Genomic DNA, 288,358 nt, shown 5'->3' with positions numbered 1-288,358 from the left:
CCAACAGGAAAATTGCTAAAATTGAATATTTTTAATTTTTAAGGAGTCTAAAGGGAGATGAAGAAATCACCATGTTATTTAAATAGGCGTTTTCCTGGAATACAAAATCTTATCTTTTAGATAATTGAAATAGGAAAAGAAACTTGAAATTCGGGAATTGTACGCTTAAGAGGTGTGAGGAGGTAGGGCGATCAAAGGCGAGGGTGTGAGGGCGAACATTCGGAGGGCAAATTCAGGAAATATGAAGAGCAAAGGCACGAAATTCACTGTTGATGAAAAGGCTGATACGTAAGAGATTCTCACACTGTTCACAGATAGAGACACGAAGTATCAAGAACATTTTTACATAACGACCGTGGTAATTATAATATAACTCTGATACCAATATATTTACGAAATCGGTTTCATTTTGTTGCTAGTCACACATAAATTCGAACAATTGGATTTCTCATTTCTTCGAAAACTTCATTAATTTTAAACATTCTCACCTCTACATTATCTTACTTATCAAATTAATTTCAATATCTATTTAATACCAATGACTGCAATAAAGGAAAAATATTCACCGAAAAAGACAGAGTATTGGCTTTCCTTGTCTGGGTTTCCAACCACGAAATTTACGGCAGTATGTACGTGTCTTAGCCCACGTTTTTAAAAGTTAACTGATTCACAGAATGTGCCTCATTAACTTGCTTAACTACTTATTACTAGCTTTCACTTATTTTACTCTCACACTCAGAAAAACTGTATGTGGCGTACGTAAAAACGTTTGTTACATGTGTAAATCGTATAGTTGTTGGACTTAACGTACACTAAACGTATAACTGAAAAAGTATATTTGAACATACTTTCCGTATAAGTGTTCCGAATAAACGTACTTTCCACACGAACGAAAAGACTGTATGTAGGCGGTCAGGATATCACATACAGATGGCCGTATGTAACTTATAGCTGACGTACGTAATGTACGGAAGACTGTTAGATGTCAGACATCCTGCAACGACATTGTGTAACATCTAAGCGGTAAAGAGGCAGTACGTATGTAGCATATGGATAACGTATGTTAAATATTGATTTCTGTAGTAGACATAAGGATTCCATGTATTTGTACACTTTACCGCTGTCCGGATAACGGATTTTTCTCAGTGACCTTAGCTCATTTTTCTATTAACCTAGAACGACAGGGACACGAACACAGAAACATCGAGGAGAGTTAAGATTCCAAAGGCTCTTCCACCGGGAATCGAACCCAGGACCCCATACACCAAAGGCGCACGTGGTAGCCAATAGACCAGCGAGGAGGGCACCAACTCGACCACTCAGACGATTGACAACATTATCACTATGCACATGATGTGTTCAATAACGGAATCGTTCCCGATTTCTGATTCTAAGGACAGTTTTTTTGTTAATGAAAAAATTTCCATAGCAAATTCCTCAAATTTCATTTTCAAGCCGTTATAGTTTACCTTTATGGAGAGTTTCGCATCTTTATCTCATTAAGAAGTATCTAATGGCTATGAACAATTTTTCGCCCATAAAAATTCCCATAGTACATTCCTTAAATTTGGAACCTTTACTTACACAGGTCATTACATAAGGTAGATACCATTATGCTGAGTTTCAATTCTCTATCTCATTTGGAAGCACCTAGTCAATGATGAGTGAGTAAATGAACCGATCTCTGTTTAAGTAAGGACAATTTTTCGCCCATAGAAAATTACATAGCACATTCCTTAAATTTCGGATATTTTTCATATTTAAGCCATTATAAGCTACCTTCGTGTAGACATTCACATCTTCATCTCATTGGGAAGTACCTAATGGTTACGGACAATTTTTCGTCTATAAAAATTTCCACTAGCACATTCGTCACATTTCGGACTTTTTCCATACTCAGGTCATTATAAGATACCTTTATGCAGAGTGTTATGACTTATCTCATTGGAAATAAAAATTCAATGTGGTGAGTGAGTGATTGAACCGATTTCTGCTTGACTAAGGACAGTTTTCACCCATAAAATTTTTACCTTTATACAGAGATTCATCCTTCTATCTCATTGAGAAGTACCTAATTAATGCTATGAATGAGTCAATCAGTGAGTGAACCGATTTCTGCTTGGCAAAGGACAGTTTTCACCCATAAAAAATTTCCTTTAGTACATTACTTAAATTTCAGACCTTTTCCATACTCAAGTCATTATAAGGTACCAATATATACACTTTTACGTCAATATTTCATAAACAAGTACTTAATCAATGTAACGAGTGAATGAATGAACGGATATCTGCTTAGCTAAAAATAGTTTTTCACCCATAAAAAAAACCATTGCACATTTCTCACATTTAAGACTTTTTTCACACTCAAGTCATTATAAGGTACCTTTATGCAGAGTTTCACGTCTCTATCTCATTGTAAACTAACAAATCAGTGTGATGAGTGACTGAAAGAACCGTGCTTTGCTAAGTTCAGTTTCTCGCCCATGAAAAATTTCCAATAGCACATTGCTCACATTTCGGATTTTTTTCACACTGAAGCCATTATAAGGTACCTTTATGTTTTTCACGTTTATATCTAATTGGGAAGTACCTAATCAGTTTGATGGGTGAGAGAACGAACATGTTCATGTTTGGCTAAGGACAGTTTCTCGCCCACAAAAAATTCCCATGGTACATTAATCACATTTCGGACTTTTTCTGTACTCTAGTCATTATAGGGTGCTTCTATGTAAAGTTTCACGTCTATACCTCATTGGGAAATACCTAATCAATTTGATGATTGAGAGAATGAAACGATTTCTACTTGACTAAGGACAGTTTTTTGCCTATAAAAACCTTTTCATTGTACAATCCGCGACAAAAAACCTGCAACATGAGGATGTAAGTTTATTGTGAAACTACGCCTAACAGCACAGGGTATGAACATAACGTCTAAGTGGAACAAATCACGCTAGGATAAACCTCGGCCTCCTCCGGTGCACACTTATTTTGGAACAAAAGACTTCGTCATTTCACAATAAACTTATATGCTCATGTTGCAGGTTTTTTGCCGCGGATTGTACATTCCTTAAATTTCGGACTTTTTCCATATTCAAGTCATAATAAGGTACCTTTATGCAAAGTATCACGTCTCTATCCCATTGGGAAGTACCTAATTAACTTGATGAGTGAGTGAGTGAAACGATTCCTTGCTTGGCTAAGGACAGTTTTTTTGCCTATAAAAACCTTCCCATTGTACATTCCTTAAATTTCGGACTTTTTCCATATTCAAGTCATAATAAGGTACCTTTATGCAAAGTATCAAGTCTCTATCCCATTGGGAAGTACCTAATTAACTTGATGAGTGAGTGAGTGAAACGATTCCTTGCTTGGCTAAGGACAGTTTTTTGCCTATAAAAATTTCCCATAGTACATTCCTCAGATTTCGGACATTTCCCATACTCAAATCGTTATAGGGTACCTTTATGCAAAGTATCAAGTCTCTATCCCATTGGGAAGTACCTAATTAACTTGATGAGTGAGTGAGTGAAACGATTCCTTGCTTGGCTAAGGACAGTTTTTTGCCTATAAAAATTTCCCATAGTACATTCCTCAGATTTCGGACATTTCCCATACTCAAATCGTTATAGGGTACCTTTATGCAAAGTATCAAGTCTCTATCCCATTGGGAAGTACCTAATTAACTTGATGAGTGAGTGAGTGAAACGATTCCTTGCTTGGCTAAGGACAGTTTTTTGCCTATAAAAATTTCCCATAGTACATTCCTCAGATTTCGGATATTTCCCATACTCAAACCGTTATAGGGTACCTTTATGCAGAGTTTCACGTCTCTGTCTCATTGGGAAGTTCCTAATCAATTTGATGAGTGAGTGACTGAAACTGTTTTTTTTTTTTTTGGCTAAGGACAGTTTTTTGCCCATAAAAAAATTCCCATAGCACATTCCTCAGATTTCGGACATTTTCCATACTCAGGTCGTTATAGGGTACCTTTATGCAAAGTTTCACGTTTCTATCTCATTGGGAAGTACCTAATCAATTTGATGATTGAGTGAGTGGATCGATTTCTTGCTTGGCTAAGGACAGTTTTTTTGCCCATAAAAAATTTCCCATAGTACATTCCTCAGATTTCGGACTTTTTTCATACTCAAGTTTTTATGGTGTACTTTTATGCAAAGTTTCACGTTTCTATCTCATTGAGAAGTACCTAATCAATTTGATGAGTGAGTCAGTGAGTCAGTGAGCCTGGGGGTCCAGTACTCGAATATGGTTGAAGGTAAGAATGTGAGATTTGGCATATGAGTACATCTGTGGGATATCTTCTTACATTCTAGTAGTATTCATAAAACCAATCTGGGGCCACTTCCTCAAACCAGGCTTTTTTATATATGAAATCCTCCAGCATAGAATCTAATTATACACATCGAAAATTACATCTTCCCCACATTGACTCCATACAGGATACATCTTCAATCTACTTTTATGACATTTAAATCATAAAAGAATTTTACACCTAAACTTACATCTAAAACTTATATCTAAACATTTCTTAAACTTTCTATTCTTCGCTTTTCTTTTTCTTGTCTCCCTTTGATATAGCTATCCATTAGTTCTTTTAGCTTTGTTAGTAAATCTTCTTTCCTTAAATCTATCGAATAATGATCCCAAGCTAGAGTATGTATCCCATCTTCTAATATGTATCTTTTATCATCGTAAGAGCTTAAAGCTAGCTTGTTTTCTTCTACTGAATATACATTATGTCTTTTACTCCTAATAGTATTTTGCATTTTATATAATTCATAATCTTTTAAGACACAATCTTCGTAATCTTTGAAAGTTATTTCTGATTTAACAATATTCGATTTTATTCCTTTTGCCTTTTTACAACATTTGTCTTTATCAAATTTACTTTTAAAGTCTTTATCTTCGAGGTCTATTTGAGGTGCTTGTATTGAATACATCTTTGATTTGAGACCTACGACTTTTCCTATGATTTCACCTTTCAGTTCATCTTTGAATTTTCCTAATACTTTCTTGTTAACTTGTTTTATCCCATATTTGTTATTATCTTTGTAATCAGATGTATCTAGATGCTCATACATAGCTTTCATATCCTCATATACATCTTCTGTTTCTATATGTGCTATAACCGAGTCTGTGTCACTCATTAATAGTTTGACTTTATCTCCATATTTATTCTTCAACACATTGTAATAGAAATCATATAGACAAATTTTAGATATATCCAGAACAGACATCCCAACATAGATAGGCTTGTTAAAAGTAATTTTTGTCTTATACATATGAATAGCAGCTAGATCTTCGGAAAATATAGTTCTATCTTTAAAAGTAGGTTTAGCTATTAGTTTCTCTGCTAATTCTACATTATGTGCTAGTCTTATATCTACTCTCTTTCTTAAGTTTTCCATAGTCTTTCCAAATACTGCATTATTCGCTAGTTTATAGAAGTCTTTTTCAAAATCATTCCTTGCATGCGACCTAAGTTCTGTATTTAATTCTATATATTTCTTTAACCAGCCTGATTGTTTAAATTCTAATATTTTATGTATCTTTTTAATTTTTAGACCTTGTGACACATAGAATTTTAAATTTTGATAATGCAATATATAGTTTTCTTTATCGTAAAGTGTTGTTAATAATTTTGGAAGTTTCTTGTTGTTTATATAATTTTCAGGAGCTAATGGCAAATCTGAATGTTTATTATGAAGTTCTTTTGGATACTCTAAATCGACTTCTAGTATATATCCAGTATTAGACTCATCGTCTGTCTCTAATATTTTATTTATCCAGTATTTATCATTTACACCATTAATAATCTTTTTCCATTTGAATTCTCCATAAGGCATATGATGATTCATAGCCCATCCATATTCGTTATTTGCATCCATGTACATTATGTAAGAACTTTTCTCTTTAGGATTATAATTTTCTAGATACTTATTATTAGCTACTGCATATCTATTTGAACATTGAGAAATTCCACCTCTTATACCTTTTTCTATAAAGAGCAGTTTATTATAATCAGTTAACAATTCTAATTTTTGTTGTGTCATCTTTAACATTGCATCCCAGAAGAAGCCTGGACTTGTGAAATACCATGCAGGATCTAATTTATATGTATTAAGAGCTGTATCTCTGAAGTTTTCAATAATGTCTGTTAATTGAAGTACATCTGTTTTGTTGTAGAATTGAGTATATTCTCTTAAAGTTTTTAAATTGAATATCTTACAGATTAATAGATGATGGTTATAATCCTCGTCACTTATATCTTCTCCTGTTAATCTATTCTTAAACTTGTCTGTAGATAGTGGAACAGGTTCATCTAGTTTTTCAGGTGAATCAGCATAATCATATGGATAGATACCTTTTCTTTTTACTAAATCAATTACATTTTTAGGAAAGAATTTTAATGTTTCTCTAAATTGTTCTGGTTTTAAATTTTTTGCTAATTCAGCTAGACTTCTTGATAAAAATCTAAACGAATCTACAAACCTTAATTGGATTGATCGTTCTTTATTTTCTTTATTCTTGTATTTTATCGTTTTGGAGAATGTAATATACTTTTCTTCTGTGTTAGGTATTATAGTTATCTTTTCTTCTAATTCTCCGCCTCCTAAACTTTTTATAAATAGATGTGTATCGTATCCAGATAAGTTATGAATGAACACAGGAATAAATCTTGGGTTTGTATATTTTATGTTACAATAAGAATGAGCAGCTCCTCTAAATTTTCCAGTTAAATGATCATGATCAGCAACTTTGGTTATACATGTTTTTATATTGTTTATAGTCTTTTTCAATTCTTTAGTACATTCATCAAGTATAACTTTTATATCCTCCTTTTGCTCTTTTATATCTATTAATATGTCATCTATATCATCAATATCATCATCATCTTTTTTCATATACAATTCCTCTTCTAGATGTTTATAACCTTCTTCGATTTTCTTTTTTAAATAACTAGTTAAAATATTTAACCTCTCTATTTTCTTTTCTAATAAGCGTGGAAGTTCTTCAAAAGTTCTTTCACAAATATGACATTTTTCAGATGATTCAAATATATTTCTTTCTTCTTCTGTAAGGTGATTCATAGGTTTATAAGTATCATAAATCTTTGCAATTTTAATAGCTTCTTCTTTTAATTTTTCTACAAATACATCTGATACATTATCTCCTATATATTCTACTGGTTTGCTTTTATAAGAATCTAAAGTGCTTTTGACATAGTATGTAAAACTATTTGGTTTATGTTCTTGATATGCGTTTGAATAAGATCTTTCTGGATCAGGTTGGCATGTAATAATTTCCTTTAATAGTGATTCAAAGTCAGCAATAATTGTAAATGGAATTCTCAAAGATCGTTTATAATTAATAAATTCAAGTACCTTATTCCATTCTTTTGGTAAAACGATTTTTGCAGCTGAATATAATCCACAGTATTTTTCATGCTCTTTTAATAACTCTTCTGATTTAAAATGCTTAGCTAAACATCTTTCACATAGGAATCTTTTATGACCATCTTTAGTTATTTGATTGCCTACAAGCTTCCACAAGTCTTTAATCCAACAATAATGAGTTTTCTTTTTACTTTTAAGATATAACAGATGAATATGTTTTTCTTTCTTTTCTTGTGCGATTCGAAGTGGAAAAATTGAATAGTTATTATCAAAACTAAATACACTAATGGAAATATCAGTTCTTTTTTCAAACTTGGCTATATCAGTGATTTGTACAGGAAATGGGATATCTTTAAAAACATCTTTAAACTTATCTTCATGTTTTTTATATGTAGAGACCCTGTCACCATGTTGGCCATGTTTAACTGGATATAATGCAGATATGACTGAGTATAGGAAACACTTTTGATCATTATTCTTTATATTAACACATGCTCTTCTCTTCTTAATCATGTATGGAAGTTCTATGTAAGAGGAATCTCTCATTGATACATACTTATTAATTCTTAATTCTAAAAAGTCTATAGAATGTAACATCCATCCAGATCCTTTACTTTGAAACTCTTCCATTTCTCTTATGAGTTTGTATGAAGCTTTTTTACAAAAGTCATCTAAATCTGTAAATTCGAGTATTATTTCATTTGAAGTTTTAAAATTATGTTCTTGTATCGTATTTTCTTTTTTAAATTTACAAATAAATGACATATTAACTTTAAGCGCATTGAAAAGTTTAAAACTGTCCTTGATTTTATTTTTAACAATCCTACTACTTACATTTAAGAATTTCAAAGGATCTTTATATCCATCAATGTTTTCTATTCTAAATGTCTTTAATCTATATTTCAATGATGTTTCTTTCAATTCAACTTTTAGCTTAGGACTTTTCGGTTTCGGTTCTTCAATTACTTCTTGTTTAAATGGGAATATATCTCTAATTTGTCTTCTGCTTTGTTCATCGTCATGTTGTTTAAGAAGGTCTATCAGTTCTGCTTTTCTTAATCGGGAATATTTTTTGATTCCCTTTTCTTTACATTGTCGCCTTAACTCTACTACAGTAAATCTATTATAATTACTCATCTTATTTAATATATAGAAAATCTTTATACTCTTCAATTTTTACCTACACCAAAATTTTTTACTTCATTTTCGTCCATTTTTTTAACACATCGTTCAAACATCTGCATGTGCCTACATATGTTTAAACTGCGTGTTAGTCTAGAACTTTCATGGGAAGACCCATCAAAGTTACATATACACATATTAAAAATTAAATCATTTTTGTAAACTTACTCATCATCATCATAATCATCACTACCATATTTATATTCATCATCACTACTCAAATCAGATGTTTTCTGTTGCATTATTATTAATTCTTTTTCCTTTAACAGTATTTGCTTCTCTAGTAGTGCTGCTAAGAGTTTAAGATCATGATGAATTAGTTTAAGTCTATCATGTAATAAATCAAAATGTGCTTCCATATTTGTTATATAGAAAACCAACAAAAAAATGAAATAAATTTAAAAATCTAAGAAAAAAACGAATATGACTACTGCTAAGGAAATATTATCTTACAAGCCCATATTTGATTGTGTATGTAAATATTTAGATATTGGTGGTTATAATGATGAAGACAAAATAAATTTTAGCATCTCCATAGGTATGTTAGATCATTTGTTCAAGAAGGCCACTAAAGAAAACAACTCATTTCGTATACAAAACATTCTCTATGCAAACGTTATGAATTTGTCTGATGAAATATTAGATTCACTGACTGATGAGCAATGGTTATCTATAGGTTATGATGATTATGAGGAGGAATATAACTATAATCACATTACAGAAGATTTCATACGTAAATATCTGCAGAAAGTTAATTTGAGTGAAATATGTTTATGGAAAAAGTTATCGGAAGAGTTTATAAGAGAATTTGTAGATAAAGTTGATTGGAAGATTATTTCAGGAAGCCAAGATTTATCAGAAGACTTTATAAGAGAATTTGCAGATAGAGTTGATTGGGGGAAGTATCGTATAACCAAAAGCTATCTGAAGAATTTATTAGTGAGTTTATAGATAAAGTTGATTTTGATGCTTATCTTATAGAAACAAACTCTCTGAAGCCTTTATACGAGAACATGCAGATAAAGTTTCTTGGGGGCGCTTATCTGGAACTCAACAATTATCAGAAAACCTTATAAGAGATTACGCTGACAAAGTAGATTGGGAAATAATTTCATTGTTTCAAAATTTAACAGAAGGATTTATTGCAGAGTTCAAAGACAAAGTTCATTGGCATAACATTTCAATTTTTCAACACCTCTCTGTAGAGTTTATATATTTATTTAGACATTACGTAGATTGGAGAGTTATAATAAGAAAATATCATAATAATCCTGATTTAGGTGGTATATTGAATTTAGCATTCGATGTTACAACAGATGATTTGTTTAATGTTTAACTAATTACTTTTATGACAATTATATCATAAAAGTCGTAACCTTAATTATCTAATATTAATCTTAATTATCTTTTATGATTATTATATCATAAAAGTTGTAACTTTAATTATTTAATATTAATCTTATTATCAGATAATAACCGATCATATAAACAATCAATTTCTTTAATCAATTCTTCTTCTGATAGTGGTGTCCAAAACTCATTACCCTTACCTTTACGAATATCTAGTTCTTGCTGCATTAGGTTGAATAGTTTAATACTGTTAGGATCTCTAAAGTTTTCATATATTATTACATGATTTGGATATTTTTCTTCTGCTTCATTAAGAGGTTTATATAGGCTTCTCTTCTGACAACGAATAGCATAATAAGGGAAAGGATCATTAGGTTTGTTTTTCTTATATATGATTAGACAATTATCTTTTGAAACATCATCTGTATATGGTGCTGCGATTGTTTTAAGATGATTTATTTCCTTTTCTTGTTTCTCATTGTTTATACGTAATTCATTCATTTGTTGTTCTATTTCTTGTAGTCTTGTTTGAAGTTGATCGTTGTTAGTAAGGTATAGCTGTTGAAAGTTTTTAACGAAGTAATTGATAATGATTTGATTGCATTTAAGATAAAACTCTGGAGATAACCATCTAGATATATCTAGAATCAGTTCTTTACATACATATGTTCCTCTTAATTCAATCCATATTTCTCCTTTACCACCTGCTACTTTTTTAATAATTTCCATAGCCGGTATACGACCCTGGAAATATATGTTATGAGTTCTTTCGATTCTTTATTTTCTAACCAATGTTTAAATTCTTTTCCACCATCTTGACACAGTTTAGTAGCATTAAAATATCCCGTACTCTTATCTATAATCAACTTAAAATCACCAAACAGACCGTACCAGTAATCATCTTTAATCTGTTCATAGCAAATATCATTTAAATTATACGAGTTATCCATAGTACTTATATTTATTATATAGAAAATGTTAATTTAATCATTTTCAGAGTTTTTATCCATACAAATAGATTCTTATCACCATGATTTTAGCTATCGATAAAGTTTTAACTTAATTATCTTTTATGGAATAATAACCATAAAAGACAAACATTTATATTTACACTACAACATTACTTTTATCTATCCAACTATTATGTGAATCATCATATCCTAGCCATTTGACATATACTTTATCACCTTTCTTTCTTAACACCTTTTCCACCAAGTATTCATCTTTATGTTTCGTCTTTAATAGTTCTGGTTCGTAAAATCTACCATGCACATCCTCTTCTTCTAAATCTTTAATTCTATAGGTAGGCGGATTAGATGGAATAACTTCACTAATAACAAATACTTCTGTTGACCAATTAGGTGTATATCCTTTCTCAAATAACCCTTTCGATTTACTTATACGAACATGATCACCTAATTTGTATTTGGGTTTAACACGCCTATATTCTTTTTTATACACTTTTTCCAATATTGTTCGCTCATTCTTCTTATTAACTTCTATAGGCTTTAAACCAATTGTTCTATGTACTCTATTATTATACTCACTAACCAGTGTTGGTAATATCTCTATCCATTTATAATTTCCTTCTGTTGTGAACCTTTTCCACATGTTTTGTTTAAGTGTTCTATTAAATCTCTCAACAACAGAAGCTTTCTTACCACTATAGGTTGAGTAATGATTAATCTTATTTTCCTCCATTAACTTCTTAAACTCTTTATTATAAAACTCTTTACCTTGATCAGTTTGTAAGTTATTAGGTTTTCTCGTTTTTAATATGGATTCGAATGCTTCTGTAACATTCTTACCACTCTTATCTTTAACAGGAACAGTAAACGCATATTTCGAGAACACATCTATAATCGTTAGCAGATACTTATAACCTTTATTTAATTTGGAAACACCTTTTAATACTCCACTATCCATTTCAACAAGATCAGCTTGCCAAAGATCATCAATACCTTTTATAACTACACTTAATCTGTCAAAGTTTTTTCTAGATGGTTTGTGAATTTCTTCTATAATGTCTTCTCTAACACCTTTACCTTCTTCTAGTCAATCGGGCTTTTTAACGAATTGAGTTTTAGTAACACCACATACAGAACAAATACCTTTCTTTAGATATCTTCCATTCTTTGTTTGTTCAATTCTAATGGTATCTTTCTCCGTATCTGTTAACTTCTTACACTTAACACAATACATCATCATTATTTATTGTATAGAAAATCAACAAAAAAATTAAAATTTATCATTGCCTAATACTATACTTTTAACATTATCATCACTTGATTCGTTTTCATCTTCTATTTCTACATACATAATAATCAATAATAACTTACCTTCTTTCAATTCAGAATCTTTAGATGGTCTAATTGCTAACTGATCATTTATATTAAAGTGTAATGGACAACTTTCAACTAAAACGTCATTTAAAAATAAGTCTATAAGATGTTTATTAAAACTCGATTCTATATGCATTAACCTACCTCTATAAAGAAATTTGTAGGCAGCAGCTAAATTATGTACAAAAAAGACTGGTTTCCCAAGATCATCTTCTGCCAATCGACATGGAACTTCAACAATTTCTTTTCTTGTAAGTAAATTAAACTCTTTTTTCACTGATTCAAGCTGTTCTAATGTTACAATATCTTGTTTATCAATAGCATTAGATACATTACCAAAAATATCCATATTTATTATATAGCAAACGTCTTTAGGAAAGCTCTCTTTCTATGTACATCACAACAAACAATAATTGACCTTCTTCCATAGCTGAATTTTTATTTGGTTTAATCGTTATTATATCATTCTTCTTAAAACCAAAAGGTATATTTTCAATCAAAGTATCACCTAAATATATGTCTAAAAAGTATTTATCCAAACTTAATTCCATGTGCATTATTTTCCCATTATAGAGAAATTTGTAACCGTTAGAGAGATTAAATATTCTAAAGATTGGCTCCTTGACGTTTTTAGCTCTTAATCGATATAATAGAGGTACAGTTTCTTTCTGCATAATCAATTTAGTAGTATCCATCCTAATCTTTTGAAAATCTTCTTTCTTTATGTATGTGTCTTGTAATGTATCTAATGCATCTTCAAATCGTTTTCTATCGTTCTCTAATTGGGTTTCTATTGATCTAAGTTGACTTACGCTAACAACATCATTTAAATTCTCCAACAATTTTAATTTTTCTTCACTAATATCAACATTATCTTTTCTATCTTTAACATTACCAAATATATCCATACTCATTTATTATACAGAAAATGTCCATCCTAATTTTTCAAAACATTTCTTTAACATCTCTATTTGTTTAGATGAATGTTTAAAATCAATATCAACATGAACATCGTGCTTTTTCAACACATAGTACAATACACATTTTAAGTTAATAAACAATACTCTTTTCGGATACAATTCTTTAAAGGTTTTGTATAAGTTTTCGAAGTCCGTTATAAGTGTTTCTTCCATATGTCGTAAGTTTAATGGTTTTTGATCGGTAAGGTGATAGTGTATTAAATAAACATCATCATAATATTTTGTGTATTTGTTTTTCTTTAATACTTCTAGAACATCTTTTGTTGATATTAAATGTTTTGATATATCTCTAAATTCATCATTTAACACCTTGAACACCTCTTCAGGAATAATTCTATACTGTAAAGCTTGTAAACGAGATAACTGTAACTTAAATCTTTTTATAGTATCATACCATGGTTTTCTTACGCAAGCTCTCATTCCTTCACAAGTACTGTAAACAAAACCATTCGCTACAGAACAATAATCACAAATGTATGTACTCCTACCTTTTGTTAATGACTTACAACCACAATTACTGCATTTTAATGGTCTAGAGCTATAATTTGATAACATATCCTTTAAGGTAATTATTGGATATAACTTTACCAACTCTTCCTCTGTGTACAAAAATTTAGGTATTAACATTCTCCAAAAATCAATAACATCATATACATTGTTTTTATCTTTTAAGTCTATCTTACTAACATACTTAAAATACTGATAAAAATTAAATCTATCTAGTGCATCTAGTTCATCCTCATGTTTCTCAAAATAATCTAAAAATCTATTGTGTATAGTTTCCATATTTATCTTAAAACAAAACTTTTATGAATATAAGCCATAAAAGTACTTAAACTTAATAATATTTAATCATTTTTAATCATATACATAACATCACTAAAAGAATACCCTTGATTTAGAAGATTTAAAACCTTAACACAAAGATGACCACATATAACTGAACTAAAGTCTTGTATTCGTTCGTCATTGTAAAATAAGTTTTCGGTAACAAGATATTTTACTAGTTGTTTAGGAGGAACACCGCCATAAGAATCGAACACGTACTTTATGTTGTTATCTTTCCAATAGCATATCCAATGAGTACCAATGTTTTCTGATTTATCAAAGTTAACTACACCACATTCATTTATATAGGGTTTTTGTGGAAGTTCATCACTCATAAATACGCCTCTAAATTGTTTTATCTTTAATTCTTTAACCAACCTCTCTATATCGACGTTGGTCAATGGTTTTAGTTTTTTGACTTCCTTGGTTTACCTGCTCCCTGCTTTTCTTCCATAGCCATATTGTGTCTTTTTTGTTCTTCAAGTTCTTGTTTATTCTTCTTAGCATCCAGTACAGTTTTAGTAATCGCTGCTGCACCACCTGCTAATGAGCCAACTGCTCCTAAAGCTGCTAAAATGGCTGGAATTGTAAAGATAAAACCACCCATATGCTCTTTCTTAATCTTTTTCATTTGTGCAGTAGTTAAAGTTAAATCCAGTCCTCTACCTTCTTTAATTTTCTTGGCTTTATCGTTAAGTTGTTTCTTTGTTAATACATGATCAATATTTAAATCCTTTAGTTCGTTATAAGGAACACTAAACATACAACCTTTAATAGAACACATCTTCCTATTTATTTAAGAGAAAATCTTAGTTTGTAAAAATACAGTTGTTGTTGCTCCACCAAAATCAATTAAGGAATCATTCTCATCTTTTATCCTTATCTCAAAATTGTCAACCTTGTCTTTGGATATAGGGAAAAATAATGGATAAGTAGGCTCGTAAATAATACTGTGTTTGAACTCAGCATCTGTTTTGAATGATGCTAAAATTCCTGTTTCCCTATGTGTATATTCTGTATCTTTAACAAACATGCCATCTGCTATATTACAGTGAACATTTATAGTATCAAACGGATGAAACTTTGGCAACTTACTTCCAATATGTGTTTTGTTCTTTTCTAAAACTTCAAAAACATTAAACCCGAGGACAGTACCTATACTCCCAATTGTAACATCATTACTATCAGTTTCAATTTTAACTCTATTTCTTAAATGATCTTCTGATAATGTTATGTTGATGGATTGAGATTTTAAATATTCAGACTGTTTAAGCTGTATTGCCCTTCTGGTATAAAAACTTGTCTATCACCATATGAGAAACTGTTTTTTTCTGTTGTTATGTTTGGAGTTAGATATGTACTGTAAAACCCAACTAGTCCTATACTTAAATAGTTGCTACTGTTGTCTAATTCGTAATGGAGTTTCTTCTTTAAAACAGAAGTATCACTCGTTAACTTAAATACCTTAGCCATTTATTATATAATAAATGAATGAGTTTGATTTACCTAGAGATATTCCAAGAGAAAAAGTAATCAAGTTAATAGAAGATGTTATTCAAAAGTTAGAAAACAGTTTAAAGAAGAAAAAGAGAAAACTACGAATTGTTAAATATGCATACTACACTTTGATCACGTTATCAGTCGTACTTTCTGCAACAACTGGATTTATTAATATTTTTATACCTGTAACAATTTACTCAATATTAACAACGTCTCTTGCAACTGGAAGTGCTATAATAACAGGTTTGTCTTCTAAGTTAAACATAAGCAAAAGAAAAGACGAATATAAAACCATTGTCACTTGTATTAACTCATTTAAAGAACAGTTAGAGATGATAATAACATTAAATGGTGAAATGGATAACGAATATATAAAAGATACGTTGCTTAAGATCAGAGAACAATTTAAAGATACAAGATCATAAAAAAGTCGATTTTCTCTATAATAAATGAGTAAGAAAACTATTAATTGGGATGTAAAAGAGATGATAAAAGAAACAACAGTTAAGAAAAGAAATGGAGAGCTTATACCTGATGATATTCGTTGTCTTATCGTAGGTTCATCGGGGTGTGGTAAGACGTTTTTGTTATTTAATTTTTTATTACAGCCAGGTTGGTTAAACAATAATTACTTCTATATATATTCTAAAAGCATGAATCAGCCAAAATATGAGCAGTTAAAAGATCGATTTGAAAAGGCAGAACTAAAGTTTAAGAAACAAATAGCAACGTTCTTAAGCGGTAATGATTCTATTGTACCTATTGATGAATGTGAAAAATACTCTGTAGTAGTGTTTGACGATTACATTTTGGAAAATCAAGATACTGTTAGAAATTACTTTACAAGAGGTAGGCATAGACATTTAGACTGTTTCTATCTTGCACAAACATATTCAAAAGTACCTAAACAGCTTATAAGAGATAACGTTAACTTCCTATGCATATTCAGACAAGATGATACTAATCTTAAACATGTGTATAATGAGTTTGTTGGAGGAGATATGTCTTATGATAAATTTAAAGAGATATGTTCAAAATGTTGGCAAGATGATTATGGTTTTAGAGTAATTGATATGACAAGGAAGGTAAACAATGGTAAGTATAGGAACAAGATAAAACACTTCTTAAACGTTTGATGTTTATTGACGTTTATTTATGTTCTTTGATGTTTATTAACGTTTATTTATGTTCTTTGACGTTTATTGACGTTTGTTCGTTTTCTATATAATAAATGGATGAGAAAGATATTAATAAGAATATCAAGTTAAAGGAGTTCTTGATAAAGGGCTTCAAATCTTGGAAGAAAGAAAGAGCAGGTATATATGATAAATTTAAAACACAAGAGCAATCTGTAATTGATGCTATTCAAAACTGGGGAAGTGAGATCAAAGAAGTAGCAGAACAAAATAAAAATCTAATAACTGAACTTGTTCCAGTTGTACATAAGACGGCTTCAATAGATCCTAGTCTACTAGAAACACCTAAAAAGATAACTTATGATAGTTCCCCAAGTAGTAGTGATACGCCTATAACGGGAGAAATAAAACAAATGAGAAAACAAATTAAAGACAAAGTTGAAGGAGTAGAGCCTTTAACAACAGCACAATCATTTGGTAAGATTGCAGCGAAATATTATAGTAAAAGAAATGATAGTGTGTTTGGAATAAGAACTGTAGAAGAAGATGGAAAAATAATAAATAAGATAGGAAATTCTGAAGTTAAAGTGAATGGCGATGATTTGATAATTAATGGTAAAACTTATAAGGGAACAAAAGGTCTATGGGAATTGTTAACGATGAATACTAATAAAACCATTGAAGATTATGATGATGATGATTTTGAACAGTACAAGGAAATAATAATAGAATCAGATGCTGCCTTCCAAAAATATAATCGAGATAAAAAAAAGTAGCATCTAATAGAAGTTCTAAGTACATTAATATTATCAAGCCTATTTGGGATAATTATATTAAACCATCTTTACCTCCAACTCCTAAAAAAACTGGTGAAGGAATTAAACAATATACAGAGATACCTAAAGAATATATATGGATGGATGATGTGAGAAAGTTAATTGATCGGTTAATAGTTATAGATGGAGAAGAAAAGGCTGGTAATAATAACTTTTATAATGAGAAAGTAGGTATAGTGAGTATGATTAATAATAAGCTTTCACAATTTATTCCTAATGATCCAAAAGGTATAGGTTATTTGATTAAGATCTTAAATACATTACCACCACGATTCTGGAATGATAAGAAGCTTGGAAAAGGATTAGTAAATGATTTGATTAATAAACTCCCATTTGAATTACATATTCCAGGTTTCAGATTTTGCGGGCCTGGGACTAAGCTTCAAGAAAGGTTAGAGAGAGGTGATCAAGGCATTAACCCATTAGATGAGGCTTGTAAAGAACACGATATATACTACAGAGACAATAAAGATACAGAGTCAAGACATATTGCAGATAAGGAACTAGAAAGTAAAGCATGGAAAAGAGCATTTAGTAGTGATGCGTCAATTGGTGAACGATTAGCTGCTTTTGGGGTTGGTACTGCTATGAATGCTAAGGTTAAGTTAGGATGGGGATTATAAGTTTTTAATTGTTATTATGTATGATTCTTGTATGGGTATATCCCATAAAAGCGTTGTTTCAAGATTTTCTTTATAATAAATGGATAGTGTTGAGAGTTACGAGTTACAAAGCTTTAAAGCTAACACAAGAACATTTAATAATTTGAATGAAGCTAACAAAGATATTGAGTTTGATTTCGATGTGGGGGATGGCTTTATACATCCACACAAAGCAGATTGTCATATAACTTTTGAAGTTGTTGGTGCATCAGTCGGAGGAACATTTGGTGCAAATGATACTATAAAACTACAACGACTCACCAAAGGTAGTCGTTAACCCTGGTTCAGTTATATCTTCAGTGGCAATAATCGTTTTCACCTTAAAATATCTTCTGAAGTTATATTCACTAGTATGCTCACCTTTTCTACTGAAATTACAAGTCCATGATGAATATTAAATAATTTATTCTTTGATTCCTTTTTAATGTATATTCACACCAACTGACTTGCAATCAAACATGTCCACTGAGTATCTATAAACAACGACATAGCAACCAACTAGACAATAATGTATATTTCTTATATATTAAAACATTCTTCTTTTATTATTTTTAATTAACATTATAACAGGTATAGTGCTTGTGTAAAAGCACTTTCTGCCCGAGATATATGTAATTATGGACCGATACAAAGTATCTCGTTATATAAAATGTCGCCCGATAAAGGGACTAAATATAAAAGTTACAAGGGAGCTTGACTTTTATATTTAAGAACCACTGGTCCGTTTATAATAATGACATGATAATAATTGTGTTCTCTACATTTTGATCGCCCTTCATATATAACTTCATTAAGTTTCCTTCATATAAATACATTTATAATAAAACTTTTATTCCATTATTATTTATCTTTTATCATTAAAAATGTCGTCGCTTACTAATACAATCAACGAAGGATGCGAAATCAAAAGCGTAAGAGATAATTACATTTTAAAACACAAATTACAATGATCAACGATTTCATTCATCATTAAAAACGGTCATGGAAAAAAATGTTTGCTCTTTCCAGGGCGCATTATATAACAATTACGTAAGATGGTATTTTAAAGTATACATCATATCAACAAGGCGTCATGATACAAAAGAATCTTATCCAAGTATCATATAAGGTGACACATGAGTACAGTCGTCGGATAATTAGCTTAATAGAATGAACCTTCTACTGAATATAATCTTTGACAATAAAGTTTCAACATAAATCAATATAATATAAATAATCTTTGTTTTTAATCAGTAACAACATTAACATCTTCCCGTATGGTAGATATAATAATCTATGTTCAAGTGAACGAAAAGAAGAAATTAAATTTATTTTCACACATAAATATTCATAAGAATCAATAGCTGATATGGGTTTAACTCCTACCACATCAACTGTAATCAGTTTAGATTCGTACTTGTATATGATTCCAATAAAGTACATTGTACCGCACAATCATGATTATGTTCTGCATTATTATTCTGTACAGGAATTGTGTCATTATTTTGATTTTGATACGAAGTGCCATCTCTTGAACTACGGTTACGTCTATCAATGTAGTTTACAGTATTTCTAGAATTTCGCCATGTATTTCGTCTCTTTTTGAATCTACTTTGGTTAAATGGTCTGACATAATTATTGTCACGATTAGTTAGGTTAGGTGTGTTCCCATCATATCTTTGCCTATTCTGATTGTTCTGATTGTTTAAATTTACTCGATTTAGGTTATGTTCCGTATCGTCTACATTACGGATATTTAGATTCCGGACTGGTACTGATCTAAAGTTATCTGAATTGTTTTTAATTTTGCCTATTCCCGCTTGATGATTCTGTGCCTGGTATTGAGTTTCATAACATTGAACAAGCATCAATAGATGATTAAAACTCATGCATTGTGTAGAAAACAGGATTTGTTGTAATTTAAACGGTAGTAGATTTCGAATAGATGCAATCACTCTAGATTCAGATTGCAATGGATTTACGATTTTTAATTCATTATACGTATTCACAACAAAATCAACAACAGATTTGTGCAAGCGAGGATTAAAAGGTTGATTTCTAATCGTAGCGTCTCTGTTTGCAAGTAGAAAGTCATTCTCATAATTTGCAATCAGCGCTGCCTTGAATTCCTCATATGTGTTGACGTGTTCCCGTACCGCTTTAAACCATAAAGAACACGGTGGAAGTAATAAATGAGGGATTAGTTTCATATATTGAGATTTATCTATACACATTATACTGCATTCGTCCTGAAATTTTTCTAGGAAAGAAGTAGCATTTTCATTACATCTACCACTAAACTTACTCATAGCACGTATTTCGCTCATTTTTACACTTAACTTTACATTTCTTTCACCGTTTCGTGTTCGTGTTGAGTGAAAATTTCTACCTACTGCGTTATGTGTGGTTCCACCATCTCTTTTCCGCCCATCTGTATTCCTTGGTTGAATTCTTTCCAAAATAATATCCTCATCGGATGAGTTACTTGAAGAAGAGATAACGCAAGGTCCTTGTCGATCTGCTTCGGGTGAATGCGAGGTCATCTCTTGTGAATGAGGGAACTCCAAACGATCATTAACAATGTTGTTGTTGTATGCGTTGTCTTTAATCTGTAACGTCCTAATTTCCTCCTGTAAGGTAGATATCAATTGTGTATTTGCACGTATTTGGTTAGAATTATCTGTCACCTGAATCTTTTGCTGACGAACAGAAGATTCGATTACTTCAAAATCTTTTTTTACAATATTAACTCCTTGGATTACATGATTGTAATTATCCTTGCAATCTTCAGATAATCTTTTTAACTTCTCGTCGAATTGTAACGTGATGTCTGTCACAGCTTGTATTACAGATTGTTTCGCTTCTTCGGACTTTTGATCTATTTGTTCTAACTGCCTACCCAATTCTTCATGCTGTCTCTCTAATCGTCCATTCAATTCTTCATACTGTGTTTCTAATCGTCCATTCAATTCTTCGGATTTTTGCTGTACCGTTTGTTTTAACTCTTTGGACATCTGAGTTAAATTTTGTTCTAGTCGTTGTTCCTGTCGCTGTAATGCTAGTAGAATTCTGTCTTCTAATGTCAACATTCCGGGTGCAATAGGAGCTATATTCTGCCCGTTGTAAGCATCATCAACAGTTTCATTCTCTACTGTCTCACCAATCATGATTTTTCTTGTAATTACTCTACCACTTCTAAGAATAGTTGAGTTCGTATTCATGAACCTTCTTACTAAGGTAAATTCACCCTTACTTAGACTTCGGGATATGAATTTACAAGAATCCCGGGTGAGGTAAACCAAAAATTTTACAACGACTCACCAAAGGTAGTCGTTAACCCTGGTTCAGTTATATCTTCAGTGGCAATAATCGTTTTCACCTTAAAATATCTTCTGAAGTTATATTCACTAGTATGCTCACCTTTTCTACTGAAATTACAAGTCCATGATGAATATTAAATAATTTATTCTTTGATTCCTTTTTAATGTATATTCACACCAACTGACTTGCAATCAAACATGTCCACTGAGTATCTATAAACAACGACATAGCAACCAACTAGACAATAATGTATATTTCTTATATATTAAAACATTCTTCTTTTATTATTTTTAATTAACATTATAACAGGTATAGTGCTTGTGTAAAAGCACTTTCTGCCCGAGATATATGTAATTATGGACCGATACAAAGTATCTCGTTATAAAACTTGTAGATAACTTTTTACCATTCTTCTTTTCTCAAATTGAGGTTAGAAAGCATGGTGTTGTTATAGATAAGATTGAGCTACCAGGAATAACATCAACAGCTATCGGAACATTAAAGATTTCCAAACCAGAAGTTGAATATTTAAAACAAGCAGGATTTGAAACAGATGATAAACTTGGTCTAAGAAAGGACTTTAGTGTTTTATATCCATTAAGATTAATTCCTGGCTTTTTAAGTGATTATAAAGAGGTTATGTGGAAAGGTGGATAGAGAATAACATTTACAAAAGCTAACAACAATAACGATGTCTTGTATAAATGGACTGGATCAGGAGCAGGTGCAGCAGCTCCTCATGATGGAAAAATAACAATAAAAAGTATGGAGATAAGAATGCCTATTGTTGAATACGAATCTAATTATGAAAACAAGTTAAAGTTGAATATTCTTAAAGAACCTAAAACCATGTTTTCATTCCATACTTATCAATGTGTTCAAAAGACTGTTGTAGGTTCTTTCTTGGAGTTTGATGTTACTACTCAATTTAATTCTAGACAATTCGATATGCCTGATTTCGTAGTTGTAATGTTCCAAACTGATAGAAGTGGCAAACAAACAGCAGATGCAAGTAAGTTTGATCATTGTAAGGTAAAGAATATCTATCTTAAGAATGGAAGGAATGAGGTATTTCCAAAAGAATCAAGAAACTTAGATATTGCTAACAAGGATTATTTTAAGATGTACGAAGATTATACTGCATTTAAGAGAATAACATGTGGCAATATCTAAATGTACTATGATCCTAAAGAGTTTATAGATAACAGACCAATGTATGTGATTAATTGTAGTAAGAGGAAAAATGTATCGGTAAATGAGAGAACAAACATAAAGATTGTAGTAGATTTTGCAGAAGCTGTGGCTGCTAATACTATATGTTATGCGATTTTAATTGGACAAAAGAACTTTACATATGACCCTAAGAATGAGAAAGTAGTAGAAGAGTTTTAGATAGTTAAATGTATGTTTTGTATTAAAGTTTTTCCATAAACAAAATTGATAAAAAAAATGATTAAATATTTTTTGGTGAAGATAAAAATTGAAGAGTGTTCATTGATTTTCTATATAATAAATACGATGTCGAGTCATATTGAGCTTTTAAATAAACTTGGAAGTCTTGAACAAAAACAAGTTATTGGATTAAGAGAATTAGAATTAAATACAGAATATAAGATTGTGAAAATGGAAAAGATTAAAACTAAGTTTGGAAAGAGCATATTAATTGAGTGTGAGGAGTTCAAGGTTTTTCTTCCACCTAGATTTACAAAACACTTAACAGATAAAATGATCGATGAGATCGTTAAAGATGGAATAAAAATCAAATACACTGGTTTAAAAGATAATTATCCAACTGTTGAGTTCTCTATGTAAATGTTATGTAAATTTTATGTATGTAAATGAGGATTGGTTTTATGAATTTCTCACAAACGAACATTTTACTTATAATAAATAAACTATGGCTAATTATTTGAATAAAAAAATGATGTTAAAGCTTTGAGATTCCTTCGCATAGATGAGTTAGAAAAAGGTAAAGCGTACGAGATAACATTATGGAAATTGATTCAAACACAGCGTTATGGTCAAAGAGTTTTAGTACATTTAGATGAGAAATATAAGACGTTATTTTCACAAAGATATAATGATGAAACTGAGCAAGTATTGAAAGATTTAAAAAAGTATAAGCTGTTTGTTAAGTATGAGGGTTTGAAAGATTTAGATAATGGTTATAAAATACATCAGTTTTACTTTAGAAATGAATCCAAAAAATAAAACTTGTAATTTTAAGTGTATAAGTGTTTTTATGATTTCATTATCAATATCCGAACTTGTAATTTTAAGTGTTTTTATAGTATGATACTATAAAAACTAAAACCTTTGGATATACAGAACATAATGGGTGATATCAATAAAACGGAGAAGTTACTCATTACGCCCAATTTTGAAGTAGTTACTCGCATTGGTATCAATAAAAAGAGAACTGAGCACTAGTCGTCTCGGCTGACCTCGGAGAAGCCCCGCCCTTTTGAAGTAACCACACCTCTATTCTCGAGCCGAATAACTACTCCGCGTTTGATATCAATAAAAATCAAGACTCTTCTGTGATGCTAGTAACTTCTCCAAATTTGTGGAGCAAGCTAAATAGGTGACTCCGTGCGAAATATGGCAGAGTATATGATTGTTTTGCTATGTAGTAAAACTTATAAATTGCATAGAAATGTTGCAAATGGAGATTACAAAAAACATAGGTTCATGAAAGAAAATGTAAAGTAGTTAGCACAACATTTTTTAGGAGAATCAACGGAAATTTGGGGTGGTGCACTACGTAATGACGAAAAGATGCGGGTTTTCTTGCTTTACGTGAGTGATCCGGGATTCCAGGTCTGAATTGAATGTCAGGGGATTCTGTTGTGGCTCAAAGTACTGTGTCTATGACTACTACAAGTGTAATGGATGCGATTATTGCGAAATCTGAAAATTGATTGTTTCCGGAGGTGTGTGTAATATTCAAACAGCAAAGGCAAAGTGGCAAGAACAATATACATTTCCGGGTGCTATCGGAGCACTTGACTAGAAAAACGTGGCAATAAAGAAACCTAGTATTTTGGAGACGAATACGCTAATAGGAAGAGCTCCTTCGTGGCTAAGCGGATAGCGTACATGCCTTTGGTATGAGAGACCCGCGTTCGATTCCCGGCTGGAGTTCATATGGTTCGGATTCCAAGTTACTCAGTGGGTCTCGTCTTATATAGCCTCGCTACTGAAAAGGACATTAAACTCAAAACCAACTCAACTCAACGCTGATAGGAAGGGTGTATACATGAGAATATATATTTTTTTATGCCAAGGTGAAAGGGGACATGTATGGTGTGGAAAACGCAATCAGATGGATGTGCTTTATGACGTGACTGGCTGGACTATTTAAAAAAGGAAACAAAGGGACCAAGTGTCTGATTTCGTTCTTAAAGCCAAACAATCTACAAAGACCTTGGACAACACGTGATATGCACTTGTCGTGCTAATCTTGATATTGCTGGATTCCAATCAACATCCATCAGTTCCAAGAAGTTCATTCCCGTGGTTTCAGTATTACTTTCTTATTTCCCGTTTTCTTTTACAAATTAGTTTTTTTTTTCTTAATGCTCGCTCGGATATTAAAGATTCTCTTTTGGATTTGTGTCTCATTTGATATTTCGTTGCATTTCACTGTAATTGCCTTCAAAGCTTCGGCTTTCCTTCGTTTACTTTCTGGTAACTGTGACTTTGAAAGTACCACTGGAACTTTTATAATATCCACAAATGCATTTTAATTGAAACTGTCGTTGCTACTTGTCCCTTCCATGGCGTTTAGGATATTACGCCATAAGTTAAAAACAACGAAATGACCACGCGACGGAAGGGAGAAATGAATAACTACTTCTTTTATTGATACGACTCAGTGCTACGTGCAGAGGAAGCGCGAGAAAACGTTCATAAATCTGGAGCAGACTAGACCTGAGTAGTGGCTTGTTTTATTGATACAAAATTGAGGGAGGAGATTACTCCAGGTGTAGTTACTCCGATTCTCGAGCAGGACTTCTCAGGAGTAGTTACTTATTTTTATTGATATCACCCAATGTCATTTGAATTTTAAAGATACATATATAAATAAGGGATTTATTTGAGTTTTTTGTAATTATATCCTTAGAGTTATGCAATTTATAAGACATTCAATAGATAGGAAATTTATTTCTCTATTGAATGTCGTTTGAATTTTGAAAATCGGTTAATATTTGACGAAGTTACAGCAAGTTCAAAATAGTATCCTTAGAGTTATGCAACGCGCAATACAATCGAGAAATAGCCACTTTTTTCTTTATCGATTGTCGTTTGAATTTTGAAAATCGGTTAATAAACAACGAAGGTATAACGATCTGAAGATATTTTCCCTCATGAGCCGCTATTGATGTTAGGGTTGATTATCGTTTCCAAAAAATTATCATGTTTACCTTATTTAGTACTAGTTCATTTGTAAGTTTCAGAGCTTAATTCATAATTTTAACAATTCTGGAAAAACATGATAAAAAGAATTAGTTTCCAACCCTGTTTGTCACGTGAAGGTAAAAATCATCACGTTATCTAGCTACAATTTCTTCTCTTCACAATCGAAAAAGTTTTAAACTTCTTAGTTTTAGTTATAACGTGACAGTTTGGTGTTGTTATTACTACACTTCCATATACTGCTTGATTACTAAAAAGAAAGAAAGACTGCCTGAGGAAATGCAACTTGTGACTTAAAAAGAAACAAGTTCTCCTTTACATTGTTACTACAGCTATGTTCATATGGATGTCACGTACACAATTTGCATACAAAATCTTCCTCATATACAATGGAAGTAGATAGCCTTGGCTTTAGTTCAACTTATTTTTTTATTCTCACCAAGCAAACTGGATTGTGTGTGCATGTATCAGTGAGTTAGATGAATGAAAATATATATATACTGTTTGGCTGTGCGTTTATTCAATACTCATATGCAATCTAAAGTTCATCTTCTTATTACTCGGGCATTTGTGAATCGATTTTAATCAAACAAAAAGTATCTGTTAAATTAAAGACAGCACTATAAGATATAAGTTTTAGATGTAAGTTTTTATGATTTTAAATGTCATAAAAACAGTAGTTTATTTATCTTTACTCCCAATTTGAATAAGGCATCATCCTTACCCTCCATTTCAAAAATGTATTCATATAATCAATCCACTTGTTATTATTAATATGATTGATAAAGATATGATGGTTCTTAAAACTGAAATAGTAGTCTAAATTCTTATAGGGTAATGCATTATTCCACAGCTCATGTATTTTATTAAGATGATATTTTGCTCTTTCATCAAGTTGAACTTTTCCATTCTTATAGTCAATGTAAAATTCTAAAAACATTAGTTTGATATAATTCAGCTCGTTTTGTAAGTCTATAAATTCTTTTTCAGATAATTATTCAGGATTTACAACATGATAAGCAAACGCACCTATTTTTTCTGTTTCATCATTTTGTTTGCTCATTTTATTCCAGCATGCTTTACACTCATCTCGTCTTGTATTACCATTTCTAGAGAACTCTTGGTATTGTTTTAATTCTCCACAAATTACACACTTTTTCATGATTTATTAAATATAAAATATTCAAAATACTTAGTTCATTTTTGTTTGATTTTTAAATGTCATAAATACATATATGCAGTGCAATTACTCAATTTACTTTGTTAAAGTACTATGGTTAGTAGTGGATTTGTAATTTTCGATGTGTATAATTAGATTCTATGCTGGAGGATTTCATATATAAAAAAGCCTGGTTTGAGGAAGTGGCCCCAGATTGGTTTTATGAATACTACTCATTCTAAATTTCATGTTTCTACTCTTAACAGAATCGTTTTTACAAAGCCTCAAAATCGGCGATTTTACCCAAAATTCTTGTTCGTGTATAATATGCTTACGGCAGTGCAGGCCAGTTTTCATTTTCTTCGCGGAACTTGGCTGCCATGCACTGCCGTGCATGTTGAAAAAATCTCTTAAAATTGATTTATTTGATCCGAATTTTACTCTACTCAAAAAACAATATTTGGAATGCTTTATTTAATAAATATATAAAATTTATCATGGTTTGGTATATTGTCTATTGAATTTTTATTGTCTCGGTTTTATCTACATTATTTATATCTATTTATGTGTATTATTATTATATAATTTCTTTGAAATATGTTCATCTTTTATTATGTTAAATATATTTAATTCCTAGTAATACATTATGCTTGATTTACTAGCTATTGAATCGAGGTTATGTCGTAACTTTATTTTATAATTTAGTTCGTATCAAATTTATGTGCTAAATTTTTATTTCTTTGAATTTGGTCGAGATGATTTGATGTATTTTTTATTTGTTTTGTTTTGTTTGTATTTCTCTTGTAATCTTTTATTGTATATTACTGTACATATGACCATTTTGGCTTCGGCTTTGGTCTTTATCAATAAATTCAAATTCAAATTCAAATTATTATTATTATTATTATTATTATTATTATTATTATTATTATTTGAAAATAATTTATCCTTACTCGTTTTTCTAGGATATTTGTTCCTACCTTGTTTTCCTAACACCCCCTTTGTAAACCATCTATGTTTTACATCCCTCTTCTACAATCCATCTCATTAGTCGTACTTGCTTTTTTTATCTGACCTTTTCTACGATTTCAGATTCGGTATTGAATTGTCACACTAATAATAATAATAATAATAATAATAATAATAATAATAATAATAATAATAATAATAATAATCACATTCCCACAGTTTATATATATTTCCAGGAAGACTTCTGCTTAACATTATTGCATGGCTATTTGTTATTCACTAGTTTTGTTCTGAATGAAACTTCAATTTTAATCCTAGGAGCGACACATATATTTCTAACAGTGACATATGTAATTCTAACAGTGACACATATACCATAACAGTGACAGATACTCGTAAGAGTAACACACTAGTTCGTAATAGTGACACACACATAATCCTAGGAGTGACACATATATTTCTAACAGTGATATATATATATATATATATATATATATATATATATATATATATATATATATATATATATATATATATATACCCATAACAGTGACAGACATACTCATAAGAGTGACACACTAGTTCCTAATAGTGACACACATATAATCCTAGGAGTGACTTATAAACGTGACACATATAACTGTAACAGTGACATTCATACTCCTAAGAGTGAATCACATATTCCTAACTGTGACAGACATACTCCTAAAAGTAACACATATACTTCTAACAGTGACACACATACTTCTAACAGCAACACAGGTACTCTCTAACAGTGAAACACATGCTTCTAACAGTGACATATAATCCTAACACTCGTAACATTTACATACGTACTCCTAGTAGTGACACACATAGTTCTAAGGGTGACACATATATTTCTAACAGTAACACACATACTCCTAACAGTGACAGATATACTTGAACAGTGACACACAGGTTCCTAATAGTGACACAGATAATTCAAGGAGTGACACATATACTTCTAACAGTGTCAGACATACTCGTAAGGGTGACACACTAGTTCCTAGCAGTGCCACACATAAGTGACACATACACTCCTAACAGTGATGCACACACTACTAACAGTGGCACATATGCTCATAACTGAGACACAATAATCCTAAAAGGTCATCACATACTGCTTGCTATTAATATGAATACAGCTTGTTTTAAACGTGTTATACCTCACTGCGGTTCTTTTCATATAGTTATGAATTACGTAGCTGTGAATATTATATATATATATATATATATATATATATATATATATATATATATATATATATATATATGTGTGTGTGTGTGTGTGTGTGTGTGTGTGTGTGTCAATGTATTAATTAATTTAATTGCACTGGAAACTGTTGCTATTATAAAATGAAATAATTTCGTGTGCAACAAAACTTGTTGTTAAAATATATACACTTATATTATCACACAGACAGTTGTTCTTCGTAGCGTAGAGAATTAGATTGTAATTACATCTTTTCCAAGAAATTCATATGACATTTGATAGTTCTATATTATGTATGTAAATGTTGCTTTTATGTATAGCTAATTTACTGTTTATTCGGTATTATGATAAATAGATGTATTTCTGTTGGCAGATTTTACAATCTTTGTTATATGTAATGTGACTACGATCTTTCGCTCTTAGTAACTAACTAGCAGAATACCCGTTCTTCGCACGGGGGAGAATACGTTTCATTTTGGACGTAAAGTTCTGGATTTCGATTTAAACGTCATGTGAGTGTCATTGTTCGCCTTAGCGACCCCGAAAACTATGGATTTGACACTAATATCGGGCATTTTGGATCATTTTTATATATCTCTTCCTGCCCCAAGTTACTTCGCTGAATTTGGATTTAACGGGCATCGGAAGTGTTACTGTTCATCTCATCGACCTTGAAAACTATCGATTCGACACTAATCTAGGACATTTTGGGTCATTTTAATATGTATTCCTCTCCCCGTGATAGAAAAATCATATATTCTGACAATACTCGTGTTCGCACTGCAAATAAATTTCGGCTTGGTCTATACTTAATTCTCCAATGCAAAAAAATTCTGTTACTTTTATATTAGCTTCAGCATGGTTCCGGTTTTATAGATAATTGATTGTTTTTACTGATGGTGTCATGCTAATATTATTATATAACTGAAAGGGTTTAATTATTTAAATTAATACTGATATCAAACATATAACAAGAAATAGGAAGATAAGTCATAAGTCTTACAATATTACTCACAACTCAAACAGCAGGCGCGTGTATACGTCATGATAGACAGTAAGTACAAGGTAAACTGTCCCAAGAGGTAGTGTGGCAAGCAGACAGTAAAACACAGAGGCCACCACTATGTCAATATATTCAGTCATTTTTTGTGGCAGTGATGATGAGTGTTTAACAAAGTCTGATACGTGAACTGCTACTATATTGTTTGAATTCGGGCATAACTTTGCGACAGTGACCCCAGGCATACGTCATGCAAAAGAGGAAGGTGCAGTGAATCACTGCACAGAACTAGTTGATTCCAGAAATTTCGTGCAGGTTTTAAAAGTATCGAGGATTAGCCCTTGGATAACAGATTCTTTCATCCAACAGCACACGACAATTGTCACACCAACCCAATATTTCCAACTTCACTGTACTGAGCCATCTTCATAAGCTCGAGAAAACCACCAGGGTTACTGCACTATACCATTTGAGTTGACCCAAGTTTCAGGCCCAGAGGAAACTGAATGTGTGCCGACAACTTCTACAAATTCCACGTGATGTGAATTTCCTGAAACAGATTATCACGTTAATGAATATTTGGTGTTTTTTCCTACTCCGGGTGTGCTAAAACAGGGAATAAGCAAGGGACAACTTTCAGAACTGGTAATCAAACAGGACCCTTTCTAATATAAAGTCATGCTCTACGTATGGTGAAATTACCAAGGGTAATTGGGTTCGAGTTCATTCCTAACGGTCATTCCATCAATGCCGATCTTTATCCCGAACAGTTGATACGAACATACATTGAATTACGATAAAAAATATTCTCCATCGATGAACTGAAAGCGCACCTTGCTGCAATGAGATAACACAATACCCTATACGCCTTGAAAAATGCAACAAAAATGCAGGAACTTGATGGCATCAAACTGATGCCATGCTCAGCATATAGTTCTGACTTTGCCACTTCGGATTGTCCCTGATTGGGTCCATGACGCAGTTACTGAAATCACGATGCTTTATCAACAAGCAGAAGGGATAAAATAACAGTGACTGACTTCTTTGTCCCTCAGGACAATACCCGTGGCATCGATGTGGAATCGAGGAACTGGCAAGAAGGTGGCAGAAAAGTAGTCTAACACGAGAAGCTATACTTTGAATATTAGCCTGATTTCATTGGAATGTAATAAATACATGTATATTGTGTAACGAAATATTACAAGATTTATGATATCTTTGTAGTTAATATTTGCCTTTAAAAAAGTCCTTATTGACAGATGAGAACAGGAAATTAACTTTATGGTAGATTGTATGCAACCAGTCACACAACATTGTTATGTGTGTTGCCTACAGATTCAGTAAAAATTACAAACATTTCAAAGAAATTCTCTATTTTTTTCTGCGTATGATAGCGCCGTTGTAAAGTACCGATATCTGATTCAAGAAGTAATTGGTTCTCTTTCAAGACTGTTGAATTTGTAATGGAAAATAAGAAATGCGTGGATCTTTACTTTTGCTCGATACAATTTACTAACAATTTTGGATTATTAATGGAGATTTACTTTCGTTGCCAAGTATCAAAATAAATAAATAAATAAATAAATAAATAAATAAATAAATAAATAAATGAAACCACTTTCAATGACAATTCGGCAACATACTATCGATTACACTGCTCAACAAGAAATTGTTTATCTTAATGTTTTTACATTTACCGAATGATTTTGACGTGCTAATTACGAATTTGGTATTAGTTTTCCTCAAATGTCGATTGTTTGGAAGGAATTTTACAAAATCGTATTTGTTCAAGATATAGGAAGAATTTCAGCCTTTACTTTGGCTATCCATAGATGGCAACACAGAACAAACTCTTGTGGATTAATTAGTTTCGTTTCGTAACATATGCGTTCTATGATTACAAATTTTGAATACAGCATTTATTTTAAATGATAATAACTATCTAGAAAAATATAATTTCTTATTTTTTCCCTTACTTTTACAAAAATATTAACTTTTACTCAAGTAAAGTCAGTAAATTTCTGTATGACTCCACTTGGATAGCCAGCAGCATACAGTATTGAGTAACTGAAGTGGTAACTGTATCAGTGGCATTTGATTTAATTTCACTAGGTGCTGTGTGGAAGATAAAATGTTTACAAGTGGGCGTTGTAAAATATCAGTAGACTCATTTTGTTATGTTTATGGATATTACATAAGCCCCAAACAACTTAAACATAACATTGTGCTTGGAACAAAGTTCTGTGTTGCATATGAAGCTTACTTTCGAGTGCCCGTAGGTGATCAAGACAAACATTGGGCTCCGCATGTGTGTTGCGGTATTTGCCGCTCTACATTAGAAGGTTTGTTACGGGGAACCAGAAAGTTTATGCCATTTGCTATTCCTCGAATTTGGAGAGAGCCTACTAATCTCCATAATGACTGCTACTTCTGTTCACTTGACGTGACACACTTTAAAAACAGAAATAATAGGAGAAAAATAGAATACCCCAGTTTACCTTCATCCATTGCGCCAGTTCCACACAGTGACGAACTTCCTGTACCCAAACCACCAGAGATATTGTCATCGGAAGGAGAGCCAGAGGAATCTTCCGATCTTGATATTAGTTTTTCGCATGAAACCAGGGAAAAGGAACAACATTTGCTTAATCAGCAAGAACTTGATGATTTGATAAGAGATTTAGATCTTCCCAAATCAAAGGCAGAACTTCTTGCTTCATGTTTAAATGAGTGGAAATTTCTCCTTCTAACATGTAAAATATCAAAATATAGGAAAAGGCAAAATACTTTTTCACAATTCTTCAAAATTGAAGGAAGTTTGTGTTGTCATGACGTTAGTGGTCAATTTGAAGCTATCGGTTTCCCACATCAACCAGAGGAGTGGCGTCTTTCCGTAGACAGTTCTCTAAAAGTTTGAAGGTACTTCTTCTGCACAATGGAAATGTGAATCCCTCTGTACCAGTTGCACACTCAGTCCACATGAAGGAAGACTACGAAAACGTGAAATTATTGTTGGAAAAGATTGAGTACCAAAAATATAAATGGGATATTTGTGGAAATTTTAAGGTGATCGATTTTCTTCTAGGTTTGCAGAGTGGCAATGCCCAATATTGTGTTTTCTTTGCCTTTGGGATATCAGAGCTACTGACCGTCATTATACAATCAAGTTGTGGCCAGAAAGGAAACATTTACTTCCTGGCACTCACAATGTCATACATGAACCTTTAGTTGAAAGAGAAAAGTTCTTACTGCCACCACTCTACATAAAATTAGGACTTGTAAAACAGTTTGTTAGAGCATTAGATCCATATTGTGCAGCTCTTTCTTACATAATACAAATGTTTCCACAGTTAACTGACGCTAAAATCATAGCTGGCTATTTACTGGCCTACAGATACGTGTAATGCTTCAGCCTGAAGAACTTCAGAATAGAATGACTCGAGAGGAAAGAAGCTTTTAGGGCGGTAGTGCAAGGTTTTCTTGATAAAAATAGGAGTGAAAATTATAGGGAGTTAATAGATTCTTTGATTGACCTATATACCAATTTGGGTTGTAGAATCTCGTTGAAATTGCATTTTTTGTTTTCCCATATTGATTTTTTCCGTCCAAATTTAGCAGATGTGAGTGAAGAACATGGTGAACGCTTTCATCAAGACATTGAACAAATGGAAATAAGATACCAAGGGCGCTGGGACACCGTGATGATAAGAGATTACATTTGGACATTGATTTCTGATGACAAAACAGCTTCGCACAAGCAAAAAATCAAGCGTACTCATTTTTAAAATGTTCTGCATTATGTGATTGTAGTGAAAGTGGATACAGTTTTGCTAAGTGTTTGTTTATTTTGTACCCTGTATTCGAACTCCATAGTGACTAAGTTAATTCTGCATAATTTCTTCAGTGAATTATATTGTAAGATAGCAATTAGCTCTAAATTTCTCGACAAAAATCAAAACCGGGCCAAAACTGCGGCTTATTTAGACTATCCATTTAATATTCATTTTTTTTTTTTTGCGTACAAAACTTGTTAGAAATGTAATATATTTTAGTTGAAATTAGAGGTTAGGAACTATTACACGGAAATAAAAACTGACGTTTTTCATTTTTCTTGTCAAGTTCCAGTTGATTTCATATCCAAATTTCTACTTTTGTCCCCAACATTTTGTATCGTCTCGTGAATACCAATTTAAAACTTACAGAATCGTTTTCTGATTAAAAAAAAAAAAAAAAAGTAATTTGACTAACTGTACAGTGTTGCCAACTCCAGAAATAAAAAATACTTAATTTTGAGGATAAATTAAGAATTTTCTCAAAATTTGTTGAATAAATTTTATTTCGCATGTAATATTGCAAATAAACTTACATAATTTAAAAGCCTGTTCCTTTGCTTAAAAAGCAAGGCATAATCGGTTGTATTAGGGCAAATGGTTTCTTAGTTATTACGCTTTAACGAAAAAAGGAGGAAAAATTCAACAAATTACCCGATTTCTAAGGGTTAAAGACGAATTTTAAGGCGATTTTTGACATTTCGGGAAAACTAATGTTATTTACGTTATTAGTATCACCCAACGATATTAAAAAAAGAAAAGAAATCAGATAAACATAAAGTTGGTCAAAATTTGTTACCCAGTGTTATCAATTTATAGCTTCCGGATCTGATTATATGGTCCCTTAATTCAGTTATCTGGGAGGAAATATAGTGCGGTGGGGAACAGCCTACATTTTGAATAAATATCTTGCGTAATGATCTGTACAACTGACAACAGCACTGTATTCAAGTTCCAGTCATAGGTTAAGTTTTCTCAGTGTTTAAGCAAGTTTGGTGTTTAAATAAGGATACAAAACTCAATACTCAAAGCATCTGTTTTTTTTTTTTTAAACAATATTTAGACATCTTAATTCAAATAGTTTTATGAATCTTAAATATGTAATCGCATCATCAACAATTTTATTTATTTATGTATCAACACAACAGGCATATGCCCAATTACTGAGTATTGAAATATTATACAGGGTATTCATTTATTATGTAGCCAAAATCCACTGGTAAAATTCTCACACCCAAACAATAAAAAAAAAAGTTCATATGAACATAGGACGAAAAACACTTTGTTTTAAAGTTATGAGATGCCAAAATCGAGAAAATTGTAACTTTGAGGCTACCTAGCTAGAAAACTATGGGCGATATCAAAGGCGGTTAAAGAAATATTAGAGGAACTAGTACACAGTCTATCTAAATAGACATGTTTCAGAGTTGGGACGTATCGGCGCAACGAATTTTATAGAGGGAGCTGCGGTATAGGTTCCGCTCTTCCACGTCTCTCTTTAAAATCATGTGCGATCGGTAGAATCCAACTCTGAAGCATATGTATTTAGATAGAGAGTGTACTAGTTTCTCTAATATTTCTTTAACCGCCTTTGATATCTCTGATACTTTTCGAGCTAGGCAGCCTCGAAGTTACAATTTGCTCGATTTCGGCATCTCATAACTTTGAAACAACGCGTTTTTCGCACTATGTTTATATGGACTTTTTTTTATTGTTTAGGTGTAAGGATTTCACCAGTGGATTTTGACTATATAATAAATGAACACCCTGTATATTCATTTTTACAACAGTTCAGGACATTGTACATAGTTTATCAATTTCATAATGTTTATGACATAATTTGTTATAGAAAGAACATGTTCTCCAGACTTCAGCATTATGGTGGTCCTGGTCTCTTTGCAGTAGAAGAGACCTGTATTATTAATCTTAGTTCTAACTGAAGGAGCATGGAAGTATAATGAACATATAAAGTTTGAAAAATCAAATTCATTTTGAACATTTTTTTTTTTTTTTTTTTTTTTTTGAGGAATACCAGATCGGCATTATTACGTCTTTGTTCTAATGAGTAAATATTAAAATTGTCAATCAGTGTATTCTGACTTTCAAAAAAATGAAATCCTTGAGTTTTACGTCCCACGGTTATGCCGGCTAGGCTAAAGGAGACGGTGATGATGAGTGATGAATGAAATGGTGGAATGAAGAAAGTGGGAGGAAACGGGATAACCCCGAGAAAACCCACGCACACGGTGTTTGTCCACCACAAAGTTCACTTGGCGGGGTGTGACTTTCAAGAAAGGGATAAAGTCCAGTTATTTTGGATATTAAATACCTTAGAAATTTTCATAAAACTCTTTCAGTTTGTTGGCGATATTTCTGTTGTGAGAGATTCCAAATCACGATGACATATTTTAACTTGGTGCATGCTGATGAATAATACATTTTCAAGAGTGTTTCAATATTTCTGAAGTCCTAACCACTTCTAATTATGAATCCTAGTAATCAATGGTAGAGCCCTATCTTCTGGTATATGAGATCCCTGATTCGATTTCCGCGCAAGGAAGTTTGTAGTGGTTAATATTGTGTGTGAGTGATTTCTCGTGGGTACTTCTATTTCCTCCCAATTCTCATTCCACCAATTATTCCATCATCATTCAGTTGCCTTAACCATCGTCTCCCTTAGCCTAATAGGCATAACCGAGGGACATTCCGAAACTGCAATTTTGAGTAAAACTTAAAAAACACAATTTCCGTCAAATTGCGAATAAATTATACAGTATTCTTTTCCTTTTTTTTAAAAAAAAGGAGCAAACTTTGCAAAAATAAACTAGATTCCAAAAACAGTGCTTGGCAACTGATACTGTCAAATTTAGACGAAAGAAAAACTCTAAAAACCTTAAAAAAGAGAGATAATCTCATAATGAGAAGGAAATTAAAACATCAATCAATCCGACAAGTTTTTCATTTCTCCCACACAGCAGCAGCCATAAATATAGAGAACATTAAATTTTGATCCTACAAAAAGAAATGCATAACTATTACGTAACATAAGTTCAATCGAAACGCATAAATATATACTTATACAGATATATATATTAGGAAATCACTACAGTTTATATATATATATATATATATATATATATATATATATATATATATATATATATATATATATATATATATATAGAGAGAGAGAGAGAGAGAGAGAGAGAGAGAGAGAGAGAGCATGCAATGGAAGATTGATTCATTAGGATAAAGAAAAAAGATTCATTGATTTGTTGAGCAATGTTAGCACGGCTTTGGTAATCATCAAAGCTTATAGCACTGAACTGAAATGACAAGAGGTACTGCTGCAGACTCTATGCATATTTTTTTCCTCTTCGTCTCTCTTTAATTTTCTCTCTCTTTTTCTGGTCTACAGATGATTATATAGGCAAGTTTTCGTACTCTATATCTATATATGTCTACGTCTATATATATATATATATATATATGTATATATATATATATATATATATATATATATATATATATATATATATATATATATATATATATATATATATATATATATGTATGTGTGTGTGTGTGTGTGTGTGTGTGTATGTGTGTAAAGCTTCTTTCCTTCTTTCTTTGAATATCGTACTGTTATCTTTCAGCTCTTCCCGACTAACGCATGTGTTCAAGTACGGAACAGTGATCACACTTCCGTGGGCGGGCACTCTAACCACTACTGTTTGGCAAAACCTCGGAGTTAGTTTTTTTTCTTTTTTTTTTTTTACCACTTTCGCAGAGACTTTTCCCATTTTCTAGAAAACTAATACAAAGATTCATTCAAACACAAGGATACTAGAAATGTACTGGCATGTTCTTCTTCTTCCTTCTCCACGTTTGAGTTTATAATGTTGGTACTACCTATGGTTTCTTTTTCCCCTTTTTGAAAAAGTTAAAGCTGATATGTTATTCGTAGTACAAGATTCCTAAATCACAATCAAAATGCAGGAAAGAATAGAAACAAAAATTAGTATTTACTTTTGATTGAAATGATGATATTTGTAATGAAATAATGAAATGATGATGATTTGTTTTGCATATGCCCACACTCATTTCCAATCCTATCTAAAGAAACTAAAAGCAATTTTGTGTCCGAGTGTTATAACAGTGTATAATTGAATTCCGGATATATATGAAGGCCCATAAATATGGAAATTACCAGTATGTGCCGCTAAAATTAGTATAATATACATTGGGCCGCGGAAAACTTGGCATTTGAACAAATTTTACACGAATTCCGAGGGGACATTTGGCGAATGTATCTTGATAGACACGCATAAGAGTTAGGCATACGAGATACACGAAAATACTAGTAACAGTGTGATAGTAGAAGAAATCTCATGATACCGTTCGAAGAGTCAGTGGAACATATGTGTTCCAGTGAAAGTAAAATGGTTAAGTAGTATTTTTTTTTTCTTTTTTACGTGGGTACATAAACATTAACTGAGAACTGTAAACGGAAGTTTTCAATGGTTACCAAGCGACCTAACGGAGATAGCAGAATGGTTAACAAAATAATAATAGTTACCGGTCGACAATTCAGGTCACATAGCATAGCCTTGGGAATAAACAAAATAATTCATTTCGTTTTCAGCGTAGTTCTAGCAGTGTTTCAATGTGGGTGTAACAGTAAATGCTTGATTTCCAACTAGAAAAGATGGTTTGGTAGCATTGATTTAATTAATACACATAAAAGATGCTATTTCCATGACAACGTAACAGATGTATTATTACTGTTTTTAATACGTATAATAACACATCTTTGCTCGATGTTTCCGGTAAAAGATGAATGTCATGCAATAATATATGTATATTGTGTTGTCACAGAAATCGAGAGGTTTGGTGTTTATTCGGCTCAGATATGCGAACATTTAAAAAAAAAGTAATAAAAACGAAACTATATATTACCTTTGAGCTTTCATTGCTCTATTATGCATATGCGGAGTATATACTACTTGTATGCACAGTCAGCTTTGAGGCGGAGGACCCGAGTTCGAATCCTCGGTAGAGCTGGAACTTCACGTCTCATATACTATATAGATTGGACGGACATTAATCTTCAAATGAGTTACATACTGTTTGTCATAAATGGTTTCAAAAGTGAATTCTGAGCTCCTTCGTGGCTAAGCGATTAGCGTACGCGCCTTTGGCGTGGAAGACCCGGGTTCGATTCCCGGCGGGAGCTGATGTGGTTCGGATTCCACGTTAATCACTAGGCCCCGTCTCATATAGCCACGCTGCTGAAAGGGACGTTAAATTCAAACTCAACTCAACTGAAAAGTAAATCCGTAGAAAACAATTTTCCTAATTGCTGCTAGAGCCCTCTTCTGGAAACCACCACAGTTATCGCTGGAGGAACTATATTCATAGGCTTGTTCTCGAACAGAAGTTAGGGCTTCCTGCGATATCCACTGGATTTCTTCCACACTGTCAGAGTGGGTACAATAAGTTGTTGCTTCATCTTAAGAAAGAGACCGAGCTCCCTCGGCCTAAGGCTGCTCGTGGCTAGGCGGTTAGCATGAGTGCTTTTGGCGTGGGAGATCCGGGTTCGAATCCCGGTGGGAGGTCATGTGATTTGGATCCCAAGTTAAGCTATAGGTGCACGTCTCATATAGCCTCGGTGCTGAAAGGGACTCCAAACTCAAAAGAAAAGAAAATTCAAAAACAGAATCAAATCTTTATACAGTAGAGCGTCGATTATCCGAAGTAATTGGGGGACATGGGTGTTCGGAAAACTGGTTTGTTCGGATAATCGAATTGAACATGTTTATTTGCCAAAAAGAAGTACTGTACAGTAAATTTATTCATAAAAACAGGCATCTCTTTAAGTATTACAAAGTAACGTACAAAGGCAACTTTAGTAGGAATATATAGTACGTGGTACAGTTTATTAAACAAAAATATGTACATATTACATACGCATTTTGCATGAACCGTCAGAAGTGTGCTGATTGTTGAAACACAGCGCCTGGCGGCTTGGCCGGTCAGCAGCGCCTTATGAAGGCCCCATTAGAAGCAATGTTCCGCCAGCGGTGGCTCAGTGCGGCGACTACTGTGGGAAACTTGGTTTGGGAGTGAGGGGGATGATGGACGGTAGGGTGGGAGAGTAACAGGTGCGAGCGAGTACACAGTTCGGTTAAGCGGTCGTTCGGTTGACCGACTTCGGATAATCGACGCTCTACTGTACGTATGAACGATGCGTAAATGTGACAACGTTATAATGGAAAAAACTTGTGCAATACGTGAACTTGGTGGACGTATGGTAATTACAGAGCATTCAAGTAGTCGTACATCAGAGTTTAGGTCATTTTCACCAAATAGCCTTCATTATAGGATGAAAACAATTGCAATAGAACTCAAATTTAACGATTTAGTGTCCAGAAATGAGTTCAAGAGGCATATTTTTTTTTCAAATTTAGGAAATGAAAACGAAAAGTGTCATTTTGTATATAGTGTGGTCCGTCTTGCTTTTTTTCGGATTTTTGATTTCGCGGTTTTTCACTGCAGAGTCTCGTTTTTCCTAGATCTCTTTGTTGATTCTTCGTACTCACTTCACTGATTCTCTATACAATCCACTGCAGGCCAGAAATGAATAAGAATCATACTTGGGACATTTTACATTTTCTTGCCCATTGCTTCCTGAGGCAACAGTTCACTGAATTTGTATAAGTCATTCTAACCATTTGATCTATTCAGTGTATTCTGCTCTCTTTGTTTTACGTGTCTAGAGCGATTAAAACCTAAACTAGGAATATTAAAATTTTCTCTACGAATCTGTATTTCTCTAAAAGAAATCGCCCGATATCAAAGGCTTTAACTTCTAGAATGAGCTTAAAGCATTTCTATAATTAAGGTCAAAACTCGATTTTGGCTTATTATGAAGGCCAGGTATACAGTATGGCGCTAAATTCGTCGTACAAAAGCAGAGGAAGTGATTCCTGGGAGTAAAACAAACAAAAAAGTTTCAATAAACATAGGGCAAAAACCCCATCGTTTACGTGTTATAGACTGCCGAAATCATGAAAAAATGAATTTTAAAGGTTCATAGCTCCAAAACTATGGGACCTACCTTAGTCGGGTCAAGACTTCACTTAGGAACTAGTATGTGCCCTATCCAAAAATGCGCGTTTCAAAATCCTGAGGTGCTTCCACAACAATTTTTATAGAGGGAGTTTGACTACGGGCTTATGATATAAAGAACTCTCCAACTACCTCCATAAAAATTGTTGTGTGAGTACCTTAGGATTCTAAAATATATATTTTTGGATAAAGCACATACTATTTCTTAAGTGAAGTCTTGACCCGACTACAGTAGGTCCCATAGTTTTGGAGCTATGGACCTTTAGAATTCATTTTTTCATGTTTTCGGCAGCCTATAACACGTAAGCGATGGGGTTTTCGCCTTATGTTTATTGGAACTTTTTTGTTTGTTTTACTCTCAAAAATCACTCCTCTGCTTTTGTACAACAAATTTAGCGCCATACTGTATATTTCGATCATGATCTATTTCTTCATTGATCTAAATCCCTCTTCGGACATTGTCGACCTTTCTGTCCTTCTTTCGGACTTCATCAACCTCCTCACCGGTCTTTCAGCAATTCTTTTCGCATTGTCGACCATTGTACTCCTCTCTTAAACCCGATAACCCCATTGTCAACCCTTCTATCATGTTCTTTGGCAGCGTGGTCCGGAAGTGGGAGTACCACTAATTGTTGTTTTCTGACGGTTTTAGGTTAACCCACATTTGTTTGGTAACATTGCTTGGCATTGTCTGGCCACATTGCTAAGCATGTTCACTTGTTTTCTGCTTAGTAACAGTGATTTGCAATGAAGTTGGAGTAATCAACAATGTGTGGTCAAAATTCATATAGCATTGAACAAAGATTAGTAGTTGCGGTTTGGCTTCACGAAAGACGTTACACAGGTGGCACCATGGAAAGTGTTAAAGCCAAATTTACAGACCGATTTGGTATTAATCCACCAAGAAAAGCAACAATGTTGGGGTGGGAAAAACGTGCATTTGCTACGGGCAGTGTAAAAGACCTTCCCTGAGGCGGTCGACCGATAAAAGGGAAGGAAGCCGTGTTACGACATGGATGTGATCATACCGATGTTTATGACTCTTAAGACTCCAAGGTAATGTAACCAATTGGAGTTCAAGTCGGCCATTTATTTGTAATCATCTCAAGTTCGTGGTCTCTGTTCGGGCGGAATTTATTTGTAACCGTCCTCAGTTCGTGGTCCATGTTCGGGCTCCATTTATTTATAACCATCTAGAGGTCGTGGTCCATGTTCGGGCAGCTATTTATTTGTAACCGCCTGTAGTTCGTGTCGCTGTTCGGGCGTCATTTATTTGTAACCAATCTCAAGTTCGTGGTCCATGTTCGGGCAGCTATTTATTTGTAACCGACCGGGTTTCAAGTCGCTGTTCGGGCGGACATTTATTTGTAACCGATCTCAAGTTCTGGGTCCATGTTCGGGCTGTCATTTATTTGTAACCGGCAGTAGTTCTGTTCGCTGTCCTTGGCTCGTGGTATTACCAATAAGTATGCTCCTGATACTTTAACTTACCTGGACAGGACGACGAAGACCCCTCCAAGAAAGGTTACAAACTGTTTCCCAAAAAGCTCGTCTGTCTCAATAATGAGATGAGCATTAGGCGCCGAGAGGTTCGAGTGTCTCGTCTCGAAAACCTCACGGACGATCAGACGGTCATCCAGACCATAACGCACACAAACACCATTCATACATACAACGAAAACACACTGGGTTAAATGACACTATACTTATTTATTAGAACACTATTTTGAAAAAAGAATAACGAAGAGAAATGAACACAACACTGGACACTAATAAATTTTGCCGCTGAAATTACGCTTTGCCCGTTTCGGGAAATATAGCCCTTTATATATATATGATTATAATTCAGATATCACTATAAATACTTTGCTCACACCATTAACACACTTGGGGATTCGCACTGGGGAAAAGTTGTCTGGATCGTCCCACGATGAATCCAGTTGTTACGCTGAACAGTCCTGCAGCGTAAAGGTGAATCTTCAGCAAACACACAAAAGAAGATCTCCACAATGGAATACAGATATTGGAGGGCGCGTATGTAACATTTTAAACGCACAAGGTCTGAGGACCTGGGATTTCACTGATTGGGGCTAGCCGTAAGAAATCGTCCTTCACCGGCTAAATAACTTGTGCCCCTTAACACAACTTATGTTTGAAGTTCAACGCGAGATGCGTGGTTGCATCTTCCAGACCTGGAGTCAAACTCTTCGAGCGTCCAAGCTCAAGCTACGGGTTGCAATGGTCAACGGAATAGTGTTGGCAGTTTATTTCAAAAATCACTCAGTTACTCACCTGTATGCACATACAAACAGAATATAGAAAACAATTTCTGTTAATTTTAGTCAACTGCCCATAATGCACTAGACACGGCGATAACACTGGCGTGAGAAAGTACAGATAACGAACTACGAAAATTGTGAGGCTGGTGCCACTTTGGCTACTGGGACATCTGGTCAGCCCGTATTTCTCTAATCTATTGTAATGTTTCCATAAGCGATTAACGAAAACACTTAATTCAGTTCCCAATAACTATAGAATATATACTGTGTATATAATGAGTCAGGGAGAAACACTGAAATGGTTAGTCACTAACTGAAATGTTCTCAGCAAAAGCAATGTTTTAAATATATATATGAAAAAAACGATGAAAGACTTCTTTGTCCAATTGTGTGGGAAAGAAGCAATTCCCACCAAAGAAAGAACTTATGTGCGTTGCAGAATAAAGTATAAATTGAAAATAATGATCACTGTCTTGACGAAATATACAGAGTGTCCACAAAAAATCCTTCTATAACCTGGTAGCGGTTATATATGGTGTACGAAAGTGGAACGACCTGTCAAGTGCACACGTGGACAGGTTGAGAACCCTTGGCCGTCTGACGAGGTATGAATAAAATTAGGTTTTTCACCTGAAAATTTAAAATAAGTTAGTTGGCAACACTGTCATATGGTGTGAGACTTACGTGTATGAACGTTGAATGGTTTTTCACCTGAAAAAGGGCTATTTAAAATAGTTAAATAACTAGTCCACTCACTACAACATGATGAGGTTCCTGCATGAGCAATGTCCAATCCAAGTGTTCCATGAAGTAATAAGATCCTCTTGAACAATTGGTGCAGTTGAGTTTCCTTATCTTCCGTTTCTTCACATGTTGAAACCATACTGTCTTCCTGTCTGAGTATCCTCCATTCCTCCATGGTTCTCCAACGAGGAGTTGATAAGGGGAGAAGGGGAGATTTTTTTTTAACACTGGTGTGAGAAACGAAGTACGGTTACAACACCTGTATGATAACTTTTTTTTTAAAAGTTCGCAGAAAGCGTTTATAGGGTTATTAAAATTCTTACCTTTTTTTAAATACAAATACTTTTCGTAAAATGTTTAAGTGTTCCGTTTCGATCACTTTATTTGATATAATATGAAGTAAATACGTTATAGGGCTATTTAAATGCTTTTTTTTTATTTTTAACATTAATAAATTCTTTTCGTAAAATGTGTAAGTGTTCCGTTTCGATCACTTTATTTGATATAATATGAGGTAAATACGTTATAGGGCTATTTAAATGCTTTTTTTTTAAAAAAAAACACTAATAAATTCTTTTCATAAAATGTTTAAGTGTTCCGTTTCGATCACTATTTTGTGCAATATGAAATAAATATACACACACGATAACTATTCATGAAAACATCGACTTGAAGAATTATCAAATATCTTAATAAAAATTAGTAAATATACTGATATCTGTATTTAAAATATCAAAATGTGAATGAATAAGCAAATAGCAAAACATGTTAAAGGTACTAAAATATTAAAATTATTGTTAAAGTTTCGATATCACTCTGATATATTTGAAAAATATAAAAATCATTGAAAAAGTAAAATGAATGGAAATGTAAACACATGATAAACTGACAATATATAAACAAAATAAGATTTTCACCTGTATGTCCTTTTTTTTTAACTGTGCCTCGTGTTGTTTGGCAGAAAAGAACGAAAAATCGTTTTTCAAAAATAAAAAAAATAAACTTAAGTGTCAAAATTGACGTTCATAGTAATTCCAAGAAATAAGCATGATTCTGCATATCAAAGAAAAGATTGTGATTTCGTTGACATGTATGAAGAAAATTCGGCACGCCTTAAGATCAAAGGCCATCTGCTCGTCGTGAAAATCGAGACTTTAATTCAATAATGCTCAATACAACAAATGGTTTCGTTCTGGAACAAAGTTATTATTAGCTTAAGCCTAAAATAATGGTCGTTGTTCACTTCCAAAAACGTAAACATTGTAGGGTTACCAGAACATATGGGTATTATCTGCAAAAGAACTTATTAATTAAAATGTTGAAAACTATTCAATATTGATCCAAGTTTTTCAAAGGTTTGAATCAAGGAAGTTGACTCACTAGTCCAAACATTCCTGAAAATAAATGGTCATTATGCCATGAATTGACCAAAAGCATAGGTGGGAAAAATGTGTAATACTACACGTACTTACACACACAATATGCCATCGACACCTGCGAGGCAAAAAAACTAGAAACGTGGAAAGGCCTGCGACCATAGGCACTTACAAAATGTTTCTGTACAGAACTGAAATATAAACATTTATATTCAGTAAAATACACGTATGTTCCCTGGAACATAACGTTGTCTTCCACCTAGGAAAGATGTGTAAACACACAAAATACAAATGCTCTCGTAGCATCGTAAAGATATGTCTCTATAAGACAAAATACATGAGACCTATTAAAAGAAAAACATGAGATACAAACAAGAATATAGTCAACGACATTACAACTCTCTGGTCGGTCTGAAACATCCAATTAAATTCCCTACAAAACAGCTGTAACAAGCTTCCTTAGGCATCTTCGCTACAAATATTCAAAATGGTCTTATTAACATATTAAAATTCAGTCATCGAGCATACGAAATAATTAACAAAGTAATTTTCAAAAATCGTTATGGCTTCATGCTGTTCGAAAGAAAATAGGTTTATTATTCGGGATTTAGATCGAATTCGAATAGTTTCTAGGACATACTAGAACTAAAATATACTTTTCTCAAAATGAATAGAAAACATTACAACACATTAGCATACAAATCCACTTAATAGAATTACGGTTCATAAACATTAAAATATCCACTGAAATGTTATTAGACATCAAAATATACTCTAAAAATCTAACCTAAGAATACGGTACCATAAAGGAAGAAGAGAAATGAAAAACTATATTTTGCGATTGATGGCGAAAATACAGTTAGCTATGGAATATCCAATGGATTAGCCACATCCATTTTTGCAAGAGATCTGCAATTCCAGGAAATATTGCCTCCCTGAAAAAAAAATATTTATCCCCATAAAATATCCTACCCGAAGAAGTTCCCCTACGGTCGTTCAGTGGTCTAGAGAAGACAAAAAAAATGTTAATTAGAAATTACAAGAAAATATAGAAGTTAAACATATTTCCGCATATATATTAATATGAGGGAAAAAACGACCGTTCACCATCAGAATATCTGTTCATATAGTTCCTTCTACAATAAAAAGATTACTGCTTTCGTTCGGAGAATTATACTATTCACACGACATTCCTGCACACTCTATTACCAACAAGGAAATGTCTGTTATCACTTGTTTAAGGCTTAGCCTACTTTCCGTTCTGAACTTTTCTCTTCGAACAAAATATATCATGTCACATCCTGGAAATTCAAATAAGTCAAAATCGGGTAAATGACGTAAATGAGGTTCAACAAAATTACAGTAAACACTTCAAAATGAAAACGAAAATCTAAGATTAACACTGAAAAGAAATTTAACATTGATTATAAGTGTAAAATTCCATATTCTACGCATGAGATTACGTACTAAGTTTCAATGACAAATATACACGTGTACAGTATATATAATTAACAACTAAAAATTTTCTTATCTATACATTCTACTTTTCTTAAAGGGAAATCAAACTAATTGTGAGTCATACGTATGATAACATGTTTAAGGATTTGGAAAGTTGGAAGGGATTCTAAAAAGATTTTTTTTAATCTTAAAAAACAATAGAAATATATTATAACGCTAAAATATCTTCCCACTAGCTGGGGATACGGAAATCGCGCCAAGATTTCAAATTGCTTTTAAAATGCAATTCCCCTACGTATGTGATTACATACTAAATTTTAATTATAAACATACAACTATATATATGAGTAACAACTAAAATTTTCTGATCCTGCGCATCTGGATATTTTTTTGGAAAAAATTCTTAAAAGAGAATCGAACATTAATCATAAATAACATGTAATAACATATTTAAGAATTTCGAAAGTGGGAAGGGATCCTAAAAGAATTTTTTTTAATTTTAAAACACAATAAAAAATATATATTATAACGCCAAAACATCTTCCCACTAGCTAGGAATACGGAACTGCGCCACTAGTTCAAGATTGCTTTTGGATAAATGCAATCTCCCTACGTATGTGATACGTTAATTATTTACTAAAAGATCTAAATTCAAACATCTGAAATGAAAACAAGAAAAAATTAATGACATTAAACTAATAGTAAGTCATTAGTAAGGTTTGCAACACTCATACACAGCTGACTGAGGTGTGAAGTGCTACACGGAGCAAAGACAGAAAAAGAAAAGAATGAATCAGCTGTATACCGTCCGTCATTCATAACCATAAGCACAGGTGGTCGAGAATGCAGCGACTATCTTATCAAAATAAAGAAAGAAAAACGTGTTATCTGCTCATTACCGAACAGTTAAAAGCTGGAAGCAAAAAGGAGTATTAAAAGAAATGCGTAATTCTTCTTTTCGTATCCAGGTGTTCTATCAAAAACTAAAAGCAAAAAGAAAGAAAATGAATACATGTTTATCGCTTAGAAATGCGTCGCTCTCCTGAAAGAAAATTCGTATCAGCATACAAAGTTTTGGTTGCCCCCCCTTTTTTTTCTTTTCCTATGATTACTGTTTCTGCTTCGATAATTACGGTTTGTTCGTTTATTTCTACGATGGTTACTTCTACGTACAAATCTATGCTTAATGTCACACAAATTGCGGTTCCTGTCTAGTATGTGATAACTCAGGTTACGTAGCCGTGATTTACGACTCCTTTTGTATCTGTTATTCTTTCGTGTGCGCTCTTGGTTCTGATTCCCTTTAAATTTCGTATTGTTTACGATCTGATCTTGGTATCTTTGCTTATTGCAATAACTGTAACTTCGTTTACGGTTTTTCTCTCTGTGGTTTGTGACAGCTGTTTTTATGCGCTTACGACCTCTGTCGTCTACAATTGTATGTTCGTGGATTTCACTACTTCTACTACAAGCGGCGTCACTAGATTCTGAATAGATAAAATCGTTATCAGATTTGTTACGAGGTTGGTTTAGACTACCTGTCTCTGGTTGGAGTTCAGATTTCTGCGTTACCTTTTCATTAAGAGTGTTAGTGTCTGGCTCAGGTTCCAATTCCAATGTTTTGTTTACACTAGGAATATCAGTCACTAACTGAGGTTCAATTTCCGGTGTTTCGTATTCAGTAGGAACATCTGACTGTACCTGGGGTTCACATTCCGGTATTTTGTTTTCAGCAGTTTCCGTTTGCTGACTATTTTCACGAAACACGTCCCGTAAACCGTCTATCTTTTGCCCTAATTCGCTCTTTACCTCTTTCTCTAATCTATCAATATTTTCTTTATTTCGATTTATATATCTATCAACATTCTCTTTAAAATCAGCTTTTTGTTCTAATCTAGCAAAGCTCTCTGTAAGATGAGCAAAGTTCTCTTCATCTTTAGCGTGATTCTCTTTACTTTGCCTTAATAATTCTTCGAGAAGCAAAATCGCCCTAGCAATCGGCAAGTCCCTGGTGTGTCATCCTGAACAAAAATAAAACTTAAAAAGTATGATTAGAATGAAATGAACTATCACAAGAATATATGAGTAAAATCACCTGAAAGAGATTTTTTTTCAGATTACTGGTTCTAATCTGGAAAAGAAGTGATATATTAAAATATTTATCTTATGAGTATATTCGAGCACCAACGGTCTCGATTCGGGTCCCTGTTCGGGCGCCATTTATTTGTAACCAATTGGAGTTCAAGTCGCTGTTCGGGAGGCCATTTATTTGTAATCATCTCAAGTTCGTGGTCTCTGTTCGGGCGGAATTTATTTGTAACCGTCCTCAGTTCGTGGTCCATGTTCGGGCTCCATTTATTTATAACCATCTAGAGGTCGTGGTCCATGTTCGGGCAGCTATTTATTTGTAACCGCCTGTAGTTCGTGTCGCTGTTCGGGCGTCATTTATTTGTAACCAATCTCAAGTTCGTGGTCCATGTTCGGGCAGCTATTTATTTGTAACCGACCGGGTTTCAAGTCGCTGTTCGGGCGGACATTTATTTGTAACCGATCTCAAGTTCTGGGTCCATGTTCGGGCTGTCATTTATTTGTAACCGGCAGTAGTTCTGTTCGCTGTCCTTGGCTCGTGGTATTACCAATAAGTATGCTCCTGATACTTTAACTTACCTGGACAGGACGACGAAGACCTCTCCAAGAAAGGTTACAAACTGTTTCCCAAAAAGCTCGTCTGTCTCAATAATGAGATGAGCATTAGGCGCCGAGAGGTTCGGGTGTCTCGTCTCGAAAACCTCACGGACGATCAGACGGTCATCCAGACCATAACGCACACAAACACCATTCATACATACAACGAAAACACACTGGGTTAAATGACACTATACTTATTTATTAGAACACTATTTTGAAAAAAGAATAACGAAGAGAAATGAACACAACACTGGACACTAATAAATTTTGCCGCTGAAATTACGCTTTGCCCGTTTCAGGAAATATAGCCCTTTATATATATATGATTATAATTCAGATATCACTATAAATACTTTGCTCACACCATTAACACACTTGGGGGATTCGCACTGGGGAAAAGTTGTCTGGATCGTCCCACGATGAATCCAGTTGTTACGCTGAACAGTCCTGCAGCGTAAAGGTGAATCTTCAGCAAACACACAAAAGAAGATCTCCACAATGGAATACAGATATTGGAGGGCGCGTATGTAACATTTTAAACTCACAAGGTCTGAGGACCTGGGATTTCACTGATTGGGGCTAGCCGTAAGAAATCGTCCTTCACCGGCTAAATAACTTGTGCCCCTTAACACAACTTATGTTTGAAGTTCAACGCGAGATGCGTGGTTGCATCTTCCAGACCTGGAGTCAAACTCTTCGAGCGTCCAAGCTCAAGCTACGGGTTGCAATGGTCAACGGAATAGTGTTGGCAGTTTATTTCAAAAATCACTCAGTTACTCACCTGTATGCACATACAAACAGAATATAGAAAACAATTTCTGTCAATTTTAGTCAACTGCCCATAATGCACTAGACACGGCGATAACACTGGCGTGAGAAAGTACAGATAACGAACTACGAAAATTGTGAGGCTGGTGCCACTTTGGCTACTGGGACACCTGGTCAGCCCGTATTTCTCTAATCTATTGTAATGTTTCCATAAGCGATTAACGAAAACACTTAATTCAGTTCCCAATAACTATAGAATATATGCTGTGTATATAATGAGTCAGGGAGAAACACTGAAATGGTTAGTCACTAACTGAAATGTTCTCAGCAAAAGCAATGTTTTAAATATATATATGAAAAAAACGATGAAAGACTTCTTTGTCCAATTGTGTGGGAAAGAAGCAATTCCCACCAAAGAAAGAACTTATGTGCGTTGCAGAATAAAGTATAAATTGAAAATAATGATCACTGTCTTGACGAAATATACAGAGTGTCCACAAAAAATCCTTCTATAACCTGGTAGCGGTTATAGTAACTGTGTACAGCCATTCTACCATAACTAACACTATACTGTTGAAACTAAAGGGGGGTACGCCCACTTCCGGATCACCCTGTAGGTTCCTCTCAGTGAATGATTCTTCTAAATACGGTTGTGCTATTGTTCGTTGATAAACAAGCACTTCCCTTATTCCCATCCAATGGGGAGAGTGGGAGAGTTGTTCCAATTATTCCCATCTACGATGTTATATATAAACGAATTATCGTGACTATTAGGTTTAACTACTTTGGTTGCAAGATTATAACCCATTTTTAACATGCGGCACTGTCGCCACACTTGGTACAATTGTACCAAATTCAGCCCTTTTTGTCATTCATCGGCCCGTTGGTACCACGCTGGCATTTTCAGCCCCCTTTTGTGAAAAAGTTGGTACAATTCTACCCAATTCAGCACCATAGATACGACTGTGACTTAAAATTATTAATAATGTGTTGTGATGTCTTTCAAGGGAGCTTCTAGGACGCTGGAAAGGTTTTACATTTCTTTTTACAGATGTCAGTTTACTTACCTTATATTCTCCATACAGTCTATTATCCTCCTTCGATCGTGAAATAAGAGAGAATAAGTGCAATAATTTATATTTTAATATTTTATTATAATGTACTGTTTACACACGAACTCTGAGATGATTGATTTGTTCCTACTTTTATGTAGTTTTTCATATATGGCCATAACATGATTTTGGTGTATTGGTCACTTTGAAATAGAAGCGCGTTTGGTTTCCTTACAATACATACCGAAGATGATAATTGTTTTCCCTTTTAATTTGCGGCCTTTGTTATACTTTCTACATGCGGAAAAAGTTTCATCTACTTCCACGGTTGTTCAGGATCCTCTTGGATCTTTTAAAAAGTAATTTTTAAAAAGAGTATTTTCTTGGTTTGTACTCTTGGAAGAGAGGGGGAGTGTTCTAGAACTTTACCTCTTTTAGTTTCATGATATAGAGACATGTATTACATTGGTATAAAATAATGAATTCAGCCCTTTTTGTTTCAATTTGGTATTATTTCTCAGCCCACTCCAGAGCTTGGACTGTGGCAACACTGACATGCGGTCTTGGTAACAACGGGCGTGTAGATTGTAATATTGTCGTGCAGCATGCGAGCTTAACCCACAGCAACTGATGCAAATGACCGCCTACGACGAACTGACACTGCTAGACGGTTAAAACATAGACTACATTACTTCTTCCATAGATGGCATTATATGTCACAAACGGCTAATTATTTCTTGCGCGAACCGGATACTTTTGGAGATATCCTCGTATGTATAAAAATGAAATGAAATTAGATTGTCACAGAATATGTTGGAAACCTTCTCTCTGGATGTCCAGATACAACTGAGCACTACAAGGGGCTGCCGGGGGCGCACCAATGGGGTATCCACTTATAACGACAACCCAGTTTACTTTACCTTTATGTCATAGTATAAATGAACTCATAACAAATAATTTTGCTTCTTACTACGATAAATATATGTAATGATTACACACTATTTGCAATCAGTTAAATGCACTGTGTGTATTTTAGAATACTTATTATTTGTTTTGATAGCAGTACAACAACTACTGTATAATATGGCGTCGGATCACTAGGCGTCCTCGGTGCTATGCTAAATGCCGCTCGAATTATGCGGCGTTGCCAGATAGTGTTTACTGATGCTAGATAATAAAGAGAGTAATGATGGAATTCTGCTTGGATACTTATTGGAGAAATTAGTTTTCGATCCTTACCGCAATACACAGCTAAGCTCCATTTCTCGAACTGCAACGCTATAGTCCATGAATTTTCTTATTGTGACTACTACAGTAAACGTACACACTGGACAACAACGCAATATGGCGTTCTGCACAAGTTTCATCTCAAAACCTATTTCCTTAAATGTAAATTAATAGTTAAATAAAATGTGAAACATAACACGAAAAACGACCAAAAATATATCTATTTCGTAATAAGATCATTACTTTAAAATATTTGACACATACAAATAAACATTTTACAAAACGGAGCACTTCTACTAAGATCTAACGGCATATACCATCTTGTGTGCTTATTGTAAAACGAATTTAATATTTTCTTTTATTTGTTATCTTTTTCGACATCAGAAGACACAACCAAATGAATAAGTATCTTGTGTTGTAGCTGAAACATTACTCTATCTTATAGTACAATATTTATAATATGTAAAGGTTTCATTGCGCAGTAATTAAGGAAATGAGCTAAAAGATGTATTAAGTTCCGAAGGGTGATCCACCTCTGGCAACGGAACTGTTACCAGAGTAATCGAACTATTGTCCTCAACGACGACCATTGATATCTATCGACTGAGAAATAAACAAAATTATTCATGACATTATGTCATACTCTTCCAGACTATGATACCCAGACTAGAACCCAGACTATGATAGGTATGTCATGAGTTTACAATTTTCCATGGTTCCTGCAGAAGTTTTCAATCTAACTCTCCCACGATAGATATTATGGCTAGCTTAGATATCGACATTGTGGACCTCAAGTATTATTTTACACATTGCATAACAGAAAGACTGCAACTGAAACTATATCTAATGTTTCGGAAGTTTTCCAATAAAGAATAAAAGGCAACGCTTACTATAAACTCTCTCCCAATGGATATTATGGCTAGATTGGATATTATGGCTAGATTGGACAAGGACATTATGGCTAGATTAGACATTGACATTATGGCTAGATTGGACATAGACATTATGACTAGATTGGATATTATGGCTAGATTGGACATTGACACTATGGCTAATTTGGACATTATGGCTAGATTGGACATTGACATTATGGCTAGATTGGACAGTATGGCTAGATTGGATATTATGGCTAGATTGGACATTTACATTACGGCTAGATTGGACAGTATGGCTAGATTGGACATTGACATTATGGCTAGATTGGACATAGACATTATGGTTAGATTGGATATTATGGCTAGATTGGACATTGACATTGTGGACCTCAAGTATTGTTTTACTCATTGCATAACAGAAAGACTACAACTGAAACTATATCTAATGTTTCGGAAGTTTTCCAATAAAGAATAAAAGGTAATGCTTAGCATAAACTTTTAGAAATGTATAAATAATAACTTCAATTATTTCTGACGCTTGGGCTCGCAGTGACTCAGTGGCAGAACGTTCACCTCTGAGGCATTGGATCATTGGTTCGATCCAGCTCGCTCTAAGTAAGCTCTATGGTGGACAAACACCGTGCGCGTGGATTTTCTCGGGATTCTTCCGTTTCCTCTCTCTTTCTTCTTTACACCATTTCATTCAATCGCCTTCATCATCGTCTCCTTTACGCGGTGGCTCAGTGGTAGAGCGTTCACCTCCGGTGCTTGGGGTCCCTGGTTCGATCCCAGCTCACGCCGTGTGGACTTTGTGGTGGACAAAAATCTACACCGTGCTCGTGGATTTTCTCGGGGTTCTCCCGTTTCCTCCCATTTTCTTTATTCCACCATTTCACTCATCTTTCATCATCACCATCTCCTTTACCCTAACCGGCATAACGTGGGACGTAAAACTTAAAGATTTCATTTCATTTTTTCGTCTCCTTTAACATAGACACTATAAGCGTGGGATGTAAAACTTAAAGATTTTATTTTATTTTTGTTAGGGGTCCTGGCTTGGATCCGCCACTAACAGTACCGGTTCTGTTGAATTATGATTAATTGTATTAATATTGAGAAATACAAGATATAAGATGCTATTGTACTCCTAATTTAATGCATGCATTTTCTTCTCTGCAAGCACACTTCATCTACATGAAAAAATCTTGTCTTTCATAGCCTATGCAATTCAACAAGAAAATGGAAATACCACGGAAAAACCTATTCAGCAGAAAGGAAATGAAATAGGGGCCAAAAGGATTTGCTGTTTTTTTTTTTTCAAAGGACAAGGACAAAAAAAGAGGGAGAAAGTAGAAAAAGAGAGAAAAACAAGAAATAAGAAGCCGAACCTTACGGAAGTCCAACCAGATTACCTCTCTTTAAGATCAAGGACCAATGGTTCTCCAATTTGATACTCTTTTATTTTCCTTTTCGCTTTTCAATAGCGACTTTTGAGAGGAAAAGACGCGGAAATTAAATGCGGAGTCCCATAGGGGCTTGTGCTTTCACCTTCATTGTTCTGAGTACATTGTTATTAAACAAACGATTTTTTTAAAAACAAAGGATTCTTTTTGTCATACCGAACAATTGATGAGGAAATAATATCCTTTCATTATCGAGAACAATTTCGCTTACGATCCGTTATTTATGTAAACAAACAGAAAATAATTGAATATCTTATTCAACAATACAATCATCCCATTGTGTATATTCTCTAAAAGAATATTCTTACATTATATTTTCTATTACGAATATTTTTTTTTATATTTCTGCCAAAATTACACTTTCCAAAGGTCTAGTTGGTTACAGCATGTGGTTTTGTTGCGCGTGGTCCAGGGTTCGATCTCCACTGGAAAAGAATTGAAATTTGAAGGAAAGATGATGGTTCGGATTCCATCTTAAAATTTAGGTCTATGTCTCACGTGTTCTCGGGTCTGGAAAATAGACGATAAACTGCAATAAATAATAAAAAAAAATCTATCAGAATGCATGAATAATATATGGTACTATTGATCACGTTTACACTACGTGCGGTTTTATGTTACACTCAACAAGGTAACTAATTCATCCAGGCGCAACCACGGAGGATACACCAGGTCTGCTCCCCCCCAAAAAAAGAATCCCTAACTCAACTACACTTTCTCAATAATATATTATAACTGTCCTTGTTTAAAAGGGAAATTTATTGTTGCAGCATGGAAATTTGCCCTTACACTTCATCTATAGTCTTTGTCTTATAAAAACAATCTAGTTCTAACATTTTTTTGTGAAAATATAGGTGAAAGTATGTTACAATTACTTATTGTCTTTTCAGATACAGAACAACACTCGTTCAATACTACATAGACAAGCGAGTATCCACAAATTTTCAATGGGTGGGCTAAAACTTTTGGGGCCAAACTGAATACAACATAGGCCTATTTTGTGAAATGAAATGAAATCTTTGAGTTTTACGTCCCACGGTTATGCCGGTTAGGCTAAAGGAGACGGTGATTATGAGAAATGAGTGAAATGGTGGAATGAAGAAAGTGGGAGGAAACGGGAGAACCCCGAGAAAACCCACGAGCACAGTGTTTGTCCACCACAAAGTTCACTTGGCGGAGGCTGGGATCGAACCCTGGACCCCAAGCACCAGAGGTGAACGCTCTACCACTGAGCCACCGCGCCCCCAAGGCCTATTTTGTGTTGAACATGAATCTAGATACGCAATTATGTCTATTATATATATATATATATATATATATATATATATATATATATATATTGTTAAAGGAGATAAGTATATAATGAACGTTCAATGATCATGAAAAAAATGGTTCAATAAGAATGTGCGAGGTAATGGGAAAAACTCGAGAAAACCCACAACGACGATGTTCTCCACCGCATATGGCCAGAGATCGGAGTACTCTTATTTTCTCTCACATTGTCATTTCACCGATTCTTCCGCCATTATTCACTTCCCTTAATCGACCGTTTCCTTTAGCCTAAAAGACATAATCGGTGAATGTAAAACTAAAAGATTTTCGAACCAAGGACTCCTCGAACCCGAAATGAGAATGAGCGCTTAACTTCTGAGTCACCTCTGTTTGTTCGTGTCCTCTCTGCTTCTTATGATTCTTCGAAAACGCAAGATCATAAATGGCAGTATTTATTATTATGCCAAGTATTACTGTAACCTCTATTCATTCGTTGTTTTCCGATTGAATTCCCAGTTAAGACTTTGAAAGCGTTCCTACCTTCTTCCATCCTGGCTACATGACCTGTCCACCTGAGCCTCCTAGACTTGATGACTCTATAGATATACCAAATTGACTTGACATTTTGTCTTCTCTTCTAAGCTCTGCTATCGGCTGATGGAATTCCACTCTCTTTGACGTACACGGCTCCAAGACTCCCTCGCTTAGCAACAGCTGAACCCTTATTGGCTCAACGCATGGATGTGTCGAGGGTGTGAGCTTTCGTTCGCACTTTTGCCACGGCTCAAGACATTTTGGCAGCACTATAGCAATGTTTGGTAAACGGTATAAAATATGTAGTACCTCGTTATGAAGTTTTCCCATTCACCATTCTCATTTCTCTTGGGTTCGAATATTCGTCTTAGGTTCTTGTTCTCAAATACTTTCACGCTATGTTCTTCCCTCAGAAAAAGCGACCATGTTTCTTAACCATACGGAACAACAGGTATGATTATCGTTTTATATATTTTAAGCTTTAAATTCCTCGACAGAATTCGCGACGACAAGAGATTTTGAACTGAATAATAACACGAATTCCCTGCTTTTAGTCGATGTTCAATTTTTTCGTGTTAATTGTTTTCGTCTGTTATGCATATGGTTATGAGATTCGTCTAATCCTAGAATAGAAGAGTACTTATTCGTTTAAATAGTTCTAAAGAAGAAAACAGGATTTGGAGGCTGTGTCTAGTTTATACTAATTAGAAGTATTATGATGTCCAATACACTCAAAATTCTCTGCCGTGCCGTGTATAATTAAAGAAACTACATAAAGATAAATTTTCAAAATGATTTTAAAATTGTAACAGTTTCCAGAAACATAACGGAAAATAAGGAAGATATTGCATAAGTCCGCGATTTACATTAATGGAACCTCCATTAAAAATTTAATGAGATGCAACACCTACATCGATAGCTGATCGGATAATCACAAACTAATAAAGAATGCTTCCTGGGACTTTAATGCGTTTATAGAAACTCGTCCGAAAGCTGAGATGAATTCAATTTTGAGGATTACATATAGTCTTAACGGCAAGCAAAATAATAAACATTAGGTACAGATCTATTTTAACACAATAAATATTTGGAAATTTGACGAATAGAAGGCATTTCTTGGGAAATGAAGACACGTAAGCGTAGAACGTATTAATATGAACCATCTAAGAAGACGAAACTAAACATAGAAAATGTTTCATTAATTAGGAGTCTTCATAAGATAAATATTAGCTTGGTGAGAATGAAATGTTCATTTGAAATCTGATTTAAAAAAAAAAAAAAAACGAACCTCAGCAACACAAAATACTGGTGGAATATGGTCACGTGTTTGGCGTTGTAAGTCCGGTAAACAGGCAGGGGACCCAGCTAGTTAGGAGAACGTCAGCTGAGGAATAAGGTCGCATGAAAATGGATCATGCTGGTTGGATATGTATATATGTATATATGGATATGTATATATTTGGAAGCAAGAATAAGTAAAGGGGTAAGGCAAGGATCTGGACTTTCAACCCTCTTGTTCAACATCTATATAGAAGAAGGTATGAAAGAATTCTTTGCTAGAAACGAGAAGGCATATAAGTAAATGGTCGTGATTTCAGTACAGTAAGGTTTGCTGATGACTTAGCATTGATATCTGAGAACGGAAAGAACTCGCAGGAAGCACTTTCAAACTAACTAAAAAAATGAAGATAAACAAGAAGAAAACTCAAATGATAAAGTGCACAAGAGCATGACAGGAATAGGCAAACGTATGGCTAGACAGAGAGAAAATGGAAGACGTTAAGACGTTCCCCTAATTAGGAAGTCTAATATCCTCGGAAGGAAGAAGTGAAAAAGACGTAAGTTCCAGAATAGCACAGGCTAAACAAGCATTCAATAGAAAAAGAGGACTGCTAACATCAAGAAATGTGTTGTTGAACGTTCGAAAACGATTTAGTAAGACCCTGGTATGGAGCGTGGCGTTTTACGGATCGGAGGCATGGACATGGGCATGGAAAAAGCTGAAATGTCCAAGCAACAAGTATTTGAAATGTGGTGTTGGCGCAGAATGCTGCTGGAAAAGGAATGAAGTAATAAAGAAAGTTGATGAAGATTTTTATTGATTTTGAGTTTTACGTCCCGTTCAGCAGCGAGGCTATATGAGACGTGGACCTACTGATTAACGTGGGATCCGAACCACATGAGCTCCCGCCGGGAATCGAACCCGGGACTCCTACGCCAAAGGCGCGTACGCTAACCGCTTAGCCATGGAGGAGCTCAAAGTTGATGAAGAACGACAGATTATGAAGATAATAGGGAAAAGAAGAAACATCATGCTTGGCCATCTTATTCGGCATTCCGATTGATTCACCGTGCTGATAGAGGGGAAGGTAGAAGGAAAACCAGGAAGAGGAAGACCAAGGAGAGAATATCTAGATGCAGTTACGAAGAAGAGACCTTATCAAAGTATAAAACAGCTCTCCCAAGGAAGATAAAAGTTCTACCTCAATGCGTATTTTCTACGTTACGTACGCTTTTAGTTACGATTCATACGTAATCTATTGATAGCCGTAACGTCGTGAGAACTGAAACATACAACTTCCATGTAAAGGCAACAGTTGAGGAAATACAAACAAGGAAGTTATTTGCATATTATTGATCTGATCTACGATCTAACATCTAGTATTTATTTTAGCAGTTGCAAACACACACAAAAGTTAATTTATTACTGTGAAAGTTATGCTTACTTTTTTCAATAGAGATATTTTACAGTGCAAATATTGACAATGAAAGATAGAAAGACAAGTGTATATGTCACGTACAGAACGTAGGTTGTGTTGTCTTTATACAGGATGTCCAAAAGTAATGGTAAAAAATTAAACTACAGATTCGTGGCACCAAAACAAGAAAAAAAAAGGTTTATATGATACATAGTCCGGAAGTGGGCAGGGGTGGAGCTAGACAGCTTCGAATGTGGAGAGAAAGGAACTTTATACTCAGTGAATGGAACTTGCCGATTTACAAAACAGCATTGCAGACAGTTACGCAACACACCGGGAGTGATTGAACGTATTCGAAACTCACGATTAGCACGTTTGTACAGATGTGGGAGGGCAGCACTTTGAACATTATCTGTAAGTAGGCTATGTTTATTGTTAGCACGTATGACCTAGTAGTTTGCAGTATTACTCTGTATGGGATACTACGTTAAAAATAAAGTACGTCGTTGGGGATTCTGCCTGTTATTTCATTACATTACACGAATAGCTACACTTGTTCTTATTTCTATCCTCTACCTGCAAGTTTCTTTCTGGTATAGCACTTTCCATTGTCCTTGAGATAATGCAACCATGCCACGTGATGCTTGCTTTGACTCCCATTGTAGACGTGTGTGCAATCGTACCATGGATAAAATCTTTTTTTCTGTATGGTTGCCATCTTTACTGCACAGTTTCTTTACTCCTGCCGTACAGACATTCGGTGAATTCCTAAATGACGTATGGAGAATCTCTGGCGCATTTATGTAACATGCGTTTAACATGTCAAGAAGATATGATTTTCATCTTTATAAATTCTCTTTCTAGCTCTTATCACTACTCTGCTGGCAGGTGTGAAGTTCCTTTCCCCGACATTCGAAGCTGTCTAGCTCCGTCCCTGTTCACTTCCGGGCTATATGTCAAATAAACTTTTTTTTCTTGTTTTGGTGCTAGGAATCTCTGGTTTCATTTTTTAACTTACTTTTGGGACACCCTGTTAACAATATATCCGTTTTATGTCTGTCAATTAGTAGTTTTGATCTCCACCCTCGTTTTACTTCCATCATATTAAGATTACCAGAATATAAGTTCATCCCAAAAATCTTATATCCAGTTTCAAACTATCTTTAATATTGTTACTTCCCCAAGTATAGCTCTAGTAACTTAAACTAGTAATACAAAAGTCGAGGTTGACTTCAAGCCATATCAGAGGAACATTTTGTAAGTTCCTTTTCATATTAACCTTTACTGACAGTCTTAGATTCCTTGCTTCGTATCTCAAGCACAGTCTTTATACTCCTTATGAGAATAACTCATCATATCATAGGTATTCTGCCCTTACTGGCAGGTCACTTGCTGCAGCTGAGAAGCTTCCATGCTCCAAAAAATAACCTAGCCCAGTGGAATAAAAATTACCAATTGTTTCAGAATTGGCAACGAACTACATATTAGGTGTGTTAGAAAAGTAATGAGATTGACAACACTGTGCACGAACCGACAACGCTGCTGCCTCGCTAAATCTAGGGGATTGGACTTCCACAATAGAGATCAAAAAAATAATATTTCGGATTAGCGACTTTTTTGGTGATTTTTACATAACGATTTGGCGACTTATTTACAATCTAGCGACTTCTGTATTGTGAGCAAATCAAGCAATATTAGTTGGAAGCAGGTTTTAAATGTTCGTTTTCCTTTTACTTATTTGAATCAGCCCAAGCGTCAATGAGTTCGCAAATAGGCACCATGTATAAAGTGAAATCTCTAGAATCCCATTTTGTTTTCTGATAGCCTACGTCTTGCCCTCTAACTGAGAACAATTTTAACCTTCAATGTCATTTAATTTGCAGAACTTGCATGGACAGGCACAAATAATTCAGCGTTGCCGATTATCTCTAAAAGCTCCGGTAAACGATTAAGTGATAGTAAGTTTTTCTTTGTGAATTTTTAACTTGTATGTGTTTCTTGTAAACATTTTTTTTGTTTCATTGAAGTGAAATAGATCAAAAATAAAATACATATGTTGTACCAGTGGCGTATTTAGGATTTTGTTTCGGGGAGGGCTATGCACAATACGGGGAAGAATGGGGACAATTGCCCACCTGAGTTTGATAATTAATATTTTAATCAATTGTCTACTAATTCTGTACTAGAAAAAAATGTGAAATTCGTATGTCGCAAATAATTGCCTCCCAGGCAAATCTGAAATGACGCTCCTACAAACACACGTTGAATATTTGTAATCTCATTTCAACTTAACTGATTTCAATTTAGAAAAAATGGAAATATTCAGTTTTAGCTGTGTAACTTTTTACCTGAAACAAATGTTGAGACAAGTTGAAGCTGAAATATACTGATTGCAGTTTTAATGGCAAAAATTGCAGACTGGTGAATCTTATGTAATATAATACGCACGAAAATTTAACAGTGAATCTAACCTTTTATTCTATTCATAGAAGAAAAAGGACGCACCTTCTTAGCCTACCTAATTTTCCGGGTTACTTATTCCTCCCTCTTGATTTTCTTAAATTCAAACATTTATTTTTCTTTATAGTTAAACGATGTAAACATTCATTTGTTATAATAACTAAAGTCACCTTATGATGATATCTGTGCAAGTTGGTGTGGAACATTAGTTTCACTTATCAGCTCCTCTCAGTTTTAGTGTTACTGACGACGGCCGACTCGAATCACAACCAACAACGGTCGAAACTATGTTAGGATAAACGAAAGAAAGTAACAACCAAGAAAAAGAAACAGAAGAGTAGAATGGACGAAAGATAGAGAAAACAACACAGTTCTTACATGGAATGAAATTTGACAAATACGATGTTATTTGTGACACAAGAAAATTGAAAGCACAAGAAAATTGAAAGTCAGTGAAATTCTTAGAAATGATGAGAAGTATTATTGTTGTAGCTCTACGTGGAATGCGGAAAACCATCAAATTCATTTCCGGAGGGGCTTGAGCCCGATAGCCCTCCCCTAAATATGCCACTGTGTTGTACTAAAAGCAGATTATTGTGAAAGTATTGTAATAATATATCACGGTACTAATATATCACGGAAAAGTCTTAGCAACTTTTCACCCCAAGTTGGAGTCATTTCGCCTTGCATTTAGTGACTTTTCTTGTCCACGTTTTGGCAACATTGACCCGGCAGTTATGTTAAACCTCACCGTTGACTCACATCAGTACAAGTTTGAACTTGCTCCAGTTTCTAAACGATTCTTGAGGACATCTGAAATTAAGTTGTGTTTGTGAGTTATATTACGAAAATGGACCGGGAAAAGTTCGAGCAAAATTGTATAATCAAATTTTGTCTGAAGTTACTTTTAAAAACTTTTGAAAAGTTTCACAAGGCTTTTGAAAAAAAAATCTCTATCCAGGTATTGGTGTCATTTGCAGAAAGAGGGGGTGGTCAATTATCCTCCCTCCCCGAGTTTCAGAAATATAATGGTTTTCGATAAAGTATGTAGTAATTCACTGATCTGAAAAAAAACGCGTAACACTTATGTCGGTGAACAATCTTTCCCTCCCTCGTGGCAAAACCGGAAATGTCTACTGTACCCTGGACACAAGTGTTGTCCTGATGGCACAAGTCCTCCTCAGAAAGACCAAGAACAAGGAGAAGACGAACCTCGTGCGGGAAGACCTGCAATTTAAGACCTTCAAACTGATGACAATGAGGAAAGAGTGAAGTCGCTTGTAAGATAAGATCGTCGATTGACGGTGAGAATGGTCACTAATGAGTTACACTTTACCATGTTTAAAGCCCATCTAATTTTAACACAGAATATGGACATGAGGAAAGTGTGCTCCAACAATGTCCCAAAGAACCATGTCACACTGCACTCTCCATCAATGTATTATTGGCAGAAAAAAATATTCCTATAGTTCCTCAGTTCACCTATTCGTTCGATCACAGTCTTTGTGGCTTCTTTTTATTTACCTTGCTAAAAAACATTTAAAAAGGTGCCATTTAGTTACATTTGATAATACCCAGAAGCGAGGACGCCATCAGGGGAGTGGCAAGGTGGGGCTCTCGCCCCCAATAGGGGAAATTGTACTTTAGAATATCGAAAATCCAATAGAATTTTCACATTAGTTACAACAAAATTTGGAACTATTTTTGAAACTTCGCTTATACTTGCCCCCCTCTTGGAAACCACAACATGGGCGTTCTTGCTCAGAAGAGCATAACCGGCGAGCTGAAATCTTTTTTCAGCAGAAGGTTTCAAACACTATCAAAAATGGAAGCAACGACTCCATCGCTGAGTAGCTGCCAAAGGGGACTATTTTGAAGAAGATAATTTTTTTTCTAACGGACCTCGTACTTTTGTCGATTTTTAAAAATTACGCATTAGAATTCATCACAAAGCACGCCATTTTGTTTATCTCGATGCGATATATCGATTGATCTGCCTTAACTTTGAACTATATTATAGGTAAACAAAATATAAAGTTTGAGAGTTAATCATAATTCTGTACTATATTTCATTAACCGTATTACACGAGGTGTGATCAAAAAATAGGTGAACAACTTAAATAGAAAAAAATGTAATAAACTTACATGGAATTTGATTTAATCTCCTTCAAAGTACTGTCCTTGACTAGTAATGCACTTATCTCAACGTTGAATCCATGACTGGAAGCATTTCTGGAAGATTTCTTTTGGAAGGGCTTTCAGCTGCTCTGTCGTGTCTCCCTCAATGTCAGGAATGGTGTCAAAAATTTTCCTTTAAGCACAAGAAGGGGCAGAAGTCGCATGGTGCTATATCTGGAGAGCACAGCGAATATGGACAGACAGGAATATACTTTCCACCAAGAACTTTCAAATCAAAAGCAAAGTGTAGATCGGCTCATTTTCGTGGTGAAGAAGGAAGCCATTTATTTGCTCATTTAATCGGCGGTTAGAATGCTTTTTACGGACCCAGACAAGATGTTTAGTTCTTCGGAAACCTCTCGAATAGTCATTCGCGTGTTTGAACGAATCATTTGTGCAACTTTTTACACGTTTTAATCTGTTTTTGACGTCGAAGGACGTCTTGATCGTTGCTCATTTTCAATCAACTCCTTGCAGCTTTTGAATCGCTCAAACCACTTCTAAACAGTTTTCAATGCAACCACTTATCGCCATACACTGATATGGATATTTTGTGAGGCTTCTTTGGTACTTCTTTGCAGCTTAGAACAAAACTTAATGTTGGTGCACGACAGACACTTTTAACACATCCTCACTCTTTTGCCTCTGGAAGCCAACTAACATGTCGCAACTCGTTCAAACTCGACATTGACTGTACCAAAGGTTTAGGCTACTGGGCTTATTAGTTGAAATGGATCTTACCATCGATAGATGGCACTGTGCAACTACATTCACTGTACTTTTTTCCACACCTAGTATACTTGGTAGTGTCAAAATGTAAACCTTAATATTAGTGTATTTCTTCAGTATCTGTTTCATCTTCATGAAACTTGTCAAAATGGTACAGCATAGATTTTTAGATTCTTCGAATTTGTCAAAAACTACGCATGAAAATTTACATTCAGCTCAGTCATGTCATTTCTTTAGATCGATGATATTATGGGGCGTTGAAAGCACAAGGGAATCAAATCCAATTAACCAAAGTAGTGAGAAAATAAGACATAAACGAGCTGTTCCAAAAGTGTCCAATCTTCCCGTTTGCGTTGCGCACATACAATTTGTTGTAAAAAGAGGTCGTGGCCCAAGACCTTCACATGTAAACAATGGTGGCCATAGTTCAGCAAGAACATGACCAAAAATGGATCAACAATACAATGGAAATGCCCATAAAGCGTGCATGTTTTTGACATATTTTTATATATCGCCCAAAAAAGGGGGCGCGCTCCGTTGAGGCTTGATGGAAGTGAGACTACACATTGAGATCTACAAGCGCTATGAGTTTCATCGCATTCGAGCCTGCGGAACAGGAAAACAAATAGGGTCAAAGTCAGGCGACGTATCATCTCCGATGCACAGACTGGCTTGATATGAGGCATACACTTTACCTTGTTCATGCACATATCCATTCAATGCGCATTAATCGGTTAAAGCACTGTACTTTCGTTTTATACAATCTTGTTCGTGAAGAGAGCGATTGCATTATGGGATATTTTTGTCAATGTGCAAATGAAGCACAGACAGTTGGATGTTGTGCCCATGTCATGTTCATTATTTGGTTCTTAGGAATGGGCAAAGAAATTACACCACGTCCGAAGATATCTACATTCTTGGATGATTTATTTTATTGAAAAGAAGACTAATCAAGGCTCTTGGGCGACAACGATGAACTAATTCTGTCAGAGGATGAGGAAATCGAAAATTGAACCCTTTGGCATACTTATGTATGACACGTTGTATCGTGCATAATAATCACCTCAACTGCCTGAGCGGTACTGGGAGTAAGGGAAACTTTCTAGTTCAGCTCAGGTAACACATCAATCATTTTGTATATTCAATACCATGCTATGCCTGTGCAATAATCAGTTTCTTCTGCGAACATCCCTGTTTCTTTATATATGGTGCACCATATGGCATTGAAATCCTAACTACCATTCAATTTCCTTTATTTAATCTATAGCAATACTACTCAGCGGAAATACGACACACAGTTACGACATCTCTTCCAAGAGGTTTGATTCATATCAAGCCACTCTGAGCATCGGAGATAGTACGTCAATTAACTTTGACCCGATTTGTTTCCCTGTTCCGCAATCTCGAGTGCGATGAAACTCATAGCGCTTGTAGAACTCAATGTGTAGTCTCACCTCCAGCAAACCTCAACGGAGCGCGTCCACTCTTTTGGGCGATATACAAAAGTATGTCAAACAAATGCGCTCCTTATGGGTATTTCCATTGTATTGTTCACCCATGTTTGGTCATGTATCGCTGGGCTACGGCCACAATTGCTTATATGTGAAGGTCTTAGGCCACGACCTCTTCCCACAACAAATAGTATGTGCCCAAAGCAAACGGGAAAATTGGGCACGTTTGGAACAGATCCTTTGTACGCTTCGTTTAAATACATGAAAAATTTAATACAGCGCCTTATGCAAAGTCACTTTGATGTATGATTAGTACCATACTAAGGGTTTGACTACTGCATGAATCAATGGTTAGTCAAGTCGTTAATATGACGTTACTCACATGTAATAACGATTCTGCATAAGGCCTTGTTTTCTTTTGTTTTTAAGTATAAGATTTCTATCTAATATTTGCACATTAAGGGAAAGAAGCTTCAGGTCTTAAATATAAAATATGTCTAAAATGGGTTTGAATCCTTTGTGCACTGAAAGGAGCTTTAAGTAGAGATCTTAAATACAAATATGTCCAAAATAACCAAAAATGGACTTGAATCCTTTGTGCACTAAAAAGAGCTTCAATCAGAGATCTTAAATACGAAAAATATCCAAAATGACCCAAAGTAGACTTGAATCCTTTTTGCACTGAAAGGAGCTTCAGATAGATATTTTAAATACAATTTTGTCCAAAATGACCAAAAATGGTAGCTTTATATAGTGATCTGAAGTGTGTCAAAATTGGCCACAATTAAACTTGAATCTTTTGTGCAACGAATGCTTCATATACAGGGTGTTTCAAAACAATACCCACAACGTTTGGTAGGTGATTCCTGACACCAAGATAAGACAAAAAGTATAGAGGGTGCACAAATGCTTCATTTCGGAGTTATAGGCTGCCGAAAAAATGAAAAAAAAAATGAACTTTAAAAGTTCATAACTCCAAAACCATGGGACCTACCGCAGCCGGGTCAAGACTTCACTTAGGAACTAGCATGTGCCCTATCCAAATATCTGAGTTTCAGAATCCTGTGGTACTTCCGCAATAATTTTTGTTGTAGAGGTAGCTGTTGAGTACTTCAAATTATATGCCCGTAGCCAAACTCATTCTATAAAAATTGTTGCTTGAATACCTTAGGATTCTGAAACATTATTTTTGGATAGCGCACGTATTAGTTCCTAAGTGAAGTCTTGACCCGACTACGGTAGCACCCATAGTTTTGGAGCTATGGACATTTAAAGTTCACTTTTTCATGTTTTCGGCAGCCTATAACTCCGAAAGGAAGCATTTGTGCACCCAGGTTGGTCTATACTTTTCGTCTTATCTTGGTATCAGGAATCACCTCCCACACGTTATCGGTGTTGTTTTGAAACACCCTGTGCGTATATTATTTGGACACTGTTTATCGCTAAATGCTAATAAAATATATTGTGGAATTTTACAATCAATAACATGTGGTAGGGTTATTTTGTACCTTCTTCGACTGTAGCCTTGATTTTGTGTGTGTGTGTGGGGTGTGTGTGTGTGTGTGTGTGTGTGTGTGTGTGTGTGTGTGTGTGTGTGTGTGTGTGTGTGTGTGTGTGTGTGTGTGTGTGTGCGGAAGGAAACAGATAAAGAGAACATGTTGACATGTGTGTGTCCAGGAGAAGTGAGAAAACGAAACACAACATACACATAGAGTAGAAGGAGGTAACCCAGGACTAACTCGTATTTTTTTTTCTTGTAGAACGCTCAGTTAACTCTAGTCTTCCTTTTATTGTCCCAGGTTTCTTCCGCATGAGGAGTTCTTGTTGAAAACGACTTTGTTGTAAAGAAAGAGAAAAATGTGCTAAAAGAAGATAGAGGGTGGAGAAAAATCCTGTCCTTGATTGAGGATTTCTCTCGAGGAAAAAGAAGGAACGTGTTGAGACTGCTTAAGAAGAGAACGTTTCAATATTGTATATTATTTTGGCTGGCATTTTCTTTGTATGTGTCTCAATGCTCTGTGTCAAAAGATGGGTGGAAAAACTTTCTTGTAACGAAAATTCTCCAGCTTGAAGTTGAAAAAGGAAATTCTCTTCTACATCATTCGACAATAAATAAACCATTTTGAAGAATATTTCAGCCGATCAAACTTTGTTATGTAAAGCGGCAGCAAAAACTCCCCCATTTGATAAGCTAATATATTAAATACCAATGAGAACATGGTATACTTCTAGAAATCTAGATAGTACGCGGAATGCCGTTTTAAACCAAGTGCTTTGAACAAAATGCCAATCGCGTGATGACTTCCATTGTTGATACAAAGTGCAATATGCCATTAGAGAACGTTTGTTTTTTCTTGGCACGCTTCCCGCCTACAGGATGGATCTGTCTGCAACGCGTTCTTACCACCGAGTCACAATACGCTAGGAAACACAACAAAACGCTACCCCACTCACACTGTTCCCGTGTGGCAAGTAAGCACTTCAAATACCCGCCAAATAGCAATGACATCATTCGATGGGCTGGCTGACAACTAACGTCACCTACACGACAAAGCCAATAAGACGTCTATAGGATTAAAACGTTCAAGTGAGTGCTATTGTGCTGCCAAAATCTCTTGAGCCGTGGCAAAAATGCGAACTAAAGCTCACATCCTCACACACCCACGCGCTGAGCCAATAAGGGTTGAGCTGTTGCTAAGCGAGAGAAAGGGAGTGGAATTCCTTCAGCCGATAGCAGCGCTTGCAACGGAAGACTAGGGATCAAGTCAATGTAGCATATCTTTAGCAGAAAATACTTTAAAAGCCAACCAAGTACATTGGTGGGAAGTGTGCTAATATAAAACAAACGTACTCTACCGGAGACCTGCTTTTTTAATTCCCTCAACAAAAAAACACGACGTTCTCCCAATCATGCTATGGTATTCACAGGAAAGGACACTTACTACATCAATCTTTGTCAACATGATTCCCACCACAATCTACTCCTCGATTCGAAACTATGCCCATCCAAAATTGGGAAGTTCTTTGGTGCAGTACAAAGACAAATTCCAGAAAGAAACAGCAAAGTAAGCTGAATCAGTTCTATTGGTAACAAAAAAGGAAAACATATATTATTTTAATAATTGCAAACTTTGCTATGCTTAAGTTTTAAGTCTTATACACAGTATTGGTGACGATTGCTGACACCTATCCATGGAAACGGCCAAATATTTGAATCAGCTATCGACGTAGTTTTTCCCGGGTTGAGAGAACCTTCCAGATTCGAGCTGAAAGCTCGTGGTAGGAGATGAGTCTTCAATTCTTACAGAATACGCCAGGGTAGACATACACCATCACCAAGGTGGAGCTCGGTGTTTGACAGTTTCTTAACTCCAAGTTTGAAGAGTATACTCCAGAAAGGTTGTATGTCGGCGAAAACCGTTGGAAAGCACTTAGTCAATGTAAGTGGTTAACCCAATATATGAGAAATAGTCACGACCCTAAAAAAATGAAATGACGTGGAGGAGCAAAGCAATCGAAGACACTGGCTTTGCCCATAAATAAACTTTAAATAAGGTTGAATAATCGACGCAGCACGCAGGATGGTGGAAGCTTACTTGCAAGTTGATAATATGTCAGAAAGTTTGTACAAGAGCATTGGCGTCGACTTTTAAGTTTCTCAATTGGTGCTAAGACTTCGGCGTTAACGTCCCATATTATCTCCTTTTTTCTCTTTTAGTAGATCCAATAGACTAATGGATCTCAAATTCTTCCTGAGAGGCGAGAAAGACTATCAAAGCCTGTTGAAATAAAATGAACAGTGAAATTAAGCAATTATTTTAAAAACAAACTAAATACAACTTTCTTACAAGGCTGTCTATAATCTTTATTATAAATTAATTAGAAATGTTACAGTTTCGGAAGTTTATCACTTCCTTCTTCAGACTACTACCCCCAACTTAAATCATAGATAACATTACATCATTTGTTATCTCTACCAATCAGGAATCACTTTTCATGAAAATTCAATATATATGTTAATATATGTTAAAAGAAATATAAAGATTTGTTGACAATGTATTATGTCTGTTAAGAATTTAAAATTGTCACAACAATGGACTTATATATGGAGTTTGTGTTTAAGATGGACACAAGGCCTTTTTTATCATAATGTCAATTATTTTAATATATTTTAGCAAAACTTCCTAAACTTCATATTGAACAAAATTTCTAAACAGGGGCCGCGGTGGCTCAGTGGTAGAGCGTTCACCTCTGGTGCTAGGGGTCTCGGGTTCAAACCCTGCTCCCGCCAAGTGAACTTTGTGGTGGACAAACACCGTGTGCGTGGGTTTTCTCGGGGTTCTCCCGTTTCCTCCCACTTTCTTCATTCCACCATTTCATTCATTACTCATTATCACCGTCTCCTTTAGCCTAACCGGCATAACCGTGGGACGTAAAACTCAAAATTTCATTTCATTTCATTTCAAAATTTCTAAACATTAAAATTTTGTTTGCGAATTTGAGACGTGTTTAGTAATATTAGCCAAAATAAGGAGACAGAAGATTATTAAAATAATAATAATTACAATCAAATTTTTATAACATTTAAGGATAATTTGAGTGAAAATAGAACATAATTCTACTGTCTTGTAATTTCCGTAAAGCATTTTATATATATATATATATATATATTTTTTTTAAAAAAATATGAGTTTTACAACAGAAAAAAACTCATACGAGTTCTTGAAAGAAATAATTATACAAAATTACACTCTCGGATTATTATTATTATCTTTGTAATGTTAAATCTTTCGATTCTCGATAGTCTAAAATAGGTATTTATAAATGATTGTTCAATACATATGTATCGCTACCTAAAATTTAACCTGGGATAACATGCACTATAGTTTCTTTTTTATCTGTTTTATTTCAAACCAGAATACATGGGAAGCTTATGGATCTATATGACATAAAGAAATACAAATGAAATTATAACAAACTGTATATGAAAACAAAATTATCAGGAAATGTAGCCTACATATTGCGCAAACGACAAACAATAAAAATGGCACATTTATTAAATAAATTTATGAAACAATTAAGAAAAAATAACTTAGTCAACAGGAAACATATTTCGATAGTCGAACCAAAGAAAACCACCTATCAACGGCATCACATCCAGTGCCACTGCCTGCCTTTCCACGCCATCCAATGACACCACACCCTACTTGCATAGTACGTCGTCCAGCTGTATAAATGTTCAGTATTGTCCTCTGTGTTAGAGAAGAAATACCTCATCTAGTTCTTTTCCATGTGGTAAGGTGCCAAGAACCGACGACACGTTGCCACGTTGGATAGCAATAGATATGCGTTGTATTAAGAAAGATGTTGAACGAATATCTCCAGTAACGATAGAAATGCGTCTGCCTACTTCTCTAATAAAATCAAGGCTTGCAGATCCCCAAGCACCACTAGTCTCGATGGCAATTGGAGCAAAAATAAATTTATCAAGGAGGCTGTTATATTTCCTCTGCTTTTCTACTTCTCTACGACTAGCAACAGCCCTAGCATTCAAAACAGCTAAAGGAAGACTTGAATGGGCAAATGTATCTAAACACGTAAAGTCCCATACTAGTGATTTGCCTTTCAATCAAGAAACTAATGTCATGCCATCAGGTCGTTTACCATCTGAACAACATCCTGAAGGTTCACGTATTGAAGGAATTCCAGCTGTTGTAAGGGCTCGTAAAATGATATCATTCACAGAGGAGTGTCAAGCGTGTCTACCCATGCTCTTCATGCATGAAGACCATGCGGGCCACGTTCTTTTTATTATTCACTGCATGAAAGTGTAATTTCGAAGTTAATTCGAAATCAAAAATTCTATGGGTTCTCAGCACCCATTAAATACCTTCAATGGTACTTTGAACCCCGGAGCACCATGTAGCCGGTGCCTATGGGCAAGAGGCATGTAATAGATGTTTAGCTGATTTTTTGGTTTAATTTATATTGTAAAGTACAATACGACGTCGAAACGTCCGAACGTCAAAAATCCGAACGCGGTCCCTACAAGCTAGTAACAGTACACTAATTCAATTTTCTTTGTGTGAAGTCAGTGTTTTTACAAAAGCTCATTCATATGTAATTGTTTGTCATACATATCTTTATTGTTATTTTCCCTTAACCCTAAGGGCTAAGTTAAGTTTTAAGTGTGAGTTACAAGAACAGTGTAATTTAGTGTTCGAGCAGGTTCCTCAGAAACATTAAATGTAAGTAGCCATACGTACGGTATTATAATTACTGTATGTACTGTATAACCACTGTATCCATAAAAGAGCGTACAGTACAGTATATTTAAGCTTAAATGGCATTTTCTTGGTCATTTTCGAAAATCCAAACAATTTGAAAATCCGAACTACCTGTGGTCCCAATTAGTTCGGATTTTCGACTTCCTACTGTATTTCCAAATTATATGATGAAGTCTTAATTGGTAGAGAGTTGATTTCCTTTAGATTACAGTTAGAGCGCCAAATATAACGTTTCTTGCGTGACATACTGTAAAAACAATAAAAGTGTAACATGCTCTGGAAGGCTGCATGAACGCAAGGCGAATGACTACGGATGCTCGCTTTCTGGCTTTCAGCTGGTACTCATGGCGCCTGCTCTGGTCCCATGTGCACTAAAAGCTCCTCTCTGCTTGATTTCAGATTCATGTTTGGGGTGGTCCAGTTTTTTTAAAATTTGATCACATGATTTGGATGCAGTCGGTAAGGTCGGCATATTGGATTCCAAATATCGACTACATCCATTTATATTTATGAGGTAATATCTCATCACAAAACTGAGATACAAACTTCATTTTGGTTCCAAATTAAAGATAATGCACATTTCAAGTGATTTGAGTTAATACCGTTCCTTTATGTTGCGGCTATTTTAAATATAGCGACTATAATCGTAAAGAAATAACTTTCTCAGTTTCATTATATTCGTTTCATAGCATATTACTAGCAAATTCCCAGGGTTACGGAAAAGTACCTTGAAGTAAATGTTATTGAGTAAAAACTCACCTTTCAAACTGTATCTATATTATTTGTGTATCTTAAAAACTAAAGGAGCTAGACCATTTTATTTAGCCCAAGGTGTTGGATTTTGAGAACTTAGTTTGTTCTTAACAAAGTGTCAAGCGCAAGTATTCTTACAAATAAAAATGAAAAAAACGTTTGGAAAGGTAACTAGTATTGCAAAACCTTATTTTGGGAACCCTGTACCTCCTGACAGAAATAAAATATGAACATTGACTCACAATGACGGCATCAATATGGCAGCCAAGTGGTATCGTGCTCTGGTTCCGTGTGCACATAAGGTACCCTCTGTTTGACTTCAGATTCATGTTTGGGCTAGTCCAATTCTGAAACGTCTGCTGCAAGAAATCACACTGTGAGATCGAAGTATTAAAATTCCATCTACTGAAATCTATTGTGTGACAATATTCCAGCAAATAACGCAGTCATTGTTCAAGAGCTTTTGGCCCAATAAAGTGATTACTTGTTACCATATCCTGCGTACTCGCCAGACTTGTCTCCCTGTAAGAAGTTTTTAACCAATAATAAGCGTTACAGAAAGGATTGCTTTTTGTTGTTGTTGTTGTTGTTTCTACCCCATAGAAACCAGTGACGAAGACCTTGAACACTATTATATTCCATTTCTTCCAGAATAATTCCATGCCTTACTGGATCCTACAAAAATTGTGTGTAGACGTAGGAGGTTCTACTTTGACTAAACCGAGGTAATTTGATTCCTCTTGTCATTCATTTATGCTTTATAAACCAATCTCATTTCCTAGTTTTGGCATTGCTTTCTTTCTTGGTGTTGAAAACAATTATTCCATTTCACAATATTTTCCCTTCTAGTAAATTCATCTTTCGCCTTTCTTCTTATTAGCCTAAACTTCGAAAATTGTTGTCTTGACTTTTTTTTTACTGATGACTCCACTATATTTTCCTTGATCTTTCTCAGGTACCTTAAACTAGGGAGCAAAATTTCTCATTGCTATATTGTCATTGATGATACTATCATTTGGCGATAGGCATTTGTCCTTTACTTTCAGTAATTATTTGTTTTCTTTAGATTACTTGTATTATTTGTAGTAATTTCGTGTCTTCCTTTAAAGTATCCTCCTTTGTTCGTAAAGTAAACATCTATGATTAAAATATCTTTCACTTATTTGTTCTACAGACATCTTTACCATCATCGCTTCGACCATTGCTTAAGATGCCTAATCACTGCGAAATTAAAATACCGCTAATTTTACAGTAATTATGTGATATCTTCAAATAGATAAAAGATAATCGAAATGTAGAAGAAGAGCGCGCTAGACAATATTATTTTGGATGAAGTATCGTTATTACGAGTCACCTAGTAGCTTTTCATTTGCAGCCATTTAGAAACGCGAAAATAAATTACGATTTTCCAAATGGCTGAAAATTGAAAGCAGACAAGTGACTTGTGATAACGGTATCTCATGTAAAATAATATTGTCTAGTGAGCTCTTGTTCCACATTTCGACTATCTTTTATCTATTTCAAGATATCACATAATTAGTGTAAAATTGGCGGTATTTTAATTTCGTCGTGATGGGGATATGAATGCAGCTCCAATAACGGTGCATAAGCTTGCTCATTATCCATTATAGTCCAACTGTACTATCACATATATTTTCAATTGTTTGAAGAATACGTTCACATCTTCGACTTTATACAGATGTTGACGCCATTAATCCCTGGAAACATTTAATATATGCATAATTTGCAATGCTTTGATTCAATCTATGGGACCTTTGTATAATTTTAGCCCTGATAAAAATATTTGTAATTTAAAATCAAAGTTCAATTAATAATGGTATGAGTAAACATATCCTAGTACAGAAAAAAATTTTCACAAGTCTAATACGCGCTCTCTGTGGATGATATGATAAATCTATAACCTTATTAGCGGAAAAAAAGTTTTAAAATGTCCAAACATACTAAACAAAATGATTTAGGAGTTAGGAAGATAACACGTAGTTCTCGTAAAAGTATAAGAAATATATAAACATATAAATTGATGCTATTTTTTCCTCTTGAAAAATATTTTCGAAATTGGTAAATACAGTGCAGCGTATATATATTTTTTGATGCTTCCCAATCATCTTCTCCATACGGAATGAAAATCAGTTAAAAATAATAATAAAAAAGTAGATCAACCCTCTCCCGATTATTTTTTTTTAAGTTTTAGAATAGTCTTCATAAAAGTTAATTAATTTTAATGCAATATTATGTATATTTTCTTTGAAGTTTTGTCGCAATTTCTGGGGCCTGAGTTTGAAATCAGTCTAAAATGGTAGGTGAAGTAAGCGTTTCCCCCTAATATGGGGTGAATAATCCTTTCTTTAATTTCTTTCTCCCTGGGGTGATAATCCTTTCTTTAATTTCTTTCCTTTCGTTAATTTATTTTCCCCTGGGGTGAATAATCCTTTCTTTAATTTCTTTCCACCTACGGTGAATAATCCTTTCTTTAATTTCTTTTCCCCTGGGGTGAATAATCCTTTCTTTAATATAAAAATATGTTCCACGATAAGTTTCGTAAAGCAAATCATTTGATTCTGATAGAGTATGACATATTTTTGTTCTGGGGGTTCCATCATATCTACTTCTTTGAAATGAAATGAAAACAAATCTTCCACGTCCTTTGAAATTTTACGTCCTACGATTGTGCCGGTTGGGTTAAAGCAGAGGGTCACGATGGAAAACAAATGCAATAGTGGAATGAAAAAATTGGAAGGAAACGGGAAAAATAGTGGAAGAAAACTCACAAACATGGTGTTTGTCCACCACAGAGCCCACTTGCCCAAGATACGATCGAATCAGGGCCTTCACGCACCGCTTTTTAAAGTTAATTGATTTAACTGAACATTCCTCAGTAACTGAATTACCTAATTACTTCGTTTAACTACATTTTACTTGTTTTTACACATTTTACTCGTTTTTCCATTGACCTCTAACGACAGGGACAGAAACACACAAACATCGAGGACAGTTAAAATTCCAAAGGCTCTCCCACCGGGAAACGAATCTGGAATGGGAGATCCGTGTTCGATTCCCGGCGTGAGCTCATGTGGTTCGGATTCCACGTTAATCAGTAGGTCGACATCTCATATAGCCTCGTTGTTGGACAGGACGTTAAACTCAAAATCAACTCAACTCAACGAATCTGGGACCCCGTACACGAAAGGCGCACGTGCTAACCACTAGACCAGAGGAGAGGGCACCACTGAGCCACCGTCCTTCTTCGACTGCTTTGATTTAAAATTGGTCAATAATAAGGAATGATTCCTCCCACCCCACCCACCTACACATACACGATTTTAAATCAAATGTGTTACCAGAAAAAATGTTAAAATACTCCAATTTTTGTAAGGTAGATTTTTTTTCCCTTAAAGATTAGACTTGCTCGTTCTGTTTGTGGTTCAAATGAATCAAACGAAAGAAGGAGGTGGAGGATCTCTCCAATAGCAGATGTAAAACCAAATAGCTGTAAGGAGCCAGGAAGAACCCAGATTATGATAGGTATATCACGAATTTACTATAAACTGTCAGAAATATATAAACAGCGCTTTAAATTTGTTGTTACTCAAAAAACTCGGGGGCCTAGGCCCCCCGGCCCCAGGCTACATCCGCCTCTGGATCTCTCCCATCCGAAATGTACAACATTACTAATTTTTATATTTATTTTCATCCCTATGTTCATACTTTTCCTTCAAACATTCTATTAATTTTATTCTAATACCACAATAAAAGCCATACTAGAAAAGAAATACAGTAAATGTGTACATTTTCTGTTTTAAGAGTGCACTCCAAGTTACATTCATTGAATACGGTCGAGTGTTCTTCGTAACCTAAGCGCGAGGTATGAACCGTGACATTTCAGAAGGAGAGTGAGGGTGGTGAGTGTGTGTTTTGTCTTTTTTGTACACAGTGCAAAGCTCGGAGCACATTCTACATAGATGCGTGGGTAGTAAACACCTACGCAACAAACCTCGGCCAGAGACAAGTATTTTCTATATTGCAGAGAAACAATTGAAAATCATAAATTACTATAGTCTACCTTTCCGAATGAGTTCGTGGCCTTAATATTAACAGCTTTAATTATCTGCTAATTAATTGAAGTAATATTTCAGCAATATGTTAGACTTTCTAAACCTACCACACTCATTTCAATGTTAAGAGGCCCCATCATGGCGAAATTAAAATACCGCTAATTTTACAGTTATTACTGTATGTGATATCTTCAAATAGATTAAAGATAATCAAAAAGTGGAACAAGAGCTCACTAGACAATATTATTTTACAAGTGATACCGTTATCAAGACTCGCTTATCTGCTTTCGATTTCCAGCCATTAAGAAAACCGGTATTTATTTTCTCGTTCCTAAAGGGCTGCAAACGGATAGCTACTAGGTGACTCATGATAACGGTACCTCATGCTAAATAATATTGTCTAGCTCGCTTTTGTTTTGAATATATTTTACCCAGTGGTGCTATTCAGACTGTTCCCACCGATTCGCTAGAACCGGTTGTTAAAATATTTTGAGTTCGCATAACCGTTTGTTATACCCAGATATCATCGTAAATTTTACCCTGTCATACCCAAGATCAGTAAATTTTAATTTAAGATCTTTGTTTTTAGAAATCCTTACAGCTACACTGTTAAACATAAATCTCTGAGAACAAGATATAAGCGTTTATTTCTTAATCCCAAATGCCCAGACATCAGGAATGAGAATATATATTAGGGTGGTCCTTAATTTTTGATTTTCTAATTTCTTTGGACTCTCCCTCTAAAATGGTTCCGTATGGGACTAAATTAAGGAAGGAGAAAAATTAACTTCATTGAATAATATTAAATAGTGCCCCAAGCGACCTAAAATTTTGAATCCGATTACAGTACATAATATATGGGAAAAATCTGGAATAAAATCCTGTAATTTAGAAACGGTTTAAGGGAACGCAAAAATACCCTGGATAATGGAACTAAAAAAAGAAACACACCTAATGTTGGATAGTATTCTCACAGCGACCATCTTGAAGTCTGCCATCTTGGATTCAGATCAAAATTTTCAAATAGGAAGAGGGTCATGTGACATATCGTTTTGAGGTGGCGTTTCACCAGAAACACAAATTTGGCACTATTTTAAAGATAGGTTTAGTCGTCTAAGAATGATTACCTGTGAAAATATTTCTCTTTTTCACAAGTAACAACTCTTACACAACTAAATGTAAAGACATGAGTTTGGCTCGAAAAGAACAAGAGGGATATGCGCGGCTTCATTAAAAAGAGGAATGCAAAAGAAAAATGCACTTCTGAAAATGATTTGTATGAGTTTTACACCAAAATACACGGAGGTAAGCATTTCAAGAAATGAAGAGGAAAACCCAGTTGAGTATGTAAGATAAAATGTAAATATGTGCCTGTGTGCGCCCGGCCCCTGCAAGAGATGTAAAAGGGGAAAAACTAATTTTAAAACTCCAAGACAGGTTGCTGCTCTTGATCGATACAAGTCCACTGATGGAACGAGAATACATATTCTGACAGCGACGGCAGAAACATTAAGCCATAATGTAGAGGAACTACTAATAAATATGCATCGATGCTGAGAAAATCCGTAGCGAAGTTGCATAAGACCACAAAAACAATTTCGGAGTGCATCAAGTGCGTTAGTTGTGCAATGAGACGGAAAACTACTGCCGAATTTGATGGTAGAGAGACTATCGACGGGTTATCAATATTAATTACAGGAGATGCTCATAAGAGGCTAATTGGTGTTCTCAGTTTGTCATCATGAAGAGGAGAACGAACATATTATTTCTACTACAGTTCATTAGCTTGAAGAATGGAACTTGGTAAAGTTCGTGCAGGCAGTTTGTTGTCACACTAATCCCTGCAATATGTGTCATGTGAACGGTGCTTTCATTCTGCTAGAGCAGATGCTCCAAAATGATCTTCTATACCTTCCATGTAGACACTACATTTATGAATTGGTTTTAAAATGTGTATTTGACAAGTGTTGTGTTTCGTTTGCATCTGGACCGGACGTTCCCCTATTTAAGCATTTTCAGAACGATTGGTCTAAAATAGATTGTACTAACTTTATTCCAGAATTGATGATGATAATGACGTAAGGAACAACATTTCAGATGTAAGAAATGAAGTATTGAATTTTGCTATCAAACTTGTAGAAGCAGGACACCGCAGAGAAGATTACAGTAAATTTTTAGAACTGACATTCTTGGATGGCATACCTCCTCGAAGAGTTTTCTTTCGTTTGCCTGGAGCAATTCACCATGCAAGGTAGATGGGAAAAGCAATATACTGTTTAAAAATATTTCTCTTTTGCCAACATTTTCGTTTAACGAAGCACATAGAAACGGGTCTTCGGAATGCATGAATTTTTCTGATACGACTATATATCCAAGCTTGATTTAAATGTGATCAAGTATCCCATTCACCATTACAAGACCTGCAATTTTTGAAAGCTTTGTACAGTTATAGGCAAATAGATAATGAATTATCTGAAGTGGCTCTTTCTAAATTTTCTCGGCATCTCTGGTACTTGAAGGAGGAATACGTAGCATTGGAGTTTTTTGATGATGAAGTTAACATAATGGAAAAACAAAAATTGGTTGAAAGAATTAAAACTGTAAGGAGAGACCGTGAAGCAGCAAAGAGGCTTGACGCAAGGATAATATCATAAAAATTCTTGCGAAAAGAGAAATCAGTGATTTTGATACAACAAACAATTTTTTTCTCGTGAGATTTAAAATACCTAAAGGGTTTCTTGAGTGTGATCCGATTTCATAATCAGATAACAATGACTATCTTCAAGGAAAGACAATAGTTAAATTCATCTCCGTAATAAACGATGCAGCAGAAAGGGGAGTGAAACTAACAGAAGATTACAACATCGTTTTTACGAAAAATAGTATCAGAAAAAGTTTATTTTGCACATAGTGAATATTCTCATAGATAATCTTTTCCTAGATGTGACAAAAGTGAACTGTGTAGTATATAAGATTGAAAACCTATTGAAAACTTACCCCAAAGCTACAGTACTACATAAATAAGGGATATTTCAATTTCTTCCATGTTATATTTTTTCTTTTTCCTCATAATGGTCTATGAATCATCTTGATGGAAAAACTTAGTGGTAGTTCATGGGGAAACAAAGATTTAACTTTCTCTAGCAGTTTGTTTCCAGTTTATGTAAAATACTTCCAAAATTCTTACAAATCTGTGGTCCATAACTACAATAAAATAACATTACTTCGAAGCATTTCGTTTTTCACACGTAATAACTCTTACAAGATTATTGGTAGCTTGAAAATGATACGAGATTTGTGCTTCTGGGAAAACTCCACCTCAAAATGATATGTAACATGACCCTCTTCTATTTGAAAATTTTGACCTGAATTCAAGATGGCGGACTTCAAGATGGCCACCATAATAATGCTATACAAAATTACGTTGGTCATTTCCTCTAGTTCCATTATCCAAGATATCTTTCCATTCCCTTAAGCCGTTTGTAAATTACAAGAGTTTATTCCAGCTTTTCCCCATATACTATGTATTGTAAACGCATTCAAAATTTTAGGTCGTTTGGGGCACCTTTTAAAATTATTCAATGGATCTAATTTTTCTCCTGGCTTAATTTTGTCCCATATGGAACCATTTTAGGGAGTCAGTCCAAGGAAATTCCTAAATTTATTTTTGCCCATATAAATAAGGACCACCCTAATATTGTTGATCCATTCCTGAATTAAGATCTTTTCAATACTTTTTGACAAGCATCTATCTTGGATAAGTTCTTTCCAAGATATTCGCAGTGCTACCTAATTTCGTCAACTCACCTTGTACCGGAACTCGTATTCAGATGCTGTGTGGGTCTCTGCTTGTCACTTGAGGTATTTAGTAAAAAATTTGCTTTTCTCTACCTTCTGTTTTTTTTTTTTTTTTTTTTTTTTTTTTTTTTTTTTTTGTACTAAGAGTTATATCCATCTACTCTCTTTCTTTCCTTTTCTCTCTCAACCTGACTTTATAATGTTATATACAATGTTCGAAGTGCAGGCGGTATTTTTTAGTATGATTTTGACTCAACATACCGGCTATATAAATATTGTCTTGATCACTGAAAAACCAGAGGCGGTATGGCATACCACTGCATACCGTCTCACTTCGACCACTGTCAGGGACGTACGCAGGGGGTGGGTCCTGGGGGTACGCCCCCTCCCGAAATCCGGACTTTTTTGTAAATGTAGTTTAAATTTAGGGGCAATTTTAGTTTACAATTTTTAATATAATTTAGCCTGAAATTGTTTTTGGAACCCCCCGAAAAGCTTTGGACCCTTTCCGAAATAAATTCCCCCGTACGTATATATATATATATATATATATATATATATATATATATATATATATATATATATATATAGAGAGAGAGAGAGAGAGAGAGAGAGAGAGAGAGAGACGGTTGTTAAAATACTAGAATAGCACCACTGCTTGTATCTATTTGAAGATATCACATAATTACTGTAAAATTAGCGGTATTTTAATTTCGCAGGGATTAGGCCTCTCAAGGCGTTTGTTTACCAACCCTGTTTGACTATTTGTCCGTCCGTCCAGGGAACAAAACTCAAGATCTAACATCAGTTCTGGTCAGAATGTAGAAGATCGAAAGTTCGGAATCGAGTTCATTGTGGAGGCGACATTCAAGTCGAAAGAGTTATAAATTAACTATAACTTTCGGTTTCAATATCGATCTATGTACAGAGTTAAACTAATAGAAATAGCGAGAATCGATTTTTTTTAATCGATTTAGCATTCTGAGAATATATATAAAGTTCTCTCTTAACTCTCTATTTCCTGTAATCGATTAATTCTCCTCAGAATGTATTCTAATTTCTCTACTAAAAGCAGAAGTGGCGGCAACGCTTGTGTGGGCATTGTTTTTGTGTGGACAAGAGTTTTTGTGCAATGCAAGAGTCATTGCAATGCAAGAGTTTTTGTGTGGGCATTCCGCAGAAAACAGGTGGCGTTTGTATTTTAAACCCTACCGTCCACGACTGTTTACGACACTTGACTCCAGGTAATTATGCCCGCCGATTAGTTTAGTACCCGAATGCTGTGGAACGTGATGACTTGAGCTCCTTCGTGGCCAAACGGGTATCGTACGCACCTTTGGCGTGGGAGACCCTGATTCGATTCCCGGCGGAACTCATGTGGTTCGGAAACCACTTTAATCAGTAGTTCCACGTCTGATATAGCCTCGCCGCTGAAAGGGACATTAAACTCAAAATCAACTAAAGATGATGACTTTACGGGTATATTGATATCCTGCAAGAACGGGACTTTCCATCGGTCGGGAAATGTGAATTGTCACAATGTGAGTGTCTTGGATTCTGAATTGCCGCATGTCCGTGTGGGATTGGAAAGTCAATGCCCAGTTCATGGAGTACAAATGCACGCTGAACGGTCGTAACTGACGAACACTTCGCATATTCTAACACACAACAACTTTTCTCCCATATTGCCGCCATTTTGAAGAGTGCCGTGACAGGTCTGCCATCTAGCGTGGGCTCGAGGCACGAGGCGAGGTTTTTAAACTTGTCTTTTCTTGTATCACTCGTCTTTGGAGGGCATTTACTTGTAAATAAACAGTGCTTTGAAACACGATCAATCATTTAGGCTAACCCTGTATATGAACTATAATACATTTTTTTGTAGGATGAACTTGGAACTTTGACATACTCCTTCTTCCTTAAAGTCAACAGAAATTTCACTCATACTTGCGAGTTTACACCCCACATCCTCAGTAATAATATTCTATTCATAATTTAGGGAAAGAAAATCAGTCTGTGAGAGTGACGTTAATGTGTAAACTTCAAAGTTAACGGTTTGTTATAGATTTAAGTGTTACGTTAATCCGTATCATAAAAATAAGGCTATTTAATCTGTGTTTCGCTAATTTCCAATACTTCGTATGAGTGTCGCTAGTTATGCTGTCTTCCACCTGATTCCAAGAGATGTCGCCAGCATAGGCGCCGACTTTGGGGGGCAAGACACTTTTGGACCCCCAATATTTAAACGTGGGATCCCTGCCCACCCCCCCAATATAATCCAGTCGAGGAAGAATTAGCAAAGAGTAGTAATAATTTCTATAGTGAACTTCGTCATGCCTTTAATTCAATATTAGGAAGAGTCTTCTTATTCGATAGAAAATACCGGTCTCAAAACGGTGTTTTTAATAGAGCACTGAAGTTTCAACCAACACTCTGGCAGCACTGATATGAAAAGTAAAGATCAATGTGATGCTCAAAGTTGCAGTGAAGTTCTCAAATTTTGAACTGGGGCCGCGGTGGCTCAGTGGTAGAGCGTTCATCTCTGGTGCTTGGGGTCCCGGGTTCGATCCCAGCCCCCGCCAAGTGAACTTTGTGGTGGACAAACACCGTGTGCGTGGGTTTTCTCGGGGTTCTCCCGTTTCCTCCCACTTTCTTCATTCCACCATTTCATTCATTACTCATCATCACCGTCTCCTTTAGCCTAACCGGCATAACCGTGGGACGTAAAACTCAAAGATTTCATTTCATTTTTTTTTTCAAATTTTGAACTTTAATTTGTTTTAATGCCTTTAAGTGAATTTGACTTAAGTCGTGAATTTCGCAACAGAGTAGTGGACCGAGATATGGGGGAGGGAAGGAAGCCTTCATCAAGCAGTTGATAGAAAACAGGTGAATATGATAATATATTTATTCATGCACTGCGAGCCATTTCCTTTATTATTCTCTCTTCATATTGTACCACGAGCTGTCAAAAAGAATCCATAGTTCTAAACAAATTCAGTTTAAATCCACTTCATTGTATGTATTACATTTTTTACTCATAGCTAATATTATAGCCTTATTTAGCAACACAATAAAGCATATATAAAACTTTTTAAAATTAATTTCATTTCATTCAAAAATTAAATAGGCAAAAAAATAATAATTAATTCCGTTTGAACCGTAAACTTCCAAACTACAGTGGTCTAATCCGAGGAGATAGATTTGTGAAACTACCGAAGACTTCCACACTATAGGGGTCCAAACTGAGGAGATAGATTTGTAGAACTACCGTAGAATTTCAAACTATAGGGGTCCAATCCGAAGTGATAGACTTGTGAAACTACCGTAGACTTACAAACTATAGGGGTCCAAACTGAGGAGATAGATTTGTAGAACTACCGTAGAATTTCAAACTATAGGGGTTCAATCCGAAGTGATAGACTTGTGAAACTACCGTAGACTTACAAACTATAGGGGTCCAAAGTGAGGAGATAGATTTGTAGAACTACCGTAGAATTTCAAACTATAGGGGTTCAATCCGAAGTGATAGACTTGTGAAACTACCGTAGACTTACAAACTATAGGGGTCCAAACTGAGGAGATAGATTTGTAGAACTACCGTAGAATTTCAAACTATAGGGGTTCAATCCGAAGTGATAGACTTGTGAAACTACCGTAGACTTACAAACTATAGGGGTCCAAAGTGAGGAGATAGATTTGTAGAACTACCGTAGAATTTCAAACTATAGGGGTTCAATCCGAAGTGATAGACTTGTGAAACTACCGTAGACTTACAAACTATAGGGGTCCAAACTGAGGAGATAGATTTGTAGAACTACTGTAGAATTCCAAGCTATAGGAGTCCATTCCGAGGAGATAGATTTGTGAAACTACCGAAGACTTCCACACTATAGGGGTCCAAACTGAGGAGATAGATTTGTAGAACTACCGTAGAATTTCAAACTATAGGGGTTCAATCCGAAGTGATAGACTTGTGAAACTACCGTAGACTTACAAACTATAGGGGTCCAAACTGAGGAGATAGATTTGTAGAACTACTGTAGAATTCCAAGCTATAGGAGTCCAATCCGAGGTGATAGATTTGTGAACTACCGTAGATTTTAAAACTATTCCTACTTGCAGGGGCAACTTGCAAACTGCTTGCTGTAAGCTTGCACTGAAAGTCGGCAAGCTTGCATAAAGTTTGATTGGAAAGCGAGCAAGCATGTCGCAAGCTGGATTCCAGTAACGAAGTTAAATGGGGGTAACTTTGCATTCAGTGTTCCATTCAAGCTTGACGTAAACGTTTTACACTGGAGGCAATTCAATAGACAATAAAATGCCAGTGATGCTATAACACTTTGAGAAGGAGCTAGTGCATCGTTTGCAAGTACAACAAAAGACAGATCGTATGAAAGCACGTGTTGAAAGTACAATCGTAGAAAGCCAAAAGCCAAGCACGCTCAAAATGGCCGAAAGTTTTCTTGCTCCTTGCGATATGGTCCAATCCGAGATAATAGATTTGTGAAAGTACCATAGACTTCCAAAGTACAGAGGTCCAATCCGAGATAATAGATTTGTGAAAGTACCATAGACTTCCAAAGTACAGAGGTCCAATCCGAGATAATAGATTTGTGAAAGTACCATAGACTTCCAAAGTACAGAGGTCCAATCCGAGATAATAGATTTGTGAAAGTACCATAGACTTCCAAAGTACAGAGGTCCAATCCGAGGTCATAGATTTGTGAAACTACCGTAGACTTCCAAACTATAGGTATCCAATCTGAGGTGATAGCTTTATCGGTTTCGGTTTCAACCAGCGTAAATGGGATGCAGATCGAAACAATTTTTGGGATGCTGAATCAATGTCAAAGAAGAACACTTCGCTATACTTGTCATTTTTGCTCTATGAAACCGCAATATTAAAACTGAAAGTCGTGAGTTTTTAAATTTTCTGATTTGGGTAGAGGAATTAAAAACGTGATTCAGCCTTATATCCATCTCAGAAAAGCTTTTTCTCGTTATCTATTTTCGTTTTTGCTTTATAGGCATCAATACTGAAATCGGAAATGTTAATAGATTTTCTACTATTTGCAAATTGGATAAAAGCTATTCATTGCAGAGTAATACGTATCAGAATCCGTACCCATATCAAAGCAATGAAATGTATGTGGCATATATTGGGTTACATGTGTAAATATTTGTAGCTTTAGACTTAACGTGTTTTATAATACTTTTCGTATAAGTTTTCCATCTATACGTACTTACCGTATGAAACAAAGAACCGTATATAGGCGGTCAGGATCTCACATACAGAGGAACGTATATAACGTATAGCTGACGTAAGTAACACATGTATATAGTATCTTGGGTAAAGATGCCCCACTGAGTGAAGACGCCCCTGTTCAAATTGCTCAAGGCCTGTGACTCATAGTCACAGGACTTGCCATGTGTGTGAAAGGGTACACAGTCTTGAGTAAATATATGTAGAAGCTGCCTTTGTTCAGGCCTGTTCACAAAGCTAAGTTACTCTTATTTCAGTGTCTATAATTTTAGAGAGTATAATGTAGTAATGCTCTTGACGGTAGTTAAATAGAAGTATATGAATAAAACATTATTGCTTAAAAACTTCAGCCTTTTACAAATGATAATATGCTTTGTTGTGTCTCTTCGTCCATGAGTATGTCATGTGATCGACTGGGGCATCTTTGCTTCAAAATCGGTGAAGTTACCCTAGTGAAATCGAGGCAAAGATGCCCCACGTTATAACACTAAATATTTAAGATTTTTGTTAGAGACAAGTTTATGACGTGTTGCAAGGATTTGTAAGTTCGTTATGTTTTAAACAATGTTTGGATTGAATACGAAACACTAATTGTTCTGTAATAACCTGTAATTAACTGTTCACTCAGAAGCAAACGGGAAATTCTCGTTTGGAGCGAGGGCTTGGTCTCCTAAATATGTAATTATGGCTTGGTTTCCTGGCTGGGTTGCTGCTTTCAATGATGTAATATTCTATTTATAAACTTTTTTTTTTATTTTCGCTCCTTACGTGATCAACATTGGACCGGTGTTGTCAGATTGGACTACAAGTAGCAGATTGGCACTACCAAAATTTCAAATTGGGCGACACGTTACTTTTTTGGACTTTTTTTTAAACAATCTGCAGGCTATAATTCTTTAGAACATGCTACTTTATTTTCACATATGAAATCACGCAATATTGGTTTTATATTATACAAATTTTGTTTGTTGAGTATTCTATTCACAATAAGTAATAGTTTTAATAAAACTATCATAAAAATAACCAAGTTACTAGTTCATTTCTTGTTCATCCTGGGAGGGCAGAGGGGGCCAGAGCCCCCCTTGCATAGCTCATGTGGGCCCCCTATTGTATTTACGAGTAGACAATATTTGGCATAATTTGAGTGCAATTTGTCTTAAAATCTTCCTTCTACATCTGAATGGGCCCCCCAAATTTACAGAGAAATCGGCGCCCTTGCTGACAACACTAGACTTTTGATAAGTTTGCGCTGACTGCTGACCGTGTTGTCTCAGTTACTGCATTGGCCTAATAGTTGCGTTAAAGTGAATATCGCAAATTTAATTGTGTTACCGTACTACTCATATTAACATAATGAGTAGGTTTATAATAAAAACTTCCAAAATTCATGGTTCCCGGAAAGAGAATTTAAAAATGGATTAAAGAAGTGCATAATAACAGTGAACAACATACTGCAAACGCTTGTAAAGTGTATATTTCAGAGTCCACAATACTGACTTGAGAAAAGATGTCTCCTTGGAAATCAGAAAGATTGCCCAGTTTACACTATCACCTTTTGCCAAGTTCATTGCGCTCTGCAGTTCAACGCTTCTGACGTAGTAAACATAAACGATTAGTAAAAGTGCAAAATAAATCATTTTTATATTGGGCTACAAATAATTCAAATCCGCTACTTTTGGACAACAATATCGCTACTTCTTAACCTTCCGATCTGGCAACACTGCGCTGGACTGAATGGACTTCACATATATGTATATGACACTAGTTGCCTAGCAAGCTGAATCAAAAGAATGTGCATGGATTGAGTTTTAAGCCATTTGTGTGAGCTGAATATGTATGAAGGTTGTTCAAAATACTAAAAATATCCTTGGGGAACGGTCCTGCGACACAGTTGATTTGTCACAACTTTGTTTATCTGTTTGAAAAGGTTAATCTCTATTTCGAAAAGGTAAATCCCTGGGTGAATCTAATACCCCTCCATTGCAAAATGAAGAACATTTAAAGTAAATCATGAGATATCATCATAGATGTACCGGTGTTGAGCCAGCAAGTTGTTACAAGAGGAGGCATTATTTTCTCAGGGAACAGGTTTTTACAAATTAATAACCTCTCTGGTATAGTGGCTAGTAGGTATCCCATTGGTGCACGAAGTCCCAGCTTCGATTCACCGTGTGAACACCTTGGAAAATTTGAACGATTACGATGGTTTGAATTAGATGGCCACAAAGTTCCGGCTCCGGCGGAACCGGTTCCGCGAGGAACCAGTTCCCGGAGATCCGGTTTTCAGAACCGGTTCCAGACCTGGATTCGAAAACCCGGTTCCAGAACCGGATCTTAGGAACCGGTTCCAGACCTGGATCCGAAAACTCGGTTCCAGAACCGGATCTTAGGAACTGGTTCCAGAACCGGATCTTAGGAACCGGTTTCAAACCTGGATCTGAAAACCCGGTTCCAGAACCAGATCTTAGAAACCGGTTCCAGATCTGGATCTGAAAACCCGGTTCCAGACCTGGATCCGAAAGCCCCCAAAGGCCTGTAAAGGAGGCACAAAGTACACCTTCAAAACAATGCAAAGAGCACCATGCGCTTGTGCCTTCCCCGCCCAGACCCGCTTGTGCCCCCAGAAAAAATTTTGGTCCACCAGTGGGTGTTTAGCCAAATGAGTTGGCCAGTTTGCCTATTTAGCCAATGAGTTTGCCAGTTACTCAGTTCATTTAGCCAAATGAGACAAGCTGCCGCCGACTGGGCGCCTGCCTGTCGCTTCCACCATTTCATCTAGCATACTGTTCACAGCCTGCCAGCAGCTCGAGTTTAGCGTAGGGATGGTCATAAAGTTTCGGTTCCAGCGGAACCGGTTCTTGGAGATCCGATTTTCAGAACCGGTTCTGGATCCGGTTCTAGACCCGGATCCGAAGAACCGGTTCTAGACCTCGATTCGAAGAACCGGTTCCAGACCTGGATCCGAAAAACCGGTTCCGGAACCGGATCTTCTAGAATCGGATCCGTTCAGACCCGAAAACCGGTTCCCCCAGGAACCGGTTCTGGCATCCCTAGTTTATATTTAAACTGAAGATTCACGTCTCATATAGCCTCGCTGCTGAAATAAGACACTAAACTTCCATAACCAATTGAAAGTAAATTACCACTGAGGTATAGATCTCTAGGGTTATTCACGAAAAAAACATAATACTAAGAATACACACATTGTAATGTAATAATAGTAGCAATTTATTTTACTTGTTTCAGATGGGAAGGTACACCAGAAAAACAAACTCTAAGCGTGCTAGATGGAGTGAAGAGTCAATGAAGTTAGCTGTAGCAGCAGTTCGAGACAACGGATCCAACTTTCCAAAATTTATGTGGGTGCATTTCAATAGCAGTGTGTTAGTCTATATGTTTTCAGGGAAATCTCGGTATTTAATTTATTTTTAGTTAAAATCTTTTATGAACATTGTCATAAAGGGCTGTGCTGTGATAAAGTAAAATATACCGGTACTATAAGGATAAGTTGGAGGTGTCCTAGCTCAGTCGGTGACACGGCTGAATTAAACGCAAGAGAAACGGGTTGAAACCCGATTTGAAACTAAAAATCTTGTGGGTGCGATTTGTGTGGATGCCGAAGGCCCGGAGCACCCACGTAGTCGGCACGCATGGTTCGTGATAAGAAATTTTGAGTCAACGAGGCGAATCGATGATACAATATACTGTCCTGCACTTTACGGAGAAGAATCCTACAGAATAAAACCTAGTTGTAACTCGGTTTTTACAGTGTATTGGGATATAAAAATGAAATTCGTTTAGTGACCATATCAAACGCCTTGCAAAGTGTAGATTGGCTCTTACCAGCCGTAATGTTCGACTCTTAGCGTACAAATTTAGGGGAAAATTAGGTTTAAGTACTAAATTTAGGGAAAGAAGAGGTGAGGCAGGATATAATTGGTTCAGGTCGTTTATGGGGCGTCATCCCGAGCTAGCTTTCAGAAAAGCACAGAGTCTTTCCATTGATCGTGCGCTAGCATTATAGAGAGAGGTTGTGCATCCTTACGATTTATCCAATAAACCAGGCTATATTTATAATATAGACGAATCTGGACTACCAGTTATAAACGTTGTCAATAAAGTGGTTGCAACAAATTGAGCAAAACACATCTCCAGACTTACAAGTGGGGAAAAAAAAGAAACAATAACAGTGGTTGCTTGTAACGCAGAGGGAAACTTCCTTCTTCCGTTGAGCATCTTCAAAGGAGTTAATAAAAAAACAGAATTTGAAGACAGCATGTCAGCAGAATCGAAAGTGATAAGGAACAAGGACTCAGCTTACATGAACTCAGATATCTTCATGTTGTGGTTACGAGAACTTTTTTTTTTCGTGCAAACCATCAGGAAAAGTTCTTTCAATCCTAGATGGACATGTTTTGCATATTCGTGAAATTGATATGCTTGAGTTTGCAAGTGACAACGACATCTCTTGTGCGTGTCTCCACACTCAACCAAATATCTCAAACCACTCGACAGAGCCTTTTCCAAGCCATTAAAGGACTACTACAACAAAGAGTGTAATTCTTGGCTTAAGATGAATAAAGGAATAAAAATAACGTATTTGAAGTTCGGGACTCTCTTTGGCAAAGCATAGGCAAGGCCGCTACCGTATCAAATGCAATGTCAGGATTTCGAGCCACAGAGATTTATGCTTGGAACAAGGATGTAATTCCAAATCACGCCTTTGCAATATCTGACTCTAGCGTCAATTCCTCCTCAAGTTCATCATAGAGAGACACTAGCCAAGTTTCAGGTTCATCTTCAACATTTCAGAGAGAGGAAGCTTTTAACGAACGTCCGCAAAGTTTCGAGGAAAGTCAACAGCCATCTACATCGATCAGTTCCGTTGTTCACTCAACAAGAAAATGATACCGCGCCCTCTACAAAAGAAACACCAACTAAGTTACTTATGGAATTGGCTTCACCTCCAGCAATTGAAAAATCAAACTTGAAAATAGATAATGCTAAAAGAAACATTTATGGCAAAATAATCAATATCGCAGTACATAGATCAAATATAATAAACACACAACAGATGATGAAATCAGTTACATTCACTAAAAGTCACGGTACAGAGGAAAGTAGCGTTGCTGTAACAGGTAATAGAAACAAGAAACAAAATAATGTGCATAAGGACAGAAACAAACACTGTGCTAATGATCGCTGTATCGAGTGTAACGATTATTATTACACAACAAAAGTAGAATAAGATTGGATTAAGCGTATGGTTTGTGAGAAGTGGTTACATGAAACATGTGAAATCTTTGCATGTCACTGCATTACTTGTAGTCACAAGAATCGAAGTACGAAAAAAAATAAACAACTGATAATAATGTGTAAGGTCCATAATATTTTTCTTCTTTTATTTTTATCCATTATTTACAAACGGATTTAGAAAATATACATGGATTATATTTGTCATTTTGTTGAAAATTTTCTTTATAATTACAAAGATAGTAGAAATTAAAGTTAGTAATATTAGTGGTACAAAGCATAATGCCATGTTTCTATGATGTTTATGAATACATTTTGAAAAAATGTGAAACTGGGGCATCTTTCCCCAACATGTATGCCGAAGGGGCGATCCCACTTGAAGGTTTTTGTAAATGGTTTAAGTTCTTAAATTCACTGAAATAAAATCCTCTTTCGAGATATTACAAACAAGACACCAGTCTTCTAATTGATCATAAAGTCAACAATCTCACCTCAATTGCAGAAGTGGGAATGGGTAATAATGAAAAAGTGGGGCATCTTTACCCAAGTTACTCTAAATGTGTAATATATGGAAGACTATTAGATGCCACACATGCAACGACATGATGTAACAGCGAAGTGGAAAAAGGCAGTATGTATGTAGCATATGCATAACGCATGCTCCGTACAGATTTCCGTAATAAACTTATGAATGTCGTATATTTATAAATATACCGCTGCCCTGATAACGGATTTTTCTCAGGTCATTCCATACTATCTACTATCCACTATCATAACAAAGCAGACAGGTGCGCAGAAGAAAGTACCCAAAAACGCACGAAATGGATGCTGGGAGTCCGGATTTCAAAGCAGCGTTTGTATTCGTAGGTAATCACACGAGATGCGTTCACTCCAAGTTGTGACAACGAACTGAACAACAAAGAACATAAATGCGCACGGGAAACTACCTAAAAGCGCACGAAATGCGTGTTGGGAGTCCGAATTCCAAAGCAGCGTTCGTATGCGGATGCCACTAAACGAGATGTTTTCACTCCAGCTTGTGACAACGAACCAGTAACGCAATGCAAAAATGTAGCCCCGACAGGATTATTTTTGCTCCCCTCCCCCTTCCCATGCCCATTAACTTCCTACTATGTTATGTACCTGTGGAAGACAATGGTTGATAAATCCATGGAATATAACAAAATTAATATTCACCGAAAAAGGCAAAAAATATTTTCCCTTAACCTTCGAGTGCTGAGATAATTTTTTAAACTGATGAAGTAAATAATGTTGTTCAGGGAAATGGATATTCCGTATTCAGCTCACCTTTTGTAGCCTATAGTTCTTGGCATTTGGTTCGCAGTGGGGCCACAAACCCTGCGGGTCTGCCCGCACTGCAGGCCATGCGGGCCCCTCAGTTACGCCACTGCAACGAACTGAACAACAAAGCACATACGTGCGGATGGGAAATTACCCAAAAGCACACGAAATTGGTCCGGAATTGCTGGGCGTTTGGATTCCAAAGCTGAATTCGTATTCGACGACAAAATTTGTTCGAATTTTCAATTCGTATTCCAAGTTGTTAAAGTACTAGCACGTTAAAATCCCGTGGGCATTACTGTAACATAAAATAGATGAAATATAGAGTTAGTTATATTTATAGAAAAAAGAGTTGTATTTATAGAAAAGGTTTGCTTCTTTTTACAAATTTCTATATTAACAAAAGTTACATAAGATTCTACAACTTTATTTTTAATCATTTTCTTCAAGTATAAATGTCCCATCAAGCTTAAATGCAAAATTGTCAGCGATTTCTAACAAGGACATAATCCAAATAGGGAACGAAAATTTAACCAAACACTCGTTTCTATCGCTATTAATTTCATTATTTTCTGGATGACTATTGTTTGGATTTACATCTGCTTGGCCTTGAACACCAACTCCACCATACAAAACCGATTCTATAGTAGCACCAGACAATGTTTCAGCAGTTAATCGGTTGCAATTTTTAGCTAACTTTAACATATCAACTATAAAAAATTTAGAGTTGGCAATAGTTTGGACATTGGAAGAAGTACCAGTGGCATCGTTTTTAGTTTGTATTTCCCGTACACACTTTAGAGTAACGCTACAGTGATCCCCACTACATGCAAGTTCCACATCGCTAGAATCCTTCAGAAGACGGTTCAATTGGACTAATGTTGCATTCGTAATATGCGTATTATTTTCATAAACATATTTGCAAACTTGATCCGTGTGATTCTTCAAGGCGTCCATAATTATGTCCTGTTCACTGCGTTCAATGTTTCCCATGTGAAAAATTTCGTCAAAACATTCCAGGATTTCGGCTACAAAAAATGATACCTGCTTCTCATCCACAAGACATAGGCAAACCGCCTCAATTGTCAAATATTCTAACGACGCCCGATAAATGGTATACTGGCGTCGTAACTGGTCTCTAGATAATTCTGTATCCTTATTATTTTCATCTCGTACACGGCTTATCTGGTTGTGAATACGTGATTCCAATTTCCGAAAGCTAAGACTTAAGAAATCGTTCCCAACCTCACAGAAATATCGACACACTAATCGGTTGTTTCTAACTTCTGTGTAGCTTAAAAAGACGAAAATGTTGTGTAGAATTTCTGGTGGTAAAAGCATAATATTAGCTGCTGGTGTTGACACCTCTTCTTCATCCGGTTCACGAAAATACACAAAAACTTCTGATGACGTAACAGACAAAGATCTCGTGAAAGATGACTTAACAACATTATCCTTTATGTCGATAGTTTCTATGTCAGTTTTATCATTACTTTTAGCTGCCGAGGACTTTACTACATTTGGTTTCTCTTCCTTTCGCTGTTCTGTGTCGACAACAGGAGATTCTGTCAAATGATTATCAGCTGATTTTCTAACACAAGAACAGAGTTGCGAAAAGGTGAAACTTCGGAAAAATCGGACAAACTTTCTTCTACCTAAGTCATCTGGTCCTTTCCGCCTTTTACGATTACTTGATAATATTCCACGAAACATTAATCTTTTAAATTTTAGTTTGTAGTGTCGATATAAAGTACATTAAACATTAAGAAAACCTTTCTTTGCACAGTTAAATTTGTTTTAGAATTAATATTACATATGTCAAATTGCTTACACATTTCAAATAACAGAAGCTCTTCTACCGCTTACGTTAAACAGCTTAATTATTGCTTAAATTTCATGTAACCATGCTTTTCAAATATTGTCCCAACAATCTAATAATTATAAATGTATATACTAGTGGCGTTATCTAGCGCTAACAGCACCTAAACCCTGTTCGGGCTAAGCTCTAATCTGCGATAAACAAAGCCACGTGAAGCTAAATCTCGCTGATTTGCTGTTGGCCTACCGACGCTTGTACTCCTCCGCAAAATATTTCATATGATTTGTTTATTACTTTTACCATGAAGCTCCATATAAAACTGCTACGTTATTATAAATGACAAAAATAGATTATGGATTTTCTAATTATATTGCAATCGAGTGTGGTTAATGAAACAATGCAAACAAATACCAAGCATGCGCAGTAATTATGGCGCCAATTCAACTGTGGACGCGTGCCCTGCTTTTAAAATCTGAAAGATGGCTGGCATGACACCCGATTCCGCGAGTGTTGTGGTGAAACACCAACAAGGTAAACCTTTACTCTCTAAGCAGCGAAATTCAAATATATATATATATATATATGTATATATATATATATATATATATATATATATATATATATATATATATATATATATATATATATATATATATATATATTAATCTTTCGACTTTTTTCTTTCTTTTCTGCTGCTACTGTAAATATCTGGACAACACGAGACAGTATTGTCAAAATGCACATGTATATTTTTTCTAATCTGCTCCTTCCCGTGGGGAGTGGGAGTGATACTTCACTAGCCAATCGTATTTGTGTCAAGAGGAAGGATACAAATATTTTGTTTATCGGAGTTTAGAGCTTACGCTGAACAGGGAATAGGGTAAACAGTTGAATCTGTGCCCGTTCCTTTCTACCCCATTTCCATCCCTACATTTATATTAAAGGGTTAGCATGAATGATTAATTCGTTTTGAAAAGGCTTTATTTTCAAAAGTATTACGGGTACACACATGAAAGATATACAACCACAAACTCACCAAATTTGTATTGTGTGGCAGTACGAGGTTAGTACCTGTCGAAAATGGAGGAAAAGCAAGAAAAAAAGACGTCGAGTATCATCTAGACGTGTGTCGCGTCACCAAAGGGGCACATATTGGTGAACACCATCTACAAATGCAACGTTGTCATTTACCTGGACCCACAACATAAGAGAATGAAGTTACTGTCTTTTTACGCTGTGTCGGTGGCCAGCCCCATTTCAAACGTGCCTCCATTCACTGTATGTTATGGGTCCAGGTAAATGGCAACGTTGTATTTTCATTTAACATTAGCGCATAAAGAGTTTACAGCCCGAACGGCTCGTCCGATTTTTTTTTTTTAATCTTCTCTTGAGATTGAAAAGATCAGATTTGGTCACGGTTTCCTCTTACATTTTGTTGAAACTCTGATAATAACAGTTACCCTATGTCAGAGGACTTTTAGGACACCCTGTATAAAAGAAGCATCATGTGGATTGCTCTACTGATTATATTATTTCATTTTAATATGAAACTCCATCGTGCCTTTTATGGTAAATATGCACACAATAGGGGCGGAAACTTGTGTTCGATTAGCGTTGGGAGATCATGTAGCTCGGATCCTACGTTAAACTGTAGGATCCACGTGTCAAGGAGCCTCGATTCTGAAAGGGATGCTAAGCTCCTACCAATCATTTTTAATATTCTACCACTTCGTTTTACTCTATTAGAAAATTCAGTGACGTAACTAAAGGCTTGGGGCCCTCCCGCAGATAATGTGGAGTGGGGCCCCCTTCTCTACGTTCCACATCACGATTTGGGGCCCCCTGATGGCTTGAGGGCCCCCGCAATGCGGGGTTTGCGGAGCCCTTATTTACGCCCATGCCTAGTAGAATAGTTGTGAAAAGTTTCCAAACAATTATCATTTTATCAGCCAAATTATTACATATTTTGGTTGCGTTTCTGAGGCAAAAGAAACATTTCTAAATATTAAAATGCTAGGTTTATATGTTTGTGGCCAACTCTTTCGACAGTGAGTTTTCGGGAACCATAAGCTCTAGAAAGATGCTGTTTTCACTGATCGATTTCAAATTTTGTGTTGATTGCTGAGTTATAATTGAATATTTTTTTAAATGGACGTTATTTCTTTATTACATTTTTAGGGATACACTGGAAGTGTTGAAATTTTCAAGAAGTAAAGCATCATACCCTATGAGTTATACATTCCAACGCCACACATTTGTATACGAGATTAGTATATCTCTCGGGCGTTTGTTTCATGGCCAAATGATAGTGAAAAACGAAGGATAAAAACTTCTCCAGTCCAAGATGAATCTTTATTGTTTGGAATGTTTTGCCCAATGAACACCATATATCACTGACATTATAATTAATTGTGTGTGTAATGTATTTGCTTATTACATTCTGCATACAAGAAGAAAGGGAACACTGATCATACATGAATTAGAGACTCCAGCCGGAAGTAGGTTCAAATCTTGCAAACGGTGCTAGATATTGAAAAAATAATCGCAAAAATCTCCCCTTTATGATACTCTTTACCGATTTTTATCAAGACATCTTTCACTTGTGTCTGTAAAGGGACATGTACAGATGTTGTGAGGAGTGACAAGGAGATTCGTGTTCATATTTGAATAACGAGCTGTATACAGAGTGCAAGTTCAGCTACTTTCTTTTTAAAATGCTATTTTCTCCTATCTCCTGCTCTAATGTATACCAATATCACATTCATGGCAACCAAAGTATTATTTATCGTTGTAAGAAACAGTAATCGAAAGATCCCAATAATAATATATTTTTCATTATAAATTTGTCACTGATGTTCCTTTTAAGTTTCTCCTCTCATCGCCCTGAGTCGTTTTCAAAATCTCTTTCCAAAAGGTGTCAAATCTATTCACCAATATCAACCTCTCTGATCGATTCTCAAGTGCTTTTTGCCAATGAATTTTTCATGAGACTTAAAAGAAGGGACTGCCTCGAACCGTATCACTCGGAGCATAAATAACCAAATAAACAGCTCAGTTCGTAAGAGCTGTAGCTCTTGTCTCCTTAACTACAGGGTTACGCATATTTGGATATACAGGGTGATACAAAAAAATTGCTTTCCCCAAAATCAGAAACTAAAGCGAACACTTTCTCATTATTTTATTCCATATTCCCTTTCATTTTGTTCAAAGTGGAAACTATTCTCCTCGAGATAAATTTCCAACGTTGATTTATTGTGTTATGAATGGCAGAATATAACTTTAGATTTGATCAATATCTCTGACGGTAGCTTGACCATTTGTTGAAATTAATGCAGATCCTGCAGTTTTTGAGCAAAACTTTCATCTTACGAGACAACCCTAAGCATATAAAGTCACACTATGTTAGGTATCATGCTTTGTTTTGGGTGACCATTTTTCTTCATATCATGAACTACAGCCAATGTATTCATGGAAATGTTGGTCCAAGAAGTTCCTCACTTGTACACCGAAATGAGGAGGTGCTCCATCCTACTAATACGAACTGTATATCGGCAGAACGACAACTGTTTTCGAATAACCATCTTTGCCAACATCTCAAGACATATGAGCTAATAACCGTTTCTTTAAAACTGAATGATCCTATGATACCTCTTAAGGGGGCAGACTACTAAATATTTTTCAAAAGCTAACAGTTTTTCTTTTGCCCGTTTCTCGTAAATTAAAAGAGATAATGAAATGTAACTTACTACAATACTAGATAATGTTATGTTACACTCGAAAATACGAATTGGAAAAATTTTCAATGTTGCCATCCACAGAAATTAATGTATGACCAGAATTTGAATTACCCAAAAATCTAAGTTAAGGCAGCGATTAGAAAAATGAACTCAACGGTAATTGATGACTTATCATATTGTCTTTGTTCCTTGTTACCTACTTTTGTAAATAATATCTGTATTTATTTTGTAAAAACTTATTTATTCTGTAATAGCTTATGTAAGTTATTACAGAAGTAAGTTACGTAACTTACATAACTTACAGTAAGTTATGTAAGTTTAATGTCCCTGCTGAAACGGACGTTAAAATCAACTCAACTCCAGTGGGAAGTTATAGATTTGTTTCAGTATTGAATGTACATAGTTTGCAAGGTGGTAGGTAAGATAGCAGATGGTTAGGTTCTGTTAAGTAGTGCGTGAAAGTAGGTTATACAAGCATCGCGAACTATGCCCAGACTGCGGGCATGATCTTAGTACAAGTTCTAAAACATGTCAGGATCATTCTATATCGAATAAATTGGGCTGGAACAGAAGGAGAGAATCCAGTACTTGTACTGAGGCCCTGGGAAGATAACGTTTGATTCCTGGTAGTTACACTTATTAGCTAGTCGACGAAATTTCAATGAGACTTAGGGACGTTGAGAAGTCAGCGTATATAAGCCGATATGGCCAACGTAACTTCGTGCAGAACCTGAATTTCTATCTGTACTTAAACCTCATCTTTCTCTTTTCTCTCAAATAATGTTGTCTACCACTTTTATTTCATGTCGACAAGAAATGCTGCTGCTCGTAGCTCAAAAAACCCAAGAGAAAACTCCGTTCGATCTCAGTACACGCTCTTCTAAGCCTAATCCCTTAACTTCAAACTGATGGCGTTTGGCTTGAGCTACAGATTCTACATTCTCCTGCTCGAGATAGCTCTGTATTCTCCCCACTCTTACTGTACTCTTTTCTTAGTAACAGCGTCATTTCAGATTTTGCTAAGGGAAGAGAAACTTCACCGACTTCATAAGAGTTTCACGCTTTGGGTTTTCAATAGTAGATTCGTATACAATTGACAAAACACTATTTCTTTCTCTGACTTGGAGGGAGCAATTGCCCCCTCTAATCGACTCCCTACCAATATCTCTTTAGGAATTTCATAGTTGACGACATTTCTCTTCATATTTATGGAGAACATGTTTATTTGAGTAAAAAAATATGAGGTAGACATTCTTTGTCCCGGGCATAAGTTCAGAATCCGGCATTTTGGAAAATGACCGATTGACGCTCGTCAAAGTTCGCAGACATGCACTTCAGCGCTCCTTATGCCCTTTCTAATTATCCAATTGTCATAAGTAATACATCATTTGAAAGCATATAGAACACAAATTTAAATAATATATAATTTGTGCTCATACTGTCTAAATTTTAGAAGAAGAAGAAGAAATTTTAAAATTTAGGAAAAATAGTTTTTTTTTAATTCTTGGGCAGCTGGCAACACTTACGCTTACCGTACGCCGATAGAAATAATCCAGAGTTTAACTTAGATATTTGTGGAAAACATACGCAAAGATCATGCAGATTGGTGTAATACAAAGTAAGAGAAAAAGCAGAAAACAAAGATTGCCAATGAAACACATTTAATATTAAGCTTATGGAGCCCCCTGCTTTTTCCATACTGTTCTCCACTACCACTACGCAACTGAAACTAATTTCTTCATATATAATTCAACTTCGACTATAGATATTATATCATCATATATGGGGGGAAATTTAACATATAACGTATGATATACAGTTCAGAGATACATTAATTGTAATCAAAATTTTCCAGTATTGCGGATTTTGAGGTTACGACCGGTATGCAGAATGTCTGCTTCAGATAGCTTTATTTGAAAAATCATGTTCTCTATGATTGTGAAGAGAAATGTCAGGTTTTGATCATTCTTGATCATGTGGATGCTACTTTATCGGGATTACATGGAACACATGACATTATCATTTTGCTCTTTCGAGATGATTCAACAACTCTTCCAACAAAGTCAAGTGTTTCATCCATGAATTTAGACAATAAAAGCAAGAGAATGCCAACGCATCTACCATGCCAAATCATTAGAAATTATCACCATCGTTAAAGGGTATTACACCTCCCAGAAACAATGAAATTTACAGAATACTTGCGAACATCATATAAAGAGAGCAACTTAGTTCCAAACAAAGAGAAAGTTATCAATTTGTGCCGATCCCTGTCTCATGTCGAGGACAATCATGATTCTACTGTATCTACACGGAATAGTTTCAATGCTGTTATATCTTCGACCAACGTTCCAGAGAAAAGAGTAGGATGTCTTCCAATTATTCCATATCCTACAACAAATGAAGCAGCTGTATATACAGCTATGAATAATTTCCAAGATATAAGGAAACAGCTTCGCCAAGACACACTACCAACTGTTTGTGTTGAAGGATTCTATAATATTGCTGCAACTATAAAACTCCTGAACCCTGAAGAATTTAAATATCTTGATATTAGAATAGTTCCACATGTACAAAAAATTGTTACGAAATGCATTGGAAAGTATTTGTGAGGTCCTGGAACTGAGCATGCTTTTACAGAAGGGTATTCGGTGTCGATCTATGTCATCAATCCTAAAATGTAACAAATACAATTGTTCGTTAAAAGCGTTTTTAATGGTAGCAGATGCTATTGAATGTATGCAATCGAAATATTTTTTTTTCAGAAATTTGGGGGACAGTTTCAAAAATTAAAAAATGAAGCAGAAATCCTCTTAGATGAAGTGCACACTAGCAACAAGGCTTATGCTCAAGAACATAAAAAGCTGAGTGATTTAATTTCTGACCTTCGTCATGAATTAAGAACTTTTGTCTCGGATTGCATGGAAAGAAATGAAATGACTCGTTGTTGGAATGGATTTTGCACATGGCAACACTTCTAAAAAAATTCATTGGAGATGATAGGGAAGGACTGTGGCTACTACATTCAGAGACAGTACAACAGTTATTACCAATATTTAGAACTTTCAATTGTATTAATTACGTCAGGTGGTGTTAATTGTACTTGAGAAGTATGAATTTGCTGAGCAGTGATCATCCAAATAACACCACCAAATTTATTGAAGGTCATTTTTTTGTTCGGCGTGAAAATACTGAATTCAGTGCAGTGGAGCTGATATGGCTTTAGAACAAACTATAAACCGGAGTCAAAAATTCAGTGGTGGGATAATTGGAGAAACTCGGCGAAAAGAATATGTTGCAGAATGGGAATTACTCTACTACGAAGTTGTCTACTCGTATATGCAATACTTTTAGGGAATTGAATAATATCACATTGATCACTTACGAGCTTGACTTACAACATGAAGTGACAGGAAGTCTTGCAGTTCAGCTTAAATCTCACGTTCAATCCATTCTACGATTTATGGAGACTCATTGTGGCAATCCGTACAAACCACATTCTGGAACTGTAAACTTGCATAACTTTCTGACTAAAGAAGTTCGGAAGATTCAGAATTAATTTTGAGTTTTCTAGAGAGAGAAGGCAAGGTTTATGAAGATTTTCTTTATCTTGATAGATTTGTAAATAAATTTAAACTGCTGTCTAATCCTATTTTAAGACTGAACGAACCGAGAAATAAACGAGGTCAACGAGTTAAAGATAAAACAATCTTATGGTAAACAAGAAAAAGCTTTGGAGAGACAACAAAATGCTATAGGATTCTTCAAGTTGAAAAGGAGAGAGACTATGAAACTGATGTAATTTTGAAGTACGACATCACACTTTTCATAATTTGATTGATTCAGATGGCTTTACTTTAGCAACTCTTACACATACACTCTTACCTGAGCTAATCAATAATTTAATACCTGATGATTGTGTTTTCTACTGCACCAGAAAACATTTTTGTATTGTTGTTGATGTGATGAACCAACTATGAAAAATTCTAGCCAAAAACATTAAAATTGTCCAAGAAATGTGCACAACGGTCTTGGATATGACTGTAAAGTTCCGGGAACCATGTCGGGTAGACTCTGTATTGCGCAGCTACCAAGAAGTGTCAAAAAAGCAAGGAACAAGAGGGAGAAGAAAGAAGCTGATACCATTGAACTGCAAACAATAGATGGCTTCACATGCTGTCCTGTGCAGGTGGAAACATTTTGGGCGTCTTCTAGGAACAAAGAGTTACTGCAATAGTGTTTTAAAGATACAACAATTACAAAGGCACAAGAATTAGAATTTCAAACATACCTAGGTGCATTAATGGCACAACAACAAATTCTTCAAAAACTCCAGCGATATAAATTTGTAATTCTGAAATAAAATCACATTTTGAATTGGAATTTGACACTGAGGAAGCACATCTTAGAATTATACCACACTGCATCGATAATCGTTGTAATGTCATCTGATGCGGATGTTACCATACTGCTTCTGCACTTTTATCAGATGATGATTTCTTATGGAATACTTTGGTTAATGAAGCCAGGAAACAGCATCATTTCTAATCATACAATAGACGAACGCTTGAGTCAATCTTTGTGTAAATCTTTCCTTGCTCTTTATATATTAACTGGTTCAGATGTCACTAGTAAGATTGGAACTATCGGTTAAAAGCATATCTAGAACCAAGGGTGCCGATTTCTTTGTAAATTTGGGGGGCATTCAGATGCAGAAGGTATATATATATATATAAGAGGATTTTAAGACAAATTGCATTCAAATTATGCCAAATATTGTATATTCTTAAATACAATATGGGGCTCACATGAGCTTTGGGGGACCGCCTCCCCCCCCCAGATCGACGTCCTTGTCTAGAACTCTATTTACAAGATTTCGGGCTATCATTTCTCCCGAAGCAGTAAGAGTTTTTTTTTCAAGCTGAAGAATTCCTTGCCAAAATTATTAAACCAAAGTGTGAAGGAAAAACATAAGATGAGTTAAGGTGATGCATGCACAACAAAAGTTTTTTGGAATCAGTGAATGAATATCCTCCTAAATCACATTCTCTGTCTACTTATCTAAAACGTTGTTACTATGTTGTTCATACTTGCGCATCGGTCATCACACCTCATCACAGGCTAAATCCAGTGGAATATGGATGGTACTTTGACTATAGGATTTTAATGCCTATACAGAACATAAATTTAATTCCTGACAGAATCTTCCAATATTGTGGGTGTAAAAGTGGTTGTTCGAATGTGAGACGTGCTTCTAAACCTGAAAATGTTATATGCTGTTCAGTTTGTGCATGCTGCATGATTTGTGATAATTATCACACTAAATGAAGATCAAGTGTCACAAGCCTCTGATTACTTTGAATGTATCTGTAAACTGTATATCATACGTTATATGTTAAATTTTCCCCTATATATGATGTACAACATCTATAGTCGAAGTTGAATTATATATGGAGAAATTAGTTTCAGTTGCGTAGTGGTAGTGGAAAACAGTATGGAAAGAGGAGGGGGCTCCATAAGCTTAATATTAAATGTGTTTCATTGGCAATCTTTCTTTTCTGCTTTTTCTCTTATTTTTTATTACACCGATCTGCATGATTGTTGCGTATGTTTTACACAAATATCTAAGTTAAATTCTGGATTATTTTTATCGGCGTACGGTAAGAGCAAGTGTTGTCAGCTACTTAAGAAAAAAAACATATTTTTCCTAAATTTTAGGATTTATTCTTCTTCTTCTTCTAAAATTTAGACAGTATGAGCACAAATTATATTATATAATTTAAATCTGTGTTCTATATGCTTTCAAACAATGTAGTACTTACGACAATTGGATAATTAGAATGGGCATAAGGGGCGCTAAAGTGCATGTCTGCGAACTTTGACGGGCACCAATCGGTCATTTTCCAAAATGGCTGATTCTGAAGTTATGCCCGGGACACAGAATGTCTACCTCATATTTTTTTTATTCAAATAAACATGCTCTCCATAAATATGAAGAGAAATGTTGTCAACTATGAAATTCTTACCGAGGTATTGCTAGGCACTTTACTACTCTGCCCTTCCCAAATGACGCCCCTGTCTAGTAATGATAAACAGGTTAAAAAAGTAATTAACTTCAATTTTTATTTGCTTCAATATCCAGTAATTAATTGCTACTTATTTGTACTAGTACCTGTAAGTTTTTATTTTTTATTTATTTTTAGCGGGTTCGAAATTGAGCAGGATCTTGTTCTCAAATACTTTCAGTCTATGTTCTTCCCTCAGAGTAAGTGACCATGTTTCGCAGCCATACAAAACAACAGGCAAAACGATAATCATGCCTGTTGTTTTGTATGGCTGCGAAACATGGTCACTTACTCTGAGGGAAGAACATTGACTGAAAGTATTTGAGAACAATATCCTGAGAAGAATATTCGGACCCAAGAGGAACGGGAATGGAGAATTCAGGAAACTTCATAACGAGGAACTACATAATTTATATGGTTTGCCCAACATTGTTAGGGTCGTCAAGTCTAGGAGGCTTAGGTGGGCGGGTCATGTAGCCAGGATGGAAGAAAGTAGAAACGCTTTCAAAGTCTTGACTGGAAGACCAATCGGAAAACGATCATTAGGAAGACCTAGACGCAGATGGGAGGACAATATTAAGATGGATCTCGCAGAGATTGGAATACAAAGTAGAAACTGGATGCAGTTAGCTAAGGTTAGAAGTCAGTGGAGAGCTTTTGTGAACGCGGCATTGAACCTCGGGTTCCATAGGCCATAGAGTTAGTTAGTTGGTTATCCGCATTGTTATCGTTACGCCATTGCACAGTGGGCCAGAATCAGAATCTGACTGGAAAAAAAGTCGTTTTGGCAACTACGTCTAATCTACATTCGAACAGCACAGTTGTGTTAAGTAATAAATAAGGTTTCTTGCTGCGTATCAGTAAACACGGATAACAGCATATAGTGGCGGCAGCAGCACTTCAAAATTGATAGTTCATTATCTGTTTTATAGCGCGCTGAATTGGGGTAGTATGAACGTAAGGTTTGCGGTTTAATTGCGCATGTGAAAAGGCAACGAACGATCGCAAAATAAGCTATGAGTAAACGTATGTATATGTACTTGCTGTTTGACTAAAGTTTTGATTGATTGGTTTACGTTAGTGTTCTGTAGAAGCATTTCTAGAGAGTCCAAGTATTCACGTATTGAAGAACTGCTATTGGAAATTGAAATTGAGATTTAAAAATGTACGTTCATGTCTGTATTGAGATCTTTCGTCATGGTGTAGTTTGATATATGTATTTCGAAATACAGTTGTGATCTACTGCCCGTTCTTGCCCGATTTTTATATTTATCGTCTTTTCAAAGTTAGGTGTAGCGAGCCGGATACGCTCTTCGTGACGTGAAGAACCTGTACGAGGTATTGCATTCTAAACCATCAAACGAAGCACTTTATAATTATGATACGAACAGTTATGGAATGTAAATTCTTTCTGTGGATGTTCTTTGCAGTGTGAGAGTGACCTTAAGTGCCTTCAAAGTGATTTCGAGAAGCGTTGGAAGCTGTGTAATAGAATGACTGATAAATTTTTATCCGAATTTTTATATAATGATTGGTTGGAAGGACACATTAAGTTCTCTGATAAAGTATTTACTGGTTTCAAAACGATCTCTTGAAGCCAAGAGCATAGGCCTTTGACAAGCAAATCAGGCAGACCTAGTAAACTCTTCGAAGATCCGGAAACAAAGTCGAAGAAAAAACTTGTACAACTACTCGTTACAAAGCATTCTGAGTAAGAGCTGGTGTTGGCTACTCAATGTTCATTGAGAGCTGCTGGAAAAAGAGATGCCGCGGTTGTATTAGGAGAAATCACTCAAACGACACCTAAGGGAGCAACGAAAATCAAAATGGCTTATCATTCGCGAAAATTCTCTCAAACACTTATTCTCCGGATGAAGTAGTGGCACTTATTATAGATAACAACTTAACAAAAAGACAGTATTCACATTTGAGACTGGGGGCAAAGGCAAAACATTGTGACATATATCCGTCGTATAAAGTGGTGTGGGAAGCAAAATTAAAGCGTTATCCCAGAGAAAAGAATATTATAGTAACTGACACGTCACCCGAAGATAATTTACAAGCAATAGTAAATCAGACAATTGAGCGCATCGTGATTTTACATGAAGATTATATTAAACAGTGCATCAAAGATAGAGACATAATGAAATTAGTGTGTGAGTGGGGTTGCGATGGAAGCAGTTGTCATAATGTATATAAGCAGAAAGTTCAAACAGAAGATAAATTGAACTAGTGGCTCAGATATTTTTGCTATCTCCTTCGTTCCCTTACAGTTGTATTCAACATCAGATGGGGAGGTTGACAAAGCAATTTTGTAGCAAAATCCCAAACCATCGTCGCCTAGATTTTGTCGACCCATTAAATTATTGTACCAGAAAATAGAACTGAACTGTCGAGAAAAGAGGTATGTTGAATGGAAACGCAAATACATAATCCACAGAAAGAATTTACATTCCATAACTATTCGTATCATAATTATAAAGTGCCTCGTTTGATGGTTTAGAATGCAATACCTCGTACAGGTTCTTCACGTCAGGAAGGGCGTATCCGGCTCGCTACACCTAACTTTGAAAAGACGATAAATATGAAAATCGGGCAAGAACGGGCAGTAGATCACAACTGTATTTCGAAATACATATATCAAACTACACCATGACGAAAGATCTCAATACAGACATGAACGTACATTTTTAAATCTCAATTTCAATTTCCAATAGCAGTTCTTCAATACGTGAATACTTGGACTCTCTAGAAATGCTTCTACAGAACAGCAACGTAAACCAATCAATCAAAACTTTAGTCAAACAGCAAGTACATATACATACGTTTATTCATAGCTTATTTTGCGATCGTTCGTTGCCTTTTCACATGCGCAATTAAACCGCAAACCTTACGTTCATACTACCCCAATTCAGCGCGCTATAAAACAGATAATGAACTATCAATTTTGAAGTGCTGCTGCCGCCACTATATGCTGTTATCAGTGTTTACTGATACGCAGCAAGAAACCTTATTTATTACTTAACACAACTGTGCTGTTCGAATGTAGATTAGACATAGTTGCCAAAACGACTTTTTTTCAGTCAGATTCTGATTCTGGCCCACTGTGCATTGTTAGGAATAGCTTGTGCCAAGGCTGCCTCTACCATACGTGCAAAACGTGCATTTGCACGGGACTTCAAGTTTCGAGGGGCGGCAAAATCTGTCATATATTATTTAAAACAAGTATTTCTTGTTGGAACAGACTTCATGATGACGGTAGTTAATTATACTAAGCTGACCTTCTCTTTGAATACTACATCCATAAATCATGTTTAGGTCGCATTAATAGTTCAGGATCTGAGGGGGGTTGAGCATGCATGGAAAGCCTAACGCAGTTTTATTTCTGATTATTGTTATAGGTACTATAGTGATCGTGAAAAGCGATATCGTCGCCACCCAGCGTGGTCGACAACTTGGGGGAGGAGGAAAAGGGGTGGGGCGCAGAAAATCGTAGACCTTCACGTTGGCGGTCCTCGTAGCCCACGTAATTGTCACAGGGACATGAACCCTACCTCGTTGGAAAGCTCATAGAACACAAATTCTGACGAGGTAACTTTTGTGCATCCTGTACCCAATACATAAAAGAAGAAAAAGAAGAAAATTAAAAAATTGGAAGAAAAACGATTTTTTGTGGGACGCTGGCAACACTGTTGTCTGTCGTACGGAGGAAAAAATAATCTCACATGTACGGCATATATTGGCAACAACTATATTTTAAAAATAAAGGGTGTAGACACAATAATAAGAGAAATAAAACTTCGGAAATTTGTACCTCCGATGGTCACTCTGTACATATTTTTCGATGGACTATCGTCACGTTGGGAGAACTAACGACGCCCCTAATTGTCACAGGGACATGAATGAAACCTCGCTGGAAATCTTATGGGACACAGATTTCAGAGAGATAACTTTTGTGCTCCGCTTCGTACGATAAACAGCAGTGTTGCCAGAGTCCCACAAAGTTAATTTTTTTTTTTATTTTTAATTTTCTTCTTCTTCTTTTACAGGTTGAGCATTGGGGTCACAAAAGTTATTCAGTTCTAATCCGTGTTCTATAAGATTTCCAACGAGGTATATTTCACGTCCCTGTGACAGATAGGAGCGTCGCTAGGATTGCCAGACAACGTGAAGGTAGACGACAAATATATACAAAGGAATTACGAGCTTCCGATTTTTTATTTTTTTTAAATCTCCCTTGGTATTGCCATTTCATTTGGTTCATTTAGTTATCACAGTTTTGATATGAAAACTAGTCTTGTCTTTGTTACATACAAGTTCCTTATCATTGAAGGAGAAACAAGATTTTTTTTACAGGTCGGCCATTCCATGCAAAAGTAAACCTTGTAGTGAAATTTTCATGTTGTTGGTATTTAACTGAAAATATGCCTTAAGTTAGCGAAGGATGTGTATCATTGAGTGAAAAAAAAATAAACGCAATTAAAATTTGTTTTCTCCAATTTTGGCAGTTTGAATTTACTGAACTGCCTGTGCATTGCCGGGAAATATTTCAGGCGTTTGTTGACAACACTTATTTATCCATGTTACTGATTTTGAGAAAGCAACGCTTGGAGGGAAAAAGTCATTGTCTGTTGTGTGTATGATGCAGTGTTCGGCAGTGGATTATCACTTCTGATTCTCCTAGAAATAGCTCAGCACTTAAAAGTGTTTCGGATGTCCCGTCCGTAAGAAAAAAGGTAAAGAAATTCTTTTTATGATCTTTAGAAAAGTAATAACGTTCTGAAAACACAAATGTAAAGGAAGAAATGTAATTTCAATTTAATTTCAAAGTGTGATCAACCAGTGATTCATATTTAACAAATAAACGATTTAAGAAAATGTGTCCCGTCCGTGAGAAGTACTCAATACAGTTACTATTTGTTGTCATCACTGAAAGGGGGGGGGGTACAATCCTCAGCAATGAAACTGTACAAAAAAATTCAAGATTTCTACAGCGGTGACGACATAAATAGGCAAGCTCCTGGAAAGCGCGATTTCAAGAGCGTTAAAACTGATAATGGGAAAATTAAAAAACAAAAGAGACACCTTTTAATGACAGTAAAAGAAACATTTGCTTTGTTTCGTACAGAGTATCCTGAAATAAAAGTAAAGAAAAGTAAGTTCTACGAATTGAGACCAACACACATTATGCTTAGTTCTAAAATGCCACATAATGTTTGTCTGTAAGCTTCACACGAACTTCAATTTCATTGTGAGTGAACTGGTCAAGGCAATACATGGTTTTCCTAAAACCGCCAGAGATCTTAAAGGCCTTTGCTGTGATGTGACCAACGAAAATTGCATGACTGGAAACTGCCACCTTTGTACAACAGATCTTTCAGCTTTCGTTGGTAGTGATTGTGATTTAAGTGAAAAAATTTTTTGGAAGCAGTGGGTTGATGTGAACGGACACCCAACTCGTTGTACTATCCATAGGACTGTTCCAGATGCAGTAAATGTGATACGAGAAAGCTTGTTAAAATTTAAGGCTCACTGCTTTGTTAAGATGACCCAAGAATCTTACTTTCAAATGAAAAAAGAGAACTTGAAGTGTGGTGAAGTAAATTTTGCAGAAAATTATTTCTGTGTGGCAGAAGACGAAATACAGAGTGCACACTGGAACGAAACTCAAGTCACTATCTTTCCTGGTGTGGCCTGGATGAAGAATTCAAAGCAGTGCTATGCGATTATTAGTAACAATACGAGCCACGGCAAGTCCTGTGTGTGGGTCTTCTTGAAAACTTTAATTACTGACTTAAAGGCAAAACACAAAATTGAGCATATGAATGTTTTCTCAGATGGAACTTTTTTGCAACTTCTCACGGAAAAGGAGCCGTGGACGGTGTAGGATGCACACTCAAGAGAATGGTGTGGGAAAGGGTTAAGTCTCGACAGATGGAGGTTTCTACAGCAAGGGAACTTTTCAAATGCTGCACTGAGCTTTGTAAGCCCGACGGAATTCAGTTATTCTTCGTTGGTGAAGAAATTGTGAGTGTCACAGGGATATTCTCGAGAAAAGGCGGACCCGCGTTTGTTCTATGCCGCAAGTTCAGTCTCGACATTATTTTCGCCCAGTTGATGAGCGTCAGATTGAAACCGGAAGAACTGTTCAATCTGAGACAAGTTGCTACGAAGTATGTAAGCACGCTGAGCTAGAATCTTCAGATTTTGATCCAAGTGAAGAGATTGAAGACCGTCCGAAAGGAGCGCGAGTGAAATTCAGTGATATTTACTCGGATTCCGGATAATAATGTGATAACCCCCAATAAGTTAAGCAGAGTGACATTAAAAGTAGTCAAATTGGTTAAAGTGTTCGGAGAAATTAAACACACACACACAAACAATTGTTGTCACTTAAGGTGGTGTTGAGAAGAATGATGTTATTGAATTTTTGTACGTGGTTCCGAGTTTGCTAAATATTTTAAAATGTGAATTCAACTGTGTACATCCAAATGAAAAATCTGTGAAGTTACAAGTCTCATCCAATCTCCTTGTCTTAATATCGTAGGTCAGACGGAATATTTGTAGTTTTCTAGTAACATCGCAAATTTAAAAGAGTAATATGCTATGTACTTGTTACATGTAGTTGTGTTAATTTTTAAAAGAGTTCAAGTGCATAATTCCTTTCTGTTTCTCGAATCTGTAAACATTATGTCTAGTTTTAGTTCTTTTGTGGGTAATATCTAAGTTCAGACAGTAAAGAGTGTTCCAAGAAGTCCTTTTTAGCAATTACTTTTTTGTCTCGTCCGTAAGATAATTCTTGGTCCCGTCCGTAAGATTACTAACTCTTTTTTTTTATTGAGTGAAATATAAATTTTCTCAGATGAAACGTGAGGCAACGTGTAGGTAAATAGTTTAAACCCAACAGAAAAAAAAATAAGCTTGCTAAAATTTTGCAATTCGCAGAAAATGACGCTCAAGTTGACGTCTACAACAATATGTGTCCAAAAAATGTCCCGTCCGTAAGTTTAGTTACTGATCATCATAAAGACGGTAAAATCGATTTCTGTTATTAAAAAATAAGGTTAGATAAAAAGAGCCAGCTACCAATCTTAAGATATATAAACAATCCTGTATTTTTTTTTTAGAATTTTGTTTTTTTGTTACAATCGTGAGCTAAAATGTCCCGTCCGTAAGAATGGAATGGCCGAGGTGTAAAAGTAAAATCAAGAAATAAAGATAAAATAGCTACTTGCACTGGAATTGCAAACTGATATATTGAGATTGAAATTCGATATTAAATTCTATATATATAAAAAGGGGGTTACCATCTCTCCTCTGAAGGTGTATTTGCTTCATTTTTCACTGACATAATAGATTATTATTAAAAGAATAAAAACAGGACACAAGATATTGTATTTGTAGTATTTAGGCTTTTCTGAGTGCGAATCTTCCTCTTCCGTTCGTTGTTCATGATGGGGTAGAGACTTAAAATTCTGGTTTCTAACAGTTGTTTTTTCTGGGTAAATGGGGCAGCAAATAATGTCAATGCACGGGGCGGCAAATTGCCTAGGGCGGCCCTGGCTTCTCCAAGCGAAATGCAACGTTACCATATGTCACGCGGACCTCGTTTACTGGGTCCGATTTGCAACTGTGCGCTTTCGATAATGGGTAAGATAAAATAAAAACAAATTTGAGTGAGTAAGAAACCAGCCGTGCGTGAAGTGTTTTTTATTTGAATACTTAATAAACTTGCCAATTATGTAATATAGATATTTTCCTCTAGTTGTCGGTCATCTCTCTCTCTTCTTCTTCTTCTAGCGGTCCCGGGTTCGATTCCCGATGGGGGCACACGGTCGAAAAAGTGTAAAAAGCTTTTATCAGGTCAGTCATTCTGTATGGGGTTTCCTAGTCCACATCAGGCAAATGCCGGGATGGTATCTAACATGTAAGTCCCAGGCTGCTTTCTTCCTTCTCTTTCCCCTGATAGTGTGCTCGCCGAGAGACGTGATCCCTCAAACGTGATGGGCTAAATGGCCTTCGATGCCTAAAAACCAAAAATCTAAATCCTAAATATTTTCTTCTTTGGGGGGGGGGGAGAGCGTGGCAGGAAAATCCCGAAATCACCTTTGCCCTTAAAATATAAATATTTGGAATGAAACTATTATTTTAATAATTAAGATTGTATATATATCTTTATTTATTTGAATTTGTTTACATATTTTAATTTTGTCACAGCAAACTCGTTTTTGTTTCCACCCGTCTATAAATATCTAACTCCAAACAAGTCACAGTCATCAAGAAAAATATTTAACCTCTGGGAAGAGCTTTTTCCTCATAATTTCATGCTTATCTTCTCGAAAAATGATGAATCTCTTGTACTCAAAACTTCCGTCAGATATTAACTTATTTCGTCCTTGTAAATCAATCGACAGATGCTTAAACAAGTGAACTTCTGTTCTGCCATTTTGTTCTCTTCTTTCCTTATGGCACACGACCTTCATCCAGTTCATTTTCTTATTGGATTGCAGCCACGAACTGAAAGGATGTTCCCGAAATAACAATACCCAACAGGGAAACAAAAATTGAAGGAATTTTTGATTGTTATTCTGAGGATTGTTTGGTTCTACGTCATTATTTGTAACTTGAGATACCCCTGTCGTATTGTATTCAATGCTAAGACGTCCTGTTGTTTCTGCGACGAGCAACAAGTCAATAAGGACACTTTTAGCATTTTTAAATTTTCGAATTTCTTCATTGTCGTTAGATGTCAATTCATTTTCTGTCTGAGCTCTGCATTTGAGGGTCATCTTGCAGATGCTGCCTTCGCAGATGAGTTTTCCTTGAGCTGACTTCTGCAAATGATCTTCCAATCTATTGAGACCATCCACTATCATATTAATAAAATTTAAAGAACGATGCTCGCAAATTCGATTAACACACTGGATTAGTCGGTCCAAATCTGCTTCCTTGTCGGTGACCTGATGTTGTTGTGTCTTTACGTTTCGAAGAATTGTCTCAAATTCGTCCATCACTTCTGCTGTGTAGTAAAATTGTTCAGTTTCTTGGTCTGCCAAGAGGATTGCTTGAACGATCAAATATTCGCTCATAGTTCTGTCCAAAATAGATGAATTTATGACATTTTCCGAGCCAGCAGAGACCAAAGTATGGTGATTCAAGAGCTGCTGTTTGATTCGAAGGTAAATTTGGTGTAAATTTCTCTTCAAATAATCGTTACCAACTTCCATAAAATAGTGGCAAACTGCTCTTACATTCCTAACTTCAGTGTAGCTCAGAAACTGGAAGATGTGCACTAAGATTTCAGGTTGTAGATGGAAAATCATTGGTTGAGTAGAGATATCCAGAACATTTGTTCCTTCGTCTTTCTCAAAATCTGAACAAGACGGAACATTTTCGTAGTTTATTGATATTGCTGCTGTGTTTGTATCTTCCGTCGGTAAAATTTGCTCATCATTGATGTTGCCTTGAGCGTGAACATCAGTTTTAGTAAGCGATTTCATTATTTTTATGCATCTACCAGGCATTTTCAATAAATAGTCGAAGTATCCTTGAGACTTAGATGTTTCTTCGACTCTTGCATCTTCATGATGTTGTTTGCCTTCCATGTTTCGTTCTAAAATATTAAAAGTTACAGTTTCGTATGTCTTGAAACCCTTGATAAATCACTACCATGCGCAAATATAATAAAATGTGCTGTTTCTATGAGTATATAAATGTTTTATTAAAATTTCTAATATTACAACAATTAACAATTGTTGCAAACAATTAACATAAAATTCGTACTATCAACAAATCATCATCCACAATTAAACACACACACCACTGTAGGCATTGTGGTCAGGCTCTCGATTCAGCCTTTCTGCTCTCATTTTCCCCACAATACTTTGCGATCGGTGACGTCACGTGGAGGTATCGCCAAGGATGTTATAAAATAGAGGATCTGCCAATACCACAAAATAGTGAAGCTGTACGTTACAGTCATACGTATCCTATGATTGGTGATTTTCTTACCTGTGAAAGTTTTTTTTTTAGGCGATTTCTTCTCACTCCTATATGTACACCCAAACGTACAGTATGTAACCATTGTGTAATATAAATCTGAAGAAACGACTTAAATAAAAATAAACGACAGACACATTACATGTCTACATATGAAGATCACAATGTTTTGAGCCAACATATATATCGAAAACAAAAGTAGCCAATCAGATGTGCCATTGCTAGGTTGTGTTTTTTAGCTTCTTTCACTTAATAGGATGAATATTCATATGGGAGATCCTCTATTTTAAAACATCCTTAAGTATCGCGAGGTATCGTTCGAGAGAACACGTGAATACTGCATACGCAATTACACTAGTTGTACTGTTTCGAGATGGGCAAAAGTCCCTCCAGATGACGTCACGGACAGAGAGCCAATCATTACGCTAAACGCGAACTGGGGCTACATATAATTTTTATATACCTTGCGTTGTAATGTAAACCATTGATGTTAAAATGCTTCTAGCAGTAATTAGGTATCATATTCACATTTACAAAGCAGCGAAGAACGCTTAAGTTGAGCATTTATCAGTTAATTTAGCAATGAGCATTGATAATGAACTTGGACAACCACGTTACATATATGTGATCATCATCATCATCATAGGTATACTGTCATTATTGGTACGTCACTTGTTGCAACTGACAAGCTTCCATGCTCCATCAATTGTAGTTTCCTTCGCCCCCTTCCTATCTTTCCTGCTACCATACTTCTAGCATGTCTCTTATGATGCAGTTCCTTCTTAACAACGTCCCAACCAGGCGCACATCCAGATTTTTTTTATTGGGAAAAGTCGAAGCTTTGGGGCGGTCGAATACTACGAACCACTATGACTTTAATATACTATTGAATATGTATTGTTCTGCACCCGAAAAGACTATAAGTAATGGAAAAATACTTCCACTTATATTTTCAGAAGAAATTATAGAACTAGATTGTTTTTAGTCACATGAAGTGTTAGGTCAAATTTTCATTCTACATCAATCACTTCCCTGTTAAACAAGTATAATTTTATTGGAAAAGTCTACAAATTAATGTATATTTCCTTTTGGGCTTTACTAATTAAATTTGAGATAAATTATACACCTCACTTTTGCTAAAATTAGCAAAATTGCAAAATATATGCAGAAACAGTGGCGGATCGTGTTTTGAATTTTAGGTGGTGCAGAATATATGACCTCGTTTTTCATTATTATTAATATTATTATAAATAATAATAATTTAATAATAATAATAATAATAAATATTATTAATAATATAATTAATAATAATATTGGTATAAGCAACAATAGCGATTTCTTCATGGTACACTTCTAGTATGCAATGGAGAAGCTCATTTTGTATGATTTTTGACATGCCCTTAAAAATTGTTGCGTTTTCTAAATGACGATTGAGAGCGCTGTGAAGTTCAGCACTGAAATTGATTAATCCACTAAATACGCCTGGATTTGAAGCACAGTCTGTTTCACCATGTCCTCTTAAAGCCAGTTCGAAGGCGCCACAAAACCGAATGCAATTGATGATTATATTGAACACGTACCTGTTTTGCGTCACTTTTTGATTGTGATTCTCAATGGACCGTCTATAACCAGCATATAGTTGAGAAGCAATATTCACATTTCCCAACACAGTGAGATTGAGCTGACGAATTTTCATGTTTTTATTTATTTATTTATGTATTTTATCGTGGAGGTGCTGGATATCCCCAACTCCTTTTTTACTCCATGCATCTTTCTCCGACCCGAACAACAAATCCAGAAAACAAAACAAAGCATTTTTAATTTCACATCCACCTAACCACTTACGCTGTTCGTACAAGTTGAGATTAAACTTCCTTGTAAATGTTCGTTTCAGTTTTCTAATTATTTGCGTTATATTGAAAGTCGGAATCCGCCCTCCGATGTTTTTCACAAGTAGCTTTGCTTCTAAAGTTCTTTTTGGAAAAGGGCTCATTCAAAAGAGACATTACAGAATTCGTTGTGATTTCACGTATATCAGGAACAGAAACACGTAATTATGCAACTACAGCATCAGGCACGTAGCCAGGATTTCGTGAAGGGGGGGGGTCCGTGACCTGAAATACTGTGGTCATCACAAAAGGGGCTCGATCACTCTAAACTATTTTACTGGAACATATTTTGGTTCGTTTAGCCAGGATTTCGTAACGGAGGTGGGGATGGGGGAGTGACATGAAATTCTGAAGGCCCAGGAGCTCCATCAATCTAAACTACTTTACTATCAACATATATTGGTTTGTTAGGACAATAAAATGAGGATATGTTGGCAAGTATTTTAATAAAAAACTAAGAAGAAATTTCGAACAAAATAATAAAAATGTATTGAAAAAGATTTTGCAATATTTACGTCCTTCTCCTGTTTATTCAAATATAACAATTTTCCTTTCGTTATGACCAATTATTACAAAACGTACATACTGAATACTGTCTTGTAAACTATCTTCTAATATAAATAAAATAAAGAGTTTGTGTTTTTGTCTGTCTGTCTGTCTGTGTGCGGCCTGAAGACCAGACGAGTGGACCGAGAGTTACCAAAGTTTGGTCAGGAATACCTTCGCCCAGGCCCCAGATCAAGACGAAGCGTTTTTTTTTTTAATTTGGAAACAGTGGGGTGTCAGGGGGGCGTTTACCGGAACCGGCTTGGGGACCAGACAAATTGACCGAGAATTACCAAATTTTAGTCACGAATATCTTGGTCCAGGCTCCAGACCAAAGTTAAACGTTTTTGTCGAAATTCGAACCAGGGGGGTCTCATGGGGGCGTTTACCGGGACTACATGAAAAAGTAGTAGAAAATGACCGATATTTATTTATTTATTTAACAATCACCAGATACAGCACAGAGGCCATTTTACATTGGATATCCAACAACATTAACAATGGAAAGGATTTGGGAAGGTATCGGCCAGGGCCTGTTTAGTAGGTGCCATCCCGGCGTTGACCTGGTAGGACTGAGGGAAACCCTGGAAAACCCTGGACAGCGGGATTCGAAGCCACGACCTCCCGAATGCGAAGCCAACGCTTTACCATTTGAGCTATTAGTGTCGAATTCATATTTTCGCGGTCGCTGAAATTAATGGTGAAACTCCAGTTGCATTAACTTCCAAATTCACGCTATTCGGCGCCGGACCGGGGGTCACCGGAGAAGGGGGGGTGAGATACCAAGACATATAAAAGTAATCCAAAATGACCGATATTAGTGTAAAATCCATAGTATTCGCAGTCGCTGAAATCATTGGTGACACTTCCATTAGCGATGACTTGCAAGTACGCGGGCCGGGAGTCAGCGGGGGATGGATACCGAGACATGTAAAAAATAGCCCAAAATGACCTATATTAGTATCAAATCCATAGCTTTCGCAGTCGCTGAGATCAATACAGGCGTTGACAGGCGTCCCAGCAGGAATTCTGAGAATTCCATAACTTTTCTTGAAATTTCGAATTCCCTGAGTCTTCCAGAATACCTCGCTTACCTCGGCACCATATTGCAAGTAATACAAATCTCCTCATAAGAAAGAGTAAGCAAAAGCTTCCTGTAGTTTTCTTTTTAATTTTTAACGCTGGTCTTTTTGTCATTTCATTTTGTTTTATCCTTCCTTAATTTTTTCAATTCTGGTCTCGAAGGGGGGGGCCGGACCCCCCCCCCCTTGGCTACGTGCCTGACAGCATCCATATTCCAATGAACAACAAAGACCGGTACACGTACACAAACACACAACACTACAAAGTATTTACAGATTCGACAATTTGGTCGTGAACATTCTCCCGTCCGACTCCAAATACATTTCCGGTGTGATTTATTTTGCTCCAAAAGAAACCATCGAAATACTCCCCCTCAAAGATCTTTTAGTAAGTGGGGTGCTAACACCTATTTAAGCAGCCAAAGGCGTGGGTGATAGTAGGCGGAAGAGGAAAGTGAAGAAAGACAAGGTTTTCGACCAGTATGTTCTCCTACATTCCCTTTGCGAAGACAATGGTCAGTCGAGTTGAGGACAGGGCTTGCAGTTCCCTTTAAAATCTCACCCCTTCCCCAATTAACGCTCTTTTTCTAAAAACTGCTCTCCAACTTTCTCATTCACCTATACACACATGAAAAGGAAAACTTATGTCTATGCTGCCAAATTTCTACTCATTCAGACACGAGTGCATTAAATATTGACACCCTCAATTTGTCTTCACTCTTCACGGGATCGCCTTTACTGTCTCCATAGCTGCCTTGACCTTACTTGGTTGACAGAACCAGTAGTTATGACCACTTGGAAACCTTGCATTTAGGCAAGACGCGAGATTTTTTCCTCGGTACGACTTTGAGGAGCGGACCATTCCCCTTCAGGCGAGAACCGTGTCAACTAATATTGCAGGGAGTAAGACGGTAGAAAATTTCCAGTTCCAAAGTGTTTTGTTTTGGAAAAGTGGTTTCTGCTGATAGACTTGCTTGCAAAAGATCTGCAAATATGTAGATCTTTATTAGGCATTATAATGATCATCGCATCCCCGCATCTCGCAACTACCGCAGTGGCCTAACTGGGGAGTTTGTCAAACTCCCAAGCAGAAAGCTATTAGAAAGCTCCCTTTCAAACACATTTGTTTAAGGAAAGATGATCTTGACAATAAAACGAAAAGTGATTTACCACAAATAAAAATTGAAAATATTGGGAGCAGGTTTGTACAAACATGCAAACATTAAGAGAAAAAAGCACTGTATATAATATAAGTTCCGTGCGACTGTTCTACGTTGAAGGGTATTACACATAAGTATATGAGCGTCAAACTCTCACTTTTTCATATTTAGTTTTTAATCATTTCTTTCTTTAGACAAATAAAACACTTTGATACAATCATTAAGATATTTAGCACAACATAACTATGTCCGGTGAAACTACCACCCATTCTTTTTTACAATTATCAGTTTTAACAATTTTCCATGGATCTGGCTAATCGTCCACGTGGACAGGCCATCTTATACTGTAATATTTAAATCAATTTAACTTGAAACATTATTAGTGAGAAAGTCGACCGAGCTCTATAGCCGCGACCATAATAATATAAACACCTATATTTGATAACAAGAACACTGTCTTCTCTTTAAAACACTTTCAAGTAAGTTCCTAGTCTCAAGCCCAGACATTCAGTAAATCAGGGTTTCACACGCCTGTTTCCACAAAGTAAGGATATAATATAAAAGGTTTCAGCTGCTCTTCCTGCTGACACTAAATCACGTGACCGGAGAGGGTGGTGCCGCTACTCAGAGCAGTTCGGGTAACACGAACTACTGAAATCAAGAATTAATCAAATCATTCAGAGCACATGGGTTTGATACAGCTAGCCAATGATAAAATTAGCTACTGCCAGTAGCAGACGATGCGATTAGTTACGACTGTAGCCGCAAGGGTCGCTGATATCACTTTCATTGCATTATGAGAACAATTTGAATTTCAATTGGGTACATACAGCAGAGGCGAACCCAGGACTGAATTCTGGGGGGGGGGCGGTGGGTTGTAATACTGCTACTTTTAAGAGCTTCAAACTCTGGGATGGGTTTTATTTATATCTAAAATAAGAAAGTTTCCTCTTCTCGGGGAGGGGGAGAGCCGATCGTCCCCTGGATCCACCCCTGATATAGAGAGTGGTACATCAGGATGATCAGTGCCTGTTTCCGTGCCAACGTTACATTAAAACATACGTAAAAGTAAAGATATACAGAACTACGAATAATGTCGGTTTTGTTACAGATAAATACTTGATGGGAGCTACTACATTTAATCATACACGACGTTCCGTCTTTTAGATGATGTGAATGTAAAAAAGGAGAAAAATAGTTATTGTTCATTTTCTTTCATATTGTATGCATTACTACTATATCAAATTCTATGTCATTTCCTCAGCCCTTGTCAAAAATAAACTGAAAGCTCATTTTTTGAAGAGCAATGTATACATGAAAAGTGATCAAAACTTTTTCAATATCTCATATAAGGAAAAGTAGAATAAAACCGGGTAGATAAATAAAAACGGGGCCTGGGTTTTCTGGCTATATTAGTGCCACTACCTGTCAGCCAACGTATGGAATTAGTTGCAAATAGCCGCCATATCATTTTTAGTTTAAGAGAAAGCTGAGTAAGTCGCTTCTTTGTCGTTGGCTATGTGTTGAAGCATTTGTATAGAAACGTTTTGATTTGTCTCCCATCGATAATATACGGCTGTTCCTAACCACTGGAAGATTGACTTATGTAAGTACACAACATATAATAATAACTCTTTCTGTTGTTATATCATGTCTTGAATCAGGATTTTTGTGCTCTTTGAGAGGTGCTAGGCCTGTAGTTTTGAATAATGGCGTAGTAGGATAAAACCGAGACATCTGCAGTCGGACAGAACCGGATAGTACAGTGTAAATCTGAAAAAGTTAGATGCAGTGTCTTAAGTGTAAAGGATGGGCACACGAAACTTGCAGCAATGTGGACAAATATGATGAAACTTTTATTTGTGATTTTTGTTCTTAGACGTAACAAAATCGTGACCTAATGTTATTTTTTCTATGTTATTGGTCTAATAAAGTCTAGCCCTCTACGAGGGAGGACCCAAAAGAAACCGGACTTTCGTTCTAAAAAATAATTTATTACATTTTTTCCAAAATTCTTTCAGTCTCCTTCAAAGTACTCTCCATTAAATGCGATTCATTTCTCCCATCTTCTTTCCCATTGTTTGAAGCACCTCTGGAACTCTGGATACTTTTATATCATCCAATGCGGTCTGCAAAGTTCTTTTTATACATTTTATACAAAATTCTTTCAGTCTCCTTCAAAGTACTCTCCATTAAATGCGATTCATTTCTCCCATCTTCTTTCCCACTGTTTGAAGCACCTCTGGAACTCCAGAACCTTTATATCATCCAATGCGGTCTGCAAAGTTCTTTTTATACATTTTATACAAAATTCTTTCAGTTTCCTTCAAAGTACTCTCCATTAAATGCGATTCATTTCTCCCATCTTCTTTCCCACTGTTTGAAGCACCTCTGGAACTCTAGAACTTTTATATCATCCAATGCGGTCTGCAAAGTTCTTTTTATACATTTTATACAAAATTCTTTCAGTCTCCTTCAAAGTACTCTCCATTAAATGCGATTCATTTCTCCCATCTTCTTTCCCACTGTTTGAAGCACCTCTTTAACTCTGGAACTTTTATATCATCCAATGCGGTCTGCAAAGTTCTTTTTATACATTTTATACAAAATTCTTTCAGTCTCCTTCAAAGTACTCTCCATTAAATGCGATTCATTTCTCCTATCTTCTTTCCCATTGTTTGAAGCACCTCTGAAACTCTAGAACTTTTATATCATCCAATGCGGTCTGCAAAGTTCTTTTTATACATTTTATACAAAATTCTTTCAGTCTCCTTCAAAGTACTCTCCATTAAATGCGATTCATTTCTCCCATCTTCTTTCCCACTGTTTGAAGCACCTCTTTAACTCTGGAACTTTTATATCATCCAATGCGGTCTGCAAAGTTCTTTTCATACATTTCATACAAAATTCTTTCAGTCTCCTTCAAAGTACTCTCCATTAAATGCGATTCATTTCTCCCATCTTCTTTCCCATTGTTTGAAGCACCTCTGGAACTCTAGAACTTTTATATCATCCAATGCGGTCTGCAAAGTTCTTTTTATACATTTTATACAAAATTCTTTCAGTCTCCTTCAAAGTACTCTCCATTAAATGCGATTCATTTCTCCCATCTTCTTTCCCATTGTTTGAAGCACCTCTGAAACTCTAGAACTTTTATATCATCCAATGCGGTCTGCAAAGTTCTTTTTATACATTTTATACAAAATTCTTTCAGTCTCCTTCAAAGTACTCTCCATTAAATGCGATTCATTTCTCCTATCTTCTTTCCCACTGTTTGAAGCACCTCTGGAACTCTAGAGCTTTTATATCATCCAATGCGGTCTGCAAAGTTCTTTTTATACATTTTATACAAAATTCTTTCAGTCTCCTTCAAAGTACTCTCCATTAAATGCGATTCATTTCTCCCATCTTCTTTCCCATTGTTTGAAGCACCTCTGAAACTCTGGAACTTTTATATCATCCAATGCGGTCTGCAAAGTTCTTTTTATACATTTTATACAAAATTCTTTCAGTCTCCTTCAAAGTACTCTCCATTAAATGCGATTCATTTCTCCCATCTTCTTTCCCACTGTTTGAAGCACCTCTTTAACTCTAGAACTTTTATATCATCCAATGCGGTCTGCAAAGTTTTTTTTATACATTTTATACAAAATTCTTTAAGTCTCCTTCAAAGTACTCTCCATTAAATGCGATTCATTTCTCCCATCTTCTTTCCCACTGTTTGAAGCACCTCTGGAACTCTAGAACTTTTATATCATCCAATGCGGTCTGCAAAGTTCTTTTTATACATTTTATACAAAATTCTTTAAGTCTCCTTCAAAGTACTCTCCATTAAATGCGATTCATTTCTCCCATCTTCTTTCCCACTGTTTGAAGCACCTCTGGAACTCTAGAACTTTTATATCATCCAATGCGGTCTGCAAAGTTCTTTTTATACATTTTATATAAAATTCTTTCAGTCTCCTTCAAAGTACTCTCCATTAAATGCGATTCATTTCTCCCATCTTCTTTCCCATTGTTTGAAGCACCTCTGGAACTCTAGAGCTTTTATATCATCCAATGCGGTCTGCAAAGTTCTTTTTATACATTTTATACAAAATTCTTTCAGTCTCCTTCAAAGTACTCTCCATTAAATGCGATTCATTTCTCCCATCTTCTTTCCCACTGTTTGAAGCACCTCTTTAACTCTGGAACTTTTATATCATCCAATGCGGTCAGCAAAGTTCTTTTTATACATTTTATACAAAATTCTTTAAGTCTCCTTCAAAGTACTCTCCATTAAATGCGATTCATTTCTCCCATCTTCTTTCCCACTGTTTGAAGCACCTCTGGAACTCTAGAACTTTTATATCATCCAATGCGGTCTGCAAAGTTCTTTTTATACATTTTATACAAAATTCTTTCAGTCTCCTTCAAAGTACTCTCCATTAAATGCGATTCATTTCTCCCATCTTCTTTCCCACTGTTTGAAGCAGCTCTGAAACTCTAGAACTTTTATATCATCCAATGCGGTCTGCAAAGTTCTTTTTATACATTTTATACAAAATTCTTTCAGTCTCCTTCAAAGTACTCTCCATTAAATGCGATTCATTTCTCCCATCTTCTTTCCCATTGTTTGAAGCACCTCTGGAACTCTAGAACTTTTATATCATCCAATGCGGTCTGCAAAGTTCTTTTTATACATTTTATACAAAATTCTTTCAGTCTCCTTCAAAGTACTCTCCATTAAATGCGATTCATTTCTCCATCTTCTTTCCCACTGTTTGAAGCACCTCTTTAACTCTGGAACTTTTATATCATCCAATGCGGTCTGCAAAGTTCTTTTTATACATTTTATACAAAATTCTTTAAGTCTCCTTCAAAGTACTCTCCATTAAATGCGATTCATTTCTCCCATCTTCTTTCCCACTGTTTGAAGCACCTCTGGAACTCTAGAACTTTTATATCATCTAATGCGGTCTGCAAAGTTCCTTTTATACATTTTATACAAAATTCTTTCAGTCTCCTTCAAAGTACTCTCCATTAAATGCGATTCATTTCTCCCATCTTCTTTCCCACTGTTTGAAGCACCTCTGGAACTCTAGAACTTTTATATCATCCAATGCGGTCTGCAAAGTTCTTTTTATACATTTTATACAAAATTCTTTCAGTCTCCTTCAAAGTACTCTCCATTAAATGCGATTCATTTCTCCCATCTTCTTTCCCATTGTTTGAAGCACCTCTGTAAGTCTGGATACTTTTATATCGTCCAATGTGCTCTGCGAAGTTCTATTTACAGCCTCAAAACCATCAAAACATTTTCCTTTTAGATTTTGTTTAATTCTCGGAAAATGTCATCATGTTGGTCAAAAAGCTTGGATCACTTTCAATCTGATTTTTCAAGTCCTGGCTCAAATTAAGACAAATGATTTGATCCTGTGTGAGCAGACGAGAAATAAACTTAGCGGCAACATGTCTCATTTGTAAAACCTCACGCTGGCACGAGCTCCAGCTCACTCCTGTCTGTTTTGAAATATCATCGATCATGAAACAACGATCCTCGCTGATTTTGGGGCAGATTTGTTCGAAGTTTTCGTCGTTTCGAAATAATGAAGAGCACCAGGAACGAGTATGATCTTCAACACTCATCTCACCACAATTAAAGCGCCCAAACCACTCAAAAAATTGTGTGCCGCTCATAGTATCCTTCTTGAAAGCCTGTTGAAGCATTTGGTAAGTTTTCGTTTCCGATTTTCCAAGTAGGAAGCAAATACATTCCTTGTCCCTTTTAATCTGACATAACGATCTCGCAGGCTGCATACGAGAACAGTTGAGAAAAACAATAATACGATCAAACGATAACCTCCTACGCAAACGTCGCTTGGCCAACTGATCTGGGAAGGTCTCTACTAGACCCACATAGCAGGAAAACTCTCTACTACGCCTAGGAACGGCAGCGCTCTTTCAATCCGGTTTCTTTTGGGTCCCCCCTCGTATATTTTTCGTACTTTTTAAGCTCACATATTTTTTAAGTTGAATTGATTCTTACTGTACTATTTCTTGGAGTAATTACATATTTTTCTTGTAAAAAAACTTTTTTATAGTTATTTTATATGTAACCGGTTTTTGCATACCCTTTAAAAATATTTTGCTCTCGAAATTTACCAGCTTTTTCCACTGAAATAAACATTTTTGTATCAACAACAAATCTATTTAGCGTTTGAAAATTAATTCAAGCTATACTATCCATATAGATGCTGAGGAAGAAACAAAAACACTTTGGGTTCCGGTTTTGTCCGACTTTCCCCTACAGTTATATAAAATGCCTGAAAAAGCATGCATAGAAAATACAAGTATATGGATACAAATATTAAATACAATAAAGAAACAAACAATGGTTATACTGCTGTACATAAAAGTAAGCAAAATAAATCAAAAGAAACCAAAACAAACACAATAAAACAAACAAAATTAACCAGTTGAGAACGCTATGACAGTATTGCCAGAACGAACTTAAAAAGAATTAATTCTTTCGAAATTTATATGAAATTGTACATAATTTGATTAAATTCAATAGATAAAACACTTACATATTTGAAACCTGTATATTACGGGATCTATTGAATTAGCTATATTGAGTTGACACTTTTTATCACCGTATATATAATGAAAACGCAGATATAACCAGTGACTACTGGTTACTATTTGCTACTAAAATGTTCAACATCCTCTTAGGTGTTGATCAACACCAATATAATCTCTCTGTAACTTACGGTTCCAGAGATAGGGCTCCTTAAATCTCCGAAAATCGGAACTTTTTGGCCCATATCTCGGGAACGGTAAGAGTGACGCGAAAAATTCCATCACTTTGTCAGATAGTTTTTGATGCTGTATTGAATATTGGGCTCAAAATTGAAAACTTTGCAAATAACAGGGAAAAAAAACACACACACAGACATTGAGAATTTAGTAACGAAATTTTTAAGTTCGATAAAATGATAACTCGATAAATATGAATTATAATATATGTGTACATTGGATAATCAGTTATTAGGTATTATAAAAAGTTTTTATTAATAAATGTTCATAGTTAAGCAAAAGTTTGTCAAATAGTTAGATCAGTACTCTTTCATGGTAACCTCTTTACAAACCTGAAATCTCTTAGTGTAGCAAAAATACATTGTATTTCTTTTTTCATCACACTGTTTACTGATAAGCGGACTTCGCTGAACTATTGACATCCCGTTGTAGTTTCCACTCAGATGGACAATCTATACTGAATAGGGATCGATGTACTGCAGAATGTGATTTGAGAGCAGGTAGAAACATTTGAGAACACACCAGGTTTAGACTGTTACTATGCATGGCCAATATGGGAAGTCCAACTATATAACATCGATATACAGGGTGACTCAAAAATAGGTTACACCCCTGTATTGATCAAGTATAACATTCTAGTTTATGGGTTTATTTGCTTCGGCTCCTCCGAGCTTAAGTTATAAGTAAAAACACATTAAGAACAAATAATAAAGAAACTAAGTCTACCTGATGGATAACAATAAGAAATGATATAAAATACAATGAGCTGATCAGTACGGTACTGTATACCTACTTTTGGGTCACCCAAATTGGCCCTAAGTTCATTATTTCAGAATTTCTGGAACTAATTAAAACTTAGTTTAGTCACTAAATATTCAATAATAACACTCAAAATAAAATATATTTAAACCGATATATTTTCTGAAGATTTTCTGCATTTATCTTTTTATTTTTATTTTATTTTTTTTATTATTATTTTTCACAAAATTACTTCTTAATAATTGCAAATACATCCACTCTTTACGGCTTCTTTTCGTATTATATCAGAACTGTCTATTAAAATATGTATGTACATGTCTGGCGACAAAACTTAACAAGGTAAATGTTCAGGTCGACCATAAGAAAAATGATATACGATATGGAGTGATGTCCATATCAACATATACATGTTTATAAATATTATCGTTATGACTCAGAGCGGCTTCATATGAAAATTCTCAGAGGTTCTCATCATAAATAAGTACCTAACGCATTAGGAAAAACGCTGCGAAAGAATCTCATTTTATTTTTTCTATAGTGTTATTTTTTTTTAATAATATTATATAATTTTAAATTTGTATATTAATTAGATTTTTCCAAGTTTTCGTTTACGTCAAATAGTGAGTCAGGTAGGTTTATATGTGAGCGCAGTGAGAATAGTGATCAAGTTTACTAACAATCGAAATGCATATATGCAGGACAAGTCTTCTAAATTATGTGAATTTATATTATTTTAATATTGTTGTAGTCCAAATATTTGAATTCGTTTTATTATGATAAATATTTTAAAAATTATTCTCACTGTCAGAAACTTCGATGATTATTAAAAATGGGCGGATTATATTCGTAGTTCTGTATATCTTTACTTTTACGTATGTTTTAATGTAACGTTGGCACGGAAACAGGCACTGATCATCCTGATGTACCACTCTCTATATCAGGGGTGGATCCAGGGGACGATCGGCTCTCCCCCTCCCCGAGAAGAGGAAACTTTCTTATTTTAGATATAAATAAAACCCATCCCAGAGTTTGAAGCTCTTAAAAGTAGCAGTATTACAACCCACCGCCCCCCCCCCAGAATTCCGTCCTGGGTTCGCCTCTGCTGTATGTACCCAATTGAAATTCAAATTGTTCTCACAATGCAATGAAAGTGATATCAGCGACCCTTGCGGCTACAGTCGTAACTAATCGCATCGTCTGCTACTGGCAGTAGCTAATTTTATCATTGGCTAGCTGTATCAAACCCATGTGCTCTGAATGATTTGATTAATTCTTGATTTCAGTAGTTCGTGTTACCCGAACTGCTCTGAGTAGCGGCACCACCCTCTCCGGTCACGTGATTTAGTGTCAGCAGGAAGAGCAGCTGAAACCTTTTATATTATATCCTTACTTTGTGGAAACAGGCGTGTGAAACCCTGATTTACTGAATGTCTGGGCTTGAGACTAGGAACTTACTTGAAAGTGTTTTAAAGAGAAGACAGTGTTCTTGTTATCAAATATAGGTGTTTATATTATTATGGTCGCGGCTATAGAGCTCGGTCGACTTTCTCACTAATAATGTTTCAAGTTAAATTGATTTAAATATTACAGTATTAAGATGGCCTGTCCACGTGGACGATTAGCCAGATCCATGGAAAATTGTTAAAACTGATAATTGTAAAAAAGAATGGGTGGTAGTTTCACCGGACATAGTTATGTTGTGCTAAATATCTTAATGATTGTATCAAAGTGTTTTATTTGTCTAAAGAAAGAAATGATTAAAAACTAAATATGAAAAAGTGAGAGTTTGACGCTCATATACTTATGTGTAATACCCTTCAACGTAGAACAGTCGCACGGAACTTATATTATATACAGTGCTTTTTTCTCTTAATGTTTGCATGTTTGTACAAACCTGCTCCCAATATTTTCAATTTTTATTTGTGGTAAATCACTTTTCGGTTTATTGTCAACATCATCTTTCCTTAAACAAATGTGTTTGAAAGGGAGCTTTCTAATAGCTTTCTGCTTGGAAGTTTGACAAACTCCCCAGTTAGGCCACTGCGGTAGTTGCGAGATGCGGGGATGCGATGATCATTATAATGCCTAATAAAGATCTACATATTTGCAGATCTTTTGCAAGCAAGTCTATCAGCAGAAACCACTTTTCCAAAACAAAACACTTTGGAACTGGAAATTTTCTACCGTCTTACTCCCTGCAATATTAGTTGACACGGTTCTCGCCTGAAGGGGAATGGTCCGCTCCTCAAAGTCGTACCGAGGAAAAAATCTCGCGTCTTGCCTAAATGCAAGGTTTCCAAGTGGTCATAACTACTGGTTCTGTCAACCAAGTAAGGTCAAGGCAGCTATGGAGACAGTAAAGGCGATCCCGTGAAGAGTGAAGACAAATTGAGGGTGTCAATATTTAATGCACTCGTGTCTGAATGAGTAGAAATTTGGCAGCATAGACATAAGTTTTCCTTTTCATGAGTGTATAGGGGAATGAGAAAGTTGGAGAGCAGCTTTTAGAAAAAGAGCGTTAATTGGGGAAGGGGTGAGATTTTAAAGGGAACTGCAAGCCCTGTCCTCAACTCGACTGACCATTGTCTTCGCAAAGGGAATGTAGGAGAATATACGGGTCGAAACACTTGTCTTTCTTTACTTTTCTCTTCCGCCTACTATCACCCACGCCTTTGGCTACTTAAATACTTAAAACAAAGATTTCGTATCACTTTTACGAAGTTGTACAATTTACCCCCTTCTAATAGAAAAAAAAAATCATGGTCTAAAGTGATTCAATTACAATTTATTATTATTATTATTATTATTATTAGTAGTAGTAGTAGTAGTAGTAGTAGTAGTAGTAGTAGTAGCAATTAACTCGCTATGTATTTTAGAAGAAACAAATAAGAAAAACAGAAATTGTAAAGAAGATTTAAAAAAAAAAATATTGTGGATGTGAAAGATAACGTTACCAGTACAGGCTTTTATGCTCTTATAACACTCCTTCTTTATACGAGCAGGAAAAAAGCATTGATTTCACACACTGCAAAACAGGTCAACTGCGAAACGAAAAGCAAATCAGTAGTGTGTGGAGTATCACAAAGGGGTTAGTTGGAAAAAGACGAAAGAAAATCTACCTGCAATTCATTTGGTGGATGAACTTTAAAAGCAGTAGAGCAGCCAATATATGTGTACAACGAAAGCTATCACATTTCTGATGCAGGTGAAGTTAAAAGACATCATATTTAGCAACATTTTACAAGTAAAATTGAGTACTTCCTATGAAAAGACGCATTTTTAACAAGCAAATTTCAGCTGGCGGCAGAAATAATTGTTAAGTTGTACAGAAACACAGTAAATATATATACAGGGTAAATGACTTGAAGTGATCCCTCCTTGTAACTTCTAAACTAATTGACAAAAATACCTGAAATTTTCTACCAAGCAAATATCAGAAGGGTAGAAAATGTATTATACTCGACAATATCACCAGGTTAACAGTGCTGCCAAGTCGATATGAAGTTTCATTTTTCAAATGGCAATACGTCAGGTTATTAGATATTTCAAATCATACAAAACATTAAAATACCACACTTTTTATTCAGCGTTGCCAACTAAGGATGCTACGGTATCACAAATATTCAAATTTCGGAATGCTCTACAACAGTAATAAAGCAACTGAGATAAACGAAGCGGTGCATATCTAAAGTAACTTAGTGTCGGATTCTATGATAACGCTATGATGCATTTCGGATCAAAGGAACCAAATCACAAAAAATCGAACTTTTACTTTTTTATACAGGCTTTATTTCGAAGACTTACTAATATAAGTATTATATCTCAGATGTTAAGTCGTTTTGAAAATAATCACAATGCCGTTTACAGTAATTTGATTTCACAAACCATTCCTCAGATTTTATAAACATAGGTAAGGTTTGCAACACTGCTTAAAATTGTTGTAATTAGAACTACCAAATACTATCGCTGTAATGCTATACGTAGAAAGTAATGATCATTTTAAACACTGCCTACAAATTCATCATTCAAAATATGCAAGCAATTAAAACATACCGGGATATTACCAATAACGTCTTTATTAACGTACAAACTCATAATTCAACATGTAAGGCAAGTAATTATATGCCATATACAGTGTTTTGCACTATTCCCGTTTATTTTTATAGCATCTTCGCTGACGTCTGCTCTCTACGGATCCATCTCTCGCTACCGCTTGGGCATCCCTGATGCGCTTCTGTCCTGAATCGGTTACATAGCATTCATGTTTTTATTGGTCACCTAGCATAAGTTCGTTAATGGCTTTTGCACAATAGTTCTTGTCGTGTGAGTACACGGAAGTCCCCTAAAGTGAATCTATACAGAGAGATGCAAGTCCACATCCTGAAAATGATTGCTTAAGATACAAAAATTATATTTACTGGGCATTGCTCGAGCAGACGGTTCTACCAGATTTTCACACATTTCTTACATTTTCAGGTGAGGTTAGAGCTTTGTATTTATTTTAGTAGAGCATATACTAAATTAGAAGTTCCATTACTATTTGCAGATTGACTTCAGGAGGACTCAGTATAAATACAGAGTGGACGTATGGCATAAACATTACAGCGTATAAAATAAGAACCGACTTGTGCTAGGTGGCTACTAAAACGAACGAATGCTATTTAACCAAGTCAGGTAGGAGAGCAGCAGAGGGGTCCGAGTGGTAGCGAGGGGGTGCGTCCGTAGGGAGCGTCAGCGACGGGGAAAAACTCATAAAAGAGGATAGTAAAAGAGCACACTTACACATACAATTCTTTCACAATCACTCAAAATGCATTTCGGAATAAAAAATGAAATGAAATCTTTGAGTTTTACGTCCCATGGTTATGTCGGCTAGGTTAAAGGAAACGATGATGATAAGAAATGAATGAAATGGTGAAATGAAGAAAGTGGGAGGAAACGGGAGAATTCCGAGAAAACCCACGAGCACGGTGCTTGAAAATTCATTTCAATCTGCTGTGCACTGACATTACTTACTTATATTCACGCTCTGATTCCTTCACAAAAAAGTATTTTACATCGTATTGTACCCATAAATTTTCTATTTGGTAGAGCCGTTTGTTCGAGTGAATCAATTTACTGAAAAAGAACTATATATGCAATGAATTTATGTATGGATCCGTATAATAAATCTGTACCAAATTAGATTTAGATTAGAAAGATTAGATTTAAAACAATCACAAGAGTAAAATTTTCTGACAATAAACAAGGAATCTGAACTTACCTGCTACCGCACTACGGAAATTGAAGTAGCTAAGATTCTGTTATTTTTGCATCTCCTAAATACATGACTCCCTGACCTATTTCATATATTACTGGTTATTCATTTGTTTTCAGAGAGCTGCTGTTTTGTTAGCTATAAGTGAATTGTTGCTATTTACAAAAGGGAGTTTATATCTATTGCATAACGTATAAATAAACGTGAATGTAGTCAACATTAAAGAAAATATATATATCTACTTTTGAAGGTGATTTTAAAAATAAAAACATAAAATTTGAAATGAGTGACGCAGAAATTGATCCGGTTCCATCAAATGATTTAGAAAACCCACTCCCAGCTGGTTGCGAAAATCTAAATGCATCTTCTGAAATCATAGACCTTCCGGAAGAAATTCTGGAGCATATCTTCTTGTTTTTAAGTCATACGGAAGTGAGAAATGTCCGTTTAGTCTGCCGATATTTCTGTGAATTTGGAAACTCTCTGTTGAAGAGAAGTTTTCGCAATATGGAGAACAGAATCGAACAAGAACTTCAGGTTAAAAAAGCTAATGCAGATGTATCCACTGCCTCTGCAGATTCTGCTGCAACCTCTTATCAAGGTCAATGTATATTAGATAATGTTTTTGGAGAGTATCTAGCCATTGAAGCCATATTGAATAGATACACCAGTCATCAGTATTCATTCTTCATTGCCGAAGTTTTGGACGAGTTTGAAAACATCTTGAAGAAAGTTCGCAGTCAGAATGTAACACTGCCTGATTCTGAGTGTGAAGACGTAAATTTAGATACATTACGGTGCTTAACTAATCAAGTGTGTTACTATATGTATGAGAAAAATGAAGAACTGATCTCACCAACTGTGGCAGAAGTTAATAATTATCTTAGAAATTCCGGAAAGGGTAAAATTACTTGCGAAGGGGATAAGTGTAGCATATTTGTCAAATGGGATCCAAAAGAAGAGATCAAAAAATGGAAAAGAGTTTTGGATGGAAGTACAGAATCATATGAAAGCGCTTTTAATAGTTTCTTTCATGTTTTGATCATAGCTAAAATTAGCAATCGTTTTGAGCTTGAAGTTAGTACAAATAAAGTGGATTTAGGATTGACCGAAGATTCTGAATGTGATGGTGCTACAAATGAAGAAGAAAATGTGGAAAATTTATGGGTAATTTATACTTTTCCTATTTGGATACTAACTCTATTAGATAATACTGCTGAATCAGCACAGAACTTTGCAGATCAAAGCAATTCAAATATCCTACTTCCGACCCCATTATTCTGAAAGATAGAATGCATAGAAAACTTAAATATTTATCAAAGGAATAGTCACATTCAAAATTAACATTTTTTTATATTAGAACTGTAAATGTGTTTATCAATGAACGAAATTAGCTTTCCACAGGGTGTTCATAAACTGTCTAAAGAACTTAAAATCGTTATTCTAATATGAAGAGGTTTAGTAATATTATTATTCAGTAAAAGGTTAAATATGTTTCACACAATATCATGAAAGATCTAATTTACAACAATGCTTTGTGTTTTTCAAAACAAAGAAACTATTTTAATAAATTGTCTTAAAGTATATGTTAGTAGATCATGTATCATAATATGATACTTGAGCAATGTAACTACGATATTATTTAAAATTTAAAAAAAAACAATCACATACTTTAAATATGTATCGTATGAGAAATTTCAGCTTATTACAACGTTCTAAGCTTCTTTAGGTTGACATTTTCTTGCTGAATTACATTTCAAAAGTACTGTTTCGATACAGTAGTAAATTATTTTACATATGAAACAAGTAGCTCTATTTTTCTTGTATTGCTTTATTACTTAGATATACAGACGTGTTCAAATTATTAGATTCAGCATTCAGTTTCTGAATATTTTACTGTTCTTACAATTTTATGTGAGAAAATAATTCGAATTTAGTCCACATTACTACTTTGTAACTCTGTCCTAATTTCTAGTGGGTTTGGCATATGCTTTTCAGTATCAATAAAACAAATGCGTACGTAACATTCAAATATAATTACTATAAAGTGTGTATATACAAACTGGAAAGAAAAAATAGAAATGGAATACTTACAAGAAAAGTATCCCTCACACAAAGATTAATATTTCTTATGAAATCCCTTATTCTTTATTAAGTCTTTTATTCTTTGTGGCATCCTATGTACGAGTTTAGCACATTTTGCATTTAATTCAGCATCATGATACCACAGATTGTTGATCTCCTTAACCAATTGAAGTTTGGTTCTAATGTGCTTCTTCTGTAGCTTTTCTTTCATGAACCTCCAAAAGTTTTCATTCGGGTTAATATCAGGACTAGTGCCTGGCCACGGAAGAGCACTAATTTCGTTGTCCTCGAAGAATTTTGTCACAGCTTGGGCCCGGTGGCTCCATCATGCATAAAGATGAATTGTACGTCATCAAACCAAAGTGCAGTCTGGGAAAGCAGTTCTTTTTGAAGAACTTGTAGGTATTGGTCGTGCTTCATTGTCCTTTCTACTATATACAGCCTTCCAGGCCCGAAGACAGAGATTACACCCCAGACCATGACTGAAGTAGGATGCTTCACTTTTTATTAAAGACATACCAACTTGAATTCCTCCCAGGTAAAACGTCGTACATATTGTGAACATTCATCAGACACAAAGATACATAATTCATCACTGAAACACACTATTCTCCAATCGTCAGCAGTCCAATATTCTAGGCCTCGTGCCCATTCGAGGCGTTTCTTTGCCATGATTGGAGTAGACTCTAATTTTTGTTTTCTTTCTTGACCGTGTGCTTTTATTCCCTCGGCACAAAGAATCCTTCGAACACTCTCAGACCAAATGTCTGCGCCATACTCAGCCATTTTTATGCTTAACTCTATTAGAAGATGCACTTCTGTTCCCCAGAGCCAATCTTTTTAGTTTTCTGATATCTCTTAGCGATAGCTTTGGTTTTCGCCCACACTTCCCAACCCTATTTTGGCTCTTGTTCGTTTCAACAGAGATTCTACTCACAGTTTTTTGTTCTATCCCAACTCTATTAGCAATGTATTGCCGTGTATATCTTATTTCCACCAGAAGTATTTTGTTAATTTCCATTTTACGCGAAGAAAGATCTTTTGTTTTTCCCATTATGCTGCGATTACAGGACTACACAGAATAAAAGATGGATACACAAAACACGTCACGGTCATTTGAAACTGGCCCATTTGAACTGTTGAACGGTTTGAATGTCGTTAACTTCTTACAACAGCAACCACAACACTTCAGATTGTAACTTGTTGATAGGAACCACAATAGCTATCTACAACTAAAACACCACTTTCAGAATTTCCCTTCCCCCTCACTAATACCATCTGCTGCTCAACGGTGATATCACCACTTCAACTGTACAGTAAACAAATGAAGGATCCTATATTGATGGTTTAACCATTAAATTAAATGTTCTAGAACTCTGAAATTAGGACTCCTACATCAATTTTGCATTTTTCGAGCTTGAGTCTAATAATTTGAACACGTCTGTATTAGTTCTTACCGTTTGTTGTTACTATTGTAGTCATGCTATGTGTTATCTATGATTAACATAGAACGGGACATACGCAAAAGAATAAAGGTTTGGGTTAATGATTTTAATACGTGTAATTCTAAGTTTATTCATGTCTGTTGAAACTTTCCAGCTAGGCTCATGACTAGGCATTGACAAATATAAAACAAGTACATACCTTAGATTTATAGTAGATGATGATCTGATAGAAGCCCTGTAGATGATACACTACTGTGTTTCTCTAATGTTGAGATTGGCCCCAAAGCGTTGATACGCTCTAAAAACGGTAAAGTTGTAAGAACCAGAAGTATGATTGAATGCAATAATATGACTCCAGGAATACTTATAGCTGGGAGGACAATATTGCAGGGATCCCCACATCACAATAGACGCACGTGTCAGCTCAACACGTGCTAATGATTACAAACAACATAGCAGACAACAGGCCGACACGGAAGACACCGAGGAACGCCGAAAGAAGACGGACCTCACGGAAGGACCCGAAGAGGACAGATAAAAGGCGGACCACCGAGGGACCAACATCAGTCGACCAACTAATCGCTTAACCTTTACATTCCTATGTCGCAGTGGACTAGGAGTACATCTCTTCCTTTACCCTATGTCGCACTGGACTAGGGATCCCATCTGAAACTTATAATCCAAATCTAACCTACAACCTGCCAAAGTGTTCTGGAAACTGCCATGAGTGGAAGGGGCACCCGGCAAAATATTTAGTATTCCTTCACTTGGTCACTGAGGAAAAGACATTGAATTAGAGACACTTGTATTTATTATATTTTGTAATAAAACTTGGTGAAGGGGACTCTAACAAAATATTACAATATTATATGGTTAAAAATATAGCTGGATCAACAAAATGTATTGCTGTTGCAGTCATTTTTATTATGGTAACAATTATATCAATTATGGTACTTATAATTATAAAACTACCAATTAATTGCAAATACCAAGACCAACAAAAGATTTGTTACTACAAGTCCTATAATTGACATAGTTATTACCTTCATTAAACTGACTGCGACAGCCAGTGGCGTATTTACGATTTTGTTTCGGGGGCTTTGCTAACTTTCGGGGGGCTTTGCCTGAAAAAGTGAAAATTCTGCAAGATATTTCTTATACTTTACTATAGTAAGTAAGATTTCGGGGGGGTAAGCACGGAATCCCCCTCCTAAATACGCCATTGTTGGCAGCAATATATTTTGTTGATCCAGCTATATTGTTAACCGTATAATGTTGTCCTCCCAGCTGGATAATAGGCTATTGTCCTCCCATAAGTATTGCTGGATCCATATTGTTGCATTCAATTATGCTTCTGGTTGTTTCAACTATACCGTTTTTAGAGTGTACTCTGTTCTCTTTGTCCTGGGGATTTTCGTCATAACTATTCCCTCCAGGGGCGGATCCAGGATGAACTTCTGAGGGGCGGTGGGTTGGAATACTGCTTACTTTTAAGAGTTCCAAACTCGAGGATGGGTTTTATTTATATATAAAATAAGAAAATTCCCGCTTCTGGGGTGGAAGATCTCCCCAATCGTCCACCTGGATCCGACCCTGCTCCCGACTTACGAAAGCGAAGTAGTTTTGATTCTGACTAGTGCTGAGGTCATGCACTTCCTGTACTCGTGGTGAAATATTAAGTACATGTACCTATAGAAATAAACTTCTCTCATCATATTTGACAATGCACGAACTTAACACGATGATTTGGGAAAGGTAGATGACGTCAGTACTTGAAAACAAATTCAAAAACAGAATTACATAGCACTTTTTACAGATAAAGAATTCATTAATTAATCACAATTGAGTTTGGAAATATCCATTTCCTTTCACTGTTCTTTGTAAATCATTTGAAGAGTAATGTGCTAAAAATAATACTCACAGACAAATGTCTAATAAATGACTTGAACAGAGTCCATGATACTAAAACAACACTGTTAATACCAGAAGCTTGTTTATCATTTAATTTCGTAATATGGAGTACTATTGTTGGTTTTGGTAAATATCTCTTGGATTAACACGGGATGTACTTGAAGTTGAACCCACAAAGTGGGGGTGATGTATTTCAAAAGTACAACGTATCGAAGTAAAATAAATTGTCCCAAGGTCCCCTGCAGGGTCCCAGACGGGGTCCAACTCAAACTTTTAAGTAGAAAGGGGGCTCAACTTGCATATCATATGAAAGTTGGTGTTTAATAAAAGATAAATCAAGTCTCGACTCTCTACGATAAGCCTGTGCAAAATAACGGTGGGTCAAAATATCAACACAATCTTCATTGGAAAGTCCCTTTAACGTTAATAGAGATAAAGGGGACTTTTGTTAAAATTGGCAACATATATTGAATTTTTGATATGTTCATTTCATCAACACTAACAAAATTCTCTATGAGCAGGAAGTAGGCTAATGACGCATCAATCCATGGTGGATCCAGGACGGACCTCTGAGGCGGCGGTGATTGTAATACTGCTACTTAGAGCTACTTTTAGGAGCTCCAAACTCCGGGATGGATTTTATTTATATATGAAATAAGAAACTTTCTTCTTCTGGGTGGGGGGGCTATTGCAATATTTATAGTACTAGGGTCGTTTGTAAAGTAACCTCCGATTGGTTAAAAAAAAAAGCAACATCAAAGTAAGTAAGAAAAATTTATTATATACATATGAAAACTATTTCTTTGCTCTATTTTCAACATTGTTTCCATAAACATTCAAGTTCTTATCATGTCTCTGCACTAACTTGGAAATTCCATCAGCTTAAAAATCTCCCGTCTGTGCCTTGAGCCAGCCTGTGACACAGTCACAGAGTTGTGGAAATTTGTGGAAATTCACCGGAAAGCTCCGAGATTGTGAAACGTCGATTTTCACGAACTTTCCCATCAATTTTCTGATCGAGTTCATCAGTGACTACTGATGGCCTGCCACTCCTTTCTTCGTCATGAATGTTTGTTCGTCCACTTTTAAATGAACGAATCCATTCAGGAACAACTCCTTCACTCATCACATTTGGTCCATACACGGTACAAAGTTTTCAATGAATACCTGCTGCCGAATGTTGTTTTGTCATAAGAAAACATATACCAACTTGCACCTCGCAGTTGGCGGAGTTTTCTATTGCAGCACACAGTTTGAGACGCTACAGAAGTGGAACTAATGGTTAGACAACCTTCTGTCTATCACGTTTGGACCCAGACTGATTACCGCGCACGCTTGTGCAAAGATGGTAGCCCAGGCCCGTATCCACGACGACCCGCTCGGGAGAGTAATGCTCCCGGAAGTACGTTTTTTCGCGCGCTACTCTAGCCAGCTGTTTTATGCGCTGTCCTAGCCAGTTGTTTTAAGTTGGTCAAAATTTATATCATGGAGGGGAACAAAATGATACCTGAGGGGCTTCTAACCCGTTCCTACTACTAATACTACTACTTATCTGCACAAAAGTAAGGAAATCACTTTTTGAGTTTTATTTTCATATTATTTTAATTTAAAAAGTGTTTTAAATTTTAAAAAAACTTTCCTCGGGCCGGGTTTGAACTCGCGCCAAAAGAAATTTTTGTTACTAACATATAACAGACCCTACTAGTCCACTCGGCCACGAAGACTGACAACAAGTTTCGTTTGATTTCTACTATTTGAAAGCAACGTGGCAAGAAATAGACAACGCCAACCAATCAGAACTGTATTTTTCGTTCCTACTTCCGGGAGCATTACTCTCCTGAGCTAGTCCTTATCCACGGGGGTCTAGGGACCCCCCCCCTAAATTTTTGCTTGCTCTCCTAAAATTTTCACGGTAGCCTTGTAAATGAACTATAATATAGTGATGAACTAATATGATTGGATCGGGCCCCCCTAACTTCAGCCCCCCCACACACACACATTTTGGGGCTGGCTACCGGCCTGGCACTGCCCCCATTACTTCACACACAGTGATTAATTGTAGGTTACTTTCCGAACGCGGTTCGTATAAATTATTTAAATTGTGTTCTAGGAGTTAATAATACGTCAGTATATACAACAATGAAATCTTTATTTATCAAAAAATGCAGCTTAGGACAAAGTGTATTTAAGTGAGAGATTTATCTTTAGCGTGTGATAAAAAATGTAATGTTTTAGTAAGCATGACCAGAAAACTATTATAAAGTCAAACAAAATAGAAAATACTAATTTCATTGTGTATTTTTAACGCGTTCTCCTGCCTCCCATTGTGAAAAAAAAATAATTCTGCATAATTATAACAAGAATCATTCATTCAAGTCATCAAGTTCATTTCATCATGTTGTTCGATAGTTGAAATTGACTCGTCCAATATTGCCTGAGTTATCTTTCCATAATGGTATTTGATCAACACGATCCAAGATGTATACCATCCAAAGTGGTAGAGTGAATTTGAACACATGCTCCCAGTTTGGAACACTGACTTCCCTTTGTTCTTCAATAACCAAACGACCATAAGAGTTTGCCAATGTCAGTAATTTCCCAAGCATATTGTTTCCATTTTCAGTTTTATACTCACAGACCGTAACATTACCCCATGTTTCAAATTCGACCTTTTTCAAACAGTTAATTGTGATAGTGAAGGAGTTCCCTTGACATATGATGGCGTGCTGTTGTTTCAGATTTTCAAGACTTAGTTGTATTACCTTACTCTCATAAGCGTGACTCCAAGTTTCTTCGCATAGATGTTGGAAGATTCTATTGTTGATTATTTTCAAATTGTTAAGATCAACTTTATGGATTTTACCACCAGCAGAATTCATTTGGTACAGAACATTGTGAAATTCATCCAATGCCTTTGCAATCATAATAATCGATTTGTTGTTTGTGGTAGACATCTTGTACATAGCTCGCAACAAAGCAAATTCTTTTCCAATAGCGGTCATATTTCGTACCTTTGTGACAATATCTTCATCCACAGGTAGAACAGTTGGAAACAAGTGGTAAGCTGTAACACATGAGAACTCATTGTTTGCGTCAATAAATTTCCTGGCAATCAGATTACCCAATTTATTCTGCAATGTATCGATAAATTCATCAACAACACCGCGAAACAATGTGTTTGTACTTCGAAGACTTTTCAAGTCTTGGTGCTTCAAATAACTACAAATATTTTGGAGGGCTTCTTTCGGAAGATCAGTGAGTGATGGTTTACTTTTCAATACATTATTGTCTTGCTGGGTGTTGTTGCTAGGGCTTCTATGTCGGTCTTTCTTTTTGTTGGTTTCTGGTCCTGAATTCTCATCATTTCCCCTCTTGGTCCCTTTCTTATTATTCGTCACCATGTTTGTACGAAACCATAGACAGTAAGCTAATAATATTTTTTTATGTTTTAAACATGTAATTTTCTTAATTAATAAATAATTTAATAATGTCTAATTTTTCACTTGTTGGCGGAAGGAGAAACACGATAAGTTAAGTTTATTTCTGGATTACGTATCCATGGTTCATAATATTCGCAATTTTTACAATATTTAAAAATATAACTGAACATTGGTATTAACAACAATGCAATAAATATTCGCCTGTTTGTTTCAAGAACAACATAACAAAAATCGCCCTTATTCACTTATGGACAAGGGCTCCCATCTTTTGATTTCCAAGGGGGGCAAGTATAAGCGACGTTTCAAATATAGTTTAAAATTTTGCTGTAACTAATGTAAAAATTCTATTGGGTTTTCGATATTCCCAAGTACAATTTCCTCTAGGAGGGGGCGAGCGCCCCACCTTGCCCCTCCCCCCTGATGGGCGCCTTTGGTTATGGATAGAAAATGAAAGCTAATCTTGATCTCTATCTCTGGTAAAAAATTTCACAGATGTGCTTCCAAAACTGGGCGCTAGAGATCACTTTGTGTCGTTTTTGCGCCCATTTGTTTTCAGTGCATTCCGAAACTTTGAACGCTTCTCGTGAAAAGTTAGGAATTTTGAATGATGTCGTTCTTGAAATAAACAGACGACATGGTTTATTAAATTAGATAACAGCTTTCATATATTACATGTTTAAATAATCTCACCCAAAATAATCATTCAATACGTAGTTAGTTTCCTAAGCAAATAAGTATCTGGTTTATTAACAGTCCAGAAATATATTTTTTATCTATTATATAAAATTCTGGAAAAGGCTGAGAAGTATATGGAATGAAAATAACTGTTAGAAAGACAAAAGCCATGGTGATCAGAACGAAGCGGTCAGTGTCAAATATAGGAAGCAGTAAAGGAGAAAATAAAATAGGCGACCAGTTTTCGATACCTTGGTGGTATTATTAGTGATGAAGATGATATGAAGTAAAAAAAAACAAAGATAGGAATGACGAAAGAAGACTTTAAGTGGAAGAAAATATTATTTTGTGGAACTTTGAATAGCAAGTCGAGCAAAAGACTAATAAAATGCTTTGTTTGGAGTATTGTACTGTATGGGTCAAAAACATGGACATTACGCAAAAAATTATGATAAATGATGGAGAGCTTTCGAAACGTATGTGTGGAGAAGAATGGAGGGAATTAACTGGGTCGAGCGGAAAACGAACGATAGGATGTTAGAAATGGTATGGAAAAAAAGAAGAATTTTAGATATTATTAAGAAGAGGAAGAGAAGCTGGTTGGGACATTGGCTAAGAAGGAACTGTATCATGAGGGATGTTTCTACAAGGTATGGTGGCAGGAAAGAGAGGGAGAGGACGAAGGAGACTACAACTAATAGACGATATCAAAACAGAAAACTCGTACGGGAAGACCAAAAGGTTAGCGGAAAACCATAAAGCATGGAAGCTTCTCAGTTGTGGCTAATCACCTACCAATAATGGCAGAACACCTATAGTGATTATGATGATCTCCAAAGATAAGACGTATGTCCTTCAATAAACCACATGAAGATTAACAAAATGACACGCTTGAAGTTGGTGATGAATTGTTATGCGTAGTTTTAGAAAAAAAATCTAAAGAGACAGCGATGTCATTCTTTGCCGATCTCGTATACTTGTTACGTTTTTATTCTGGTATGATAGATTTTCTTTATTATTAATTTATATTCTGTATAAGAAAACTATGAACCTCTTAGAAACAGATTCCATGTAGCCCTATTATTGTACGATTTATCTTATCAGTGACATACACACACATATATATATATATATACTACTTGCAAGTTTTAAGCTTTCGTTAAACAGTACTTATTTTTTATGTTTAAAAGTAGGGTTGCCAAAACACAAGTATTTTACCGAGAGAGTAGGAAATACTGTTGAATTCCTGAATAAGGACGGTGGCCGGTACAGACTGGTATTTTAATTTTTATTTCATACTATATTTGATATTTTTTGTTTGGAAACTAGTTTAATAAATTTCATTCCTGATATGTAACTTTTTGTCCGGCTCAAATTATATTATATATCCTAAGGTTTCAAATGCACTTATTCTTCATCTGTTTTGAGAATTTTTAATGGGTAGATAGGGTGCATTAAATTTAATGGAAGTATAATAAAGTTTAAAATAATGAGTATAGTTTCCAATTTGTTTACACTGTGTAACTACTTATTATCCTTATTAGTGAATTTACGATACCTTTTTGTGTGTATTTCAAACTTTGGATACCTGCAGGTTTAAACAGGACACGACTTATGAGAAGAAGACAATACCAGCGAATGCAAACTTAATAATTAATAAAACAGTTAATAAAGAAGTAACTTTCCTGTCCGTATTTTCTAAATATTGAGGTAACACTCGGAAATAGGAATCGTGTTCGCTTGTGCACTCATATGCCTTTGGTATTGCAACCACTGCTTTTACAAACCACCCGTCACTACTGAAATATAGAACCAAACATTTTTTTTACATATACGTATATTCGAAACATAAAATTTTCCCACGTTTAACATAAGAGACAACATTGCCTACCAGAGTGTGGTTTGTGAAATTACAATGCTAACTGCCAGAAGGCACTCAGATAAGAGTGTGTGGGTTTACTAAAGGCAATTGTGATAATGAAAGTTCAACCTATAACACAGAGTCTCTGAGTGTATTGTTTGCTCTTTGGAAAAAACAGTAAAAAAATTACAGAGAAAAAGAAAACAAAGCGCACACAAAATAAATCTGGTTGAATTGCGGTTTCACGGAATGATTTTGGGGGAAACTAGAGTTTACCTCTCTCTGGGAATTTATATAGTTTCTGGGTTTTATATCCTACTTACTTGCATAGGCTCCTGGTGGTGTAGCCTTCTCTGGTGGTCTAGTGACTAGTGCATACGCCTTTCGTCACGTTGTCCAAGGTTCGATTTCGATGATTCGTATTCCACCTTAAACTATAAGTCCACCTCTCATATAGCCTCTATGCTCAAACAGTGTTGCCAGGTTGAACTACAAGCAGCGAATTGGGCAGCGTTTTAAGTGCCCCTGCTTCCAATCTTTCAAATTGGACTACACACTACTTGTAATTATCTGCAGGCTATACCTCTTAATATTCCGCCACTTTCTTATTTTCACATATGAAATCACGTATTATTAACTTTATGTAATACAAAAAAAAATTGTTGAGTATTCTATTCACATTCACATTCACAACATTATACTAAAACTAACATCTTCGATACTAGTTCAATTCTTCTTTTAGTATATATATATATTTTTTTTTTATTTCCAGTGATACCTCCCAACATGGAGTTATCATGTTGAAAATTTTCGAACGCCCTGTATAATAGTGTAGAATAACATATAGTATAGGATATGTAAGGATGTAATGTTGTCATTTAATTTACTTGTAATATTAGAAGGTAGGATTAAGTTAGGACGTGCATTAAAATAGGTTAGGATTTTATTTCGTATTTAATGTCTATGTTTTGTTTATTTCTATCTTAATTTCCTATATTTCTTTAATAATATTCTGCTTATTTCTTTTATTTTCATCTGTAGAACGCTTTTCCTATCTCCAAAACATTCTGAAAATTCTCCCAAAATTTTCTTTAAAAATTTTATTCTAAAATTATTCTTCATAAAATTCTTTAGATTTTCAGCCATCTTGATAGAAAATCGTCAAGATTCACTCGGTTTTGGTGCATCATCTTCAGTCTTGTCTTGTGTGACGTCAGTAGCACAGATTTACAGAATTATTTATAATTGGTCGCTTTCCTTTGAACTCTCTGATAATTAGCTCATCTTCAATCTTCAGACTGTTACGTCACATTGTTGTTGTACTGTAATGGCGTCAGCCTAAGAGAGCAATCCTCAGTTACTGCCCGTCAGATATTATTGGCATAAAGTGGTAAAGGAAGCCGCTCCAGAACGGATTTTTCCTACTAAAAGATCTAAAAAGGTTTGATTGCAAAATTTGCGATATTTTTGTGTTATTTGTTGGAACGGAACGGAGCGAGTAGCGAGGGGAATTAGTGAAGCGAAGCAGCCCAATGTTGTAAATTGTCTGTATGAACTATGGACGGAATCTGATTTCTACATAATTGGATCCTGATTTTTTGGAAGAACCGTGATAGTTAATCGACTTTAACTGGTTCAGATTGGACTGGATATTATACAGGATGTGAGTGATAGTTGTTTTCTTATGGAACTATGAAATTCATCACAAAACTAATAAGAATGGTCGACAGGAACTGGTACTCGTAAGGACAACCATTGGATTCTTATATATAAACTCATCCGAACTGTAAGTAAGGTTTACTTTATTTCTAAAGTGGTTTCAATCGAAGTAACTTGGTAGCCTGGATCTATGAATATTTTCTTTTAACCTCGAAATTCACCAAGTTATACAGTTGGAATATGGTGTTCAGTGAAGCATAATAATATAACTATGTCTTCGTAAATTCCTTTCCCGTAGGATCTACACAATTACTGAGACAATATGTGACGGCTTAGGCTTATCTATAAAGGGGGGGGGGGAATAAAAGGTAGAGCAAATACTGACGGAATATACATGCGAGTGTAAAATTTTCATTTAGAGTGACCATCTAAATTCCTGTTATTCAAAGAAAGCCTAAAAATGTGTAAGGTTATATGCAGTATCCTTTATTATTGTTGCGATTTTTTTTTATTTGGCTATGCATCATTTGGCTGTCCATTAGAACCAAGTTAAACAAATAGGATAGGAATGACGTTCTCCGGTATAGAACATATATTCAATATATTTTATTTAATTTTAAAGTTTTTTTTTAACCTCAACGTATCCGTAAAGTATGAGAAAATAAACCGAAGCTGTACTTTGATAAAAGAAGCACGATGGGTCGTTTTGTCACAGGTTTTCGATAGGGGCAATTGGTTTTTCTGCACCGTGCGAACATTCACATAAATGTTTTTAAGTAACAAATTCCCATTAAAAGAAATGTGGCCTGGACTGCCAACCAAAGCGTTTTTACGTTGTAAACAAACAAATTTGTTGGTGTGAGTGTGTAGTGTGAATGTGTCTTAGGTTAGTGTAGGTTAAGGATTTAGTGATTTCATGTGTATTTTTGTAATAGAATGTGTAGGCAAGAAATGAGTAAATATGGGAAAAGGGTGCCTAGTAGTTGTAGCTGCTGTGAACAGCTAAAACATAAGATTTATGATTTTTTTTTTAAATGAAGGATATGAATGCCAATGAGAGGCACTTTCCTTGATATAGTCGAGAATAAGTGACTATTAATAAAAGTATTAAATATTGGGAATATATAAAATAAATTGAAAGCTATGAGAGTATGTGTGCATGTAATATTCTAAAATGGCTGGTCACGAATTGTGACACGCACGGAAAATGGTTCTTTAAAATGTAATGCGATGTATTGTTGTGCCCCTAAACTAAATGTAAACAGTTTGTATAAAGCTTCGGTGAAACAAGTAAAGCTTCTGGTTGACAATTATGTTTTATTCCATATAACAGAGATACAGTAGAGTAGAAATTTTATAGTAAAACATGATTTAGTCGAGATCAAAATAGTGCGTCTTCCTATCAATCCGATAAAATGAATCATCGAAGGGAAAATGATATGAGTGAAACGTTACGGGGAACCCATCAGTGAATGTCACGAATCCTGAGATTTTTTTTATTTACTTTCCAAATTTTCGAGTTTCTTTATTTTTTTTTCCGTTGCGCAAACTTCATTTAGATAATACACTTGTAGGGCAGGTCTTCTGAGTTCGATTCTTTCTCCCATGTCTATGGAGCGAGTGAGTGCATCCCCGGTTGCGAGCTATTCTTCTGTGATGGCCACATAGACTTGTAGCTGGTTAAACTGGTGATATACTCAAACGCACCTTGGTCCCGAGAAAGCGAATATCTGAGAACAACAGTAGACACGAATACACACATAAACAAATAAATAAAATTTTATTTTCTAACACCAGATCTGACAACACTAGACTTATGTTAAGTTTGAGCTGTTGTAGTATCACTAATCATGTTGCTGTCTGGATTAATGCCTAGATCTAATAAATAATTGTACAGAGCTGTGTAAACGCGAACATCGGAAATTTAATTATGTTACTGTATTGTCCATATTAAGATAATAATTAAGAAGAGTTAAATTCATGTCTCCTAGATAAAGAATGTAGTAAATGAATAGAAGAAGTGGAATAACAGTGGAAAAAGCATACTGTAAACATTATAAAGTGTATTCCAGAGCCCACAAAACTCATGTAAGCAAACGTGTCTCCTTGGAAATCAAAAAGGGTGTCTATTTTATACTATCACCGTCTGCCCAGTTCATTACGCACTACAATTTTACTGATAATGGCGTAGTATGGAGTTTGCTGTAACACAACGTCGCCAACAGTCCGAAACTGCGGTCGCCATCTGGTTGTTGTCAACCCAGTCAACTGACGTATTTAGAACTCCTGGTGTTTGCAGGAAGCTATATATAATATTAGCCACAGTATGCAACGACAAAATTGTTCATTTTTATGTTTGGGCTACAAATAGCTCAAATCCGCTACTTTCAGAGCACAACCTCGCTACTTTTTAATATTCAGATCTAACAACACGGTGCTGAAAAGGAAACGAAACTGCAACCAACCAACCAAAAAATTATGGTGGATTAATCGTTCAGGCTGCAACTTCGAACAAGGTGGTTCGATACCCCAATGGAAGGAAATTTATTCTTCCGTTCTACCCTTCTTGAATGCAGCTTATGGATCTAGCTTCTGTGACATCACTTTCTTTAAGTGCTGACACGGGAAGGTTCCCACAAGTTGTAGCTCAAATCTGATTGCCACATTGCACATCCGATACAGCATCATGAGAAATGAAAATGGGCGAAATTTAAGGCGTTATGGACCAACAGTGTGCAACACCGTACTACAACACTTCACTGTTATGTCTAGTGATAATAGTGCATTTTAAATTTATGCACACCTGTACATGGTGCTATTTCAAACAAAATATATTTATGCTGAGTTGACAACACTGCTTCACCTATGGCAACACTGTCTGTGGTTTTCGATAAAGCATTTTGTTCTCATTATATTGTGCACATTTTGTTTGAATTGATTTAACGGTTTTCAAGTTACTTTAAACGTACATAATTCCATGATATAATTTTTTGGATATTCAAATTTTGAAGTCCAGTAGTTACTATTTTTCTGGCTCATAGTACCTTAAATTTTTCTCATTTTCATTTCTCTTGATGCTCTACCAAGCAGCAACTTGTGGGATCTTCCAGCGTGAGATCATCGAAATTTTGGAGACTTATATGTATTGCATATTTACACTGCTCGTCGGCCATATTGGCTTACCCCGAATGGATTACTTTGTTTCTTGAAATTTAAGGTCCTTTTCCAGCAAGACGTATAAAGCGGATGTGCCTGGGAGTTCGGACTCAACAAAATCCTGACATTTCTGTAACTTTAGTCTAATTTAAAGGATAAGTTTTAACATAATTTGACCTCATGTTGAATTTGGATCTCCCAAAATAAATTCCTGCGTACGTCCCTGCTTTCCAGCCACCGAGACTAGATAAGACTTGATCTCCCTGTACCAAGTTAAAATTGTGATGCTTTCGTCGAATCGAACCCGTAAATACATGCATAAATGCTACAGGAGCTAGAGTCTAGACCAGCAAGAAGGCTATCCCAAATGAAGGCAATAATTGATTTAAAATAATTAAAAGAACTCGTAATTTAAATTAAAGCTACTATAACTTTGATATATATGCATGGTTTTCCGCAAATAGGTCGGTAACAAAAGATCGAAAAGTGTCCTACAATTTTTCTCCACAAAGATGTACACATTATAAAAGATACCCATAGTAATATAAGGTCAATTCAATAAATAACCGGAAAAATTATATTAAAAATACAAAACTTCGACAAAGTTTGTTCTTCTTTATTTATTTATTTATTTATTTATTAATTTTTGGTGGTGTCCTAGAACTATTATCAGATGGACCTGGCACGCCTGCATTGCGAACAGGATGCTAGAAATAAAGTGAAACAAGATGGCGGCACCCTTGCAAGTTTGCACCATCGTGGAGCAGCGAAGTGTCATTAGATTTCTGTAAGTTGAAGGGTTGAAACCAATTGAAATTCACCCTCGGATGGCAGTACAAAATTCTGAAAGTTGTTTGAGTCGAATACAAGTGTACGAGTGGGTAGATAAGTTCAAACGGGGTATAACAAGTGCTGAAGATTCGCCACGTACAGGACGCTCTGTCTGTGCAGTCACGGAGAAAAACATTGCGAGAGTTGATGGGTTGATACGGAAAACAGGCGTATTACGGTGAGTGTATTGCAGCAAAGATGTATATTAGTGTCGGATCAGCCCACCATATTGCTCATGACGTACTGATGTTCAAGAATGTGTGTGCGAGGTGAATTCCAATGACACTCCTCGCCTTCACGCCTGCAAGGGTGCCACCATCTTGTTTGACTGATTCCCAGTATCCTGTTCGCGAAGTAGGAGCGCGAGGCCCATCTGGTAATAGTTCTAGAACACCATGCAAACATGAAAAAGAAGCACAAACGTTGTCGAAGTTTTGTATTTTTTATACAACTTTTCCAGTTAGTTATTGAATGAACCTTGTGCAATTTGTAAGATGTGTGATGTACTCATTTTGTTTCGTAGTATTGGTTAGCTAATATTTCGACAACGCCACTATCAGTCATAGACGTCGACTTTTGGGGAGCAGGACAACCCCCCCCCCCCCAATATAATCCAGTTGAGGAAGAATTAACAAAGAGGAGCAAGAATTTCTGTCGTAAATTTCGTCATGTGTTGAATTCAATATTAGGAACAGCCTTATTATTCGATAAAAAGCGCCGTTTTCAAGACGGCGTTTAATAGAGCATTGAAGCTTCAACCAACACTATGGCAACACTGATATGAGAAGTGAAGATCAATGTGGTGCAGTGAAGTTCCCAGAATTTGAACTTGACTTTGTTTTAATGTCTTTAGACAAATTTGACTTCGGTCATGGATTTAGCAGCTGAGAAGATGCAGCGGGCGGAGATCTGGAGGGAAGGGAACCTTTATCCAGTAGCTGAGAGAAAATGGCTGAATATGATTATATATTTACTCATTGTTTGCCCCCCCCCCCAAATATTTTCTTCAAGTCGGCGCCTCTAATCAAAGTTACCCTAATTTTAGGGGTAGAATTAAAATACTTAACTGTTCGAAATTAATTTTAAAATATTAGATTTTAAAATGCATTTTTTTAATTTGAAAATGTATTTAAATACTTTAATTTTAAAACATAAAACATATTTTACAATTAAAATTTTAAAATTTACTTATTTTTTAAAGAAAAAAAATATTTTTTAAAACTTTATTTTAAATGTTTAATATTAAAATTTATTTTAATTAGAAAAACAGATTTTATTGAAAATATTTAATATTAAGGTGTATTCAAAATTTTAAAAATTAACCCATTAAAATACATCAACAGCTGCAAGTGACGTACCTCCATCTAGAAGCTGATCGTCTTAATAAACAACAGTAGTTCCATTCTTATATGTACGAGTGTTTTAAGTTTATATGAATCAGTTTGTAAAGAAATATATTCTCTGTTTTAAGCCAGTTGAGAATGCTCCAAGAGCATTGCCAGAACGAAATTTAAAAAAAAAATGAAGAGATGGAGCGGGAAGGATAAATGTGATTGTTCCTTTATGTAAAAGTAAATCCTTTTATCCGCACCTACTGTTTCTCGCAAAATATTATCTCTCTTTGACTTACGGCTCCCGAGACGTGGCTCCTTAAATCTCCCGAAATTCGAACCAATATCTCGAGAACGATGGCCAGTTGGCCAGCGGCCACCGGTTACCATTTGGTACCACAATGTTCTCTATTCTTTTAGGTACTGATCAACACCAATATGATCTCTCTATGACTTACGGTTCCTAAGGTATAGCTCCTTAAATCTCCCGAAATCGGAACTGTTTTTTGGCCAATATCTCGAGAACGGTAAGTCATAGAGAGATTATGTTGGTGTTGATCAATAGCTAAGAGGATGTAAACCTTTTGGTACCGATATTAACTGGTTGTCACTGGCCAAGCCAGTGGCCAGTTGGACAATGGCGACCGGGTACTATTTGGTACCACCATAGTCTTAGGTATTGAACAACGCCAATATCATCTCTCTTTAACTTATGGTTCTCGAGATATGACCCTTAAATCTCCCGAAATTTGACATTTTTGGGGAATTATCTCGAGAACGGTAAGAGTGAAGCGAAAAATTCCATCACTTTTTTAGATAGTTTTTGATGCTCTAGCGAATGGAGGATTCAAAATTGAAAAAAAAAATAGCAAACAACAGACAGATACATACACAGACATAGATAATTCAGCAACGAACTTTTTAAGCTAGTTGAAAACAATTTTGATCATAAGAAAAAAAACATGAACTTCTAATTCTATCTCTGCAAAGGATAAGAGGAAACATAAGAATGAGTTAAAATTTATTTTACGTTTTTAAAAAGTTCAGAATTAAATGAATTTTAAAACATAATTTCTTGAACGTTCAGCTTCAAGGTATTTTTCTCACGTAAATGTCATGAAATGAGTTAATCATTGAAATCTTGAATTAAATTTTCATCTTCACTGAAAACAAAAGATGAATATGCCATTGACTTAGCAAATTCCAATCAATAATTGCAGCTTCGAATAATTTATATGACCGCAGAGATGAACAAAATTCTTGCTTGAAGGAAATTAATAAAACCAATATTTTCCATCGTGCATTCTGGGCATAATTACCCGATCCTCCTGATCAAATATTATGTAAAATTGTGTTTGGTTGTCATGGTTACGCTTTAGTAATAAATAACCATAACAGCTCTTTAATGTATATTTGATGGTTTTAAATGCAATAACTGGGTAAAATAATTTCTACTTAATCGGAGACAACACTGAATATACTATAAGTTCACAAAAAGAGTTCTGTTCAAATTTAAAACATTTTTGAACCATTTCTAAAATTTTAAAATATTTTTGAGCCATTTCATATTTTTTTAGATCATTCCTGAAATTTAAAAGATTTTTAGACCATTTCTAAAATTTTAAGGTTTTTTTTTTTTTTTTACCATTCCTAATACCTGAGTTAATGGTAGCCGGCTAGCATAGTCGAGCAGTCTAAGGCAGTGGTTCCTAACGAGTTTCTTGAGACACATTGGTGTGTCCAACAGTCCTATAACGTGTGTCTCGCGAACTTTAAAATTTATAAATCATTACGCAATTAGTAATTAGTTAAATTCAATTTTGAGACTGGCTGTACTGGCAAATCCTCCATTGCCAGTATCAATGCTCAGTACTACATAAAGACACCTACTTTCTTGATACTTACAATTTTACATTATTATGATTTATAATAAAACTAACTAACTAACTAACTAACTCTATGGCCTATGGAACCCGGAGGTTCAGTGCCGCGTTCACAAAAGCTCTCCACTGACTTCTATTCTTAGCTAATTGGATCCAGTTTCTACTTTGTATTCCTATCTCTGCGAGATCCATCTTAATATTATCCTCCCATCTGCGTCTAGGTCTTCCTAATGGTCGTCTTCCTATGGGTCTACCAGTCAAGACTTTGAAAGCGTTTCTACTTTCTTCCATTCTAGCTACATGACCTGCCCACCTAAGCCTCCTAGACTTGACGATCCTAACAATGTTGGGTAAACCGTATAAACTATGTAGTTCCTCGTTATGAAGCTTCCGCCATTCCCCATTCTCGCTCCTCTTGGGTCCGAATATTCTTCTCAGGATCCTGTTCTCAAATACTTTCAGTCTATGTTCTTCCCTCAGAGTAAGCGACCATGTTTCGCAACCATACAGAACAACAGGCATGATTATCGTTTTATATATTTTAAGCTTCAAATTCCTCGACAGAATTCGCGACGACAAGAGATTTTGAACCGAATAGTAACACGAATTCCCTGCTTTTAGTCGACATTTAATTTCTTCGTGAATATGATTTTCGTCTGTTAATATTGATCCTAAATATTTGAAAGTATCCACTTTATCAAAAGTATTATTTAATATTTTAACGCATCCACAATTTGCCGTATTACGGTTCCGACGCACTTCCATGTATTTAGTTTTTTCTGCATTTACTTGTAAACCCATGTCCCTGCAAGCGTTTAATAATATATCTGCATTTATTTCTACTGTTCTCCTATCATCCCCTATTAAATTTACATCATCAGCATATGCCATAACCTGGTGAATGCCGTTCAACTCTAGGCCCTGGTTGCTATCTTTGATTTTCCTTATGGCGTATTCCAGCACAAAGTTAAATAATAATGGCGACAACGCATCTCCTTGTTTCAGGCCATTTTCGACGTGGAAGCTCGTGGACAAAAATTTTCCTACCCGGACTTTACTTTGGGATTCACTTAAACATATCTTAATTAATCTAATTAGCTTTCTCGGTATTCCAAGCTCTGTAAGAACGTTGTATAATGTTTCTCTCCTAACCGAGTCGTAAGCCTTTCTAAAATCAATAAATAGTTGATGTACCGGGGTATTGTAATAATATTGTAGGGTATGATTTATAATAATAATAATAATAAAATGAGACAAGGATGTCACGATGTCTTGGGGATTTAGTAACATGTGACGTCAGCCAGAAACTCTTAGAACGACTGGTCTAAGGTATTAAGCCGTTGGTCGTAATCCCTGTCTGTCAGAGATTTGATTTCAGACCAAAAGGTATCGGTGCTGTGTATTACATTTTACCTCTGTTTTCGTTATCATTGATTGCCGTCATCTCTAGCTTAAAGGACAGAAATCGTGAAACGTAAACACGAGTATCCAAATAATTTCCACTGCTTTACCCCAGTAGAATATAACTGAATTCTAGTTCATTGTGATTCGGAACTTCCAAGTAACGAACTAATTCTGAACGCTACAACAATACTTTGTGGCAGAGATGAAGTGGGTCAGTGGGTCGGTGAGTCAGTGGGTCAAGTGGGTCAAGTTTTCTGAGTGGGTCAGTGGTCGTGAATCAACAGCGTGTGACCCACTACCCACCGTGACCCACTGCAACCCACCACCCACCATGACCCACTGCGACCCACCGACTTAGTACGGTATACCGACCCTCTCTGCTCACTACATTGTAGACAGTATCTTCTGAAGACTGGTAAATTTGTCTTCGTTTTACTTTCAAGACTTTCATTTCCCTTCTTTTTCCACTTGTTTCTGTCTACTTACCTGAGGTGAGTATATCTAACCAAGTGGAAAAAGAACTTCAGGCACTTTTGGATATTGATATTTTTAATTGTAACAATAGCAATAGCACTTAAACTACTACTTGGCTTTCGAGATCTGTGAGTTTTTAGAGGAGATAACTACTGGAAAAAATACATTTTTGAATCATTGTAATATATAAATTATTATATAAAAAATTGAATTTAACTATTTGTGCCTGATCATCACGGTCAAATTGCAAAGTCAAAATGAAATTACTTTTGGTATATAGTTAGGCCTCAATCCAAACTGGGATATTATATTGCTTTTATTATAATGCATAATATCCTAAGGAAATAGAGACGATTCGAAGTTTTGCGAAAAAAAATGAGTATCTCGCAAACCGTTAAACTTACGGAGCTGAAATTCAGTGTATTAACTCTTTATTGAAAACAAACAGAATGTGTCCTAGCATTTGTTAAAATTCTCCTTTATGTGTGTGTGTGGGGGGGGGGGGCACTTTCTATATATGGAAAATTGGTAGTGAGTTGGTTTGTAAAAATGATTGAAAACGATCGATGTTATTTAAGAAAAAAAATCAGAAACAAAAAATACAGTGCTTGGCTTCATATATCCATTGCTTTCTACTATAATAATTGCTGAAGCTTGTGTTTATTATATGGAACGCTTACAGCACAGGACAATCAACCCAAAAACTTGTGACTAAAATAGGCATAAAATTTGTACCGTAAGCTTAATTACACGGAAATTTTAAGTTTGGATTGTACGCATAATTATATGGAAAATTTTACACTTTTTTCCCTTTACGTTGGTCTACTTACCTTGATTTGGAACTTTCAAATTTCATCCTTTCTTCCACTGAAAAGTATTGATAATTCAACAAGGAAATAATTATACTATGATAATTTAATTTAAATTCATCGTAATTTGGCACATGGCAAACAGCAGTGTGGTAATTGAAGTTGAAGAAGGAGGGAAATTCCCATTCAACTCTGAACACTTTCCAGGAACCTCGTTCCCTTTCGCTTGCTAGACGGGTAGGAAACTTGGTAATAGCATTAAACCTTCATGTGTAATTATAAAAATTAAATCTATATATATAAAAGAGAACGTACAAAATCCTTTGTCCGCTCATCACGCTAATACGGCTGAACCAATTTCTTTCATTTTTGGGGGGTTGTTAGGATTTGGACCCTAGATGGTTTTTATCATATCACTTTAATTTTCAATTACCAGTGTCTTGAGATAATTGACCATTCAAGTGTCCATAACGTACAAATCCTTTGTTATTAGTTCATCATAGGTAAAAATAAACGTATTTATATGCAACCCGCATGACCGTGTCACTCGGCGGGTTAACATAAATGACAGGCGATATACAGCGGAAAATAGCTTGAATCTTCTGTTTAAAATTTTTTAATTGATTTGCTTATTTTTACAGACACTTTTACAATATGCCAGCACCGGGATGACCGCAGCGAAGCGGGGCGGGTTAACATAAATGACAGGCGATATAATGTTAAGATTTACTGCAATCTTCTATGGTTTTTATCATATCACTTGAAAGCGAAAAAGTAAAAATTATCTAAGTAACAAAGTTTATTGCGTTCCGGGGTAACCGCAGCGAAGCGGGGTGAACGCTGCTAGTTTATAAACAAATAAGAAATCATCAGTTTATCAGGCTTTAATTGATAATTTATTCACAAGACTCCCTATCGAAGGCGTGGTAGATGAAGTTTCTGCTCTCCATGAGTCAACATTGCCAACTGACATGGTCGATATGAAAAAGATATTGTATGGTGATAGAGAGATTATACGTATTTCTTGCTGAGTATTTCAAAACTGACTAAGAAAAATCGTTAAGTCTAACAAGCAGATTGTCGATGAGGAGTTGCAGAAATCGGGTAGAAGTATAATCAATTTCCACGACAGAGTGCGAACGGGGATTTCCCCTTATGAATTTACAGATGACTGATATTAAAAATAGACTAAGTGCTCAAACATTGTCTAACTTGTTGCTCTTCAATGTTAATGGCCCACCGCTAGACAAGCTCAAAGTACACGAGCTAGTTATTTCTTGGGTGAAGGATGGACATCATTCCGCTGCGGATGATTTACCACGAAAAAGTTACCAACAGGAAATAAACCCGATTTCAGGTTTGTTTTAAGGTGGATGTATACTTGTATTACTAATGGCTTATTTGTGTTATTCAACCTTGTACCTATTTTTCAGTAAGTCTCTTCAAATGCTTTAGTTAAACTAATTTGAATAAATATTCATAATAATTGCAATTATGCATATTTGTAATTTAAATTTAACGTGGTGTTTTAGTGATTACACAAATTACAATTATGAGCATACTTTATGGAGATGCTCTCACATAGGGTACCCGAGCACCTTTATACACTATGAAAAACTGATTTTTCAAGTCTTTTGTGAGAAAAATTCTGTGAACTGAGAAACCATAACCTTTTCCATATTGTACAGGAGTATTTTCCTGCGAATAGAAGTTCCTTTGGAATGCGTTCAGAAATTAACACTTGCAAGAATACTCTCTTAGTACAAGTATATTTTACGCACACACTAATTTCCCCCACCTCGAACTGTTTCAATTTCCTCACAGACAAACACTTTACAATTTGATATTGTAAAGGTCAGATCCACCGTTATTGTAACAGAGTGGTGCTTGAGCGATTGACTAGAAATTCAAACTCCGATTAGTGACAATTTCACAGTCTTGTTTTATTACAAGTGTAAACTGTTTAGTCAGTACAGAAGAGGCCGTGTATCGTGTTCAGAGTTGATGACGACGGATTTTGGTGAGTCAGAATATGTCACAGTGGATGAGAGTGGTTCATGGTGGGTCGTGGGTCAGTGGATCGTGAGTCATGGTGGGTAGTAGGTCAGTGGGTCGTGGGTCAAGTTTTCATTGACCCACGCCAACTCTCCTTTGTGATTCGAAACTTCCAAGTAACGAACTAATTCTGAACGCCATAATAATGCTTTGTGATTTGTAACTTCCAAGTAACAAACTACAGTGAAACCTGTCTCTGTTGGCCACCATCGGTTCCATTGAAAAGTGGCCAACTTAGACAGGTGACCTACTTACAGAAAATAAGTGTCATTGGTGTATTTTTAGAATAGAATTTCTAGTATTACTTGATTGTAAAATGTTGATAAGCAATGGCACGACAGCTAGTTTTAAATAATGTACATACAGTAATCATAACAATATACAGTACTAGAAAAAATTACTACAGTATGTTTAATATATGTACTTTTACCTTCCTGAAAACTAGTCTGGTACACTTAGCTATTTAGATTGAAAACACAATAACACAAACAGCCATAAAAATAGAAACATATCTAGGCAGTTTATTGAAATTGATATTGTAGCACACTGAGGTATTCAGATTGAAAACAGAAAAGCAAAATTATAAATTGAACAATTTATGTGCAGTTTATATGACTTTTTTCGACAGTAACAAATATTTTCTGTAGATATCTTTCGAAAAAATAGCAAATCAGTTATTATACAAATTTATTCATGGTGGTTCATTCTAAACGTACTTCTTTTATTCCTTTTGGCACATACGAACATTCTAATTTTGTAGTTAACTAAATCTTGTTAATGAGCTACAAGCGTTTTCCTCGGAGCAAAGTATGTTTTGAGAGAATTTATATCTCAACACCCCCGCTACCTTTCTAAAAGCGGCCAGGTGCCAATAGTTGGCAATTGACATGGTTAGCTTTAACCTTGAAAATTTTCCGGAATTACTAAAGCTTACCACTGATATAGCTAATGGTTTTACCAAAACAGACAAGGTAAACAAATACGTACAACCATTTCCTGAATTCCTGTACGTGCTTTTTCTTATTCACTTAGAGCTATTTTTAAGAGCGTCAGAAAATAAACTATATATTTTATTTATATATAAAATATAAAAGTTTCCTCTTGTGGGGGGGCAATCGCCCCGATCGCCCCCCTGGATCCGCCCCTGCATCTTCCTTCACCACCCCTTTATCGGGATAGTCTTCTGGCCATTGACCTCCAAGAGCAAATCGCGGGAATCCTTGCTTCTTTTCTCCAGTCACAAATACAGAACATCTGTCTCTCTACGAAAAAGTTAAGGAAAATAACCAAACGGTATTTTGCGTGGCCAAGATACGCAGGTAAATTTATCATTATCAGCATAGGGTAAACATTGCTTCAATGTGGCCAACTTCCAAGATAGACTGGTGGCCAACTTACAGAGTAATAAGTAACGAATGTCTTATGGGAAAATGCAGGTTCAAGACGAACCAGGCCAAGATAGGCAGGTGGCCAACTTAGAGAGGTGGCCAAGTTCACAGGTTTTACTGTAATTCTGAGCGCCATAATAATGCTTTGTGATTTGAAACTTCCAAGTAACAAACTAATTCTGAACTCCCTAATAATGCTTTTGATCAATTTTAAGATTACAAACAGCTCGAAAGAGTTAGTTCCGTGTCAAAGCATTAAACTAAAATGTAGAGGAAATATTCAACCTAAAAGTTGTAGATTAACCACTTTCGGTTTCAGTGTACAAATAAGAGTGGGAATGAAATCTATTCTTGAAATTCTACATCCATATCAGAAACCATTTATTGCTATCTCTTACCGGATGTAAAATACAAGCCTTCGGTTAGCTGAGAACTTCACCCCAAGACCCCCACATTTACTCGGCCTACGATCCTCGAACCTCATATTTCAGCCTTTATTTCCGTTCTTCGCACGGTAAAAAAAATACATTTCTGTCATTATTGTATGCGAGAAATTTACATTCCTCCTCCCCTCCTTAGAACACGTATTAGAATCCGAGTGAAATGATAAATTATCAATGTTGGATTAAATGCTAATTGTGTTTAAAAATTCATTTCAAATGCTTCACCTGTTTTCCCCTAATTAATGAGACTGACAATCTCGAAGCCATTTTCATATAGTGAAAAGAAAAAATCTAATAAATATTTCCCGCAACTTCAGGTGAAGAGAGGAAAGATATAAAAAATAATCGAAAATGACTTATATCAGAGAGCACTTCAGTAATACTAAAAGGAGACTGACTAACGAAACACATTACTAATTTTTCTTAATTTAACCTAGTGAAGCGAGTTAATGAAGGTAGTAACGCATATTACTATTTTAAATATGTAATCGAACACTACGTATAGTTTTAATGTACTTCTTGCTTTCTTATACTTGAGAAACTAGAATGTTATCGAAATACTGCTACTGATGTGTATAAGAAAAAATGGAACGTACGTATGTTACAACTAGAGTGAAACGAGAAAATGTCTGCAGCACTTGAATTTTTCGATTAGTTTTCTTGCTAGTCTGAGCTGCTAGACACGTCCCACGTGAAGAACAGTCATAAAGACTCGCTCTTAGGTACATGGAACAGAAAATACTGCTGAGATTGCATTGCAAGGATTACCCTTAGCAATGAAATGTATTTCTCAGGAGCCTCTCAACACGTTACTTCTTTTTGTAATATCTGAAACAGCGTAAACTTGTTTTACGCCGATGAAACATGTTATCATCGTTATGAAATACATTACGTGTTTGATTGTTATTATTAGGAGTGCATGTATCGCATTAAGGAGGAAAAAACAGCAACAGATAAAATCCATTGCTTAACAGTGTATTTTTTACCTGCACTGTACATAAATAAATAAGCAAATTATTCCATCAGAAACAAGTAGTAGTATCACGTGTACACCACGTGAAGAAATTTGGTTTGCATAGCGTGATAGTTTTTCAATTAATATTGAAACAGGAAGTTGTAAATTTATATTACTCCCTGTTTCAATACAGAGAGATTAGAATGGAGATGGGATATGGGATATATCTATCTATCTATCTATATATCTATCTATCTATCTATATATATATATATATATATATATATATATATATATATCTATATATATATATATATATATATATATATATATATATATATATATATATATAGTGTGTTTCAAAATAACACCGACAACGTTTGGGAGGTAATTCCTTACACCAAGATAAGACAAAGAGGTATTGATCAATTTAGGTGAAGAAATCCGTCATTTCGGAGTTGTAGGCTACCGAAAACATGAAAAACTGAACTCTAAAGGTTCATAAATCCAACACTATGGGACCTAACGTAGTCGGGTCACGAGTTTACTTAGGAACCAGTATGTGCCCTATCAAAATACCCATATTTCGCAACTATTTTTATAGAGGTAGTTGGTAAATACTTCAAATTATATGTCTGTACCCAAACTCCCTCCATAAAAAATTGTTGCGGGAGTACCGCAGGATTCTGAAACATGGACAATTGTATAGAACCATACTAATTCCTAAGTGAAGTCTTGACTCGACTACTGTAAGCCCCATAGTATGGGAGCAATGGGCCTTTAAAGTTCATTTGTTCATGTTTTCGGCAGCCTATAACTCCGAAATGACGGATTTATGGACTCAGGTTGGTATATACATTTTGTCTTATCTTGGTCTCAGGAATCACCTTCCAAACATTGTCGATGTTGTTTTGAAACACCCTGTACATTTTGGCGGCTAGGGGAAACATAATAGTATGTTTCATTTTCTAACCTTCGTCTAAACTGGAAAAAGGTTTAACACTCTCATGCAATTCAATGCAATAATATATACCGAACAAGCTTCCCTTAACATCCGCAGAAATATTTCAGAAATTAAACTACTTGTATATTATTCTGTGGTTCGAAGCCAACCCACTACACCTAATAACTTAATTTCACCGGAAATGGTACTTACCATTGTGTTCGCCCGAGCTGCTCATATATATTTCTGTGCGTTTGTGTGTGTATTTAATGGTGACATCAACTTGGCGAAATCAAAATGGATGTATTACTATTAACATTATTAGTTTTACCGAATATCGATCACGATTGGTTGGAGTAATCCATAAAGTTAGTTTTACTCACAAATGATGGTTATGAAAACCGTAGTTCAACGAGAAAGTTAATGCGGTAAAACCACATTCGTTTGTAAATATTACCTAATCTTTCTACCTCAGCATTTTGGTATGTGGAAAACCAATGCTAGTCCTGATTTCAGATAAATGTTTTATGCATTCGATTCGTTTTTGTTTTAGTATCTCCTCTAGGTACTACCATTGAGGTCTTCCACATTACATTCAGCCTTTTATGATCCCTCAAACAGAATATAATCCTTTTCGCATGTCGTACTTCATACGCAATTATCGAGTATCTTGTCCTTTTTCTTTGTGGTTCTCAGAATCTTCCTTCTGATTCTCTTGTTTTCGGACGAGGACATTCAAAGTACTCTACGTCAACATCAAATCCAAAAAGCTACAAACTTTTGCCACTGTTCCTCAGTAACTGTATTTCTCATCTGTAAAATACAGCGAGCGACATAAAGTTTTTAATGAAGAATTCCTTTAATTTTGTCGAAATTATTCTACAAAATAGCAGGTGGCGGATTTTGAAGTAAGGCTATAGGTAAAAAAAAATTCTATCGCGCTTCAATCGCTAAGTCAATGTTTAACTGATGCCCTATTTTTTCTACCCAGTGTTAAAATATTGGGTAGGTCTTCTTTTTTTAGCGTGTAGAGATAAAAGTTTAATTTTTAATGATGTGGTTTTTCTCAATAAGTTCTACCGCACGGAGAGAAAAACCGAGTACATTTAGAAGGAAAATCCGTAGATTCCGCTTACAGGCGGCTTTCCTACACGGATAGAAATAATCAAGTGCATTTAGAAGGAAAACCCCTAGATTTCGGCTACATGTGGCTTTCTTACATGGAGAGAACAATCGAGCGTATTTAGAAGAAAAAGCCGTAGATTCCCGCTAGAGGCGATTTTCCTACATGAAGAGAACATTAGAGCTTATTTAGAAGAAAAGCTGTAGATTTCGGCTACAGGTGGCTTTCCTACGCCGAGAGAACAATCTAGCGCATTTAGAAGGAAATGCTGTAGATTTCGGAGACTTCCCTACATGAGAGAGAAGAACTGAATACATTTCGAAGGAAATTCCGCAGGTTCCGACCACAGCTTTTATGGCGCTACTGGTGCCACGACAGAAGAACTGTAATCCAAGAAAATCCGTGTTGTGGTGTAGATTCTTTTACTGGGCTACAAGTAGAGCCAAATCAGTCTAACTGGTGCATACGTACTTCTTGTCTTTGCCCGTATGTTCCGTATAGATTTTCCAGATGCTGCTGCGTACTCAGTTCTTTTCCCCGTAGGTTACGTACAGGTTTTCTAGATTCTTCTACGTACTGATTTCTACCACTTTTGCTTTGAATATCATTTCTGTCAACTAATTTTTACCTTTTGATCCTCTACGTTTTATCCAAAATTGATGGTGATCCATCTAGCAGTTCGTAAAATTATTTTGTCTTTCAGGTAGACACACACGCACACGGACAGACAAAATAAATTAAAAATTATATAGGGTGCCTCATAAAGAATGCAATTTTCGAAATGCCCGCCATTTCTGTTCTAGTAAGTTGGCAGCACTGAGCTTTGCAAGATTTTCATTTGTTGTCTTTCTGGTTAGTAGTTACGGGGTACCGAATAGCGCATGATTGTCATGTGTTTTCTGTACAGGTAGGATACGCAACATTCACCATATTTGAAATAAGTTTGAGCTCCTTCGTGGCTAAGCGGTTAGCTTACGCGCCTTTGGTGTGGGAGACCCGGGTTCGATTCCCGGCGGGAGCTCATGTGGTTCGGATTCCACGTTAGTCAGTAGGTCCATGTCTCATATAGCCTCGCTGCTGAACGGGATGTTAAACTCAAAATCAACTCAATTTGAAATAAGTTTTCACTATGATAACATTCTCTTACGTCGTGAAGTGTTCCATTCCTACCCGTACAGAAAACAGATGAGTACAATATGCTATTCGGTTTTCCCTGACTTCAAAGATAACATTTGAAAATCATGTAACGTACAGTGTTGCCAAATTATAGAACAGAAATTGTGGGCATTTCAAAAGTTGCGTTCTTTTGGGACACCATTTTTTAAAAGATGTTTCGATGAACCAAACTTCTTAAAGAACTGTAACGGGTAGAGAAAAAGTTTTTAACGTGGATTCAGATTCCTAAGAACTGATTCCATCTTCAAACTTATTTTTCTGTTGAAATGGGAACTGATAAATTACCATTTCCATTATCAACATTGAATCCGTTCTTATACGTAATTTGACTCCCACAGTTTGGAAATTACCGTTAGTTTTACAATATGGAACTCACATGTTTTAAGTAATGTTTATGAAAGCCTGCGGAATGGATTTTGTATTTAAATATCCCATATAACAATAGTTTGTGTACCACTGAAGTTACGTACATTTGATAAAATCATTTTTTTATTTCCTTTTACTTCTGATAATTATAACAAAGGAGCAAGGTTTTCGCATCAAAATTTCCACTAGATTCAAACGTTTGCTCATTTACATGATTAAGGAAGGCAAGTATCCATTTCGGAAATGTAAATTTTACCATTATTTCTTTTTCAGTAATTTCGTTATCCTCTCCATTATTTTGAATTCGAACAGCATTACTGTTATCATTATAATTTTCTTTTGAAATTTGGTTATTTTCATTAGTTGGTGGCACATGTTGTAAGATGTCTTCCGTAGTAGTTGGTTGAAAATCTTCCGCTTCTAAGCGACCACTTACTTTTGCCAAATTCATAACTCGAATTAGAATACTTTTCGTGGCTCCACTAGTACGTATCTTCTTTACAACGGTGTTATTGTGCTTTTTCTGTTCAACTTGACGTACACACTTTATAGCAACTATGCACTTGTCTTCGTTGTAGTTAATTTCACCTTTACCATTTCTCCTAAGGTCATCATTAAGTTCTTTAACTGTGAGACATGTCAAATCCCAATTATTACGACTAGCATAAGTACAAACTTGATTGGTAAGGTTAGTTAAATTGTTCAAATTCACTTCCAAATTTTGGTTGCTATTCTGGCACTTTAAGTGTTGAAAAACAATCTCGAATACATCCAAAACTTCTGCAATGAAGAAGGAAAATTTATCATCAGGATTTGGAGACCAACATACCGCTTGAATTGTCAAATACTCTCCTAAGATTTTATCCAACAAACTTTTTCGTAAAACCATGTTAGGGTCTACTGTTGATTTACCTGAATCGGCTGTTATTTGTGATAAAGTGTTCGTGGGAGGAACTTCCAACTGGTTATTTCGAAATTCACATTGAATACGGTTATGAAATTTGAGAAAACTTCTGTTTAAGTAATTGTTAATAATATCACGAAAACAAACACAGACCAGTCTGAGATTCCGAACTTCAGTGTAAGTTAAAAAATAAAATATATGTTCCAAAACTTCTAGCGGCAATCGTGTAATTGGAATATACGTTGAAAATAAATAATTATGCTCACCAATCGGAGAAATTATCACATTAAGGTCCTGAAGTGAACTCAAGTACGTAGTAATAGGATAGTTAGTATTATTTTTAACATTCTGAACTGAATCTGTAGGTTTAATCTCAGTAATTCCGGTTATCTGCTTCAAAAAGTTAAATGTTCTAAGTGCACAACCTTTCTTCTTCGTCACTGAACTATCTGAAGTGTCTTCATGAAATTTACAAGAAGTACCGCCATTGGTGTCCTCCTTTTCGTCTTCATGTAAAGCCCCTCTTATCAAAATTGAATAAAATATGCCCATTTCGTACTTTTTTTTTTCAAAAAGCTTGATATTTCCCTAAACTGATCCAAGAAAACACACAAACCAACTGGTTGTCGTTACTGTTTCAGTTGTGTTTGTGAGTAATGTTATAGCCTTACTTCTTGCAAATGATTGGGGAGTGTTCTTCAGGTACAGGCTTTACTTGCCTCTAGATTCTAACGTATAAAATGTATCGTCATAGTTAAATAATAGCTGTCATTGTTGTCATAGATTGGCTATGCTTGTTGGTCAATAATTTAATCTAAAACTTCTGTTCAGCAACAATTTATGCATATTTTCAATAATACAGATTCTAACGGAAATTTCCTTTTAAATCAAATCGCTCAAACCAATACGTTATATCAATACTACTGACCAGATGTTTAGACACTGAAAGCATGGAAAATAAGCATTTGCAATTCACAAAATAGGCACTAAAATAGTCTTAAAATGTGTCTCAAAGTAATAAAGATAACTAATTAACTAACTCCATTTTCCTATGGAGCCCGAAGGTTCAATGCCGCGTTCACAAAAGCTCTCCATTGACTTCTATCCTTAGTCAACTGGATTCAGTTTCTACTTTCTATTCCTATTACTGCGAAATCCGTCTTCCCATCTGCGCCTAGGCCTTCCTAATGGTCGTTTTCCGATTGGTCTTCCAATTAAGACAAGACTTTGAAAACTTACCTACTTTCTTCCATCCTGGCTACATAACCTGCCCACCTGAGCCTTCTAGACTTGATGACGACCCTCAGTTTCAAATTTCTCGACAGAATTCGCGACGACAAGAGATTTTGAACTGAATAATAACACGAATTCCTTGGTTTAGTCGACATTTAATTTCTTCGTGAATATGGTTTTCGTCTGTTAATATTCATCCTAGATATTTGAAAGTATCCACTTTATCAAAAGTATTATTCGATATTTTAATGCATCCATAATTTGCTGTATTACGATCCCGACGAATTTGCATGTATTTAGTTTTCTCTGCATTTACTTCTAAACCCATTTCCCTAGAAGCGTTTAATAAGATTTCTGCATTTCTTTCTATTGTTCTCCTATCATCCTCTATTAAGTTTACATCATCAGCATACGGCATAACCTGGTGAACACCATTCAACTCTAGGCTCTACACATTGTTCGGCGTAAGCTCTAAACTGCGATAAACAAAGCCACGTGAAACTAAATCTCGCTGATTTGTTGTTGTCCTACCAACACTTGTACTCCTCGGCAAAATAGTTCATATAATTTGATTATTACTTTTACTATGAAGCTTCATATAAAACTGCTATATTATTATAAATTACAAAACAAATACAATATGGATTATCTAATAATACTGCAATCGAATGTGGTTAATGAAACAATAGAAATAAACACTGAGTATGCGCAGTAATTATGGCGCCATCTCAACTGTGGACGGGTGTTCTGGTTTTAAAGTCTTAAAGATGGCTGGCATGAATCCCGATTCCGCGAGTGTTGTGGTGAAACACCAAGGCAAACCTTTACTCACTAAGCAACAACTGTTTACGAGCGAAATTCAAATACTTTTTTTATCTTTCGAGTTTCTTTTCTTTCTTTTCTGCTGCTGCTGTAAGTATCTGGACAACACGAGACAGTATTGTCAAAATGCACGTGTATAATTTCCTCCTCCCCGTGGGGAGTGGGAGTGATACATCACTAGCCAATCGTATTTGTGGCAAGCAGAAGGACACAAATATTTTGTTTATCGGAGTTTAGAGCTTACGCTGAACAATGTTTAGTTGCTATCTTTGGTTTTCCTTATAGCGTATTCCAGGACAAAGTTGAATAATAGTGGCGATAACGCATCTCCTTGTTTCAGGCCATTCTCGATGTGAAAGCTCCTGGACAATAATCTTGATAGGACTTTACTTTGCGATTCATTTAAACACATCTTAATTAGTCTAATTAGCTTTTTTCAGTAAATTCCGTAAGAATGTTCCTCTCCTAACCGAGTCGTAAGTCTTTCTAAAATCAATAGGTATTGTGTTCCCACTTTTTTTCGAACATTTATAGAATGGTAAATATTTGGTCCATAGTTGATGGAATTCTTCTAAATCCGCACTGATAATCTCGGGATTCAGAAAAATTCAAAAGCGTATTAAAAATAAAATATTTATCATGTGCAGTGTTCAAATACTCTATGAGCAAATTTAGCCGTTGTTCGTACAGACCTGTATTGAACTGTATTGACTACCCCAAACAAAAGTCGGCTTTTATTTTAATAATAGGTAACGGAGATACAGCACATATGTCTTTTATACACTGAGTAGTGCTGCCAAGTTTGTCGCCAGTGAAGCTCTCATGAACAAGTACTTCCATGAGCAGATATTATGAGGGAGTGCGATTATGTACACTCATGTCCAAAATTATTGTCGCATGTCTATAAATACGTTGTTGTAGGAATATAATTTGATAACGAATTCGCCCGGTATTTTTTTATAATGTTAATATGTGTATAATCTGCAAAGACATGTATGGGGCAAATTTCATGTCAAAAGAGCAGTAAATAAGAACAATAAAACGAAAATAAATCTTCCTTGTCCATTTAACATTTTGTTTTACTCATTCTAATTTTCGTATTTATGATTCTTTTATCATGGAATTTACCACAAATATACATTTCTCGATTATACGCATAGTGTCAGTATTAAAAGTACCCTGCAAGATCATTATCAAATTATATTCTTAAAAGAAGACAGTTATAGATATGCGACAATTATTTTGGACAAGAGTGTACCTTTCATAGCCAACCAAAAGGTTACAAACTTTTCCACCATATCAGAGCTTAAAACTCACCAGAATCCCATTTCATAAAGATTAAAACTCATCATAATTACATTCAAGGAAAATAAGCCTAATAACGTATGGTTCTATTCGATTTTATATCCTAGTATAAATATAATCAAACGAGATGATTAAATTTATTTTGTATTTGTGTTAATTAGATACGGTTCACTATTATTGTAACTTAACTCCATTAGATGTAGTAATGTTGAATGTTGAGTTGATTTTAGTTTAGCGTCCCTTTCAGCAGCGAGGCTATATGAGACGTGGACCTACTGATTAACGTGGAATCCGAACCACATGAGCTCCCGCCGGGAATCGAACCCGGGTGTAGTAATGTTGAAAACAGTACTGTTGTTCAGGGATACCTTATCCATTTCAAACGTAAAAGGTTCCTGTTTCGAACTAAGGTCGAGTCGGTTTGAGATGAATAATATCGTTCACGTATCATCAGAACGAATTTTTCCAGACTTGGTGAGAAAAATACTAAATTGGCAACCCTACTCATAACTGTCGCCTTGACACAGCGGGAGGTTTTGTCCAATTCATCTTACAGTTCAGGCTTAGACCTCAATGCTTGTTTGGACGTCCATTTGCGATAGAGTAAGTTCAAAACAGATTAACCCTTGCACTACCAATGGGTAGTGCTATACATTATTCAGCGTAAGCTCTAAACTCCGATAAACAAAATATTTCTATCCTTCCGCCTGTCACAAATACGATTGGCTAGTGATGTATCACTCCCACTCCCCACGGGGAGGAGGAAATTATACACGTGCATTTTGACAATACTGTCTCGTGTTGTCCAGATACTTACAGCAGCAGCAGAAAAGAAAGAAAAGAAACTCGAAAGATTAAAAAAAAAGTATTTGAATTTCGCTTGTAAAGAATTGTTGCTTAGTGAGTAAAGGTTTGCCTTGTTGGTGTTTCACCACAACACTCGCGGAACCGGGATTCATGCCAGTCATCTTTAAGACTTTAAAAACAGAACACAAGTCCACAGTTGAGTTGGCGCCATAATTACTGCGTATGCTTAGTGTTTATTTCTATTGTTTCATTAGCCACACTCGATTGCAGTATTATTAGATAATCCGTATTATATTTTTGTCATTTATAATAAAATAGCAGTTTTATATGAAGCTTCATAGTAAAAGTAATAATGCAATCACATGAACTACTTTGCGGAGGAGTACAAGCGTCGGTAGGACAACAGCAAATCAGCGAGATTTAGTTTCACGTGGCTTTGTTTATCGCAGTTTAGAACTTACGCGGAATAATGTTATAGTGTGTTTTTTGTAATTACTGTTCTAATCATTTCTTTAAAATTGTAAAAAAAAAATGTTGAGCATTTTTAGCTAAAGCATATACCTTACGGTGGTGCAAATTGAACGTTACTGTGTCTCATAAATTTCTTATTTTAAGTTGGTGAGCACAAAGCACCCCCTTCCTGTTAATAGGAGATGTGCCTGATATTTAGAAGTGTTACTCTTAGATATCAGTACAACACAAATAGCTGTATCCCGCCTTTTCTGAAGTTGGCGTTAAGTCTTAATGTGTGTACTGTTCAATTCAATCATTGTAGATTTTTGTGAGAGTTTCTAATTTTGTTTCTTTATCGATATATATTCAATCCTAGCAGGTGGGTACAAAATGATTCCCCTTGGGAGTCTGTGTTACAAAAAAAAACGTAGTTAGTGCGAGGGTTAAGCAAAATATAAATGTGTTGCAGGGACTAGAAGACAAAGAAATCAAAGAACTGCAACCATGGTGACGATTATGCCAGGACATATACAGGAAATAGTATGAAAATTATTTTGTTTCGGCTTTTGTTGGAGTTGCAGTTTTCTGTATGTTACATTTGAAACACAAAAACGTACGTTCTAATGAACATGGTTGGAGAAAGCCCTAAATAATACTCCAGATTTAACTAAACTTACCCCAAACCTACAAGTCCAGGCCTGTTCTACGTTTTCATTACAAGGATGTAGACCTGGACCAGTATGCAACTGGTTTCTCTGTTTCGAGCACGCTACATCACTGTTATACGCATGTAATATAAGGCTAGCATTATAATATTGATTGAAGTAAGAACTTGGGAAAATAACAAAACTTATTATGTACCTGCAATAAATAAATAAATGTAAATAATTGATGTATTTAAATGAATAATGCAGGAAAGTGGACTGAACATGTGTTTGTCTCACTTGCCTGTGATGGTTGAATAGACATTATTATCTTTTCTAACACTTGGTAAGAATAGATATCATTATCTTTTCTAACACTTGAATAGATATCATTATCTTTTCTAACACTTGAATAGATATTATTATCTTTTCTAACACTTGAATAGATATTATTATCTTTTCTAACACTTGAATAGATATTATTATCTTTTCTAACACTTGGTAAGAATAGATATCATCTTTTCTAACACTTGGTAAGAATAGATATCATAGTGTAAGAATAGTTATCATAGTGGACTGAACATGTGTTTGTCTCACTTGCCTGTGATAGTTGAATAGACATTATTATCTTTTCTAACACTTGGTAAGAATAGATATCATTATCTTTTCTAACACTTGAATAGATATCATTATCTTTTCTAACACTTGAATAGATATTATTATCTTTTCTAACACTTGAATAGATATTATTATCTTTTCTAACACTTGAATAGATATTATTATCTTTTCTAACACTTGAATAGATATTATTATCTTTTCTAACACTTGAATAGATATTATTATCTTTTCTAACACTTGGTAAGAATAGATATCATCTTTTCTAACACTTGGTAAGAATAGATATCATAGTGTAAGAATAGTTATCATAGTGGACTGAACATGTGTTTGTCTCACTTGCCTGTGATAGTTGAATAGACATTATTATCTTTTCTAACACTTGGTAAGAATAGATATCATTATCTTTTCTAACACTTGAATAGATATCATTATCTTTTCTAACACTTGAATAGATATTATTATCTTTTCTAACACTTGAATAGATATTATTATCTTTTCTAACACTTGAATAGATATTATTATCTTTTCTAACACTTGGTAAGAATAGATATCATCTTTTCTAACACTTGGTAAGAATAGATATCATAGTGTAAGAATAGTTATCATAGTGGACTGAACATGTGTTTGTCTCACTTGCCTGTGATAGTTGAATAGACATTATTATCTTTTCTAACACTTGGTAAGAATAGATATCATTATCTTTTCTAACACTTGAATAGATATCATTATCTTTTCTAACACTTGAATAGATATTATTATCTTTTCTAACACTTGAATAGATATTATTATCTTTTCTAACACTTGAATAGATATTATTATCTTTTCTAACACTTGGTAAGAATAGATATCATCTTTTCTAACACTTGGTAAGAATAGATATCATAGTGTAAGAATAGTTATCATAGTGGACTGAACATGTGTTTGTCTCACTTGCCTGTGATAGTTGAATAGATATTATTATCTTTTCTAACACTTGGTAAGAATAGATATCATTATCTTTTCTAACACTTGAATAGATATCATTATCTTTTCTAACACTTGGTAAGAATAGATATCATTATCTTTTCTATCACTTGAATAGATATCATTATCTTTTATAACACTTGAATAGATATCATTATCTTTTATAACACTTGAATAGATATCATTATCTTTTATAACACTTGAATAGATATCATTATCTTTTATAACACTTGAATAGATATTATTATCTTTTCTAACACTTGGTAAGAATAGATATCATCTTTTCTAACACTTGGTAAGAATATATATCATAGTGGACTGAACATGTGTTTGTCTCACTTGCCTGTGATAGTTGAATAGACATTATTATCTTTTCTAACACTTGGTAAGAATAGATATCATTATCTTTTCTAACACTTGAATAGATATCATTATCTTTTCTAACACTTGAATAGATATTATTATCTTTTCTAACACTTGGTAAGAATAGATATCATCTTTTCTAACACTTGGTAAGAATAGATATCATAGTGGACTGAACATGTGTTTGTCTCACTTGCCTGTGATAGTTGAATAGACATTATTATCTTTTCTAACACTTGGTAAGAATAGATATCATTATCTTTTCTAACACTTGAATAGATATCATTATCTTTTCTAACACTTGAATAGATATTATTATCTTTTCTAACACTTGGTAAGAATAGATATCATCTTTTCTAACACTTGGTAAGAATAGATATCATAGTGTAAGAATAGTTATCATAGTGGACTGAACATGTGTTTGTCTCACTTGCCTGTGATAGTTGAATAGATATTATTATCTTTTCTAACACTTGGTAAGAATAGATATTATCATCTTTTCTAACACTTGAATAGATATTATTATCTTTTCTAACACTTGGTAAGAATAGATATCATCTTTTCTAACACTTGGTAAGAATAGATATCATAGTGGACTGAACATGTGTTTGTCTCACTTGCCTGTGATAGTTGAATAGACATTATTATCTTTTCTAACACTTGGTAAGAATAGATATCATAGTGTAAGAATAGTTATCATAGTGGACTGAACATGTGTTTGTCTCACTTGCCTGTGATAGTTGAATAGACATTATTATCTTTTCTAACACTTGGTAAGAATAGATATCATTATCTTTTCTAACACTTGAATAGATATCATTATCTTTTCTAACACTTGGTAAGAATAGATATCATTATCTTTTCTATCACTTGAATAGATATCATTATCTTTTATAACACTTGAATAGATATCATTATCTTTTATAACACTTGAATAGATATCATTATCTTTTATAACACTTGAATAGATATCATTATCTTTTATAACACTTGAATAGATATTATTATCTTTTCTAACACTTGGTAAGAATAGATATCATCTTTTCTAACACTTGGTAAGAATATATATCATAGTGGACTGAACATGTGTTTGTCTCACTTGCCTGTGATAGTTGAATAGACATTATTATCTTTTCTAACACTTGGTAAGAATAGATATCATTATCTTTTCTAACACTTGAATAGATATCATTATCTTTTCTAACACTTGAATAGATATTATTATCTTTTCTAACACTTGGTAAGAATAGATATCATCTTTTCTAACACTTGGTAAGAATAGATATCATAGTGTAAGAATAGTTATCATAGTGGACTGAACATGTGTTTGTCTCACTTGCCTGTGATAGTTGAATAGATATTATTATCTTTTCTAACACTTGGTAAGAATAGATATCATTATCTTTTCTAACACTTGAATAGATATTATTATCTTTTCTAACACTTGGTAAGAATAGATATCATCTTTTCTAACACTTGGTAAGAATAGATATCATAGTGGACTGAACATGTGTTTGTCTCACTTGCCTGTGATAGTTGAATAGACATTATTATCTTTTCTAACACTTGGTAAGAATAGATATCATAGTGTAAGAATAGTTATCATAGTGGACTGAACATGTGTTTGTCTCACTTGCCTGTGATAGTTGAATAGACATTATTATCTTTTCTAACACTTGGTAAGAATAGATATCATTATCTTTTCTAACACTTGAATAGATATCATTATCTTTTCTAACACTTGGTAAGAATAGATATCATTATCTTTTCTATCACTTGAATAGATATCATTATCTTTTATAACACTTGAATAGATATCATTATCTTTTATAACACTTGAATAGATATCATTATCTTTTATAACACTTGAATAGATATCATTATCTTTTATAACACTTGAATAGATATTATTATCTTTTCTAACACTTGGTAAGAATAGATATCATCTTTTCTAACACTTGGTAAGAATATATATCATAGTGGACTGAACATGTGTTTGTCTCACTTGCCTGTGATAGTTGAATAGACATTATTATCTTTTCTAACACTTGGTAAGAATAGATATCATTATCTTTTCTAACACTTGAATAGATATCATTATCTTTTCTAACACTTGAATAGATATTATTATCTTTTCTAACACTTGGTAAGAATAGATATCATCTTTTCTAACACTTGGTAAGAATATATATCATAGTGGACTGAACATGTGTTTGTCTCACTTGCCTGTGATGGTTGAATAGACATTATTATCTTTTCTAACACTTGGTAAGAATAGATATCATTATCTTTTCTAACACTTGAATAGATATCATTATCTTTTCTAACACTTGAATAGATATTATTATCTTTTCTAACACTTGGTAAGAATAGATATCATCTTTTCTAACACTTGGTAAGAATATATATCATAGTGGACTGAACATGTGTTTGTCTCACTTGCCTGTGATGGTTGAATAGACATTATTATCTTTTCTAACACTTGGTAAGAATAGATATCATTATCTTTTCTAACACTTGAATAGATATCATTATCTTTTCTAACACTTGAATAGATATCATTATCTTTTATAACACTTGAATAGATATCATTATCTTTTATAACACTTGAATAGATATCATTATCTTTTATAACACTTGAATAGATATCATTATCTTTTATAACACTTGAATAGATATCATTATCTTTTATAACACTTGAATAGATATTATTATCTTTTCTAACACTTGGTAAGAATAGATATCATCTTTTCTAACACTTGGTAAGAATATATATCATAGTGGACTGAACATGTGTTTGTCTCACTTGCCTGTGATAGTTGAATAGACATTATTATCTTTTCTAACACTTGGTAAGAATAGATATCATTATCTTTTCTAACACTTGAATAGATATCATTATCTTTTCTAACACTTGAATAGATATTATTATCTTTTCTAACACTTGGTAAGAATAGATATCATCTTTTCTAACACTTGGTAAGAATATATATCATAGTGGACTGAACATGTGTTTGTCTCACTTGCCTGTGATGGTTGAATAGACATTATTATCTTTTCTAACACTTGGTAAGAATAGATATCATTATCTTTTCTAACACTTGGTAAGAATAGATATCATAGTGTAAGAATAGTTATCATAGTGGACTGAACATGTGTTTGTCTCACTTGCCTGTGATAGTTGAATAGACATTATTATCTTTTCTAACACTTGGTAAGAATAGATATCATTATCTTTTCTAACACTTGAATAGATATCATTATCTTTTCTAACACTTGAATAGATATTATTATCTTTTCTAACACTTGAATAGATATTATTATCTTTTCTAACACTTGAATAGATATTATTATCTTTTCTAACACTTGGTAAGAATAGATATCATCTTTTCTAACACTTGGTAAGAATAGATATCATAGTGTAAGAATAGTTATCATAGTGGACTGAACATGTGTTTGTCTCACTTGCCTGTGATAGTTGAATAGATATTATTATCTTTTCTAACACTTGGTAAGAATAGATATCATTATCTTTTCTAACACTTGAATAGATATCATTATCTTTTCTAACACTTGGTAAGAATAGATATCATTATCTTTTCTATCACTTGAATAGATATCATTATCTTTTATAACACTTGAATAGATATCATTATCTTTTATAACACTTGAATAGATATCATTATCTTTTCTAACACTTGAATAGATATCATTATCTTTTCTAACACTTGAATAGATATTATTATCTTTTCTAACACTTGGTAAGAATAGATATCATCTTTTCTAACACTTGGTAAGAATATATATCATAGTGGACTGAACATGTGTTTGTCTCACTTGCCTGTGATAGTTGAATAGACATTATTATCTTTTCTAACACTTGGTAAGAATAGATATCATTATCTTTTCTAACACTTGAATAGATATCATTATCTTTTCTAACACTTGAATAGATATTATTATCTTTTCTAACACTTGGTAAGAATAGATATCATCTTTTCTAACACTTGGTAAGAATATATATCATAGTGGACTGAACATGTGTTTGTCTCACTTGCCTGTGATAGTTGAATAGACATTATTATCTTTTCTAACACTTGGTAAGAATAGATATCATTATCTTTTCTAACACTTGAATAGATATCATTATCTTTTCTAACACTTGAATAGATATTATTATCTTTTCTAACACTTGGTAAGAATAGATATCATCTTTTCTAACACTTGGTAAGAATAGATATCATAGTGTAAGAATAGTTATCATAGTGGACTGAACATGTGTTTGTCTCACTTGCCTGTGATAGTTGAATAGACATTATTATCTTTTCTAACACTTGGTAAGAATAGATATCATTATCTTTTCTAACACTTGGTAAGAATAGATATCATTATCTTTTCTAACACTTGAATAGATATTATTATCTTTTCTAACACTTGGTAAGAATAGATATCATCTTTTCTAACACTTGGTAAGAATATATATCATAGTGGACTGAACATGTGTTTGTCTCACTTGCCTGTGATAGTTGAATAGACATTATTATCTTTTCTAACACTTGGTAAGAATAGATATCATTATCTTTTCTAACACTTGAATAGATATCATTATCTTTTCTAACACTTGAATAGATATTATTATCTTTTCTAACACTTGGTAAGAATAGATATCATCTTTTCTAACACTTGGTAAGAATAGATATCATAGTGTAAGAATATATATCATAGTGGACTGAACATGTGTTTGTCTCACTTGCCTGTGATAGTTGAATAGACATTATTATCTTTTCTAACACTTGGTAAGAATAGATATCATTATCTTTTCTAACACTTGAATAGATATCATTATCTTTTCTAACACTTGAATAGATATTATTATCTTTTCTAACACTTGGTAAGAATAGATATCATCTTTTCTAACACTTGGTAAGAATAGATATCATAGTGGACTGAACATGTGTTTGTCTCACTTGCCTGTGATAGTTGAATAGACATTATTATCTTTTCTAACACTTGGTAAGAATAGATATCATTATCTTTTCTAACACTTGAATAGATATCATTATCTTTTCTAACACTTGAATAGATATTATTATCTTTTCTAACACTTGGTAAGAATAGATATCATCTTTTCTAACACTTGGTAAGAATAGATATCATAGTGTAAGAATAGTTATCATAGTGGACTGAACATGTGTTTGTCTCACTTGCCTGTGATAGTTGAATAGATATTATTATCTTTTCTAACACTTGGTAAGAATAGATATCATTATCTTTTCTAACACTTGAATAGATATCATTATCTTTTTTAACACTTGGTAAGAATAGATATCATTATCTTTTCTATCACTTGAATAGATATCATTATCTTTTATAACACTTGAATAGATATCATTATCTTTTATAACACTTGAATAGATATCATTATCTTTTATAACACTTGAATAGATATCATTATCTTTTATAACACTTGAATAGATATTATTATCTTTTCTAACACTTGGTAAGAATAGATATCATCTTTTCTAACACTTGGTAAGAATATATATCATAGTGGACTGAACATGTGTTTGTCTCACTTGCCTGTGATAGTTGAATAGACATTATTATCTTTTCTAACACTTGGTAAGAATAGATATCATTATCTTTTCTAACACTTGAATAGATATCATTATCTTTTCTAACACTTGAATAGATATTATTATCTTTTCTAACACTTGGTAAGAATAGATATCATCTTTTCTAACACTTGGTAAGAATAGATATCATAGTGTAAGAATAGTTATCATAGTGGACTGAACATGTGTTTGTCTCACTTGCCTGTGATAGTTGAATAGATATTATTATCTTTTCTAACACTTGGTAAGAATAGATATCATTATCTTTTCTAACACTTGAATAGATATCATTATCTTTTCTAACACTTGGTAAGAATAGATATCATTATCTTTTCTATCACTTGAATAGATATCATTATCTTTTATAACACTTGAATAGATATCATTATCTTTTATAACACTTGAATAGATATCATTATCTTTTATAACACTTGAATAGATATCATTATCTTTTATAACACTTGAATAGATATTATTATCTTTTCTAGCACTTGAATAGATATCATTATATTTTCTAACATTTGAATCAATATAATGTGAAGTATAACGAAATGCTTGAATAATTGAATAAAATGTGGAATGAAGTTTTGGAGTAATTTCTATTAAATGTTTTTAAGTGTTAAATGTAAACCATTATACATCAGGATACTTCAAAACAACACCGACAACGTTTAGGAGCTGATTCCTGATACCAAGATAAGACAAAAAGTACAGACAAATGCTTCCTTTCGGAGTTAAAAGACTGCCAAAAATATGAAAAAAATAAAATTTAATGGTCCATAGCGCCAAAACTATAAGACCTACCGTAGTCGGGTCAAGACTTCACTTAAGAACTAGTATGTGCCCTATCCAAATATCCATGTTTCAGAATCCTGCGGTACTCACACAACAATTTTTAAGGGAGTTTGGCTACGGGCATTTAATTTGAAGTACCCACCAACTATCTGCATAAAAATTGTTGTAGAAGTACCGCAGGATTCTGAAACATGGATATTTGGATAGGGCACATACTAGTGCGTACTTGAAGTCTTAACCCGACTACGGGAAGTCCTATAGTATTGGAGCAATGTACCTTTAAAGTTCATTTTTTTCATGCTTTCGGCAGCCTGTAACTTCGAAATGACAGATTTCTTAGCCCAGGTTGGTCTATAGTTTTTGTCTTACCTTGATGTCAGGAATCATCTCTCAAATGTTGTCGGTGTTGTTTGGAAACACCCTAAGTAGTTTTAATTAAACATATTTTAAATCTCTAGTGTACAACGTGTCAAAGTTTCCGAGAAGGAGATAGTAATAATAATGAATATTCATTTACCATGTTATCATAAATATAGAACACTCATAGTGAGATTCTGTGTAGATTTTATGCAAGCATGTATAAATTACTTTTCTCAAAACGTAAGAACAATTATCATTCAAAAAGAGGTAACAAAAGAGATTTTTACATTTAATATACATGTCTTCGTTTTTTTATTGCCATTAAAATTTAAAATAGATTCGTTTTGCAAAAGATGTCTTGGCGGATGAAAGTTAAGTAAAGGCTTAATATGATTATACGCTTCATCCAAAATGGTTAATTTCATTCAATCGTTGAAATGAATGAATGAACGAACGAAAAGAAACAGGAGAAAAAGGGAAGGCGAAGGAATACGTTTAAAAAAAAAGAAGGCGAAAGAAATTTTTTAATCAATTCACTTCGTACTTCATTTTTAAAAGTATCCTTCAAGAGTATACGACATTTTTTCCTAATAATTTCCTTTATCTATCTAATAAATCGAATATCTATTTGATAAGTGCTTTTCGTTCGTTCTTGGGTGACCTTTTAGTAGAACTTTCAATTTTCTTTTTTTCTTTTTTTTTAATTTTCTTTTGCATGACTTTATTAATAATCCTTTCAATCTTTTATCTTCTTTTTTTTCTTCGTATTTGTCTCTCATCCTACGAAGCTATCTTTCATTTCATGTTCTTCGTATAATTAATTTTGTCTAGTTATTCAACCCTTGGGACATTTGGTCAAGAACAAAAATGACTCTATAGCATTCCTCTGCTGCTACGAAGGTACAGAAAAAGAAAGTGGATTTTTTTTCAGTTTTTTTCCCTCCAGTGTCATATTCCATCCAGTGTTGCTAGCTGGGAAGATATTAAAATCTTATTAAAACGCGTTAAATGTTCGTGACATAACTGAGTACAGGGAACGTTATCAAAGGAAAAGATGCGCCGAAGTTGTTATCGCTGGAATTTTACACAATAGTAACATTTAATTTATGTTTGTTACTTGGAGTTTATCGTCTCTTTTGAGCACCAAGGCTATATGGTATGTTAATACATAACTTAAAGTGGAATTCGAACCACAGTAATGTGTTTAATTTTCTAGCTTCTACAACCGAGAATCGAATCCGGGACTCCGTGTTAGAGGTGTGCACGGGCCGGAATTTTTAGCCCCAGCGCGGCCCGACCCGTAAATTTATAATTTGATGTCCAACCCGAGTCCGAAATATGTTTTAACATTCCGGCTCGAGCCCGGCCCGAACTTGTGTGATAATCAAATGAGACCGAAATAAGCTCGAATTACAGAAACTTAATAAATAACGCAAAATTGTATTTTTATTTACAACAATTAGAGGTTTAATTTTTGCATTTTAAAAATTTACATAATTCAGAGAGAATAACGAAATAAAGGTTGAGAAAAAGCAAAAATGCTACTACTCACTGAAAAAAAAATATGTAACAGAATTTTCTTCTACATGCAACAGGTAGCGCTTTCGGGAGATGCTACTCTCTTTTTCAGCCTTTGTGCCTCATGTCAGTGAGTCTCTATTCCCGTGTGTTTTAATGTTTGACAGGAGATTTTTTTACATATCTTAACCTTTTAACCATTTTTACACTTTTTTCATACTTTTTATCCTTTTTGGAGTCTGCTACAGGTTGAAGAAGGGAGTAGCATCTCCCGAAATCGCTACCTGTTGCATGTAGAAGAAAATTCTGCTACATATCTTTTTTTATTATTATTATTTTGCGGTGAGTAGTAGCCTTTTTGCTCTTTCTCATTGAATATAATCACCGCTCGCAACATTGTGATTGAAATAAAGGCTATTGTTCACACTTACTAACTATATGAATTCTCTCAAGAAAATTTTCATTTATATAAATTTTGTCTCCCTTAGCCTCGGTGCACAATTGTGGGACATTAAACTAACAATTTCATTTCATTTATATAAATTCTCATCAGTAGCGTAGCCAGGATGTGTGTTTGGGGGCCCAAGTGATGTTATAGGTACATATAGAAAAGTTACAAGCAAAAACATATATAAACATAAAAATATATAAAAAATTACAAACATCAAAGTACCAAAGTACATTGTCGGACCTCTTTGGGGAGGGCCCGGCCCCTCTGGGCCCCCCTTCCCTACGCACTGATTCTCATGAAATGGAAACATAAATACTTCAAATCTTTAGAACAAAATGTCAATGTGTGCAAATTCTTATGTAAATGGATGTGTACTGAACTCACTCAGATAGTCCTCAAAGCAGTTATTGTCGATTGCTGTGAATAAAATAATGAAATACAACTCTGGCTTCTCAAACGTTTACTCACAGCATGTTTATTTCTGTTACTTTTAGTTTTTCTCTCCACTACACAGTTAGCTTTACTCTCAATTGCACAATGATATAACCAGATTTTTAGTGTGGACATCTCAAGTTACAAATTTAGATGTGCTTTAAAAGTTCTCCAGAAAGAACTGTCCGATTCTTTACGGGCCGAACCCGGCCCGAGCCCGAAGTAATCAACGCTTTGTATTCCCGAGTCCAGCCAGCCCGACCCCGTGCAGACTTCTACTCCGTGCACAAAAGGTGCGCGTGCTAGCCATTAGATCAGCGGAAAGAGTTCATATATTATCATATATATATATATATATATATAAACCATACACGAGCATTTCTGAAACTGTGATCTGTGGAATATAAGCGGTTCTGCAGGAATGTTGTTGCGATCCGCTTAGGTTCAGCACGAGTCAAACGTCAGAAAAAAAATTCAGGTGAATTGCATATCATACGCTATACCAGGTGGGTGAAAATTAACTAAGTGTTTTTAATACTCCGTAATATATATATATATATAATATAGTTGATTTCAAGTTGAAAACAGCGTCATAATAGGTCGCTGTTCACTTTGTTGTGTGTCTGTTTAACCACACCCATTGACTGCATGGCAAAGTCGCCTCATATGCCTCGTTTCATTCGCCTAGATACCTTTAAAGGTTAAGTCCAAATATGGACATCATGATTTTAGTTATCTTTTATTTCTCGTAATTGTGATCGAGCAAATCTACATAATAATTCGATAGCTTGTGGGTTATTCAAGATTGACAACACATGTAAATACAGTTTAGATTACACCTATTCAAGATCCGGTCAAGATTGTAGTAGAAAATAGAAGAGACCCTGAGGTATTTCAACAATCAAAATAATGCAAAAGGTGTTCAATAAGTTTTGCACAGATGTTTATAATATTATGACTAGTCGCTATACTATGATAACATTTTAGATGAACGTACTTTGATCTTTTGGTTGAAGACTATGTTATTAAATGAAGCCTCCATCTGCTGTGTCGCGTCTTATCCAACGTTCTTTCCATGCCTTGAATGTATTTTGGTAAACATTCAGGCGGTTGACTTTTACACCATTATTTCACACATGAAATGAGAGCCCTGTTACTGCAGAATGTTCTTCCTCAGCCTTCATACGACTAAACAGGAAGAAATTCGAAGGAACCAAGTCAGGACTATAGGGAGGCTGAGGGACGACTTCCCATCTTACTTTCATGATTTTCTACTGTGTCATCAAAGCTGTGTGAAACTTGGGCGTTGTCATGGTGGAGTTTGATTACTTTACCTTGCGGCAAGGGCGCCGATTTCTTTGTAAATTTGGGGAGTACATTCAGATGCAGAAGGCATAAGTATGAGGATTTTAAGAGAAATTGCATTCAAATTATGCTAAATATTGTATATTCATAAATATAATGCGAGGTCCCACATGAGCTTTGGGAGGGCCCGGGCTCCCTCGGCCCCCCAGGATCCGCGCCCTTGCCTTGCAGCTCCGGTTTCTTGATCTACAGAGCACGTCTCATCTTATCCAGTGACAAACAATAACGCACCTTGTTAATTGTGGAACCATGGTCTAAGAAATGTCTATGGAAATGACACTGCACTGACCCCCAGAAAAGGAAGTCCATAATTTTCTGTCCCGATCATGGAAAATCTAGGTCTTTTAAATCGCTGTGATCAACATTGAATACTGATCAGGTCCAATGTGTGATCCCCATAAACCAGAAGCAACTTCCTATGAATTGATGTGCATGATTCATCATCAACTTTGAGCAGAAATTAGATTACCTATCGTTGTCGAGTAATAATGTCTACTTCAGTGTCCATTGTGATTTACCTGAGAACTATAGGAAACAAAAATTATTACCATTTTGAGCCCAAAGGATTGAAATATATTCGCCTCAAATTTCATCATCATATTACAATAACTAAAAATATTATATCCATCTGTACAAAATTTATTTAACGTTCTTTGTAAATTCGTTTTAAAATATTCTACGAAAATTCACAGAAGAAATATCAGTAATATTAATTTTCTTTCATTAGATACAACATAAGATAATGATATGAATATGTTTAAAATCAAAGTCAGAGGGGGCTCTGGCCTTCCCAAAGTTCTCTTAGTCCTCCAACGATATATATATATATATATATATATATATATATATATATATATATATATATATTTGCTTGAATACCTAACAGCGGAACACTCACATCTAATCGGGCTCCACAAAAGTTATACAGAAATTGGCACCACTGTTCAGACATAACATATGTTAAAATCCATTAAATGAATCGGTTTAGTGAGTAATTGAAGATTATTACTATCCGTAGTCCTTTCTGGTGTCCAAAATTAAGATAAAAGCATCCTAGAATAACATACGTCAAATCCCTACCCAATGTAATGGAAACGAGATATGTGACATTCGGAATAATTTTGGAACTGGGGTCCAAAATCAGGTAAAATCACCATGTTTACACGAGAAATGAGGAGTTATGTCGGACAGATGGGGGCCAGACTTATGTGTAGAACAGAACCCAACCAACCCCTGTGGGGCTTCTAACCCATTTCTACTCCTCCTCCTACTACTACTAGCACTACTACTACTACTTGGTAATAACTGCTGGCCCCCATCTATCTGACATATGCCGAAATTAGTTGATGTTACGTAAGTGCAGCTACTAAGTACTAACCTAACCTAAGCTAAACTAATCAAACCTGACCTAACCTACCCTAGCCTAAACCATAAAAAAACAGAGGTAATAGTATACATGAGAACCCCCTGTCTTCCGTGCGCGAGGATACTTCATATTATATATTTATACGTTACCAAATTAAATCACTGCGTTGTCTTCATTATATGTGCTTAACATTCTATTTTTACTTTCTAGAATAAATTTTGTTGATTTCGATTCGAAAAATGTTAAATATTTTTAAATTTATATCATGATGCAGACCAAAATCCTTGTTGCATATAATGTAATGCGCTATAGCATATAAAGTACAAGGGCAAATAGGTACGTTCTTTTTTATTTTCGTATCAGTGGATAAGTAAATGAAAATGGGTTTGTTACCCCCTTTCTAAGTTCGTAGATACTCAATGAATAATCCCTAAAAGTATGAGCGTCCAGCTTCTTCTGGAACTCAGACGGTCTTACGTATACTATATCCAAAAATATTGGAAGAAAGTACGAATTTTAAGCGAAGAATTCTGACCCCCAAATAGAAAAACCCTAACCTAACCTAACCTAACCTAAATTAACCCAAACGAACCTAACCTACCTAAACCATCAAAAAATACGGAAAATATAGCAAGAAAGCATGAAATTTAAGCAAAATACTCTGGCCCTCCAGTTCCAAAAATATGCCGTGACATTCATTATTCCACAAATTATAAACTATGATTCTTTAATTCAAAGCTGGTATATATAGTTGTTCCTAGTAAAATTACAGGAAATAATAGGTCTGTACATAGACCAAACCTTACGATAATGACAAATACTAGATAGATAAAGTATATAACGTTCAATTAAATTCCTCTAATACTATTCGGTTTCTTGTTAGACAAAATTATATCTCTTCAATTAGACAGATCCTTCTCTAAGTAGGCTAGTACTTGATCTGTATTAACTATCTCCACCATAAAAGTAAAGATTAAATCCCTTATCAAATGTTCATCGGTACTTGTTAACAATTGTGTTCTTTCTTTCATAACCTAAATCGAGATTTTATATCTTCAGGTACTTACCTACGTTCCAGTCGCCTTTATCACTAAATAATATTATTAGTAATTAGTTTATATAATAATAAATTCAATGCAAAAATTGAAGAAAATTGTCGGTGATGATGAAAAATAGTGGACGAATCTTCGTCTTTTGGTAATTGTCTTAATCTATTTTTTCGATACAACAAAACATTGTAATCCGACTTGGTTGTAACCAGTTACACATATCGAGCGGATCAGAATTACATTTACGTCTCGAGGTGCCAAAGAAGTGAGACAATCGACTTCTTAAAGCTACTAATTACAGCTTATAGGTTACGAGTTATCGCTGAAATAACTAAGCGACATTGTTATTGGTTTTGAAGCATAGAAAATAACGATGATATGACGTGTACAATCAGACGATGTTAAAATCTAGATCATACACAAACTTGAAAACAACTTTCATGTAATGAAATAAACGTAGAACCTTAATCTTTGAATTTAACTCTTAAATTCGGCAAAATCTTTAGATGTGACGCGATAGTTACGAAATAGTAATACAAACTATGGCTGCGTTTCTGGTCTGCTTTTATTATTCAATAGGAGATGTTAATTCTTTAAAAAGTTATAATGGTTTATTTCAGATGCTTTAACTATACACAGTGAACAAAGTGGAATCACTCTCGAAATAAGTAGGATGTGTTCTGTTCTACTTTCAGTCTGTTCAGTAACGAGTGGGGCAGACGGGACAAGTTCATTCATCATTCATTCATCATCTGTTCATTTGCATGTTCTATGTCCTTCCCCTCAGATGTGAATACTGTTACAGAAACTCTCATCCTTTCCTCTTCTTAGGTATGCCATTAGTGATGTTCAACTTTTGTCTTCTGGTGGTGATTACAGATAGTTTGGTTCACGTTTAACTGGAAGTTACAACGATTCTCTGAAATGGGCTTATATTTGGGAATCGATCTCACGATTCGGTGACTAGACGATCTCGTTGTCTTTCCATATCTACTCATTTTTATGTAAATTTCTCGATCAACAGTGTAAATATAGTTCAGTTCACATAAACTAAATCCCATCATAGTCCTAATGGTTGAACTTAAAAACGAATTCCGAGGCACATTTTAAGAAAGTATGTCTCCTTATGTTATCTTTTATAAAACTGTTAATTTTCCTTTCTACGTGACAAAGCTTTCATAATTCTAGATGGAGTCCTTTCTCATATCCTTGTATTTATTTTTTTCAAAGTTTTGGGGCCGCGGCGGCTCAGTGGTAGAGCGTTCACCTCTGGTGCCTGGGATCCTTGATTAGATCTTTGTGATGGATAAACACAGTGTACATGAATTTCCTCGAGGTTTTCCCGTTTCCTCTCACTTTCTTCATTCCATCATTTTATTGCTTTTTATTACTAATCATAGCTGCTTTTATTTGCTAATCATCTTTCACAGTTGTCAAATCCATGAGCATGCCGCAATCGACCCCATTTTGTGGTTCCAAACCAATCGTAGGCCGACAGTGACTCGATATATTAGATGAGCAAATGGAAACAACCAATAGTTAGCACTATTGCTAGTGATCGGCACGTTAAGAACCACACCCTCATTTTTTCCATACAACACAATCAATTCGAGAAGCTCCTCCCTTCTTCAAACATTTTTGATATGAATTCCAAGTAACTTTCTATGGCATTTTCTTTGTGTAACTGTCCGTAGTAGCAGAAGCAGCTTGCAAACCGCTTGCTGTAAGCTTAAATTGCAAGTCGGCCAAGCTTGCATCCAGCTTGATTGGAAAACGTGCAAGCATGCCCCAAGCTGGATTCTAGTAACGAAGTTACATGGGGGCAACCTTGCATTTTGCATGTAGTGTTCCATTCAAGCTTGACGCAAACGTTTTACAAGTCAAGTCAAATCAATAGCCAATAAACGACCAGTGATGTTATGAGGCTCAGCGAAAGGTATAAAGTATCCAGCATTGCCAATGTGTGTGCTATTTTATCCTGTGTGTGCATTTTGCGTGTAATGTGAATCTATGTGCATTTTGTGTGTAGTTTGGCACAATTCAAAATTTTGATTATTAATGATTTTTGCAAAGTTCCTTTTATTCATTATTTTCATTATTTCTGTAAAATTGCCTTCTAAAAACTACGAGTGTCAACGCCTGACTCCAGGGAGGCGCAATAAAACCTATCTTGTTTCCTTGGTACCTCACTTCTTGCTTTTCAGGAGAGGGTGTCATGACCATTAGCACCCCCAAACAAAAGCCGCTTTGTTCAAGCAAAGCAATATGAATAAATGTTGACCCTCGATGCTGACCAAAACATGAGGCGAAGGGGGTAAGAAGTCTTTTTTGTCTTTTCACCACTTGTCAATAAAATGCCATTTTGCAAACAGATGAACGACAGAGTGCATAAGAGGGATGAGAGGTCTTTTATTGAACGAGAAAAAGATGACGATTTTACTATAATAATAATAATAATAATAATAATAATAATAATAATAATAATAATAATAATAATAATCATCATCATCATCATCATCATCATCATCATCATCATCATGGGCGTCTCTGGCGGGGGACGAGGGGGACGCGTCCCTCCCAATATTTTGAAGTACAAAATATTCAATATTTTATTCTAATTTAATTTATTTACTAGCGACAAAATATCATATAAATAATTATTATTATTTGGAATATAATATTCAGGCTGTGAAACGATTATAACAGAGTTATACCTTAGGGGGTCCGTGAAGGTAAGCAGAAAGATCACAAAGGAAATCCAAGATAATAAACAGGTTGGGCTAGGTAGTACGATTTAAATCACTTTCTTTGATGTCCCCCCAATTTTACATGCCAGAGACGCCACTGATAATAATAATAATAATAAATCAAACGATGAATCTTTGAACAATGGTTGGTCGATGTACGTATAGGTGTGTACATCTAACTAACTAACTAACTAACTCTATGGCCTATGGAACCCGGAGGTTCAATGCCGCGTTCACAAAAGCTCTCCACTGACTTCTATCCTTAGCTAATTGCATCCAGTTTCTACTTTGTATTCCAATCTCTGCGAGATCCATCTTAATATTGTCCTCCCATCTGCGCCTAGGTCTTCCTAATGGTCGTTTTCCTATGGGTCTTCCAGTCAAGACTTTGAAAGCGTTTCTACTTTCTTCCATTCTAACTACATGGCCCGCCCACCTAAGCCTCCTAGACTTGACCCTAACAATGTTGGGTAAACCGTATAAACTATGTAGTTCCTCGTTATGAAGCTTCCGCCATTCCCCATTCTCGTTCCTCTTGGGTCCGAATATTCTTCTCAGGATCCTGTTCTCAAATACTTTCAGTCTATGTTCTTCCCTCAGAGTAAGCGACCATGTTTCGCAGCCATACAAAACAACAGGCATAATTATCGTTTTATATATTTTAAGTTTCAAATTCCTCGACAGAATTCGTGACGACAAGAGATTTTAAACCAAATAGTAACACAAATTCCCTTCTTTTAGTCAACATTTAATGTCTCCATGAATATAATTTTCCTCTGTTAATATTGATCCTAGATATTTGAAAGTATCCACTTTATCAAAAGTATTATTTAGTATTTTAACGCATCCATAATTTGCTGTATTCCGGTCCCAACACACTTCCATATATTCAGTTTTCTCTGCATTTACTTCTAAACCCATGTCCCTGTAAGCGTTTAATAACATTTCTGCATTTCTTTCTATTGTTATCCTAAGGTGTGTACATCATCAGACATAATATACATATGGATAGATAGTTTTGTATTGTGCAATTTTGTGTGCACTGTCTTCCAGTTTGTGTGTAAACTTGTGCAATTTGGACGGAAGGTGTGTGTAATTTTGCTTGCAGTGTTTGGCAACAATGAAAGTATCGCTTGCAAGTACAACAAACAGCAGATTATGACAAAGCGTACGTTTCATGTTCAAGCGTATAAAGCCAAAAGCCAGGCACGTGACAAGGGACCCAAAGCTTTCTTGCTACTTACGGGTTATTCTTCAATATCAGAACTCTAAGGTTCATCGAGGTTTCTGTATTTGTTTCCTTTGTCGTTAATGTCATCATCATAACGCAGTGTGTTGATGTTCAGAAGGAAATCCTGAATGACATCATGAAATTTTATCTTACAATCCTGGAACCTCGTTTGAACTCGGACGATCGAAATTTCCAAAATTCAACAAAGTTGGAAAGAATTTATTCAATAAACATTTGCAAAAATATTCTAAGTCATTTCTTGTTTCATTGCTCTCACTTTTATCATTTATCTCAAACTGAGAAACTGATAATGTTTCAACAATGTGTTCAGTGATGGGTTTTATAGCATCTACCATTCCATTACGCCTACTTTTTAAGCTCCGATGTCATGGTTAGTCTTTGACAGTTCAATGTTTATGAATGGGACCTGTTTCCTTCATGTATACCCGCCATGTTGAGTTAGGAATGTCACAGTTTACAAATATTGTGAGATTATTATTAATATTAATTATTTGATCAACAGCCACTTCTATGCCCTGTCATCACAGTAAAGTTGTCATGACACTGGAACTGACAATCTCTTGACTCTCGACCACGTTAATTTCAATTACCTTTCATTAATGAAAATGATTAATGAATGAGTAATCTTCTGTATCTTTCTGTTTTACTTGTATGTAACCAAGATGAAACTCCTTAACGCGTACTATTCTTTCTCAGAATTAACTTCAACATCCTTTACTACTTCTGATATCTGCTTGAGCTCCCTCGTGGCTAAGCAGTTAGCGTACGCGCCTTTGGTGCAGGAGACCTGGGTTCGATTCCCGGCGGGAGCTCATGTGGTTCGAATTCCACGTTAATCAGTAGGTGCACGTCTCATATAGCCTCGCTGCTGAAAGGGACACTAAACGAAAATCAACTCAACTGACATCTGCTTTTTGGTGCATGTGATCAAGCGTGGAGTTAAATACAGAAGGCATAGTTCTTAGCTTCACAGATGCTTTCCAGAAACCTCTACAGAACAGGATATCATTAGGAGGATTAATTCTTTCTGAACACTGAGAGAAAAATAAGATTCAATCCAGGATTTTTATTGTTTAAAGAAAGTGTTATTTCAATATTAGAGCAAAGTTCAAATATACAGGAAGAGGTAAAATCAACCAAATATAATTAGAACCTGGTAATTGCAGAAATTATGACACAGTACACAATGACAATCATGAGGCTACTAACGTGGAACCTAGCCGCTATTTCTTCCGGTATAGCATATTTTTGCGCCCCTCTAGCAGCTGCGCCCAGGGTACGTGCTCTATTTGTTCCATCGTTGTGCCAATCTGGGTGGAACACCAAAAATCTTAATTTTTGTTGTCTTTTATTTGTCTCGGATGTGGCTGGATCTTGTGTAGGAATATCTTCTAATTTCCAAAGCTGTTGCCAGATTCTTTCACTGATGCATGGGATATGATATGTTGACCCTGTGAGTTTTTTTACGTCGCTCTTGACCGTCACCGTGGGACCAAAGAATACCCATTCTAGTTTGGTGTTCACTGCTACGGGTGAATCTTTAACTCCACTACACCTACAAACCAATACCAGTTTAGGATAAATATTGGGGTGGAGCGAAAAAAAATCAAATTTTCGAGTATCGAATTCTAATAGGGCTCAAACGTTGCGTATTTGCGTGCTAATTAATAGACAATAAAAAAGTCACACTTTGGATCTTCAGTTTGCGTAAATGCCCTAAAGTTTGAAACAAAGAAATATACAGGTTACTTTTTTCATTTCTATAGCGTACTTTATTTTAGTTGCGTTAGGTCATGTTTGTTAATAATTCGTTAATGTGAGTGATTTTATACATTTTATTTTCATAATGATTTTGTTCTCTTCGTCCATTTCTCAACGTTCTCCCCCCCCCCTCCTGAAATGACCAAGAACTCACCACTAGGAGGTGGTTGCAATTCGAGTTTCACCCACAACCTATTTAACCATCCTATCAATTAGGATGTGTTAAGTTATGCTGATTTAGTCAAGGACGTTGTCTTAAATTCAGATTAATTTTTTTATCAAATTTTGGCATTGTGAGTCTCGAGAGCAAATTTGCTCTAATGTGGCCATCTCTTATTTTCTTGTCCGTACACTTTTCCTGCATACTCTGTAACAAGTTTGACACATCTTTCAACTTTCTGAGTATGGCATGGAAAATTTAAGAAGTTAAACTCATGAGCACATTTGTCATGTATAAGTGATAAGGTTTCGAGCACTGGAGGGAGCGACAGCTTACATTTTCCCCAATCTATCAGCTCACTTTTATGGCACCTTCAATAAATTTTATTGCCACGGACTACAGTGAGCGTAAAAAAAAAAATAATAATAATAATGTTGAGCGCATTTACGCCGATCCCAAGAGGTTCAGCCAAAACACGGCTGAAGTAGCATTCTTATTGGCCACGTACCGATGACGTCACCTACTATTATTACTACTACTACTACTGCTTTTGCTATGGATCTGTATAGTACAAAGGCAAACTTATTTTAATGAAGGAAGTTTAATGAAAATTTTAAAAAAATAATCGTTAAATCACTTTGGATCTCTATAGTACAAGGGCAACATATTTTAATGAAAGAAATTTAATGAAAATTTTAAGAAATAATCGTTGAATCACTTTCTGAATATTGTTTTCAATATTATTTTAACAAAAGAAGTGTTATAAAAATTTTAAAAGTAATAAAAAAAACTTTCCTTTGGGAGGAGGCAGGGTTTGAACCCACGCCAAAAACGATTTTCCTAATTAGTACATTGCACTAGCTCATTCGGCAACGAGGGCCGACAATAGCTGACGTTTACTTTGTGCTGTATGTAATGACTCGTGATGTCGTATCTGTATCGGCCAATCAGATCAGAACATATCTGAAACTCTTGGGATCCGCGAAAATGCCTGGTGAGCGCACACCCTTACAGACAACTATTCTACAGAGTTTTAAATATCTAGACTTTCTTCTTCTTCTTCTACAGTTGGCAAGTTACGTTAAATTTTCATTTTTTTAACAAAAACTAAGCAATTTAAATAAATTAGGACTAAACAATAACCGCCTTGGCTCTGATACTTGACAGACGAACATCGTTGTTCTATGAAATAACATATTCGTACTAATACCTAGCATGGTTTGAAAGTCTCTCAAGTAAACATTAACTTGCAAACAATGAACTAATCTTCTATATGATTCTAACAATGATAATCCTATTTACAAGTATTTGTGTTAATAAGCATACAATAAAGCACCTTGGAAACACAATAGTATTATATACAAAGAAAAGAAGACATAAAATATTCTGAACTTCGTTTAGTGCGTTAAGTTTGTCTTGAGAATACTCACACACTTCGTACCTATTGTTATTATCACAGCTGCGAGTGGTTAACAAGATAGCTGCACTTATTGAATTTTATCTAATCAAGAACAATGTTGAAAAACTGGTTCAGAAGGAAAAGCAAAAAGGGACAGTCAACGGTTCAATCTACTTTAGGAAATGTATCAGCCAAATCTACTTCAAAAACATTGTGGTACGGTCCCTGTTGTCATAACACCAGTTCAGCCAATTTGTATCTTCCCAACGAAAATGGCATTGGTTTTAATAATGGTTTGTTCCGCATCAATACAGTAAAGCCATCAACATCAAGGTCGTTTTGGAGTCTAAAGAATTCCCGCAAAAGTATTAGTGAAATAAATATTCAGGAAAAGTATCTCTTGGAAATCCCTTGTACACAAACAAATTTGACTGACTCAAATTACGTTTCACTGGAGACTCAGAAAGCAAGAGTTACCATTTTGGATCTTCCGACAGAAGTTTTGGAATGCATTCTAGTGAAATGTACAAATATCGAAATACGAAACTTCCGACTGGTATGTCATCGCTTTTATGACGTGTGCAATGACGTTCTTCAAAGTAGTTTTATCAAGATGGGCTATCGAATTTCTCAGAAACTACATGAAGTAAATATACCCAGGAAAACTGACAATAATATTAACCTTCGGAAGGAAAATAATAGAAAATTCTACAGAAGAATTGTTTTGACAAAAATTTTAAGAGAATACCATATCATTGATACAATTTGTTGGCGTACGAAGAATGACAGAACTTTCCCTGCTTATTTTGTGCCCGAATTTCTCGCTGAACTTGAAGCGATACTTCCTTTGGTTGAAAACTTTCATCAAGATGCAAATTTGATTGATTTATATGAACTTACTAATAAAATTTGTTCATATTACTATAAAAGAAACCCAGGGTCTACCAGTTCTTTAGTAAAGTTGATATCCGACTATCTGAAAGGTAGTGGCAGAGGTCGTTTAACATGTCAAGGAGAAAGATGTTGCATAACCATCCGACCACAGCCAAAGAGTTTCTTTGACAGTCCAGCAAGAGCCGCTTTGCTCATGCATAAGAGAGCTAGGGACTATCTTAAAGATCTATTGGATTATGGCTCCCAAACTGGGCGCCTAGATTGGGGTTATTACAGTACTAACCCAATTCGGGATGTTATCTTCGGAGGCCCTCTCTTCTACGAAAGACCACTATATTTTCGACGAAGAGAATCCAAATTGATGTTAGAAGACCCTTTTCGAGTTAGTCTTCCTGCATGGATGTTGCTGTATCTAGACACAAATGGGTAACACAGTTGTACTTTTAGTTTAACATGAAAGACTTGCTCATTTGGTAACAGTATTTAAAAATCTGTGATATGTTAAATTATGAACATAATTTTATAAACGCATGCTAAATAAAACTTACAGAATGATTAAAAGACGTTTTTGTAGTAAATTTAATTTTGAAATTTTACCCAATTTCATGGTAATCACATTTATCAAACTTAAACGTTCGCTTTCAACGAGGCAATATCAGACATGTATCTGCAGTTGAAGCTAGGATTCAAACTGCATGAGCTCCTACACAAAATCTACAGAATTAGTTGTGAAGAAATATTTAGTACTTGGAAAATTCTGGGATGTTTAGGGAATACCGAAAATTAGTTCTTCCAACTTTCTTTCGGGATTCTTCTTTAGAAGAACGAACCTTTATTAGAAATAATGGGGTAATTTTGGTTAGTGACCCCTCTTTAGAAATGGATCCCTCCCTCCGAAAATAATTGTTTAAGCTTTTCCACTTCTGTTTGTGAATGATCTAAATGCAATTTTTCAAATGTTGTTCTGAAATGTATTATTCTCACCTTAAAATTTTTATTCCATAATTTAAGATCTCAAGATAGCGAAGTTCAGAAATTTGCTTATTTGTTGAAATGTCGTGTTGCCTTTCAGCACCGAGACTATGTAAGACGTGGATCTATAGTTTAAGGCGGAATCAGAACCACTGTAATGCGATCAATACCTACCAGGAACCAAACCCAGAAACATGTGTAGCAAAGGTATGTGCGCAAGTCACTAATTTATTTTTAACGCTAAAAAGCTAGTGTTAAACATTAAGAGAAAATGATTAACATATTATTGTACCATAGTGCGAATCTCTGCGCGGCTTCTTACTTAGTACTTGCGGCCAAAACTAGTGCGCATGGTTTCGGCTTCGATTACTAATAGAAATATGTGCAAGGGCCATCCTTATCTTCTGTTGGGGCATGTGCATGTAAACAAATAATATCGCGCCGATCCTGATAAGTAGTAAAATAGAGTCTATCGTTAATAAATTATACGTATTCAATGCTGATATTATTCGTTTGTGTAGGAAAAACTCTGTTCCTAGTTGGTGATTTTTATTTCATTCCCTATTAAAAAAAAAAAAAACGTAAAATTTCCGGTCTGCGCTGCTGCCTTTTCTTCCCACATAACTTCCTGAACTCCTAACAGATCCAACCTATATCTCTCTAAATGGCTTGTTACAAATTTTTATGCGCCTGTCCTTTAAATATAAAGAATTCCGTGTTCCAAATATCATATCTATTTTACTTTGTTGAAGTTTTGCCAAGTTATCAGTCCTGGTCCGAGGCTTCTGTGAATGTTTCTGAATGAGGTTTTTTTTTTTTTTTTTTTTTTTTTTTAAGGATAAGGTTGTTAGCCTCACGCCAAACCCAGAAGCTGGAGGGACACCCCTTGTGATCTGTCCTTGACTGTTTGTTCAATATATTTGCAGCTAACTTCTATATCCACAGGCCTTCTCCTCGATCCGCTCAACCTGGAGGCGCGCCATGCCGTGGTTACAGGAACCCACCCAAACCGCTTAAGCTATAAACTTGAAATCTTAATAGTGCATAGGATTCGAGCCATAAGGTACCGCTAAGGAAGGATATTTGAAAACTGAATGGAAAGGTAGGAATGGGATTGTTTTTCTTCCTTCCTTTTTCTTCTCTTCTAGGGGAAATATTGAAAAATGACGTAACACATGTTTATTATTTTAAATGGGAAGTCCATATATCAAATTTTGACAGTGTATAGAATATGTCTGTATGGTACCGCTAAAGAAGATTTTTTGAAATTAGGCGGAGAAGGGAGGGAAATAGGAATGACAATTATTATACGTAATAAAATGTTCATATCTCCGAATCTCTCAAGGGTAAAGACATGAAATTTGGTATATGGACTACTTTGTTTAAAATAGTTAGATATATGTTTCACCATTTTTTGATATTTCTCCTACAAAAGAAAAAAAGGTAGGGTTATAATTGTTTTAACAGCACCACCATATCTCGAAATTTTTTAAGGTTACAGACATGAAATTTGGTATGTAAGCTTTTCATTTAAAATAATTAATTATGTGTCTAAGCGTTTTATGGTGTTTCCACGCAGAAGGGAGAAGAAAAGAGTAGAGCTGCAATTGTTATAATAAGATTGCCATATCTCGAAACTCCTTAAGATTAAACACATGTTAGGGATAAGAGAAATGCGAGGTCGTAGGGCGAGCAAATGTGGGGGACTTGGGAGGCGAAATCCCCAGCTAACCGAAAGTAAGTACCATATAAACAAGTTTTGGCAAATTAAACTCCTTATTCATTTTTGCTTTTAATATTGGATCCTCACAGAGAAAAGCGATCAGAGGTAGCGAAATATTGTGTTGGATATGAACACAGAGTTATGAAAATAGTCTCTGTGGTTGTTCTTATAAATTTCTGTTTTGAAACCGGAAATAATGCATCTACCAGCTTGATACCTCCCAACATGGAGTTATCATGTTAGGGAATTTTCGTACACCCTGTATAATATCGTATAACAATGTCAGATAAGATGTAGAAGTTGTAGGGATGCAATATTAAGATTTATTTCTTTTGGTAATGTTAGACGGTAGGATTAGGTTAAGAAGTGTTTAGAATAGGTTAGGATTTATTTTGCATTTATTACATATATTTTGTTCATTTCTGCCTTGATTTCTTATATTTCTTAAAGATTTTAATATATTTCTCTTCATTTTCATCAGTAGAACGCCTTTCCTATCTCAAAACATCCCAAAAGCTCTCCCGGAAATTTCCTTCAAATTTTAATTTAAAAATATCATTCATAAAAATTCTTTCATTTTCAGCCATCTTGTGAGAAATTCGTCCAAATTACTCAATTTTAAGTTCATCATCTTCAATCTTGTCTCGTATGACGTCAGTAGCACAGATTTACGAAATTATCAATAATTGGTCGCTTTTCTTTGAAGTATCTTGTAATTTGCTCATTAGCCGATCTTCATATTATTACGTCACATTGTTATATATATATAATTAATAGAAAAATAATATAAATTGGTGCTCATAAGCAAATATTAACCTACTAACCTTTTGCTCTTCAGTTATGTTGATGGAGATCCAAAACGAAGTGATTAGCACACAGCATCGGGAGCAGTGCAAACACTTAACAAATGCACTTTCGTCACAATCTTCATGATCACAGACACTATTTTCTACTAGTCTCCAGAACCAACTATTACTCCTGTGACGTACCCACATTTCTGCCATGCATATGCAAGCATGTCATTTAGGACTGTTGCACAAAGTTGATGATACGCAACAGAACGCATTTTCATTATGAAAATTCTGCAATATAACTTGTACACCGAACAAGTGAACACCTGCTACAACTAGTTATTTATCACAGTTTTGATATGAAAACTAGTCTTCCCCTTATTATAAGCAAGTGTTTTATCATTAAAGGTGGAAAGATACAGATATTTAATTATTTAATATTGAAGGAAAAAGCAAAAAGAGGCTTGTTTTATGGATTGCAACTTGGTATTGAATCTTGTAATAATCTTTATTGCCATCTATTCTTAGCAGGAGTGTATGCATTCTCTTATCACTAATAGCAGAACAGACACAAGAAAAGTGAATTCTAAGTTTCCAGATGTATCTTCTTCTAAGAATAGGCTGTGAATTGATAATTTAAATACCCTTAATTGTTCAATGCGTCAGCAAAACATCGATTGTATTTAGACAAACTGGCATATATTTTTAAAGTATTTTAACTTCGTAATATGCATGGTAAATTACAGGTTGTCAAGTATGAGTATTGGAAAAGAACGCAATATTCTGCAACAATGATGGTCTTTGCGTAAGGTTTCAAAATTGGAGAAGAAACTTAACACACTATAATGGACCACGTAAGATTACCTAAAATAGATTTTTGGTTTGATTCAGTTCAACATCCCACACTTATGCCTGTTACGCTAAAGGAGACATGGACCTACTGATTATTGTGGAATCCGAACCATTTTGGTCGTTTAACTAATATTCACCAGTTTATATCATTTTTCTAATATATATCCGAACAATCCCTTTGGTATTCTCTGCTGGTCAGTACTATTACGCATGTGTTTCATCGACCAGCAGTCATTCCATCCCACTTTGAAATAAGTATAACTTATAAACATGCTGCTGCTCCATTTTTCACTACAGGAATTTTAATTTAATTAACGATTTCTCTTACTAGTCTCAAGATCTGATTGGTATAGTGGCTATTGTAGATCAAGTGACTACTACTGCATTAGTTAAAATCCTGCAAGTGCTCTCACGACCGCATTTCATTATACAAATTTTGCTTGCACAGTTTTTATATGTTCCTGTGAGCGAGAGAGCTCTTAACTCTGAAGTGAAAACAGATATGTAAACTTTGGTTACGGAAATAGATTTAGGAGTTAATTACAGTTCTACTTGATACCCCACATGATCCCCTTGCATTTATCATATTTGAGCGCGATTCAATATGGCACCTTTCCAAATGGCGATCATGCACTAGAAGTACTCCAACATATAGATGATCTACCTTGGTTTACAATACTAAAGTCAGATCTATCGAAAGCGTTTTCATTTTTGTGCCAAAAGGGTATTCAAGGATATTCTTGGACATCGCCTACTGGATTTCAAGATGGCGTCGGTGTAGTAGCTCAACGAAGCGTTTGCGCATCGAGTGACTATTACTACGTTACTTAGCAACTCGAACTGAATCTTGTCACTAATTTTCATCAAAATTCAACTCTCACGGTTTATGGACCTTACTCGTTAGAGGGATACGAGCAGAGATGCGAGGGCAATTTGTTTTCTACCTCTCTAAGTCACCAAAGGAAAACCACATGAGAAAAGGAAACCAGAACAAGACAAAACTGGGAACTGGCCACCTGGAATCTCTAACCAGGTAAAAAAAAAATAGGGTATCCGTAGCTGGCGGAGAAAAATAAGCAAGTCACTAATATTTCCATCCCATTGGTTGAATCGCGAACTTCTAAATACAGTTGGATTACTTGCCTCCTTGAGGTTCAAGAAAACAACTGTCGATTTGATTTTAAGCCTCCACGGAGGCTAACACACCTAACTGGTCTTACCTATTGACGACTTTGCTATTCCTCTTAGTTTTACGGTTTATTTGGCATAATCTCATACTCGGGCTTAGCCCACCAGACGGTTTTCACTATGGCGGACAAGGGCATCGATCAAGGCAAACGCACAATGAGCAAACATACTTTACCAAGTATCATCCCTGGTCCTCCTGGTTGCTCCACTAACGAGGAAGGTCCATAAACCGTGAGAGTTGAATTTTGATGAAAATTTGTGACAAGATTCAGTTCGAGTTGCTAAGTAACGTAGTAATAGTCACTCCATGCGCAAATGCTTCGTTGAGCTGCTACACCGACGCCATCTTGAAATCCTGTAGGCAATGTCCAAGAATAACCTTTTAGCACAAAAATGAAAAAGCTTTAGATATATCTGACTTCAGTATTGTAAACCAAGGTAGATCATCTATATGCGAGAGTACTTCCAGTGCATCACCACCATCTTGAAAGGCGCCATATTGAATCGCCGTCAAATATGATAAATGGCAAGGGAATCATGTGGGGCATCAAATAGCACTGGAATTTACTCCTGAATTCATTTTCGTAACCAAAATTTAGATATCTGTTTTCACTTCAGAGTTAAGAGCCCTCTTACCCACAGGAACATATAAAAACTGTGCGAGTTAAACTTGTGTCATGAAACACAGTCGTGCGAGCACTTGCATGATTTTAACTAATGCAGTAGTTAATGCAGTACAATAGCAACTATACCAATCAGATCTTGAGCCTAGTAAGAGAAATCCTTAATTAAATTGAAGTTTCTGTAGTGAAAAATTGAATATCAGCATGCTACAAGTTATACCTATTTCAAATTGCGATGGAATAGACTGTTGGTCGATGAAACACATGCCTAATAGTACTGACAAGCAGAGAATACCAAAGGGATTGTTTGGATATATATTAGAAAAATTATATGAACTGGTACATATTAGTTGAACGACCAAAATGGTTCGGATTCCACTATAATCAGTAGGTCCACGTCTCCTTTAGCGTAGCAGGCGTGTGGGACGTTGAATTGTATCAAACCAAAAATCTCTTTTAGGCAATTTTACGTGGTCCATTATAGTGTGTTAAGTTTTATTCTCCAATCTATAAACCTTACGCAAAGACCATCAATGTTGCAGAATATTGCGTTCCTTTCCAATACTCATATTTGACGACCTATAATTTACCGTGCATATTACGAAGTTAAAATACTTTAATGTATTTATTGACAGTTTCTCTAAATACAATCGATTTATTGCTACCACATTGAACAAGGAAGGAGATTTAAATTATCAGTTCACAGCCAATTCTTAGAAGATACACCTGGAAACTTAGAATTCACTTTTCTTGTGTCTGTTCTGCTATTAGTGATAAGAGAATGCATGCATAACTGCTAAGAATATGTGGCAGTAAAGATTATTACAAGATTCAATTCAAAGTTGCAATCCATAAAACAAGTCTCTTTCTTCCTTTTCCATTCAATATAAAATAATTAAATATCTACATCTTTCCACCTTTAACGATAAAACACTTGCTTACAATAAGGGCAAGACTAGTTACCATATCAAAACTGTGATAAATAACTGATTGTAGCAGGTGTTCACTTGTTAGGTGTACAAGTTATATGGCAGAATTTTTATAAAGAAAATGCATTCTGTTGTGTATAATCAATTTTGTGCGCCGGTCCTAAAGGGCATGCTTGCATATGCATGGCTGAAATGTGGGTACGTAACAGGAGCAATAGTTGGTTCATTTACAAATGGTCTGGAGACTAGTAGAAAATAGTGTATGTGGTCATGAAGATTGTGACGAAAGTGCATTTGTTAAGTGTTTGCACTGCTCCATGATGCTGTGTGCTAATCACTACGTTTTGGATCTCCATCATCACAATTGAAGAGCAAAAGATTAGTAGGTTAATATTTGCTTATGTGCAATAGTTTATATTATTTTTCTAATATTTTTTTCTATTAAGTTTCTAATAACTTCAAGACAGATTCTTTAAAACCATATGTGTCGTTCCACCTAACTTATGTTCCACCTAACTTTAAATGCTATGCATAATCGCAACACACACAGACTCATATATATAGCGATTTTGAAATAGGTATAATTTGTTACAGTGCTGCTATTCCATTTTTCACTACAGGCATTTCAATTTAATTAACGATATCTCTCACTAGTCTCAAGATATGATTGGTATAGTGGCTATTGTAGATCAAATAACTACTATTGCATTAGTTAAAATCATGCAAGTGTTTGCACGACCGTATTTCATATCACAAATTTTACTTGCTCAGTTTTTGTATGTTCCTGTGAGCGAGAGAGCTCTTAACTCTGAAGTGAAAACAGATATCTAAACTTTGGTTACGGAAATGAATTCAGGATTAAATTCCAGTTCTATTTGATACCCCACATGACCCCCTTGCCATTTATTATATTTAACGACGATTCAATATGGCGCCTTTCAAGATGGTGGTGATGCACTGGAAGTACTCTCGCATATAGATGATTTACCTTGGTTTACAATACTGAAGTCAGATGTATCTAAAGCTTTTTCATTTTTGTGCTAAAAGGTTATTCTTGGACATTGCCTACAGGATTTCAAGATGGCGTCGGTGTAGCAGCTCAACGAAGCATTTGCGCATGGAGTGACTATTACTACGTTACTTAGCAACTCGAACTGAATCTTGTCACTAATTTTCATCAAAATTCAACTCTCACGGTTTATGGACCTTCCTCGTAAGGTGGAAAAACGCAAGGTGCAGTCACAAACCACTTCTGGTCGTACCAGAAGCTCATCTCAAAGCTCTGTTACGTCTGTGGCTTCCCGCTCTTCCATCAAGCAAAGTTATTATAATCGCTTGCAATTTTCACCACCTGCAAAGAAAGCACACACTGCACCAGATAGAATGGAAAACACTACGGATATGGAAACAGATTCTACTGCCGCTCCAGCTTTACCTCGCTCTTCATAACCATCAATTTACTCGTTTCTGTTGACCAATTTTGATTCACGTTTCTCGACTGAGAAACAAGTTGCTATACAACTGCGCAAGTACCTTCCTCGTGCTTCACTCAAAGAAATAGTCAAGACTAGGAACGGCTTCATTTTCAAAACCGAAGATGCAAACTTGCTTAGCACTATAAAGAACAAAGTACCTATAGATACCTTCGGCAAAGATGCTAAACTTACTAACCTTAATGCATCTCAACGCAAGCAAATACCACCACCTCGCCGTCCTCCGCTCCTTTCCGTGGTGATTCGCGGTGTTGATCCTTCTTATAGCGATGACGAGATTCAGGAGGAACTTACCTACGAAGGACACACACTCCAGAAGGTTATGCGAATTAGAAACGCTGCAGGCCCCACGTACATGGTTCGAGTACTAACTCCTTCTCAAACCACCATTGATTCTCTTCTGACTAATGGAGCATACATTTATAACAGAAGAAACAGAGTTGAACCTTCACGGTCACCAGCACCAGTACCACTTCGATGCGAGAAATGTCAGACATATAATCAACATTCTACCGCAACATGCCCAAATACTACTGTTTGTGGCTACTGTTCTGGTGAACACTCCACTCGTACATGTCCCAATCTACAACAACCACCGAATTGCCACACTTGCCACGAACAACATCCGACATATAGTTACAAATGCAAGGGCAAACCTGCCCCTACCGAGGCTCACCCTGAGTACGTGGCACCATTACGTACATATAACTATTCTGCAGACGTTCCACAATCACTGGACTCTTCTATAACAGTGCGCAATATGCTTGCTTTTCTAACGCTCACTCTTCAAAATATCCAGCCATTTCATCGTTCGCATGTCTTAAAACAAATCACCCACGCAGCCAGAGAAATATTCCATGTTACATTTCATGCTACTTATTCTGGTCAAAATGTCTATTTTCACCCATCACCTTTGGAAACTACTGTCTAACCTACTCATCATGGATATAGTCTTTATATTTCTCAATATTAGATCCATTTGGCAGAATAAATCTTTATTCGAAGCGCTGTTACTGGAGGAAAGAGCTGCAGTGTTTATCCTTAACGAAACCTTTCTCACTCCCTCTATGACTTGTCACTTTTCTGGATATACACTAATTCGACAAGATAATACTCTTCCTAGGAGGCGTGCAAATGGAGGAACAGCCGTGGGATTTTCTCCACATATCCCATCACGACGACACTTTTGTAGGTTGCCAGATCTGCCTGAATATCTTATAATTACTTTATACTTCCGTAATATAGCCATAACTATTGCCACTGTTTATATCAGACCTGGAAAGCCGCTACCTACTGCATTCGTGCAACACATTTCCGATAATTATAAGAGATTCATAATTATGGCCGATTTCAACATGCACAGCAGATCACAAAGAGACAGAACTACCTTTCAAACCTTTGTCACAACTCACACGACTGGTATCATTCATGATCTTCCAAAACCCACTAGGCCTGAATCACAAAGCACACCAGATATTGTCATTACTTCTGCTAATCTCGTTTCGCAAATCCATATTGATGTCCTCGATCCATTAGGAAGTGACCATGTTCCGATCAAACTGCTCCTCCGTACTCAACATACGTCTCCCTCTCCAGAATTTCAGAGATCTAGCGTCCGTTTTGACAAAGCCAACTGGGAACACTACCGAACATATCTATCGGCAGCAATAGAGCCATTAAAACCTCCTACATCAGAAGTCGAACTGTATAATGACATTCATACCATCACAACTTCAATCCAAGAAGCAAGTTCACTTTACATACCAGTAACTACATCAACGCCTTATCGACCAACATTGCCACCAGAATATCTGACATTTATCACTCGCTCTCGACAGTTTTATCGTGACTATCAACGTACAAAAAATCCAGAATCACTCCGTCATCACCGGCAACTTCAGAGGATGGTCAAGAATTACATTTGTGCTTACAAGCTAAGGTGTTGGGTTAAAACCTGTAATTCACTATCTGACGTCACTCATCCTAGCAAGTACTGGAAACGTTTTAATGCTCTTTGCGGAAAACATGCGAAAACACCATATCCATTATTAAATGGTGACTTACCTATACAAACAGATTCCGACAAAGCTGACGCTTTCGCTGATTTCCTCCAAGACATCTTCACACCACTCAGTTCCACATATTCATATCGACATCCAGCTGACACAGTCAATCCATCTTCTCCTTCATTACAACCTCATGTCCTTCATACTCTTCCGCAAAATGAACCTCTAACAGAGCCAATCACAGTTCAAGATATCAGTACAGTTGTTCGCAACAAAAGAAATAGTGCACCTGGCTTTGATACAATAACCTATCGCCATATAAAAGAAAGCCCGCTTATATTGCTTACTCTGTTAGCCACGATTTTTACTTTCATGATGCGAACTGGCTATTTTCCTGTCACCTGGAAAACTTCTAAGACGTTAATGTTTCCAAAACCAAAGAAACCTCCTGTCAACTTATCATCCTACCGCCCAATTCAATTAACGTCTACTTTTAGTAAAATCCTAGAACGTATTCTAGTAAGACGTCTGCATGTATACATAGAAAGACTCCAGTTACTTCCCATACACCAAGCAGGATTTCGCCCAGGTTATTCGATCGACGATCAACTACTTCGTTTAACCACCATGGTTACACAACACTATAACTCGGTCAAACCATCGTGTCTTGTATTATTTGACCTCGAGAAAGCATTTGACAGGGTATGGCACATCGCACTTATATACAAATTAACTCATCTTCGATTTCCTGTTCCATATATAAGACTGATATACAACTTTTTAATCGGCCGTCTGTCATATGTTTCAATAAATAACTGCCTCTCACATCCTATTTTCCTTCACTGTGGAGTACCTCAAGGATCGGCTCTGTCGCCACTTCTCTATCTTCTCTATGTTGCCGATATGCCTCCACTTCCTGATAAAATTCACCTATTTCAATATGCCGACGACACTGCCTTTCTTGCCTTAGGACCTACTATCCAATCCATCAACACTGCTCTACAGTTAGCAATTAACAATTTTCTTCGCTGGTGCGACAAATGGCAGCTAACGATCAACGCCACAAAAACACAGGCCATTGTCTTCATTCCTCCGAAACGAACATCAAGAGTCAGAAGAAATCCTAACTGCCTTTCACTACAAGTAGACCAAACTCCCATCATGGCACGATCAACTGTAACTTACTTGGGGCTCACATTCGATAAACATCTCACTTGGAAACAACATCTTCAAACAGTCACAACTAAAGCCTACAATAGACTTAACTTATTAAAAAGGCTCACCGGAACGTCCTGGGGACTAAAAGCGAACACAATTCTGAACACATACATACAAGGCCTTTTTACGGCCTGTGCTGACTTACGGAAACGTTGCATGGATTGCGGCCACCCGCACAATTTATGAAAAGTTATTAGTGTTAGAACGACATGCTTTCCGCATTGCATATCGAGTCAAACTGCCTAGTCCCACAGCAGACTTGTACAACCGAATTCAGTTTCCTACACTTCAGTTTCATCTTGAAACTTTACCTCTCACCTACATATGCTCTCGTTATAACACCCAACACCCTTTACTTCTGAATACCATGCACCACTTAGCTCTCCATCCTTCTCCATCTCGATATTACCCTACACCGCTATCGTTACTCTATACTCTCTACTGCTACACTCTACCTCCTGACGCCTTAGACCAGGAACTCCTCATTGACTATCAAGTTCATGACGATCTTCCACTCATATTTCCATCTTTTGAACGCTGAATCCATCTGCTACTAACAGAATTCCCATTGTCTACTTTGAAGCCTAGAGCAGCCCCTAGGCGTGAAGATGATTTCATCTGTTGGACTAACACTTTTAGTGTTGTGATGTGATAGCACGCCTCGCCTCATCCTTCATGCTCATCATTCACAATCTATCTATCTATGGTATGCCTTCTCACCAGGTACCCATATTACTTTGATATATCAGTTGCTCCAGTTCAGGTTCGGAAAGATCCTTAAGACCTTAGCAATTATTATAATAAAAACTTCTCAGAGACCGTCACAAAATCAATTAAATCTTCCATTTACGCAACACTCTTCCCTAAGAGAGGGCGTAACCCTCTAAAAGGGTGCTAGTCATTATGACTAGCTATAAACAGACGACTGACTGACAAAACTGTTCATTGAAAATTGCCCACCCTCCATATCCAAGAGAATGCTGCCATTCAATCGTTGTGGTGTGGTGGAAATATGCTAAGTGCAATCGAAGCACCTGCTAAGTACAATTCAATTTCTCCAGGCGCTGACCTTAGAAAACTCAGCAGGCCGTTCAGGAATCGTAATCTACGCATTTCATGAACCACATAATTCATGAGTTCAGCAGAGTCGTCTGCTTCCATAGTTTTCCATTATTGATAAGTTCTTCTTTAAACTCTCTATAGTTGTCATCACAGTTGACACTTGCAAAGTTTCTGTCGCAATCCTCACTCATTCGATGATGAATTGCGGCTGCATTGGTGCCTGCTTTAGGGTCTGGAGGTGCCTGCTTTAGGACTTTCAAATACTTCTTCTGCTCAGTGTCAAAGCTAAGGATGTTAAAGGTACTAAATTTACTCTCACCTTCGACGTTTGCTCATAGATAGCAAGAAAATAATTTTCCACTTTAACTTTCATTTTAAAAAGTCCGATTTTTTTAGGTGAACACTTTCTTCGACGCTTCTCAATCATTCTCACTGCTTCGGGGTTAAAATTGATGAAAGATAAGTATATAGTTTGATTTTTAGTACTCTATTCCGCGATAAATTTTGTAAAATTCGGAATTTTATGAAAGAGATAGCACGTCTTTCGTTAGGAACTTAATACTTACATATAATTGTCTGGAATCTAATTATATAAAGACCAAAATGTGTATTCCTCCTTCTTGGCAAAAGTATTTGACGATATCTTCGCTGAAAATTATCATATTTACATTCAGCTTTACCTGTACCTACTTCGACGACATTGGTCTACTTCAAGAGAAAGGGATGAATTCACCTATTGATTGATGTTGGAATCAATCAAGACTGAGGGGGATGAATTCATCCTTATTTTAGAAGAATATGTTTTACGATAAATTTCGTAAAATTCCAATGGCTTTATTAAAACATGGCATATAGTTTCTTTAAAGATTTCCAATATGATCTATTGTTTGTGGTTAATAACAACTAGGGTAAGGGCGCCGATTCCTCTGTAACTTTGGAGGGGTCCATTCAGATGCAGAAGGCATATATGAGGATTTTAAGACAAATTGAATTCAAATTATGCCGAATATTGTAAATTCATAAATAAAATGAGGGGGCCTACACGAGCTTTGAGAGGCCCGGGCCCCTCGGCCCTCCAGGATCGGCCCCCTTGGCAAAGGGAGTGATTAACACCAACTTTAAGAACATGTTTAGGTTGTTGACAGATTGTTGTCAGGTTGCTTCTTGACAAAGATTTTACAATCATGCTACTCGTAAAAAGTACCGATGCGTGGATACATTTCTAAGTACGATTTTTATGCTAAATTCAGGATGCTGAATTTTCTCATTTTTAAAAATAATTTTAAAAAGTCAGCATCCTCAAATTGGTATAGAAAATTAGATTAAAAATATATCGAAATGTGGACACCTTGACCATTTATTAAGGGTGTTCCAAAAACTGGTTAACCGGTTTCGTTTCGGTTTGTAGTTTAAACCGTATAAGTCGATTGGACTTCAAACCGAGTAGGTTCGGTTTGGTTTTGAAATGTTTCAGTTTGGAAAAGTTTCGGTTCGGTTCGATATAAGAACTGAAGACAGTTTGAGGACAGTTTTGTTCGGTTTCAGTTCAATATTCCGATAGTAAACTAAACCACGTTTCAAACCATTTGTCTCGATTTGAAGACAGTTCAGTGCGTTTCGGTTTCTGAACGGTAAATCTATAAACAGTTCTGTATGGTCTGTGAACAGTTCGGCTCGGTTTCAGAACGCTTCGGTTCGGTTCGGTTTCGGAATGTTTCTTTTTAATTTGGTCTGTCAACGATTCGGTTCGGTTCAATTTGGGAACGGTTCGGTTTCGATTAACTGTTCGAAACTAGTTTAAGTGGCAAACCGAAATCACGGTTTACGTTTCCAGGAACCGTACTATTGATATACTTTAAAGGTCTCAACTTTGAGCTTATTCTCCTCGTAACCCCATAGACGCTTAAGTTTAAAACTAATTCCATTTGATTCAGGATCCACAAATTAGTCTAGAAAGCGCAGTTACTGGTTAGGCTTTTATCCACGTGTGGGAAGTTTTTACTAGTGGTTTGGTCGTTAGTTCGTTGTCGAGGGTAAAGTGAATGTGTTCAAAAAAATAAAATCCTTCGTTCACCCTTATACTACACGGTATCATATGTTAGCTTCAGTTAGAATAGGCACTTCAACCTCGTACTTGTATAGTCTTCAAAAGAAAATGAAAACACGATAAAAAAAAAGTCATCTTATTTCGGCTTAAAAAGAGGTTAAACTTCAACAAAAGAAGATATTGACTTATTGTTTAATGCCAAAGGAAACTCAAATGCCATAACCATCTTGAAACTTCACCAGATTTTCTTTCATTAAATTTCTATTATTTCCCCTTCACTGGTACTTGATACACTTTTCTCTCTGAATTTTCTCTTTTAAGAACTTCATCTAGATTTTTTTTTAAAAAGAGCTTCGTTATTAGGTATTTCCTTCCTTTCTTTTTCCTTTTCGGAAGACAATGAACAGAACACATATATAAGCGTTTTTTACAAGCGGTATCCTATCGTAGTTTGCTACACAAAATCACAGAATTACGATGTAAACGAAAAATTGCATTGCATAATACGAGTGACCTATTATTGTAATTTATTACCGAAATTAACTATTTTGTGGCAAAAACAGCATAGCATAACATAGCATAATCTGAAAGTCTTTTTTTTTTAAATCCTACATATAGTTATGGTAATTCTTCCTTCAAAAATACGTTTTTGTTTAGAATCATCTTTGATTCTCAATAACACATACCAATACACTATGGGCTAAAGATTATATTATTCGGGACTGGCTGTAGAACAGTGATCACCAAGCCGTCGATCACGAGCTACTAGTAGCGACATTTCCGGTAGATCGCGCAATACGCCTAATCACTGCGAAATTAAAATACCGCTAATTTTACAATAATTATGTGTTATCTTCAAATAGATAAAAGATAATCAAAATGTGGAACAAGAGCGCACTAGACAATATTTTGCATCAGGTACTGTCATCACGAGTCACCTAGTAGCTTTCCGTTTGCAGCCATTTAGAAACGCGAAAATAATTGCCGATTTTCTAAATTGCTAGATATCGATAGCAGATAAGTGAGTCGTGATAACGGTATCTATGTAAAATAATATTGTCTAGTGAGCTCTTGTTTCATTTTTCGATTATCTTTTATCTATTTGAAAAGATCACAATTACTCTAAAATTAGCGGTATTTTAATTTCGCCGTGATGAGACCTCTTAAGGCTCCGGTTGATTCCTCCACTGAGTTGACGCCAACGACAGGGGGCGCTGACGATAACAACTGCTTGTTTCACCCGAACAATTGCCATCAGTGGTGCCAGATCTAGAATAATGATGCTAGATCTAGATCATTTGTATATCTTTAGCATGTAGCATATTGTTTTGAGCATCCTGCCCAAATCTAGCATAATTTCAGCAAATTTATCAAAAGGCCGCAAAACCTGGAGATGGGAAAGAAATTTGTCGTGGGAAGAAAAAAAAACGGCAGAAATGTATGCTCTTCCATTGATTCATACAGTCAGTAAACCATACAAGCAGTCTTGTTGTTCGAATCAAGTTTGAAATGGCGGGAGGTCATCCCTTTACCGATGCCTTTAGAGAAGGAGCGTGGGGGTAAAAACAATTTAGTGTTTCTGAAAATGAGTTAGAAATGAGTTTTATTGGAGACAGTAGCTTCTTGACGTTAAGATGAAACACATAGCACACAAATGCAGGTGACTCAAAGGCCTTTCGCCATGTGTTTGGCCCAGTCTACCTCAGAGATGTATTTTTGCTTTCTTTCAAAATATGTAAACAAACACTTTGCATTCATTTATACGACATATTTTTCTACATCCTGAGTTGTTATTTTGAATTTTAGAGATTTTTTTGTTTGTTTGTTTAAGAACTCCTGAATTAGTAGTTATGAGAATCTAGCATAATTTGACCGAATCTAGCATAATTTCGATCATTTTTTGGAATGATTCCGAGCTGTGAGTCTGGTAATGCTGACTGCCATTGTCAGCCTCATATCACAGTTGATTGTATAAGCGTGGGATTGTGCACGTTATGTTTTTCGTGTATATATTAGACGTTTGCTAAATGTTATATTTTTCGTTTGTATATTAGACATTTGCTAAACGTTGTTTTACGTGTGTGTATATTAGACATTTGCTAAACGTGATGTTTTTCGTGTGTATATTAGACATTTGCTAAACGTGATGTTTTTCGTGCGTATATTAGACATTTGCTAAACGTGATGTTTTTCGTGTGTATATTAGACATTTGCTAAACGTTTTTGTGTGTATATTAGACATTTGCTAAACGTTGTTTTTCGTGTGTATATTACACATTTGCTAAACGTGATGTTTTTCGTGTGTATATTACACATTTGCTAACTTAGGTAGTTTGATTTCATATTTACTAGAAATGTAAGTTTATAGGAAATAAATGTAAGTTTAAAAAAATAAGTTGGTAGTTCTTTTGGTTGGTAGCTCGTACGGTAGCTTACAAGCTTCATAAGTTTGGCGACCACTGCTGTAGAATGAGCGACTAAGATAAAATAAGCGCTTCAACACATAAAAATAAAGTGCCTCAAAGTTTTTAGAAATGCAAGACCTCAGGTTAGTTTTTGTAATTAGGTAATTAGCGGCAGCAGATAAACTTAACAGTACCCTTCTTTTCTGTCCTTCTATTGCTTGAAGTTCTGGTAATTCATAAGTTGAGTTGATTTGGAATTAAACGTTCCGTTCAGCAGACGTGGACCTACTGATTAATGTGGAATTCGAAAGACATGAGGTCTCGCCGGAAATCGAACCCGGACCTCAAATGCCAAAGGTGTTTACGGTAATTCATAAATGACACACCTACATAGATATTTCATAGTATTGACCCAGAAATATTCTTTTGCTATGTTCTTTCGTTTTTCATTGAAATGGCGAATGGAAAGTACTATTCTCTTTACAACTATTAGAAAACATAAGAATGAACTGGATTCAAATAGTATTTGCCTACAATATGAATTAGGAAATTAACATGTGTGTGAATTCAGTGTGGTAGGCAGCGCCACCACATCGCCACGTCTCTTCTTGAATATCTTTGGAGGGTTCCTTAGCTTTCCCGGCAGGTGACTGCACGGAAATCGACCAAGTGGCTATATAATTCCTAGAGGAAGTCAATGTTTCCTTCTTTATATTGGCAATCGCCCGTACAAAAGGAGCAGCGAAGGCCAGGCAGAGGCAACTTCTGGAAGGCAGTGAAGAGAACGAGTGCGCCAAGACTTTCATTACGTGATACAGTGTTTGATTTGAGTCACATGAGTGAAGAAGTGCGACCAGTGGATGAAATTTACGATAAGTATCCAGCCTTTCCTTTCAATTGCCTATACACTTTGAGTCTGAGTCAATATTATTCAAATTCTTAAAATATACGCATCGTTTCACAGAATTGAAACCACCTTTATCACTCCACGCGCCATCTGCGCAACGAAGATAAAATGCACCCTCAGATTTGTTCGAGTGCAAATGCGACGGTGACATCGGGTATTATGTGTTTCTGTAAAAATGAAGGCTCGGATTCGACAAAGAAGAAGAAGAGAGGACACTTTCAAAACCAGCTACCATCTTAGGCAATCTATAGAATAAAAAACTTAGTACTATATACTCGTATATACGTATAATTAAAATAAAAATTTTCACGTACGTTTTTTTACAAGTTAATTTTTATTATTATTTATTTTAATTAATTTTTATTATCTCGTGCCACATAGTTAGTAATATACATAAATAATGATTTTCATTCCTTTCGAAAACATAAAAATTATAAGTTTCGTTGTAAATTGAAATTTGTTTCACACTTTGTAACGGAAAAAAGCAAAATCTAACAAAATCTACATGTATGTATGTATGTATGTATCCAAGCCAACTTCGAATTTAAGATTACTGCATTTTTTTTAAATAAAGGATTACAAATCTTACATTTGAAGGGTAAGGGGAAAAAACAAGGAATGTCACAAAACTGCATTTTCGAGATAACGGCGTTTTAATATTGAAAACCGCGTACAAAGAATAGGATTATGAAATCTTTTGCCACTTTTTACATGAACATTCCTACATCTACGCATGCATGGCATAGATAGTCAAATAGTGCCAAGAGTCACCAACAGATAGAACAAAGCACCCGAAAAAGCACATACATGGACATTCCTTGTTTTTTCCCCGTACCCTTCGTTATCAGTATTTAATCATGATTGTATAACTAATGGGACTGATAGCAAAATCTCAAAGAGAATCCACCGTAGTGCATCAGAGTCAAACTTTTTTAAAAGAATTTTAATATTAAAAATTATTTTCTTATAATATTGTAATATCACTGAAGCGAATTGGTAAAGGGCAAATAATATTTTATTAATTTTGATATTAATATTTTGTAAACTTTCATATTTTAAATGGAAATAAAAACTCAATTCCCAACCTGGTGCTGTTAGGTCGTTCACATGTGTAGAGAAATTAAGGAAGTCTCGTAACAACTCAAAACTATGTCTAGATAAAACATTATTTTAATAGGAAATATAGCTAATGTTATGCAGCAATGTGTCAACTAAAATAACAAACACTTCCTACTTTGAGTCATGAGGAAATTCTTGTAAATGAAATTGTAAGTGGAAGAAATGACGCTACCAAAACCTAGGAAGAAAAGATAGGTGGACAAAAAGAGTAGTGAACTCGAGAGAGTTTTGATGTGATCATCACAGATGAAGGTTCGACCTCTCAAATCTTCACTGACCAAATCTTGGTGAGTACATGCTGGTTACAAATTGATAACACACTTCCATTATTCGACTTCATTACCAATTTCATTTCACATCAAAATCTAACTTCTAATTTAATATGACAGTTATTATTGATTTTGTCATAAGGCCACAGCACCAGTTTTGGGTAATTATCTGATCTGATATCTCTACTTTTATTTATGCAATCAAAACTATCTAACTTAACAAATTCGTCGCTCTACCAAAAATTAAATGGTTAAGTTTTGTTATAAGATTGCAATCTAAATTGCCCCCATGCTAACATGATTATTATAACATGAGCTATGTTTGGATATAAATTGTGTATGTCGACGTCCGGATTTCGATCCAATAAGTTGGCATATGTTAATATTTTGTATATTAGGAAAATTATTTTCAAGTATTGTTATAGTAAATTAATCATGTATGTTTACTCACATAGTACTTACTTAAATAACATTTTTTTAAAAAATTACAATTTGTACTTTGTCTATTATATTATAGTAGGTTGAGTCAAATGATAGAAAAATCAGTTCAGTTCTTCAACCAAAAGTTCCGTCCTCCAACACTTTTGCGTTATGTAAAGTGGAAGTGTAGATTCTCCAATTACAGTAGCTCATCTTTTCTCATAGTTTAAGGCTTAAGTATGCACCTGACAAACGCAAGATCTGGTTTCGACTTCCTGATCATATTTCTCTCTTTTTTTAAATCATTGTTCCGTATGCACTGTTATTAAGTGAGAAGAAGATAGTTGAAAACTTAGATTTATCCAGTATATTCCCCAGTTTTCTCACCAGCAACAACTCATCAAGTTATCTAAACGAAAGGATATAACCTTAAACTCTTACTAAAACATATGTGTTTCAGTAAGAGTATAATGTATACAAGAAGTAAAATCCGATATATATATACATATATATATATATATATATATATATATATATATAACCAATATATTGTATATATATCTTTTTTTGTAATTTAACAATGAAACTCATTATTTAAAGCTCTCGTATTAACTTACCGCATAATTCTACATTCGATGAGTATTTAAAAAAACACGTTTCCAAGAAGTCCAAGCCACGAGTACGAAGAGAGCTAATTACGAGAGTAATTAACAATAATTATACGGCACGCATTGTAATTGGAGAACGTCGGTTTGCTATCCACCAACCAGAACATGCTTCAGGTTTCCGTTTAATGAATTTGTAATTTATTTTCCTTTTTTTTTAAACATATTAATCTTTTCGCAATTTTCGTCTTGAGTTGAGCACCATATTTATACTCGCTTGCAATCATAAGGTTAAAGTCAAATTATTTGACGACAATTATTCCCATATTGCCACCACAAAATGTCAATGAAACAAAACTGATATTCAAAAAATAATAGTAAAGAATTCTATAATATTACTATCATTTAATATCGATGAAACGAAACTGATATTTAAAAAGAGAATTCTATAATATTACTATCATTTAATATCGATGAAACGAAACTGATATTTAAAAAGAGAATTCTATAATATCACTATCATTTAATATCGATGAAACGAAACTGATATTTAAAAAAGAATTCTATAATATTACTATCATTTAATATCGATTAAACGAAACTGATATTTAAAAGGACAATTCTATAATATTACTATCATTTAATATCAATTAAACGAAACTGATATTTAAAAAAAGAATTCTATATTATTACTATCATTTAATATCGATGAAACGAAACTGATATTTAAAAAGAGAATTCTATAATATTACTATCATTTAATATCGATGAAACGAAACTGATATTTAAAAAAGAATTCTATAATATTACTATCATTTAATATCGATTAAACGAAACTGATATTTAAAAGGACAATTCTATAACATTACTATCATTTAATATCGATGAAACGAAACTGATATTTAAAAAAAGAATTCTATAATATTACTACCATTTAATATCGATGAAGCGAAACTGATATTTAAAAAGAATTCTATAATATTACTATCATTTAATATTGATGAAACGAAACTGATATTTAAAAATGAATTCTATAATATTACTATCATTTAATATCGATGAAACGAAACTGATATTTAAAAAAGAATTCTATAATATTACTATCATTTAATATCGATGAAACGAAACTGATATTTAAAAAAGAATTCTATAATATTACTATCATTTAATATCGATGAAACGAAACTGATATTTAAAAAAAAAGAATTCTATAATATTACTATCATTTAATATCGGTGAAACGAAACTGATATTTAAAAAAGAATTCTATAATATTACTATCATTTAATATCGATGAAACGAAACTGATATTTAAAAAAAGAATAATAAAGAATTCTATAATATTACTATCATTTAATACGATGAAACGAAACTGGTATTGAAAAAAAGAATAATAAAAGATCTACAAAATTACTAATATTAGCATTTAAGAGAAAACATGTTCAAAAATTAGGCATATGCCAATCGATATACGGGGTGTATCAAAAGATCGGAGCATAAAACAACTATGTTTTGGTTACAGATACGAGAAACTGGAAAGAGAGAGGAACATTTTTGGAAATTATGATTTTCAATTTAAACAATGGTTTAAGTTTTCTAATTGCATCAGCCTTTTTTACTCCACACTAGTAAAGTGCCCTGCGTTTGATGAAAAGCAGCGTTTTCAATACAACAGGCTACTCGAATGGAAAGCAAAGACATGCAAAAATGACACGGAGAATGCCCACATTATTCTGTGAAGGAACCAAGAAAATCTTGAATTGGTTTTCCAACACTATTGTGTTGTTTGTATGGTGAGGTCCTATGAAAACGGCCTACTGAACTAGCAATATTGCTCTTCACGTAACATAGGGCGCCTTACCAATGTGAAGCTCTGTACCCGGTACCTCGTTAAGTTGAAAACAATGATAAGGGTAAGTGAACTTACTCATGCAAAAGGAGTTTTTTCTTTGTAAACCGAATACTTGATGCTGTAGGGTAACCACACCAGTTCTTAGGGTGAAACAAATAATAATGCGTGTTTTCATCAGGCTGTCCATTATATGAATGTACTTTTACTGCGACGAATCTAAAGCCTGGACTCTACCCTAATTATAAAACTGCTTTGCCTCATGCATGATATATCGGGAAAATTCGGTACAATTCGTGAAAGACCCGTTTGCGCTGAACGGTTTGGAAATTATTGGATGGGCACTCTCACACGCGCTACATTTTCCTCCGTTGTTAAGGTCCGATTTTTTCTCAGTGCAGAACTCCAAAGTTTTATACCAAAACTTGAACAGTTTTCTATCCGGAACAAAATCATGTCGACCAAGTCCGATCCGAATGTGGAATGTCCGCTGAGTAGTAGCTACAAAACCACCATTACGAATATACTCCTCCACAACAAACGCACGATGCCACGCTATTGCTGAGAATGGCAAATATATCGCTATCGATCTTAGCTTAGCCAAAAGCGAGCTCTTCATCAACTGGAGATAATGGACAAGCCCTATAAATAATTTTCTCTCCTGTATAAAATATGGAGTGGCACTTAGCAAGGGCTCTTCTTCTGAATTCTTCAATCGTATTTCTTATGTGATACTTTCTGAAATTCGTAAAATTATAGTTTTATCTGTTCTAAAAAATTAATGATAAAGGCTACCCCTTTCTAAACCATATAGGGTTGGACATTTCTGGGTAGTGGACATACGTGGGACTAGGTATCTTGCGATATTGCCGTTGGAACGCCTACTTGCACCAAAAGTAGGGTGTGAGCTTGCTCTAACACTCGGATGCTTACATTCGAGATGTCAGTAGATTTCCACTAGCTAATTTTCTACACCAACATATATAGTAAATGGGTTGATGATCATATCTCATATGCCTTACTCGGATGGGTTTAATTGTAATGCTCTTGGATTCGAACGAAAATAACGGCGGGAGCTCATGTGGTTCGGATTCCACGTTAATCAGTAGGTCCACGTCTCGTATAGCCTCGCTGCTGAAAGGGACGCTAAACTAAAATCAAATCAACAACTCGAACGAAAATAATCGCTCTCCATGTTTCAATCACAAGTCGGCATAAAGAGAAAAAATCGGCTTTTAAATACCTAGGTATAGAGTATCCATCAAATTTCACGCAGAGAAACAATTGTTATAATATGTATTCTTGTGGGGGCAGGTTGAAGTTGAGAGATACTCATATAACTTCTTAGCTCCCATTGGCAGGGAGTCTGCAAATGATACGAAGACTCCTTTTTTTTAAGCTCCATTAATCCACCATAAGAGAACTAAGTGAGATGAAACTGGGACAAAGCTATTAATTGAACGTCACCCATCAGGCAGTGTATGCGTAGTCACAAATCCATGAATAGTACGGCTGAAAAACTATTGACTATGCTATTGATGTTCTTATTTGTCATGGATCCATGAGTGACATGTCTGTAAAGCCATTGCCTATGCTATTGATGTTCTTGTTTGTCATGAATCCATGAGTAGTATGCCTGAAAAACCATTGATCATGCTATTGATGTTCATGTTTGACATGGATCCATGAATAGTATGTCTGGACTATACTATTGATTTTCTTGTTTGTCATGGATCCATGTAGTATGCCTGAAAAAACAACGACTATACTATACATGTTCTTGTTTGTCACTGATTCATGAGTAGTATGCTTAAAAACTATCAGATATGCTGTTGATGTTGTTTGTCACTGATTCACGAGTAGTATGCCTAAAAGGTCATCAACTATGCTAGTGGTGATCTTGTTTGTTATGAATCCATGAGTAACATGTCTGTAAAGCCACTGACTATGTTATTGATGTTCTTATTTGTCATGGATGCATGAGTAGTATGCCTGAAAGCCATCAACTATGTTTTTGATGTTCTTTTTTTGTCATGGATGCATGAGTAACATGCCTGAAAAGACATCAATTATATTAGTGACGTTCTTATTTGTCATGGATCCATGAGTAGTATGCCTGAAAAGCCATCGACTATGCTATTGAATGGCAGAGACTATCTATCTATCAATGTGGGGGATCACCGAAGTCCAATGAACCGCTTTGCCATATCTCCGTTACGTAATCTTACGTTGTTTTCCTCTGATTGCTTAACGAAGGTTGAAATAAAATAGCCCTCGTAGAAAGATAGTGAGAAAGAAAAGAAAGAAGAAATACTTTATAACTTCTTGTATTTACCATTAAGCATAAAATTTGCGTAACGTAAGGAAAACAGTTCAGAAACTTGGAAAACACTTTAACAAGAAAAAGCAATAAAGACAATTCATTACTCAATATCAACGTTTAGAAAACTTCAGTTAAAATAAACTCAGTTCAGGTTATAAAAGCAATTCAAATATTATTCTTCAAAACAGAGATAGCGAGAGTACGAAAGCTGTAAATACTAAAGCACAGCAACGGAAATTAGGCCACGTGTAATCATTCAGAATATGTTAACGAACTTCGAATGATATTGTTTGTGAAGCGTCGAGAAATATTTAAAGTTGTTATCTCCAACTGGGCAATCCATGGCGTAGGAGAATGCTTTTACAGTAACAGAAATAGCATGGAAAAGCACTATAGGGAAGAAGGTGGAGGGAATACGGTAGAAAGATACACCGCCAAATAAGCACATATTGGCAGTGCACGCGTATCACGAATCCATGAATACTATAAGTGAAAAACCAAGGAATCTGCTATTGATGTTCTTGTTTGGCATGTATCGATTAGTAGTGTGCCTAAAAAAGAACATTGACTATGTTATTGATGTTCTTGTTTGTCATGGAATCATGAACAGTATGCCTCAGAAACCATCGACTATGTTCTTGGAGTTCTTGTTTGTTATGGATTCATAAGTACGAGGAGCATTCAATAAGTAAAGAGACAAATTGTTATAGCTCAATAAAGATTTATTTCAATCTTTCAAAACTAAGGCTATTTTTCAATATAATCACCCTTTACAGTTATGCATTTGACCAATCTTTCTTGCAGCTTCCTAATTCCCTTGGCGAAGAAATCTTTCAATTTACCCCGAAGCCACCTTTGCACCGCTGCCTTAACTTCCTCATTGTTAGCAAATCTTTTTCCACGTAGGGCGTCTTTGAGTGGTCCAAACAGGTAAAAATCAGATGGGGCGAGGTCTGGGCTGTAGGCAGGATGAGGTAAGACCTCCCAACCCAATTCTTGAAGCTTATCTCGGGTCAGCTGGGCTGTATGAGGGCGGGCGTTATCGTGCTGAAGAATGACTCCTTTTGACAAGAGTCCACGGCGTTTACTCCTGATAGCTGGTTTAACTTTGTGTTCTAGCATCTCAGAATAGTATAGGCTATTGATAGTTCGCTGATCTTCAAAGAAATTGCAATAGATTGGACCCTGTGAGTCCCAAAAGATGGTCAGCAACACTTTACCAGCGGAAGGTTGAACCTTGAATTTTTTGCGAACTGGAGAGCTAGTGTGTTTCCACTTCATACTCTGCCTTTTGGTCTCAGGGTCGTAGTGATGGATCCAGGCCTCGTCGCAAGTCACTATTCTTTAAAAAAAAAAAAGCGTCTCCTTCAGTCAAACTTCGTTGCGTTAAGGCTTGACAAATGGAAAGCCTTGATTCTTTATGAGCGTCAGTAAGCTGTCTGGGAACCCATCTGGCACACGTTTTTCTCTAGTTTAAAATGTTCCTAATGACATTGTGAACAGTTCCAACACTTACTTAAACTTCCTCAGCTATCATTTCAACAGTAATTCTTCTGTTATCACGAATAAGTCCGTCAATCCTCGATTCCAACGAAGAACCAGAAACTTCCACTGGACGTCCACATCGGGTTTCATCACCTACACTTGTTCGGCCACTTTTAAACCGATCAACCCACTTGTACACATTCGCACGGTTCATACAACTGTTACCGTACTGTCTCAACATTCGAGAAAAAATTTCACTTGGTTTTACACCTTCTGCGACTAAAAACCTAATGACTGAGCGCTGTTCTTCTAAGGTGCAATCTTCTAGAGGACTTGTCATGATGAACTGATATTTTTGAAGTTATGTTGCCATAAAATTACGAAACAGCAGATCAGAGCATATCCCAAGGTTGCCAGCCCTGAAACGAAAAAAAATGATTAGTGTTAAAAATATAGACTTTGTGTCTTTACTTATTGAATGATCCTCGTAGTATGCCTGTAAAACCATCAACTATGTTTTTGATGTTCTTGTTTGTCATGGATCAATGAGTAGTATGCCTAGAAAAAAAACATTGTTACTACTGTTAATAATACATTCATTAATAATCATGTATTTTATCTTTTAAGGTTACTTATGTTAGTGATATTTAAACCAAGAATACCTCGTATTCTATGTTTTCGAAGTTACTTCTATTAGTGATTCCTCCGTCAAGACTCCAGTATTCTAATTTCCAAGTTGCTTGTTTTCTGACATTCTAATAATCTTATAGTTCTAAAAATCATGAGTGTCTTATATGAGAGAAATGTTAGTTAATTTGATCAAATGAATATTTGTATAATAAACCCATTATTCTTGTATAAGTTACATTACTTAATACTAGTTCTTAATCTATCATCTAATTTATAATTCCTAATCTTCCCCTAAATTTGGAACCACGGAAAAATTAAGAAGTTGTAGTCTTATTCTTCATTATTGCCTTCGTAGCTCAGAATATAGTCACTTTAAGTAACGTCCTTCATTACTGGTTTTGTAGTTCCGAACATAGCCACTTTAAGTGACGTCTCATCCTCCATCATTGATTTTATAGCTCCGAACATAGCCACTTTAAGTAACTTCTAATTCTTCATTATTGTCTTCGTAGCTCCAAACACAGTAACTTTAAGTGACGTCTCATCCATCATCATTGATTTTATAGCTCCGAACATAGCCACTTTAAGTAACTTCTAATTCTTCATTATTGGCTTCGTAGCTCCAAACACAGTAACTTTAAGTGACGTCTCATCCATCATCATTGATTTTATAGCTCCGAACATAGCCACTTTAAGTAACTTCTAATTCTTCATTATTGGCTTCGTAGCTCCAAACACAGTAACTTTAAGTGACGTCTCATCCATCATCATTGATTTTATAGCTCCGAACATAGCCACTTTAAGTAACTTCTAATTCTTCATTATTGTCTTCGTAGCTCGAAACACAGTAACTTTAAGTGACGTCTCATCCATCATCATTGATTTTATAGCTCCGAACATAGCCACTTTAAGTAACTTCTAATTCTTCATTATTGTCTTCGTAGCTCCAAACACAGTAACTTTAAGTGACGTCTCATCCATCATCATTGATTTTATAGCTCCGAACATAGCCACTTTAAGTAACTTCTAATTCTTCATTATTGTCTTCGTAGCTCCAAACACAGTAACTTTAAGTGACGTCTCATCCATCATCATTGATTTTATAGCTCCGAACATAGCCACTTTAAGTAACTTCTAATTCTTCATTATTGGCTTCGTAGCTCCAAACACAGTAACTTTAAGTGACGTCTCATCCATCATCATTGATTTTATAGCTCCGAACATAGCCACTTTAAGTAACTTCTAATTCTTCATTATTGTCTTCGTAGCTCGAAACACAGTAACTTTAAGTGACGTCTCATCCATCATCATTGATTTTATAGCTCCGAACATAGCCACTTTAAGTAACTTCTAATTCTTCATTATTGTCTTCGTAGCTCGAAACACAGTAACTTTAAGTGACGTCTCATCCATCATCATTGATTTTATAGCTCCGAACATAGCCACTTTAAGTAACTTCTAATTCTTCATTATTGGCTTCGTAGCTCCGATTGACTTTGTAGCTCCAAACATAAACACTTTAAAGTAAATGAAGTATAACCTATAAAGAATCCTGAGGCTAGTCTGGAAAATTGACCATGAATGTTTAACATTTTCCTTTCTCAAAAAAACTAAATTACAATTCCTGTTCATTAGCTCCCAGTGTACGTTTACGGGAACTTATATAGTTTCATTCCAGATCTCTCTCTCTCTCTCTCTCTTTCTCTGTGTATGTTACTTTACTTCTGCACCACAGTGCATTCATGTACCATCAAACATCCACTAAAATGGTAAGTAAATAGGTTGTTTTCTGTCTTTCTGTAGTAACTAAATATTTTTGTTACCGTTATAATAGTTTCTGTGTTTCTGTTGAAGTTTGTGTACGATGAACGAAGTTTCTCCATTGAGTATGGCTATTCAATTATGCATTGCCTTGTAGAGTTCTCGACGCTAGAAAGCATGCACGCTGACTACGTGGGTGCGCCGGAGCACCAGCAGCCACAAGATTTTTAGTTTGATAGAAAGAAAATAACATAAATATTTCTCACGTGCCATTATCAAACATAAATAATTAAGACATTGAAATGGAAGTTAAAATTTCTAACTTCTAAAACATAATTGCTTACTTTTTAATACTTTTTGTACAAACGTTTCAAATGTGTTTGCGTAAAGCAACCAAGCTACACACTCACCCACTCCTTGCCTTACTCTGGCCTAGTCAAAGGCAGTCCCAACAATAAAAGTCGAACTTTTTGTGAATAGACTCGAGCACACTTTGATGCTAGTGGTCTACTGGTCCACGCTTAGTTGCATGCATGGGGAGCATGCCCGCGACCGTTCGGTCTATTTGATGGACGGGTACCGCTTAATGTATTGCACCCCGCCAGTAGTTTCTCAATACGCTATTGAATGCTCGTTCACATGGTGCACCGTCAGAATTTGGCCCCTAATTCTGACTCGCCTATCCGATGTAACCCCCATTTTCTGAGGGAGTGGGATACGCCCACTGCGCGGCCAGACCAAAGTCCTGAGTGCCTACCAGTTAACCTACTGGTTGAGGCAGACTGCTAGCGAGCCAGTCCTAGCATACTCTGCAGGCATGGCGCCCGAGCGTAATAAGGCAAGCTCACCTCCCGCCCGTGTTCACCGTTACCCAGATTCCTGGGATTGGCTCCCACAAGCTACCGAATCCCACGGTATGGCCACAGCCCGGTAGAGTCCAACCCAAATCCGGGGTACCAGGCTATGCCCGAGGGGGCTTGTTCAATCACGGCCCTGCCTACCTCTATCGTTCAACTGGCAACCGCCTTGTCGTGTAGAGGTACCACGCACACGTCGAGATAATCTCGTATCTCATCCCGGACCCAATGGTACGTGTTAAGTCACCATTTGAGTTTGGTGCCGGACCATATCCCTCAGAGTTTCCTCCCTTTAGCAGGTCAGAGCCGTTAACCAGATTTCTGCGATTGGCCCCTCCCCTCCTCCATTTGGTCCCCCTGCAGGCAGGAATCCGACACCTCCCTCGGTAGGGTCGTCCAAATGATACGGGGCTTCCTCTAATTACGGTAGAGGTACACCGTACATTACCAGAGTCAATGACTGATGTAGACCGTTTGCTCAAAGGCAGACATTGTCATTTGGGAGCCGTGTCTCCCTAGGGAGCCGTGTCTCCCCTGGTAGGCCCGCCAAAACAATACAGGGCTACCTATCTTTAAGGTGTTTAGGTACCACGTACACGTTGTAGAAAGGCTACCTGTCCGAAACCCAATGGTACGTGTAAACCACCATTAGAAGGGTCACCCACACCCTTCCTCGGTAGGGCCGTTCAAAAAATACGGACCTACCTCTTCTTACGTGAGAGGTCAACCGTACATTGCTAGACCCAATGGCTGATGTAGACGGTCTAACTTTAAAGACAATAGCCATTTAGGAGCGGCGGCTCCTCTGGTAGGGTCGTGTATTGCTCACTATCTCAGCGCTCCTGAGGTACGAGTATGCGTTAGGATACTAAGTATCCCATCCCGGACCCAAAAGAACGCATTACACTCTCTTTGAGGGTAGTACCTACATCATCCTTTCGGTAGGGCGCTGTATCCACCCACACTCTTGGACACACCAGCTACCCACTCTTTTTAGCTTGTTGGGGTACCACGCAGCCTTATCTCCCGGACCCAAGGGCACGGCCTAGTTGCCCATTTCGGGGGATACCAAAAGGATCACTCCCGCCGGTAGGTACGGCAGCCTAAGACTACCTACCCCACTGAGGAGGTGATGGGGTCACACGTACTCTCCAAGATTCAATGGCACGAGTTAGTCGCCCATTTCGGAGGATAACCAAAGGCTCAACTCCGCCTGTAGGTTGTAGTCTCGCTAGGAGACGTGCAGCGTAAGTCGCTACTACGTCGGAATTCCACGAGACGCCCGATCTCCAATACTGGCACATTGTGGCCACAATGCATGCCACAAGATTTCAGCCAGTGGGGGTACCCTCCCCCTTTCTCAGCACGGGCTTGAGCCATTTATGACAGTGTTCATAAAATATTTTAACTGAAAGGAAATCAATCAAAAAAATATCGATATTTCCATGAAAATATGTCCCGCCATTGATATGTACCCACATAAATTTTGGAAACTCGGCGCCGTTGCCAGAAAGTCCTCTCTGGTTGGAAACGTCAGTTTCAATTTACACATACCTGATCTAGATTTTTTTTTTATTCATACAGGGCCGGCCCAAGGAAATTTGCCGCCCCTTCCTTCAGAAAGAATAAATCTTAACAGCCACGATTTTAAGCAAGCTACCTCATCATGAATAACGATAGGGAGGAAAAAAAGTACTCGCACTCAGAAAAGCCTAAACACTACAAATAAAATATCGTTGTGTCTGTTTTTTTTAAAAAATAATAATCTATTTTGTTAGTGAAAGATAAAACGAACACACCTGCAGAGGAAAGATGGTAATCCTTTTCATAGAATTCAATATCGAGCTTCAATCTCAATATATCAGTTTGCAATTTCAGTGCAAGTAGCTCTTTTACCTTTATTTCTTGATTTTCCTTCTATATCTGTTAGAAAAATTAAAAAATAAAACTTGTTTCCTCTTTCAATGATAAGGAACTTGTTTGTGACAAAGGCAAGACTAGTTTTCAGATCAAAACTGTGAAAACTAACTAAACGGAACACGTGTTTGCTACTGTTCGAGAATTGATTTCTTGTGTCTGACAATAATCAAGCAATTCACGGTTCGATTCTAAACATTTCTTAAGTATAAGCGAACAATATTTACGAGCCCTCACCTAAATGATAACAAAAGAGTATAAAGTTGTAATGGACAAAAATTCTTGAAATAATTGTTTCAATTGCAAACTTCTTCAATATATGTAGTCTCCCTGTGAATGTTAACGAAAAATTGCGAAATTATAAGTAACTGAATGTACACTCATGTCCAAAATGATTGTCGCATATCTATAACTGTCTTCTTGTAAGAATATAATTTGATAATGATTTTGCAGGGTACTTTTAATACTGTTACAATGTGCATAATTGGGAAATGTATATTTGTGGTAAATTTCATAGAAAAAGAATTATAAATACGAAAATTAGAATGAGTAAAATAAAATGTTGCTAAATGGAGAATAAAATTTTATTTTCGTTTTATTGTTCTTATTTACTGCTCTTTTGACATGAAATTTGCCACATACATGTCTTTGGTGATTATACACATACTAACATTATAAGAAATACCAAGCGAATTTGTTATCAAATTATATTCCTAGAAAAACATATTTATAGACATGCGACAATAATTTTGGACATGAGTGTACATGAATACTGAATAAAATTCCAATTTTAATAATTAATAGCATTTTTTATTAAATAAGCACAAGGCACAACTAAGATACATACATAAGATGTATTTTGCCAAGTAAAATTGAAACATAAAAGTCGAAACAGAATAAAACTCACTAGCTTCAAGTCTAACATTAACACAGATTTGATTTTGACAACAGTTATGCTGTTATTCTTCATTGAAAGCATATTTGCAGCGTTTTTTTCTAGTGATACGATTATGGTAATTAGCTTAATTTCTCGTTTTCTTCGTCACCGAAAAGTTCATTATAAAGGCACTTTTCTGGCTTTAGTTTGGCAGAAGCTTTTATTATTGCATCCGTATTTATTTCATTGAGTATGTCATTTTCAATGGCCATCTAAACTAGTCCATTTAATCGTTCTTCAGATATAGTTGACCCAAATAATTCTATATTAATTTTAGCTGAACTTATGGGGGGGAACGGTGGCTCAGTGGTAGAGCGTTCACCTCCGGTGCTTGGGGTCCCTGGTTTGATCCCAGCTCGCGCCGTGAGGACTTTGTGGTGGACAAACACCGTGCTCATGAGTTTTCTCGGGGTTCTCCCGTTTCCTCCCACTTTCTTCATTCCACCATTTCATTCATTTCTCATTATCATCGTCTCCTTTAGCCTAACTCAAAGATTTCATTTCATTTCATTTTTCTTTAATGCACGAGAAATGACAAGTATGAGAATTTTATTCTCATATTTATCCTTAATCGAAATTTAGTTGTCTTCGATCTAGTGGTGGAACTTCAAAATCAGGTCATCCACAGAAATTCTTTCCAGGGTCCCTTAGGCCTATGAAAATTCAGTCCTTTCATGTCTCTTTCCAACATAGATGTTCGAAACCAGGCAATGAGTAACACAATGTAAACACAAGCAATGGTGCACCCAAGATATCTCTCTTGGGTTCGAAGATTTATGGAGTAGCCTACAAAATGCGAATAATTTTGTGTATTTCCCCTCTGAAATTGTGCTAATTTTCTTAAAAATTATAAGTTGTGGGGGATTCAGAATCTCGGACCCCTTCCGTTAATGTATCCCTGAGCACAAGTAACTAATAATCAAAACTCTACTTTGTATTAGGACCAATGTTTAAAAATATCGCTCAATCTGAATTTAATACAAGATAAATAAATTGATAACGTTTGTTACACTGTTATAGTACAAAGAGTATATGCATATGCTGCTGTGATTGATACTGAGCAGGGTTGCCACACTCCAGACTCGTGATGATGCCAAACACGGGTCTTAATTATGCTAAATTTTTGTAAATTATGCCAGATTTTCAAATTATCCTTCCTAACTAATTTTAAAGACCCGCCCCTACTTATCTTCATTATTTTAATGAAGTGTTTCAACTGTATTCATGTAAAAAGCTAATATGGCGCTGTCAGGAATGATAATGAAATAAATTTGTAAATGGTACATTATAGGAGAGGAAGGTCGTATTTATATTTTATGAATTGATAACATTTTAAGAAACATATACACAACGTGCCGCTTCCGTCACAGCCCTGAAGCATTTCTTTTAGTGTGCTCTCCCCTGATGCACATATCCTTCCCTTCTCAAGTTGTAAATTGAAAGGGACAGAAACATCCCAGATAAGCACACATTCAGGTTTAAATTGACAGTAATAAGACTATGGGTAAGTAAATATGTTTTGTAGTGTCACGTTTTGCTATTTTTGAACATTTCTCTGAATTCAACAACAAATTACAACCACTGAAATATTGACTGGTTTCATTGCTCCAACCATCGCTTCAACTAAGAAGAGTAATTCCTGACAGTCCTTGGACCATCTAAATGTTCGTTCTGTTTCTGATTCATCAGAGAGAAGAATGAAATTATGCTAGATTTGGCCAAGATGCTAAAGTCAAGATGCTAGATGCTAAATGCATGTGAATTATGCTAGATCTAGCACCAAGATGCTAGATATGGCTTCACTGATACTGAGAGTTCTGAAAAAAATGTGTTACTTACAATCCTAATGACCTTTCGATTACAGTTTCGATTTCGATTACAGTTACCCTTTATAGTTATATACACATATACTGCGTGAAAACTTATTGCATTCAAACAAATTTTGAAATACATTAAATTTAACTCACAAATCAGACCCATAACCAAAGAGACTGTAGCCATTACATTTTAATTTAACAGTTAAACTACTGCAATCAAGTAAAATAAACTTGCAGTTTCAAAAGTTTGTCGACTTGGAAATGCTTCGTTTTGACAACTTCCGAACCTCGACATTTGCATGATTATCACTTGCACCTCATTTTCTTTCAAGTTTCGAGCTTTCATTTCCGATAAAATACTCACTTGGTTTTTATCATTGGTAATTATTATTATACGAAAAACAAAATACTATTGAAAAATGAAAACACACATCGTTCTAATTTTTAAAAAAACTAAACGACTCAGAATAGAAAACAAAAATATTGAATGACAAACAGACATTAATAGACTTTTGTTTGTTGATTCATTCCTGTTTTACAGACATATTTGGCAATAATATTCTAGCAAGGTCGCAGAAGGATTGTTGGGAGAGAAATGAAGAGTCTGTTATATTTGTATTTTGTGCATATGGTAGGATTGTGGAAAGAATGCCGCAGTCTTTACTCGTACTGCCGTAGTAGTTAATATAACATCTAGTGAAAAGCTAAATTCACCTACATCATATCTCATATTCCCAACAGCTCCCTTTCTTCCCTCTTTTAAAAAATCTTTCCTAAATCTCCTTGCGCCGCGGGAAATTTTCCTCAAACTAGCATCACTTGTGATTGTGACATTGGCGCCAATTGATATACGAGTCCGTTTCAACTGTCATCCATCAACAAAGTTTCATCTTTATTGTCCTTTTGATGTATTTTATCTGTATCTCAGCCTGTACAAATATTTATTTGAAGCTATTTGGAAAATTTTTCATCATAATATTTTTCTCGAATAAATATTCACAATTAAAACACAAAATTCATTTTCCAGTTTGGCGCCCTCTTCACTGAGCGCCTCCTGCGAACGCGTAGTTCGCAGGATTCAAGATCCGGCCCTGCTAGTTCTGTCCATGTGACCATAAACTAATGCGACCTAAACATGATTTATGAATGTAAGTATTCAAATAGAAGATCAGCTCACTAAATTTAATAACCATCATCATAAAGTCTGTTTCCAACAACAAATATTTATTTTAAATAATATAGTTATGACAGATTTTTGCCGCCCCTCGAACCTTGCCGTCCTGTGCACATATAGTAGAGCCGGCCCTGTAATCATAACCAAATATTTTCAATCAAAAGCCAGCAAATAATTCCTAGCTTTTGTTGAGCTGTTTCAACGGTTTATTTTGTGGGCAATGATATCAACCAAACAGTTCAACCTTGAGGAAGTTCTAATCAAAAGAAGCCTCAAAACAGAAAAGAAGAGAAGCCCTGCTTCACCTATAAGGAAATTCAGAGGGAAGACAAAACAAATAGGGCCTAGGGTGGCGCCACAGTAAACACTCCAGACCTACACGTTCACGGTTTTATTATTATTATTATTATTATTATTGGATTCTGTTATCTATGGTTTATATAATACAACAATTCGGAAAAACTTTTGGGAAATCTTTAGCACCATGCTTTTGCACTTGGAAATATTTTTTTCTTTTCTTTTCTCCTCTTAAATATTTTTGATTATAAAGTACTGCCGTGAATTACCTGCTTCGCTGGGTCAAAATAAGAAAAATTAGTTCCTGAAGCACAGTTTTTTAATTAATTTATTTATTTATTTATTATTTTATTTTTATTTATTTATTTTTTGTCTTGCATTCTTCAAACAGAACATTTAAATTTTCGCGATTTCCAATTCGAGACATTGCCACATAAAGTTGGTCGTATGAGAAGCAAGGAGTTCTCTCCCTCACCTTCCTTCCCCTTCCCACAGTTTTCTGGGCTGAATTTGAATTTAAAGAGCATCGGAAGTGTTACTGTTCATCTCAGCGACCACGAAAACTATGGATTCGACGTTAATATCGGTCATTTTTCGACAATTTTTATATATCTGTCTCCTTCCTCTCCCCTAAGTTTCATCGTCAAAGTGAAGTGATAAAATCCATCCTGGGCCCGAACCTCATCTATGTTGAAAATTTGATCAAGGTCGGTCAGGTGGTTCAAGAGTTGTTAACTCAGAAACATAGTCACTTTCATTTGTATATATATATATATATATATATATATATATATATATATATATATATATATATATATATATAATACAGAATTTAAGATAATACTTTTATTTTAATAGAAAATGGGACTTCAAAATCAAACTGTTCCGATAAAATTAAACAGATTTCTAATATGTCGAATTCCTGGAAAATTAAGATTGGAAAACCAAATGAGTTTCGTTTCACATTGCTTAGAAAAAAAAGACGACGAAGTGGGATGAAGTGACTAACATATTTTGGGGTGATGTGAATAGTCCTGTTAATCATTCCATGAATCATTAATCATTCCATGTATACAATATGGACCAAAGAACATGTTAACATCTAAGTATTTCTTATCTGTCCTCCAAACCACAGTTTCGTATAGGAGAAACCTGGGTTCAAGACCTATTGGAAACTGAAATATTGAGCCATTTCATGTGAGGTCAAAAAAACTCAATGCTCCCGAGAAGGTATTTTGGAGACGATCTAGGGTTAGTATGTCTATTTGCTTCTTAAGCATTTCTACAACAATAACTTATGCACCTTTATATCACATAGATATTCTTCGTTAGCTGTATACTCACTATATATTACCTGACCAGGATAGCAGTGCGGTTTTGGGAAGATGGCGCTGCTGTTGTGTTTACATCATTTCTAGGACAAGCGCGGTGAGACAGGGGAGCAGAGAGTTTCACCTTGCAGTGTATCCAACGGTTTCTAAAAGTTGCAGTTTAGATGTTATACATAGCCTAATTTGTTTGCGCTTAATAAAGAAAGCCATAAGTTATATAGTTGTACTGAACCATTCCTGCAGTAATGCAGATTATTGTGAATAGTGATATATGAATGAAAATTACCAATTTAAGAACAATTGGCAATTCAGTGAGCTTCTACTGTGTATTAAGGAGATCGTATAAACATGATTACGTTTTATTCGATTTCATTATAAAAATATGAGCAACTGTAAAATGTAGGAATGACAGTGTCAATGACTAAAAGGTTAGTTTAAGGTTGTTAGCTTAGAGATTTGCGAAATACCTTGTAACTGTAAGTTTAAATCAAGTTAAGGGTCACGATGCTTGTGTTTGTTTTAAGTGTATGTTTATCGGTTGACAAATAAATTATGTTCTCGAATTTTGGCCAGGGAAGAATTCCGATATGTTTCCACTCGAGAACTGTGAAAATCCTCTCCGTTGGTCTATTGGCTAGTGCAGGTGTTTTTACTGTACGTGGTTCTGAGTTTGATTCCCAGTGAGAGACCAAAATTTAATTTTACAATTCTTCACTTTCATTAATCACCTGTGTCCTCTAGCATAAACAACATACTCATGGGACGTTAAAATAGTTTTTTTTTTTTTTTTTTGGAAGAAGTGAATCCTTTGGGGGAAAAGGAGGTGAAGAAATTTTTCCTTTTTTTCCTTCATTTTTTAAAGATTTATGGGATTGGATAGTTTGCCTTTCGGGATTGATTTGTAAAATTTGATTCAGTGTATCCTTCTTTTAGGATCATTATAGAAATCCAGTTCTTTAGTAGAGTTCGAATAAAAGTATTGATAAACTAGCAGCGTATGGGTAGTGTAAGCGTAAGTATCATTGCTTCAGTACCTAATAAATTCACAACTTTTGTTTATGAGGAAAGAAATTTCCCCTGGACTCCCTCTGAATTTCTCTCAGGTTCTAGCTATCATTTGACAAAGAATTAAATCTACTAACTGCCTTCACACACAATATAATTTTGAAACTTGGGAGCCTAATGGTATCTTTGTATCTGTAGTAGCCTATATAATAATGTTAATACTAGTGATGGGTCGTTCATGAACGAACTGACTCTTTTGAACGACACCATCATGTGAACTAGTATGGAACTAGTTCATACATTTGGAACTGTCCGTTCAAAGTAACGACAGCTCCGCAGACGACACCAGCAGTTGAGTAATGAGAGCACCGTACACAATTCCATCAGTTCAAAGTAACGACCACTCCGCTCCGAAACAGCCAATAAGAATGCACGAAACTACCGCACACACCTACCGACACCGATATAGCCAGAAGCCAGTAAGAATGCATACAGGGAACTCAGTGAACGTAGTCGTTACATTTTGAATGACACAACACCAGTTAACAAAGAACTGGCACCTTTGAACGACGACTCCCAACCATTCAAAAAAAAGAACAGGCTCCTTTTTGAATGACAGCTCCCAACCGTTCAAAAAAAAGAACAGGCTCCTTTTTGAATGACAGCTCCCAACCGTTCAAAAAGGAACTGGCACCTTTGAACGACTCCCGTATCGGTGCCGGAGCGAATGAGCTAGCTCCACCAAATGAACTGCCTCGACCCATCACTAGTTAATACGTTATTTTCTTGAACATCTTAATGGCATTTGTTGATTGACTTCAGAGGAATGAGTTTAGCCTACCTATAGTTAAAACATACCAGATGTACGATCTTGTGTAATAAACCATACTACTCCCCCTCCTCTACCTGAAAAGCCATATTGTTATTCACATATGAACAAAAGAAACACTGACCAAAGCTTAAAACACACTTTATTTTAAATTATAATTCGTAACGGTTTCGGAAATCTAACATATTCTTCTTCAGACAATGTCGACAATATATAGCCATATAGCCATAGCCATTGTTATGACAAAGTTTAAATTTTTTAACAGTCATATATATAGTCATTGTTATCAAAAAGTTTAAATTCTTCTAACAGACATATATATAGTTATTGTTGTACTTTTTTTCCTTCTATTTGCTAAGGCCTTCAGCCAATCCCGCAAGTCTTCTTGTTCACTTTCCAACTTATCATGTTCCGCCATTTTTGGTTCTTATAAGGATCTTTTTTATTTTCTTCTTGTCTATGACATCCAAACTTCCTTATTATAATTCATTAATAAGTAAGCCTCCTGTCCAGTTCATCAGTTTATCTCTTCGTACCTTCTTTATCCAATCTGCTTCTTTCCACTTCCTTATTATCATTCTTTTCGTATATATCTAGTCAACGTTTCATTTTAACTTTTTAGAATATATATTTTGTTGATTTCGATTCGAAAATTGCATATTTTAAAATTTAGATCCTACGGTACGGACCAAGATCCATATTATGTATCATGTAATGTGTTATAGCTCAGGTCTATAATAGCGGCGCATTACAATACTATGAATTATTAATGAGTAAAAATGCCAATGAAAAAGATAAGTATTCAATAATAATAATAATAATAATAATAATAATAATAATAATAATAATAATCCTATTATAATCCTTGCATACTCAAGGGGCTTTTGTGGCTCTAACCACTCTTGAGCAAGATATTACGAGAAATAAACATTTATCATATTAAGATTTTATATAGATATTAGCTAGCTGAATATAGCCATTCTTCGCATGGGGGCTGTATTTGGAAGTCAATGCCTGTGGAAGTATCACCGTTTATTTAAGCTACCGAAAACTATGGATTTGACACTAATACCGCTCATTTTGGGCTATTTTTGCATGTCTCGGTATCCCCCCCCCTCTGCTGACCCCCGGCCCGCATAAAATAGTAGATGAATTTGCAAGTCATCACTAATGGAAATATCACCATTGTTCTTAGCGACCGCGAAAACTATGGATTTGACACTAATATAGGTAATTTTGAATGACTTTTACATGTCTCGGTATCCCCTCCCCCGGTGACCCCGGGCCACATACGAATAGAATGAATTTGGAAGTTAATGTAATCGGAGTTTCACAATTGATTTCAGCGACCGCGAAAACTATGAATTCGACACTAATATCGGGCATTTTCTACTATACTTTTACATGTTCCGGTAAACACCCTCCCCCTGAAACCCTTCTGGTTCGAATATTTAAAAACAAAAACGCTTCGTCTTGATCTGGAGTCTGTTCCAAAGTACCCGTTACCAAACTTTGGTAACTCTCAGCCCAGACCCCAGGTCGATCCCGGTAAATGCCTCCTCTGAGACCCGCCTGGTTCGAAATTTGACAAAAACAAACTCTTCGTCTTGATCTGGGGCCTGGACCAAGGTACCCGTGACCAAATTTTGGTGACTCTCGGTCCACTCGTCTGGTCCCCAGACAGCACAGAGACAGATAGACAAACACTCAAACAAACTCTTTATTTTATTTATATTAGATTATATATATCCGTTTCTATCCAACGTGGTAACGTCTCGTCGGTCCTTGGCACTTTATCACCTGGCAAGGAACTGGATGAGGTGTTTATACTCTGAGAAGAATTGTTTTATATATAACAGTTCCTGGACAATAGTTTTTCTTTTGACGTTATAATTACATAATTATTTCTGATCTAATATTTCTTGTTTCCGACCATGAATCGACATTAATATGTTCTTTAATTTACTGTTCTTTATATATATATATATATATATGAACAATACATGAACTTGAGAGCTTGACTAACTTTCTGCGGTCGCTACTGTTAATAATAATAATAATAGTTTATTAGATTGTCTTCAGCAGGGATCAAAAGCCAAAATAAGAGCATTGAGAGTGCAGAATGTTCAAAAAAAATCTCGTCATGGTATTATAGAGTATGATTTAGAGGAAACCGCATACCACATTCAATTATTTTATACCAGAAGATTATCCACGAGAAGTACCAATATTGTGTTGCTGTTCGCGGATTGCATTCAAAGTTATAATCATATTAACATTTTGTTACCAATTACTCTCCCTTTCACATATATGAGTAGCTAAATTAAGGTAAGTATTACATATATAAAGTAATAGAAAACTTACTAAATGGAGTGAAATTATCAAAGAGAAGCGGCAAAAAAGCAACGCAATATTACGCAAAGCAATAATATTAACGTTGTCGAATTTATTACACCAGCAGTTAGTCGTTGAATTAGAACCATTTGCATTTATGACTGGTTGCAGGGGTAAAAAATGAAGGGGAACGCAGGAGTACTGCGTTCCCACACTTCTAGAAAATATCTATGGCGTTACTCCACTTTCTAAAATTACAATGGGCTAAGATAGGCACGAGGACAGAGTGACGTCATGCGTCCCTTTACTTTTTCAGATCCACTTTTACCCCTGACTGGTTGTTAATTTTAGACCTCGTGGTTATTATCAACGACCAGTAATAAAAATAATGAGAAATAATAAGATGCTCCTCCTTTACTTCTGCCATCTTACGGCACTATCGAAATTAATTTCTGGATGCGCCTCGTAATGAACAAATGTATCGCAATACTATCATTTAATAATGAAATTAATACTAAAGTTAAGTCCATTTTTACTATCCAATCATAGAACCGATTGATAAATTATTTGAATTACAATAATGACGGTAATATAAGCTCCCCGGACAAAAATTAGTCACCCCCTTGGTACTTACGTTAATACCGTGTAGCGCCGCTCCTGGCCTGGATAACCGCCTGGATGCGGTCGGGGAGTCCACAAGGATATACAAGGCCGTCACATCCAGTTGAATCCACTCGCGGAGGATAATATCACGCAATTCCACCAAACGTCGGGGATACTGATGTCGACGTTTCACTCGCTGTTCCAAATGGTCTCACAGATGCTTAATTGAGTTGAGGTCCGGTGATTTTGCGGGCCATTCGAGGTGTGGTAGGGTACCTGAGTGTTCTTCAAACCAGTCACATGTGGGTCCAGCTTTGTGAACCCTGCTGCTGTCGTCTTGAAGAATAGTGTGTCTATAGCAAAGTCATCGCGAAGAAAGTGACTGAAGGGCAACACCTACTCGTCCAGGATGTTAAAATAAACATGCTGGTTCATGTTCGTGGACACCTCAATGAGTAGGCCCACCCCATATTACGAAAAACACCCCCAGAACATGAACCTGACCTTCCACACACTGCAAGTGAAATGCTTCATGTGGCCGTCGGTGGACACGACACCGGGCGTCATTCGAATACAGGCAAAATCGTGATTCTTCAGACCATAAGACACAGTGCCAGTCTGGTACTGTCCATGTTTGATGATTATTGGCCCACTGCAGTCGAGCAACTTTATTTGCATGTGTGAGCAGTGGCCTTTTGCGAGGTGCCCAACTCCATATGTTCATTGCATGCAGTGCCTGTTGCAATGTTCTCTCGCTGACAGGTTGGACTGGGCCTGCATTCACGGACTGCAGTAATTCCTGGCAGGTTTGGAAGCGATTTCGATTCACAAGCCTGGAAAGCCCTGTTCGAGCCCGATCTGTGAGGATCTTTTTCCAACCACAGTTCTGGCGTCATGTTTCATGGCCACGTGTGTTACACCACTGCTTGTAGACACGTTAAACAGTCCGCAGCAAAACACCAATAAATTGGGCAACTTCCGTCACTGTGTGGCCATGGGCACGGCCAAACATGATTGCCCCTTTTTGCCACTCCGTCACGTCCGCGCTCTTCCCCATCTTGCCGCACATCACTGCTTCGATCGGTTCTGTGTCACTCCACAGTAATGCCCTCTGATCGCCTCGAGGCAGGGTATGCATTTTTGGACATGTGATTCGACAAATACGCCATCTGTACCTGTTTGCCGACGCAGCCTTGCTCTCGCGCGGGGGTGACTAATTTTTTGTCCGGGGTGCTTATTCAAGTATCACGATCTCCAACGATGTTCAAGTATCGAGCCCGAAATCCCGCGCACTACAGGTGTACGCGATACTCACTATATGAGCGGTGAGGACTAGTACAGATATAAACCTCATTAGGGTACGGACATGCCGAAGAGACCTCGTGATCGAGGTCGAGGTTTAATTCGCGATCGCACCCTCGATACTGGCACAAAAGCATGAATTAAAATGGGTAAGCGCATGCCGAAGATTTACGCTACATCGCGACCTAGAGGTCGACCGCGAGGGTGAATTAGTGGTCGCGATAATGAACAACTGAGTTTGTTTTTACATCGATGTTCAGCGAAAGCATCGCTGTGGCTCGTGTTCTCATTGGCTCTCCTTGAAGCGCTGTACGGAATAAAGTCTTCATTTGTTTATAATTCCGTCTGCAGAGGTTGGGATTGTGTGTGTCTATGCTCGAGAGGTTTCGCTGCACTATTATACAGTATTTGATTATGAAAGACATATTAATAGAACTAATGAGGAATGTTCCAGCAATATGGGATAAGAAACACAAACAACAACATAATAGGCACGTTTTAAATAGAGAATGAAAAAAATAGCAACTGAAATGGGAATATCAGATAAGTTATTTATTTGAGAATTATACTGTAGGTTATTATTATATAAGGCAGTGGCGGTCATAAGGAGGGAGCTTTGGGGGTGAAGTCCGTAAATTGTAGAATTTTAAAGAAAAAAGAAGCTACTGTTAATGATATCTCTGCTTAAAGCTCCACCCCCCCCCCTCCAAATTCCGAGATTAATAAAAAAGGTTTCTTCTAAATTCGTTATTGGTATAAGGTAAAGAAATACCTGTAAAGACAGACACGTATTCATAGGGAGGAAACGTCGAATAATGGAATTGCAGTGCCGAAACTTCATTTGCTGCAGTTAATACCCCCTCCACCTCGAAACATGAAGACATACCTGATTTATTTATTTATTTATTAAATTTTACGGGAAACGATTTCTCGCCTGAGTGCTGAAAGAGCGCATTTCTTCACAGAAAATTGAATAAAAGATAAAAGTCTTTGATTTAAAATGTTGAAAGCGATTAGCTCAAATATTTTTGCGAAACAAGAGACGAGGCTTTGACATTTCTCATATCTCGTCTCGCTCCCATCCCTATTTATAAACTGTTTGGTCCTTTCAATTTCAAAATGTGGTTTCGCAGTGATTTTTATGCACTGACGGAATAATTTCACATGCGTCACAGCAATGTTTCTCCTTAAACTGAGAACTTAACAGTGAGGGTGCGACCTCCTCGCTATGTGCGCCCTTCATCCATCGCGACCTAGACATCGAGATAGCAATCGCGACTTAAACCTCGACCTCGATCGCGAGGTATCTTCGGCATGCATTTACCCTTAGGTTAGTGATTGATCGAGCCAGAGCACGTGTAAAAATTGATTGCAAAATTGCCATCTCTATTCCGGAATAGATGTATTGACATCACTTTCGTTGCTAAGGAATTTCTACGTCTGCCTGTATGAACATTTAAAGAATCTGAGTTTATCTTAAATGACAATGTAAAATATACGAAAATGGCACTGTGTCACTCCAGTAAGCTACAAATCTCGTCTCTGAAGCAAAGGTCTTCCAGAGGTACGAGAAAAAAAATACTCTTTTTCTTCACCGCTGGCTTGCCTTCCCATTCCTGGCATGTAGCACGCTTTCGCTCTCGCGCCTAAAGCAATAATTCAACAGGTGAGTGGCAGAAGATGAAAGCCTGCGGAGACTGACTCTGCGTTCGGATGGCATCAAGAGCAAAGGGGAGGATTACTACCCACCCACCCACTTCTCCCTCTGTAGTTACTCGTTATGTTACAGCCAAGCTGCTGTGCTTAGCTTGAAAATCACTTGCAGCTACCGATATCAAAATGTGTTACTTCATATTACCACATTCTTTTGTCGCTTGTCACAATATTACATACTATAACAGAATTACAGTAAAACACTGATTTTCCGAACAACACGGAAAACATGGTATATTTAAGTTAAAACAAAAATATGTCCAATGATAACTTAGGGATCTTGGAATGTAGAGTTAGGAAAACGTTTTTCCAATGAAACAATTTAGTTTAGCATCCCACAATTATGCACGTTATGCTAAAAATATGAAAAGAAATCTAACGTTCCACGATTATGCCTGTTAGGCTAAGGAACGCGATTATTAAGTCAAGTAATTGATGATGGAAGAATTGATGGGGAATGAGTGTGGGAGGAAACGGGAGTACCGCGAGGAAATCCACCGACGTGATGTTCTACACCACAAACTTACGTGGCCGGGGATCGAACCACGGACCCCACACATCAGAAGTAGACGCTCTACTACTGAACCACCGTGTCTCCGGGCTCTATTCGAAATCACAGACAAGTGATATTAGGTGGCGGAATACATATGGTGTGTAAAGTGCTTCTCTTATGAAGGCAAATTTGGTGGTCAAGTTTATATCTTGTTTTATTTATACCTTATTACTATATTTAGTACAGTAGATTTGGCAATGCATTAGAGAGTTCTTTAAATATTATTCTTTCTTTGTAAAATAATAGACTATATTTTACTCTAAAATTTCCACTTGTATGACAGATCAAACTCATGAACTCGACAGATTGGGTATACCACACAAGGAAGATAATTCTGTAGGTCCTCAACGGATTCTATTTTCGTTAGGTTCACCAGAGAGGATGTCCTTAAGTAATCCACTTAATATGTGAGGCAGTTGAATGTGTATAATGAACTTAAATGGCGGAGTTAAACCACATCTGCTCAGCCGTTCTCTGTAAAGTTATTTTCAGTTTATTATCCATAAAGGACATCTGTGAGTGAGAGAAAAAAAAACGTAAGAGTTGTACCGAAGTTGTGTCGTTTGAAGTTTAAGAGGAGGACAGAGACAGAGAAACAATGAAGTTTCTAGAAGCTGTCTCAACTGAAAAAAAAATTGATGAGACACGAAGGCGGGAGAATGGCTTCCAGTCCGGACGAACGAAGCCAATCTTACAGATGCGACACAAGCGCCCCTAGGTGTGAGAATGTAAACTAACTAACGAACCACACTATCACAACGTTCCTGGTAGCAATTTCACTTAGCTTTATCCACAGTTTCTCCACTTCCGTTTGGCTTTGCTTACCTAAGTTTTAATTTTGTCTATCTGTAACAACTTTTCGTGTTGGTTGTTGGACGTCAGAGGAAGATTTAACAACTCTGCTACGAGCAAAAAAGAAAATGTCGCCTCCAAGGAATAAACTCAAATAACCATTTTGTATTATTCTTCCTCTTCTTCTTCTTCTTGCTTTGCTGAAGTGAGAAATTCAAATTATTTCTTTCCGGAATTTGTAGAAACACATTCTGTTGTCAATCCATAGTTATTTTACGTTCTTCAGACTAAACAAACTTATTTTATGAACAATAAAATACAAGGATACATGACAAAACTACGAAAGTTAATAAAACTAGTCACCACTGTAATGATGGCGCAGTACTGTTTTGGAACGAATAAGTTCCGTTTCACAATATGAAACTGCGGTGAGCTTTCAAACAATGGGAAGTCAATACTAAAACCGGAAATAGAGCTATTACTTCCGGCTGCATTAATAGGATTAGGTCATAGATGTAATATCTTCTTAGATAGTGCGGGGCATCTAGATTCGATTCACTGTGGAAACTTATGCATAGCCACCGATATACAGGTCTGTTGACAAAAATGTTACGTAATCATCGTTAGAGCTTTCGTGTTACAATGGAGGAAAGCTTGAAAGCCCATTATATTGAAAACGGTTCTAACAATTTACATGAAATTTGGTGATGAAACGTTTCTTGATTCCAGAAATCGATCTAGATTGGTCTCAACTTTTGGAAAGTTTGTTCAGTGCCATTTTTGGACGCATCAATTTGGGGGACGCTTTACTTGTATTACTAAAGCAACAAAGAATGTTCACAAAATTTGTGAAAATGCATTTTCTCGTACAAGAAAACGGGTTTACGTATGAACCAATTACCTAGAATTAGTTTAGTGGCGTTTTGGGCGATTCATTTTAGGGGCGCTTCAATTAGGCTATACTTCAAAAAGAACAAATTATGTAGGCTAAATAAAATTTTTCGCAAATGTATTTTCGCGTACAAGAAATCGTTTTGGCTAAGTTTCAAGTCCCAGTGGAATTAGCTCAGTGGAATTTTCGAAATTTCATTTGGGGACGGATAAAAAATAACTTAAAAGAGTTCTTACAATCATCATGAAATTATGTAAAACTACGTATTTCGTGTACGGTAAAGAGATTAGCTTAGCTTCAACTTTTGACAAAACTTGCTTAGTAGCGTTTAATGGCGCCTCATCTCGGGGGCGCCTCACTTATGTTTTTAAAAAACAAAGGCTCTTCAAGAAATTTTGTACAAATGCGTTGCAGCGTACAAGAAAGCGATTTAGTTATGGGTCAACTACCACAAATCACTTTAGAAGAGTTTTCGAGCGTTTCAATTATATTTCAAAATGAACAAACTATCTTCACGCTATTTTGTGCCGATGCGTTTTCGCGTACAAGAAAGCGATTTAGCTAAGATTCAAGTACCTCAAATTAGTCGAGCGATATAATTTGTAGACGACAAAATTTCAAGTTAAATAGCCCTTACGATTATTATGAAATTTTGTAAAACCCTCTCCGTGTATAAGAAATAGATTTAGCTTAGCCCCAACTTTCGAAAAATACTTGGGGCATTTTTGAACTTCATTATAGGGATACTTAAATTTTAACTTGAAAACCAGTCAAACGATCTTTATAAAATAAAAGTAACCCTTTTTGCTTGCAAGCTAGCTATTCCAAAATGTCAAAGTATGTAAATTATCTGTCTAGAATATTTCAGCATATAACAGTACCTGTAAGACCCACTCAGTGCGTACGTCTCTGCTGTACTATATAGAACTTAATACAATATAGAATTTAATTTATTCTTCAGGCCCCTCCACATATTGTGCAAATTGACGGCGGGATGCCAGGAATACCCCCTCCGGCAAAATTTCGTCATCCCTCTGGATAAGATAATGTTCATCCTTGCCAGAGATAACTTTCCCCATTCTCTTTTTATAGTTTACGTGTGATGGTTGGGTGCGTATATGGGTGAAACTCTTCCCCCCTGGGAAAAATATACAATTCGCACACTATCTCCACAGATTACTATGTGTTATATTATAATGTAGTTATATATAAGTATTATTATTTATTCCAGCGATATTACAGTAATAATAAGTAGTTCGGTAGTAGTAGTTGTTGTTGTTGTAGTAGTAGTAGTATAGTAAGATGAATTAGCATAGGTTCTGTTATATTGAGTAATCTGTGGGAACCAGCTACGGAACTTATCCAAAGCGACTACCTACCACAGGTTCTTGCGTATTTTCGCATAAATGCGATTTTTAAAGTAATAACGCTAATGTCTTTCTAAAGAATTTTTTATTGAGGAATGCAACACCGCATATTAAACATGATCGTGGGTACTAAGAGTGTTTCTTGGTGAAAAAGGAAGGGTAACTAATTGAAGTCAATTTGGAAGGAGGTTCTATATCTGCGCCTTGCTTAATGAACACCGGCAAGTCATTCATGAGAAAAATCAAACTAAACACACACTCAAAAACTTAAAATAACCATGTTAAAATTGATACATTACATTAAGGCTGCTTTTCATCAACTTACATGAAATTTTAAAATGGTTAATTTCCCACGTGGATTTACATAATTGAGAACAGGTATTGTACAAGGTGTAGCTGTATCTACCATTCATAATGCCACTTATACACTAAAATCTAAAATATTGTACACAATTTCTTCTCAGTGTTTCATTGTGCACACATCTTGAAAACAGATTTTCTTTTTTTTTTTTTTTTTTTTTTGTAGGTGTATGGACGTACCATATTCAATTAAGGTCAATTTCAGAACTTTTGATTCATATTGACTCCTTACAGTCTATAATAATGAATCTCTCTTATCCTTATAGACTACAGCACACATATCATTCACTTTTTTATTTTTCGGTGCAAGAATAAATAATTGTTGTTTCACTTATGATTATTACGATCCTTATTGATAAATTACAACAAAGGCAAGATAAACATATATTAAAATTAATCTCTGCTATTTATACTGCAGATAAAGCTATGAAATCAAAATGCTGCTGTAGTTATGCACTTATATTACATTTGTAGATTAAGCAAAGTATATTGACTTAACTTTTAACGTTATCTTCTAATGCTCCTATCACAATCAGCGCCATAACTTAGTTTTTTTCTGGGAGGCTAGCATTAATATTTGGCCCGCTCTAGAAAAAGTTGTTTTATGCCCTCCCACAAAATTCAAAAATAGGTTCCTTCTTTCCATCCTTCTCTTACTCTTTATGGGCCCCCGGAGCCTATGGGCCCTTCCGCACGCCCCCGGGCCCGTTCCATACATAACATATTAAGAGACTGTAGTGAAAAATCTCAAAGCTATACGAATAAATATTATTTCCAGGGCCCCTAATAGTAGATATTTTTTACTGAAATGGGCCCACGACTCATTTTTGTGTTATTTATCCTTTGTGTGTTGTTTTGTTTATGTAATGTAGTGAACCTGTTTGATGCTTCATTTATAATTTCATGTTCGTATCGTATAGGGAGTATGAAAATTTTCTCTTAAAGTGGGCGCCCCTCGAACGGTGGGAAGTTCCCCAGGGGGTCAGTTGCCCCCTGCCCCCACCAGTTACGGCCCTGATCGCAATTGCTGTAATTTTGCTGGAAATGATGTGTTTTATATGTTTTGCTTCCATAATTTACAATAAAACATCAAACAAGCAAGAGTGCGATATTAATAAGACTTGCCCCTACCGGTTATGGCGTAAGAGCCTCGTTGACGTCAGCGCTCTCAGTCCTGTATATCGATTACTACGGCTTATGTATCTTGTTGATTTGATTGATTTGAATTTCTAGTGTAAAATTCAGCTGTGAGGCTATATGAGACATGGACCTACAGCTTAACGTGATATCCGAACCACTTGAGGTCCCTTCGGGAGTGAAAAACGGGTCTCCCATGCCAAAAGTGTGTACACTAACCGCTTAGCCATTTGGGAACTCTAATTTAGCTTGTATCCTATATTACGTTGTAGGTCCGTATATCATATGGCCTCACTGTTGAATTTGTAATACATATCAAAAGCAGTTTCTCAGTATCTTTCACTAGGACTGTACTATCATATAGGAATCAATATCGAAAACGGAAGTTGTACGAGTTCAATATATGAATAAGAACAGAGATAAAAATGTATTCTTGTAATCCTAAATCCGAATGGAAAATCAGTTGCAAAAAAATGAAATCTTTAAGTTGTATGTCCCACGATTATGCTAAAGGAGACGGCGATGATGAGAAATGAATGAAATAGTGGAATGAAGAAAGTGTGAGAAAACGGGAAAATCCTGAGAAAACCCACCCACACGATGTTTGTCCACCACAAAGCTCACTTAGCGCGAGCTGGATTCGTACCAAGGACCCCATGCACCAGAGGTGAGCGTTCTACCACTGAGCCACCTCAAAATCAGTTGTAATAAATGAAAAAAATGGGAATGAAGCATGTTCTTACGGTACTGAATCATATAAAAACCTGATTTTTGCTATCTAATACCGTGCTTTCATGATCACGATTAGAGATAAAACCGCTAGATCACTATCATGATTAGATTTTCATTACTTCCGGCTTGAAAAAAGTGATCGAGTCAAACTCCTCCTTGGGAGAATCCTTATCAAAAAACCATTCCTTGCTAATGTTTACCGTTTTCAACATACGAACATGGATATTCAAACCGGATGTGGTAGTGGAAATCTACTACTTCCGGTTTTACTAAGTAGATGATGGTAGGTATACAGGGTGCATCATTTAACTTGCTACACTCTTATTACTTTTAAAATAATTTACAAAAAGTTGTTGAAATTTTGTACGATGCAAGTGCCAGCAAGGAAACACTATTTGATATAATCCATAATACCACCAGATTAACAGTGTTTCCAATTCAAATTAAAGTTACTTTTTTTTTTCAAAATAGCACTAGGTCAGGTCATTATATATTTCAAATCTACATTTTACGCGAAAACTTACAACACCACACTTAATTTCCAGTGTTAAAAACATAGAACCTTATCAAAAACTTAAACATCTGCCAAGGTCAAAATTTTGGATGTCTGTTTAACAGCAATAGCACATGTGACATGGATAGGACAATGTAAATCTAAATTAACTTAGTGTGTAATACTATGATCATGGTATGACGTGGGGCCGCGGTGGCTCAGTGGTAGAGCGTTCATTTCTAGTGCATGGGGTCCTTGGATCGATACTAGCTGGCGTCAAGTGAACTTTGTGATGGACAAATGATGTGTGTGTGGGTTTTCTCGGGGTTCTCCCGTCTCCTCCAACTTTCTTCATTCCACCGTTTCATTCATTTCTCATCACCATCCCATTTAGCATAGCCGGCACATCCGTGAGACGTACAACTTAAAGATTTCATTTCATGATATGACGTATTTGAAATAAAAAGATGTACAGTTATAAAGGATTGAAAATTTGACTTTTTTTCGAAAGGTTTTATTTTGGAAAATTGTTTATATAAATATCATATTCAGTGCTACAGAAGATTTTCAATGGTCGTACAGATCATAATGCCGCTTTCACCAATTTGATGTCTTAACTAGTTCCGAAGATATGATAAACATTGGCAAAGTTTGCAACACTACTGAAAATCATGTAATTGCGAAAATTTATTTTAATTATAACTATTAAAAACTTTTGATGGAATGTTATAGAAACAAAGTGAAGTAACGTCCATTTCTTTCTTTTTTTTTTTTTTAAGTAATTTTAAGCAGTGTTGGAATCTCTACCCATGTTTTTATATATCCGGAATAGTCTGAGATATCAAATTTCTTTACGTCTTTTTAAAACTTTCTACATGATAAGATGTGATATTTATATCAGCACTTTTTTCGAAATAAAGCCTTTAAAAAAGTAAAATTTTCAATTTTTTCTAATTTTGTTATTTAATTCGAAATACGTCAAACTATAGTCATATTATTTCACACTAAGCTACTTTGGATCCGCGTTACACAGCCCGTCTCACTGGCGTTACTATTGTTGGACATGTCTCTAAAGTTTGGATGTTTCTGATATTGTAACATTCTTAGTTTGCAACACTGAATAATAAATGTTGAGTTGTTGAGTGGATTTTGAGTTTAACGTCCCGTTCAGCAGCGAGGCTATATGAGACTTACTGATTAACGAGGAATTCGATCCACATGAACTCCCACCGGGAATCGAAGCCGGGTCTCCCACGCCAAACATGCGTAGGCTAACCGCTTATCCACGAAGGAGCCCTTGAATAATAAATGTACTGTAAGTTTTGGTTTAATACAATATAATGTTTTGAAATTTCTAACAATCTTACGTACTGACATTTAAAAAAAATAGCTTTATTTTAGGTTTTCTACGCTATTAACCTAGTAGTATTGTGGAGTATGTCATACAATATGTCTGTATGAAATATTTGCTTCATACGAGAATTCAGCATTTTTAACGCTTAGTATATATAGGGTGTTAATGAACTATACCGACAAACTTTAAGAGAATATTACTGACGTCAAAAGGGAAAAAAAACATACGAGCTTGTGAGGGAAAATTCATAGTTTCAGAGCTAGGGTCGTCCACAAGCATGGAAAAAAAATAACATTGGAGCACGTGTTATTTCTAACATGAGAAACCGTGAAGTGGTAGTCCATATTGACGTAAAAGAAGTTACATCGCAAACGACTTGGCGTAACAGCCCTTTTTATGAGCCTGAGCCGCTCCAACACCATCTGTTAGCGACCGGCAGAATTACGTCCATCCTGCCGACGAACACGTGTTCAGAACGCTGTGTCGCTCTGTCTGTAACAGGCCAATCAGGAGCTTTCTAGACCTAGTAGCAGTCTTGTCTTTTATTCAAGTGACTCCCCAGTTTGCCTCACGACGAAGGTGGACGCCGAAAATTGGAAAGTACCGTCCGGGAATCGAACCCGAGACAAAGCAGACGTGAGTGCAACGCTCTAGCCACTGGACTACATGTCCCGGAAGTTACATCTACGCCATCAAAAGATGCATATTTCAGCAATGTCCAATGTTGCGCAAGGCATTTCCCAGAGGACATATTTCGCTGATATGCTCCCAGCAGAATCCCCTGATATGTACGGATGGGTTCAAAGTATACAAAAAGTAAGGTTTGACAGTAATGAACTCGAAATGTGTTGGTAGAAAGTCGGAAGTTTTACAAACTGCAAACCGCGTGTACCCTCGTGCTCGATATAACGCGTGATGCAGTATGTCTTTTCACGCTTTTGAGAGCCCAAATTATACACTTTTCCAGACATGCCAAGATGAATATTTTTTTATTTTAATATGAATTTATCGTAATCCATTGACACTCAGCATATATTACTTTCGAAATGCATGAAGTTACTGAATTTGACAGATACAAGTCAGAAATTTACGTCATCTAAATATTCCAATCTTTAATAAGGTTCAAAAAAAAATTACGAGGGTGGAGAATCAGAGAACAGCAGATATTCTATACCATTGTTACCTTTACATTAGTAAGACTACAAAGAATTCTTCGATATATTCTTAAGTATTGATCCATAATCCTCTACCAAAAAAAAGTGTTACGTATACACTAGCTAGGGTATCCTACAAACACATACACTCGCCTACACACAAACAACCTTCCGACATATATATATTTGTTGGAGGGAGGTTCACTTTTCAGCTATATCCTTTCTTACTGCAATCCTACCTACGCTACTGTTCTTCTTCTTCTTTTTTTTGTGAAAGTGACTTTTCTAAGAATCTACTGCTTTGCACAACTAGTGATCCTCTTTCCGTCTTTCGCCTTTCCTCAAAACAGCCGCAGCAACATCAAATGATCACGTTTCTATAGAACTTTTTATACGTCACATGTAAACTAACAATAGGGCAATAATTAGAAGTAACTGAGTATAATACCATTGAGTTAATAATAATAATAATAATAATAATAATAATAATAATAATAATAATAATAATAATAATAATAATAATAATAATAATAATAATAATAATAATAATAATAATGTTACGTTTGTTAGACTGTGTCTCTATGTCACCAGATTTTCAGATAGAAAAGGGACACATATAACAGCCGAATTTTGTACATAGGTCTTCACCAAACCTAATTGGGTAGGAAGCTGCTTATTCGATTTTCTGCTCGAGGGGATCTGAGGGGGGTCACAAGATATGGATTTTCTTCTGCTGGAAAATTGATTTACTTAACATGCTCCGGAATGCCTTTTCTGAATGCAACACACATGACATTTTTTTGGATATGCAAGCTTACATAACAGTACAGGATAAAAGTGTTGCTCTTTTCCTTATTCATAATGACGAAGACTTACAAAACAGGGCAGGATAAAGCTGTTGCTCTTCGTTAATCATTTTGACGAGGCTTACAGTAAAAGGAGAGGAAAAATACCCGGGCAATTAGGTGATGTAATCCAATTGTAAGGTACATACCTATATGCAATTGTATCCACCTACTTATATTATATATACACACACAAAGTGCTCGGAAACAAGGTGCAGTACACGCATAAAAGAAATCAGGTGTGTCTCGAATCTCTCCAGCAGCACCAACGTCTCTGGCAACGAAATGTTGCTCGAAGACAATGAGGGTATCGCATATGGGTCTAGTGCTCTTTCTGTGCCACCCATCAGAAGAAATCCACACATTTAAGATCGGGTGATCATGGTGGCCAATCTATCAACGTTAAACGTGGCACTTCCGATGCTGTTTGCCCTTAAGTACATCACTTTCATGAATGCCGAAATCAAGACGTATTATGAAGTATTTAATTCCATACTCAGCCGTTGAGCTTTCATGGTTTAAACCTAAAAGGGGACCACCTTTACGTATAATTATAATATCCGACTTCCTGCCAACACACTCCGTGTTAGCTACTGTCAGAACTTACTTTTTGTCTATTTGGAACCCACCTTTAACTCCGTATATGTATGTTAACAAAATTTCCTCAAGTATAAAAAAGAAAAAAAAACGAGGATATCTTCCATAAACATTTAATTACAGATCTTGAACAATTACATACATCCTGTTATCCTTTAAATTACATTTTCTTTACTGCTTTAAACAACTTTTAAACATGTTTTAAACAACAAATGTCCATTTCTGTTATTCACTATACCGATGTTTTTGCTGAGCAAATTTTAGCTGTCTTTTTTCTGCGCAGTATTAGCAGGCGACCTCCTTCGGAACTATTACACACTTCCTTTGGGGCCGATAGATATAAATATCTGCATGAATGAAGCTTTTCGGTTTCTTTATTATTTTTTTATGTTTTAGAAATCCTAGACAATTTCATTGTGGGAGAAAATTAGTCCGAACATGTATTTTACTCTTTAAAAAAAGGATGTTTGGTAACCCTATATAAATATAGACAGGCATAAACATAAAATACATACTGTGAAAAAAGTCAGTGTTTGAACATGACTTGGACAATTTTTAGAAACAATTGTGTGACATATCCAAAAGTGTTTCGAAGTGTTCTATCAGTGAAAAATATCTAGAGTGTTCAAAATGTACCTGAACGCATGATGTATCGAACGAGTGTACGGGCACATAAACGACTTTTAAACAGTGTTAGGATCTTTACACATGATCTAATGTCTACAATGCAACCTAACAGTGTTATTGGAAACTGCCCTAAAAGTATTCAAAATGTACCCGAACGTCTGATGTGTTCAATTAGCGTACGGGCAAGAAATGTCTTTAGAATAGTGTTGGGTCACTTTTCACGTTACCATTTACAAATTTACAAGTCATTTCTGCTCGTATACACATTGGAAACATCAGAAGTTGAGATATATTTCAAACACTTTTATTGGTAGTTCCTGTTAACCACTATTAGGATACTATTAAACATATTTTGTTCACTGATAGAATATTTTAGGACATTTTTACTCATGTTAAACACTGTATCGTCGGTCCAGTTTTTGCCAGGCATGGGTCAAAATTGTCTGCCTACATACGTTTTACGTTTTTATTAGTATATTAGTATACAATTTATTAAAAATCATATGTATCACAAACTCAGGGGAATAATTGCTCCTTCCCTCTTCAAGTGACGTCTCTGGTTAAACAAGAATTAAAAGTCGTTTCTGAAAAATGTCCAAACACTAGTTTATTTTTAACACTATGCTCTAGTTAATGTTAGACCAATTTGTTCTTACAACTAATTCATAATAGAGTTATTGTGTGCTGAATCTTCCGCAAATTGCTTAGATGCATTGGCGCAAATCTGTCTTCAACATTGGAAGGGACGGGTAGGACCGTTTCCATAATCTTTTTAAGTTTTTTTTTAAAGTGATGTTCAAATTATTTATGAAGTTAAAAAACAATGCTGTGGAGAATCAGAGAATTTCACAGTATGAGGAGAGGGGCATAGCCCTTGCCACTTCTTGCCATTTGTGTCGAAGTAGCGGAATTAATAATATGGAGCAGAATTAGTACGGATTGATATGACCTAAATGCGCCAGGACACGAAGTTCAGTTTGAAATATTAAACAATACGATTCTTTAAAAAAAAAAAAAAAAAAAAAAAAAGACAAGCCAAGGGGCATTAATTTCATCTCACTTTCATTTGTGGCAGTCGCACACAAATCATCACATTTCTTCCCAAAAACACATTTCAAATTAGATTATTGCGGGCGTCAGTCCCTCCAGTTTCAACGTTGGGAAGACATGTCCCCGTCATCCCCCGAGATTAACGCCAGTGCTTAGGTGAGAAGGGTTCAATTTTGTCCTAAAGTTGTTTCACTCACTTTATATTCTGTAGAAATCTCTTTGTCTCTAGGTTTTCTCTCAATCTAGTTGTAACTTCATTTGTGTACACACAGAACCACAGACGCGTTAGTTGACACAAAAAAATGCATAACTTTTGTGACTCCAGCAAAACGTTTAGATGCATAATTTTTAAGGATGCAACTAAATGCATAATGAAACTGTGTTAATTGATGCACTTGTGTGCATAAAATTTATTATGCAGATAAACGTTTTGCTGAAATCACAAAATGTTATGCATTTTTTTGTCTCCTACTGAAGCATTTACATGCATTAATTGAAACAATGGTTGGTATCGCTGGTTGCATATTCCCTAAATATACAGGATTTCCAAGGGTGTGAAAACGATTAAATAAATTTAGAACACTACTAAAAATATGTAATCGAGGCTTTTTGGGTAATGCAGGACAGAGTACAGATATTCCATATTACATGAGAGCCTCTACGGCCATTTTGGAAGTAGTCATACTGGATTTGAGTTAATTAAGTGAAATATAGACTTTACGATACACTACTATTTTTGAAATAAAGTGTGATTTTTAAAGACATTAACAAGATTGTTTTCTATATTCTTTGTTAACGAAATGTTGATCACATAGGTCTAGATACAAAAACTTGTCATTGTAAATTTATGATCATAATTTTGTTCAGGATGCAAACAAGCAGAGAGGAAACTACCATAATATCGTTACGAAATCACACCTTATTTCAACAATAGTATCGGATCGTAAAGTTCCCATTTCACTGAATTAATTAAAATCCAGTATGATACCTTCCAAAATGGTTGCAGAGGCTGTCATGTGAAGTGGAATATTTTCACTCTGTCATGCATAACACCAATAAACCTCGATTTCATAGTTTTGGTAGTGTTGTAAATTTATTCCATCGTTTTCACACCCTTAACAACCCTGTATATCAGATGTGCAATATACAATTTAGGCCACTCAATTTATGAGATCCATCTAAACTATGTCACAACCATTATGAGAAAATAGTTACAAAAATAAGGCCTTCAAATAGTATATCTTACAAGTCAAAAAAGGAAAAGAACTCAATTTATTATACCTAGGTACATAGCTTTTTTTTACAGGTTGCTCTACAAGAGCAGTTTTGCCATTTTCACTAAAGCTAAAATCCCAAATTATCTTTGGTGAAATAAAAGAACATGGGTCAATGTTAGAAAAATCGTACCGATAGCAAATCTAGCGATGGAAAACACAAAACTTTACAAAGTTAAAAAAAAAAAAAAAAAAAAAAAGTGGAAACTACCAACTCAGATTATAAATCAAACTTTGTATGTCTATGTTCTCTGAATCTTTCTATCGCTTTTTTATAATATATTTTAGTATACTAATTTATGCCCGTTTGGCCTTTTTCCGTTTCGCCTTATGCCCTCAAAACATTTTGCCATACAACCGATAAGGATGTTATCTTAAGGCGGAAGGGGAATTCCCGTTTGGCCTTTTCCTGCTTGACCTTATAACATACAAGGGAATTTTCACTCTGTTTCTGTAACAAAGAGGGATTTATCTTATTCTCAACTGCAACGTCTCTTCTATTTCAGACAAATTAAACTCAAATATCTTAGAAAATAAATTTTATTATCACACCCGAAATAGCATATCAAGTTTCTATGTGGATATAATATGAAAGCATCAGTATATGAAATTACATCAATTTCACTGTTCTTAAGTCTATCTTTTAGGCGGTGAATCCTGTCGTCAAACCGTCTCTACCTTAGCTTTCTAAGTGTGTTTTCTGATAACCACTTGAAGAAGTACTCGCAATCTTTCATTTTCACGTTGCCTGTCTTTCATTAATTCAATGAACGAATGTATGTCTAAGTGATCCCTTGATGCCTTTCTTCGTAATTTGACGTGCCACTGTCTTGCATTGTTAGTCATTTGTTCTTGATCGTTTTCAAAGTGATTCCACAAGTCACTGCAAATAGGTAAAAATACATCATTAGCACATTAAAAATTCAAAGCATTGCAGGAGAATCTACGTTGGAAAGTCGATGGCAAAATTTTGGGTGAACCTAATTTATTTCTTTTGCAAAGCAAAAGTATGTGTTCTTTTGATAATTTACAAATCAGTGAATGTAGAATCTTCAATACATGCACGTCGCAAGAAAATCTATATTACACTTTACATTAGGTGTTAATGGAAAAAATGCTATACTGTAGAGTGCTCGGGATAGCTTAATTAATGATTTAATAATAAAAAACAATCATTATTTTTTTGCACTAAACGCCATCTATTTATGTAGGAAAGAAAACATACTTACAGAGAAAATAACGTGTCACCATCATCCAGCCAAGTGTCTATAAGATAATCATGGAACTCCTCCTTCATAGAACGTCAGGCGCATCTTCTTGCAAACGTACAAACACTACATCTAAATGGGAAGTGGGTACCAGAGGCTGTGCTGCTGCATGTCGAATCCATCTTTTTACTTCAGTGTTCTCTTTGTACAATTGAGAAAGTTCTAACTGCTGAACCTTCCTCCAAACAGACTAAAAGAAGTGGAAGGAACATCCTGTGATTTTAACCAGGAAATACTTTATTTATAGCATTGATTGCTACTTTCTTAAGATCAATAGAAACTTCTTTCAATTTGAAACGCAGTCCAAATTTCTCAGCTTCTTCCATGATTATCTCCAATAATCTTACATGTGTCTCTTGCTTTTTACTGGGCAATATGCAGAAGAGGAGAACAAATACCTGGCCGAAATATTTTCCGTGCAGGATGTACATTTGGGAGAAAAGGAGAGGTACAGTCTTAAGTGTCCCTCCATTACAATCCTGTCGCACTGACACATAATTTTCAAAGTTCCAATAGTGCCGAAAACCTGTTGAAGATAGAAAGACTAGAATAAACAACACAGACATTCTAAAGAAAATGCTTTAATATTAATATTCTTACTCCTATTACTATTGTCATAACAGATTTTCACGATTAAAAAAAAGAAAAAGAAAAAAGAAAAAAAGAAAAAAAGAAACAAGAAGAACGTAAGAAATGATAAACTATTTTCTTGATTACTAAAATATAACTTACAAGAATTCTACTGGTGTCATCGCCTTCATCCCCCAATAAAAGTTTTTGCCGTCCTGCGTTTCGCTCCACGGTCCTTCCACATTCAATTTATACAATCTTTGCGATAGTGGTGCCCAGTTCATGCTCGCACGTTATATAGAGAGTGTTTAACGGCACCAAAAATAGGGACAACAGATGCAGTTTCACCACAGTAATTTCCCTTAGCAATCTTCTTCCTGGAGAGAAGAAAATAAATTCATTTTAAACATCAACAGCAAAAAAAAAAAAAAAAAAAAAAAAAGTCGTACTTTCCCTCTAGAAAGTAAAGACAGACGGAATATTGCTTAACTACGACCGGTTAATTGTGTTACACTATAAATAAATAAAAAAAAATGGACTATGTATTTGTGTGCTAGCTAGGATGCCATTTAAGAAAAGTTCCACATCTAAAGTTCTAAAATAACTTTTGGAAAAGTTGCACGAGTAAATATTAGAAACATGCAGAGAAGCTTCAGTGTCAAAATTACTTATACCTTATTACAACTATTATATATACTTACCTATACTTACCTATATGTCTTAGTAATTGTTGATGTTCGTTCTTCCGCCGCTCTCTTCTTCATATGTGAGGTACAAATACAAGGCTACATGAGCAATTTTTTAAACAGTGACGCAGATAACACAAAATTCTGAATACTTGCTTTGATTATACGCTATTCTGTTCGTTCAAACGTAAATACTACTAGCATTACAAATGTTTTCCAAAATGACACTAAAGTTTCCTATCATAACTTGAAAATCCCCTTCGCTAGTGTAAGGCGAAATGGGAAGAGCAAAGGGGAATTCCTGTTTCGCCTTACAATCAAATTAGCATATACTATCTTAGCATCATAGCCTGAAGTAATGAAAACAGGCACAAGGCGAAACGGGAAAAGGCCAAACGGGAAGATATCCAAAGTTTCATTTTAAAATCATCTGAAAGAATTGTTCACTTACATTTCCCTGTTTTTAATTATTAAAGATATATTTTGCAAACGGACAAATACGTGAACGTTTCGAATTAGGTACAAAAATATGAAAACTGTTCTTGTGATGTATAATTACAATATTCTAAAAAAGTTATATTTCTGGGATAAAAGTCTGTAGGTCTATAGTAATTTACCATGTTAAATTCAAATCTGAAATCAGAATTTCGCTATCAGGTTTACTTTCTCAGTAATATAGGATGTTACGTAAATACACGACGCATGTTCTAAAAAAAAAAAAAAAAAAAAAAAAAAAAAACTGAAAATGGAACAGTAACTAACACGTTACTGGTTTAGCCTGTAGCATGTTTTCTAGTACGTGTGTCTCTTGTCTCTACTGACACATCATCAGTAGCCTTCTGACATGCTGAGTTATGTTTCTTTCATTTCCCATTCATGAAACTACGAATTTTAATTAAAAATGAAGTAACAGTCAGTTTAAATCTCATAATCAAATTGAATTCATTGGAAGAACATAACACTAGTGGAAAATCCTGTTAACCTCTGAAAAGTTAACCTGATAATGATACCAGAAATTACATTTGAAATTTCCTTTCCTTATTATACGCTGTGTTAAAACGGCACCATTCACATTTCCCTATCATGTCCCTGAAACGGAAAGTTTGAGGGGAAAAATAAGGCTTTTGGTAGAAAAAATCCCTTTTTTCTATTTTGGGTCCCTCCGGAACACCCTGTGTTAACACACAGATCTCAAAATAAACTGAAAAATACTAAATGGTGTACGAAACGTATGTACAAAATTTCAAGGTTCTATCTTGAATTGTAAGGATGGGAGAAACAAATTACCAATCAGCTAAGAACATCCCCACAGTGGCCCAGATGACTCAAAAAGATTCGGATGTAATATAAAAATTTTCTGAGACATCCTAGGGTCTTGTTTTACACTTCATTCTCATCAGAATAGAACAGTCTTTCAAACGGTACCATTCATATGTTTCCATCATGTATCTGAGGCGGGAAAAATTGCAAAAAATGGGATTTTTGTTAAAATATCCCTTTTTTAGCATTTCTGGACCCCTCCCTCCTCCCCTGTGTTAACACACAGATCTCAAAATCAACTGAAAAATGTTAAGGGCATAGTGAATATGTCTACAAAATTTCAAGCTTCTATTTAGAACAGTAAGGTAAATATATATATATATATATTAACACATGTGCTAAGAATATCCCCACAATACCCCAAATTCCCGCAAAACGAGAAATTTTCTAAGACATCCCTATTTACCCTAGGATCATGGTTCGTACCTCATTTTCTTCAGAATGGAAAATACTTTCTAACGTTACCAATCACATGTCTTCATCATGTATCTGAGGCGGGAAAATCTCGATAAAGAGATTTATTAAAATATCCCTTTTTAAAACCTTTTTACCCGTTTGAACACAACTTGGGGCACCGCAGAGATCTTAAATATATCTGTAGAATACTAAGGAGTACACTGAATGTATGTGCAAAATATCGATCTTCTAGGTGCAAAAGTAAGCCCGCCAAAAAATAATATGCCCACAGTACCATAAATTCCCGTTTAAAACAAGATCTCAGGTAAAAATTTCCTGAGACATCCTTATTTACATTAGCATTATGGTTCGTACCTCATTCTCTTCAGAATAGAACAGCCTTTGAAACGTTTTCCATTCGCATGTCTCCGTCGAGTATCTGAGCGGGAAAATCGAGAAAAAGGGAATTTTTGTTATACAGTAGGTGCAAAAGTAAGTAACTCAAAAAATAGTAAAAATAGGCCTAACAAAAAATTCTTTACTTTTAAGTTATGACGTATCACACCCTATGTTTCGACCCAGAAAGGCGTAAAACCATACGTAACGTGTTCTAGAACGCTTCCACTCTAGAGAAAAAGCTTTATTAGTACTTTTTAAATCGAATAATGAAAATACAACCCTAACGTATAAACATATACGATATATGTAAGGGTTAATGCCGTGCTACTGTTTTTAACCTTCAATTTATTTCCTGCTCAATAGTAGGCATACCCGTGTTTTGTCAATATTTACTTCAATATCACGAAATCGGGGCTTTTGGCCCGATACTCTAACCAAAACATCACAATTACGTGACCATGTGTGACTTTTAGTAGATACTCAACTATTGGTATGTGCAGGACAAGGGCGCCGTTTTCTGTGTAACTTTGGAGGGCCCTATGAAAGATATGCATTAGTAGAAAGGAAAAATGAACGACCATGTACTGTAGAAATAGGAGAACCTGCTTCAACTTAGCAATTTGGCCCCCCTCGTTAGAGGATCATTTCAACTTTGGAGGTCCCAGACCACTAAACCCCCCCAGGATCGGCGCCCTTGGTGCAGGAGTAACAACTTATGCGAGTTAAATGAAGTTTTTCTAAATAATCAACCTTCACCTAATAATAATAATAATAATAATAATAATAATAATAATAATAATAATAATAATAATAATAATAATAATAATAATAACAGCGGTTCGGAGTTCACGCATGCATCGGATATATTTAATGAGAATCAAGCAGCCACTAGCATGAGTCACTTCAACATACAGTATGTACTGTAGTTAACCTAAATATTTCTTCACTCCTTTGTGGATTTTTGTAGGAAAAGAGTTCCTTCTGAGAATCCCTTATGGCTTTGTCTCTATTCTTGTTGCTATTTTTGTTTTGCTAACGGTACTTTTCTTAATAACTACATACTTGCACTACCTAACACAATAATATCGTATTTTAATATACACTTACCTCCGTTTTTCTAAGCAGACTCCAGCACTAGACAAAAGAACACACACAATAACAAGTCAGAATTCGCTCCACAACAACACGAAAACCAGTCGAGCATGCGCAGTAAGTGCTGGAGACTAGCTTCAAACAAAACACGACAGGTGACGCTCACATCAAGAAGAAATGTATCCGTACCGATGCAAAGATCTGCATCAATTGAGTAATCTTAAACCACAATGCATTTATATGTCTCAAATGACCCATTTTTTATTTTCGATCGTTCTCTAGGGTTGAAAATGCTGCGCATCAGTGACAAAAACGAAATTTATACATATTAACGCGCCATTTGATGCACGTAAATGTTTCAAATTTCCTATGATGCACTTGTAGTTCTGTGTGTAGAAACAAACTTTTGTTTTTGTGTTAGCACTAGTTCTTTCCAACAAACATTCAGACTAGAGCTTGTTGTAAGATAAAACAAAATGGAGTAAATGTTTCAGAAGTAATCAGATTGGAAATGGTCAGGAAGAATGGAATCTGTTTAAAGTGAATTTAAAAAGAGCGTTAGTAAGCACAACACGACAGCATCTTCCCAATGGTGTTTGAAAAGAACGATAAAATTCAAAATTATGTATTAAATCCAAGAAGTGAATATTCAAACTTTATCTAACGACAAGTTGAATAAATTGTGGTAGATTGAAAAAAAGAGTTACACACTAGAAGTTTCCATTTCGTCCGGTAGATGTCATACGCTGGAAGACGTCTGCTGCCATCTAACGGCGAGATGTGTAACTTCTACTACCTTTGTTTCAAAAATAGAAAATGGTATATGGATAACTGACGTTGAAGTCGCCGTTACCTGTGAAGATGTTAATGCATTGACTCCATTAACGAGCTTGCCCGAGATAATCGTCCTAACTATCTCATGTAAAGAAAACAGAATTCAAAAATTTGCTTTCGTTCTAGAGTTAACGTATAGAGAAACGGATGAACGTAAGACACCGTTATCAGTTAAAATACTACGTGCTTACTCGATTAAGGAATTCGCTCACGGTAATTGCCTTAGCTATATATTCCGGAACACAGAATTCAAAAATTGTTTTTCATACAAGAGTTATCGTGTGAAATAACGAACTACGTAAGTTGCCGTTACCCGTTAAGGAATTAACGAATTGATGGCAGAGATGATTGCTCAAAGTTTCTACCGCAGAAATCAGAATTCAAAAATTTGTTTTCTTTTCAGAGTTACGGAGAAACGGATAGAAGTAGACCGTCGTTATCAGTTAAAATGTAAACGGATATACTCCGTTAAGGAACTTGATCTAGGTAATCGCTTTAGCTGATTATTACGAAAAACAAAATTCATAAATTCACTTTCTTTCAAGAATAATCGTCTGCAATAACGGATGGAACTAACTCACCGTTATCAGTTAAGATGTTAATGGATTTACTAAATTCGCATTAGCTGCCTATTACAGAAAACAAAATTCAAAAATTCACTTTCTTTCAAGGATTATTATCTCCAATAACGGATGGAAGTAAGTCGCCGTTATCGGTTAAGATGTTAATGGATTTACTACATTCGCATTAGCTGCCTATTGCGAAAAACAGAATTCATAAATTCACTTTCTTTCAAGGATTATCGTCTCCAATAACAGATGGAAGTAAGTCACCATTATCAGTTAAGATTTTAATGGATTTACTGAATTCGCATTAGCTGCCTATTACGAAAAACAAAATTCATAAATTCACTTTTTTTTCAAGGATTATCGTCTCCAATAATGGATGGAAGTAAGTCACCATTATCAGTTAAGATTTTAATGGATTTACTGAATTCGCATTAGCTGCCTATTGCGAAAAACAGAATTCATAAATTCACTTTCTTTCAAGGATTATCGTCTGCAATAACGGATGGAAGTAAGTCACCCTTATCAGTAAAGATGTTAATGAATTTACTTCATTAAGGAACTCGATCTAGGTAATCACTTTAGGTGCCTCTTACGAAAAACAGAATTAAAAAATTTGCTTCCGTTTAAGAGTTATCAAGATAATACTGGAATGACGAAAGTGGGAAAAAATGGAAGAACCAATAGAAAAAACACACGTTATTTGTCTACCACACATACTACTTGCAAGAAGCTATAATTAAACCGGGCGCTCACACACCATAAGTTGACGCTCTACAACTGAGTCACGGCGGCCCCATGCTCTCAATAATAGAATTCTCAGCAGTGAAATAATAATAATAATAATAATAATAATAATAATAATAATAATAATAATAATAATAATAATAATAATAATAATAATAATAATAATAATAATAATAATAAAGTGCTTAAACAAGGATTACGCCTAAATGTAATATCAGTAATTAAAAAATAATTTACACAAGATATTCAGTTGTTGAGATCGATTAGTTGGTTGGTTTGAAACTTAAAATCCGTTTCAGCAGTGATCTTATTTGATGTCACAAAATTTTAGAATTTAAAAATTATAAAGCAATTAATAATTACTTAAAATCAATTTTTTGAGACACCGGTGGCAACAATAATGCTCGGTGTTACATAATCATCCCTTTATAGAAGGTGTTTCAAAACAACGCCGAGATTTGGGAAGTGATCCCTGACAAGATAAGGCAAAATGTATAGATCAATCTGGGTGCACAAATGCTTCCTTTTGAAGTTATAGGCTGCCGAAAACACAAAAAAAATGGATTTTAAAGGTCCATAGCTCGAAAACTATGGGAACTTCCCCTGTCTGGTCAAGACTTCACTTAAGAAGAGGTATGTGCCCTATCCAAATATCTAAGTTTCAGAACCCTGCGGTACTTCGAAACAATTTTTATAGAGGTAGTTGGTGAGTACTTCAAATTATATGCCCATAGAAAAACTCTCTCCATGAAAATTATTGCTGGGTACCTTAGGATTCTGAAATATGTACTTTGGATAGGGCACATATTAGTTCCTAAGTGAAGTGTTGACCCAACTATGGTAGATCCCATAGTTTTGGAGCTATGGACCTATAAAGTTCATTTTTTTTTACGTTTTTGACAGCCTATAACTTCGAAAGGAAGAATTTCATCACCCGTTTTCATCCATTCTTTTTGTCTTATCTTGGTGTCAGGAATAACCTCCCAAACGTTGTCGGTGTGTTTTGAAACATCTTGTATATAAATTAGAGGTTAACACAGATTGCATTATCTTCCGCCCATATTCTATTTTCAGCAGTGCAGACCTTTTAGGTTCAATCTAGTTTTCTGAATCATGAAAATTCATTTTGAAGTGGCAAGAGACATTTAAGTAGTCTTGAAGAAAAACCTAGCAAAAATTAAAACTCCAGTCATTTCAAAGAAAACAATAAAATCTCCATGTAAAACGATAGGCCAAGAAATAAAGATGGAGAAGGTAATTGATACCGTTAAGGTGTTCTTTTTCTTTAATGTGAATGAGTATTGAGACATTCTGTAGTTCAGCTAACATACAGAATATATAGAAATGTACTTTCATTCCATTTCTTGTCTGTGCAAGAGAATTTATTTTGTTTGCAGTTATTTGTGAGCATAGGCTTTTGTTATTTACACTGTGTATGAATGACGTTTATGTGTAATGTTTAGTCTGACAGAAAGAAAAACAAAGATAATTTGAATAGAAAATCGAAGTTCATAAACAAACAAAAGCAATTTAATTAAAATGTGTAATTATTATCTATTTACAAAAGAAATCATTATTTTTTGTAATTTTAATTCTCAAGTTATATAGTTCACATGATACGAGATATTTCATGAAATACTTTTAGTGAAATCTGTAATTAAATCATTTTATTGCATACTAGTTCTGAGCAACCCATCGTTGTAAAGTCTCAATTGAGAATCTAGTTAAAAAAGGGGGAAGAAGAAGAATGTTCTTAAGCAATTTCTCCCTTAACTATTCCATTCCCCGAATATTTTATTCTTCGCTATTATATAACCACGTATGACAATTAGGTAATGCGGGTTACGTATAGACAAGGCCTTGTTAGAAATAACCAAAAAATAAACATACATAATGTGTGACCTTCCGAACCCCTAACCCCTTGCAGTCATGAAATCAAAAACGGCTTCATACGTGATTAGATCTGGGGAAGAACTAGCTATATACAAAATTTAGTAGCTCAAGTTTACTGCTTTATATGTGAAAATCTGATTACAGACACAAACATTATTTAATATATTAGTAACAAAGGTGTTCCTTGTATTTTATTGGCTTGTTTCATTTGTCTTGTTTTATGCTTTGCCTTTTTTATTGATTTATTACATTTGTCTTACTCCAAGTTTTGCTTTTAATTGATTTCTTTCATTTGTCTTGTTTTATGTTTTGCTTTTAATTGGTATATTTCATTTGTTTGGTTTTAGCTTTGGTTTTATTGATTTGTTTTATTTGTCTTGTTTTATGTTTTGCTTTTGTTTGATTTGTTTCATGTATCTCTTTTATGCTTTGCTTTTAATTGGTATATTTCATTTGTTTGGTTTTAGCTTTGGTTTTATTGATTTGTTTTATTTGTCTTGTTTTATGTTTTGCTTTTGTTTGATTTGTTTCATGTATCTCTTTTTATGCTTTGCTTTATATTGATTTGTTTCATTTGTCTTGTTTTACGTATGTTTTTCATTGATTTGTTTTATTTGTCTTGTTTTATGCATGCTTTTTGTTGACTTGTTTCGTTCTATTGTTGTATGCTTTGATTTTTATTGATTTGTTTCATTTGCCTTGTTTTATGCTTTACTTTAATTTGTTTCATTTGCCTTGTTTTATGTTTTGCTTTTAATTGATTTATTTTATTTGTCTTGTTTTCTGCTTTGTTTTTTATTGATCTATTTCATTTGTCTTATTTTATGCTTTGTTTTTTATTGATTTATTTCACTTGTCTTATGGTTTTTTTATTGATTTGTTTCATTGCTCTTGTTTTATGGTTTGCTTTTGCTTGATTTGTTTCATTTGTTTTGTTTTATGCTTTATTTTTATTGTCTCATTTACCTTCTTTATGCTTTACGTTTTATTGATTTGTTTCATTTGTCTTGTTTTATGGTTTCCTTTTGCTTGATTTGTTTCACTTGTCTTGTTTTATTATTTGATTTTTACTGATTTGTTTCATTTGCCTTGTTTTATGATTTATTGGTTTCTTTTATTTGCCTTGTTTCATGCTTTGCTTTTGATTTATTTGTATCATTTGTCTTGTTTTATGTTATGCTTTTTATTGATTGGTTTCATTTGTCTTCTTTTACCATTATAACCTCTTACAAGGTATATGAAAACTCTCAACAATTCGGAAGGTATTTACAAAGAAAGTTTATGACAATTTTAGATAATAATGTATCATTAACTATATAAAAGGCAAAAGTCATGGTGTTTGGAACGAAGTCATTAGTATCAAATATACAAGTAGGAGGGGAAGAAATAGAACCGGTGTCTAGTTTTCGATACTTGGGTAGTATTATTAATAATGATATGAAGTGTGAATGTGAAATAAAAACAAGAATAGGAATGTAGAAAGAACCTTTCGGAGGAAGAAAATACTATTTTCTGGGACTTTGAATAAAGAGTTGATAAAAAGACTCATAAAATGCTTCGTGTCGAGTATTGTACTGTACGGGGCAGAGACACGAACATTACACAAAAATGATGAGAAACGACTGGAAGCCTTCAAAATGGAGGAGAATGGAGAGAATTACTTCGGTCGATCAGCAAACGAGCGAGGAAGTGTTATAAATGGTGGGGAAAAAGAACACTTTAAGATATAATTGAGAATAGGAAGAGAAACTAGTTGAGTCATTGGCAAAGAAGAAACTGCATCATGAGGGACGTGCTAGAGGGTATGGCGGCAGGAAAGAGAGGGGGAGAGGTCGAAGGAGACTAAAATTGATGGACGATATCAAAACAAAAATGTCGTACGCGAAAACGAAGAGGTTTACGAAGACAGTGGAGCATGGAAGCTTCTTAGTTGCGGTAAGTAGCCTGTCAATTATGGAAGAATATCTTAATGATAATGGTGAACCATAGTGAATGGTGTCATTATAAAAGACCCGATGGCGTTATGTTTTAATATGAGTTTCACTTTTATGTATGAGATGTTTTTGAGCATGATTTTGCCGGTCATAAATAACATTTTGATTAATATCATTTAAAATTCCATTTTTGTCATTTTCTTAAGCTTCAAATGAGAATTTCATCTTCAAACATGTAACTTGTTCTTCCGTTTGATATTTATTGTGCATGGAATATCTCGGGTTTCATTCATTACATTGGTTCGAATTCCACCTTAAACTATTAGGTCAAAGTCTCATACAGCCTAGCTACGCTAACTTCCGTCAATTAATTTATAAAAATCTATCTTATTATTATATGCCTTATCATTGGATTTTCTTTTTTTACATTATAGGCTAATAAATAGACCTATAATATTGCAGAATTAACCACATACTGCTAGAGACCTGCACGAACCGAATTTTTCTGCCCGAGCCCAATCTAGCCCGAATGTACCTAGGCCTGGCCGAGACCGGGCCCGAAAAGTTTTGGACATTTTCGGCCCAAGCCCGGCCCGGCCCGGGCCCGATAAATTTTAAGTTTCATTTTGTAAAATTTTTCACGGACACACTTCTTCAACGTTTGCCATTATTCTAATTATCGTTTAACGAAAGTCAATAATTATTGAAGAATTGCAATTAATCGACCCAAGCCCGGCCAAAAAAAAATAACAGAGTCGGCCCGCCCAAGTCCGGGTCGCGAGCCGGGCTTCGGGCTTCGGGCCGAGCCCGGCCCGTGCAGGTCTCTACATACTGCAGAGTAGGCTAATTTTTACTTTAGCAACAGAAACGACTTCATCAAGGAGATATTTGTAATGATAATACTGTACAGAATGTCCCATAATTATGTGTATGCTGTTTGATTGATTGTAGTACTTGTAATTCTAGACAAAAAAAGTATTGATATGGCAATACTGTATAGTCTGAGGCTGGGGATAACGGTCACTGGACTTAGAACCGTTACTGTATGCCAGTGCGAGAGTGGCTGAACGAAAGATTCTCAAACTGCTGGATCGGTCAACTTGGTCCGTGGAGTGGCCAGCTCGATCTCCCGATTTGAACCATCTAACTTTTTCTTATGAGTTGTTTTAAAACATAAATTGTATTAACATTACATATGCAATTTGGACGAACTACGGGAAGCTATTACAGAAGAGTTCCACAGGATGCCAGTACGGGTCTGTGAAACTGCTTGTGACAACGTTGTTCTTCGTCTCCAGGCATCTAGGTTATCGATTTGGATGGTGCATTGGTGACCATGCCATGGAGAACAGAGATTAAAATTCTTGTAAGGAAAGGTATGAGAGTAATATGTTTATGTTCAAGTTATGTTACTACTTTCTTTACCGCAGTCTTTATGTTTAAGTTATGTTACTAGTTTCTTTACCGCAGTCTTTATGTTTAAGTTATGTTACTAGTTTATTTACCGCAGTCTTTATGTTCAAGTTATGTTACTAGTTTCTTTGCCGCAGTCGTTATGTTTAAGTTATGTTACTAGTTTCTTTACAGCAATCTTTATGTTTAAGTTATGTTACTAGTTTCTTTACCGCAGTCTTTATGTTTAAGTTATGTTACTAGTTTCTTTACCACAGTTTTTATGTTCAAGTTATGTTGTTAGTTTCTTTACCGCAGTATTTATGTTCAAGTTATGTTACTAGTTTCTTTGTCGCAGTCTTTATGTTCAAGTTATGTTACTAGTTTCGTTACAGCAGTCTTCATGTTCAAGTTATGTTGCTAGTTTCTTTACAGCAGTCTTTATGTTCAAGTTATGTTGTTAGTTTCTTTACCGCAGTCTTTATGTTCAAGTTATGTTGCTACTTTCTTTACCGCAATCTTTATGTTCAAGTTATGTTGCTAGTTTCTTTACTGTAATCTTTGAAATTTCATATATGTAATTTTGGGCCACCCTGTATAATGCGTTACTCAATAAATCTTCGTAGTCTATCACACTAAGAATACAAATGAAAGATTGAGAGTAAAAACTGTCCCAAATGCAAACTATAATCTTAATGTCATCCTTTTCGTTTTCTTCTGGATTACATACCAGGAAAAAATTAAAACTTGTTTTAAAAAAATATTTTTCAGATGTCTCTTTTAAATTTGAAGAAAATATCTCTTATTGTTTTGCTTCTGCCTAGATTCGACAACAACTATTATCTTTTTCTTTTTTAAAAGGAAATGAAATTGTCATTATTTTTAAAGTCTTTAGTTTGTTAACATTTATTGGATACGAAGACTTCTATTTTAAAATTATTATTTTCTTAGTAGAGTATGTCATACATTCACTCTGAAGGAGTTTCACATTTTCCTTCAGACTGCATTGTTAAAAGTAAATCCTCTCTGTTCGTTATCAATCTTTTGTAGTTCCTTAATATGCATCTTAGCAAATATGCTTGAACCTAATGCTCTTGATATTACGTTAGTTTAATATACCATTGGTTCCATGCTTTAAATATGTCTAACTGAATCTGCAGCGATGGAATTTCCATTTTGAACTACTTATAAAACTACATATTCAGACTTTCACGTTTTACCATCTAGATATAATGCTCTTCGTTGTTCTGGGCCAAACTACGAACGCTGATCAATAGAGAATAACCATGAATGAATGAAACATAATTACCTGTAATAATCCTCCAAATGTTGATGACCTTTTTCAAAATAGTCCCCATAACATGTTATGCACTCTCATTTTTCGCCACTCATTAAATACATGCTGGACGCCATTTTTGGACATATCCTTCAAAATCGCCTATGCAGCTTTTACCACTACCCCTGAAAGCGAAACGCCGTCCCCGGAGGTGTTGAAAAAAAGTTGAAAAAAGAAAAAAAGAAACGACAAGAGGCTAAATCAGGGCTATATGAAGAATGGGGTACACACGGAACATTGATCTTGACAAGATAGTCAACAGAATTTCTGTAATGTCCCTTCCATGTTGCCTTATGCGAAACTGAAACTACGTGTGCCTGAACGACTGCCAAGGTCACATTCCTTACGTCATGGCCTTCAAACTTGCTCAATCTATTCGTCACTTCACCCACTACACAGTGTGTTTCGTTTTCTGTGCTTTGCTGTTGTATTCACTTCATAAATACTGATGTCAGTCTCTATTGATCAGCCTATATATTTGAATTAAGGATAGTTTTCATTTAAAGAAATTGGTATGATAAATTGCAGTGCAAATTCAACTTAATTCTAAACTTAGTTTATACTGTCTTCAAACCAATAAACTAACGTTTACAATAATTAGGTGGCGAAAGAACCACTGCACAGGTAATAAAATTTTCACATCGTTTGTGAATTTTATGCCATTCATTGTACATTCAGATATACAAGGTGTTTCAAAACAACACCGACAACGTTTGGGAGATGATTCCTGACACCAAGATAAGCCAAAAAGTATAAAGCAACATGCGTGCACAAATTTTTACTTTCGGAGTTATAGGCTGCCAAAAATATGAAAAAATGAACTTTAAAGGTCCATAGCTCCAAAACTATGGGACCTACCGTAGTCGGGTTAAGACGTCACTTACGAACTAATATGTGTCCTATCCAAAAATATATGTTTCAGAATCCTAAGGTACTCGCGCAGCAATTTTTTATAGAGGCAGTTTGGCTACAGGCATATAGAAGTACTCACCAACTACCTCTATAAAAATTGTTGCGAAAGTATCGCAAGATTCTGATACTTGGATATTTGGATAGGGCATATACTAGTGTCTTGACCTGACTACGGTAGGACCCATAGTTTTGGAGCTATGGGCCTTTAAAGTTAATTTTTTCATGTTTTCGGCAGCCTATAACTCTAAAAGCAAGTATTTGTGCACCCAGTGTGGTCTATACTTTTTGTCTTATCTTGGTATCACCAATCATCTCCCAAACGTTGTCGGCGTTGTTTTGAAACACCCTATATAGTAAATATGTAAAATATAAATAGTGAGGACAATCCAGTCAGAGCTCGAACAATAGCTCACTAGGGTCACACGAGGTGAGACAAGACTAGACAGAATTCTTGTGACGAAATAGGAGACAAGACAGAGGTTTTCCAATAGAAATAAAGTACAGTTTCCGAGACGAGACATCACTTTCGAGATTCCATTTCGGATCTGCTTTTCAAGCCTATTTACGAACTATTTCGAAGCATTTTTTGTCCTTGAACCATTTCTCTCCTAATGGTAGTTGTAGTTTTATTGTATATATGGCATTAGATGCCGTCATTTGTATTATTAAGTATAAGAAGCTTATTTTATTTTTCTTAGCACTTTCCTAGATGTCGTGGTAATGGCTCTGCGAGGTTTTGTAAATGGTTAACATTGAAGTGATCTAAGTTATAATTTGCTTAGTTGCAGCTGAAGTTTTCAAGTCACTGAACACCATCTATTGCTATGTCTACTTAGTTTGTAGGGAATCTTTTTATGATTCTTCTTTGTGGATTTGTTGTTGGTTTTCCTTGCGTAGAAGTTTTGGTTAAAGTACGTACTTCATTTTTACGTAGCGGACACCTAAGCTCTTATGGGAAGTTGATTATATAAAGAAAATTGTACATAAGCATGTTTTTAGGTAGCTTTAAGTAAATAACTTTATACCTCAGATGCGTCAAATAATTATTAGTGAGATCTTGTTTGCTGTTGTTTATATCTTTAAAAACTTCGTTTAAGAATGCATATACAGGAACGACTGTTTTATCTAAACATTTATGTTTTAACCAAGCTGATAAACTTTTATCTTTTATCTAAACTCATCTTGTACTTTTACCTAAATAACTATCTCTTTACATTATCTCAGATCTCTTGGATTTAGGTTCCATAGTCAACACATGCTGATGCAAATGGAGTACTGTTACTGCTAGCTGAAGGAACTGAGTAGTGATGTGAGGTGGAAAATTTTCCGTGGAAACTTTTGCATTTCGGAAAATTTTCCGGAAACGTTTCCGCTATATTTTTCCGGAAAATTTTCCGTTCTAAAGAAAATCAGTAATCAAATAACAATTCCTCAGCAATCATAAAATTGGTTGAATTCATGTATAGAAATGTAAAAAAGTGAAAGATCGTTTAAAGAATCTGAAAATTTTCATGGCTCACACAATTTTCAGTACTATGTAGGAACAAGTGAAACAATGTTTCATAAATCGAAATATTTTGTATCTTGTATGGAAAAATTAAAGAACTTTTTATGAGTCGGAAAATTTTCATCATTTTTAATCAAAAAGTAAAACAACTTTTTGTGAATTGGAAAGTGTTATTGCTCTGTAGAAACAAGTGAAAGGAATTTTCATAGATCGGAAAATTCTCATCACGATATAAAAACAAGTGGAAAAAACTTTTCATAAGCCGGACAATTTTGGATATTATGTATAGTGATGTTAGGTGGGATATTTTCCACTATATTTAACTGCACATTCAGCTACAAAATTGAATTTCTGTAGAGGAAAGTTAGTCAGCAACGAATTATAATTTTCCAATTAGCTTTCGGGAACCGGAAAATTTTATAATGTTTCAAGTTGGGAAGTAAACTCTTATAGAGTGTTTGTCTCTCTCTCTCTCTTCATCTGCGAGCTCCTTCGTTGCTAAGCGGTTAGCATACGCGCCTTTGGCATGGAAGACCTGGCTTCTATTCCCAGCGGGAGCTCATGTAGTTCGGATTTCACGTTAATCAGTTGGTCCCGTCTTATATAGTCTCGCTGCTGGAAGGGACGTTAAACTCAAAATCAACTCAATTCAACTCCTCTCTCTCTCTCTCTGTGTGTGTGTCTGTGTGTGTGTGTGTGTGTGTGTGTGTGCGTGTGTGTGTGTGTGTTTGTGTGTGTGTGTGTGTGTATGCAAAGTGCAGAGAACATGAGTTCGTAGAGTACAAATATCCCATTCTATTATTTAAAATTTCAATTTATTAAAAGTCATGAATGTTTTCCGATTCATAAAAACATACTCCACTTATTCGTACATCGTTGTTTAGCCGTAAAATTTATTGGTAATAAATATTGTCTTAAAAAGTTTCATGAAGTGAAAATCTAACGATTCTTCATTTCAAGAATGTTTCAAAAACTTCAATGTGTTCTTCCCTCAGAATCCACCTTTGATCTTACAATATTAGATTTCGTCAGTTTAATACGCATAAGACGGTTTATATATATATATAGTATATTTTTACTTTCCAACTTGAAATATTAGAAAATTTTCTGGTTCCCGAAATCTAATTGGAAAATTATAATTTGTTGCTGTCTAATTTTCCTCTATAGGAATTGTATATCTCAATGTGCAGTTAAATATAGTGAAAAAATTTCCACCTAACATCACTATACATAATATCCAAAACTGTCTGGACTATGAAAAGCATTTTTACTTGTTTCTACATCGTGATGAAAATTTTCCGATTCATGAAAATTCCTTACATTTGTTTCTACAGAGCAATAACACTTTCCGATTCACAAAAAGTTGTTTTACTTTTTGATTAAAAATGATGAAAATTTTCCGACTCATAAAAAGTTCTTTAATTTTTCCATACAAGATACAAAATATTTCGATTTATGAAACATTGTTTCACTTGTTCCTACATAGTACTGAAAATTGTGTGAGCCATGAAAATTTTCAGATTCTTTAAACGATCTTTCACTTTTTAACATTTTTATACATGATGTCAATCAATTTTATGAATACTGAGGAACTGTTAATTGATAACTGATATTTATTAAGAAAGGAAAATTTTCCGGCAAAATATAGAAGAAAATTTTCCACCTCACATCACGGCTAAACAACGATATAGGAATACGTGGAGTATGTTTTTATGAATCGGAAAATTTTCCTGAAAATTTTCATCGGTGTACAGGACAGACAATTCTTTGATTCATGAAAAAATGTTTCACTTGTTCCTACATAGTACTAAAAATTGTCTCAGCCATGACAATTTTCAGATTCTTTAAACGATCTTTCAATTTTTAACATTTCTATACATAAATTCAAACAATTTTTTGAATACTGTGAAATTTTCATCCATGGAACTGAGCTTGAGATTTCTTCTAAGTATTTTGCGTCCTCATGCAACGCTCAGGTTGTAAAGGACAGATCTACTCTTGTTTGTTGGAGTTTAACGTCCCTTTTCAGTATCGAAACTATGTGAGACGGTATACATTTTAAGTTGAAATCCGAAACATCATAATGTGTTCAAATTTCAAAGCTGTTCAACTGGGAATCGAATCCCGGAGGATGGTCCTTATAATTAACCTGGACCCCAAACCAAGACCAGGACTTGATTCTGTCCCGTCAGTCGATGCACGCACTAAACCACCATAGTATAGCCGTTCCTCATCACATAATATCGCCTCAAAGATACGAGGTGAGTTTGGGAAGTAACCTCCGATTGGTCACTGTGCGAGAAGTAGTGGAGCAGCGCTGTCTGCACAGACGTGGGCGGTAGATCAGTCTGAGTGATAGAATGAAGGTTGTCTGATCTCCACTTCTGCTTCTGTAGCGTCTCAAAATGTGTGCTGCAGTAAGAAAACTCTGCCAAGTGCGATGTGCGAACTGTTATACATTTTCTTACGGCAAAACAATATTAGGCAGCAACTATTCATCGGGAACTTTGTGCCATGTATAGACAAAGTGTGATGAGTGACGGAGTTATTTGTGAATGGGTTCGTTCATTCATTTAAAAATGGACGAACAAACATTTATCACGAAGAGAGGAGTGGCAGATCATCAGTGGTCACTAATGAACTCGTTCAGAAAATTGATGGTAAAAATCGTGAAAAATCGACGTTTCACAATCCCGGAGGTTTTCGATCAATTTCCACAAATTTCCAGGACTGTGTTATGTGGATCTCACAGCTTTGGTGATGATAAGGACCTGAAAGATGCAGTCCCAGGCTGGCCCAAGGCACAGATCGGAGATTTTTATGCTGATGGAATTTCTAAGCTATTGCAAAGATATGATAAGTGCTTGACTGTTTATGGAAACTATGTTGAAAAATAGAGAAAAGAATTTGTTTTCAGGTGTATGTAATAAATTATTATTATTTACTTTGGTGTTTCTTTTTTAACCCTTTCGTGGATCAATTTTTTCTACAAATGATGGAACGATACCTCCTCCATGTTACCCAACACTCACTCAAAACAACCAAGCAATCAAAAGAAAATGATTTCTCTAGTGCAATTCTCATTTCTATGGTGAAAACGACTCATAACCAATGGGAATATCGCTTCCCAGTGGAGCAAATAAGAGCATACTTAGGTTCCCATGGCGGGAACTCTTCTTCCCATTGTCCACAACCAATCGGAAGTTAGTTTCCGAACGGCCCTCGTAGTTGGATTACATAATTATACCATTGATTCTGGTATTATCGAAAAAAAAAAAAAAAACCAACATCCACCTGAACCGCATTATGTCTCTACTGAAGATACTGAACGTGCAGACTTTCAGTTCCCGTTCTTATTTTGTGTATATTCAACTTTTTGTTTCCTGCCTACGAAGGTAAACGGTCTCCATTCTAACTTCTTCCAACTGTTGCTTCTCGTTGTACGGTATTATACCTTTACAACGTGTTGAAACAAGCTCTACAAACAACGCAGAATCCGTGAACAGCGGGAATTAAGAGTAAAGGTAAATACCAACGTTGCAAAGTGAGAGGAGTGTAAATGCCTAGCATAAAAGTTAATATGATAGTATCCTTGTTCTCTTCCACACAATTAATCAAAAATGTTGAATGTTTTTTGTTAGAATTTTGTCAATAAAATTGCATACACATCGTCATAGGTATACTAACCTTATCATTTCGATTATTATTATTATTAGTATTAGTATTATTATTATTATTATTATTATTATTATTATTATTATTATTATTATTATTATTATTATTATTATTATTATTATTATTATTATTATTATTATACAACACAAACGTACAGCTCTGCATATTTAAATTGAAAATGTGTAAGAATTAATAATAATGTTAGATTTTTATGTTTCACCAGTGGCGCACCTATGGGGGGGCACCGGGTCCGGACCCCCCCTCCAAAACTTCCTCACGCAATACATTTTTACATTTTCTCAATAAAACTATACTTGTTTTTACAAGAAAATGATTAATGTTACATGAAAAGGCATTACTGCTGTATCGCCGGATCAAAATCGAAAAAAGTACCAAAATATACTGCATTCGGTTATATTTGGTTGGATTACATTACGTTACGTTAGATTACGTTATTAGGCGTGTAGTTTTACTATACGGATCCATAATAAAAGTAGTAGTAGTAGGAGGAGGAGGAGGAACCCCCGCAGGGGTTCGTTGGATTCTGTTCTCGACATAAAATGGGCAAATTAAAAACTTGCTCACATTTTTCTGTGCATTTTACAGTCTATGGATCCGTATAATAAAACAAGTGTACCTCTCCGCGAAATAGTCCATCCGCCTCCACATACAGTACCGCTTACAATATTAAAAACAACCAGCAAATACAACCACTTTCTTAACTTTTACTGTTTCACTTACCTGACTTTCACTCATTCTTCCTCATAAACTTAAATAAATTCTCCAATTGATCCGGTAAATTTCCTAAAACTGGTCCGGCGATACAGCAGTTATCCCCATGAAAATTTGATATTACACTTCATCTGTACTCTATCTCTTATAAAAACAAAATCTAGTTCTATCATTTTTTTTCTGAAAATATAGGTGGAGGTATTTTAGAATTAATTTACCTTCTTTTCGGGTGTAAAATAATACCCGTTCAATACTACATAGACCCCTAAAGCTTGGAGCTCTCAACAAAAATGTCTGGGTGCGAGTCTATATCTTAGTAACCATAGTTATCTATCTCTTGATAGTGTCACAACAGAAGGCTTGACGAGGTATTTTTTTTACTATGAGTTCCATGTTAATATGTGTTATTTAGCTTGTTATTAGTACCCAATAATGCCCAGCTTTTAGCGCCATAAAAATTAGTTCTTATCGATTCTTTTCGAAAATTAAGCATGAGGATTTATCCTAATGGATGCCATTTTGTTTAACTCAATTAGAGCGATCGATTGTATACATACGTGTCTTCCTTGGCGATTTGTTACATTATACGTTTACATTATTGAAACAAGAATTATGCCAAACTATTGTGTTGTTTTATGGGACATACTGTATTATAATATTCAGTAGAGCAACTGTACACAGGTTTTTCCCTCGCCTTTTTTTATTATTATAAAGGATGTTTATACGGTTTGTACACAAAATTACAAATAACTAAATTTCTAAAGTTTCTTTCCTCTACAATTGGACCTTCTGCCGATTGCAGCTCCGATATTTTGAGGTTTCCTGGCCCTGAACGTTGCAGTTGAGTCTAAAGGGACCTCTTGCCCGTTGTAGCTCAGCAGCAGAGTTAGAGGCGTTTCTTCCGCCGTTGCAGCTTGAAGAGAAGGGAGTATCTCTTGCCCGTTGCAGCTCAGAGCTAAGAAGGAGATGACCAGTTAATAACTGAAGTCTTCTGCCTTAATGTGTCCATTTATAAATAGTGTTTGGAGGCGGAGCCTGCGGAGTGGTCGAAGGGGTCTTCGTCGTGTCTCTTCGTGTCTTCTTCGTATTCCATCGGCGGTGACAACGTTCGATGGCTGCTTGCTGGTGCTTGTGCCGAAACACGTGGTTCTGTTTAGTAATATGAGGGGATATTGCAATGTTTATGCACGAAATAAGAACAAAATCATTACAGCCGTTTCCGAACAATTCGTCCGGGACAAGGTTTATCCCTATTAGTAAATTATATTCCCTGATTTTTTAAAGAGATATATTATGCTACAATAGGCTTTCCCAACCTATTTCACATCACAGGCCCTCTTTTATTACATCTTCCTGTCAGCGACGCGCATACAAGGTATGTCTGGAAGGTGATGTCACCAACTCTACAAGTATGAAAATAATTTGAATACATAAAATAGTAATTCCAGTACACTAAAATTGTTCAAAATATTGTCCTCCTGCGTCTATACACCTTTTGCCAGTGGAATTTGCAACTTGCGAAGGCATTCTGTTCACAGGGTCGTAACTTGTGGCAGGCAGGGGACAACTGCCCTCCCAGGGAAGCTCTCCGCTGTTGAGGGGACCCCATTTTAAGACAATTTTGTTACTCCATATACGATACGAACATGAAATTATAAATGAAGCATCAAACAGGTTCACTACATTACATAAACAAAACAAAACAACACAAAAGGGAAATACAAATTAGTCGTGGGCCCATTCAGTAAAAAAAGTCTACTATTAGGGGACCTAGAAATAATATTTATTCGTATGGCTTTGAGATTTGTCAATATTATCCCCTTAATTAATTTCTCATGTATGGAACGGGCCAAGGGGCGTAACTAATGGCTCCGCAGACCTTGCCGTGCGGGAGGGCAAACAGGCTCCGGGGAGTCCATATAGAGTAAGAGAGAGATGGAAAGAGGGAGCCCATGAAATACAAAAAAAAAAACTTTTCTAGGGGCCTCAAATATACGTATTAATGCTTGCCCGCCAGAAAAAAATTAAGTTACGGAGATGCCTGTTCAGGCAGTGCTTTTAAAGCTATTTCACAAGCTGCTTTCACGTCGTCAATTGTTCTGTTTCAGTGTTCTTTGAGGATGATAATTTCTGGAATATTTAATATGTTGCCCATTAAACGAACAGTTATTCAACGGTCTGTTTAATAAAGTTCTTTCACAGGAGTCACATTTTTCGAAGTCTGAGAAGGTTCAGCACGGGCTTCGTTGATCTCTTCACGCCTTTCCGAAAACGCCTTATGCCATCTGTAGACTTGACTTTGTGATAAATACCCATCCCCGAAAACTTATTCTCGTTATCTTTGTTCCAGTGAGCTCTACATCGCGATTTCTACAAGAGACGAAACAAAGGTTTACGAAACCGCCCGTCCTTCACGTCCGAGTGCTCTGAGACAACTGAGCAAGCACTCGCTCGGTAGTTAATTACACCATCATTGAACCCGCGGATAGAGCGCGCTGCAACAATGTACAGTCGCTTACATTAAAATGTGTGGTATTACTTTCTGAACAGACCGTTAAGTAATTTGTGGTAGACCCTAGAGAAATCACAATAGATTAAAGCTTGACACTAGCCTTCAGTTTGAATATATTTCAATATGTGGATTGTTCTTGTCTTTAATAAAATAAAATAATGTGTATGTGTGTGGTGGAGTCTGTCATCTACTTTTCGCATAAAAAAGAAGTGATCTAAAACAAACAAATTTTGTACACAGATGGATCTTCAACACATTTGATTCTGTACGAAGACCTTTTCGATTTTCTACTGGGGGGAGGGGGTATCAAATTTGTGAGAAGATGAAAATGTATGCGAAAACATAATGCACATTTTTCGAGGTTGCTGATAACACCCTGGTTGTATGCAACCCCCATTACCTTGTTGTTGTACGGGCTTACATAGCGACAAAGGATAAATATCGGTGAATGAAATAAGGATTTTTTTCCCTCTCTTTTAACCGATATTCTGTGAGAGTCGGGTGTTTAACCATGTCGGTCCCGGCGTCCCCCACAGGAAACGTAAGATATGACCATATTATTCTTTCTTTACAACTTTGAAATCAGACTAGCAACATTGAAAACTCCTTACAGGGCAGGATACATTTATGATCATCCCCTGTAAACAGTTTTCAATGCTGCTAGTCTGATTTTAAAGTTGTGAAGAAAGAATAATATGGTCATTTATTTATGTCTCCTGTGGGGGTCACCGGGACCGACAGGGTTTTAAAGCTAATATTTCAATATTTCTCTATTATTCTAATTCTGTTTAAACGATTCTTTATTAGTTTAAATTTTTGTTTAATATTCTTTGACGTATTTTACAGCAAGTATGGAAACAAAATGTCTAACAAAATAAGAAATTCAAAGTAATCTTTTTAAAAAAATAGTTTTCTGCTACTAGATTATAATTGCATTTATCACTTTTCATCTTTCTCCGCGACCCCTGGGTTGAGAAACGCTCATATTACATTATAGAGTTACTGAAAATATTCATTTATGAAATATGAAGAAACTAGTTACAGAAGCTTTTTGAAAAAAATATATATATATATATTAACCGAAAAAAGCTCACTCTCATTTACAGTAATTTATCGTTGGCATTTTCAGAGAGAAATTAATTATGACATATTGGGAGGCTGTTAATGAAGCTTTTATTAGAACTGTAAAACGTTTTCTGCTTCACCTTTCCACATCCGCAATAGAATCCGTGTTCCCAATCACATTTAAAAAAAAAAAAACATCTTCTAAACGTTTATTTTTATCCCATATTTTTTTCTCTTTTTTTTTTTCACGTCGAATTTTATAACTTCCTCTTAATTTTCGTTTCAGTGAAAGGGTGTCCCATAAAGAAAGCGACATTTCAAATGCCCGCCATTTTTGTTCTAGTAAGTTGGCAGCACTGAATGTTACACGATTTTCATCTGTTATTAATGTGGTTAGTAGTCATGGAGCACCGAATAGCGTATGATCGTCATCTGTTTTCTATAGGGCTAGGAATAGAGCGCTTCAAGATGGAACAACGTGTTGATAGTAAAAATTTATTTCAAATGTATTAAACGTTGTGCAGAGGCTGCTCGCAAAACTCCGTGGAATGTTTATTTCAACGTAATGCACCGTATAAGTTAACTGTAATAAAACTGATCATTAAATTTGAGAAAAGCTGTTTGTTTGTAGACAGTAAACACTCTGGGAGGCGCGTTGGCTCAGTGGTAGAGCGTTCACCTTCCGTGCTTGGGGTCCTTGGTTTGATCCCAGCTCTCACCGTGAGGACTTTGTGGTGGACAAACACCTTTCTCGTGGGTTTTCTCGAGGTTCTCCCGTTTCCTCCCACTTTCTTCATCCCACCATTTTCACTCATCTCTCATTATCACCGTCTCCTTTAGCCTAACCGGCATAATCGTGGGACGTAAAACTTACAGATTTCAATTCATTTCATTTTTAAACACTCTGAGCGTTCTCGTGTTAGTTTTTCTGCGGAAAACATTTTTATAGTGCGTGGTAATATTGCTATAAGTCCGGTGAAATCTATTCGCCAATATTCATAACGATTAAATATATCCAAAACCAGTATACAATGAATTCTGAAACAAAACAGATTAAAATCGTGCAAGATTCAGTTTTGTTAACTTACTAGAACAGGAATGATGGGCATTTCAAAAGTTCTGTTAACTTACTAGAAAGATTCAGTTCTGTTAACTTACTAGAACAGGAATGATGGGCATTTCAAAAGTTCTATTAACTTACTAGAAATATCCAGTTCTGTTAACTTACTAGAACAGGAATGATGGGCATTTCAAAAGTTCTGTTAACTTACTAGAAAGATTCAGTTCTGTTAACTTACTAGAACAGGAATGATGGGCATTTCAAAAGTTCTGTTAACTTACTAGAAAGATTCAGTTCTGTTAACTTACTAGAACAGAAATGATGGCATTTCAAAAGTTCTGTTAACTTACTAGAAAGATTCAGTTCTGTTAACTTACTAGAACAGGAATGATGGGCATTTCAAAAGTTCTGTTAACTTACTAGAACTTACTAGAAATATTCAGTTCTGTTAACTTACTAGAACAGGAATGATGGGCATTTCGAAAGTTCTGTTCACTTACTAGAAAGGTTCAGTTCTGTTAACTTACTAGAACAGGAATGATGGGCATTTCAAACGTTCTGTTAACTTACTAGAACTTACTAGAAAGATTCAGTTCTTTTAACTTACTAGAACAGGAATGATGGGCATTTCAAACGTTCTGTTAACTTACTAGAACTTACTAGAAAGATTCAGTTCTGTTAACTTACTAGAACAGGAATAATGGGCATTTCAAAAGTTCTGTTAACTTACTAGAACTTACTAGAAAGATTAAGTTCTGCTAACTTACTAGAACAGGAATGATGGGCATTTCAAACATTCTGTTAACTTACTAGAACTTTCTAGAAAGATTAAGTTCTGCTAACTTACTAGAACAGGAATGGTGGTCACTTCAAAAGTTGCATTCTTTATGCGACATCCTTATAATAACAAGAGTCATATCATATGCAAATGGAATACACTAAATCTTCCTGTCTTCTATCGAAAATTGTATACTCTTACCCAAATTCTAACCCGATATAATATGAAACTTTAATGTAGGGCTACACAGGAGCACATTCAACGATATCAAAGATTTCTTTAATCTCAGCACGAAGATCCCAAGAGACGCCTGTAATGTATAGGCCCAGTAGCAAAGCGAATCCAGAACCCTCCTCGAAAATTAAGATAAAACAGATTACTTATAGAAGATTAAATTGAAAATTTTCACATTAACCTTTACAAGTGGCAACAGTCGGACCCCACCCCAATCCCAAAATTAAGTTTTTGGGTACAGACTTGCATGCAAAATTCTCAATTTGGGGCATGTCAATTTCCAGAATAGATAAGGTGATAAAATCATCACTGGCGTATGAAAGATTGTGTTCGAAAGAAATTTGTCCGAACTGTATTTAAAAATATCCGAGACTGTCCTTTGCAAGGATTCTAGAAATCTTCAGGATACAGAACTAAAACTTTATTTGGTTTGAGAAGTAGTACACAGAATTGTTCATTTGTAAATGTTCAAAATTTGAATTTAAAATTAATAATGTAAGGTATCGAGGAGAATTATGTTCTCATCATATCATTTGGTTGGTCAAAATGAAATAACCGCCTAAGTCTCTAAAGGACAAAATACTAAAAACAACAATAGTACTTACTATGTCTGTTCACCATTGGTGGATAGTTGTGGACAAGTTTGAGATTCATTTAATGGACATGCATCTCATTTGGGGCAACTTATATTTTTTACCAGCTTAATCATGGCTGATTTCAAATGCGAATAATTGAATGATCAGGAAGCCGTAATGAAAACATACATGTTTTATCAAAATTAAATAATTGTTATCAGGTTTATACTGGAAATTGCAGTTGTTACGTTTGTATATGTGCAAACTTGCAACATGGAATAAAGTTTAGCCCGTTTTACGCCCTTAGTTTTGATGGATGCAACTCCAAACGAAAAATTTATTTCGGAAGAATGTAGGAAAGTACTTACCAAGTTTCATTCAAATGAGATAAAATTTACCAAAAATATCGGGAACAGACAAATGCTGGTTAATCTGAATTGTAGAAGCTCGCTACTCTCGCTTTTCTTTAATTGTACAGGGTGTCTCGTAAGTCTGGAAACATAGGGAATGTGATAAGTGCACGTTGAAGATGAAGTGTGCTGAATTTAGGCGTCATTTCTCACGATTTCGTTCACTATAGAACAAAGTGACTTGGATACGTGTCTCTCGTTCAAACACAGTTATCTGCAACAACAAAAAATAATAATTCCCCAATGTTTTCAGACTTATACTATACTGTAGAATACTATACTGAATTTGTCACGTCGTACATGTTAAAGAATTACGTTCGTATGCTCGTAACAAAATGGCTTCCATTTCGCGTAAAGAATAAAATGAGAGCTGGAATTAATTCGTTATAGTGAAATAATTTTCTTACGCATTCAGAATTTGTATATACCTTATCATATCATCTGTTTAATTTGTAATTACATAGATACATAGCGTGTGCATGTAATAAATATCAACATATGAATGGGTTATGTATATCTTAATGTGTACATGTACGTTCAGTCTATTCGAGAAAAATCAGCATCTCTAACGAGGTATGCGAACATTTGTGAAACGAATCAGATTCTAATTATATGCATCGTATAATGAAAGGAAATGTTTTTTTTTTTTTTTTAATATACTTGTTGAGATGGAAATATTAGTGCATTTCGTCTTGCAGCTTGTTCGATAGAAGCATATACGTGATACATTGGAATAGCTATATTGACAGTAAGGCTAAACAAGATAAAGTTCATTTTTAATGGTTTAGGCGGTTACTCTTATGTTAATTACGTTTTAACATTAAACTAAAGACGATCTTCCGGGCCGCTTTGACTCAGTGGTAGAGCGTTCACCTCTAGTGCATGGGGTCCTTAGCAAACCTAGCACGCGCCAAGTGAGCTTTGTGGTGGACAAATACCGTGTGCGTGGGTTTTCTCGGGATTCTCCCGTTTCCTCCCACTTTCTTCATTCCACAATTGCATTCATTTCTTATCATCACTGTCTCTTTTAGTCCAGACGACGTAACCATGTGATGTTAAACTGAAAGATTTCTTTTCGTTTTGAAGACGATCCTCTGAATGCTTACGTACTTTGTCCACCGTTTCAGATAGAATTTTGTTGTTCAAAAAATCTTGGCACCCATTTCTGTTTAAAATGTTGTATTTTAGGCCACGAAATTTCCAGTCGTCAGGTCGTCAGTAGTAAAAAAAAGGAATTTTAATTTGACGATAGACATTTTTGTACTTTACTCTGTTTAACTTCCAATTGGTGAGAAAATATGGCAATCAAACTCTCTGATGTTGCCACTGGATTATGCAACGATAACATTTATGTATATTTAGTTATTGAGCAATAAAGACAATAATAGTCCGGTACCATATGATAAGAAATATTGTGGCCACACTTGTTTAAACACGACCCGTTCGGGAGAGTAATGCTCCCGGAAGTAGTTATTTCGCGCGCTACTCTAGCCAGCTGTTTTACGCGCTATCCTAGCCAACCGTTTTAAGTTGGTCACAAAATTTATATCATGGAGTACAAGGGAAACAAAACTAGCCCTGCCGGGCTTCTAACCCGTTCCTACTACTACTGCCACTACTACTTATCTGCACAAAAGTAAGTAAATCACTTTTTGAGTATTGTTTTTATCTTATTTTAATTTAAAAAGTTTTAAAATGTAAAAAAATAAAAAGAAAATTTCCTTGGGCCGGGTTTGAACTCACGCCAAAAGCAAAATTCGTTTCTAGCATGTAGCACTAGTACACTCGGTCACGAAGACAGACAACAGCAAGCGTTTGATTTATGCTATTTGAATGCAATGTGGCAAGAAATGCTATTGGCAAGAAAAGCACGCCAACCAATCAGAACTGTGTATTTCGTTCTTACTTCCGGGAGAATTACTCTCCTGAGCTAGTCCTGTTTAAACTTGTTTTCTTTATTCTATTAAATATACTGTATACTAAGTGAGGAAGCCATAGATGATTGAAGTGTATTTTTAATTTCTGCAAAAGAAATGATAAATATTAAGGAAATACAAAGTTGAAAAGGAATTAAAAAATAGTTTAATTTATTGAAATAATTATCGTGGTAAGTTTTGATGGATATTAAAGTAATTTTAAACGAACTAAGAGCGCAAAATTTAATTATATTGTACCTAGGTATAATGTATATTACGCATTCAATCCTGAAATTTCGTGTCCTGCTGCATTCTCATAATTCGTCGTGGGATTAATTTTATCGATATTTATTCCAGCTACGTTGACAGAAGATTAAGGTTGCCAACTGGAAGATTTTTCACCGTTCTGGCAGGAAATATTGCTGTTATTTTGATTAAAGCCGATGACCGGTACAAATTTCTTACCAGCCCCGTTATGACCGTTTCTTTTTTCAAATATGTATCTAGTTCGAAGTATAGATTTAAAAATTAACCATCATTCTGTAAATCCAAAACTGTCACCTTTCACCATCTATCAACTATTAATATATTTTGTTCATCTGTTCAGATAACTTTAAAGAGATGACAGAGATTGTATCAGGTAAAAATTGAAATTTACTTCTAAGGAATTTTATACATTTATTGATAGTGAAAAAGGACTTCTTAAAGCAATTTCCTGTACTTGAAGTATAAGCTTAAAGAATAAATTTCATTTTCCAAGTCCAAAATTGTCACATAAAGATTAATATACTTTTGTTTATCTTTTTCAATAATTTTAAAGAAGTGTTATTACTGGTAAATATAATAAAATGACCAATACCAACTTCAGTTTCCCATTTTTAGTATAATGTATCTATTAACACTATTAGTGAATGTCCTAATTATATGTTTAAAAAATACAGGTGCTAATGTACTTTTGTTCACGATAGTACATTTCCTTCCCAAGGATGGATCCGAGCAAAAATACTTCACATTTATATCATATGGAATTTTGAACGGGTGCCGTTTTATTATTATTATTATTATTATTATTATTATTATTATTATTATTATTATTATTATTATTATTATTATTATTATTATTATTATTATTATTTTCCAGAGTTTGCAATCGTACAGAAGATCGGGGCTTGCTAAACATGAATATTAGTGTTTCTCCTTCTAGTTCTACGACCCCCCCCCACACACACACACACACTCATTTAGAACGTATTTTGTATAAAATGGATAAAACCTAATTTTTCTCGTAAACTTAAAAATTAATATTGTATATCAGGGCGCGAAATCATAACAGTCAAAAAACAAACCTTTTTCAGACTGGAATGTTTCAATATAGAGAGTTTGCATATTTCAACATTCATAATTATTAAATTATAAAAGATTATAATTATTAAATTATAAAAGATTATAAAAGATTAACTAGAGATTATCACTAGTTCACTCACTGATTACAAATGAAATACATGTTATTTATTAATTTTAGAAAGGCCTGCAACTGTGCAACTGTTCAAGGAGGAAAAATTGTTCAAATTTCTTACAGAATTTGTAACACCGAAAAAGCTAGTTTAATTAGTCAAGGTAGAGACCTGAACAGGCAGAATTTTTCGGCCCGAGCCCAATCCAGCCTGAATGTACCTAGGCCCGACCCAGCCCGGGCCCGAAAAGTTTTGGAGATTTTCGGCCTGTTTTTAAAATTCTTGGCCCAAGCCCGGCTCGGGCCCGATAAATATTAAAAGTTTTATTTTGTAACATTTTTCACGAGCACACTTCTTCAATGTTTGCCTTTATTCTAATTATCGTTTAACGAAAGTCAATAATTATTAAAGAATTACAATTAATCGGCCCCACCCCGTCCCGGCCCAAAGAAATAACAGAGTCGGCCCGCCCAAGCCCGACCCGTGCAGGTCTCCAAGTCAAGGTGTGTTTAAATCAATTCCAAAGTAAAGTCCGCGTAGGAAAATTTATGTCCATGAGCTTTCACGTCGATAATAAGTCGAAACAAGGAGACTCGTTGTCGCCATTATTATTCAACTTTGATCTGAAATACACTATGACGAAAATCGAAGATATCAATTAGGAGTTGATTGCTATTCACCAGGTTATGATGTAAATATAATAGGGAATGATAGGAGAACAATAGAAAGAAATGCAGACGTCACATTAAAAACTTGCAGAAACATGAATTTAGAAGTAAATGCAGAGAAAACGAAATACATGGAAGTTCATCGGGATCGTAATACTGCAAACTATAGATGCGTTAAAACATCAAATAAAACTTTCGACAAAGTTGATAGTTTCAAAAATCGAGGATCAATATTAACAGACCAAAATGATACCCACGAAGAAATTAAAAATCGACTGAAAGTAGGGAATCCGTGTTATTAATCAGTTCAAAATCTTTTATCCTTGTGAATTCTGTCTGGGCATTTGAAGCTTAAAATATATAATAAGCTATAATCATGCCTGTTGTTTTGTATGGTTGGGAAACATGGTTCCTTACTCTGAGGAAAGAACGTAGACTGAAAGTATTTGAGAACACTATCCTAGGCGAATATTCAGACCCAAGAGGAACGGGAATAGGGAATGGCGGAAACTTCATAACGAGGAACTACATAATTTATATGGTTCACCCAACATTGTTAGGGTCGTCAAGTCTAGGAGGCTTAGGTGCGCGGGTCATGTAGCTAGAATGGAAGAAAGTAGAAACGCTTTCAAAGTCTTGACTGGAAGACCCATAGGAAAACGACCATTAGGAAGACCTAGGCGCAGATGGGAGGACAATATTAAGATGTATCTCGCAGAAATAGAAATACAGAGTAGAATCTGGATCCAATTGGCTAAGGATAGAAGTCAATGGAGAGCTTTTGTGAACGCGGCATTGAACCTCCGGGTTCCATAAGCCATAGAATTAGTTAGTTAATACATGTTAAAAACCTATCAATTATTGTAAATAATTTGAAAACTAACAATAGCGTGACTTTATTCACACATCTATACACACACATTGCAAGCTATTAATAGGAGTAGTTTCTTCCAAAAATATTTAGTGGAGGTAAACTTCCCCTCCAGGGTTTCGCACCGTGCTGTGTGTGTATATACTATTGATTAATACTGTTCTATACATTAATAAAGATTTTCATTGTGACATTAACAGAACGACAATACGCAATACAGATAATGACATACTTCCGAAATTATGATAATGTCTGAAAATTTACTTTTTCCTTTTATTTATTTATTTAATTTAAATATAATTAAATTTAATAAGTGAAACATATGTCAATTGACATAGGTTACATCGAGCTGAACAAAAGTAAATTCTCATGCGTACGTTTTGAAAATATGGAAGAAAACTACTCGTTATGTTTCTGGCGCTCAAAAATGGGACGTTCCTTCAGAACAAAATATGTTTTTTTTTCTACTGGAACACGTTCTTTATTTCTTTATTTAGTGCATATATTATTAAAAAACTGTAAATAGCAGACTGTATATATTCTTGTTACGTCTTCTCCGAACATTAATACACAGATATACCTAACAGTGACACCCAGGGCCGGCCCTAGGTAATTTACCGCCCCGTGCAATGACAACATTTGCCGCCCCTTTCTCCAGAAAGAGCAAGTCTTAAAAGCCACGATTTTAAGTATATTACCACATTATCAACAACAAAGAAGAGGGAAAGTGCACTTGCACTCAGAAAGACCTAAACACTACAAATATCATATCAGGTGTTCGCTACTGATCGCGAATTGAGTTTTTGTATTTGACAGCAATCAACTAATTTATGCTGGAATTTGTTTGACCATTTGCTTTAGCATTGTCCATGTGACCTTAAACTAATGCGATCTAAATATGGTTTATGAACGTACAATTCAAAAAGAAGATCAGCTTAGTAAATTTAACTACCATCATCATGAAGTATTTATTTTAAATACTATAGTTCTGACAGATTTTGCCACCCCGTACAAATGCATGTGTTGCAGCTATGGTAAAGCCAGTCCTGGTGATGTAATTGTAATATGATGGCGCTTACAAATTTAGTAACAATTAGTCTGAATTTCACTTTTAAAACATTGCTCAATTTGATTTTATATACAATTGCTGTCGTATGAATATCGATTGCAAATGGAGATCACATGATTATATATATATATATATATATATATATATATATATATATATATATATATATATATATATATATATATATATATATATATATATATATATATATATATATATATATATATATATATATATATATATATATATATATACAATTAAAATGGAACAGAACCTGCGGGAAAACAATAAACCACCTCCATTCTGATATTCGTGGCTATTCGATAACAAGTCAAAACGTGCATCGACAATTGCTTATTATCACCACCAAATGAAGCAAATCGGTTTTGCTGCGAGCAAAACTTCTTTTTTTTTTTTTTTTAACATTATAGCACATTTGGGATAACTGAAAGGACAGTAATATCCACTCTGTTGCTGTGTAGCTGGTCACCAAAGCTATCCGAAACATTGTAATAAATCGTATATTGCTACTGCCCTCATGTTGGTGTCTGATTCGCTTCCTTCCTTCTTGCTGTTTATGATATACTGTTCAGTTGTTTGCGTAATGAAACATATGGCATTGGACAAAACAACCTAATGCATTGATTTGTTATTCTGTACAGCTACGTATATTATATAGACTGCGGTAATTAGGCAATTGGGACCGTAAAATATAAATGAATTACAAACTGGAATCGACTTACCACGGTTTATCAAAGTAGGAACCTTCTGTGCAGGGCCGGCCCTAGGCAATTTGCCGCGCCCCTTCTCCAGAAAGATCAAATCTTAAAAGCCGTGCTACTCAATCATGAACAACAATGGGGAAGGGAGGGAAAGCGCACTTGTACTCAGAAAGGTCTAAACGCTACAAATATAATCTTGTTGTGTCTGTTTTTTTTTCTTTAAATATACAGGGTGCGGCACGTAAAACCGGCCCGTAAAGTGAACACATAAAATGAAATGTAATGTATTGAATATGATTAACTACAACACATAAATGAAATGTAATGTATTGAATATGACTACTCACATTCACAGCAGCCTTCACAGCAGGTGCTGAAAGTGTCCTCCGCCCACTTCAACACACATGTGAGCACGATTGAGGAGATTTATATATACCCTTGTCAGTTCTTGTGTTGTAATGCTATTGGTGACATCCTGGATCCTGGTCTTGAGTTCTTCAATTGTGTGTGGATTTCTTTCGTATACTCTTCCCTTTAACAGTCCCCATAAGTAAAAGTCACACGTGGACAAGTCTGGTGACCGAGGAGGCCACAAGCCTTTGCTGATTGTCCTCTCTGGTATGAACATCTCATGCACAAGGGACAATGATGCAGCTGATGTGTGGCATGTTGCACCGTCCTGCTGAAAGTAACATAACTGACGCTCCTTTTCGGTCAAGTGTGTATAAAACTCCTCCAGGATTCCCATATACACGTCACTGTTCACTGTTGTCTCAAAGAATATGGGCCCAATAACGCGTGTGGCGGAAATGGCACACCAAACACCAATCTTCTCATCATGCAAGGGTACCTGGTGGATTGCATGTGGATTTTCTGTCGACCAATACCGGTTGTTTTGGGAATTTACGTACCCAGACAGGTGGAACCACGCTTCGTCACTCATGATGAGCGTTAGTGGATCCAAGAAACCACTGGCAACATTGCTCAACAACCATGAACAGAAATGCACCCTCTTCTGCAGGTCAGGCTCCTTCAGTTCTTGCACAACACTTATCCGGTACGGTTTTAACTTCAGTCCCCTTAAAACACGTCTGCAACTTCTCTCACTCGCATGAACCTGTTAACTCAATCTCCTGGTTGACTTTCGAGGACTTCTTCTCATTATCTCCTCCACCTGCATCTTTAATTCAGGTGTGCAGACAGATGGTCGTCTGTTCCTGGGAGCATTTTGAACCGATCCTGTACGCCGCCATTTTTCAATCAATTCCTGCTTTTTGCTGGCACAGATCGTCCTGGAAATTTCTCCCGAAACAAATTCTTTGTTTTCACAAAAGATCCAGTGAGAATGAACCCTTCAACAATGGCAACACGCTCGGGTATCGAATACGGCATTATCGCACACTGACACTCACCCGGCTTAACACAACGAGGCCTTTTTCTCAACTGGTTTCGACAAGTTTCACTGGCTGCGGCTGCAAGTGACTGCTGCAGGTCACGTAAGTCGACCGACCTCGACACGCCATCTCTTGGTAGGAAGGTAGATTATTTAAGTGTTGCCGAAAACACAATATACCAGAATATTACGACGGGCCGGTTTTACGTGCCGCACCCTGTATTATGTTAGTGAAAGATTAAGCAAACACCTGCAGAAGAACGATGATAATCCTTTCTATAGAATTCAATATTGAGCTTCAATCTCATATATCAGTTTGCAACACCAGCGTAACTAACTCTTTTATCTTTATTTCTTGATTTTCCTTCTATATCTGTGAAATTCTAAAAAATAAAAAGAATAAAAACCTGTTTCCACCTTTAATGATAAGGAACTTGTTTGTGTCAAAGGCAAGACTAGTTTTCATATCAAAACTGTGATAACTAGCTAAATGGAACAGGTGTTCGCTACTGTTCGAGAATTGAGTTCTTGTATTTGATAACAATCATGTAATTCATGCTGGGATTTGTTTGACCATTTGCTTTAGCACTGTCAATATGACCTTAAACTAATGCGACCTAAATATAATTTATAAATGTAGTATTCAAATAGAAGGTCAGCTTAGTACATTTAAGTACATCATGAAGTCTATTTCCAACCAGAAGTACTTTAAATAATATGACAAAATTTGTCGCCGTATTGCACATATGGTAGAGCCGGCACTGCTTCTTTGTTCACACACACAGCTTTGCATGATCGAGTAAGTCATGGAGAGAGTTCTGGAAATCTAGACTGTAATTGTGTCTCTGGTTTCTTAATAGTCGAAACATAATCATAAAAGAAACAATTCAACGGTGGTTTTTCGTTTGGGGAAAATGAAAGTAATCACAGAGAGACAGTTCTGTATTAACACAGAAATACTTTTGGAGGCAGAAACTCACGAACACTCTCCCCAGTTTCTGTTCCTTCGTTAAGGAATAGAACACAAAATGAGCCTCACAGCTTCCGTTTCTTGTAAATTCGTTATCATTTGACGACTAATCGTCTCCTTATTCACCCCCACGAAGTCTGACATTACTCTGAGTCCTGCATTTCGCTCACTCATGATACCCTAAACTTTGTCAATAATTTCAGTTGTTTTGACAGATCTAATTGGATCCGGGTGCTCACTGTCTTCTACAGACTACCTTAAAGTACTCATCTTATGCTTATGCCACTCGTCTCTACTTTTGGAATGGGGGACCCGGGTTCGGTTCCCGGC

This window comes from Thermobia domestica, chromosome 16 (assembly GCF_964235325.1).
Source record: "Thermobia domestica chromosome 16, izTheDome1.hap1.1, whole genome shotgun sequence".
Classification (NCBI taxonomy): Eukaryota; Metazoa; Arthropoda; class Insecta; order Zygentoma; family Lepismatidae; genus Thermobia; species Thermobia domestica.
The sequence above is the reverse complement of the archived record's forward strand: the minus strand, read 5'-3'. Positions refer to the sequence as shown.